At 41.0% G+C, this 216,047-nt stretch overlaps 3 protein-coding genes and 1 long non-coding RNA gene across 7 annotated transcripts; 1 reads left to right on the top strand and 3 right to left on the bottom strand.

Annotated features, from left to right (window-relative positions):
- The first annotated feature begins 17,816 nt into the window (after positions 1 to 17,816).
- Positions 17,817 to 19,759, top strand: LOC128437646 (uncharacterized). 2 transcript variants are annotated; one of them, XR_008338246.1, is made up of 4 exons: positions 17,817 to 18,498; positions 18,626 to 18,690; positions 19,258 to 19,405; positions 19,642 to 19,759. It is a non-coding gene; the product is annotated as an uncharacterized LOC128437646 (long non-coding RNA). The 2 variants fall into 2 exon arrangements; XR_008338245.1 differs by having other exon boundaries at positions 17,817 to 18,690.
- A 14,857-nt stretch (positions 19,760 to 34,616) lies between these two features.
- cacna1ba (calcium channel, voltage-dependent, N type, alpha 1B subunit, a) lies at positions 34,617 to 165,090 on the bottom strand. The gene is made up of 47 exons (XM_053420375.1): positions 164,222 to 165,090; positions 161,289 to 161,395; positions 158,833 to 158,972; positions 122,710 to 122,801; positions 122,057 to 122,209; positions 119,514 to 119,701; positions 108,342 to 108,445; positions 100,271 to 100,386; positions 100,043 to 100,129; positions 95,704 to 95,785; positions 93,472 to 93,689; positions 92,595 to 92,707; positions 92,304 to 92,416; positions 92,068 to 92,199; positions 90,726 to 90,798; positions 90,519 to 90,636; positions 90,333 to 90,400; positions 89,149 to 89,255; positions 83,354 to 84,127; positions 81,678 to 81,865; positions 81,328 to 81,448; positions 80,561 to 80,690; positions 79,980 to 80,039; positions 79,276 to 79,382; positions 69,081 to 69,177; positions 67,088 to 67,248; positions 66,812 to 66,949; positions 65,260 to 65,461; positions 63,953 to 64,117; positions 63,170 to 63,280; positions 63,011 to 63,094; positions 62,431 to 62,436; positions 61,629 to 61,745; positions 61,367 to 61,432; positions 61,144 to 61,235; positions 60,328 to 60,478; positions 58,095 to 58,222; positions 56,731 to 56,827; positions 54,195 to 54,300; positions 53,786 to 53,893; positions 51,833 to 51,951; positions 51,042 to 51,223; positions 48,934 to 49,069; positions 48,246 to 48,365; positions 43,165 to 43,397; positions 40,512 to 40,731; positions 34,617 to 38,968 (listed from the first exon to the last, which is right to left on the bottom strand). Exons 1-47 carry the CDS (start codon positions 164,478 to 164,480, stop codon positions 38,414 to 38,416), a joined length of 7,044 nt encoding a protein of 2,347 aa, XP_053276350.1. The 5' UTR covers positions 164,481 to 165,090; the 3' UTR covers positions 34,617 to 38,413.
- Positions 165,091 to 167,580: 2,490 nt separating this feature from the next.
- ehmt1a (euchromatic histone-lysine N-methyltransferase 1a) lies at positions 167,581 to 193,319 on the bottom strand. The gene is made up of 23 exons (XM_053420374.1): positions 193,185 to 193,319; positions 192,489 to 192,926; positions 190,123 to 190,228; positions 187,830 to 187,916; positions 187,297 to 187,515; positions 187,007 to 187,152; positions 186,543 to 186,686; positions 185,315 to 185,622; positions 185,143 to 185,223; positions 184,943 to 185,031; positions 183,388 to 183,494; positions 182,498 to 182,620; positions 180,897 to 180,998; positions 180,676 to 180,780; positions 179,751 to 179,905; positions 177,665 to 177,832; positions 174,988 to 175,132; positions 174,649 to 174,726; positions 174,040 to 174,155; positions 170,982 to 171,068; positions 170,803 to 170,881; positions 168,172 to 168,347; positions 167,581 to 168,046 (listed from the first exon to the last, which is right to left on the bottom strand). The coding sequence occupies exons 2-23, from the start codon at positions 192,861 to 192,863 to the stop codon at positions 167,941 to 167,943; spliced, it is 3,102 nt and encodes a 1,033-aa protein (XP_053276349.1). The 5' UTR covers positions 192,864 to 192,926; positions 193,185 to 193,319; the 3' UTR covers positions 167,581 to 167,940.
- Positions 193,320 to 196,289: 2,970 nt separating this feature from the next.
- On the bottom strand, positions 196,290 to 210,776 carry arrdc1a (arrestin domain containing 1a). Of its 3 annotated transcripts, none has more exons than XM_053421233.1 (9): positions 210,588 to 210,776; positions 207,600 to 207,710; positions 207,204 to 207,254; positions 204,197 to 204,351; positions 202,984 to 203,166; positions 201,907 to 202,083; positions 199,959 to 200,490; positions 198,036 to 198,188; positions 196,290 to 197,494 (listed from the first exon to the last, which is right to left on the bottom strand). In XM_053421233.1, exons 1-8 carry the CDS (start codon positions 210,703 to 210,705, stop codon positions 198,064 to 198,066), a joined length of 1,452 nt encoding a protein of 483 aa, XP_053277208.1. In that variant the 5' UTR covers positions 210,706 to 210,776; the 3' UTR covers positions 196,290 to 197,494; positions 198,036 to 198,063. The 3 variants fall into 3 exon arrangements, with proteins under 3 accessions (XP_053277208.1, XP_053277209.1, XP_053277210.1); XM_053421234.1 differs by having other exon boundaries at positions 198,036 to 198,158; XM_053421235.1 differs by lacking the exon at positions 198,036 to 198,188 and having other exon boundaries at positions 210,588 to 210,775.
- Positions 210,777 to 216,047: the final 5,271 nt, after the last annotated feature.

Genomic DNA, 216,047 nt, shown 5'->3' with positions numbered 1-216,047 from the left:
AACAATCATGTTAAACAATAACTTAACCACAAATATATAATACTTAGGTCTGACAGGTTTTGCCAAATGTAACTCAAAACTATCAAACAAGGCACCGAGTCGAGAAAGCTTCATAAAAATAACCAGTAACTCACATACAACTTCAGCACCAGCTTACTGATTTGTGTTGAGACAGATGAGCATGTTAAACTGCTCTGGGGTCAGACGCGAACACAGCCTGGTGACCGTCAGTCCAGCCGCCGAAAAAACCCGCTCTGAGGGGACTGACGCCGCCGTGATACACAGGTAGCTCCGTGCTAACTTGGCTAGCCTGGGGAACCTTATTCCATTCACTTTCCACCACTCTGTAGGGGTGCAATCCAGGGGTGGGGGAGCTTCCCTCAGAAAGTTTTGAAGTTCTGCTTCGATGCCAGAATCACATTGAGTGGTATAGTGCGTTTTTTTATATCTTGCCATTGCAATAGGCCATCACTTCTCAAAATAACTTCATGACTTTAATGCTGTATGTAGACCCACATACATAAATCGATTTTGTCCTGTATTGTTAAATGTTAGAATAACAAATTTAATCAAAAGGCTGGTATGTGGGGTGGAAGTTCTAGCTCTAGTTCCAACCCTCCTCCTTTGATGTGCGCCGCAGGATGAAGTGCGCCGCAGGATGAAGTGCGCCGCAGGATGATGTGCACGGCATGATGAAGTGCGCCGCAGGATGATGTACGCCGCAGGAAGATGTGCACGGCATGATGAAGTGCGCCGCAGGACGATGTGCACGGCATGATGAAGTGCGCCGCAGGATGATGTACGCCGCAGGAAGATGTGCACGGCATGATGAAGTGCGCCGCAGGATGATGTGCGCCGCAGGACGATGTATGCCGCAGGAAGATGTGCGCCGCAGGATGAAGTGCGCCGCAGGATGATGTACGCCGCAGGAAGATGTGCACGGCATGATGAAGTGCGCCGCAGGATGATGTGCGCCGCAGGAAGATGTGCGCCGCAGGACGATGTACGCCGCAGGACGAAGTGCGCCGCAGGATGATGTACGCCGCAGGAAGATGTGCACAGCATGATGAAGTGCGCCGCAGGATGAAGTGCGCCGCAGGATGATGTGCGCCGCAGGAAGATGTGCGCCGCAGGACGATGTGCGCCGCAGGACGATGTACGCCGCAGGAAGATGTGCACGGCATGATGAAGTGCGCCGCAGGATGATGTGCGCCGCAGGAAGATGTGCGCCGCAGGATGAAGTGCGCCGCAGGATGATGTACGCCGCAGGAAGATGTGCACGGCATGATGAAGTGCGCCGCAGGATGAAGTGCGCCACAGGATGATGTGCGCCGCGATGATGTGCGCCGCAGGATGATGTGCGCCGCAGGATGATGTGCGCCGCGATGATGTGCGGTGATGAGGTGCGTCGCAGGATGAAGGTGCACGATGATATGCACCGCAGGATGATGTGCGCTGCAGGATGATGTGCGCTGCAGGATGATGTGCGCCGCAGGATGATGTGCGCCGCCATGATGTGCGGTGATGAGGTGCGTCGCAGGATGAAGGTGCACGATGATATGCACCGCAGGATGATGTGCGCTGCAGGATGATGTGCGCCGCAGGATGATGTGCGCCGCACTGTTAAGTGGGGCGGCATTGCTAGCTCTACGTCCAACCCTCCTCCTTTATCCGGGCTTGGGACCAGCCAAATGAGCCAAAAGAGACACTCTGGCAGAGAAATTTTAGTTTTAATTTTTTTTTTTTTCAGGGTCCTGAAAGGGTTCAGTTTCACCACGTTCCACACTAGAGGTCTGGAAATGTCTCGATTCTTAGATGCTAAACGATGTGGACTCTGCATCGATGAAGACTCATGAGGTGCTGTCTTCTTTTTTTTTATCTTGCCATTGCAATAGGCCATCACTTCTCAAAATAACTTTAATCCTGTATCTAGACCCACATACATAAATCGATTTTGTCCTGTATTGTTAAATGTTAGAATAACAAATTTAATCAAGAAGATGTTATGTGGGGTGGAACTTCTAGCTCCAACCCTCCTTCTTTGATGTGCACCGCAGGATGAAGTGCGGCGCAGGATGATGATTCTAGCTCTAGGTCCAACCCTCCTCCTTTATCCGGGCTTGGGACCGGCAAAATGATCCAAAAGAGATACTCTGGCAGAGCAAGTTATTTTGTTTTTCTTCTTAAGTTTTGGTTTAGTTTTCAGGGCCCTGAAAGGGTTCAGTTTCACCACGTTCCACACAAGAGATGTGGACTCTGCATCGATGAAGAGACTGAACTCAATGACTCAGGACTCATATTTTCCATTGACAGTGAAGATACATTGACACCGAATTATAGTCCTGCGACTGCAACCGCAGAAGGCCACGCAGCTGCATCGACGGACTTGTTTTGGTTTATACTTCTCTAACGTGCTGCGCGTGTTGTAACGCAATTCACCGCCAGAACCCTAGGCGGAGTAACGTTTTTTTTCAAAGACAAAACACACAAAGAAGAGACGTCTTCTTCTTCGTCGACTGTTTATTTACATCGCCACTCCGGCTCCTCATAGCCTATTTCTGGCGGACAAATCAGCCAGTCAGTGACGGGTTATACAAGTGGTCATACTTTCGGATCTCTTCTGCAAAGTGCTCTTCTATTTGGTCCATATTTGTTCTTCTAAATCTTCCGGGATTTCCGCGTATTATGGTGCATGAAACCGGAAAATAGACTACGGACGGGATGTAGTAAGCAGACCAATCACAAGCCTTGCGGGCTGCGTGAGGCTCACGTCGCTTTGTCGTGTAGTTAGAAAAATTGGCGGTAGCACGCAAGCCCGCAGAGGGCACGAAAGGGGCGTGTTGCGTGTCTTGCGTGCATGAGTGCGTGCGTACAACCCGACTATAATTCGGCCTGCGCGTGTTGCAAGGCAATTCACCGCCAGAACACTAGGCGGAGTAACGTTGTTTGTCGAAGACAAAACACACAAAGAAGAGACGTCTTCTTTTTCGTCGACTGTTTATTTAGATCGCCACTCCGGCTCCTCATAGCCTATTTTGTGGTGGACAAATCGGCCAGTCAGTGTCGGGTTATACAAGTGGTCATACTTTCGGATCTCTTCTGCCAAGTGCTCTTCTATTTGGTCCGTATTCATTCTTCTAAATCTTCCGTGATTTCCGCGTATTGTGGGGCATGAAATCTGAAACTAGACTCCGGACGGGATGTAGTTAGCCGACCAATCACAAGCCTTGCGGGCTGCGTGAGGCTCGCGCCGCTTTGTCGTATAGTTAGAAAAATTGGCGGACGCACGCAAGCAGCCAGAGGGCACGAAAGGGGCGTGTTGCGTGTCTTGCGTGCATGCGTGCGTGCGTACAACCCGACTATAATTCGGCCTTTACATCCCTCTCTGTAAGACAGGGCAGGATCAGCGGTGGCTTTGCGCATGCGCGATTCATTTGCACTCTGGAGGACGCGGAGTGTGGGTCTCCACTCTGCTCTGACTGCAGGACTCCTGCGTAAGGCTACTGGGAGACTGACTAGTGCGTTGGGACAGCGGAGGGGCAGCACCCGCTGCTCGTTGACGACAGTAGCTGCAGAACGATACGTGCTTTCACGTCAGTCTCCAAAACACCAGAAAGTCTTCAATATCACCAGAAAAAGTCGCTAGATTTGTCGCTAGTAGCTTTTGACAAAAAAAGTCGCCATGAGGGTTTGGAGAGTCGCCAGATTTAGCGACAAGGTCGCTAAGTTGGCAACACTGCTCTCAGGTGAGTAGGCCGGTGTTTTGTTTTTTTCAGACACTGCCCCCCGTGGTCAAATGTGTAATTAGCGAATTTATCGATGAAAAAATGATTTCATCGACAAAATTCTTAATGATCAATTAATCGATAGTCGATTAATTATGCCCATCCCTAAGTCATTTACTGCACTATCAGAGAGAAGGACGGAGACACAGATGGAGAGGTGTCATAGTTCAAAGAACCACTGACTTGAAGAGTGCAGGTGGGAAGAGAGAATCTGGCATCTTGACTCCATGTGTTTAGACAGGACGAGAGGTAAATGTGGACGTAACTATGTCCCAGGAGCTCATCCAGACACTGACAGTTTCATGGCTACAGGGAGTCTGGGGCTGTCCGACAGCAGGGCCGAAGAGCATGTGACTGTAAAACCGTTTGTGATGGAAGATGTGACGGGAAACAAGTGTGTCTCCAGTTTTCCTCTTCTGTTTAAGTTTGTCTTTTCTACAGTGGGACAGAGGGGAGTAAGAGGTGTCCAACATTCAGTAAAGTTCTCCTGTTGGAATCAAACAAAGTATATTGTGGTTATATGGTTTTGTATGAGCCTAGACTATTTTATTTGTCTCTGACTGATATAGAGACTGTTAGCAATGTATATTACATATAAATTCATAAAAACAAGCCTATTTATTCTTTTTTCTTTTTCATGTTGACTATAAGGAAATTACTTTTGTCCACTGAGCATTACATTTGCCTGGTATTAGGCTCTCCTCTGTTTGTCCCATTTGTTCTGGACAGGAGAGGCTGGAAGAAGTTGGCCCTGTTTAGACCTGGTATTAACATGCTTCTTTGGCAGGGGATCTGAAAACAAGTTGACACAGTTTTGACTATTCAGATGGGTCAACATGGGTCTGTGTGTGTCTGTGTGTCTGTGTCAATGAAGCTGTGTGAAGCTGGGGGGCAGGAGGGGCTGAAAAAAATGCAGCATATAGCTCTATTATCGACAGATTTTAGTCGTATGAAACAAATTTTGTTTGAAATTGAGGAAAAATGGAAAATCAGCATATGGTGATCCATGTTTCTGTATAAGCTGCAACAAATAAATGGGAAACACTGAAAAGTGTAAACTCACTTTTGGTTCATAATGAAACTGCACCTGGTCAGAGGACGTCAGCTGAGTGGTAGAAGTGAGATGGTCCTTCATTCTGACCCAGGACACATTCACGCTCACACTTATAGAAGTATGTGACCTAATGTGGTCCGAGCGATCAAATCTCAGACGAGTCTTCAAGGCGTTGTGGATGCGTTCACACCTGTAAATAAGAACTGACTTGTGATCAGATCATCTAATGCCAGGACTGAACGAGGCCTTGTCCTTGTTGTAAATGTTCTTTATAAGGAGTTTTAGTTTTGATGACCACTCAAAGTGAGCTAAAGCACAGATTTTTCATTCAACCATTCACACACACATTCATACAGTGTTGCACTATCTGTACCACATATCACTTATACACTGCCGGCACAGCCATCAGGTGTGACAGGGATCAAACCCCCGACCTTCTGGTTAGTGGACAACCTGATCGGCCTCCTGAGCCACAGGAGGGTGAATATACCATTAAACCAGATGAGAGGACAGAATTAAACATGACGATAATATGTTAACTGTTTAAATTAACAACTCACAGGATCTACTGGGAAGGAGGTAGCAGGAAAAGCGACTCCTCTGATGATTTCTGCTGCTTCTCATTGTAGCTCCATAGAAACCTCATAGAGAAAAAACAGCACTCCTACTTGCTGTAAAGCCAACTTGGTCATATTTTTTTATTTTATAATAATTTAATTTATAATTCAGAGATTACAAATTATACAGCGACTGTGGCTGAGGGGTAGAGTGGTCGTCCTCCAAACTGAAGGTCTGCAGTTCGATCCCCAGTCTGACCCATCTGCATGCTGAAGTTTCCTTGGGCAAGATGCTGAACCCCACATGGCCCCCCATAGAATAACAAAGTGCTGCGAATAGATGCACTGTATGAATGTGTGTGTGAATGGGTGAATGTAAAACTGTACTGTAAAGCGCTTTGAGTGGTCATCAAGACTAGAAAAGCGCTATATAAATACAAAACCATTTACCATTTACATTAATGCAAGTCCCCCCCCCCCAAATACATGCTCCTGATGTAACCTTGGCAAAGTATGTATATCTTATTGATTATAGACTTTGTATAGTGACTGAAATGTTGTCTTGAGATCATAGATGTGTAACATCTGGGAGGCTCAGCTCTCTTAAGCTCCTTTAAGACATGTAATGGACTCCAGAGATCCACTGAAGTTACTCCAGAGGAGGTGAATGTGTGAACTCCAACATCCCAGTGAGAGCCTCCAGATGTTCTGTGGACTTTCTCCAAGCTCAGACATGTGGAGTTGGAGAGATATTCACAGCTATTACTTCAGCTGAGAAAATGTTTAATTGCCTCATGATTGTGGCTCATCTTGCCAAGTCTGACACTTCTTGCACAAAATAAACCATGCCTAGAATACATTAGCTGCTGCCAGTTTCAGTACGTCATACTATCTGAGAATCCCTGCCCCAAAACAATGTGTTGTTGGTTCAGCTGTCCTTAATCTGCAAGGAAGAGGCGTTCAATAAAGTATTATTATTATAATATAAAAGAATATTAGCCAATTATTTTGAGATTTTCCATTGTCATCGCCCATCTCTTAGCAATAGACCAGAGTGAGAGATTGATTGAAGACATTAAACAACAATTGGTCTTTATGTTTATAGTAAAATAATCAGTGCTGATTAGCAAATCCTTGAGCTGTAGACTGCTTTTCTATGTAAGCAGACAGAGGGAATTTTTTTCTTCTCTCTGCGTTAAAAAGGTCACAATCTCTCAGTGACCCCCTGTGTTTGTAGAGTAAGTAACTGATATACCTTTCACCTCAGCAAAGATTTACCCAGGGGAATCTGAAGCTATGAGAGCTTCCTTCTTTCCTGATTAAAAATAAGTAATTTCTAATGTTTTTGCCCACCTTAAACTGTCATTGTGGGTTGGTCATTTGGCATTTTGGTGATTCCACAACATGTTATATGGATATTCATGGTCCCAATTGATTTCATACCTATCTCAAATGGTTTGTAAGGTCTGAATCTTATGTTGTGCTCTAACTTGAATTGAAATGAAACTGTATACTCCACGGGAGCAACATCCAGCATCCTGAGACAAAAAAGTATGTATAAAAATGTTAGATTATTTAATTATATATTAATATTTTACTCCTACAAAAGCTCCTGAAAGAACTGTATGCTCCATCTGTTATGTAAACTGGCCAGTCCAACCACGGTATAGAGGCTGGGGAGGTAGGAGGAGGAAACAAAGAAAGAAAAGGACACCCCAACCTTTTGGTTATCTACTCCTCCTTTCTATTTGGACTATGAATTCAACAACTTTACTCCGTGCCCGTTTAAGCACTTTATATAAGTCTCATTCTAGTTTCATTCAAAACACACAATCAGCTTCAGAGATGGAGCTGCTCCCTCCACTCATGCCACAGCTATCAAAGGTGATTAATGGCCATCAGCTAATCATGGGACGTCAGTGAGCTGGTCGGACGATGTGAACTGAGAGGAGAACACAGAGTCCACACATCAGCTTTCTGCCCAGTGCACTGTTCAAACGATAAATCCGATACAACAGAGCTGAAACCCCTTCTCTGTCTGCATGCCTCACATCAAGAGATGGAATTCCCTCAGGAGGGATCCCTTTATTCATTATTTAATAGCACAAGTGTCAGCTGTTCCTGGCAGTTTCTACCTTAAAAAAATCAACACTGAATTCAGGCCTGTGCTCAGCATCATGTTAAACCTACAAATGCCAATAGATTGTTACTGTGAGGGAAGGGCTATGGAGGATTTGTTTCCTGGGAGGTGACACTGGACCAACTGGTGGTGAGGTGCACTGCTGCAGTTTTTCTAAATGAAGGCAATGGTGCTTCATCAGTGAATACTCTAATCCCCATTACTTCACTCGCAAAGTTATACTATTATAAAACCACTCTGGGGCCAGGTTCAAAACATCTCTGAGCCTAACCCTGAATTCTGAGTACACTCACCTTGGGAGGGAACATTAAACTCATGCATGGTAAAAAAATTAATAAAAGCAAAAATTAGTGGAGCCCTGATACTGCCACTCACCATGGCAACGGGTATATAAAGAACAGTCAATGTTTATCTTTAATAAAAAGTTGTTAAGCATAATGGCGAGACATGGTGAAGAGAAAACTATACATGTTTACTGTAAGTTAACTAACCATGAAACTCTCCAAGTTGATTACTCACAGTGAAAAATATTTTCTTTAATATTGTAACTTTTTTGAATAATTAATATGGAAATATTAATTATTCCATATTGTATCTAATGAAAAATGTGCTAAAATATATATGTTTGCGGAACAAAAAGATGAACACTGGGTGCCGCCATGTTAAAAATTCTTGTTTCATGTTTTTGACATATTAGAGCCAAAAGGTTTTGTATTTTTCAATATCTGGTGTCATTACGCCAGTGCTCCATAAATCAGGCCATGAATGATATATGAGTAGACCCGTCTATAAACAAATCTGTGGCTCTAATATATCAACATGAAACAAGAAGTTTGAACCAGCTTTCTGCAAATTTATTTCTGAAACTTGCAAATATGTATTTCTATATTTTCTTTCCACCACCAACATGTAATGGAGGCAAAATGGCCTAACAATGAATATCTGTCTGTAGAGGGGAATAGCTTTCCTTAGCATATGAACATAGATTTTTTGGGGGGAAGTTATTCAGGGAACGAGGTTGGTGACATGGGACACAGGGAACTACAGCAGCAGAAGCACAAAGTCACTGAGCGGTTGGTTCACTCACTGTACTTATCAAACGAGCAGATGTTTCAGTGCAACAGCGGCTCTAAGCGGAGCAGCAAGGTACTGCAGTACCACATCACGTATCTGCAAGTTCACCTTCCTAATAAAAACATATCAGCAGCTCTGTGAGGATCGATACATTGATGGAGCTATAACACACAATGGAAATTATTCGGATTGTAATTTTTTAATTAGCAATTAGCAAATCAACGAATTACTTCTATGTTAATTAGCTTGTACACTTCAGTCTATTTGATTATGTTTAAATACTTGTATGTGTCTGTAACTTACCTGAAAACTGAAAACTCCATGTTTCTCCATGAGCAGGCATCGCATCCACAGCAAATCCGAGCAGCATGTCAACATAAAGCAACAAAAAGTGCACTTGGTGTTTTGAAAACATATTTTTACCGATAGAAGAACAACAACACAACTACGGCCAACACTCAAATGAACTCGTTATTTATCCTCTGGTAAACTCCGGCGATTATAAATTATCGACAGCTCCGCAGTTTCCATCCATCTGCGAGTTGATCTAATGACCGATACCTTTATTCACCAGCGTCAAGCGAGAAAGACTTATCAGGGTAACTTCCGGCAAAGCTTCAAAACAAAAGCCTATTACTCTTATACTCAACGTGCTTTCGACACATGGAAGGGAGTTAGAAATAATACTATATACACGTTTACATTTGTAAATATAAATATACAAATATTTCCCAGTATAATCTCAATTATTTAATTTGACTTTTTTCCTGATCAATTGTTGTTGTTTACAGTTGTTTTTAGAGAAGTCTGTTTGTTCTGACCTGATCTCTGGCCCCGCCCACAGGATGAAGGAGAAGATTTCTTTTAGAATGTTTACAAAGAAGCAAATGTGCTCACATCAACAACCTTCTATAAAGATAAAACACGACCAAACAAGTGAAGCTAAAACATCCTGATTTCCTGATGGTTGCAACATAAGTCACAAACCCTTTCTCCTCCATGTGGGCAGTGTTGGGCAAGTTACTGAGAATTAGTAATTAGTTTCAGTTACTAGTTACTTATTTTAAAAGTAATTGAATGACTTCACTAGTTACTGTATATCAAAAGTAATTAGTTACAAGGGAAAGTAACGTTTAAGTTACTTTTATGTCTGCTTTTTAAATGTGATGAATATGAATAGTTCTGAACAGTTAAACACAATAAACACATTTTTTTGTAATCAACAGGGCAACAGGCCTTCAAATCAGGCAGTAGTTCAAAAATCACTTTTAATACTTAACTTAATACAAAATAACGGTCTCAGTCATTTAGCAGTGTTTTTTTTTTACCACATTAGGCCCAATGAAATAAAAGTGATTGGCCTACAGTATTAACACTATTTAAAAGAGAAAACAAAGGTGCCTTGAGGTGCTGCATATAAATGAACATGTGATTTAACAAAAGGTTAACAAAATGGTTTAAACAAACATGCCTCATAAGGCAGAGCTAAATAGAGATAAGAGATGAGATTCTCAACAAACGTTCAAATGGGCTAACAAGTCTCATCTCTCACCTCTGACCAGTAGCCACAACATTGCTAGCTCTCAAACTAGTTATTGTACCTCAAGAGGAGAAGCTTCTCAAAGTTATGATCTGAGAGCCAATTTCCTCTTTGGAGAGAGAATCAGGCTCACCTTGCGTAAATGCCTGTAGCTCTCACGGAGCGGACAGATTTAATAGCAACCCAGTCTCATCAGAAAACGTTCAATGGCAACGTTGGTCCACTTGGAACGACGTTACCATCTCACAATCTGGCCTCTCAGATTGTGAGATGGTAACATTTAGTCCTCCCATTGTTTTGCATTGGCGTGTTCTCACGTCACGTGACTCTCCAGCTCCCGTCTGCGGAGAGGAAAACATGGCGGAGATTCCTTGTTTTTTCAGATAAAAATATAATTTTGTAACTTAGTTTGGGCATAAAAATACATTCTGACACCATTTCTAGCGAGAAATGTGCTCTTTGCTTCCACAGTCTTCAGCCAGTTCGTGCTTATGATAAATATTTTAATAGTTATCACGCATGTTTTTATCGTTGCTATGATGGTTGCCATGCCACCACGGCGCAGCGTGGTGTTTAAATCACCGTCCCTGCGTGGTGTCCTTCAGTGATCGTGAATGTTATTCATGTTATATAATAGTAATATTTGAGGCTAGATTACATCTCTAATGAGAAGGAACCTGCGAGTCTGTTCATACCGAGGCCGGCCCGACCGCGCGACCGGACCGAGTGCGCGAGCGGACATGACGTGTGGCTGTCGTAAAAACCCTATTTGTAAACAACCAGTCCTTTAACTCGGGGCTACGTCATAAACACGGAGCGCTTGGAAGACCACTATGTCATCTTCCTTCTGTCAGGTAAGTAGTTTATTGTTTTTAAAGATCGTTACTGTTACGGACCTATAAGAAATGGCTCGTGAGGCCCGGAACACATCAAATAAACGAATCAGAAACAACTGTTGCCACTAAATAATAACAAATGTTTATTGGTTGAAACAAACAAATATTTAGAAAGGCAACAAACCAAAAGGGTTGGAGGTTCCCGGCCAAAACAAACAAAAGAGAGGGGAACACTGAGCCAGCCATCGGCCGTCGAAGTCAGTGTTCACCCCCCGAACTAAGTCTGCCTAAATAACCCACTACCTAAATGAAAGAAAAAGGTTATCCGAAAACAGGACTACCGGGAACCCCCGAACCAACTACCAACATAACAAAAACTCAAAAGGACTTCTGGCATGGGGGAAACCGGAGCCTCGGTCTCCTCACCCGTTCACCTGCATGGAAGAATAGAGAGCGAGAAAGAAATTCACAACCTCCCTAAGTCAGCTCCAGCTGACGAGGTGATGAGTCTCACCTGAGGACTGGCTGCGTGGAGAGAGAGAGAAAGGTGGAGAGAGGCACAAACACACATTCTCACACAGAGCCCCACCTCCTGGCCACACGTAACACCCCCACCCAGAGCTTGTGAATAGCCGGGGGCAAACGTGAAGACCAGGGAGGAAGGAAAAAAAAAAACAACACATTCACAAGACCTAACACCGTGACAACGTGTCGGCCAGGACGTTGTCCCGCCCCTTCACATGCCGAATGACCACGTTAAAGGACTGCAGGAAGAGCGCCCAGCGCATTAACCTCTGGTTAGTGTTCCGCATCTGATTCACAAAAACTAAAGGATTGTGGTCCGTATACACAACAGTTGGCGAACTCGCGGAACCCACATAAACTTCAAAGTGGCTCAGCGCCAGGACCAAGGCCAACGCCTCCTTCTCAATAGTAGAGTACACGCGCTGGTGTTTGTTGAACTTCTTGGAGAAGTAAGAGACGGGATGTTCAACCCCGTCCCCCCCCTCCTGAAGCAGAACAGCACCCGCACCCGCATCACTGGCATCAACAGACAGTTTAAATGGACGATCAAACACAGGGGCAGACAGGACTGGGGCCGTAGTCAACAAAGCCTTAATACAGTCAAAAGCACGCTGACAGCCCTCAGTCCAGCGAAAACACACCTTCGGGCTCAACAAGTCAGTGAGGGAAACAGCTACCGCAGAAAAGTTCTTACAAAAACTACGGTAGTAGCCCGCCATCCCCAGAAACCGGCGCAATTCCCGCCGTGAACGAGGGACAGGGAAAGAAAGAATAGCCTCCACCTTGGAGTGCACCGGCCTGACTTGGCCCCGACCAACCACTTTGCCCAAATAGGTCACTGTCGCCTGGCCAAACTCGCACTTAACAAGGTTTAAAGTAAGATTGGCGTCACGCAAACGCCCAAACACAGAATACAGCTGCTGAATGTGCTCGTCCCAGGACCCAGAATACACAACAATGTCGTCCAAATATGCCTCACAACCAGAAAGACCAGACAACACAATATTCACCAGCCGCTGAAAATTTGCTGGCGCATTACGCATGCCAAACGGCATCACAGTGTACTGAAGGAAAGCGTCTGGAGTCACAAAAGCAGAAATTTCTTTCGCCCGAGGAGTCAGTGGCACCTGCCAATATCCCTTTAACAGGTCAAGTTTGGTTACATACTTGGCACCGCCAACATTATCCACACAATCCTCAACTCGGGGAAGAGGATAACAATCAGGCCTAGTGACTCCATTCACTTTCCTAAAGTCTGTACAGAACCGGTCTGAACCATCAGATTTCATAGCCAGCAGACAGGGAGAACTCCAGGGACTACAGCTGGGTTCAGCAATACCGTGGCCCAACATGTAGTCCACCTGCTTCTGCAAGCGTGCAGGTTTTTCTGGATTAACTCTGTAGGCATGTTGTTTAATCGGAAACGAATCTCCTACTTCAACATCATGTTGCAGCACCTGGGTCTGAGAGGGCACATCAGAGAACAGTGACATATGTGAACCAATCAAACGGACCACATCCTCACCCTGAGACGGAGGCAGATGCGAAACACAACCATCAAGATTAACCAGCAGTTCAGAGTTCTTCAAACGCCCATGAACAACAGCACTGGACAAGGCAACGACATCACCATCAAAATCCAACTCCTCAGACTCCGGCAAATCGGCACCGGACAGCGCCACAGCCGCCTCACCCTGATCAATCACTTCAGCACCGGACAGCGCCACAACAGATTTCAATACAACAGGGGAGGGTAAAACAGACCCTCGCTCCAGATAGGGCTTCAACATGTTGACATGACAAAGCCGACTTCGCCTCCTGCGGTCCGGGGTCGCGACCACATAGTCACGAGCGCCAACCTTCTCCCGGACAACATATGGCCCACTGTAACGTGCCTGTAACGATGAGCCAGGAATGGGCAACAGCACCAACACTTTGTCCCCTGGGCTGAAGCTACGGCTCTGCGCATCTTTGTCGAACCAACGCTTCATCTTGCCCTGGGCAACAACCATGCTCTGTTTAGCCAGCTCACAAGCACGATGAAGTTTTGAACGAAAATCACACACATAGTCCAGCAGATTCTGTGGTTCTGCACTACCAACCCATTGTTCATGTAGCAATTTAAGCGGACCGCGCACCGTATGGGCAAACACAAGCTCAGCAGGACTGAAACCCAGCGACTCCTGTACCACCTCACGCACAGCAAAGAGAAGCAGGTGGACACCCTCATCCCAATCCTTACCATACTCGAGGCAGTAAGTGCGCAGCATAGATTTTAGGGTCTGGTGAAACCGCTCAAGCGCACCCTGACTCTCTGGATGGTACGCGCTGGAATGACAATGAGAAATGTCAAGCTGCTTCACCACCTGTGCAAAAACCTTAGACATAAAATTCGACCCCTGGTCCGTCTGCACCACCCGTGGCAAACCAAACAAGGAAAAAAACTTAGTCAACGCTTTAATGACTGCAGGGGCGGTGATCCTCCGCAGAGGAATAGCCTCAGGAAAACGAGTGTTAACGCACATAATGGTCAGGAGAAACTGATGACCCGCCTTTGTACGGGGAAGAGGCCCTACACAGTCTACGATAACACGTTCGAAAGGCTCCCCTACAACAGGAATCGGATAGAGTGGAAACGGGGGAATGGTTTGATTGGGCTTACCAGAGAGTTGACAGACATGGCAGGTCCTACAGTGCTGACGCACATCGGCTTTAAGACCCGGCCAAAAAAAACAACGCAACACTCTATCATATGTCTTATTTACCCCAAGATGGCCAGCCAGAGGATTATCATGGGCCAGCTTCAAAACTTCTGGTCGAAACAGCTGTGGAACTACAACTTGCTTCACAACCCCCCAATCCTCTTGAAAACCCAAACGTGGTGGCAGCCACGCACGCATCAGCACCCCGTCCTTCAAGAAATACCTGGGAGACCCACCCCCATCATCATCATTCAAACCCACAGCCGCAAAAAGAGAAACCAGCGTGGGATCACGCTGCTGTTCGATAATAAGCTGTTCACGTGACATGGACAATTTAACATCTGAACTGTCCAATATAGAAAGGGGAGATGGCGGGGGAAAAGGAACCGGGCCTGGGGAGGGAAAGGCTGGTAACACTGACGAACCGTCCCCAGCCATAAAACTGTCACTCAATTCTACTTCCTCATCACCGGACTCAGGCTGCAGCTGACGTTGCTTTGCTGCCATGGCACGGGTAATGGCGCAGACAGAAAACACCCCTGGGAACTTTCTCACCAACTCATCTGAACACCCAGACCGGGGAACAGCTGTTACTTCCGGATTAAGCAGGACCTTCCCCCCCGCTAAATCGTTCCCCAGGATGAAAGACACCCCCCCGACAGGAAACTCATCACTGACACCGACAATAACAGGCCCCGTAACCAACTCCGAGTCCAGGTGAATGGTGTGCAAAGGAATCCCCACAAACTGCATCCCAAACCCACGGACTAACGCAGCCGAGTCGGTTGAAGATTTCTCAGACAGAGGCAACACTCCACTCAAAATGACCGACTGAGAGGCTGCACTGTCCCTCAGAATAACGACAGGGACATTCGGGCCTCCCGCAGTCAGCGAGACCGCCCCCTTCATGACGAAAGGCAAAAACACATCATCAAGCTCCCGAGACTGCCCAGGATGAGAGCGTGAGAGAGATGAACTGGGAGCACTAGGAGACTGACTCAATGAGCTTTCGGTTTTTAACAAATTAACAGCTTTAGGAGGCTTGTCCCTTTTGTTCAAAGCAAAACAGTAATTAACTGTATGGCCACGCTTCTTGCAAAACGAACAAACCCTGTCACTCTCCTTACCCCCTCCACTCTCCTTCTGCGTCACAGGGGGCCTGGGCGCAGAGAAGCTGCGACCCAGGGAGGACTGTGGCTTATCATAACTGTCCCTATGAGTCAAAACGTATTCATCAGCAAGTACCGCAGCCCTAGAAATTTCTAGCACGTTACGGTCATTAATGTGTGTCACAATTCGTTCAGGCAAACAATTCTTAAAGTCTTCCAGCAACATCAACTCACGCAAGCCAGCGAAATCAGAAACCTTCATAGAGCGACACCAACGATCAAATAACACTCCCTTCTCATGACCAAACTCCACGTATGTCTTCTCATACGACTTCTTGAGACGACGGTACCTCTGGCGATATGCCTCGGGCACTAACTCGTAGGCCCTCAGCACCGCCTCTTTGACATGATCATAATTCAGGCTCATACCAGACTCCAAAGACGCGTAGGCATCCTGGGCCTTTCCCGTGAACACACATTGTAAAAGCAACGGCCAAAACCGCCTAGGCCACTCCAGGGTCTCAGCTACACGTTCAAACAGGGTGAAATATTTGTCAACATCTTTATCATTAAAAGACGGAACGAAACGGATGCATCTACCTATATCAAAACCACTGGCGGCAGGAGGGGGAGGAGAAGGAGGTGCATGCTGTAACTCCAGCTCCTTCAGATGCACCTGCCTCTTTGTCTCTTCCTCCAGCTTCCGCACCTCCAGTTCACCCAACAGCTCCTTCTCCCTCAGATCCAGACGGCGCAACTCAATCTGCAGCTCCAATCCCCTGAGACGAGCCGCTTCACCCACATCTGACCGTGACTCCACCCCCTTCATGACCGCTTCACTCAAAAGACCCTCTTTATACAACACAGACAGCAGCTCAGTTTTTATAGCCTGCTTCTTCATCTGCTTAGTCACCGTAACTTTAAGAAAACTGGCCAGAGAAATTAACTGCTCATTAGTGCAAGAACAGAACTGCTCCATCGTCGGATGAGCAACAAACTCCTCAGCACTAAACGCCATGACGAGACTGGCCACACTGATCAGACCAGGGCGAGAGGAAAAAAAACAAAAAAAAACAGACCGCTCACCAACCTACTCCCTCAAAAATACCACCCAAGAGGGCAAAACACAGCAGCACCAAAAAGAAAACCATGGTGCACAAACGTGCCGGCCGAAAAAAAACACTGGCAACCACACTAGGAAGTCCAAGCCAACAAACTCTGTCAGTGACGACCAAGTCACACCACAAAATCAACTAGACACGGCCTATCACAATAGACACGGCACTCACAGTTGGAATCAACAGAAACACTGAAGACCCAACATGTGATCCCGGACGAGCCCCCAAATATGTTACGGACCTATAAGAAATGGCTCGTGAGGCCCGGAACACATCAAATAAACGAATCAGAAACAACTGTTGCCACTAAATAATAACAAATGTTTATTGGTTGAAACAAACAAATATTTAGAAAGGCAACAAACCAAAAGGGTTGGAGGTTCCCGGCCAAAACAAACAAAAGAGAGGGGAACACTGAGCCAGCCATCGGCCGTCGAAGTCAGTGTTCACCCCCCGAACTAAGTCTGCCTAAATAACCCACTACCTAAATGAAAGAAAAAGGTTATCCGAAAACAGGACTACCGGGAACCCCCGAACCAACTACCAACATAACAAAAACTCAAAAGGACTTCTGGCATGGGGGAAACCGGAGCCTCGGTCTCCTCACCCGTTCACCTGCATGGAAGAATAGAGAGCGAGAAAGAAATTCACAGCCTCCCTAAGTCAGCTCCAGCTGACGAGGTGATGAGTCTCACCTGAGGACTGGCTGCGTGGAGAGAGAGAGAAAGGTGGAGAGAGGCACAAACACACATTCTCACACAGAGCCCCACCTCCTGGCCACACGTAACAGTTACGATCTAGGTTTACAGTCCGAGTGCGGAGAGAGTCCGTCAATCCACACTATGGACGCTGTTCATGAGCTAATACGCCATTGTTAGCCACATGCTACAGCCCACCGTAGCCTGTGCTACCTGGGAGGTGAATACATGGTTGTTGAAACCAGTTCAAGACGCTTAGCTCATCATTGAGGGACGCTACAATATAAATATAAACATGAATTTGATTTATGAATGCTTTAGATTAATATGGAGTGTATTTGTCTACCATTACTCCACAATATCAGATCAATTTGGTTTAATGTATAGTATGCAATATGACAATGTTTTCATGTTATGGAGTTGCGATTCATTTTATAAAACAATTGCTATGTTCTGTTTTTTAATCAAGGAGGATCAAAGTGAAGCTACAGGAGTTTCATTAACATCAACAACTTGGACCAAACAGTTTGTTTTGCTTGATGAAGAGCAGGAAGGGCAGCCTGGAGAGAAAGAGAAGCCGGGTTGAGCCCACTACCATCATCCACGTACCACGAGGAAGATGAGGGAGAGAAATGATCCTACCATTAAAGAGGTACTTTTAAGTTATATACCAGAAAAACCATTTTATATAATTTGCCAAATATACATTTTTATTAAATCCCCAAAGTACGCTTGCTGAAATACAAGTTAATATCACATTGAAAGAATTTTGATCAATCATGCTTCCCTGCTGTGATTGTTTAACTGGGAAAAAACAACTTTTTCCACAGGAAGGCAAGTAAATTTAAGGAATACATGTGCAAAGTTTTCCTCTGTTATGTATAATGATGACCCCCATCAAACATAATGTTAGCAATATTTACACCTTTTAATTTATACTGTTTATTTCTGTCTACATGTGTGAATTTGCCTTCATTAGTTTCAGAAAAGAGCGATGATGTATCGGTCAGTGGGCGGCAGCACGAGACTCCGCAAACTAGTCTGTAAGCAAAGCAGACGAAGGCATCGAGGTTGCGGCCTGCCATCATTGTTATTTTGCTTAAGGGACTGAATATGTTTCATGCAGAAATATTAGCATTTCCCTTATATCTACCAAAACTGCTTGTTTCACAGACTGCAGTTTTGTTTTGATCCGATGTGGTGTGCAAATACAACCGTATCTGCAATGGGTTGTGGGGCATTAACATTTGTAACTCTAATTTTGTTTTGACAGACTGTGAAAAGAACGTTGAGAACATCACCACTCTACAGGAAGACACAGTCCAGTAATGGGTGTCAGAAGTTCAGTAGTGAACGACAGGTACTGTGGGAAAATGTGTGTCATTGTTGTACAATGTCCTTTGACTCTGTTTAAACAAGGTCAACACAAAAAGGTTTGATTGTAAACTGATATCGGTACGAATTCATGTTATTCTCCTCGTCAAAAGAAACAAACAATCAAAATTACCTGCAGAAAGCCCTTGATGGACGCTTCAGCTGCATCGTCAGACTGGTGAGACAGCAAGATGCCAACTTTAATGCCAATTTATTTGTGTAACATTCTGTGACCAAATGTATAGATAACTTTTTGTAGATTGTAAAAATAGATAACCCATTTATTACAAAAAAACTACACTAGAATTACCGCACTGCGTTGTATGACTCCGCTAACCAGTGCAGTGTCCGTCTACATATTTCTACATATTTTCTCTCGTATAAATGACACTGTATCTCTTGACAACTGAAACCATAAGATGAGGTCAGTGTGGCCTTGACCTTTTTACTTTAAGACAAATACAAAGTTAGACAATCCGAAAACATGCAGTTATGCCTCCGGCGACTCGCTATTGCAGAGGCATTAAAACCGTAGTGTAGTAGATTGGATTTTATTGGTGTTACATTGGACATCTTGTATGGGTACACCAAAAAATATATTTGGTTTCACATTCTAGATGGCAATAAGCAGAGTCATCAACTCAGGAAAAATATTTCTGTAGAAAAGAAAGCCTTGTATGTGTGTATGTATACATACACACAAACGCACAATTGAGACGTTTTGTTTTTTATCATATATTCTCAGGAAGGACTGATGCATTTACTGAGACGGGACTTGAGGGCCTACTCTGCGTGCTCAGAGTTCAAGCCCAGCAGGCTGCAGCGGTCCTGACATATTCCGGAACAGCAGCACAGTCTTTAGATGACTCCTCTGAAGATGAAAACATGGCGAGGTACTTCTCCACTGATGAAGAACTGTGAGGGCTGTGATTAGCTACACTCTCTTGCTACAATGCTACTCATGCAACTCCCTGGCAGCCTTAGGAAGGCATTAGCTTGCTGTGTGGTAGCTGTTAGCTTTAGCATTTTTAGTTTTTAGTGGCCTGTCTGACGTTTATGTTTAAAAAAAAAAAATCAGAGGGAACCATCTTCATAATTTAACACTATGGTTTGTTTGTGTGTCCTTCAGTTCTTCTCAAGAGAAGCAGTACAGGTGTGCCTCAGCTCCACGGTCTCTCCTGCAACCTCCGCTCCTGATGCTAACCTCATGTCTCCATCACACCAAGCAGCAGACCTGGATTGACAGACCTTTCTCCAGAGCTGCCCCCTCCCTCTGAAACCCCCCTCTCCAAAACACTATTTGTGTAGTTTTTAAAGTATTTTTTGCATAAGAATTGTTGATCATATCATTTCCAGCAGATGCCTTAATATAATGTTTGTGCACAATAAATGACATTGATCATAACATAATGGTATTTCCTTGCACTTCTACACCATGATATTGGCAGATAAGATGCTGATTACATTAAAGCAGTGAATGCTCTTCTTTAAGCAACATAAACAAACAATGATCCAATGGATCTGAAGTAGAATGGGCACATTACATTCTGTAGAGAATGCTTCAGTTATGGAAGTCAGAAAATAACTTTCTTTATCTGAGGTTCCAGTCATTTATAGTCACAGCAAAGCACACAGGTCTGGTTGTCTAGGGACACCCATATCATATTGTTTAAGATGTGTAACATCAAATTTGTGTTTCAGTGCAAAATTAGTCATTAGTCAAGAGTTCACCCTCTTGTTTACACTAAAATTAGGTGACCCAGATGTATCACAATGCAATCTGATAAGGTCTTATGAGAAACATTCTTAACATTAAAGAAATCAACACAGAGGATAGCAATAACTGTTTGACTTTAATCCGTAGCTGATAATCAGCGGCCTGACTTATTCAAACACATTCATACTACAATGAATAAGGCAGGGGTTTCCATCAGAAATCATTTCTGGGACATTCATTTAAAAGATCTCCAGTATAAGCAAATGTGTTCTAAAATTGGTTTACATCCAAGTGTGAGGCTGTCCTGGCACATGGAAATAAGATATATATATATTGTTTGTATTAGCTTTCCCTCAGTTTAGTACTTGCACTTCTTGAAAAGCTCTATATAAATAAGATGTATTAATGTTTATACATTGCCCTCTAGTATATGTTTTCCTAAAAGTCACTGTAGATACAGAAATAACAGTATGGTTCAGGTGACAGTAAGTGGAAGCTGAAGGTAATTTCCATGTGCTCAAGAGAAACATAACGTAACGATATAGTTGATTTCTGATAGAAGGCCCTGCCTCATTCATTGTAGTATTAATGTGTTTGAATAAGTCAGGCTGCTGATTACCAGCTACTGATTTGAGTCAAACATCTATTGCTATCCTCTGTGTTCATTTCTTTAATGTTAAGAATGTTTCTCATAAGACCTTATCAGATGCATTGTGAAACATCTGGGTCACCTAAATTTTGTGTAAACAAGAGAGTGAACTCTTGACTAATGACGGTATGTATTTTGCACTGATACACAAACTTGATGTTACACATCTTAAACAATATGATATGGGTGTCCCTAGACAACCAGACCTGTGTGCTTTGCTGTGACTATAAATGACTGGAACCTCAGATAAAGAAAGTTATTTTCTGACTTCCATAACTGAAGCATTCTCTACAGAATGTAATGTGCCCATTCTACTTCAGATCCATTGGATCATTGTTTGTTTATGTTGCTTAAAGAAGAGCATTCACTGCTTTAATGTAATCAGCATCTTATCTGCCAATATCATGGTGTAGAAGTGCAAGGAAATACCAATATGTTATGAACAATGTCATTTATTGTGCACAAACATTATATTAAGGCATCTGCTGGAAATGATATGATCAACAATTCTCATGTAAAAAATACTTTAAAAACTACACAAATAGTGTTTTGGAGAGGGGGGTTTCAGAGGGAGGGGGCAGCTCTGGAGAAAGGTCTGTCAATCCAGGTCTGCTGCTTGGTGTGATGGAGACATGAGGTTAGCATCAGGAGCGGAGGTTGCAGGAGGGACCGTGGAGCTGAGGCACACCTGTACTGCTTCTCTTGAGAAGAACTGAAAGACACACAAACAAACCATAGTGTTAAATTATGAAGATGGTTCCCTCTGATTTTTTTTTTTAAACATAAACGTCAGACAGGCCACTAAAAACTAAAAATGCTGAAGCTAACAGCTACCACACAGCAAGCTAATGCCTTCCTAAGGCTGCCAGGGAGTAGCATGAGTAGCATTGTAGCAAGAGAGTGTAGCTAATCACAGCCCTCACAGTTCTTCATCAGTGGAGAAGTACCTCGCCATGTTTTCATCTTCAGAGGAGTCATCTAAAGACTGTGCTGCTGTTCCAGAATATGTCAGGCCCACTGCAGCCTGCTGGGCTTGAACTCTGAGCATGCAGAGTAGGCCCTCACGTCCCCTCTCAGTAAATGCATCAGTACTGCCTGAGAATATATGATAAAAGACAAAAACGTCTCAATTGTGCGTTTGTGTGTATGTATACATACACACATACAAGGCTTTCTTTTCTACAGAAATATTTTTCCCGAGTTGATGACTCTGCTTATTGCCATCTAGAATGTGAAACCAAATATATTTTTTGGTGTACCCATACAAGATGTCCAATGTAACACCAATAAAATCCAATCTACTACACTACAGTTTTAATGCCTCTGCAATAGCGAGTCGCCGGAGGCATAACTGCATGTTTTCGGATTGTCTAACTTTGTATTTGTCTTAAAGTAAAAAGGTCAAGGCCACACTGACCTCATCTTATGGTTTCAGTTGTCAAGAGACACAGTGTCATTTATACGAGAGAAAATATGTAGAAATATGTAGACGGACACTGCACTGGTTAGCGGAGTCATACAACGCAGTGCGGTAATTCTAGTGTAGTTTTTTTGTAATAAATGGGTTATCTATTTTTACAATCCACAAAAAGTTATCTATACATTTGGTCACAGAATGTTACACAAATAAATTGCCATTAAAGTTGGCATCTTGCTGTCTCACCAGTCTGACGATGCAGCTGAAGCGTCCATCAAGGGCTTTCTGCAGGTAATTTTGATTGTTTGTTTCTTTTGAGGAGGAGAATAACATGAATTCGTACCGATATCAGTTTACAATCAAACCTTTTTGTGTTGACCTTGTTTAAACAGAGTCAAAGGACATTGTACAACAATGACACACATTTTCCCACAGTACCTGTCGTTCACTACTGAACTTCTGACACCCATTACTGGACTGTGTCTTCCTGTAGAGTGGTGATGTTCTCAACGTTCTTTTCACAGTCTGTCAAAACAAAATTAGAGTTACAAATGTTAATGCCCCACAACCCATTGCAGATACGGTTGTATTTGCACACCACATCGGATCAAAACAAAACTGCAGTCTGTGAAACAAGCAGTTTTGGTAGATATAAGGGAAATGCTAATATTTCTGCATGAAACATATTCAGTCCCTTAAGCAAAATAACAATGATGGCAGGCCGCAACCTCGATGCCTTCGTCTGCTTTGCTTACAGACTAGTTTGCGGAGTCTCGTGCTGCCGCCCACTGACCGATACATCATCGCTCTTTTCTGAAACTAATGAAGGCAAATTCACACATGTAGACAGAAATAAACAGTATAAATTAAAAGGTGTAAATATTGCTAACATTATGTTTGATGGGGGTCATCATTATACATAACAGAGGAAAACTTTGCACATGTATTCCTTAAATTTACTTGCCTTCCTGTGGAAAAAGTTGTTTTTTCCCAGTTAAACAATCACAGCAGGGAAGCATGATTGATCAAAATTCTTTCAATGTGATATTAACTTGTATTTCAGCAAGCGTACTTTGGGGATTTAATAAAAATGTATATTTGGCAAATTATATAAAATGGTTTTTCTGGTATATAACTTAAAAGTACCTCTTTAATGGTAGGATCATTTCTCTCCCTCATCTTCCTCGTGGTACGTGGATGATGGTAGTGGGCTCAACCCGGCTTCTCTTTCTCTCCAGGCTGCCCTTCCTGCTCTTCATCAAGCAAAACAAACTGTTTGGTCCAAGTTGTTGATGTTAATGAAACTCCTGTAGCTTCACTTTGATCCTCCTTGATTAAAAAACAGAACATAGCAATTGTTTTATAAAATGAATCGCAACTCCATAACATGAAAACATTGTCATATTGCATACTATACATTAAACCAAATTGATCTGATATTGTGGAGTAATGGTAGACAAATACACTCCATATTAATCTAAAGCATTCATAAATCAAATTCATGTTTATATTTATATTGTAGCGTCCCTCAATGATGAGCTAAGCGTCTTGAACTGGTTTCAACAACCATGTATTCACCTCCCAGGTAGCACAGGCTACGGTGGGCTGTAGCATGTGGCTAACAATGGCGTATTAGCTCATGAACAGCGTCCATAGTGTGGATTGACGGACTCTCTCCGCACTCGGACTGTAAACCTAGATCGTAACGATCTTTAAAAACAATAAACTACTTACCTGACAGAAGGAAGATGACATCGTGGTCTTCCAAGCGCTCCATGTTTATGACGCAGCGCTGAGTTAAAGGACTGGTTGTTTACAAATAGGGTTTTTACGACAGCCACACGTCATGTCCGCTCGCGCACTCGGTCCGGTCGCGCACTCGGGCCGGCCTCGGTATGAACAGACTCGCTGGATCCTTCTCATTAGAGATGTAATCTAGCCTCAAATATTACTATTATATAACATGAATAACATTCACGATCACTGAAGGACACCACGCAGGGACTGTGATTTAAACACCAAGCTGCGCCGTGGTGGCATGGCAACCATCATAGCAACGATAAAAACATGCGTGATAACTATTAAAATATTTATCATAAGCACGAACTGGCTGAAGACTGTGGAAGCAAAGAGCACATTTCTCGCTAGAAATGGTGTCAGAATGTATTTTTATGCCCAAACTAAGTTACAAAATTATATTTTTATCTGAAAAAACAGGGAATCTCCGCCATGTTTTCCTCTCCGCAGACGGGAGCTTGAGAGTCACGTGACGTGAGAACACGCCAATGCAAAACAATGGGAGGACTAAATGTTACCATCTCACAATCTGGCCTCTCAGATTGTGAAATGGTAACGTCGGTCCAAGTGGACCGACGTTACCATTGAACGTTTTCTGATGAGACTGGGTTGTTTAATAGACACGCCAACGCTGTCAGTGTTTCCCCTAGCTCAGGGGCAGAGGTGTTAAAAGTATTCCCATTCATTACTCAAGTAGAAGTATAGAAACTAAGGTTTAAAAATACTTCTGTAGAAGTTGAAGTATCAACTCAAGCTTTTTACTTCAGTAAAAGTGTAAAAGTAGTGGTTTCAAAGCTACTTAAAATATAAAAGTAAAAGTAATGTAAGGGGAATTTTTTTATGTAAATACATTAAAGTACCATATTTGTAATACTGAGTATTAACATGCGTTTCATGGAGCGGAAGACATAATAACTAGTTGGCAATAAGTATTGTAATAGTGCAAAAAGTCAAACTTCAGTGGAATGTTATCAATAACCTTTATTGAAAGAGACCTTGAGACCTTTGGACTAAATCCTGTATGTACAACAACACTACCGATAGGCTTTGTTCAGCCGCAAAAGCAGCAGGTTCTCAAAGTTATTTGAGCCTATGCATGCTCTACCTGGTCTGAAGATGAGCTCTGCAACACTCAACAGTCTTTCACAGGCTGCTGAGGCCCTGCCCTTTGTACACACCACCCGTCGCTACTACTGATTGGATGGTTTGGTTTCCGTAGGTGAACCTGCGGAAGGATCATAACCGGTACAGCCGGATTCGACTGCATGGCACCCAAAACCCCCCCACAGGTGCTTAGGGATGGGCAAAAATACATCAAAATGTATTTTGATATAAAATACAAATTACCCCTCAAATAAGTGTATTAAAATAAAATACGAAATACTGGTGCCAGAAAATGTAACAAAATACAATACATGTATTTTGTATTTTGAAATATAGGAAATACTTTTTCTGGATTTTCCGTTTTCTCACAATTTAGTATAGCAGAGAATTCAGGTTTGGGCTATATAATGTACACAAAGCTCTGGTGAACCCCACAAAAAGGAAGAACAGTCACAGAATGTCAGTGTAACTATGCAAAGCTATTCAAAGACAACAACATAAACTTTGGCTTTGTATCAACAAGAAAATATTTATCACACAACAATAGCATCACACATTAGGCCTATGTATACTATAAAAGCAAAATATAGAATTAAAACCAGTTTTACACAGGTAAAGAGCCTAAATAAATTACTGTACATCAGGTTCTGCACTGAAAAATAAATAATAATAAAAGGTAAATAATAGTAAATCAAATCAAAAGTGAACAGGTAACTTAACAAGTCAGTAGCCTACTTACTTCTCTTTTACTGAACCTTGGCCAGTGGCATGGTAGCCTACTTATTTCTCTCTTACATTGGCCAGTGGCATTGCAGGCCACATAGTTCTATATTAAATGGTAAATGGCTTTGTATTTATTTAGAGCTTTTCTAGTCTTGATGGCCACTCAAAGCTCTTTACAGTAGTTTTACATTCACCCATTCACACACACATTCATACAGTGCATCTATTCACAGCACTTAGTTATTCTATGGGGGGCCATTTGGGGTTCAGCATCTTGCCCAAGGACACTTCGGCATGCAGATGGGTCAGATTGGGGATCGAACTGTCAGGTTGGAGGACGACCACTCTACCCCTCAGCCACAGCCGCCCATGTATTACAGTGTTAAGTGTCTCATACAGGTTCACACTGACATCTTTATGACATAATAATCCTTCCAGTTTGGTTCTTGAGACCCAACCCATGAGTAGCCAATTTAGTTGCCTTTAAGAACAACTAACTTTTAAAATATTTCTGTTGTTACCCGCCTCCTGTGCAGATGGAATATTATTCCTGCAAACGAGAACAGCCTCTCAACCGCAGCTGAAGAGGGGAGGGTTATGTTAAATGGAACAAAAAGGAGCTTGATGAGTGGTTACTGCTGAAAAGAAAGCAGGTCTTTTCTGGTGTCCTCCAGAAAACGAAGGGTCTCTATCTTCGCTTTGCTGTGGCGTGTGATCTCCTGTCTTTCCTGGACTTAAGTTTCTTCAGCTGAGAAAGCAAAGAAGTCATCTTCCTCATCATCTTGGAGGTTGGAGGAAGCCGTTTCACTCTCTGCCACCAGGCCAAGATCTTCAACATAAGGTGGTGGATTCGTCTCTAACCCTAACCCTAACTGTTTTTTGATTTGTGGAGAAAGTATTTTGAGTATTTTAAATACAAAATTACTACACTCTAAAGTATTTTGTTACAAATTACATTCGATTTTTGATCGGTCCTATCAAATACAAATTACAAAATATTCTCAAAAGTAATGAAATACGTATGTCAAATACAAGTAATAAAAATACTGCCCATCTCTGGTCGTACACAATATGAATGATGTGTACACAGTTGTAGCGATGGTGGATACTTGTGTATTCAAAACACATGAGTTGTTAAAAGACCTACCTCGTACATAACTACCCCTCAAGTAGATAAACTACAGGTCTATTAGAAGAATTTAGATAAACCATTAATATTATAAGAAGAGAATTTCCCTCTCAAAGAGAGGAACTGTCTCTGTTTACACCTTAATCCTAATATAGCTTAAAAACACAAAGCAAAGAATTCAATAATTTCAACATGCATCAGTAGACATTCAATTATCTGAAATAGTTTTAATAAAACATGCACTTGTCAAAGTCTAGGTGTGCTATGTCTTGAAAAATAGCTTCGGATTCCTATCACTTGTCTGTGCATATGTACTAACTTTCTGGAGGCCAAGTATGAATTAGGAAATTTGAGAATGGATTTAAAAAAAAGAACTGAACGGGATGCATCACAGTTTGCGTGTGTATGTTGGGGGGCGCCAATTTGAAATCTCGCCTAGGGCGCCAACATTGCCAGGGCCGGCCCTGTGTGTGTGTGTGTGTGTGCTTGTGCGTGTGCGTGTGCGTGTGCGTGTGCGTGTGTGTGTGTGTGAGTGTGAGTGAGAGAGAGATGTTGGGGAGCTGTGCTAGCTCAGGAGGTCAGGCTGCAGGCCGACTCTCGGCACTGGATTCAACAGCTTTATCTACTCGTCTCCGAGGAGGGAGAGACCCCTGACTCCGAACAAAGTGTGGAAGGGATCCATCTGCAGAGAGGAGGACGCTTGATGAGAAAAAATGGACGATGTCTTTGGGCGTTATTACAGAATGTAAGAAAAGACCGTGACAGAGATTTGAAAGATGCAAAAAATTGATGTTGTGCATAATGGAGGCAGAAACAAGAGATTAAATTTAAGCGATGACAACAAAATAAAAGATTTGATATGAAATCTTGTACTTAAGAGCTTCCTGGTTTCACATTCATGAATGTGAATGTGAGCTGTTCTATGATAGTAAACTGAATACAGGTCGACACAAAGTTGTATGTAAAATAAAATTCCTCCTATATTTATATACACGACAAATCTAGCGACTTTTTCTGGTGATATTGGAGACTTTCTGGTGTTTTTGGAGACTGATGTGAGAGCACGTATCGTTCTGCAGTGACTGACATGGGGAGAGGTGGTGTACTAGTGGCAGAAACTTGGACTATGGGCAGAAAAGGTCTCTGGTTCGTCTCTGGTTTGACTCCACGGAGAAAAAACAAAAAGACGAACCTGGATTGATCTGTCCAAAAATCCAAGAGGATTCTCCCTACCCTGTATAGTGCCCCTGAGCAAGGCACCTTACTCCCCCAACATCTGCTCCCCGTGCGCCCTACATGGCTGCTCACTGCTCTGTGTGTCCTGCACCAGATGGGTTAAAAGCAGAGGTTAAATTTCCCTACATTGCATGAGTGTGCCTGTGCATGTCTGTGCATGTGTTTGGGACAAATAAATGCATCTTAATCTTAATCTTAATCCTCAACGAGCAGCAGGTGCTGCCGTGAGCCCCTTCGCCGTCCCAATGCACTCTCAGGCGGTCAGTCTCCCAGTAGCCTTGCGCAGCAGTCCCAACTGCAGGCAGAGCGGAGAGGAGACCCACGCTCCGCATCCTCCAGACTGCAAATGAATCGTGCGTGCGCAAAGCCGCCGCTGATCTGGCTTACAGAGCGGGATGTAAGTGTCAATGTATCTTCACTGTCACTGGAAAACATGAGTCATTGAGTTCAGTCTCTTCATCGATGCAGAGTTCACATCGTGATGCATCTAAGAATCGAGACATTTCCAGACATCTAGTGTGGGACGTGGTGTAACTGAACCCTTTCAGGACCCTGAAAAAACTAAAAAACTTATAAAAAACAAAAGTTGCACTCTTGGATAATTTTGCTGGTCCAAAGCCCGGATAAAGGACGAGGGTTGGACGTAGAGCTAGCAATGCCGCCCCACTTAACAGCCTTTTGATTAAATTTGATATTCTAACATTTAATAATACAGGACAAAATGGATTTATGAGAAGAAATGGTCTATTTCAATGGCAAGGTAAAAAAACTAAAACAATAATCAACAGAAGAATACGGATATAACACAATAATATTTATCAGTTAGGCGTTTAACAAATCGTTTATAATGCTTTAGATGCAACAGGGACGTCTGAGTGCAAATTAACGTGTTTGACAAAGCTAATAAATGTTAAATATTTCAGAAGCCATTTTCACAGAATCTGTTTTGTTTGATCTGAACATAACACTGGGAATCCTCTTCACACAGAGTGAAGACAAACGCAACCCTCTGCCTACAACGGCAGCACAACCCGGCAATGATCCACGTGGATTTAAATAAGCTGAGCCTGTGGATAAGACATTAAACGAACCGATGATGAGACACCATCATGTGTTCCACATCCTCCTGTCTCCTTCCCCCATTGCTTTCCTAAATAACAATCTCTCTGTTCTGTAGAGCAGTGATTTTCAACCTTTTTTGAGCCGCGGCACATTTTTTTAATTTACAAAATCCCGGGGCACACTACCACACAAAATGACACTCTGTGGCCTAACTCAGTACATATAATACATATAGTTAGTAATATAGTTTCTAAATGTATTTACACTCACTCAGTGTGAAACCTTGGCCTGTTTAGATGAACACAAATCTGATATCCTGGCAGGAATGGAAGAAAGACAAACACAAAGCTCTTCCTCAACAGCTCTCATTTTCTCTCTGTTTTTAGTTTTTATCGCAGTCTTATTGCGGCTGCGTTGCACATCTCCTGCTGCGCACATCTGTGCCGGTGCACATCTCCTGCTGCACAGACATAAATAAAAAATATATTTACAAAAAAAAATATATATTTAAATCAAATTAATAAGAAAATGCGCGCGCACATCCTGCGGCGCACATCCTGCGGCGCACATAAATAAAAAATGTATTTACCAAAAAAAAAAAAATTATCTGCAGCGCACATAAATACAAAATATATTTACAAAAAAAATAATTATTAAATCAAATTAATAAAAAACTGTGCGCGCACATCCTGCGGCGCACATCTGCTGCGCAGATGTGCGCACATCTGTGCCGGTGCACATCCTGCGGCGCACATCCTGCTGCGCACATCCTGCAGCGCACATATATAAAAATGATATTTACAAAAACATTTTTTTATTAAATCAAATTAATAAAAAAGCTGCGTGCGCACATCCTGCTGCGCACATCCTGCGGCACACATGCTGCGGCGCACATACATAAAAAAAATGAAGTCGTTCCAATATGCTATCAATCTATCTATATATGGTGGTGTAGTTGAGGGCGGCGGTGGCGGGCGGCGGGTGCTAACCAGCTTTGGGGGGGCCCAGCTTGCAAAAGTTTGAACCCCTGGTTTAGACTAAAACTATTTTATTATCCATTACTAAAAGAGAAATTACACCAAAGACAAACTAAATAAAGAGGTTAGGAACAAAACATAAACACAAACAGTCCACGCTCACATTCACACCTCTGGACAATATGAAAAGCTGAATGAATCTATTCAGAATATCCTAGATACTTACTGTCCCAGTACATACAGTGATGCTGTGTGCACGGTGCTTAGGGTCTCGCGCTGCACCCCAGGGCCAGCGTGTCTCTCCCGAGGCCGGGGTTGTGTTGGTGTGGCACGCGAGTGCTCTCCCACCTACCCCCCCACTCCTTCTATTTTTCTGTCTCCTCCACTTCGTCTGAGCACTGTCCACGACCGTGCGGTGCCTCCTTCTCCGCTCTTCCACCCACCTCCCTGCGCCTTTGCCGGCCTGCTCCGATGGCCGACGGACACGACAGTGAGGTGAGTCAGTGGAGGCGGGGGGATGGCGGATGCTGCGAGGACGGTGCCGCACGCCGCACGCAGCTCTGGCTTTGCTCTCCTCCTTTTCGGAACCCCTCCAGTGCGGTTGTGTGGCAGCCTCGGCCTGGTCGTCATCCCGTGCTTGCGGCAGGCATCCAACTCAAACTCTCCTCCTTTTTTTTTTTGTGTGTTTATGAACGATGATAAACCGGAATTAAAACAAGCCGAAATGAAATAGGAGTAACGAGGCTATCTTTAAAATGTAAGGAGTAGAAAGTACAGATATTTGCGGGGAAATGTAAGGAGTAAAAAGTCGTCTGAAAAATAAATACTCCAGTAAAGTATAGATACCAAAAATTTCTACTTAAGTAAGGTAACAAAGTCAAGCTTGAAAAGCTCAGCTCACACACATGTTGTGGAAAACAGGAGCCATGTCCAAATAGCTTTGTTGGCCAGATTGGGGAACTCCTTGGCAGCAGATAACCAAAAACTGTCCAAAGGAAGATCAGCAAAGTTTAGCTTTAAACCACGATCTTGTTTCAGTTCAATGAGTTCCTCTTGCTCCTGTAAAGTCATGTCCTTTCCAGCAACTGATGCTGAGCTGTATGGGTCCCTAACCCAGTCAAGACATTCTGTGAAGGCTCAAGAGAAATAAAATGAAAACTTCTCCTCAAGAGTTTCAAATGTGTGCCTATCACCTCGCACATTGCAGCAGTGTTGACATAATGCCTTTTCTCAGTCAGTAGGAACATCTTAAGGTTGCCACGCTGCACATGTTTTTGCCAGAGCTGCACCTTTAAACAGAATCCATTTATTTGATCAGTGCTTGTAAGCAGGTTTTCATTTCGGCCTTGCAGCTGTGTGTTCAGTATATGAAATATATCAGCCAGGTATGCCAGCTTTGGACACCCCTCAGTAGTTGCAAGCAGCTTTGAGTAATCGGAACCTCTCAATTGTCAGAAATATTTTCCATCCCCTGGAATAGAAGAGTATTACATTATCTGCCACACTTTATTACAGCACAGACCAGGGGTGCCCACACTTTATAGGCCTGTGAGCTACTCATGAAATGACCAGGTCAGCAAGATCTACCGACCAAATAATGGTCGGTAGATCCCCCCCCCCCCCCCCCCACATCGCGCACATCCTGCGGCGCTCATAAATAAAAAATATATTTAGAAAAACATTTTTTTATTAAATCAAATTAATAAAAAAACTGGGCGCACATCCTGCGGCGCACATAAATAAAAAATATATTTACAAAAAAAAAAAAAATTTAATCAAATTAATTAAAAAAAATGCGTGCACATCCTGCAGCGCAGATGTGCGCACTTCCTCCGGCGCACATGTCCTGCGGCGCACATAAATAAAAAATATATTTACAAAAACATTTTTTTATTAAATCAAATTAATAAAGAACTGCACGCGCACATCTCCTGCTGCACAGATGTGCGCACATCCTGCCACACATTCCTGCGGCGCACATAAAAAAAAAATATATTTACAAAAAAAATAATTATTAAATCAAATTAATAAAAAAACTGTGCGCACACATCCTGCAGCGCACATCTCCTGCTTCGCACATCTCCTGCTGCACGCACATAAGTAAAAAATATATTTACAATTTTTTTTTGATTAAATCAAATCAATAAAAAAAATGCGCACGCACATCTCCTGCGGCGCACATCTCCTGCGGCGCAGATGTGGGCACATCCGGTGGCGCAAATAAATAAAAAATATATTAACAAAAAAAAAAAAAAATCAAATTAATAAAAAAACTGTGCACGCACATCCTGCGGCGCACATCATTTTTCGCGAACGTTGAACTTAACGAATCAGTTTTCATATGATGAACGTGAGTGAACGTCACGTTCATTTTTTAAATCATCATCGTATCAAGCCAGGGGCGGCTCCTGGTACAGGCGACATAGGCGGTTTCCTAGGGCGCAAAATGCCGAGAGGGCGGCACAAGAGGCGCGCAGAGCCTCCCGGCTCTGCGCGCGTTCCACAGAGGCTTGATTTAAAGAACTACTGAGAATACATACAGAGTCAAAAGTACATCTCAGGTCTTTGACGTCCTGAGTCAACTCCAAGTCCTTAACTTAATGTTTTGTTTCCTTCATTATATAGCCTTCAATACAGTTACTATTTGTATGATATATTTACATATTTTTGACTCTCAAATAGTGTGTCTAATGTATGATTACTTGGTATAATTATTTCTTTAAAAATAGTCTGGTGACAAATCTAGAGGGATGTGGTCTTTGACCAGATGCAATCTAAGGAGATGCTGTTCATGTTCCGCTCAGGACTCGAATCGACTTTCAAACAGAAAAGGTATTATCAGCTTGTATAGTTACTAAAAGTGATCATCAAACTAGTTTTCTAAATTATAATACAGTTCTGCTTTTATCTTATTAAACATATCACAAAATAAGGCTATTTAATGTATTTATGATGTAAATGCTTCATGTTGGTTTAGTGTGCTATACTTTTATTTTATATAATTATATACTTTCTTTAAATTAAATTAATCTAATTACTTTTGTTGTCCTCTGTTCAAGTAAGTAAAAAGGGACAAGTCCCTGAACCACGGAGAACATCTGTGCAGAGACTTGCAGATGCTGCTCACAGACACTTCTCATCCAGTCCGACAGAGCTTGAGAGGATTTATCAGGAAGACTTGAGATAAAGTGCACAAAATATTTTCACTGTATCATAATGAATTATGGGTAGTAGATAGATTCAGCTAATAAGAGGCCGCATAATTTTAACTCTTTTTTATTTCAAGGAACTTTGCTTCATACAAAATGTTAGAAACAACTGTAGAATTCAAAGTCTGGCAAAGAAACATAAAATCAGGCAAACAACCATTTCACTGAATCCCAAGACCCAAACAAAGGAATGTCCCAGCTCTGCTGCACGGGGGGAAACTCTCAACAATGGTCAATACTGTAGTTAATAGAAATGTGTCTTTTTAGCGAACCCCACAGTTTATACAAAATATTAAAAATCAACAACAAAATAACACATGGTATCTAAAAGTACTAAGATTTCTACATGCACATACATTGTTAGAACATGCAAACTTCTGTATTTTATCAAAAAAAGCCACATCTATAGTAGTGGCCAATAGTATGCAGAAAAAAATAGATTGGAACGCTCCAAATGTTTGGTGGCCAATTGGTCCAGACTTGGACACAGACACTGTGGGGTCCAAACATAAGAGATCACTTTCCAAGAATGCACGGTGTCTTTTGAAGCTACACAGAGACCATAGATTTAGAAGGTTCAGGTGCTTTGATTATTGTTCTGCCATAGTCGGACAAAACCTTTCGAGTAACAAATGGGTTCTCTCTTCATCAGAAAGTGTTCCTGTCATTGATAAAAAGAACGACTTTGACACTACTCAAGGTTGATTCATCAAAACCCTTTTATTAAAACCTAACAAGAAACACCACCTCCCATTTTCAGCCATGGAATTTCCATTTGACATTGTCAAGGTGGGTTAATGTTATGCATGCAAATATAAGTATAAAGTTGCCTAAATGTTCTGTTTCTTGTTTACACTTTGTGCCCTTATGTATTTTACCTTCTTTTTTTCTCTTCATTTTTTTTCAAGGCATTTTCTAGAAAACATTTGGTCACACTCATGCTGAAGCCTGAATCTGAAGAGACCAACATGAAGAAGCTACAGAATGGATGGAGAAGTGGGTTTGTCTTGTTGCATATCTGTTGTGTTGTGTCTGGCCCTTGTAGTGTCCCCCCCCCCCCCCCCCCCCCCCCCCCATCCTCCACCTGCTGCTGCAGATTATCCCAGTTTCACCACAGACAATCTAATGGTGACATCAGCCATGTGCACAAAGTAAAGTTGCATATAACATTTATGGTTTGTGTGTGAATCCAGCCCACGTATATGTGAGCAGAGTGGTTCCAGGTGTGGACACAGTCCTTACAGATGGTGAGAAGGTGTTTTTCTAGAATTCTGACAGCTGCAGAACTTCTCCCTTTAAATTGGAAGCAGAGGTGAGTAAGGCAGCAAGCCTTACTGGTGTCAGCTCTGTGGATTTCAGGAATTGTTTTGTTTTTCATTTATCTTTAGGTGACAGTCTAACAGAGCCAAATGACATTTAGTTTTTTATTAGAGTCTCGGTATTAAACGCAGTAATTATATCCGATCACACGTGACAAACCTTCTTCTGTTGTACTTTTAGTTCTAAAGGTTGTCCTACATTTCCTTGAATTCATTTTGACAAGCCCCAGAAGAAGGTAGTAAGTCTTTAGTTAGCTGAGTCCCAATTCCTTACAGCATAATGATAGTTTACAGTGTGTTTGGCGTCATCAGTATACACTGTAGTTTGTCCACCAGAAAGGATCCACTACTCCTTATACCTTAATCTAACAAGTCTGTATTAAACTGTTTTATATCTGCCAACAACTGGTTTCAAACAAGAAATCTGTATTTTACAATTTTTACTTTTAGGAAGGTCAACAATCCAAACTGCCAATTTGGAATGATACTGGCAGTTGAATTTAGCAGAAATAATAAATGTTTTGGGTATTTATTCAAGTTTTTTTATGCCAACACCTCACAGTTGTCGTTATTTACTTGACCTTTTTCCTATGCAGAGAGATAGTACAATAATTTTCACTTTCTGTAACATTGCAAGATGAGGTATTTTTCCACATATCAGATGATATGATTTGATATTCATGAGTATGTGCTATTTGGAGCAGATCCAAGAAAAAATCCCGATCTAATGAATTTATTGGGGTTGCATAAGAGAATTGATTTAAGCGGAGATATACATCCTACTGAATGCCATTCTAGTTATACTTCAAATGCTCGAAAATAAGTCTCCAATGTACATTTCTTTGTCTATCAACACCACAACAAAAGTTCAGGAAGAGTTACATGATCAAATTTTTGAGTTTTTTCAGCGTGAACACTGTATGAACTGAAATCCAGATCAGTTTGAATATGGTATGGATTTGGGACATAGCTAACAATGCAGGTGTGTTGTTAGTGTGAGTGGAGAAGTTAGTCACTCTAAACTGTTTCCTCTTGTGTGACCTTTGAACTCCAGCACAAACTGGCAGCTCTAGAAAAACTGAACCTTTTCATTCCCACTCCAAATCCTGATGTTTTATATGAAGGAATTAGTTTGCTGTAACTAGTCCTGCAGTCAATGTCCATGGTACAGTAGCTGCTGGAAATACATGGCATGACATTACAGGATCCATGTTGTTGTTTTTTGTTTTTGCCAGAAGTGAAAGAGAGAGTGAAAAAACAAGAAACCAAACCATACATCAAACTGGATCAATAAATGCAAAATATATCAGATGCCTACCGATGTTAATTTTAATCCACACACACACACACACACACACACACACACACACACACACACACACACACACACACACACACACACACACACACACACACACACACACACACACACACACACACACACACACACACACACACACACACACACACACACACACACAGACACACACACACAGAACAGTCCAAAGACAGGAGCTTATCAGGCTCCCTCTGTGACATCCTTTCCAATACACATATAGAAAAGAGCTGGTCAGAGCAGGTGCTTGAACAGGTCTACAATCTAAACATGCACAACGTGTTACTGGCATTAATTTAACTGGATAAATATCTTTAAGCAGTTTTCAGAGCATTTCCACAATGTTATTCTGGCTGCCCCACCTACACGTAGTTTATCAAAAACAAGAAAAATAATCAACGTTCAGAAGGTAATTTTTCGATTCCTGTCTTTTCAACGTACTGTAGGTTATCGTCTCTCGCTCTCTCTCTCCTCGCAGATAAGGCTTTCTTTATAACATGTTTTCCGGCAGAGCTACATCCAGAAGTAACCAAACATCTACTCAAGTGTGGATGCATTAGAAAACAGTTGACATTGCATCTTTTTCTACAGTATATCTAAAAGGATAGGCACTTCGTCATAAAACATCGCAAGAAACATTAGACCTGAAACGATGGCAAACTGGAAGCAGTTCACATAAAACACACCTTTGATGTTTTGTTTTCATGTCGTACAAAAACAAATGGCTCAAAGAAAAAAGAACATCTACAAGAAAAGTTTTTATAGAAATTAAATCTGTCAGTTGGTTACTTTTGCTTCTCTCTTCAAGTTTGCAAGAAACAGGAAACAGATAAACAATGGCCGCAGCCTGTGTGAAAGCACATTCTGAGGAATGTCAGAAAGGATTAAGCATGATCATAGAATGGTACGGTCCTACACTAAAGAGCATCACAGCCATTTGTACGGTGTCATAATGTCTTTGAGGTTATTTATTTCCAAATATTTCACTGAAGGACTGACTGCTTTTTGTCCCGTTTCAATGTCGGCAGTGCCATCACTTTGTGTTGAACCTGCCATAGTGACTCTCAAACGCACTTCAGCGACTGTTAGAATCAATAGCAAAGTTTAACTTAAAAAAACGAGGTGCTCTGTTATAAGGTATGTTGTGCTGTTGGGTGTAATGATGAAGTGTCTGTTTAACTCCAGTTCAACAGCGCTGTTTGGTTCTATGTGTTAATCTGAATTGAGTGAGCAGCGTTCTCAGTTCATCATGTTTTGTTTTCAAATGTCTTTGCAAAGGTCATTTCACCTGGTAAACAGATCAGATCATGTACAACTTAAAAATTGTCCAAATCTAGCAATGAAACCGAAGTAGTTCTAGCCCAATGAATGTTTTAGATTTTTTCAGCTTTTTGTTTTGCTTTGACAGCCTTTACTGTTCTGACTCTTATCATGTGAATAGCATTTAGCAGATGAAGATATTTTTCTCATGATTGGATGGAAAGGAGCTTTGCTGCTGGAGTTTCATTCTCTGCTGATCAGAAACACGAGTCCAAATGAATGCTACTGTTGCACCGTGTCTGCTGGGTGTAGTTAGTTAACGCGTTAGCCTTGTCAACTTGATTCAGTGATAGTACAATAATGTTATGTTTACAGTTTGTTGTGCTGCCTCCAAATGTCAGAAAAAACTTGAATGCTGCTTTTGGTTATTGTAAAATATTTTGCCAAAAACTAAATGGAACATCCTTTAGAACAGAAATACATAGCATTGTGTTTTCTTAAATTGTTTCCCTGGTATACACACAGTACTTATGAATGACACATAGCAGGTCTGCTGGTCTATCTACTGTACACCATTAAAGCAAAGAGGTATTACCATTGTAACATACATGTACATTGTGTTTGTACTGTAATGCAGTTTGAGGGTCGATATGATGGTGTCAACAAAACACCGAAGTCAAAGCAAATCAAGGATAGCTACTGAAAGATACATGTATCTGACTACTGCTCAGTTTGTTGATGCTATGTGCCCTTTGACAAAGATGATGATGTCTTGATCACATTCAAATATAACCCATTTGAAGCGTTCTCATTTTATAGATGTTCTCCCCAACCTTAGCTCACTCAGTTAGGATTCAAATACAGCATTAAACACACAGTGACAATGTAAACTAAAGCCTTTAAAGACGATGATAAAACTCATCACAGTTCCTCAAAATGCATTAAAAAGGTTGGTTTAAAGCCATGCTAGCACCATTCATCCTCCTCTGCCTCCTGGTAATACCTGGGTGCCCTGACGCCAGAGCCTGGGCTGGTGTTGCCCCCAAAGCTGAAGTGGTACCCATTGGGCACCCCAAGATTCTGCTGTGGAACCGGAGGCAGGGCTCCCATCATGCGAGGCAGTGCGGTCCAAGATGAGCGTCCGGTACGGGGGCTGGGCGAGAGTGACGCCACATCCTGGAAGATGTCCAGCTGGTCCCGGAGGCTGCTGTAAGGGCTGCCCAGGGCATCACCTTGGCTCCGGCCCAGGAAGGGCTCGGAGCATATACGAGTGACGGGGCAGGGGATGTGGTGGGAGCTGCTGTGCCGGAGGGCGTTGTGCTCCGACAGGCCGCGGCTCAGCCGGCCGGGACTCACAGAGGCCTGGCTGGACACAAAGTGCACGGGGGAGGAATTGGCAGTCTTGTAGGCCACCCCTGGCCGTGGGGTAAGGGGGGTCGGGGGGAGCTGTCGACGTCCGCGGCTTGGCGTGCTAGAACTGGAACTCAATGCCATTGGGCTGCCTTTAACCCAACCACTGCCCTAGATGAAAATTGGACAAGCAAATTGAAACGAGAGAACGATGACCAAAATATGTAAGAGTGAAAAGGTAAAGGGAAGGAAACAGGGACAGGGAGGAGGAAAGAGGGAGGAAAGGAGAAGAAAGGAGAGACACCAAAATACGATGTCACAAAAGATGACAGAAAAAACGAGGGACAGAGCAAAGACAGAGAATGGAACGAATGGAAAGGTAATGGCAGACAGACAAAAAGGATGGAAAATGATGAAGAGAGAAAGTGGGAAAAGAAGTGAAAGGCCATGAGAGGCTGCACTACAGGCAGAAAGAGAGACCGTATTAAGAGCATGCAGAGGAATCACAATAACACCTCAACAGTCAACACAGTATCTGCACCATGCTGCTCTAAGGTTGCACTGCTATATGAGTCATCTTATTGTTTAATATGCAGATATGTAGCATGTAGCAGTGTAAAACACTGTGACTCACCTCAATTATTTAATATAGAAATAATTTATTGCACAAACATGCACACAAAATTTTCTGTTCAAACCATTTTGATGATGTCAGCCCCCTGTTGATGCCACACAATCTACTGATCTGGTGTGTATGGTAGTAGTAGTTTGTTTAATGAGTTCCTGATTTGTGTGCTTAACATTGTCATGTATTTCTCATAGAACAAAACATTATACGAAAATTATCCTGTCATTTGATTCTCCAACATTTCCAACAAGATGATCCTAAAGTCGTTGTAAGATTCTTGCGCCACCGCCCGAGGATGCATACTCCAGCACCACGTCTCTATGAAGTTACAGTACCATGTGAGAAAAATATAGATTATTTAAAACCAATATAAATGTCACAAGCAACCAATTTGTATCACATAATTTGTATTTGCTTATTTATGTAACCTTTCCTCTTTATTTCTGTAACAGTTGGGGATATAGGGTTGGATAATTTTTTATCAAATTGAAATCTGGTTCTGAAGCGGCTCAAAAAATCTGGATCCCATCAAATCCATCTTTCCTAAAGTCAGTTTTAAAAGTCACTCACAGTTGAGGAAATAGTTTATTGAGGACTATTTTCTGCTGAGGATGAATACACAATTTATTTGCTCGTGAATATTAAGTGACTGTGTGTGTACTGTAGCTGATCATTCAATTATATTCAGCCTAGACTACATTTTTGAAATTGGTTACAGAGGCCATTTACATAAAATAAAATGATTTAGTGTTTCCACATATTTGTATCAGCAGGACGTTATAAGTTTGGTTGGAGGTGTATGAATCTCAGCAGTAAAATTAATAATTTAGCTAATTACTTTCAATCAACCATCAACACTGCCATGAAATAAAATATTATATAACTTTGATCACAATCCAGACTCCACTAAATACTATTCTAATTATTACAAGCAGCAGCATGAGAGGTCCAGTGTTTTGGAGTTTGGAGGTTTCCATCTTGTTTAGAATCACATTCAGGGGAACAGCAGAAATCACAGATAGTAAATGAAGTCAGATAAACTTCAAGCTTCATCTGGCTCTATTCTACAGGCCTGTGCCCTCCCACCTGCTTGTTGCTGGTTTCCTGCCCCTCACAGGGGGAGGCGGCACAGCTAGCGGTGGCAGATTTGCTGTGGCAGTGTTCCCGGCTGCAGAAGCGGTCGCAGGAGTAGTAGCGCTGCTTGTCCACAGAGGAGTGGTGGTGTTTCCTCTCGTGTGAGCGTCCGCGGTCATGGGGCCGCTCTCTGGAGGCAGCTGGGTCAGATGCTGGCTCCTCTGGTGCACCCAGGGAGAAGGGAAGATATTCCAAAAATTAAAGTTCTGACTGTTATATATTCTGACGTCGATGCTTTGGTTCACTGCTGAGGACAAATTTGAGTGACAGCATTGTTAAGGGATATTTCTGTTTTGTAATAAATAAAGTAACGTGACAGCTTCAAGAAGTGAAGCCAAAACCTCTTGATCGCCCTCTGGTGGCTGGATGCAATCCTAAATCCCACCTCCTCCATGTTAGAGGATTGGATATGGACCAACCTAGTACCAAGTACACACCAAATGCCTTTTTCTGAACATGGTTTCTGTCATTTAGGTAGTTTTTGTCACACTGACCTATGTTCACGTTGTGTTGTATTTAGTGACTGTAAGCTATAAACAGGGGAGACGGCATGATTGACAGCAGAGACTGACTTGGGATTGGTCAGGCAGGTGTGTGGGTGGGACCTTGAGTCCACTCCTTGATCACTACTGCACAGACTCTCATCCAAATAGTATCAGCAGTGCAAGATTGCAGCACTGGTATCCAATATGACATTTTTGCACAGTGGGAGGAAGTGGAGATGTGTCATCCATCATTAGTTACAGTGATTTATCACAATCAGAAAAACAAAGGGTAAACAGCATGAACAACATCAGGACCTTGAAACTGGAGCAGCCAAATGGAACTCTGCCATATTTGGTTTTGCCATTTACACATGCACTTTTCCTGTTATCACAAGATAAATCATATGCTTTGAAAGTGAAGAAAATAGCATTAACACTTACAAAGCAGAGTAGAGGATAAATGGAAGTAGCATGTATCAAAGACTTCAAGTTTGAATGTCTCTGAGCATGTGAAAATGCGACTGTGTGCTGTTGTAGGATCAAAACCCCAAATGAAGACAGAGCACAGCCATGCTAGCATCTCTGTGAGGCCGTACAGACGCAGCAATGCTCTGAGCTAAACAGTATCACTTTCACTGAGACAATGGTATCATGGTGATGTTCAGCAGATAAAAGAATTACCATATTTTCCATCAGTATAGTACTAAACAAGCTAATATATGTCATTAGAGTATGCTGCTGGTCTACATAGAGACAATTTCCATGTGCAGCTGTTTTATCGCTATTGTTTTTTTTTTTTCTTGGACGCCACTACAGAAGTATATTACCGGACTGTGACAGTTTCACAGACAGCCTCCCCCTGCAGAGCGGCTGCCTAGTAATTAGTGGGGGGTTGGTTGTGCATGTCTGTCAGTCTCTTTAACTAATAATAAACTGCTGCTGTCTCGCAGCCGACACAGAGAGAACACTGATGATATCTGTCACAGCTGAGACCCTGTGTGTGTGTGTGTTTGTGTGGTGGTGTGATGGGGGGGGGGGGGGGGGTCACGTCTGTCACACAAGGTGCTGTGTCTGTCCAGAAGCGTTTGTTTTTCTGCCTTCATGCGTTCATTCATATCTTATGCTATAAGATTTTGCTCATTTGCAAAGTTTAAGCAAAACTGCTTTGTGCGCGGCAAGTCAAGATGTATAAAACTATTCATTTAGAGTTCATTGAAATGACTGTGGGGGACATGATACACTTACAGTTATTAGCTCCCTGTCAGAGAGTTTCATGAAAAGATTAATATTACTCTAATATCTACTGAACTAATTTAAGGTTACTGCCAGCAGCTTAGCAATAATCCTGGAAACAGGATGCAAAATCTGCCAACCTGCACTTCAGAAGTTCACTAATTGACATGCTACATCTCATTCATTTCATCCGTAGAAAACCAGCTTTTATAAAAATGACAATGTTGCCTTTGCTTGACCAATTGTTGGTGCTTAGCAGTTGCCAGGCAACCTAGAGAGACTCCCTACCAGAATGAAAGTAGGTCCATCTAATTATTTGAATGCATTGTCGATAAATAAGGATTTATGATGTGATCATGGGAATATCAGTCCAGAATACAGTGAATCCCAGGTTACCCCTGGACTCAAGGACAGACATGGAGAGGACTATGGCTTAATTTGCAAACTACAGATTGAATTAAGAGAGAATTCATTTCAGACTAATTTCTGTTTTGCTCAATACTGTGTACATGATAAAATATCTACATTTGGACATGTACACAAAACTTGTCAAATAGACTCAACAAGTCTGGGCCTGTTTAGTCATTTCTATAGTTTATATTTATTCAATTACTGTCATTTTCTTGTACTTAATTTTGTAAATAACTGACTTCAGTTACAGGTCAGCAGGTGCAACAGCATTCCAGTTTTTCCCCCTGTGTAACTACTGTCTTAGTTCCTCCTCAAGAGGTCAGTGAGGAGTAAAACAAAGTCTGAGAGAGAGTGTACTGCTTCATACTGGACATAATAACATATACTTGAAGGTGCCTTGGTTGGAATAACCAACAGAAGACCCAGCCTACACTGTGTACGTGTGTGTGTCGGAGTGTGTAGGGGCTGAATCACCAGCGGAGCCTGGAGGTTGTCCACCTAGAGGTGTATCCAAAGACCTTTGCCTTTTCTCTCTTTCCCTGTCTTTATCTCGATCTCGGCGGTGGTGGCAGCGGTGGTGGTGGTGATGGTGGTGAGGTCGGTCCTGGCTGGGTTTCTCCAGGGTGTAGTCCCTCAGGTTGACCTCCTGGGGTCGTTGTGGAGCCGCAGTGGAGGCAGAGCGCTTCATAGAGCTGGCATCAGGGACAGACTGAGGGGTGGGGGGGAGGGGACAGAGAAGACAACTGAGAATCAAGAGATGAGACACTCACACAGTGAGCTGCTGGGTGACCGTTTTCACTGCAGGTGGTATGTTCAGGTGAATATAGACTGTAAAATGCAAGAAACCAGAAATGAATTGAGTTTCTAGAGACACTGACTTTTTCATTTGTTTAAGGCTGGCCGGCACCTGCAGCTCTGACTTAACAACAATCTTATTGTCTGTTGAAGGATAAAGGAGCATGTGTTCCATACAAAGCATTGGGAGTTCATTCTTTATAGCTGAGCTCCCTTTATTTACAGTCATTCGTTAGAAACCTCCACTTACTAATGTCTGATGAAATGTCTCAAATGGTATAAGTCTTTGGTAAATGTAGTTTTTATATTTGATTGTATGGATTAATTGCTGTACCAAACTGTTAAGAAAATTATGAATGTTCTTCATTATGAGTCATTAGGGGTTTGCATTTCAAAGATTTAAATCAGACCCCTCTCATCACATTTGACCTGGATCAGGGCAGTGGCCACCGCTCCCAGGTCATAACATAGTTGTTTTATTTAAAAATACATTTACATAAAATATACAAATGTTATATCTTTTCTCTACCAGGATAACACACCTGCCAAAAACTAAATTGGGCTCTGTTGGGGGGCAATTTAGACCCATGAATTATATCATTATTATATGGTATTTCACAAATCCTGGCTACAGCACTTTCTGGACCCACTGTGTTTTTCCACTATGTGTCATTATGTGCACAAATTATATTTGTATAGCCCTTAACAAGGTGCAACATCCTCTATTCTTAGCCTTCAACAAGAATAAGAAAAAACTACCAAAAAACCCTATTAAAGGGTAAAAAAAATTGAAAAACGTAGATCAACTATACTCTGTAAACACTGTACACTGTAAAATCATATGCTGGTGTCTTCTCTGATACAACCACTGGGGGGTGTCAGAGCTGGAAGTTATCAAATGCTCCACAGGGAAGCTTTAAATCCGGTTCATGATACAGAATAAAACACATCTGGTTGTATGGTGATGTTAACCCATGTGAATCCATTTGATCCTCTGACCTCATTGAGGTTCGATAATAAGCCAAAATATGCAAAATGACAAATCACAAGCAGTCATATACTGTGTGTTGTGTGACAGCGTGTACATACGGCAAGATGGACCCCTGGAGTGTGGCATGAGGGGCCCCACTGAAAGAAAGAACAGCAGATTAAAGAGATCCCTCACATTATGCAGTATTAGCAGCAGCTACAGTTTGTCTTAATACAAGTGATCAAATCTTTGAATGTAATGTAACCAAAGCCTTTTAATTTATAGAATAAATATATTGTCCCATTGAAAATGTATGCTCTATAGCTAAAATGGGACAGGGGCTAAGTGACAATCCTTACTGTCTTCCACAACATCTGATTTGATTCCATCAGAAATTAAAAAATGTTATTCTAAGTAGCACTTTGACAATTTCTCCAGTTATGGTCCTGTCTCTTAACTTAAGTGAAACCACAGTAGCAAATGTAAATGTACAGTGAATGTATTGTGATTAATAGACTATCAGATATACTGTAATAGCCTATTTCAGAGTGTTACATTACTGATAAGTTAAAATAAGTGATTAAGCGAGCAGAGTATTCATGTCGACGTAGGCATGCGTTATCTAAACTAAACAAACGCATCATATTTTCAGATTTCTTTCATCTGACAGTGATATCTACAAAGTAATGGAACTTCAAGGAGGAATCCTGTCATCACCACCTAACTTCAGTATACAACCACCAGTTCAAGCACCAAGACTCCATTAGATCATCATTCTACCTCAGTGGTTAGAATTGTTGTGGCCGCTTCTTACTATCTACGACTCTGAACTTTTTGGTCTGCCACGCTTCTCTCTCCTGTCTGTTTTTGCACCGGATCCAGCAGTCGTCCAAACATTAACACCATACTCAGCCTGCCTAGCTGTGCCCAGCTTTCAGTTTGGCCTCTGCTCGGTTCTCAGCCTGCTGTTCTGCCTTTGGAAAATGAACCCTACTTTCGGATTACCCCTGACTGTCAGCCTGAATGTTCAGAATTACATTTTGTCGTTGAGAGTGTCTAAGCTCAGCCTTAAAGATAGGGGGAGGAGTTTGGACATCCGGAGGGAGCATGGAGTAGAGCTGCTGCTGCCAGTTGAGCTGGTTTTGGCATTTTATGGGGATGCCACCTGAGCGCATTGCAGCTTTTCTAAGCACAGCCTAATGGAAGCAAACTCTGGGGTGGACCCAGAACTAGCTAGAAAGATTATATATCTCATCTGGCCTGGGTGCATCTCAAAATCCCCCAGGAGGGGCTACGAAGCGTTGCTGGGGAGAAGGATGTCTGCAACACCCTGACCTCAGATAACCGGAAGAAAATGGAATGAAAAGGTAAAAACTTTCAAACTCGGTTTGACTCCAATTCCTGAGTCCTGCCCAACTTAACTGAAACGTAACTGCCAGTATGAAAATAAGCCATGCAGGATGTCTCTGCCCAGAGCTTAATCCCCCAGTCTCTGACTCTTCCTCTGTAACTCCTGTAGATACTCTCTCTCTGTCAGAACATATCAGCATCAATGCCTTCTGTCTTTGCCTGCCAAACGTGTCCATTGGAGAGAGGCCAAAAGGTGCATACCTTACAATTAAAATGGGAGTTCTGTTCCTGCTGTATTAAAAGGTGATGAAACTGCAAACAGGATCTAATGTCCAATATCACCTGGGTTAACATAACTGAGGGTGGGCTTTGCTTTCTTGATGACTTGATTGTGAAGTCAGGTTCATTGACTGAGTCGCTGAGGTTTTCTCATGTCACCATTGCACAAAAATGGATCTTGAAGAGCAGAACAGGTCTTTAAGATTTCACCCCCTGATCGCGGCTAAGCTGAGCTCAAATTAAGGAAAAGAAAAGCAACGGCAAGAGTGACAGATAAACTACTACAACTGAGAACTGGAGTTCACAGTACAGTTCCCATCATGCACTACCGCAGCAGTTTCTAAAGGCCACAATTCATTCAACTGGCTAAAGGATTTCCTGCCCTTAGCTCTCAAAGGTGAGAAAAATAAGAGAGTGAGTTAACAAGGCCACCTGCCACCCCCGTTCTTCACATCCTTTCATTATTCTTGCAGATTCTCTCACTGCTACAGTAAAACATTTACCGTCTTCCTCTCCAATGAATCTTGGGCCAAGAGCCATTTGGAGCCACAACCATCTTTTCGGTTGGCAGAAGAAAAACAATACAGGACAAATAGCTCGAGGCCTGCCAGGATCTAATCAGATTACTGTGGACTTCTCCTATGCAGTGAAAGTAGGATCAACAGCCACTCTTCCAAATGGGCTGTGAAAGGAATGCACTTTAAATGCACAAATCAATCAACATCAACATCACTCAGGAAATGAGGCCCCTTGTTATATTTCTTAGGATCCAGTGAAAGATTCATTTGGAGTTTTTCAGCCTTAACCGGATGAAACGTGAGGCCAAGCTCCTGCATGCTTTGGCAGTAGAAATGGTTCAATCACTACACCATTACAAAGAAGCATTACTGGGGGCTATTTGCAGTAATGTGGGCAGAGAAAACCCTTTCCTTCAAGTTCTGCACACTACAAGTTGAATTAGAGTTATAGGTATTCTGAAGATGTAGTGTTTATTTTGTGTACAAAAACTGTGACAAAAAATGGACATCCTTTTCCAAGACTAAAACAACACAAGAGACCTCACTAAGTAAAATGTCTCAAAAAAATATGAGGAAATAAATAATAAGTTCTGTCAACAAATAAAGCTAAAGAACCCGAGTATAGATGTGCAGATGAACTAACAACTTTTTTATTCAGTCTTATTCAGCAACCTGCATGTAATTGTGGAATCATATATTTTACAGTGACTTCAGAGAGTATTCACATTTCATTGTGTTGTAGATATAATTTTAAATGGACACAAAAAATCTGTTATGCTCTACACTCAATACTCCATAAACGTGACAGTGAAAATATGTTTTGAGATCGTTTTTCTAAAGTGTTTAAAATTAAAAAGTGAAATAATCGAGTAATAATTTATAACTTTATAGAATCTTCTTATGCAGCAGTTACAGGTTCGTCTTTGTTATACATCTGCGTTTGTGAAGTTTATCTCAGTCTTCATAACAGATTCTCAAACACAAACTCTTTGTGCTTTAAGTCTGGACACTCATGGACAGTCAGAGCCTTCTCTCTCCAGTGTTGTCTTGGCTGTTGGTTTCTCCTAACTCTCTGGTCACAGTCACTCTTTACAACATTTTCAAGGTCCTCTCTGTATTTGGCTGCATTCTTCCTTTAATCAGTTCTGACCAGTTTCCTTGTCCCCTGCTGCTGAGAAGACACCAAACTTGTTCCAGTTCACGGTTATTGAGTCCACTGTGCTACTGGGAACACTCAACACTTTGGAAATTGTTCTATATCTTTGCTCTGATCTGTTTATCCATGATGGTTTTGAAGAGATCTCCTGAAAATCCCTTGGACTTTTGGTCCTGACATAGTGTGGTTCTGAAGAGCCTGATTAGTTAAACAGCATCATCTCCTCCCCATTTAATCTCTTTGATTCAGTTACTTGACCTTTGCGGATTCAGCCCATCAACAAAGGAGGCGTTACAGCTGCTTTCTGACTCGTCTCAAGCTAAACACAGACAATGAGCCATTCTTCTGTGAAGAAGTGGGTGAATTCAGTTTCCGCTCTGAGAGGACCAGTAGGTGTGATTGACTGAGGAGAGTCAGAATGACTCGGACACCGTGTGTGAACCATTACTTTCTGCTGTGGAAAGGAACAGAGTGCAGGTGAGATGTTACCTGCAGCTCAGCACTGAGTCGAGGCATAGAAGCAGCTCTGCCCTGGTTCTCCAGACCTGTGCCAGGGACTGGGATTGTACTGCTGACACTGGTCTCCATCTTCCTCATCTCCACTGACTCCTAAACACACACACACACACACACACACACACACACACACACACACACACACACACACACACACACACACACACACACACACACACCCACACACACACACACACATACACAGACACACACACAAGCACGTTATAATCATTGCTGTGTGGGGTGGAGTAGACTAATTAATTTTCCTCTTTACCTCTCCTTAAGCAACATGATTCTTCAGCAGCTGTTTAACAACTTGAACCCTATGATTTATGACACTTAGACATGCATTGATCACCCCTTACACAAACAAGAGGAACTGATCACACTAACTGTGCAGACTGCAGTTACACATGCAGTAGGAAGTTTGGAATTAATATAACACTGGTAAACAATGAGCTCATGGAAACATCTCTACAGTTAACTGTTCCATGTAGCCCCTGTTCAGACATCAGCATTAAGATCCTCTCGCACTGTAGACAACAACCTCCGCAGCGCGTGGTCTGTGTGACTGGATCTCAAATGTGTCCCCAGTGCGTCTTGAGCGCTCTCACGTCTCTAAATACACAGCAACACGCATGCACCATGTGGTGGATGGTACCTGAATGATGGCATTGTCTGGTGTATCCTCTGATGGGCCCCTGGACATGCTTCTTTTACTCTTAGCTCGGGGCCCCTCCTTGGGTTTCTCCATCACCCAGGAAGATGATGCCTTGATGTTGAGATCATGACCAGGCCTGTGTGTTACAGCAGTCACAGCTGTGCTATATAATGATAATAATCATAATAATCATAATAATAATAAAAAATGTGAATCCTAGCAAACAAGTTTACATTTTCCCTCTGCAGACCCTCAAATGGAACTTAATTTCATAACTGATAACATCTGAACATTTTAATTACCATTGCTTGGGCGAATCCACTATAGTAGTTACACAGCTGTTAGACAATAATTGACATACAATGTAAGAATGATTTTGAATGACACAGTAAATTACCCAGTAAAAACAAACATTGAAAAAGGAGTCACCATGATCAGTAACAGTCATCCAGTGCGAAATATACCCTATGGTAATTATTTTTGTACGGTGGCTCCTTAAGACAAAGTCCACAGAGGAGAAAGCACTAACATTAATGAGGAAAAACTCCAAATCCAGAAATGGAAATACAAGTAGAACAGCACTATTGTTGTTTGCCTCTGCCAACCAGTGCAATTTCAGTCTACATACAATGAGGTCACCATGACCATTGACCACTGAAATCGAATCAGTTGATCTCTGAATCTAAGTGTAAATTGGTCAAATTTTTAAAGAAATTTCTCCAAGGTTTTCCAGAGATGCTGCCTTCATGAAATGACATGTCATTTGGCAGACACTTATCCAAAGCTACTTACAATTAGTACGCTTAACATCTATGAGGGGCCATTTTAGGGATTCAGTATCTTGCCCAAGGACACTTCAGCATGCAGATGGGGAAGACTGGAATCGAACCGCCTACCTTTTGGTTGGAGGACGACCACTGTACCCTTTTTTTCTAAATCACTCGCTGTGTTTTTTTAAAAATATGTTAGAAATCTCTTTGGTCTCAGGGTTGTGATATATGATTTGTTGCTGTCAGTTTGTCAAAAGGCAAAGCTGAATACATAATGAACACATGCTTTATTGGACAGTTTAACAACACCTCTGTGGACGAGAGGTTAGTCTGCATCGATAAATCACTACATCTCAGTAGAAATTAACATCTATAAACAAAAAGGTGCAGAGACAGTACAGTCTGTTAATATACAATAAGGACCGCTGTGCTATAGTACACTGCTTTTGCATCAGTTTTTCAGACGCAGATGTGTAGTAGTGCATTTCTCAAAAAGTACCACAGACTGGAGACACGGTTAGCTGTGCGGGTGCAGGTGATGTTTTACTGTTGTCTGTTTGTTTGTAAACTACATTACTAGTTAAAACTACTGGTCAGATCATCACAAAACAGGGTGGAAGGATGTTGTATGGCTCAGGAGAGAACCCAGTATATTTATGTACAGATCCAGGGATTCTGATAATTTTCTTTCAAATTTGACAAATAAGGAAATGTCTGATAATTTAACTGATTTTCCAGGTAGTCAGTTATATTCAGGGTACAACTGTGTACAATTTGGTGCAGCTTGATTGAATTAGAATGGACTGTGGGGCCTTGGCAGAGTTATGCACCCTACTGAGTGATCTTCTAGCTGTTTGTTTGTTTGCAAAAATGCAAAAAACAACTAGATGGATTTCCATAAACTTTAGTAGAAGGATGTGGTATGGTTCAAGGAAGAACCAATTGAATTTTGATGCAGATCTGAATCACGGAGCGAAACAAGGACATTTTTTCACTTTCTTTGACATTGTGAAAATGGGTTTTTCAAATTTTTCCCTCTTTTCTTTGAAAATAATTCATAGATCTTATGAAACAATTCAGGCACATTAAGGTGACTGATGTTTTTGAGTGTGTACAATTTGATGCAACTTGATTGAAGGTAATGGGACTAACCTGCCTTGGCAGAGGCATACATTCTCCTAAATGACAGTCCCTGAACCGGCCAAGCAGTTCCTGCTATCTTAGTAAATCTCTCACAATACAGACTGCGACTCAAAAGGTAAAGCTGGCCCCCGGTCTTTTGTTAGGTAGGTTGGGTAAATAAAGTCCCTTTTACCTTGGATGTTAAAATGAACTTACTGCGTGACTCCGTTGTTGAGGGAGTTGGAGCTAGGTCTGGTCTGTGGCTGCGACTTGACATGGGATTTCTGCTGGGGCAGAAGAATGCTTGGAGGCTCCACACTGTTAAACATCATAGGCAGGTCTTTCTCCTGCATGTGAGTCAGAGGCAGCAATGGCTTAAACAGAGCCCCGACCTTGCACTGTAGAGGAGAGATGGATGGCAACATGCTGAAGACATTCAGAAGCAGCAAGCAGAATATTGCTGGGCCCAGATCGCACAGAGGGGGGGGGGGGGGGGGGGGGGGGGGGGGACGGGACGGGACTCCGATGTGGAGTCTGGAGCCACAATATATATTTCTCGCACTCATGCTTGTATGTAGGGCATGTGTGCCTCTGTTTGAGGGTTTGTGTATGCAGAAACAAACAGCTGTGCAGTAGGTGTGCAAGGTTGCAAATAACTGCCAATGAGCAGCCAAATACATATTCATCTATAGCTGTGACGTGTAAGTGGGCCTTTAATATAAACTGTTTTCATAGGTAACCAATCACTGGGGGCTTTTACTCTGAAAACGTTCAATTGTGAAAGCTGATGAACAGTTTTGTGATCCACCACTGAATGGTAAGTGGATACAAAAGCATCTTCTTTGCATGCAGTCTCACAATCAAAGTGTGTATCAATGTTTGCAAACCCGATGTAATGTGGCGCATGCGTACAGGTTTAAATACTGCATCCAATGTGGTTGTGCTTCAGTGCATGTCAGTGAGTGCGTGCCTGTGTGCAGTCAGTATTTGCGGTTAGGATGTTGTACCTGGGAGCCTGATGCGTTCTGTTGCTGCTGCTGCAGCTGCAGCCTCCTCGCTCGGTTCTGTTTGTAGTAGTCGAAGATCATCAGGGCGGCATAAACCTTCCCTACCGTCAGTTCATTGGCTGAGGAGGTGAGGAGAAAAGAAAAGATGTGAGAAAGGTGGAGAGGATTGAGAGAGGGAATCTGCTGACTCATTCATCCACCCTCCATTCATCTCTATTTGCCTGCTTGCCTCCCTAATGGTTTAGTTTTAAGGGAGAAGCAACTTACTGTGACTGATTTGTGTGATTCGCAGAATGTAATTAAAATGGATTTCTAAGGTAAACAAAACAAGCATCATGACAGAACAAAATACCTAGAAATGCCTCTGGGTATAATCGGTGAACACTTCTCACCAAAGGGTGGCAGCAAAAGCCTAAAGCTGCACAGTCTGCATTGTCATTTGCATGGACTTCTATGGATGGACACGTAACACAGGTACTCACACAATAAAATACTGTATATGTTCTCATCTGAGCATCTATCTATCAAACTGCTTGAAATACAAATCCTTCAGAACAGGAATATCTTAAAACTTAATATGCTCTTAAATTGAAGATAATGTAAGAAGGTAGCAGATCATATAGGGTCTCTATGTTGGGAACAAGAACATGTTCTGACATATTTTAGAGAGACAGCATAAAAGAATATTGGTCATGATGGATTTTTATATATTTTTCTCAGTTAACATCAAAGTTGTGGGTGTTTGTTGGATGTCACACAGCTTTTTATGATACAGAGACAGATAGATAGATAGATAGATAGATGGATGGATGGATGGACATTTGAAGAGTAATACAATGGTAATCTTCTCCTACACGATGCACTGCATGTGGGATTGAGAGCAGAATGTTTTGTCCTTCTGTTGTGAAATTGTATATGACAATTTACAGTATACGATTGTATCCATCAGAAACAGGATTCTCAAATAAAATGGCAGAGGGTAAATCTAGTGAATAAAGGGGGAATTGGACCCAGCACAGATGTTTTCAGTTTGTTTTACAATTAGTGAGAGCTGAATTGACACCTGAACACCCACCACCAGAAAGAAAAGCCCTTTCTAAAATTCCATTGACATTTGTAACTACAAGGCACACAGTAGAGTCAATCAAGTTTCACAAAATCTCACAAACTCATAGAAACCAGTTCTCTAAATATGTTAGTTTCTTTCATCAAGATTTTGTAAGTATTCCCTGGGAATTGGTGGAAATGTCGAAAATGCTCTATTTCCTCAATGTTAGCAGTTAAAGGGCCAGTCCATGACTTGGCTCTAGGCTGTGGTAAGGTCATACATACCAACCATACAAACATTTAAGCAGCAGATATCAAAAGCTAAACAGTTGGGAAATATAAATTAACTAAGAGAGCAAGTGAATTTAGGGATACAAATTCAAAAACATTTAATTAACTACACAAAATCACAAATAATTTAATTCCTTATGTTAACTGCTTACTGGAGTTTTTTCAGAGCCATGATAGAAATAGTCAATGAGAGTCTGCACTGACCCACAGAAGATATAGTGGGACAGAGGCTGGCCTGAACACGACTTTGACATTGCTCTGTATTGTGTCCTTGTTTGACTTCAGCCCTATACACTAGTGGTTGTAGATGCAATTTGAAATGTGAAAATACATACATATGCATAATTTAATGTCAAGATGAGGCGGACGAGGGAAAACCTGAACCACCTTGTGTAAAACTAAAGCAGCAACAATGCCTCATTAAATACTGTCACCATGGTAATAGCCCTGCACTGTAACAAATTGCTGTAGACTCTACAGTAACATTTTACAGTAACTTCTTGTTTTGTCATTTTAAAAAGTGTATGTGTATATCGCAATGCATCATCCAATCTATTAACTTAATGAGGTTCAATATGTATCTTTTGGTGTAAAAAATGACATGTTAAAACTTACGTTTATGTGGCGTCACCAGCAGGTTCATGGTCTTTTGTGAGAGGTTGGACCACACAGTGGACAACTCCTTCTTCAGCTCAGCATCAGACAAGCGCTGACCTACCATACCTAGAGATCCACAGATGGAGAGACAGACTTTATAATATCCTTTATAATTAAAGTGCACAGATCTCGAGCAATCCGATCACAAGTGGAGACCTTTATGTACTAACAGCGGACATTACTTTCCAAAGACCCAATAAAGTTTTGATGTTTTGGGTTTGTTCTCACTTCCTGTACTTAGCACCTTCCACTTGTGATCACCAGATATGTATCACCTGACATTGGCTCCCAGCTTCGTTTCTGCACTGCCTTCAGATTGATCTATTTATTTATAGTCTACTTATAATGTGTGTTGCGTTTCTCTGACCTGAGGCCAGTTTGATGCCCAGGGCGGTTCGAATCAGGGCCATCAGGGTGGAGGTAAAGTGAACGCTGTTGTCATCGGCGATGGGCATGTTCATCTTGACGAGACGCTGAGAAGAGGAGATGATTGATGACAGATGGACATTAGATCACAAAGTGATAACAAGCAACCCAAAGAGAACATACAATCCACCCAGAGAAATCAATCTGTGTGCTGCTGTGATCCAATACCCTCCACGGTCCATGTTAGCATAGAGGTCCCCTTTGCAAAATTTGGTTGAATGTCTCTAGATTGGCCGCATTGATGAATTGTTACTGCTCAGCACACAAAAAGCCTTCTCTACAAGTACGTACAGAGGAGACAAGCTAGACATACACATTCACTGCTACTGGCTACGGTATGCACTACGCTGCAAGTCAAAGTGCACTGGTGCAAGACTGACATTGACCGAAAAAAAGGTGAGAGAAGGCATGTAACGCATAACCATGAAGGTGCCTCGGCAGTCGCAGGAGCTCGACTCTGTGGTTGCCAACCTAACAATCATAGACTTAGAGTTGACGAGTTTGCGTTTGCTCTACATGTACTTTATGTGGCAGCTAGCAATAATACAAGTGTCCATTCCACCAAGCTTGGGAGGCCTTAGCAGGAAAACTTGGTTCATTCATATAGGACTAATGGCACCATTAGATGCACACTAAATGATGTGGGATTGCTGCTGAAAGAGTTGAGCTCCCCTGAACACAAAAAGCATTCATACACAAGTGCTCTCAGTGGCAGTGCAGAGAGTAAGAAAGACCAGCGTCAGAATGAGACGGAGATGGAGAGTTGAGAGGCAAACACACAGACACCTACACATGTGTAAAACCATGGTCATTTACATATGGTCTCACTGTCACCCACACATAGATGCAAACACCACCACAGGCTGCACACCCAAATTTCCCAGAGACGAGTAGCTGTCTTAAAATTCAGAGTGAACGATAATATATATTTTACTCAAAGAAAATCTTGAAATTGTGGATCTGCAACATTGTGTCTACAGGGAATTATTGCAAATCCAACCTGGTAACAACATGCAACCTGCATCTGGATACTGTACAGACTTTTTGCCTTTGCTTTGACAGCTGGTGTTTTCACAGGGATTGTACTTGTGTGTAGATCTCAACATGGATTGTTATTGTTAGGTAGGTCAATTATTTAAGTTTTCATTGAACAATGTGGATGGTCAAGGGTCACATGACCCATAAAATCAGCTGAAAGCATTCTGCCTCCATCAACCACAGGCCCTGAAAGACAGATTTCTGTACACACTTAAGACAAGAAGGAATTTACAAATTTTTCTAACCTAAATAAAAAAACTAATCTTTGTGATATCTGAATTTGATAATCTTTTAGCTACAGAAACTTATTTAACTTATTTTCATCTAATGGTTCGTCTATGGAATCAAAAACAGTGGAAGCCAAAAGAAGGCCTGGGAAAGCATTTGTGGAATAGGTACCATTTGAGGGTTAATTGTTCCATGCATCAGGATACATGCATGCTACTTGCCTGGAATGCAGGACTTCATAAATATATATGTACCGTTGCTATAGGCTAACTACGCTACTTTACTAATAGTGAAGCTTGCTAGTCCTACAGCGAGATCTGATCTGATCAGAATATGACCATCACTACATGTTGATGACATATGATCAACATCATCACCTGCCTCAACATGGGTTTTTACAAATTCTAATAAGACATCCAGATACACATTACATATTCAATCAGGCAGCTCATTCACCTAAATCATTATTCAGCAAACAATACATCAAATCAAAATACCTGTGACATATTTTTTCAGTGCTGTGCAGCAATAACATTTTAACACACACACACACACACACACACACACACACACACACACACACACACACACACACACAAACACACACACACAAACAAACATACACATATATATATATATATATATATATATATATATATATATCAGTGGATAGACTGAAATGAAATGTGAGACAGAATGAGAGGGAAAGTGCAGGAAAGACAGAACCAGAAAGAAGAAAAGCATGGAGATACAGAAATAATCGTGTGTACAGAAAAGCAACAGAAGCTACGCACTCACTCACGCACACACACACAGCCGCACACACAACGTTCCACTCACGCAACCCCCCACACACTCACTGCTCCACAAAATAAAACCCAAACTAGGACATCTATTTAAAAGAAAATAGTGTAATCTGAGCAAATTTCCTCCATAAACACAATATTAAATTAACATGTTTTAAACTCTTTTTGTTAAGCTCTATGTATCATTAGTGATGGTTATTAGCCTACACAGGCAGCTATGCTCAGTGGAACATTAAAGAAAGTAAAGATAAGGTAGGGGCTTACACCAAAATATATCAGAATACTAGAAAAAGCAAAGTGAAGAAACAATGAGGACTGCAGATCACAGACACTGGCTTGAGTTTAGGCCAGTGGAAGAAAGGTTGTTGAGCACAGGGTAGAAGGTAGAGGAGGAAGGGGGTCTACCTTGTAGGCGATTCTTGGTGGACATTTCTTTCCCAAACCTAAGGGTGGGGACATGTGGAGCAGCATCTGATACATATCGCGGTACTTGAGTCGCCCACTTCACAGGGAAGGAAACCAAGAATAAACAAAACCCAAACAGAGAAGGATGGGAAGTCAGAGGAGGAGGATGGGAGTAAAGGGAAAAAATCAAAAAAAATAAGACAATAATGGAAAGGAAAAACAGAAATCTGTTGTTAATAGATTTCCACAAGTGAGATGTAATGTGAATGTCATCCTCGGCCACAGAGTCGGGGCTCGGGATGCATCGCTGTGGAGCTCAGGATCCCTGAGAGGAAAGATGGGATGGTAAAGAATGAGTTTGGTGGGAGAGGGAGGAGGTGAGAGAAGAAAGGTGGGTGCGTGGACCTGACACACAGGATGCTGATGAGAGGGAAGAGAAATGACAGCATCATAACAGGGATGTCTGCCTGGTCATGCTAGCAAACATCCCACTGGTACTTCAACCAGGACACACAGAGACAAAGGTTTCAATGCCAGCCCAAGCGCTTGTTTGGGGCTTTGGCTCATAGCCTGACTTTCCACTAGAATATGTCTAAATAGAAGGATCAACCAGTCTCCATAAGGGGTTTGACCCGATTCAGCTGTTTTAAATATATGAATGATGCCGTCACTTTCTTAGTTCAAGACTTTTTTCTGTCAAAGACTTGAGGAACTTTTTGAGAGTCTTTCTTTACAATTCTGTGTTTCTTTTTAAAACTGTTGAATGTGATAATAATGGAAAGTGAAACATGTCTGCCATCTAAACATTTTAGACAGGAGAAAGTAGGCATGACAGGCGGCATGTTGGGACAATGCCGTGGCTTTGAAAGCTTTGTTTCCACTCCGGCATCATTAACCAAGCCAGTCAGTTTGGAGGGGCAGGTGCTAGACTTGAGGCGAATTCATCGGTGCACAGCCATTCAGTTAAACGTTTCTTGGTGTAGAGGTACACAAAGCACCCTGGTGACGGAGATGTCTGATATTTGCAAACCTTGTATGCTACCCTATTAGGGCAGTTCTTCCCTAAGCCAAGGGGGGGTGAGATAACGCGTAACAAATTGTACATATCCTTATAGGAAATCCGTCCACTGTAGAAAAGAACAAGCACATAAATAAACAAACGTTCAAGACATCTTAAGATAAAACAATGATCATCAGTGGGCTGACTGCATACAACAAGATAAAGGAATGAGGCCTGTGTATGAGGCCTCATCAAGTAACCTAAGTCACAAAAGGGGTAAGAGAGGAGTAAGGTTAGGAGGTCTAATCTTTCCACTTTACTTTGTATAATATCCTCTGGGGCCCAGAGGGAGATTTGAACATACCACGCAGCTGGGTCATACTCGGCCCAAACCCGGATGAACTCATCGAGGTGATGAGGTCCCAGGATGGAGGAATCTCTGGTTAGGTACTCAAAGTTATCCATGATGACAGCCACAAATAGATTCAGCATCTGGAACACAGATATAAGGTTGAGTTTACACTATTTACCACTGGCATTGAAATGGATCTCGCATACAGATGTGGGTAGTAGGGATTTTACCTGATCATGGTTCTACCTGTTTCTACCTCCAGTGGGTACATTGAGATCTAATTGCTCTGTCTAGCTTTTGCTTTGGGTCCATAAAACAACAAGCAACCGAAAGCGAACAGAGGACGAGGAAGGATAGAAGGAGATGGAAGCCAACAGTGAAGCTATGCTATTGGCTATGTCCAAAATCACTCATTAATCACTATATGATCCACTATATAATGATTTCGCTATTTTGTGGTGCTGTCCGAATGCTCAGTGAAAGTTGTTGTATACGGTGGCCCTGAGAGCTCAACGAACAGCAACTTAAGAAAACACATGCAAGTTGACAAAACACAAGCAAAGTAAGAAAACATCTTCATCAATTTCACAACACAACACAACACATTAAGCAAATAGAGAAACGCGCTGCCAATATAGAAACGCGCTGCAAATTGAGAAACGCGCTGCAAATAGAGAAGAAACGACAACAGAAGTATTTCCAGAGGACAGCTAAAAGTGATGGACACTGCTGCCACAGCAGACACAAAAACGTCCAATACACCATACAAATTTGGTTCCACACAGGGGTCGGCCACCCACGGCTCTGGAGCCGAACGCAGCTCTTCAGCCCCTCTGCAGTGGCTGTACAGTACAGTGTTGTGCATATGTTTCGCGAACACTGAACTTAACGAATCAGTTTTCATATTATTAACGTGAACGTAAGTGAACATCACGTAATTTTTAATCATCATCGTATCAGGCCATCATGAAATACCAGGAGCGGGCGAGTGTGCGTGTGTGTAGCGAGCGCACCAGCCCCGGCTCTCGGGGTTCCGACCCGCCCCCTCGTTCTATTTTACACTATTTTATTCAAATTTTTTCTTTTTTTAAATTTTTTTTATTCTTGAGCATTGTTAGAAGGGAGCCTGTGACTCAAGCATTTAATTGCCAGCGACTGCTTAGTTATCTCTGTGCATTTGATAATAAAACTCTTGAATCTTGAATCTTGTGTTGTGTTGGGAAATTGATGAAAATGTTTTCTTACTTTGCTTGTGTTCTGTCAACTTGCATGTGTTTTCTTAAGTTGCTGTTCGTTGACCTCTCTGGGCCACCGTAGTTATACCCTATATAAAGTGGACTCATTGTATCCCACAGTGCATCATGAAAAAAGTAATGTGCAACTGATGGTCACTAACCAAGCAATATATACAATGATGCATTGTTTCGTTGACAGGAAGAAAAATGGCGGACAGACGATAGCAGAGAGGGCTATAACATCTCAGCCTTCTCTTTCTAGTGATTCCTTGTTCTTATCTATAATATCTGAATAATCATGAGTATAAAGACTGAGAGGTTTATATTTGCAGGCATTTTTACAGACCAAGTCTATTTTAGTGTATGTCCATAATATTTATGATGGCATATTTTGCACAGCACAAATTTGTGAAATGTGGCAGTAAAATATGTCAAAAGAGCAGAGCAGTCCATTACAGCACAATCTGCAGCATGCAAGTTTATTTCTAGATTCTAATGTTCATTCACATCACTGTGTGGCAAAGCTAGCCTTTCTTGTGGGTAGGGTATGTAAAAAAGCATTTTCTTTCAAAGGTATCGAACATGTAACATTTATTTTCCCTTGAATTGAATGATATGCTTTTTTTTTAAGGCAAATGTGAACTTAAACAATAAAAGGCATGGTAGCAGATATGTGCGTTCAGACCAATGCAAACACTAGTCCCAAAATAGCACCAGGTGATGTGAGTAGACGCAAGTTATATTTCAACTTGAGAAGGATTCATGTGATGCTGCAGCAATGTGTTGCAGAAAGAGCACCAGCCATTGTCTGATAAAATTGGAAGATGTACTTTATAGAGAAAGAACAAAAATGAGACGGCTTGCAAAAAAGTCTGAGAAACGGTAGGACTTCCACTTAAGTTCGGAAAATATAATATAAGTTAGCGTTATCATTAAATGTCTGCCCCAGTTAGTTAGTCGGCTCCCCAGTCCAGCATTAGAATGTTACACTAGTTAGTTTCAGTACTGACCAGGAAGGAGCAGAGGAAGATGAAGGAGACAAAGTAGAAGTAGGCAAAATCACTGCCACACTCCTTCCCATGGTTCCCTGATCGCTCATCACAGGCTCGTTGACTCAAACACGATAACATGATTTCCTGCCAGGACTCACCAGTCGCACTCCTGATAAACATTGAAACACAGAAACACAGAAGAGACATAAAGGACTTGCAGTATTTCAATGAATGCCTCCTGCAGAAAAAGTCAGAAAATGTAGACTCAACAGAGGTTTAATCAAAAAGAGCACTTGAATCTGAAGAGAGTTTGTAGACATTTGTTTTAGCGTATGCATCCATATCGATGTTTCTATGTTTTCTCTACAGATCTCAAAGCTATATTTTCAAATAGTAAGGATGTTTAAATAAGCAAACCGAAATGTTAAAGTTTCAAAACAATTCTTAAGTATTGTTCATTAAGAACTTAACACTCAGCTAATCTGCCTCATCAGCATTGTGGCTGTGGTTTGGCCACATTTGATTGACAGTAGCCTGGAAATAAAAGCATACAAAACTGACACCAGATTGAAAGAAGTAAGTCAAAGTTACACAATTCTGATTAGTGCTCAATAGTCCATACAGAGCCCACCCACCTTAATTCAGTGTGAAGAGCAAAGAGCAGAACAGAACACAAATACAGAAAATCTCTCATGGAAAATCATTACATTTTAGGACCTTGTGACTCACAGTCAGAAGCTTACAAAGAGAAATGTGCTTTACAACTGTCTGTATCTGGTCAAGGTAGCCTAACGAGCTGATGAGACATGTAGAGTATAACAAAGCCTCTTTTACCTGAACAGCAGCATGAGAGCCTGAAGGAACGTGCGGAAGTTGTTGTGGTGATTGATTTCTGTGTCCTCATTTAGGTCAATGTTGCCAAACACCTACAGTAGAGACACATTGAGGGGAATTGATTCATATTGTCTTAATAATGTACACTTAATATATTTTACATTTAGACCACAACATTTCAACAGTGCACTGTATGTGTCCTCAGCGGAGAAGCATCACGCACCTGCATCCCAATGATGGCATAAATGAAGAACAGCATAGCAATCAGCAGGCAAACATATGGCAGGGCCTAAAGGGAACAATAGGAAACCAAACACTCAATAATTAATATCCACTCTGAATTATTTCGGCCTGGGTGTTTGAGTTTGTGTGTGCAGGTATGTGGTTGGATAAGTTTGTAAAAGTGAACTTGCCAGTGTGCATGTGGATGCTTATATACTGTACATGTGGTTTGTCAGTGAGCCTGTGATAATGTGTGTGGGCACCTTGAAGGACTGAACGAAGGTCCACAGCAGGATGCGGATGGTGTAACCCTGCCTCAGCAGCTTGATGAGCCGAGCGGCTCTGAACAGCCGCAGGAAGCTCAGGTTCAGCAGCCTGTCCTGTTACAAACATGTGTGACATCATGAAGCAAATCATTCAGGGCTGATAAACTGGTGACATGCTGCTCCCCTTTAACAAGCATGCTTGGGCAAGTATAAACATATTCAAGATGCATTTAAAACCAATCATCACAATCAAGCTAAATGTGGTTACATCAATACTAAAGTGATGCAATGTTTGAATGTCAGTTTTACCATCATGGTTAATACTGCTGTGAGCTAGAGGAACACGTTGTCAGTTTAAAAGACAAGTGGCATTAAGCTGCCTCGTCACAGCTGTGAGTCCAAAAAGGAAAGATATGACAGAAGAAGAAGAAGACTGTTCTCTCTTCTCTCACATATACTTCATCCACATGGGGTTTTTAAATCTTTTTTTTATTGAACTAATGAAGATTATTATTTTCATTGAACTCAGGAATAAGAGGATCAAGAGAATCCACTTATTAATGTTCCAATTATCTCATGGTTTTTTGTATTTTCAGAACACATAATGATAAGACATACAGTAAAGTGGTGACAGTCTTAACAACTGTATGTAAATGGTTTGCTGGATATTCTTAAAGTCGGCATCAGTCATATTTTAACCATTCTCTTTAGTGTGACTCTCATAAGCTTGTATTATATACATATGAACTAAAACAATGTGTGAGCTAAGAGCGGGGAATGGTTTCAGAATGTCACTCACCGTTGTCTAGTGAAATTTGGGAGCAGGGTACGGGAACACCAATGACGACAATCAACAAGATGAAAATGGAGGGAAGGAGGGGGAGTGAGAGAGAGAGAGAGAGAGAGAGAGAGAGAGAGAGAGAGAGAGAGAGAGAGAGAGAGAGAGAGAGAGAGAGAGAGAGAGACAAAGTGGTGTGTAGCAGAGTAAGGACAGCAGAGGGGAGAAGAGCGGAGTGAGAAATAAGAGGAACAGTCATATTGCACAACATTAAGTGATTCAGGTTGACAAATACACACAGGTAAATATGTCAAAGGCTTTGTCACAGTGTACACATATATACAGGTTGGTGCACTGTAAAGAACAATTTGTCAAACACAGTAAACACAGCTAATCAAAGATTCAAGAATGGAATCAAAGAAGTCGTCCATCCTCAGCTCCCGCATGGTTGATCCTTCTTATTAACAAAAGACTGGCTCACAAGTTGGCTGTTTGTGCTGTTGGTGCCCTCAACTCATTAGCATGACAGCAGTGCTGTATGGATGTGGTGTATTCAGCCTTGTTGAGGTGAGTGGAGAGAGGTTGGTGCCAGTGCTCTTACCTTGATTTCGGTCACCAGGATGTCAGTGATGCTGCCCAACACTGTGACAAAGTCAAACACGTTCCAGGCGTCCTTTAGGTAGTTCTGAAAAACAGCAGATGAAATCTATTAGATTCTATCCAGTAATGAGGACTTTCAGACTTTGCAAATGTTATTCACCAGTGGACCGAAAGCGATAATCTTGAGGATACACTCCAGAGAGAAGAGAGTGGTGAAGACGATGTTGAGGTTCTTCAGCATGGCTTCATAGGAGTCTGGAGCGCCATGGAACTGAAAGACAGGGGTGAAGGGTGTTTTGAGAGAACAGTCTGACCGGTCACGTTGTCCTTGCTGGTTGACACAACACTTTTAAAGCAACTGTTCAACATTTTGAGAAACACAGTATTATTACTCGCTTTCTTCCTGACTTACATGAGAAGGTCAATTCTACTCTCATTCACATTCTGTTTGTAAATATATAGTTACAGCAATAGCTCCTCAGCTTAGCTTGGGCAACAAAACACTAAGAAATTGTTGTTTTTATACTAATAAATGACATAGAACCTGTGTAATGGTGTATTTTAGAAGAAATGGGTGCAGTTTCTGTTACCTTATGACTGTTTTCTGTTTTATTTTATAACTTCTTCCCCTGTGTGTCTCTTGCTGTTTGAGTTTCAGTTTTTGGAGGATTTTTTTTTTTTTGGTACCTTTCCGAGTGTTATCCAGTCAAATTATTATCAAATCCTTTTTATGACTGATGTCTGCATTTGCATTTGGGTCCAGTTGGACAACAAACACAACAGTCTGAACATCTAACTCTGTGTCACAAAGAATTCTCAAAATATTAAACTAGTCTTTTCCTATGCTAATAAATCCAGGCCTGACTTAAAAAAACATGTGGAAAAGCTTGGTCAACTGTATCAAGTCTGCATAATATTATTCTAATCATTCAGAAGCACTTACCTTCATCATGAGTACCACAGTGTTGAGAGCAATCATGATCATAATGGAATACTCAAACGGAGGTGAGACCACAAACTTCCACATCCTGTACTGGAAGGACTGCGTATTCATGGGCATGTAGCGCGTCAGAGGTTTGGCGTTTATGGCAAAGTCAATGCATGCCCTCTGTAAGAAAGGAACCACACCAGTGCCCTTTTTAAATAACTTTGGATAAATAATAGACTCTTTTCGCGGCAGCCATTTTTAAACGTAATAGTAGGTAAAAACAGGCAATTAAATTAATTAAGGTTCTGTTCTATTTAGTGATTAGTGTCACCTGAACTTTCCTTCTTCTGTGCTCCTTTTACTAAAATAGACTCCAATTCATACAATGAGCAAGCACTTCCTAACCCTGGAGAGATAAAACTGGGAAAACCTACAACAAAACCAGACTCATTGTGGCATCTGCTTTGACCACTTGGAGTAAGAGCAGTAGTGAGAGTTGAAACTGTCCTGAAGAAGCTCCTTTTGACTGGATCACAGAAGCTTCATTCAAGTGGTAAAAATGAGTACGTAACACGTCATATTTTTCCTTAGAAATACATTGACTTAGCTTTTTTAAACTAGCTAATATGTCTAACAAGACAATTTTGCTGGTCTACAAGTAGTAGTAGTAGGCCTGTGATACAATTCAGAAAAGATTAAAAAAAACACCAGTAAGATTTGGTATGAGGGAGCTAATAGCTGAGAAGCTGAGACCTCATTCAGAGGGACAGTTTTGTGTGGGAGCCTTGTTGCTGCTTGGATCGGACAAAGTAAAATTGTTTCAAATAACTTGTCTCTAAGAAGAATTGCAGAAAAATAATTTATAAGTTAACAACAAACATAACATCCATTTTTATTTGTGGGTTCTAGCAAAGGTGAGAATTTGTTTGAGAAAATTGTTTCATCGTCATCCTCATCATCAATACCAGTAATTATGTAGGGGCCTAGAAGGCTGTGATAAAAAGTGAAATAGAGCTTAATAGGAAAGAGGCTCCCCAACCCTGACCCAGAAGAGTTGAAGATGTAAACCTATTTTAATCAGAAGTGAAACTTTGAATATGTGTCCTCCTTCTTCTGTGTTTTTATGCCAGCAGAAGATACTCAGCGACAGGACAAGCATTGATTAAATATTTCACATAAATTCATTCATGAATATTGATAATGTCCAGCAATAATAATGAGAAGTAAAACTGACAACAGAGATAATGATGTGGCAGCATTGTTAGATACTGGAAATCAGAATAACATCATGCCCAGAGTGGTTTGACAGGTGTATACTTTACATCATTTTTTTCCAAGCTGCACTCAGACAAGGCCTTGTCTCCCTGCTCCTGAAAGGTAATGATGATCAGAGCGACGAAGATATTAACGAAGAAGAAAGGGAAGACCACAAAGTAGACCACATAAAAGATGGACATTTCTATCCTGTAGCCTGGACTGGGGCCCTTGTCCTCAAAGGTGGCATCCACAGAGTGCTTTAGTACACTGCAAGGAGAAAAGCACAACATGAAGGTTGATGGGGAGATACAGGAACATATGGACATACTGAAATGTTATGTTCCGATTTAGGAATATAAGGTATTTTTAAAGCAACAAATATAATACATTTTTCAGAAAATATTTTTTTCAGTTCGCAGACTTTACCTAATAGCAGGAATGATCCATTAGAAGCATTGATATTGCTATTAAAGCACAGTGTATTAATACATAGTGATTTAATAGCAATCTTATAGTAGTAGCCACAGAACCAATCACGTTATGAGAAGTGAGCTGTATTTAACTGAATTTCAGAGAAAGTACTTTTTTGTTCATTGTTCTTCTGCACAGAACCAAATCATGAAAAGAAAATCAAAGATGCCAGAGACGATCTTAGAGCCGATCTCAACTCAATTCAATAAAGTTAGCAGAGTTGTGACAAAACTCCCATTAATAAAAGGCATAGCATCTGTCCTTTGTATATCCCTGCTCCATAAATGCCATCATCTTTCAAATTGTACAAAAATACCTCGGGCTTAAAATGGTCATGTTGGTTTTTGGAGCAGAACTCCATATGATGATATATGTGTGTAAAAAATATGTAACAATTGTACATTAAGATGACTAGACTCAAACCATATATTGTTTACTTACATTTATCCAAATTATCAGCTTTACCCTTTGCCAGTCAGCTGTTTTTTCCTTTCACTGTTTGTGCTGGTCACTGATGAGTTGGCTTATAATTGTCCTGTATTGCTCCAATTGAAACTAACTCAGAGCTTAATTAATTAGGGGCACAATTGAAAAGTCAGCAGTTGAGCTTCATAACGTCAGTTGAATTAGTGATCAGTTGGTAAACTTGGAGCCTTTTCTCGTTGGTTTGGTTTCCTTTTCATACAGAGACTAATCATAATGAACCAGGGGCTGAGATATTCAAGAAACTCATATGCTCAAAATTTCACACATTTTTTAAATTTTCACACACATATCTTGAAAAGCTGGACATATTGAGGATCTCCACTAGAAGTCGAGATAAAGATTTGTAGGATTTGAGCTAATGTATATTATTACATTTTAGGCTTTGACAATTCATTTTATACTTTTTATAATTCCACTCTGTGTAGTATGTTACAATTTTAGATTTTGCCATTGTTAAGTAAAATGTATCCTCTTCAAAATTTAAAGGAACTTTTTGTAATGGTCATTTCCTATAGGTGCATTACCAATATTCTCATACAAACCATTTCTATTACATTTATGAATCCTGTTTTTCAGGTGTACAATCTATCACAGATGGGTTAAGTTTCAACAATGACAGCATTACACATCTTTTTAAATCAAAGAGGGAGCTGCACTTACGTTGGCCAGCCCTCCCCAGTAGACACAGTGAACAGGGTCAGGAAGGCCCACAGCACATTGTCATAGTGGAACTCGTACTTTTTCCACTCTCTGGGCATGGCAGCTACCTCGTCATTGTCATATTCCAAGAACTGACCTCTGGAAGACATAAAGGCATGAATAAAGCTGAGTGGGGTACAGTAGTCTGGTCTGATTATTACCTCACCAATGTTTGGAGGTTTACAGTTAAAAATAAAATAAAATGAGAAATGAGGAATTTGGGGATTTGAGACCAACTTGCAGTCCTTCTCTAGCCCCTTGGACTCGTCTGTGCAGTAGAAGAATTTCCCTTTGAAGAGCTGAACTGCAATAACGGCAAAGATGAACATGAAGAGCATGTAGACGATGAGGATGTTCAGCACGTTCTTCAGAGAGTTGACCACACAGTCGAACACTGCCTGAGGATACACACAAACACACACTATTCATTTGGGGATCAAGTGGAAAATTATTTGTCAGATTGTCAGGATGCTCTTTTTTACCACAACTTTCTTTACTACATTGGAATCTGAGTCTGGCTTGTTTCCTGTCCGTATTACCCCCTTAGCACCACCACTTGGCCTTATCCCTTCATTTTGTGTCTGGCATTGCGCGATTGTGGTGTCCCATTTCCTGTGTGATGTAGGGGTAGTAGCTATCAAGCCCTTCCAATACCTCTTCACAACCCCCCTAAAAACCAAGTAGTAGAAGATAAGTCCCAAAAGTTTTACGAATGGTCGAAAGCAAATCAATATGGCGACGGTTTGGGGGTAAAATACTCTCTGTTTAAGTCCAGCGGAATATCTTATTTAAATAATATAAATAAAAAATTCAATGAAAGCTGTTCACGCTGTCAAAACAAACATTGAAAACAGTCTGAGTGTAAGTAACGAGTAACGTTTGAAAAAAATGTCCCTGCTCCTGTTATAATGTTTTCAGTTCGGGGCAAAGTTTCTATGATCATAAGTAATGTAACATTTAAATTACCGATGTAAACACACTGACTGACTGTGTATTGATTAATAGATCAATCTTTCCCATCTGTCCTGCAGTTGTCAGATGTTTCCCTATTAAAATGTTGATAATGGTTGTTAAAATAATAACCTAATAACATGATATTGTTGTCACTATAATAATGTTGGTTGGCCGCTGATGACATAACAAGTAGTGTCCCTATCCATAGGGGAATATATTCCTCTTGGCTTGCCCATGAGGCTCCCTTTAAGGGGACACTTAGTGAAGGGCCCTTCAGGGGTAGGACCAAGGGAGAGAAAATGGGACAGGGCCTTAATCTCTAATTTCCAGACATGCCCAGCCACTGGGAATATGGGGAAGATTGCTAGTAGGTTCAGACAGCATAGCAGTAGTATGTATATTAGTTAACAGGGCAAACAGCAAACAACCAATACACTTGCTATCATGATCACATTGCAACAATCCAAACACAGGGATGACAGAAATAAAGGTAAGATGGAGCAGAGAGAAGGCAAGCTATAGTCTCTTAACAGATATACAGTGAGAGCTACTGACACTGTGTTCAACAAAGTCTGTCTAAGAAGAACAATGGATGTTGTATCTGCTGCACTCATTGAAAGGGATGCTCTAATGACTTGTTGTGATTTATAACAGCATGGAAATATCAAATAAAAATACCATGCTAAATGAAAAAAGGCTGATGATATCCTACATTTTCAACAAAAAACATGTACAGAATTAAACCAGGAATACAAGTGTATCATTACCAAGTAGTGTGTGTATCAAGGCCTAATACATCATTGTCCTCTGAGTCAAAGAACACATCAACAAGCCACACTGTTGCACTGGTTGACCTATTCCTTCTTTACACACACACTCTGATTTATTTTGATTAAATCCCACAAGCACCTCATATACCCAGAAGAGTACAAAGGGGGTAGTACGCTGCTGAAAATCGTCCCCAAAAAATGAACAGTTTATCTGTATATTAGTGAGAATATTTGTGGCTCAGTAGGAACCAGTGGGACAGGGTAGGGAAAATGTTATAGTATTATCATTCTCTAGGTTGCCAGGGTCCTATTGTCAATTTGACTATCAGTATTCTGGGGGGTTGGAGTCAGATTAGGGTTAGGGTCTAAGATTTAAAAGAAGCACAGTATTTTGCTAATGAAAAAACTCTTATGACATTAAAATATCCAGCCCGAACCACCACAGAGCCCCATTAACCTGGTTAATTCAATCAAAAATAAAGTGAATAACAGTGAAGGAGCAAAACCTTCAATTTCGGCAGACGTTTGATGGTCTTGAGCGGTCTGAGAACTCGCAGAACCCTCAGTGACTTGATGGTGCTGATGTCTTTGCCTTTCGTCCCCCTGAGGAAACAACACACATGATTACGTTCAAACAACCTGCAGGAATCTGTGGCCTGTTTCAGGAAGTGGGCTCGATGAACTCTGAGCTAATACCCTGAGATCATGGAAACTAAGATGACTTACTCTGAGTCACTTACAATGGTATGTTAAACTGTGAAGCTGACCTGCTCCATGACAGCTTTTCTCACCCTAGTGTTTGAGAACATCCATCTGCACAAGTTTTACATCAGGAAAAGATTAAAATGCTGACTGGCTATTAGGTTATTACCCAAAACCCTGACTTTACTAAGGCTTCCTTTTATGATCAGTCATCAGTTATCAATGGAAGGACAGAGACCTGATTTATCAGAATAAAATCTACACACTATCTTCAACATTAAGTTGTGTCTTTGTCAAGTTGCATCTGAAAACATGTCAACATGTCACAATAACTTATTAATTCCTGCGGCTGGTGGTTTCAAAGATAAATGTGCATTGTTGCCACAAGTTAATATTCATGGCTGTACTGGATTATAACACAGAATGGTGTGAATCACAGTATCAGAGCTCCACTGATGATTGCTTGTTTTCCATTCTTCATGACCAAGCATTAATTAGAGTGAAAATAATCGGGGTTGATTGAACTAGGTCAGCTGAACTGTTCTGAAACTGAAAGCTCAGGGTTTCCCATCTCAGGGTTTATCTACTCAGAGTTCAGAGTTCGGCTCAGAGTTCGGCTCAGATAAACCTGCTTTCTCAAACAGACCCCAGATAAGAGAAACAGCAGAAGTAACAGACATTGGTTTTCAGAGTAGAACATGATAGTTGTAATAAATTGTGTGACAGTTTGAAATGTTGCAGGGTATGAATTATGTGTTTAGATCAGCTGTGTTAATGAGGCACACTACAACTGGCTTTCTGAATATCAACAAAAACACATCAATGGGAATAATTGGAAGTCCCATTGGAAACATAGTTATGTTGGGTATCCTGGTTCATGTACAATGCCTCTAATTCGCAGGACATCAACTCCATTGTTAGGTTAGGTCTGAGGGCCTTGTTAAGGACAAACAGGGTTTTTGCTCAAACAAAAGCCTCTGAGGCACCAGTCAAATGAAGACTACACAGGATAGAGTGAGTGGGAGGAGGCAAATAGTTCAGACCAAGGCAACCTTGTGACTGGCTTCCTAGGTTGTCCTGTCATTATCATCACCTTGGTAGTAGCAGCCATTCAATATTATACATGGCATAATACTTTATACATACAATCAAGTACATGGTACTACTCTAAAGTACCAAGACAGACTCATACATTGAGATAAATGTAGAATATTATTGCATGAGTATGGCATTTCTGTGACACAATGGTAGAAATTATTATTCCTTAAAGTAACAGTTTAACCTTTGGGCAATGTACTAGTTTGCTTTCTTTCACAGAGTGAGATGAGGAGATTGACACCAGTGTCATGTCAAGAACAGATTTGGAGTCAGGATGTGGTTCAGCTCATCACAAAGATTAGAAAAGGGGGAAACAGTTGACTTCAGTCTCTACCAAAGAAAAAAAAAAGGCATTTCAGAATCTCTAAGAGCCAACCATGTCTCCTACAAATAGTTTGTATACAACTCATCAGTGTATGCATTATAATTTCTCATGATGTGGAAGCAACATCTGACAGTCATGCTGTATGTAGGCACAGAAACCTTACATACACTGACATTGGCGATAGCAATCAAATCAGATGTGAACGTAGCAGGGAGGTGCCCACAGTGTTGGTGCAGTGATCACAATCTTGAGCTCTTACAATGGGAGACAATATTAGATTTCAGTGATGTGTAAGGATGGGAAAACATTTAAAAATGTGAACAGGGTTTCTTTCCCAGTATAATCCAGTATAATGTCGAATAACCTAAATTGTTGATAAAATCTGAATGTTTGATGAGCTGGCTCTCAAAAGGTCTTGAATATGATTAGAGTAGATTTTCATCCAACAGCATTCATGATGTACATTCCCTGTGGCTATCTGACTCCGACACTTAGTTTTAGTTTAGTTGATTGTCTTTGAAACTATTCATGGTTTGCATCTAGTGCCACAAGGCTGCATGTGCATGAAATGACAAATAGGTGCACAGCAACTCACATAGTGGTAAAGTAATGGACTTTTCATCTCACTTTCAAAAAGGAAAATGCTTGTTTGAAAAGAACTATTCTTTTCAGCAAAACTCACTTTACAGTTATAATGCAGTGACATTTTAGCAATTTATCACCCCAGTGAGTGGCCAGCAAACACATAATTACTTTGTTGCCAAATTTGTTTCAACTGTTAATCTATCACTGAAACTAAAGCAAACAAAACTATGGTGTTTTAGTAGAATATTCACACAGTAGCATGTAGAATCATTGACTTTACTACTATTACAGTGTCTTCTAAAACAATACATTTTCAAAAGACAGAAGAGCTGATAGATGATGGCAAATGTATTGTACTAGTTATTCCTGAGCAGTAAACAGTTAACAACACAGGCAAACTCCCACAGGGACATACATTTAGCTGTGAGAACCATGTAATCCTGGTTTACATGAACAACTTTGTCTGAAAGTCGTGTTCCAAAATGCAGTCAATCAGCTATTTCCCTTTTCCTTTTCATAATAGAGGACTCTATTATACTCCATTCAAATATGGGCCTAAGACCTAAGACTGCTGTGCATCAGGGATCTTATTTCCACAAGATGTAGGCAGCTCAGTCATGCAAATCTTTGTGAAATCTAAAACTAATTGGATAATGAAACTAAAGGCACAAATAGAATAATGTCATAGTCTAATTTGAGATGTTTGAATTAACCTTAGTTGCAAAGTTTGATCCAATGGCAGCTGTGGGGTTGTTACATTCTTCAGTGTTAAATGACTAACAGATAAAGCCTCAGAGTGTCTATTTTGAATGTTAACTGTGAATTATTAAGAAATTCATATGTAGAAAAAAAAGTATTCAGGAGCTTAATTTATAGGCAACTTGGAACACAATCAGCTTTCTATCCCGCTTTGCAACAGAGATGAGATTATTATTTCTAAGATCAGAAATAATAATAATAATATATATATTTAAGCTCAATAGGACTAAGGTCATCAACAAAGGCATTTGTAATCAGGTAAGCCCCTATCAATACAATGCCCTCCTCCTTGCTTTCTTATAATACTATGGAATAGATCGGCCTGCAACACTGCTGCCTTTCCAACTCATCAATGAAAGCCATCAAGCACAAAGACGAGCATTTGGCAGGACACCGGCTGAGTCAAGAGTCATTATGGAGGACAATGACTCAGCATATGTGACTCCTCACAATGTCCTGACAAAAAGATGCAGCATAATTTTTTCATGCCTTCTCTTGGTGAGTTTGATAATACATTCAAATCCCCCATTGAAACTCCAACAAAGTATTCCTGGGATTTATAGAAGAATTGTTAATGGGGCTCCACCAAAATCAGTTAAGAGTTTTGGGTGGTGGGCTTCAAATCTCTTTGAAATCCTTGTAAAAAATGGTTTGTATTTATATAGAGCTTTTCTAGTCTTGATGACCACTCAAAGCGCATTGCATTTCAGCTTTGCCATTCACACATTCACACAAACACATGCATATAGTGCATCTATTAGCAGCACTTTTTTGTTCTATGAGGGGCAATTCAGTTGGGATCAAACGGCCGACCTTCTGGTTGGAGGACAACCGCTCAACCCCTCAGCCGAAGCCGCCATGAGCAGTCCCTAGTTTTAATTAAGGAAGTATGTTGGCAAATAGCTGTTCTAAATGCTCAGTGGCAGGGGTGTAATTTGGCTGCCATAGAACATGGCAAGATGTGATAAAGCACAGAGATGGGGATAAGTGTTAACGCTCAAGCTGGCAGTGTGACTTGTGCGTCATAAGGAAAGACACAACGAGCCTCTTTGGGAAACAAATTGCTGGATGATATATCGATTACTTTTTATTCATAATTGTTAAATAACTTATAAAGAATATATATATATATGATATATATATATGTATTATATATGTATAGAATGGAAAAGAAGGCCTAGAAAGATAAGATCAAACCCTATCTACTTCTCATCAACACACCTGGTCATCACTGTGTAAAGTGCTTTATGGTTTTAGAAGTTGACAAAAGCAATTTTCATAGATTTTTCAAACTTGACCTCCTTCACTTGGGGCATGAACACAGTCCCAACATCTGACAAACTTAAAGAAGCTGACTCAAACCGACTGGTTCACACTCAGCTCTAATTCCCTAGTATGTAGTTGGAGTGGAACTGCTGATCCTGAATGGAGATAAAATGAGTGAAATGAACACTTTGAAGAACTCCTGGAAGACTCCTGAAATCCTTACCATGTCCCTGGTAATGGTCATTGAGATAGTTCAGATTCTTGAGATTTTCAGAAATGATTGCCAGAAATGTCTTTTTAATGATGCATCAAGGAGAGCGTCTGCAGACCAGGATGGTGAATTGCACTTTTTGTCGGAAAAAAGAGTGAAGGGTGTGCTCCAATCATTGAGATATTATACTGCTCAGCTTCCCTGGGAAAGGGAACCGGGAGACACGGATCAATGCTTGAACCTCAGATCCAGAAGAGGAATTGCAGCTTTTGTTTTAACGATATAATTTTCTGAGCTCAGTTAGTTTTCACATTCCCCCAAAAAAGCTAAGAGCTATCATGAAGTCCTCAAGGAATATTGAATCTGCTTTGAGCACCACTGCAAGTAGCTGTAGGTTGACGAACAGCATAGTTTCTGTCTTCCTCTGTGGCCTCATGAGTCCCTGTACCCCAGTTACAACTACATGCAACAACTTACATGCTCGGATGCACATTAGTCGGGCATGTATTTACAGTGAAATAGGGCCAGAGTGTCTTCCGACCAGAAACCTCCACTAAGCCATCAAGATATGCTGATAGCTTTATAAGAATACCCTCAACAACCAGGCATAGTAGAGAAACAGGAGAGAACAAGCACTTTGGACTTGTAACTGGGGCTAAAATGTGACACCTAGAGGGATGTGAAGGTCCAAATAATAATGAGGACATCTGGCTCAGCCAAAACTGTTCATCATTTTCCCGGAATGAGGACAGGGAGCTGTGCCCTGAAAACAAAATCCCTCTTCAAAGTATCTCCATACTGCTCTATTTTTTACTTCTACTCTACTCAAGAGTCTGTTTGTCTCTCTCTGGCTGACTTAATCCCAGAAACTATGGGTTGCAATACTAAAGAATAACAGGTTCAGATATGTCAAGTATTTCTTAATACATAACTTGAGTGTGGACGTTGATAAAGTTACAAGTTTCTCAGTCAACAGTTCTAGTTATATAGCTTTACTGTCATAAAGCAAAATAGTAAATACATGTGTTCTCAGCTTTAAAATTAAGCACATTTTAGAGACAGAGACAGAACAACTGCAGATGACTTCAATACATAGCTAGTGGATTTTTACACAGAACAAAGAGTGGGTCCTGATTCCAACCTCTTTCATTGTAATTTAGTAGGAAAGGATCCTTTCTTGGTCAGTATGGAGAGAGAGAAACATTGAAAGATCTCACTCTATCTTTGAAGAAAGTGTTTTTCCTTAATCATTCTATTATATATTGCAAACAGGCAAAGGATTTCCTTCTATCCAAGTGTGAAATCAGCCCAAGTATTACTGATGGCTGGTCCCATAAACAAGCAATTGCAAACCCCCACAAATATTTGTGCATTGACTTTTATAACCTGTTGTCCGTTTTGGTATGATTGATCCTCAGTCATTAACCTGGCAACAGCCTTACACTGATCAGCCACTACATTAAAACTGACAACAAGTTTCCACCTCCGCCTGTATAGATAACCCCATGCACAGTTGCGTGTGTACTATGAGGGCTGGAAGGCCTTACATGTTATTACTGAGGCACTACTGAAGTGAATGCAGACTATAAAGGCCCTATTGCTGAAGAGGGATGTTGTGAGCAAAGATAGATTGACTAATAGTAAAGGAACCGTCTTAGACACACTGACCTCTCATGACACGTTTCATTCCAAGATGCAATATTGATCATTTGTTTGTACAGCAGTATTTAAAACTACACTTCTAACTGGGATTGAAACTGGATGTTATTATCATAATCAAAACAATTATCTAGTTCATTTAAAGAGCTCTCTTGAAGTAAGAATACAAAACGATATTGCCAAAAAGTAAATTTAGCATTTTGGAATGAAATGTCTAAAAACCATTGGTGGTTTTCTTCGGGTGAGGCAGGTTTCAGTTGAAAACCTTCAGACAGAGGTTACTGTTGTTAAAAATGCATTTAATTTACTGGCGTATGGGTTTAATCTATTTTACATGAAGCTGATCTACGTATAAGAAGAATGGCAGTTAGATGGGTTCGATTTGGGGGAGAAGGGTTAAGGTAAGGTATGGGTAAAGAGTGAGGGATTGGGGAGGTGGTGGGTATGGCATAGGAGGGTTCCCCACCTGGTCACACCTTGTTGCGATCTACTTGGGGGAAAACAGTGGTAAAACAAGGTACAGCCGGTTATGGATGCTTCATACATACCAACACAATTTAGCATATGTTTGCATCAGATGACAACACAATAGTTTTCATTAATGAAACCATGTAAAGTTGTATATATTTTTGGTTGGTAGCAGACAACAGCGTGAGTAAATTCCAGTAAAGAATAGACTCCAATATGGGGTTCTACAATAGTATATTTGCCATATGAGGAGAAGACAGAAGGTGTGATTAGATGCTTTATGAGCCTGTTATTATTGAAGTATCACAAATAACTGAAGTAAACACAAATCATAACTACTGGTACTTTAAACAGGCACTTGTTCTTTAATTTCTCTCTGCTACAACTTCTGAGTATCAACCAAAAAAATAGCAAATGCCACAAAAGGCCTTAAGGGAGATCTTCTAAATAACAATACTATGACTACTAATAAAACAAATATATATGTTTTCCAAGAAATCAGGTCATCACCAGCATCTGAAGCTGACAATAAAAGACAATTTTTGCACTTTGCAGCATCAAACATGAAATGTGCAAAACAGCTGCTGACTGAGCTCAACACTTGAGAGGTTCCCGTGGGTGAGATGACAAATTCACATGGTTTGGATGGAGATGTTCTTGCCACAGGCAGTACATCAAATGGATGATAGACAGCTCCAGGGACATGCACAGTGAGTGAATGAAAGGTGTCAATCAAACAAAACTTTTAGTCTGTAACTGATGATATGGACGGGACCTGGAGCAAAAAAGCTTTTGCAAATAATTTGTTTGACTTAAAGTTGCCCTGTTGATGATTATGGTATTTTGGACTTAGGAACGGTTCAAGAATCGCAGCCAAAGCCCTCTATAATAAATAAATAAATGAGACATTATGAAATTATAAAATCTAGAGTAAATACAGAGAAAATATTTTAAGATAACTAGATTTGCTTTTCTAATAATTATGAAAGCTTGTTTATTGCAGGCAGCGCTATACTGCAGCAACCTCATAATTTCCGGCTAGAAATTGTCGACTTTCCAACTGAAAAATTGCTGTGGGACACTTTGTCCCCTGCAGCTAGTTAGCTACATTTAGCTCCGTGAGGCTGTCTCCTGACTTTGTAATGTTTCAAGATCACAAATTTTCAAAACAAGAATATTGTAAAAGGGTCTCGTACAAGCACATTCATGATAAGATAGAGGTTAAAGATAAGCATTCCTGTTAAGAAGTCAATGTAAATCCAGTTTGTCCATATATTAAGAAAAGCCTTCAGACATTTTTCTTACATCAAGATGTCAGACTGGTTAGCTTGTGTACTTGCTCGTTTAACCTTACAAGTGGAAGGACTTTTCGGATGAGCATGAATTGAAGTCTTTGGCAAAGTGTCTTTATCTTGGGTTGTGTTGGTTGAGGTTGCGGACTAGTGTAGTAACACCCAGGACCAGCTTCAGCACAGTTATATGTACTATACTGTGGTTGTGCCACTCTTAAATGGAATAAGCGTTTTTTTTTTAACCTTTTTTTACCTCCAACCCCACAAACTAATGTAGTTCTTTAATCCTATGCTAACTCATCACTGCGGTAGGTTTCCATACAGGTTACCGTGATAGATAGTAAAGTGTTTTTCATAATGTCCAATTTAATTTATACTGAAAACTAGTATAAATCTTGAAATTGTGCTGATTTAAAATTATTCACAAATGCTTTTCATCACAGGTTTAGAACAAAACTATAAAAATAATGCTCTGGCTGTACCACAATACAATTGGTGTATTGCTCCATCCGCAGAATGATGATGAGTCTGTCAGATACAGGCTAGTGTAGAATAAAGTGCATGTAAAAGGAAATTATGTGGTAATATGCTCTTGGGCATTCATTAAAAAACCGATAGCGAACATCATACATGTCATACAGTCTTTCTAATATGCATATGCTAAGATCACAGGGAAGACTGATGTTCCCTGAGATGTACTCATGCCCTCCGACAGCAGCTTGGTTGTTACATTAGCAAGCCTTTGCTGAATTAATAATAGAGGGATGTGAAATTGATGGTATCATACCATTCCATGCAGAGCTTTGTCGAGGCAAAGTGCTTATGAAAATCCCTCCCATTGGAGGCTTGAGGAAGATAAGGATGATGAACTCGCAGGTGACATGCCCCTCTATAACAGAGGAGGCTATGGTGGAAGGACCTTTAGCCAAGCACATGACGGTCAAGGCCTTGGATGATGAACGACGAGATGGAAAGTGACCAAGACACACTGCAAATAACACCCATCCTCACAAGCAATTTCACTTCATATACCGCATGTCTTACAGTCTTTTCAAGGATGTATGCACCTTAATAGCTGATAGTGCTGCCTTTTGTCATTCTGAGCCAACTTTGAAGATGAGGTGCTTGTCCACTGACAGTGGCCATTAGATCAGAATTCGATGCAGTAGCCATGTGTATTGTTTTGAGAAAGAAATCACACGGTTTCCCTCAGGGAACAGGGCACTGGCATATTGGTTTCTCAGTTCCAAATGATGCACAGTAATTATATTGAGAGCACAAAACAAATATCTTTCTGATTCAATTTCTTCTTAGATTAAATTTTCTCTTCAAATTTTAACTAATGTGTGAACAAAATCCATCCATCAATCTACACTGCGTGTCCTTTGACAGTAGCAGGAGGGCTGTAGTCATGCACAATATTCAATTTGCAAATACAAATTGTTGTGCTCATGAATGTCAATTGCCGTATCAGGCATGAATAGAATTCCATACAAATGATGGAAGAGGTTTAGTATGAATGGTCACACCAAACAGATTAACTCCTACACTCAATTACTACAGGAAATCACTAAAAAAGGAACTGGGTTGATGTTTTATTTAAATTGGATTGGATTTCCATTCATATATACGAAACAAATAGTTGTCAGTAGAAAATGCAGGAGACCTGAATAAATGCAAAGACATAAGACTGAATATGTGAGGAAATTACTTGTTTTTGCAGTGTAAGCCATGTATGTTTTATCTTGCACATACATATACAAACAATGACACAGTCAAGCAAGATGAGAGAGATAGAGGAGGCATTACCCCATGAAGCTCCTGCAAACGATCCCAGCACAGAAACAGGGAGAGGATCATGTCAATAAACACACTGCACAAGACCCCAACACTCTCTCTCTCTCCAACAAACACACACACACACACACACATACACACACACACACACACACACACACACACACATATTATAGTCACCCTAACACATCATATAAATGGTTATATTTGACAATTCTAGCTCTGTTAACTCAAACAGAGCCCTCTAACAGACAATTACAGTGTAATACAACTTTATGTTCCGCCACACAACCTGGGAAGGGTTTAATATTATTGTATTAAGAACATGTTACTTGTAAGTAACATTCAAATATACAGTTAATGTTCTATTCAACATTGGCAGGTTTCAGCCCCCCACAGTCCAAATAATACATCAGTTCTCATTGCAGGTTTGTATATACTGTACATTACAGGTTACAGCTGTATGAACCAAATCAGAGTGATTAACAACTTAGAGAGCTGTTTTTTAATGACAAAAAGGAAGGAGGTTTTGAACTTACGAATATGCAAAAGCCACCAGCGCCCCACTGACCACTATGAAGTCCAGAATGTTCCACAGGTCTCTGAAGTAGGATCCAGGATGAAGCAGTAGGCCCAGGTCCACCATCTGAGCCAAATAAACCACTGTTATGTCTTTTATTTTATTTTTTATTTTATTTTCAAATGTTTAATCCTAACCTAGACCCTCTCAGTCAGAGATTCCTCCTGGCTCTGCTTGGTGGTATAGCAACAGGAGCGTTGGATTATAAGCGGTAGATGAAGCCAGAGGAGATACATGTTTTGAAAATCATTGGCCTCATGTATTAATGTTACATCGCAAATATGACAAAAGGTTATTTTCCTTCATGTTTCCATCTGCACCTTTAAAGGAATGAAACATCAATAACTGGTGATGGCCTGCTGATGACCTCTTAGGTTTAACACAGCTGGGGGGTTTCTTTTTTGTTTTGTTTTTCAATTGAAGGCACTGATGAAGGTGCTGCAGGAGGCAATACTCAGCAGGTTAAATGCCAACCTGTTAAAAAAATGATAACATGGCCATTTTGTTTGATTAATCATTGGATGGACAGCAAACAATAATCACATTTTCCTCTCTGAATTCATCACTCAGATACTTTCAGTTCATATACAGTTCTACACTGAAAGTGTACTGAAAGTCAAAGAAAAACTGACACGTTAAATTTTGTATTTGAATTCAGTTTACCTTGATCACCATTTCAAAAGTGAAAACACCAGTGAAGACGTAATCCAGATATTTAAGCACCTAGAAAAAAACACATAAAATTGTTACTGAATATGTAAACGTGCATAATAATCCAGTGCTACATAATGACTTTGAAAGTATTGAGCACCAGAATCAAGAATTTACTGGGGAAAGATGTTGATTCTTCTCATTACTAAACAGGTACATTTTAACTAGAAGTGCTTGCATTTCCAACTTTCCCCAGGAACTAGGAACCTTTGCAGCAACTTTTCTTGAGTTTTCAGCTTAATGAGAAAAAAAGCAAGTTAAATAAATGAAGATCTCCCCTGATCTTCAGACCTTAGTGGAATTGCAGGATCTCAGTGGAATTGCAGGTGAGCAGCAGGAAGCTTTAAAATTCCTGGGACTACATGGGATTAAAGTTCCTGGGACAATTTGTCGAAACTCAGCATAGCATGCCGGACTCCACAAAGACAGTTATTATAAAAAGAAACATTTCTTATCTACGTTTTGTTGGCATTGATTTAAAGTGCATTACATACAGTTATGTGCATTTTTTACATGAGCATTGTGATTCTTACGTTGTTGCGAGGGGCATTTGTCCAGACAGGGTCCTCTGCTGCCAAAGCGATACTGCTCATAGTAATGACCACTAGGATTGACATTTCAAAATAACGCAGGGTCACAATGTAGTGACACAACCGCCTCACCCTGAGAAAGGAAAGGCAGAGACAAATACAGAGGGAGAGGTACAAACGGTGAGCTTTAGAGACAGATATATCAAAGATTTAATTATTGCCTACTTATTTTTTAAACCCCTCACATACTATAAGTCTAAGGTAAGGTTTAAGATAAAGCAACACTGTCACCAGGGAATCAGGGGAAATTGTTTAACAAAAACAAATCTAAAGGCTTATAATGACACCAAGTTTACCACAACCATACTTTTTCACCTAAATACAAAATTTAAAATGCAGTTCACAATTGTAGCTGCCAATTTAACTTGAGGAACTACAATAACGATGCATAAAATCTGACCTTTTCAGTTTTCAGTCCAGATAATAATAATGATACCTGGCCTTTGGGTACCAATCTATTCTAAGTACCTAAAGCTCTATGTCTCCGTGTTTGGAGGAGACTGAGAGCATGCTTTTATATGGAAGGCAATATCAGGTTTGAATTACCCTGTTCTATATGTTTTGTATCTGCTGCCTATCTTGACCAGGTCTCCCTTGAAAAAGAGATTCTTAATCTGGTGCTTTCCTGATTAAATAATGGTTAAATAAAACAAAGCAAAAAAAGGTCCTTCCAAAAGGTGAAAATGGGGTAAGAGGTTGAGGAGACTCACGGATTGGTCCGTCCAAAAATGAACATGGAACTGTAAGGCAGGATGGGTCTGGGTCCACTTTGACCCAGATCCTCCAGGGTCATCTCATTCATGGGCATTGTCTCAGAGTCAATACTGTTCACTGGGAAGACAGAGGGTTCAATTCCATCAATATACCGCAGAGATGTCAGAGTGGCAATGAAAAGCAGACCCCAACATCTATCACATCTATTGTCCTAGAATGAATAAGGATCTCTTCCTCCACATCTTCTCAACTCAGAACTTGTATTTCACTATGAGCAGACACCTTCAACATATTGGCTGAGAGGGGAGACATCTAAGTAATATTATGTGTGCAACTTGATACTGACTTTGTATGAGGGTGGTCTCTCCAGGTGGACAGGTAACCTTCACAGGAGGAATGTGGCTGGACGTTTGGTCCGTTCTTCTCACATTCCGCTGGTTGTCGGAGTCCTCTGGTCGGTCAGGAGGCCAGTCGCCCCCTCCGGAGCCCTGCTGGGGTGAGATGGCTAGGGACTCCCCCTCTGAGTCCCCAAACCTATCCCATAAACAAAGATAACATCTTGTGAGGGACCACCACAGTTAAGGGGGACTGGGGATAGGCCATCCCACCTAATGATATTTGTTAACATAAAGCCCCCCGCCTTCTTTAGCATATTAGAATATAAAATAGAATGCCATAATGCTTTTTATGAGTGTAGATTTTCTCAAAGTAATGTTATTCTGAACTATCCACGAATCCTTCCCTTCATTGTGGTCATATGTTCATTATGTTCCTTTTTACAGTATACACTCATTATGAGTGAGATGTTATTCTGCATGGAATATTATTAGTTCAGGCTCCAGAAAGCAGAATTTTGTATGATATGTATATGGGTCCTCTTGTTTGAGACTAAAAGCTAAATTCATTCCTTATGTCCCAGATGGATTCAAGAAAAATAAACAAGTGTTATATTGTGAGTTGTAAATTATATGCAAGAATAATAAAACTGCAATGATATTTAGGTGTCAACTGTGTTTGTTGTGTCTGATTAGAATTTTCCTCAATGCGGTGATCCATCCATTTTAGCATCAGATCATGCAGAGGTGACTCTTCTTATGCAGCCACTTGGCAAAACTGGTAAATCTTGAAGCCCGAGGTTAAATCCAAGTTTAATACTGTATAAAAAGTTGAAATTATTATCATGAGAACAGGTTATATTATTCTAGGAAATACACATTCCTTCAGCCACATCCAAGGGGATAGCCTAAGAAACACTTAAGGCTTCTCTGGGGGGATTTATAATTTACTATGCTTCCAACAAAAAAGGCAACAGAGATCCTTAACCTTGAAAGAGGAGTGAAGACAACTGAGAACAAAGATCTAAAATGTGAGAGGATAATCTGTGCAATCTTTCTCAGCTTAAGTATAAATATAACACACATTAGTGTCCTTGACTAGGGATGTACATTTTGAATAGTTTTTCTCACTAATAGCCAATGCTTGTTAACCGACCATAAACCGCTAACAGAAAACATGAAAACAGATGGAGACACATTCAAACAAAGTAAAACAGACTTATAGGCCTACACAGTGTTTCTATTAATTACCTAAACCAGGGGTTTTCAACTGGTTTTGTCCCAGGGACCACCATTTGGACTACAAAATAATCAGCGGCCCACTGATGTGCCTACGCGCGCGCGTGCCTACATGTGTTTGCGTGCGTGCATGTGGATAGAAGGAAAACACATTTTCAAAGTCACAGAGTTACTTTCTCTTAGACTGCAGCGCTGTCTTTATATACTGAGAAGAAGTGCATAGAGTGGAGGTACTCATTTTAGGGGCAGTTTAGGGATATGTAACTACTGCTGTAGCAGTATGCCTACAGTACTTGACACAGTGATCTCTCTCTGCACCCAACGCTTTGGTGTACAAGCATGTTTTTCTTCCTTTGGTTGCCTATCTTTTTACCTCTATGTCCCCAAATGCTCAGTCTCATCCAATGCTGACCTTAAAAATTGGTTTTGATTTTCCGATCATTTTTACCTGTGACCATGGGTCTTCTCTTTGTCGTTGGAATCCTCTCCCTCAGCGGTGGATTGGCCCCTAGAACCATGAGTCCGATGTCTCCTCTTCTCACCATTACCAGCAGTGTCTCCTCTGGAATTCCCATCCCCATCCCTGTTTGAAGAACGCCCTTCTTTGTGCCGGGCTCTTCTTTCTGCCCTCCCACCACTGCTCACTGTCCCATTGCCCCCTCGGGCCTGCCTATGTGAATGATGATGGCGATGCTCTCTCTCACTTGTGACTCCTCCGCCTCCGCTGTCCTCTACCGAGCTCTGATGCTGATGCTTTCTGCCTCCCTCTCGGCTGTGGGATCTCTCAGTCTTTCCCTCTTTGCCCCGGCTACCGTCGTTGTCTTTGGAGCGACTGTGATGGACGTGGTGCTTCCCACCAGTGTCACCATTATCATTTGTCTCCTCTTTCGTTCTGATCCGGTCCCTGTCTCTGTGTCGGTGATGATGGCGATTCTGGTGAAGCAAAGGGTCTGCAGTCTCAGCCTCTTCTAGCACGCAGGGCTTATGATGGTGGTGCTGGTGATCGCCCAGCAAAGGCCCATCATGGGGCTCAACAAGCAGTGGCCGGTCATGGTGGGTCTTCATGTCGGGCCGGATGTTTAGTGCCGAGGACAGCCGGAGACGCTCCTCTGGCTCCAGCTCATTGTACAGGGCCTCACAGCCAGGGCGGTTCTGCCTCCTCAGCTGGTTGGTCCTCTGCTCCCACACCGACATCGTCTTCACCGACTTCTGCTGCTCCTTACTGGGGGAGGGACAGAAGAACCACACAAATAAGAACCACTGGAACATTGATATAACAATATATATCTCTAATTTAACTATTTTCACCACCCTCTATTTTTATGTCAGTGCCAGAGATAGGATATATGAATTCCCAATGGATACACTGACAGGCATGGTTTCCTGTGAGATGTGACACATTGAGCATGTACTTTATACTTCATGATTTCATGGTACATAAAACCAGCAGTATGTTTCACTTTACATCTCATCATAACACACATAGTCCCTACATGCTGTGATGAGTTTACAGTATGTCCAAGGTGCAATGGGGCTTTCAACACAGCCACCCACTGGGGTCATTTATCACAGTACACTGTGGAGAGCGCTCATCCATGGATATGCCTGAACAAATGCCAAACATGGCCACATCACCATGCTTTGACATGCGACTGCTTTCTGTCCATGTGTGTGTTAAACCTAGTTGTGGAATGGCTGAATTCATGCATTTCTAATATTGTGTGAACTAAAAAAGTTTGCATGATTTTACAGTGGAGGGTTACATGTAGTGTATTTTTTATTGTGGCATTTCATCAAATATTTTAATCTGTCTTTGCAAAGATTTGCAGGAAATAACTTTATTTCATGTTCTCTTTTCTTGGTCCTACAGATTCTTCACTCTCACGTTCTGCATAGTGCACGCAGCACACTGCACCACACTCTTTAAGAGCTTCAGCTAAGAAGTGGATGGACAACATTTTACTGGAGCCACTGAATGAACAGAGCATGGTGTGCATGACAACAGTGCAGGGCAGGTCTGTTTCAATTATGTGGTCTTGCCGTCAAGGAAATGTGAAAAATGAGAACATGATCATGTATGTATTTATCTGTTTATGCATGTTATCATCATCATCATCATCATCATCATCATCATCATCATCATCATCATCATCATCATCCACCACCTTGCTAGCAGGCGGCTGTTTTTACCTCAGGAAGTGATGGACTGGGGTGCAGACATAACTCCTACAAACACATAAAGGGAGCGACATTGAAACAAACAGAGGGAGAGAAGGAACTGTGAAAGGGACAGAAACAAGTTACAGACATGGGCACAAAGGGAGCGAACTAAGCTTCAGAAAACTGACAAGGGGGAAAACATGAACAGTCAAGATGCAAAATTATGGGGAGCAGGGGAATAAAATGGACAGGAGATAAAAATAGTGAAAAGTATTTTGCTGCAATTGTGTTAAAGAGCTGTCTAGTGTTTGGTGGACTTGGAGTTCTCTTTCACAGAATCTGTTCAGTGTCTTCACTTTAGGGTATGCCTCCTCACATATAACGAGCCAACGCATGGGCCACTGCTACAATATGGACCGCATACATCTCCCTGACATAACCTGTTTTTCAAAGGGGGTTTTCACTTTGCAGGAGCAAAGTGGGGGCTAATCCCATACTGAGACGACCCACTCATACTAGTCAGAGAACCAGGGCTACATAGATAACTAAAGAGACAGTGTGGGACTATTTACAGGTGAAAACTCTGACTGTGTGATCAGTGTGTGTATATACCTGCTTCTCAAACCTGCAGGTGAGACCTTTCACCCATCTTCAAGCACTGAAGTTTATACTAATTTGACTTTTAACTTGTGTTTAAAGACTGACAGGCCATACAGATGTTCAAAATAGTATAAAATACAATTTTTTGCCAATTAAAATCCTAAATTATGTCTTTCAGCGTGATGTGATCCCTGATAGAATCAGTAATGTCCTAAAAAAGTTGGTCAGTGAGTTTTACTTAGTCTGTTGGAGAGAGTGATCACGGTCAGTTGAACACACATTTGGTGCAGCAGGGCGGCGTGAGTGGGATTGAGTCCAAATACTCTGCAATATGTGTGTGTTGGTTTGAGAGGTTATGAGAGAATTCAGTGCAACAGTGTGCTATCAGCCTTCAAAAGACTCAACATGATGAAAAGTTATAGTTACTCTACTGCTGTCTCCAATTAACTGAGCAGTCACATTCTTCATCAGTGAAACACAAGCCTTTACAATGCAGTAAGAATATATTATATTATACGACCAGCCTGGGAAATCAATCACATCACATACAGTATGAACAATGATCTTGACATCTACAGAAGAAGTGTAATTGATAGAAAAAAAGAAAACCATTCTCAGACAGAGGAGGATCATCACTGACACTCGTGATCACAAAATTTTTTAAATTGAACTCAAGTGTATGTAAATACACACACACACACACACACACACACACACACACACACACACACACAGACACACACACACACACACACACACACACACACACACACACACACACACAGCTCTATCACAACATGTGAGCGCAGGAAGCTTCCATGTTTTAGGACAGTTCACATTGAATAATGACTGACAGGACAACACCAGAAGAAGGTGGGGTATTAGCAGCAGCAGAGAGGAGGGATGAGCAAAGAAGGGTAATGGGAAGATTTAAAAGTCGAATCAGAGAGGTAATAAATAACTCACAGTGAGTTAACGCTGCAGATGGATGAGCTGCTAGAATGCGCGTTACCTCGAGTGCGTGTTAGAAAACTGCACATGCACAAAACAAAAGGGGGAAACATCATATCGGATGAAGTCAGGGAAAAGGCCAGACACCATTCAACATTTCTCTCCTTCTCTTTGTCCTTTAGCCTCTCATCTCATTTCAATGTAATCAGCAGTCAGAGAACATTAACAGGACTGAGTCTGAACCAGAAAGGAAATGTCACACAACTTGGCCGTCAGGGACAGTGACAGCAAGATAAATCAGATGTCAGTACAGACAAAGAAAATAAGCCCACTTTTGGGATAGTAGGGTTCTACTGATATCTATAAACAAGCAACATTTTACCATGACTGGTAATGCAAGAGGCACATTTATAGATATGATTATATGGATATTTGCAAGAAGAGTAGAGAGTTATGGATACAAGAATAATGTCATGTTCAGAGTTGAAAATATTGAGAATGGTGCCAGCAGCTAGTGTGTGTGCTGACACATTATTACTGTATAACAATGTATGTGGACCAGTAAGACCGACCTGCATGGTTTAAGTATGCGCAGGATTTAAAGCTGCATTTTCTGTTGTCTGTAAGTTGTTTCTGAATTTTTTTAATCTTATTTGGTGAAAACCTCTTCATGTTCCAACAGCCGTCAATAAATAAAGTTGTCCGACAAGAAAAAGAAAAGAATGCAGATCTGTGGGCCTCACAGGACTGTAATATACACGACCAATCATGTCATTTGGACTGAATTAAATATATTGGCTGGCGTACCTATCTCTAACTGACCTGCACCCTGCCCTTGCTCTCACTGCGCAGGACCATAGTCCTCACAAGCCAGAAAGGTATAGAATATATTTCTTTAGCTGTTCCACTATATCCACCAGCTTGTCTCTATCGCGTGTCTCTAAGTTTGAGCTTTTTCTCTTACAACTGATGTCTTAAGTCGATCTGTAAGCTAAACCCACTTATCCCCTGAACAGCTCACCCAGTCAATTACAGATGTGACATTACAGCTTTGGCCTGTGCGAGGAAGACAGTGTACCCGGTGGAAATCAATGCAGGTAAGTTCCAAAGCTTCAAACCCACAACATGCCTGATGTGAGGACACCGTGATAAACACTGCTGCTGTATGCTGCTGTATGCTACTGTATACTGAATGAAAAACCAAAGCTATAAGGTGTTTAAAAGCTCCATAAGTCAACTGGTGAACCGCTGTGTGTTGATCACTGTTAGTGACTCCTTATACGTAGCACATTTGATTTTTTGTTTTTATTGATTAGTAGAAAATGTAAATACCTGATTAAAATAACTTAAGGTCATGGCTGTTTATGTTTATTGTTGGACCAAATTTCTCTCATTCACACTTCAAAATCTCAAACTCTGAATAATTTTTAAGTCACGGTGAAGTATGATGAGTATGACTGAGACAGCACTTCAAGATTAAAGTTGTACTGTTTCCAAACCTTCTCCATTACAACCGTTAGCATTGCTGCTGTGTGCTGCAAAAAAGCTGTGCAAGTCTCTCTGATGTTCAACTCCACCAATGACATTATTTATATCCGTTATGTTTAGTTTATCATGTTCAGAAATGAGCTTTGACAGAAAATGCAGTTGAATAACACAGAATACTGAACAGACTATGTTGCCATATTTCTAAAGATACAGAACAGTATCTTTTAGAAGAACAGCAAAAGAGACTACAACGATTCACTGTATCGGCTGTATAAATGTCATGTGGATTGCTGTAAACAAAAATAGTGAATTAAGGATAAACGAGACCAACAAGAACTAAAACAATACAATGACTAAATCAGTAATATCACTAAACGGAAACCGTTAAGTGATATACAGATATACTGCCTGGAGAATCCACATTAAGTTTCTAATTGGCCTTGTGTTGATTATGAAATATTCTATCCATCATGCATGCTGTATATTTCTGGTGGTTACATATTAGCATTATAATGGGATATCATAGGTAAACTGGCTGTTTGAGAGAGAGATAAAATGTAATTTCACTTATGAGTAGTATTTTCTCCGCTGATATTGTGATTACTCTCAGGGACTCTGCAGAAATCTACTGCACAGGCCGTTTCGGGAGAGAGGAAGACAGAGATCTGCCTTTTGAAGAAAATGTGTGGGCGAGGAGATTAACATCAATCAGTCAATCAAATTATATTTGTATAGCCTATATTCCCAAATTGCAATTTGTCTTATAGGGCTTAACGGGGTGCAATGTCCCCCGTCCAACATGTGGTTGTCATCTTGGAAATGCAACTCAAGAACCAAATCAAACAGATACCATGTATGAGGAAAGACAATTCTGACACACTTAAAGGTTGATGCCTCCAGCTAAATGTTATATTCAAATTCATTTGATATCATATGTGCTGACATGTCGGTGACCTGGTCCTTAGCATGGTTAGCGAATTAGCTTTAGTGTGTGGATATGAGATAAAAGGAAGCCCAGGCAAATATTGGCAGAGGTTGACTTACGCTGTGACGGAAATGTTAGCAGCTGACATAGGGCTGACCTCCTTTACCTCCTTGGCCTTCTGGAGTGCGAGTTTCTTATTGATGGCCACCTCTTGCTCCTCTTCATCCTGGACAGAGTTGGCAAAAAAATACATATATACAATACTTAGCAAGGCCCCCCCAACCCCCCTCATTATTTACGAGTTTACCTGCTCTTTTGTTTTGGAGAGCTGTTACACTACTGTCACTGAAAGTGCATGGATGTTTGAGTTTCTTTGACAGCTGCAGATCAGCAATTGATATTATATATAATGCAATTAGGGTGATGGTTACTCGCCAAGAGCTTCAGTCATTGTTGAGTTTTCAATATAAGACATAATATATAATATATCCTCTAAGCAGAACTACCTATTTAGAAAAGACTGGACATTATCCGCAGGTAACGCCTGTCGGTGAAATGCTCTGTAGACCAGTCCATCTCATTTCATTTAAGACTGTGTGGTTTAAGCAGCCCATAAAGGAGGTGGTCTTCCTGAGTTGGATAGACCAGATTCTCCAAAGGATGCAGCCCCTGAATTGAGAAACAGCTATTGCTTTTGAGTTTGTAATTGTTAGCATATATCGGCCAAAGTTAAACTTAGTTTAGGCTTATTTAATCTATTCCACCTTCTGAGATCGACAATGACAGCAAGGGACACAGCACTGTGGCACCCTGAATATACCAGAGTTTGGAACAGGAAACTGATATCAAATGTCATATGGTGACCCGCTATTTCAAAAAGATGGCCACGCTGAGGCTAACTGGTGGACATGCTAACTTAGGTAGATGCAATGAGGTAATAGAAACAGAAGCAAAAGAAGAGTTAAAATTGGTGTTGTCTTCCAACATTGGATGTAAGTAAAGGTGTTAAGATTGATGCTGAACTTACAATGTTTCTGCTTAAATGGTAAATGGCTGTTACAAATAGCTTGTTTAAATCAGTGGCTGACATATTGAATAAAAGGTTTGTCTTTAGTGGTGAGGTAATACCAGTTCATTATGTTGAGGTACTGAGCATTGGCTAGGTCATAACTGCCCACTCTTCCTGAGTGGACAATCCAGTGACAAGGTTCATTGTGCTTCATACAAAGATGATAAAAGGACTATGTTGAACATATAAAGCCATGATATAAGGTATATCTCAAGCTATTAGGAAATACAGTACCTTAGTGAGCTCCTGGGCATTTGCAAGATTATCAACAGCAATGGCCAAGAAGACGTTGAGAAGTGTGTCTGGTTATTTGTGGTTTCAGGAAAAGTTCAAATGACTAACAAACACATAATCTATATTCACAATTGTAGCTGTTCCTCAAATCAATGATACAGAATATGGATCAATCAAGTAGGATACAGTTTCCGAAGAGAGTGAGAATAATGAAGTAAATGGAGGAGTACATTCCCCTATGAACGCCCCCCTGTGATTTGATCCCGTGGTACATGACTGCATTCCAATCTTCCCCAGTTAGGATCTGGAGGGGGGACACAAAGGGTGCTTTCTGAGTCTAGTTCAGCGGAAAACACAGAGCAGGATAGAAAGCATGGTGGAGTTGACCTTTACCTGGAACACAGTGAGAATGGCTGCTGGGAATGTGTCAAAGTTAGTTGTCGGTGTTTCAGCTTCAAAATTAAACCTGCAGGGGGAAAAATGAACAGTCTTTGAATGTAATCAAGCTGCAAAGCCACATAGTCACATTCACTCCTCAGCTATAGAGGATGGAGCATCTTATTGTCCTCTCCATCAGGCCACTGTACAATATTCCAGAGTAATATATGCCTATTACATTTGTTTCACCTTAGTCTGTGTGACCTTATGGCTGATCTCTGAGCATTTCTTCTTCTTAAATGGATGGGTTGTGCTAAAGCTGACATTTTGTATCTCTGTTTGTCTACTGGGACCTAATCATGTCCCCCCTAAAGTTGAAGGACGCAAAGAGAGAAGGCAGAATTTGCTTATTGTTTCTGGAAGAAAGAGAAGGGGTAAACCATGTGTTCCAGAGGCCTGTGAAATGCATTTTTATTTTCATAAATTTCAACCAACTGAGGGCTAAATCATGACTCTCTGTCCAGGTTTGATGAATGAATGTCAAAATGTAAATTCTCAATTAAATCAATCAATGTCATGCCATGTACTGACCGAGCTTACTAATATTTCATTTAATCTGAATTTGTGCCTGAATGTTCACATCCTCTCAACATCTGTATATGCACTTTAACATTGATGTGGGGGACATAAATTCATGATGAGTGAGAGTGCGAGTCCACAACATTCCCTGAAATCTTTGATACAGTAATGAACTGGGGAGAAAATGTCATTAAGAGCCAGGAACTACACTCATGGCTCCAACAAGCTTATTTAAAGCAGTCAAATACTATTCCTGTTAGAGGAGAGAGAACCAGAGATGCCATAAGGTTTCCCTTGTCTCTTTCCTCTTGTGTTATGAATGTCCCTGTAATGTCCTTGTATGTGTATGTGTGTTGGATGGGCTTGACACTCTGGTCCCTTTCCCAACCAAACTACCACTCACCGGTTGCTGAGTCAGCGACCACAGCTGCAACCAGTACTTTGGCACCGGCTAAACCAAGGACCCCATCAGATCGCCATACAACCACAGTGGTTACAAATGCTACTCAGTATCTTTACTTTATTCCTTTACCTTGCTGTGCTAATGTGTATTTGTGTCCGTGCTCAAGATCATCGAGCCATCCCTGAAATATCGCCCCAGTCTGCCCTTTTGTAACCCGTCCGCCTGTTGTGCTCTATTTGCACAACTACGGTTCCGCAAGCACAGGGCTGAGGCTCCCCAGCAAATCTTTGATTTTGAGACTGGCACGACATAGAATAAACGACATAGACAGAGGTAGTCCACTACGAACAGCTACAGTAGAATTAAATGACTCACTGGCCACCAAACAGCTGCATCCCGAGCAGAGCGAAGACCACAATGAAGAGGAAGAGGAGGAACAACAGGCTGATGATGGACTTCATAGAGTTGAGCAGCGATACCACCAGGTTCCTCAAGGAGTTCCAGTACCTACAAACACAAACACAAACACACACACACATACGTACGTACCACATGAGTATGTATATATGACAGAAACAGTTTTCCCGACACAGACATAAGTGATGACTCACTTGGTGACTTTGAAGATCCTAAGCAGTCTCAGAGCTCGCAGGACACTAATCCCAAATGAGGCTCCAGGTTTAATGGCAGCCCATATCACCTCAAAAATACTGCCGATGATCACCTGTGAACACATTCTGATAAATGCTGCAGGCAAACACAGTTTTCTTTTCCAAATATTTTCACTTTTTACTGCTATTCAAACGTTTGATGATTGCCCTTAAGTACCTGTATCAGGCTGTATATGCTCACACTGTACAACTGTGTAATGATGTAATTCCAGACTGAATGAAACGACTCACCCCGAAATCAAAACAGTTGAATGAGGAGTGGAAGTAGTTCTGGGGTCCAAGTCCATACATTTTCATGGACATCTCTGCCAAAAACAGGCCCAGGAATACAAACTCTGCCAGATCTGTCCAGGGGGTGAAATAAAACTCACAGATCAATACACTGGTTAAAAAGGGCCCTCCTTCTGATTCCCACAGTTCAATAGAGCTGGGCTTCTGCTGCTTGTTTAGCTCTGCCCACAGCAAATACAACCAAGAAAGAGTCTGTTAACCTAGGAAATAACTGTGTATATGTGAGATATATGTTTTGCTTCTCCAGTATCAGATTGTACACATGTTGTCAACCTGCATATATATGTGCATGTTACTATCTTGATTAGTATTAGTATTATCATTACTGTGCAACACTCCACCACTGGATTAAGATCTGTTTTTTGTTGTTGAGTGAAAGCACAAACGACTTTTACTGCTTCAAGATATTGATGTGCTAACAATGAGCCTGACCACACCTCATTTTAAGACCTACACGTGCATCAGCTCTCTCGTGGGATGGGAAAATGACAACTGTCCATGTCTGACAGACTGGCAGTTGTCAAGCTTTGCACCGGGTGAAATATATGGCCTATGGAACAGTGGGAACAATCGACAGGAGTCAAACAGGCTCAGTGGTATAGTTGTAGTTAGACTTGTACTACGTAATCTTACCACCATAGGTTATTGTTACAGGATAGAGGTGTGGTTAAAACCCCTGACTGTTTTGATGTGTTTGGTTTGTTAATTATGCACGAAACTTTTAAATTTGTAAGAAGTAGAGTGTCATTGCTTCTTTCAAATGTTTAACAGTGTCACTTTAAATTCTCTGTATGGTATAACATCTGTTGGTCCTCACATAGGGCATAGGTGAGCCAGTCCGGTTGGTCGTAGTGCACGATGGCTACACACAACGTGTTGAGGCCAACCAGACACAACACAATCCAGTAGAAGCTCTGGGACTTGACCAGACGACGGATGGTGAAGCGAATCCTTTTCACTTTCCTCTTGAAGTAAGATGTGTTCTCGTTCTTGCTCTTCACGCTGGCCCGGGTAAACGGTGACCCTGGGGGGGCAGTTGGTACAAAACATAGAAAATGGCAATAAAGTTACCAAGTCTAAGACAGAGGTGGACTTACCACTGAACTCAAGACTGGGTTTGAGCAGAGCTACTTTCAACCTGGACATTGTTTGTGATAGCACCACAAGTTGCCTATATTTTATAGAGGTGTTCCATTGCCACAGTAAAATGATCTTAAGAGCCACCAGAGGAACAAACGTGACATATGTAAACTATTCAAAAACAAAAACAAAAACAATTTGTTGTGCTGTGATGTCACTAGATTTAAGCCCTTGACTCTTGGATCTCAGTACCATGGTCTTCACCTCTCACCTTCCTTCTCCTGCTTAGCCTGTACTGTATTAAAGTAGAGGCTTTAATGGGACAAGGCACAGATAGGAGGTAGAAAAATGGTTCTATTAGAATTTCATTACGAGCAAAGGAAGACTAGAGGGCTAATTATTTCCTAGTCTATTTTAATCTAGATATGTGACTCATGCTGTTTGACCTGAAGTCCCACACTAATCTCTCTATTTTAAAAGGATTCCATTATGATTATCCATGATTTCCTTATCTGACAACTCCAAATATCAGCACTACTGGTTCACCACCCACACCCATCTCAAAACTTTGCCTTCATTCTGATCTAAACTACACACTTTCAAAGTGATACCATCGAGGTAGCAGAATCCGTCCAAAGATAGACGGATGGACAGACAGAAACCTGCCAAAGAAAACAGCCTCTATGGTAGTGTGTCCAGGACAGCGCCCCCAATCAGGGAAGACAACTGATGTAAGGAAATGTGTCAGATTTTCATTGTTGTGATTTCTACATTTTAGAAGTTACTAACACCAACAGTGGCAAGATTTGGCTTCATTTAGACACCAGTTTACCTCTGGGAGCTTAGTCCAGTAAACTAGAATGTTTATTATATGCATAATATATCTGTATAAATTGCTCCCCAGTAGTAATATCTGAAATTAAGAAAATAGAGTCCACCCTTGTAGCATTGTTTTTGCTCATCCTCAATAGAATATCATCAGAGCCTCTCCATTTGTGATTATTCACTACATCAGCTAACCAGTTCCTGCTATGGGTATTCAGACCGATTCCTAAATAGATTTGGGCAATTAAGTATTTTAACAAAACTGTGTACCGGGCAATACATCAACCAATCCTTTAACCCAGTGGTCTTCAACAGGGGGTCCGCGACCCCTAGGGGGTCCGCGGGGGTACTGCAGGGGGGTCGCGAATTTTTGGTTGATAAGACAATTTTTTATATATATATATTTTGATTTTTTCAAAAAATTCACTTCTTCAGAACCAGAATTGTATATATTGTCTTCAGATACACATTGACATGAATCCAACATAGTGTAGCGAACGGATAAATTGAGGCAGAAGACGTTATCTTTCAGTCAGCAATGCACACATTCAGCTACACACAGGAGCTCTCTCAAGCTGGGCACCGGTTCACAGCCCCTTTTATGCAAATACGACAGCACAGGCACTAGCCAATCAGATCGCGTTTATGCTCAAGTCTAAAGAGTGCGAAGCTCAAAAATAAAAGATGGAGGACCAAACTCCGTAGATGGTCGTATTTGTACCTAAAAGTTGTTTGTTTTAAAAAATTTACCGAGAAATAGACTGTACAATGTAAAAAAAACATTACTGTAACTGAAAAATAAGTCTGAGAGGATTTGCGAGGTGTCTGAGCCACCTTTCTAATGTTAGCATGCTACTACCCACAAGGGTAGTATTGAATGCACAATAACAGGGTAGCTATGTTTATACATGGCACTAGGCCCAGAATAATATAAACAATATTTTATGCAATTTATATAGTAGGGGGTCCCTGCTCCATCTCGCCATCAGTTTGGGGGACCTTGGCCTGAAAAACGTTGAAGACCCCTGCTTTAACCCAATGAACAAGCAGTTTGCATGTTACAGTACCAACAAAATTTGAAGACTAGAGAGTATGAAGACCTGCGGTAACATGGCAGATATTGAGTCTCAGGTCGTCCTCACCAACAGATGAGATGTCAGTGAGGTGGTCCTCGCCCTCCTCTGCATTGATGAGATCATTCTTACTCTTCTTTGTCCTCTTCAGCACTGCAAATGAAACAAGAAAATAAATCAATAAATCACATCAGTTATAAAGCAGCTGACCTGATTTAACTCTGATTCATAAATCTCTTGTTCAAGTTCAAAAACAAAGAATCTCTCTCTATATTCTATATATCATGTCATATATCTTCATTCATAAACTTTCAGCTGTTCCATCGTATATATAGAGAGTTATTTTCCCCACCGCACACAGCCATTCATTCATGGTTGTACCTATCACTGAGGTTCCTGAGGAATGGACCTTGGTATTTTTTTTCTGAGGTGTATAAAATAAAAGTTGTATATATATATATATAAATAATTACCTAAAAAAATGTTGTACCTGTGCCAAAATCACCAACATCATCACCTGACCTTCTGGCATCTCTGCTCATGTGTGGGTGGGTGTAGTGAACGATCTTCACACTAATTATCTTTTAAAACCAGACAGATGGACAAATCTGCCAAAGCTTGATACAGGTAACTACACGTTTTAAAAAGTGAGAATGGAAATTTGCGAATACACAACAGGAATTTGCATTCTTTTTTTTAGAGTATTAAAGTAAAGTGTAAACCTGATTCTGTTTTATGAATTCCAATCACTTGATGATGTTTCTTTCCACTAAACATAAATGGATGTATAATCTCTTACATGTGACTGTTACACAGCAGCCGTGCCTCTAATTCATCACGTGACTCATCGTTGTAATGTGTCAGTCATCATCACTAAACCTCTGAAGGACGATCAATGATTAATCTACAGAGCTCATGTTAAAATCCACTTTGAAAAGTGCTTGATAATTCACAGGAGAGTAATAGATGGAATATAAATGAAGCATATGATAAAATCTAGAACTCAATCATTTTTACCAAAGCATCTGTGTGTAGGATCTAGTGTCATCTAGTGGTGATGAAGCAGATGGCAACCAACTACCATTCCCCTCACCTTACCTTCTCCTTGTACATAAGTGTGTAGGAGAATCTACAGCGGCCTTCAGGGAACATGAACATGGTAAAGACCCCCTCTAAATCTGGTGGACCTTCAAACTGGACATTTAAGCTTATGATGTCGCTTTGAGTGACATTTTAAAGAACATGGTGGAGTCATAATACAAACAGTGAAATTGGCAAAAAACCAATCGAACAATGTTTCATTGTAGCAACTTTAGTAAAAATGCCGCAGATTAACTATTGCTGGGTTGTGTTGACACAATTTAATGTTTGTTAAACTTTTTGTTCGTCGGAATTCTGTTTACTGCATTACCAGACGAAATAAAAATATTTTTTTTACACAGACTTGTGACAAGTGAAATATACACATATTCCCAGCTAACTGTTGGAGATAGACTCTTTAATTTACCACGCTTTAGTTTTGCTGAGTTTTGTTATTGAGAGCTATTCACAGAGAAGAGCTTTAAAAGTGTGAAGGGCCCTCATACTCCCACACTCTGAACTCTGGGGAGCCTCACTCACTGCTTCCTTCTAATCCCATTACCCTTCCACCCATAATCACTATGACGGTTACCCTGGGTCAGGCTGCGGATGAGACGCAATGCGGCCTCGATAACAGGCGAGTAAACACACACAAACAACACAAAATACACAAAAACACACGCCTCAGTGGAGGATACCAGTGGAAATGGCCGGTATCAGCCACATGCGGATTAACAGTAAGAAGCTATTCAATTTCCCACACAGATAAACAGTTTAATCTATTAATATAAAGTGTTTTTATGATTTGGTTTTGTAATTATTTGCAGTACCATTTCATAATATAAATACTGTATACTTGATGGTAAGTATATTCTCTAGATGAAGTTAATACTTGTGAAATGCATGTAGAGAAGGTAAGGAGAAGTGAGTGAAAGAGCCCAATGAGGGATAAATGAGCTTCAAAGGTTTTAACTAAACACACATTTTGACTTGTCATAGAAGGAAAAGCACAGTATTACTGGTAATGTTTACTATCAATAAGAACCAACTACAAGGCACCACTCTAAACGACCTCCAAAAACTGCACAAGGCCAGGTCCTTGAAGAAGGCCAAGTCAATTCTGGCTGTTTTTAGAGTTTGCGCTGCTTTCGTCAGTCTGCAGATATATCTTTCCTAGATGTAGGACAAACAGATGTATAGAAACTCATGTGTCCCTGCTGTCACCTTTAAATACCCAAACATGAATGTATTACATATATATTTTGTATTCTGTTTATCTTTTATGTTTTATATAGGGCTATACCTATAGATAATTTTTGTATCGATTAATCTAACACATTTTTTTCCGATTAATCGATTAATCTAATGCTTAAATGTTATCACTTGATTAATCTAATAATAAATTCATCCAAAAATAACATTTTAAATAAATAAAATAAGGTTTGCATTAAAAAAGGGCTTTTGAAAAAGGCATCTTAAAATAAAGTGCATTATTTTAGAAAATATGTAGTTTGAGTTTTTTCTTAATGTACAACTACATAATACATATAACAATCTCAACAAATATATATACATATGTTCCCATACGGTTTTCGCTCTACATGCTCCCATTAGGAAACATCATCAGCCGTTTTAATGGGATATCATAACATTCCTATGCCGATGACCCCCAAATATACTTGTCCTTCAAGCAAGACACAACTCCTATCAGAGAGCCTATCCACTATTAAGGAATGGATGTCACCTAACTTCCTTAAGTTAAATTCAACTAAAACTGAAATAATGATGTTCGGTCCCGACCAGCTATCAGGCAGACCCCTATTATTTCTCAGTCCCTTGGCAGCCAATATTAAAACTACATCTAAAAATGTAGGTGTCTCATTTGATTCTCATCTGAACTTCAAAACACATGTTAATCAAATCATTAAATCCTGCTCCTTTCACCTAAGAAACATTTCTAAAAATCAAAGCAGTTCTATCTCTCCCGGATTTAGATTAACTAATACATGGGTTTGTTTTATCCCACCTGGATTATTGCAACGCCCTGTATACCAATCCGTAGTAACTCGTATGAAGCTTGTTCAAAACAATGCTGCTCGTAATTTAACAAAAACAAACCGTAGGGCTCATATCACGCCAATTCTTGCTTCCCTTCAATGGTTACCATTTAAATTTAGGATTGATTTTCAGATTATTTTAATAGCTTTTAAAGCTAAACAGTGGCTGGCCCCCATATACATTTTGCAGCTCTTGACCCCCTATAATCCCTGTCGCAACCTGAGATCGGCCAGCCTGTCCCTGAGATCGGCCAGCCTGTCCTGTTGGCTGTCCGTAGGTCAAGGCTGGATACTCAAGGCTTTTTTTGGTCAGGCCTCCGAGGCTCTGGAACTCCCTGCCTGGTGAGATTAGGCTCACCAACTCACTACCGATCTTTAAATCACTGCTCAAAACCTATTTTGACAGGAAAGCATTTCTAACATGCCACTTGCAATTATTTTCATTAATCAGTCTTATAGAGTTCAAGTGTGATGTTCCTGATCTCTCTCTCCTCCTCTCCCATACCCCACCCCCATCTCGCTCTCTTTTCTACTCCCTCTATGCCACCAACCTACACTCTTCCCCGTTTTTCTCTGCTCTACCCAACCGGTAAGTAAACTCTACAGTATGCTGTCAGTATTCACTAACGTAAAGACGGACAAAGTTGAGCTGGTTAAAAAAGTAACAGTCCGTCAGAATCTTATAACAGGTCTGGGTCCATATAGAGCAGCTTCTGCGTCGATCCGGTCCGCGGTTCGACTATAGGGAACCTTTACTAGATGATTGTGGACGTTTTCCGCTTCAGCTTGCTCTTCAGGTGAGTGCATGCCTTGACTGTGCGCAGCCACCTTCCATGTGACATACCAGCCCTAATATACACAATGGCTATGTCTCAGTTCAATCCAAGTCTGTGATTTAGACATTTTTATAAATATACAAATTATAGCAATTCATTATTAAGTGTAGTCAAACGTTGTATAGCTCATTTTTAATTAGCTACATTGATTATACTGGTTTAATCCTGCATATAATATGAAATGTTCTTGGAAGTAATAGGGTTGTTGATATTTCTGTTTATTTTTTCCCTAAGGGTAGTTACGACAAAATAGATTTAGTCATATATATGGGTCATGGGTGGATGCAGGTTATCTCCGTATTTTGTTTCCGGTTCATTTAGCTGGTGATCACCAGCTTACGCCTCTAACATGCTGCTCTGTAAAATGATGCAGTTTTTTCAAAGCTGGCTGCCTGTTTTCTATCTTCACAACGGATACTGAACATAGCAGCCCTCACCTGAGTTATTGTGTTTTCTTTTATACCAAGCTCCATCCAAAGATTTCTCCTCTGCATTTTTGTCTTCCTCAGCCAGCATCACCTCCTCTGTAACACAAATACCACAGTTGAATTCAAAGGAGTCATAATTAGGTCATATCTCAACATCAATTACAGTTAAGTCATGATCAGTCAGGCATACGCCCTCATTCGTAACCCACAGTATTCATGTTTGTCTGTGTTTTCAACCTGCTTTGTCGATCCACTCCAGATATCCAGTCAGCTCTCTCTCTCTTTGCTGTTGTCTGCGGAGCTTCAGGAAAACTTGCCTCTTCTCCACCCTCGCTCTTTCTTTGGCAAACTCCCTGTGGATAACACGCACACACACACACACACACACACATATATTAAGTGGATCTGACAAGCCAACACAGACCCCAAAGCAGCCTGACAGGCATACAGCAGGCTGGCTTCCAGCAGGTAAAACAGAGTCTGCGTCCTGATACAGCTCAAGTCAGCATCAACAGCAGGTTGTCTCATGCTTAGAAAACCAGCTAATATCTGTCTGTGACATGGACTCAAGTCTGACCCTGAGTCGACAATTCGACTTGACCTGGTAAAACCCCCATAATATTTTCAGTTCAGTACCAATGGATTATAACCAGTGATGCCGCTAACGCGTTACTTAGTAACGCGTTACTCTAATCTGACCACTTTTTTCAGTAACGAGTAATCTAACGCGTTACTTTTTCCAAACTAGTAATCAGATTAAAGTTACTTGTCCAAGTCACTGTGTGTTACTATTGTGGTATTTGTGGTTAAACCGCTGGGCACGTGCCGCGGCTGGGGGAGCAGTCGCCCCGTCGCCCTCCTCTCCACGCCGCCGGAGGCTCGGTGTGCGGCACATGTTTTTTTTGGGGGGGGAGGACCTCTGGACGCGTGTCTGGACACGTGTCGGGCCCTTCTCGCGGATCACCTCAGTTACGGCGCCCGCTGGGGGAACCCTCCGTTCGCGCGGGGGGCCCTCTCCGTAGGCTTCTAATAAAGTGAGTGTTGGCAAAACCGGTTGTCATTTTTATGTAGAGGCGGCGGGGGTGTTGTCGGCAGTTGCTGAATATAACCAATAAAGTAACTTGTACTCTAACTTAGTTACTTTTAAAATCAAGTAATCTGTAAAGTAACTACGTTACTTTTAAAATCAAGTAATCTGTAAAGTAACTAAGTTACTTTTCAAAGTAACTGTGGCAACACTGATTATAACTTGACATGGAATAGGACCTTCGATTTAAAAATGATTTGATATTTTTCCAAAGACCTAAGAGTCACAACACAAGGTTGTGAGAGAGTCTGCTACAAAAAGAGTGTGACTCAATTATTCTTAATTAAAAGTAGCTGAGCTATTTGCCAGGTTAGTTTTCAGTAGAAAAAAGCTTAAAGTTGGGAAAATGTCATTGGTTGACATCGCGTCTACCCCAACCTTCAGACACGTCCACTGTCAAGCATCAACGCAACAACTCTCAGACGTGCACTGAATTCTGGATAATCTCCGGACATTCTCCAGAGAAGCTGTATGTGGGAACAGTTAGAGGCTGAGTTAGAGGCCCTAGACTTTCTAGGTTTCTCCAGCCAGCCCCTAGTAAAATCTCAAAATAATGTCCAGATAAGCTCGGGGGAAAACCTAGCAGGCGATCCTACACAGGATTCAATGTTAGCAAGTGGAGGTGTTGATGAGATGCAAATCATTAAAAAAACGAAATGTCTAAAAACAAAGTTGCCAAGAACAATCGTTTAGTTATAAAGGCTGACGCTGGTGTTGATGTGTTGTAAACAAACACACCTGATCTCTGCTGCAAAATTAATAGGACATATTCTGTCTCTGCCTGCTGCACCATCACTCTCCTGAATGCTCCGGAGATTTCTGTAGTGTGGTGAACGCGTCTGAGCGGAGAAACTCCTGCTGCCTTGATCATGTGTGAAAGACAAACTCCACAGAAAGTGCAGACCCAATTGTGCAGATGTTCTCCTGAATTCATATCTGAGAACAGCTCAGCTACTGTGTATCGGACCCCCTGGAAGAATGTTAGATCAATACATTGTAGGCATCAGTGTTATTCTCACACACAGGAACAGAAAAAGGTAGAAGTGAAGTGTGGGGCAGACAACAGTGATACATGGGCATCCCCTTGAATCTGTGTCTATGTCCTAAAACAACTGGAACTGCGCAGGAGATGGATTCATTGCTATAAATCTACCCTAAATAACCCCTCTCTCCTATTGACATCCACCCTCTCTTTATGTCAGCAGCTGTTTATAAACAGAATATGCACATGTAATTATGTAGTACATATATCACACATTTGAATGATTCTTATATCCATCGGCAACAATCATGAATCAAATGAAATCCTGACTGAATCATGTATCTATTGTGTGGCTATTTAAATGCCATCAATGTTACTTCACGATTAATTTGACAACTCTCATTTGTTAAAGCTAATGTCGTTATCTTCACTTCCAGTGCAATGCTTGGCCAACATAAGGGTTACGTCATGTGTGAGGTAGAAAGAGGGAGCTGGAATAAGAGAAGAAACACAGAGAAAGAGAAAGACAGACTTGAAATAACAGAGCATGGGATCTCTACTTCCCCCGCCCCCCTGATTGGTGTGTCTCCCACACAGCAGGGGGGGGGGCTCCACTCTGCATTGCAGTGGCTGCCTGCATTCCTGCCTGCCACCCTGCCTGCCTTCCTGAGGGTGCTTCTGTTTCCATATGTGCCTGCATGCCAGTGTGTCTAAATTAAAATGTTATGGCTGCACATCTTTCTACATATAATATGTGTGCAGTGCATCAGTGTGCGCTGGGTGAGTGTACTGTGTGCAAGCGTGTGTGTCGGCAGGCAGGGAGAAATCTTAGCAGCTAGGATTTCCCAGCATTGTAGCAGCTTTCAGCCTTGCAGCTGTCTCACACACACGCAACCAATCATGAACATGCAAACATGAGCGCAGACATAAAGCTTACACAATGAGTCAGATCCCACAACTTTGTTGATTACAAGTCCCTCTGTCTCCAAGCTCAGCTCATGCTCCCTCCTCTTCCCCACAGACCTGCATTCTCCTTCCTACCCACTAGATGTCCTCAGACTTTTTCTCCCTGCCCTCACTTACCTGGCTGCCCCGCCCCTTCGTACACCTGCTCCCACAAATCATCCTGCATTATCCCAGCTTTAGGACTTACACCAGCCCTAAGTCTCTACTCAGTGTGATACTGTCTCTTTTTGCTCCTGGTTATGTTCCACTTGTGTGTTCCTGCCTGGCTTCTCTTCTGCCTGGTTATCCTCCATCTGCCTGTAAGCCTGGTACATTAAACTGCATTTCTGTGATCAAAGATGCATGGCATAGGTACTGTAGGTGCTAATATATATTTATATATACACCACCATAAATCAGGCCTGTGTGTGTTATTTGGATAATTGTCCTCCAGAGTCAACAAAGTAGTCTGGTACCTGCTACATCTACAAAGAGGGCTATTTTACAGTGTCAGTGGTGATTGTTTGTGTGAGCGTGGCCTGAGAGGCAGTTTTGAACTAGATGGGAACTAAGTGAGTTAATACCTCTTTCAAGACTAATGCTCTGTCTTTCCATATCAAAGCAGTGTTTTCCATTAATTATCTAGACTGTGATGGCTCGCCATGTTCTAATTTGTCCTGCCACAGTTTCTTAATGAGTCAACAAAATGTTGTCACTCCTCATAATAACATAAGAAATCTCTAATTTGGTGTTTAGCTCCGTTACTGCATTGTATAGCTGTGTGCAAAACTATTATACAGTATTATATTTGCAGCGTACTCTCTCACACTATTGTCCATATAACATTTACCATTCACACAGGCAGTAAGACCTAATAGCTTCAGCTGCAGTTGCATGGCATGCACTGCAGGACTCTCCCTCATGCGAAAACAAAGGAAGTGAACAAAAATCTGCTATTTATTTGGATCAGCTCCAATATTTAATGGGTTCATCCTTGGGTCATACTCCACCCCATCACAGAATTTCATGGAAATTAGTTCAGTTCCTTCTTGGCAACGGTAATTATTGTGCCAATCCCTGCAGCTGATACTGTTACTGTCAACACAGACGATTATGCTTATTTCATGAGTAGAGAAAGTGGCTGGTTTGATGTTAATCAGTATCAAAACAGAAATGGGTGATGAGCAGGGGGTCAGAGGTCAGAGAGAGACTGGAGAGACAGGGGGAACTTGCTGTTCGAAAGACTATTAACCAGCTTCTGTAAATTGTTTGGAACATTTTAAAAGTGTGCTCTAATGCTCACAGAGGTTGGACACTTTTTAAAAAGGTGAAGAGCCTCTGTAGTTCACTGAAGCATGAATACAACTTCACAGTCTACTTTTTAGGCTGGAAAGAACTCAAATCTCACTAGATAGTTTCACTGTGGATACACACAGCACCGACCGGAGTGGAAAGTGGGAATAAATGAATGAGTAGCACCTCTGAAAAACCTCTGACATTTACAGGTACGTGCCAGGTGGGGAAAAAACCTTTTGCTGATAAAAACAGTGAGATATGGTGGTAAGCTGCAGAACAAGCATTGAGGGGATTTTGTAAACTACCGACAAGAATGATCTCATGATGGTACCAAACACAGTATTGCTATTGCACCACATGGAGCCTGACAATAACGTGCTTACAAAAAGACAACACTAAGGCACTTCCCATATTAGGAAGTTCTACACACAGAAACTCAGACAGTTGACGTCTGACACATCAGAAAGACACAGAGAGACACTTTCATTCCACGAGAGTTGTGTTCTCATCTGACATGTGCAAGACACATTGTCAGCTAGGTACAGTAAAAGTATGTAAGTATAGGTTAGACAAGCTGGATGTCTATCTGTGTGTGTGTGTGTGTGTGTGTGAGATTGTGTTTTAAACTTGGATCCCAGACACATCCATCACAGCCTGTCCACGCAGCTGATGGAATAATCGCTGACCAAAAGGCCCTGACCTCCCCTGGCGGCGGGGGTGGATCTGCAGCCTCTCAACCCTGCATGTGTCTGCTCTTCTGCTCTCCTGCCTGCTCTGAAGTTCAGATCATGGCCTTTAAACAATGGCATGGCCCCCACACTGCCCTGCCAGACAGCATCAGTGACCTTATACCTCCACAGTGAGCATAAGGCCATCTGACAACTTCTGTGGAGAGAGCAGGAAACAGTGTGTGTGTGACTGTGTAAGAATATGAAAATATGCAGAAAAGAGAGTTAACAATAAAAGCTTCTAAGAGGTGTTAATGGAAAGCTGAAGGTTGTTAATATTAAAATGAAAATGCTGCAGAAATACAAAATGGGGGTTTAACTGTAGATGCAGTTTATCATGCATGGCATTCTAAAGCTGTGCAGCCTTGACTGCAAAAGCTGGATCAAAGTAACAGTAATGAGACCATTGGAGGTAATCAAAAACATTTTAAAGTCGATTCCAAAATGAATCAGTAGTCATTGCGGTTAGGATTTGTTCATGTGTTTGATTTGATTAAGATTGTTGCTGCTACATTTTGGTATAATTTATTGCGATGAGAGAAAAGAGGGAGGGAGAGAATTCAAGGGGCTATAGTCAGCCCTCAAACATGTATTTAAGGCCATGTATTTCTGGTCCATAGAGCTAAGTGATATATCAGAGTGAAACTTAAAGTCACAATTGTTAACAAAAGAAATGGGATACAAAACTAAGCCTTGTGGTACACTAAGTGAGCTTAGTACTAGATGAGGATTTTCTTATACAACGAGAGGAAATGAACCACAATGACATTCAAATACAGTTGGAAGTTTCTCAAAAATGTTGTTCGTTAGAGTGATTGCCATTCCATATGTAAAACTTCCACTAGCTCTAAGACATGGAGGGAAGTCAGTTCTGTGAAATCTTTATTTTTTCATTACACTCCATATGAATAAATTAACAATCATGCGCACAATGCTTGAGTTCAGTTTGGGCTGTTGAGGGATAATCTCTAAATGATGCGATTGCAGGTGATATATAAAAGGCACCATTCTGGTAGAGGGTTATTCCGATTATTGGGGATGTTTTCTGTTACAAGTGGATTTGATACCAGGTGACATCACTGGCCTTTATCTCTTCAGAACATTGATACTTGCATAAAGTCCATCACAAGGAGCTGGTTGAAATGTGACACTCCAACTGGCTGGACATTGTGGAGCAAATAAACTCTTTGACTTTCTGACTCACTGTGTGAGGGCTAAAACAAGGACTCATGAAAAACTCTGGACTGCATTCGAGACAAAAGATGAGTCATGTTTTCAGCTGACACAATAAGAATATATCAATAGATACAGGTTGTTAAATGAAAGTAGCGCCCACATTTATATTTCTCTTTTCATTTCTACTATTGTTTTTCATTAATGTTCTGTCCTATTTCTTTTGTTGAGTGGAAAACTAAAAAATGAATAAATACAAAAAGTAGGGAACAAATTAAATATCTGTATATCAAATGATGTATGACATCAGCGAGGAGGAGCAATTCGGGAATCAAACTGTTCATTTTAAGGTTCAAGAATTCATGATTAAAAGACAGGATGTAGCAAGTGTTTCCGACTAGAATTAAATCTGAAACTTTATAATTTACCTTATTAAAAAATTATCTAATAATCTGGTAATCTAATAATAATTCATGATGAATGATACCATAGTTGCCTTCAAATAACCTGGAAAAAACTCAGAGGAAAATTACTGCAAAGTGAAACAAATACATTAATAGCTCTTCTTTGCTAACGATGCAGTCTGTTCACTGTAATCATCAGAGTCCAATCCAATCTTCAGCACCCAATTAACTTTCATCGAAGTTAGGTATACAGACATTGTTGTTAGAAATTAAGAATTTAGCTGCTTTAAACAAATCCACAACCACTTATGCACTCAAAAGAATTGTACGTATTATAAGCTGAATGCTTCAAAGAAAATGGATTTTAAAGCATAACACATGTAAAACTGTATAGGAGATTTTTCAGGCTTTGACCACATTCTTGTCAAAACATATCGTCAAGTGCAGGGGTTTCTATCCACCTGAACCATCACAAAATAACATTCCTGTCAGGATCTCGCTTGGGTGGTATAGTGGTGGCTAGGTGTTGGACATGAAGAACAACACCTGGAGACTTCTGGTGCTGAAGAGAGGGATGATAACAACTGCAAGCAATACTAAAAGAGAGGCAATACAAACCCAGCTCTCCCATGATCCTCTTTTCAAAGGTGATAGATAGACTCACAACTCTGAGCCTGCTATCTGTGTGGTTTTATAAAGGAGAGAATGTGTTCCACAGGGTGACAGGCTGCTTGTGACTGCTTGTGGTGTGGCAGACTCATATAATCATGTGAATTCATGCTTTAATCAAACCTCATGAATATTACATTAAGATTAAGATTAAGATGCATTTATTAGTCCCAAACACATGCACAGACATGCAAAGGAACACTCATGCAGGTAGGGAAATTTTATCTTTTCTTTTGACCCATCTGGTGCAGGACACACAGAGCAGTGAGCGACCATGTACGGCGCTCGGGGAGCAGATGTTTTGGGAGTGAGGTGCCTTGCTCAGGGGCACTAGACAGGGTAGGGAGACTCTTGGATTTTTGGACAGATCAATCCAGATTCGTCTTTTGTTGTCTCTCCGTGGAGTCGAACCAGAGACGAACCAGAGACCTTCTCTGCCCATAGACCAAGTTTCTGCCACTAGTACACCGCCACATTGAACCTGCCACAGATGTGATTGCAACAGAAGTGAAGACTCTGGATGAAGGGGAAACAAAGTAAATGTAGGTGGTTTGAATGTTTACACCACTATTACATCCTTACTATAAGTATTTCGAAGAACTGTTTGCTAAATGTCTCCCATTAACAGTGACTGTCTAATTAGCTGGGCAACCATAAGTAGGCACAGCAGACCTGTCAAACGTTGGATTGGTCCAATTTTTATTTGGTGTGTTTGGAGAGTTGTGTCTTTAGTCTTTCATAGATACTTTTAGAGTTTAAAGCACTGGTCTGAGGTTAATACTGCAGCAGTGACATATACAACCATTCCAGAGGTTCCAGAAAATCCCTGTGAGCATATTGTATATAAAGCATCTGCATGTCACATAGATAATTACTCTGCCTGTAGCAACACAACCTTTACCATTAGTTTGCTTTATTGCTCTAATGATTCACGTAGGCACAAAGCAAGATAAAAAAAATAGGCAAATACTAGAGCAGTGTATCATGGTCCCCCACCAAGGTCATGCTCAAAGTTGGTACTCACCCTGACAGCACGCCGAGCACCAGGTTGAGCATGAAGAAGGAACCGATGATGATGAGTGGGATGAAGTACAGCCAGTTCCATGTGTTCCCTGAGGCATCATTGGCCTAAACACAAAAAACACAACAACAGGAGTATTGAAGTTGCAGTGTGTATAATTTAGTGACATAAAGTGGTGAAGTTGCCTGTTGCAAATGAATAATCCTCAGCTCATCCTCCCCTTCCAAACATGAGAGAGAACCTGTGGTAACCTTCAGTTTTCATAAAAATTCAAAGGGTGTCCAGTTTGGGCTACTACAAGAAACATGGTGGCCTTTATAGAAAGGACAACCCCTGATGTAAATATAAAGTATTTCAATATAAAGTGTCCATTCAAGGGTAAATAGAACAACAATATCTATAATTTAGATGAAACACACTTCTATAAATATCACTAGGATTGTTTTATATTAAATTTCTGCAATTGGTTCCTTCACCTTAATCTTACACACTGGACCTTTAACACTGCTGAGCTGTTGCCGTTGAAGGATAAGACTTGCATCAATCAAAAGTGATAAAATTTTATCAATGTCAATGAAAAAAACAAAACCTATAATGTGTAAGTTAATCTCTCAGTACTTTATGACTTTCTTACCCTACTTGGTTCTCAAACTAATGAATTCCATTTGTTCCATTTGTTCCATTTTTAAAAAAAAAGGTTAAATTCTTCCCTGAAACTATTTTCATGTTTGGTAATCTTGTATCTGTGGTAGCAAGCACCTATAAGTCTAAATAAACCAAATAAATAAATTAGCTGTGTATGTGTGTGTGTTCATGGCAATGATTTCACTGAACTTAGGTGTTTGTAATAGTTTTTGGCCAGCATGTAGCTCTGTGGCTCACAGGAATGAGATAAACAGCATCAGGAATAGACAATTAGACAAAAAATGTATGTCACTAGAGATATCCTTTAAGTTTGACTTGCACAAGATTCATCCAACCCACTTTTAAAGAATAATAGTAACAAACCATAGAGTGAAACTAGTTGCTATAACTGTGTCCCTTCATCTGGTTTCTGACTTGGTCCCTGGTCTGTGCAGGTCAGTCATATTCGTTCACAGCAGAATGGATATTACCGTCTGTTGGAGGGAAATCCAGCCCAGTCCACATTTATATGTTTGGTCTCATTGAATAGTGAAAAACATTCTTTGTGAACCTTGCAGGGACTGTGCAGGACATAATATATTCTGGGTGTCTCACAGGACATACCCTTCTACCTTCACATACTTATACAATTTCACTTACATTTATTCTCCTTTTCACATGCACAAATTTCCACTCAAACATACATTTTATAACTTCAGACTGTTCAATAAAACAATAAAACCAATTATGGCAATAGTCATTTCATCGATAGCAATATAACTAAAGTCCACATATAGGTAAAACGTCACATCATTGATTTATTTCAGATTTATAACCCTCTAGGTGTTTATATAGTTTGTCATTCTCTGCTCTACTGTGACGTGTCTGCAGAAAGACAATCATCTCATTGATCGATGAAGCTCAGAGCGATCACTGATAGACCAATTTTCACATTAATATATTGAATTATTGTTATTAGTCATAGGATTATGCCTCCTCCACATACAATACTTGCGATTTGATATGGATAAACATACGCACATGCGTACACACACACACACACACACACACACACACACACACACACACACACACACACACACACACACACACACACACACACACACAAACACACCACTCTAGTCTGCATGTAAAAGATTTGTTCTGCTGTGTTGCTGTATTGGTGAATCTACATAAAAGCTGCAAAGCCAAACATATCAGTTTAGTAGTTTGCTTGATTTTCATCATTTGCGGTTGTTAATAAAACTGCTGGCATCAATTTATTTATTATTAACATGTTATCAATAATACATTTTTGATAACGGTCACTACCAGTATACTGTCACTCGCCCTGAGTGTGTATAGATACGTGTATGACAATATATGCATGTGACATAAACATTTACATGTGTAAGACAGAGGCCCAGAATTTATTATGTCCTGTGTGGCCCCTACGTTTCTTACAGCTCTACATGTTGATGATCTGAGGAGAGCATCCATTACTCTCCAGACCTAAAATAACAGTAGTGCTGAGAGAAGGAAGCTCTGAGATGACTTTGCCTTCTCACTTAGTTTTGAGGTAAAGAACAAAGAGATGCAAGGTTTCACTGCTATAATGCATCCTGTCCTCATGTCATGCCTTCTCTACTGTAATCACTGGCTTCATCTGGAAATACAAGACAGTACAATAGGTATGGTTGACGAGGAGGAGGAGGAGAGCTGAACTTGTTTGTGTGTGTGCTCTGCTGCTGAAGCTGTGTAATGACAGAAGCAGCAGTCAGTCCAAGGTTCATGTTCTCTATTGTGACTTGTACCTTGCCCAAGGGCTTTCTGCTGCATTAATGTTTGCAGGAGTTTTCCCTCACACTCACATTATTACTTTGGGAGGTTAATGTGAATGCTTGGAATTGTTTTGTGATGTTCTCATTCACTGAAACCTGTTGTGATGCTTTGCTATCGTGTATTCTTTTCTAATTTGACCATTCATAGATCTTTGCATTGTTCTCCCAGATAAAGGAGTCGTCTCATTACCATATTTCTTTAGCTGAGCAGCACCACAATTATCTCTTACACACAAAAGAGGTAGAATGCAGTTTAATCAGAGGGCTGAAAGGTTCTAGATAGAAGACATGCACCGAGTAGAAAAAAAAAATACTAATGACAGGAGAAGCAGAAAGCATATGTGAAGGGAAAACAACTTTAACCTTTGTGTCGTGTTCGGGTCAAATCTGACCGATTTCCATTTCGATCAATCATAAATATTGTGTTTTACATTTTATTGTCTCAAGGGCTTATGATATCCTCCACACTAGGCATTTGAACATTTACAATTGCTGATCACTACTTTCATTGAATTTTGAGTTGTTTAGTCAACTTTGTAACACCTGTGGTGTTCCCGGTCAAAAATGACCGCCATAGGAAATGAATGGGTGACCCTAGATTGTGTTCATTCATCAGATAGTACACAACCACAAATCCACCACCACCACCACACGCACACACAAACACACCTACACGCACACACACACACACACACACAAACACACCTACACGCACACACACACACCTACACACACACACACGCACGCACGCACATACACGCACGCACACACACACTCCACCCCACGTGAACCCCTTTCAGACTGACCATGTGTCCTCTCTTTCCCGTGCTTATGTGCCTGTCCCCCTACGTGAACCACACCTTCCAGACTAAACGTGTAACACTTCAAAGTTACCAATTAGGTGTTTGTTATGGGAACCTGGCTCTTTCCCGGGCTAATGTGTCCATCCCCCCACGTGAACCACACTTTCGATACAAAACGTATATCTTCTCACAGATCCCCTATATATAGCTTGCTTGTGCATTGCTCTTATTTTACTCTGAACACAATGAGTCGGCGCCCGATCAGACGTTTTTCTGTCAGAGAGGCTCTTGACCTTTTTTTTCAAACTGATGAAGACGGGATTGGAGTTGAACCAGAAATAGAGGAGGATGTTTCAGAAATAGAAGACAACGATCCTGATTTTGATCCAGACCATCATGAGACCGAACAGTCAACATATGGCGAGGAAGAGGCCCCTGAGGAAGAGGCACCTGGGGAAGAGGCCCCTGTGGAAGACACACCTGAGGTGACATTCCAGTCCAAGGATGGCAACTTGCTCTGGTATTCATCCCCCCAGGACAGAGGAGGCAGAACAAGAGGGGAAAATATCATTAGGATGTCACCAGGGCCAACACGGTATGCAACATCTCGTGTGGATGACATCAAGTCCAGCTTCCAACTCTTTTTACCAGAGTCCATTGTGGAAATTATACTGGCGATGACAAACCTGGAAGGGGGGCGTGTGTTTGCGGACACATGGAAGGCCTTGGACCAGGTAGACCTCCAAGCCTACATGGGTCTGTTGATTCTAGCAGGAGTACATCGGTCCAACAATGAGGCTACAAAAAGTCTGTGGGATGCAGAGTCAGGGAGGCCTATATTCCGGTCAACTATGTCCCTGCAACAGTTTCATGTCTATTCACTGCAGTTATTCATGTAACCAGTAGTCTGAGACATTGTTTACAGGTTAAAAGGGAGTTAAATACAATTTGGTGACGATCAATGGTTTTTGTGTTAATGTAAGGGCAGTTAAAACAGGCCGGTCAAATTTGACCGGGAGCACCAAAGTAAGGGGGGAGAAACGAACACGACACAAAGGTTAAAAAATAAAAAGTTGCAATATATTTTAAAGATTTGTGTTAAAGCTGTCTTGGGAAACATACCAATTTACACACCCAAAAATTGGGTGGTGCTACAGGTAAATCTTATGTCAGGTATGTCTTAATTAAATCTAGTCTAACTACTGCCAATAAGCACCAAGAAGATGTTAGCACAGAGCCACTGAGTTACAGAGTATATGATCATTCCCTGGGAGATCAAGGAAAATGCATCTTGCATTGTATGAAAAAGTGAAGAATTGTTTTTATATGGATCCACGCCAAATCGCATTCTCCTATTTTTTTTAATACATCTATTAAACTTGTGCATATGCTAACTAAATTATTAGTTATTCACTGTTAAAAGGGGTGAAGGGGTTTGTTGATCCAAGTTGAACTGTTACCAGTGAGTCCCTACAAAAGGTGCTGGGTTAGAAAGGTGAACTCACAGGGATGGGTGTGTTAGTGCATTAGCTGGTGTCGGGGTGATGCTGCCTCAGACCTTGGCTAACAGAATGGAGAGAGAAGGCAATAGAAAAGCCATTAGAAGCCCTGTTCTGCCCCTAAACGTGTTAGCAAAAGGGCAACCTTCAATGCAGCAGCACTACCACACCCATGGTGTCGGACGGACTGGAGACAGAACATGAAATAACAGCTACTGACTCATTAGAGGTGGAGAAATTCATATTTTTTCGATGCATCGCGATGCAGACATGGACGACTCCGCATCGATGCAGAGACAGAACATAATCGATTATGTCCCACCGCTCCTTCAGGATCATGACAGACACGCACATTGAAGGTCCGGTCATCTTTTACCGTGTCAGGGTCTCATGTCTGAGTGTCCTCCCTCCACTCTCCCTTTGACCTGCGCTCACATTACTCTCACTGATCACTGAACTTCACTGACACTGAAGTTATTAGGACCTAAACAGTACTGACGTTCACTTTGGTTTTGTTGGATTCACTTTAGAGTTTGGACACGTATTTAAAAGGAGACGCTCACAGCCAGGACATCAGGCTTAAAGTGACTGGAACGATCCAGATTCATGATCCCCTATAAAAACTGTATATTTTAACTTTGTCATTCTACAGTATTAGTATTACAATACATTATAGAACTTTCTTTTATCCATGGAGTTGAAATTACAGGGAGACACATGGGTTTGCAGTACTCAAAGGAAAAGAAGCAGACAATGGTCTACACTGTATGTTGTTGTTGTCCTCTGGCTTGTAAACATCCTGATCCCCAGAGCTCCACCTGACAATATTTGAAAGTCTGCCTGCTGTTCACTGCTGGGTGGTGACTGTGTCGCCAGAGGGGACCTGGTCACCACTCACTGACCCTAACGAGCTCAGACAAGCATGGAAACAGGCTGGTGACGCCAACACTGTCCTCTCCTACGGGTGAGGCATGGGATTGCAAAGAGCAAAACACAAATCCTGCCAAGATAATAGAATAAGACTAATTAGTATGTAACACAAAACTCAGTCAAAGAACCGTTGTTAGCTGAAAAAATGTGGTGTTTTACGATAAAATTGAATTGAATACTGTAGGAAATAAAGATCCTTAGTCCTGTTCATGCAAGAGCTAATCGTAATCATCCCAGAACATAGGCAGATTATTCTTCTAATGCAGTCTGATGCAATATAATTTTAATTTAGGCTGACCTTAGAATACATTTTTGTTCACAGCTATCTGAGTCTCAGGTCAAACTAAATGAGGACTCGTCTTGTGTGAAGGAAGGGAAGCACGTATTTGGATAAAACCATGAACAATGGTCTGCATGCATTTAGATCCACATTGATCGATTGCTACATTGTTGACTTGCCAACCAGGGGATTCATTACTGGGACCACGGTTCCTTGATTAATAGTATAATGGCAGATTTTATTTGGTAGTTAGAACAAATACTAACCTTCACACAAGAGCAGATCATCTGTGCATCTGATAAGTACAGCACACACATTTCGTGCACCCGCCTAGGAAGTGGTATAACTATATAACTAATGTGCCTTAAAACTGCATTGAAAGACTGCACCACTTACTTCAGACGACATACAGTATATAAAGATGGACAAAGTGTCTTCACTTTATCCAAATATCCAGAAATGAAGCCAAATTATCCAGCATCTGAACTCTGCATTAAAAACAATATTCGGAGCAACAAACTGCACAGCTTTGATCTGGGAATGGAACCATGGTAGTGATGTTCTACCACTACACCCTCATCTAATTGCAAGTCAGTCACAGCTGTCAATAAATCATCTTGGCCATGCTCCCTCTGCCCACATGAAGGAGTTGGTGTTTATAACCTTTACAGCAGCCAGCCACCAGGGGGCGATCAAGATGATTTGGCATTTAGGAATCCGCCATGTTGTCCATTATTATATGTAAGCTTCAGACTAGGTCAAGCTATCAATTCGCTAACAATGTGACGGACCACAGCTCATTTAATAGGGGCAGAAAAACCCACACAGCAGATGGAACCCCAATGGATGCAGCTTCATTTGCTGTTTCAGTAACATGAACGCTGGACCGGAATCTGCTGTTTATCACAGATACAGATAACAAGTTAATGTGAATTTTAATTAAACAGGAAGTGTAAAATTGTTTCAACACATCATAAAAAACAAGGAGGATGTATCAGGTGTGAGAGTTTGGTCAAATCTTTGTAGCCTGTTTACAGTGTATGTGAAGCATTAATGCATCTCTTAATGCCTAACTCTAAGTACTTTGTTGGTTGATCATCAATATCAAATGTTGATATCGTTAATGATTCAATAGCAAGTTTACTCTGCTGTATATGTATTAGATGCTTTCTACACACACAGGCAGTGCAAAGCATTAAACAGGTGACTGTCGGAAGCAGGTGTTTATGGCTGAGAGGTCTTGGGGGTCTGCTAATGAGAAATTGACAGTCTGAGTTTTGCCCTCTATTCCCATCAGAGAGTCACAGCTTTGGCAGAGACAGATGAGTGCCTGTACAGCCATGATTGATGGCCTCTCTGATAAAGAGGACACGGCACGGTCCCAAAGTGGCGGGAAATGAGACAGCTCTCACTCCTCCCTTGACAATTCAATCCCAAAAATCACATTCAGCCAAAACAGCAACCTATGCCTGAGTGGCCAGAGGACATAACCAGTCTGTCAGTGCAGAGCACTGGAAAAAGAGCAGGCTAATGATGAAGGAAGGGGGTGATTGTAAAGGGATAGTTCACCTCACAATGAAAATTCACTCATTATCTACGAAAGTGTTAAGTGTTTGGGTCCAAAAAACACTTTTGGAGTTTCAGTGGTAAACAGCATTGCAGCCAAATCCATAAATGTACTTTGATATCCTTCTCCAGAGCCGCATGCATTTAATGTTATTATTTTGTTGTTTTTTTAAGATTGAAAAATGTATCAACAGTTATTTCAATTGTATTGGACTTGGCTGCAACACAGTTGAAACACCTGAAACTCCAAAAGTGTTGAATTAATGTATTCTCATATTTCGATTTAACCCTCTCAATACCTACAACAAATCTAATTCTAGATAAACACCTCAGCCAAATTGGGATCATCCATCTTGTGAATGATGTGAGCAGCTAATACTGATGAAGCAAAGGTCTTAAATCATGATCAACATGGTGGGAGTCAAGATGATCAGAAAGTGAAACTGGAATCAACATAACCAGAGAAGATTCTCAACTCAAACCCCAACTTCCCTTATTATAATCACGTTTATATTCATATTCAAGTGTTCATAATTGAATCCTTCAAAGATTTTAGAGTATTTGTGTCTGTTTTTATTGAGTGGTTCAAATCCATTTCCAGCACAACTTCAAATTTCTCCTTATCAATTAAGATATAAGATACTGCGTGTTACTTGATTAGTTGATGTTTCCTTCTTTCACATAGCACAGATACAGGCTAAAATGGAAAAATAACCATGTTTAATGTGAAAGAGGTCTCTCGTTGTGATGAAATAATCATGATCAACTCGGTTTTTTTGTCTTTTAGCCTACTGTATTGGTCCAGGGAATTGGTTTAAAAGTAATGCTGCCAAGAGAAGAGAGCAGATAATCTAAGTATGTTTGAACTCCCCCAGCCAGTAGGCATGTGGGAGAAGGCCAGACTATCGAACATGCCAACACCACACGAAAGGCGCCAGCTAAACCGGGAAAGGACAAAGAACCAAAATTGAAAAGGTAAAAGGTCAGGTGTTAAATAAACCTTTGGGGCTAAGAGAGACAACATCATTCTTTGTTGGGTAATAAGAAACTCAATTCACATTATGACAGGTTTTGTACCATTCTTAGGCCAGTAGGCAACTCGTACATTTTTTACCGGGATGAACATTGTATGCACTGTGGGAAACCCTGGTGCCGGCTCTCTCAAACCACAGTAGGAGGATGTCAACTCCAGTAATTTATCTAACAGCTCATTTTGGCTGCCTCTGCTTGTAGCAGCCTTTCCTGTGATCCCCAGACACAAATGCTGCAGACAACTATGTCTTGTTTTGTAGAAACATCCACTCTTACCTCAGTGACATTTCCTGTTGCTTCACAATAAAAGTCAACCTTTTAATGTGAAGCAGCATCAGCTGTGGGACATGTTTACAGCTTGTTGAGTTGTCCCCGGGTGAACAGGGGGGGCTCAGCGGGTTACACTAACAAACAAGTTTTCTCTGAATCAACAGGGGGAATATGCGGAATCTTGCACTGACAATAAGCTCTATGGTGAGGCAAGAAGTTCTGAAGAGCTAATAAATAATTATAATTACTAAAACAAGTAGTGTCTGACAACATGAATGTTGGCAAAATAACTCAAAGTACCTGCATCTGCTCTCACTCCTGTTCTAGCTCTGTCTTGCTTTCCATGTTCCTGTGTGACTGCTATTGGGGAAACAAATACTGTGTTTGACATAAGAATCGCAAAAAAGCATCCCCTGTATCTAACCTGCCTAGGAAAAAATTTTTCTTGTTCTCAGCAACAAAACCACAAGTAAACTCTTTCTACCTCCCTCCTCTCTTTCTTTCTTACTCTGTTTCTGCTGCCCTCCTCCAGCCCCACACCAGGAGATTCTCACACAGCTAAACACATAGTCTTTTCCCACTACAGCTGTTTAATAATTTAGCCTATTGCATAATTGTTTCCCTGGCATGATATGATTCTGACTCTTGCAAATGGAGGAGAGCTGTGATTTGTTTCATGCAAGCAGTAAAGTGGCGGTGCTGCGGTCCTAATGGGAGCTGTGTGTGAGTCATACTCCACAAGCTCTTGTGCTTGCCTCTAATCATCCCCCGAGGAAGGCTGGGAGGGGAAGGAGCAATCAGGAGGAAACGCTCAGTGTCTCAGCGTCGATGCACAGGACAGACAAGCCTGTACATTCACAGTGGCGTAAATTATAATTATTATAATAACAATATATATCGATGTCTCAGTTTGGGCTGGGTGACGTCCCTCCCCTGATGTTGGTATCCAAAGGCCACCCTTTTAAGAAAATGCTTAATCTAACACATTTGAGAAAAAAAGTTTTTCCTGGCAACATTCGAGACAAAAGACTGAGAAGGTAAAACATAACATTAATGGCATATATATGTATATGTAATGCCAATGAAAGTCATGGCTACACTGGAAACTAAATGATTTGCATTTCAGGTGGTCATTAACCAACTGTAATTCAGGAGATGCATCCTTCGGAGGACACAATCTACCTGGCCCACAAAGATATCCTCCTTTGTGAGCTGAAATGACGGCGAAGGCCCATCTGAAAGGGGAAGGTCTGGTCTACAGAGAATGTCTGTGATTGCTTTCACCGGCTTGTCCTGCCCTTATTGCTGTTGCCTAGCAACAGAGCTGAAGTTGGGCATGAAGAGAAAGTTTTAATGCCCCTCGTTTTTTTTACCATGTGTACCGTAAGCTGTTCAGTTAAGTTGAAGCGTGATACGAACGGATCCACGTGGTGGAGAATTGAGACACAGCTAAGAATTGCATTTACTTTCGTCGAAACATTTGACATGGGTGACTTTGACTCAGGACATAGAGCAGGTCGGAGGGAAGGTGGTTATATTGCCGAGGTGACCTTGCAAGATTCTAATCCCGAAAATGTCCCCTATGATTCTGTATCGATGTGTAAGTGTATGCGTAATAGAGAGGTGCTGCTTATAGAAGCACAGTATGAATACACTGGAGAAGCGCAATTCCAATTCAGAGCATCAACATCTTACTGTCATTCAGCCATTTACATATATTTACACCAAACCATTGTGAATCGCACTGGTTGAACAATTTGGTGACCAGTGTCTTCGACCCTTTCACATTTAGATAGAAGGGGTGTGCAGTTAGTGTGTGTAAAAAATGACCTTAACACAACTCATAAAAGCTTTCTGAAATTAGATGATGCCTGGTATTGTAAATAATAAAAAGATAATTGAATTTTAGTAATAACTATATGATTTACAGGCTTTGTTCAAGTACAGTGGGAAAAAAAAGAATTTTGGTACTATCAGACACTATTTCTATTTCTTTATTTTTGAAAGTCTACGTACGACAGCCTGAAAGTCACTTTGATGTAAGTTTTTCTTTCCCTTTTTATAACTGATGATGCTAGTTGGCTATGTATATACAACTGGTGTGCCCATTCTTTATCCTGCCCACAAAGCTCTGTTTGACTGTTTCTACAACCAGGAAAATCAGCCATCAGTGCTAAAGACGAACATAAAATATGAAAAACTGAGCAAATCAGAGAATTGTGCAGTGAGTCGTCTGTAATCGTTTTGAACAGTCCAGAAGTTACTATCTTAAACCAAACCCTTTACAGAGAACAAGAAGGCCCACATATGTTTCCTGTAAGTGGACTTACGTAGTAGAGGATTTCCACCCATCCCTCCATGGTGATGCACTGGAAAACGGTGAGAATAGCAAAGAGGATGTTGTCAAAGTTGGTGATGCCACAGTTGGGTCCGATCCAGTCATCCTTACAGGAGGTGCCGTTTCCACAGGTCCTCGCTGGAGCCTCCAGGCCACAGGGGAACTTATCTGTCTGCTCACCTAAACCCGAAGACAAGAAGATTTATATAGATTCACATTCAGTGTTCCGGAAAGTATCATTAATGTTAAAGGGATAGTTCACTGAAAAATAAAAATAAAATTCACTCATTTTCTACTCCATAGTATGCTGATTGAGGGGCTGGTGAAGTGTGGGAGTACTCAACACACTTCTGGAGTTCCAGGGGTAAACTTTGTTGAAGCAGATTTCAATACAGTTGAACTCAATTGTGACATAATAAAAAAATGCTTGCAGGCCCCGACATATATATTCGAGTGTTTTTAGCCTAAAAGTCCTCTGATATCTTCCTACAAGATGCATTCATGGACCGTCGGACGTGCTAACGTCCGCTAGAATCACCACTTCCGGACTACATTTAGGCTAAAACCATGGTATAAATGACATTGTTTCGAGTCGAATTTGATTGTCGGTGCTTGCAGATACATGACACCACACGATCAGTATGGAGGCATGTTGTGTTTTTTCTGTTGTCTTATTAAATCAATTGTATTGGATTCTGCTCTAACAAAGTTAACCCTGAGACTTCCGAAGTGTTTTGTGGACTCGAACACTTCATCCAACCCTCAATCTGCATGTGGGTGTGTAGATAATGGGTGAATTTCAATTTTTTGGTGAGCAATCCCTTTTAGATACTTGACACTGAATGTACATTTGGATATATTACTGTTTTTCCACAGTGACCTCCAATTGGTGGGATGCTTACATGATAAACATGTTTTGACTGATGTTTTAATTATACATTCCAGATTGTTGTGTAAATATAAATCATTCAGAGCCTAAATTCTGAAACATCTATTTGCACTTAGATCAGAATGAATGAGCAGTATCCTTGAGATTTGCCTCTTGGGTATGTGGTCTCTCACAAAGCTTTATGGTACGCAGGCAGCTGCCCGACATCTTACCTAATGTCGTCATTATATTTCGTCATGGTGTCAATATATTTTAGTCTGTCTACTTTGTACATAAAACAACTTTTGCACATTTTTGTCTCAATTTTTTCATAGACCTTAAAATGGTGTAAGAACAAAGTGTGCAGTATGCTACTAACTAGCTGCAATTGTACAGATTGTAAACCCCTTTGAGGGTTAAACATTAATTAAGAAGCAGCAGAGGAGCGATTCATACCCTGCATGTACTCTACATTCATCGATGAGGCAATGCTAACTTTTCATACTAATAATGCCATTGATGTCATCATGATGTGTGCAGGGTGAGTACAGTCTGCATCATGGCCTTATTTGATGGTGTAAGAGTGCATAGTAAAAAAAGGCATCACCCAAAGTCCAAATTTGGAGTTAGTTAACTGAACTTAAATTCTGAGATTTTAGCTTTTAGTTAATCCATCTTAAAAAACTTACTCCATAAGAACAACATATTATCATCAAAAAAATGACATTTTACTGCTCTTTATTTATTGAAACTTCCATCATTACACAGAGTTCATGAAAAATAAAAGATAAATTAATATTATTTAGTAATACTTTACAGTGCAAATAAACTAAACATAGAATGAACAAAGGTTATTCCTGCAATCCCATAAGTAAGTAACACTGGCTCTATTTGAAAATAAATCACATATCAGGATTCAAAATTATCAGGATTTACCGACCGACGTTCATTTGACTGAACAATATAGTTTTTTACTTTAAATGCAAATAATTTAGGTCTCTAAGACTTTCATTGTGTAATTGTTATTTACGCCAAAGAATATATAGTAAGCTGGTGTTTTCCCATCTTTTTGGCAGCTGTGTACAGAATTTACTCAACCTTAATTCAATTGCAGTTTTTCATTTACCAGCAGCACTCAAGATGTGTGATGCAGCGGAGAAAACAAAAGAGCGAGAGGTGCAGTACACCATGAGCAGTTTATCTCAGGGCGGACACATAAAGGCAAACAATGTTTTCACACTCACAATTACAGGCAATTTAGAGTCTGCAATTAACCAGCATGTCTTTGGACTGTGGGGAGATGTTGGAGTACAAGGAGGAAACCCACACAAGCACAGGGAGCACATGCAAACACCACAGGGTTTGAACCCAGAGCACCGCTGTGAGGCAACAGGATATAAAGAACCCTTTTAAATTTGGTTTACATAGTTTACACTTTGCCGAAACCTCAAAGTGTTATCTGACATTAGAGGAGAAGTGGAAGAGATTTTGGCAGCTGGAGCACAATGAAGAAATGGATCAAGTTCCATGTCACAATATAATTCATCAAAATGCCTCCATTAGCCAAATGTCATTGGTCATTACATGTCGATGATCAAAGCTCTACCAACTCCTGCCTTGATTAAAACTTAGAAATTGCTTAGAAAAAGTCTGCTCCTCCTGCTTACCTGTGTCTATCCTGAAGCAGGTGCGATGGAACTTGCCCATGTAGAAGTCAAGGCCGATGATGGCGAACATGAGAATGGCAAAGAAGAGCAGCATACCAATCTGCAGCAGAGGTACCATGGCTTTCATAATGGACTTCAATACCACCTGAAGGCCTGGTGCAAGATAAGAACAGTATGCTTTAAACCACATGAAGACAATTTTAATGTTTTTTTTATGATGTTTGTTTCGCCTTTACTGGTGAGAGGCCAGAAATATGTGGAGAGAATGAGAAGGATATTTACTGTGTATCTGGAATTGTTGGAAAACAAACATCTTATATAATTAGTCATCTTTTGTGTATCCTGAATTTGGTTTTAGTTTCTTAGCGGAGATGGTGGCATCTCATTTGTAAACCTCATTGTGGTGATGAAGACTGCACCTGGCTGTTCTTTACCATTAAAGAGTTTCACCACCTAACAAAAATCTGTCACTTTTACATTTTCTACTCAGATGTGATTAAACTGTTTCCCTGTCTTTATGCTAAGCCAAGCTAACCACAGCCTGACTCTGATAGTGTTTCTGGTATCTCTTGCAAAGTGCTTTATTATTATAAGTTTCAATCATTACACTAACTGTGATGAAAAAAACATGCTTAGCGTTTAGGATGACTTACTTGGAATGCCAGAGACCAGTTTGAGAGGCCGCAGAACTCTCACAGCTCTCAGTGTTCTCAGGTCAAAATCAGCCCCCACAGTGGCCAGGATCCTGCACACACAAAAATCATTGAGTCTAGGTTACAGCAGCTGGGCAGTAACCAACCATGTATATTTACATTTACTCATTTGTAGGTGCATGCAGCAAAACAGGAAGTGACAGGTTAAAGTGGTTTAGAGATGTTCTCATTTCATAGATTTGTAATTGGAAAAGGATGGTTAAACATAGAATCAGGGGGTGACACTTTGGCACTTTAACTTCCTGTGGCAAATAACAGACAAACTGTAGAAATTGCACACTGCCTCCCCTGGTGCTTATAGTATTTCATTTTTGTATCCTATTTTTTATATTTTTACATTTATACTTACACATAAATACACTACAGCAAATTCCTTGTATATGTGTAAATGTAAATCTGCTTGGCAACAAAACCTGATTGTGAGAAAAGGGTCCCAAAACTGATCTGATCCTAAATCTAAGCACAATATTTTCATCCAGTTTATTTGCAGGAACACAGTTGATCTCTGCTGGAGCAAATTTCATTCAACAATCTTTAAATAGTCTGTTGTATTAGCAATAGATGAGTCCCAATTCAGGGGCTGCATCCTTCACATTTGAAGACGGATCGTATGATAGCAGCTTCCCAAACAACAAAGAAAAAGAAGATCAAAGATTACATTTTCAAATGTATCAGTACATTTTATGTAACAGACTTCATCCGATAAATCCTCCGTTGAACAAACTGTGTCTTTTCAGTTGAGCCTTTATGGTCAATGGTCTATGCTGTGTACTAATACCACGATCCTAGACTTTGAGACACAGCTACTGTGTGCATGTCAGTCAGATTTGATTAAACTAATTTATGACTCAGAGAAGAGTCAGTTTCCAAGTAAAAAAAAATCATAACCACTTTTTTTAGTTTGTATAAACATTAATGAAATGTGACCTTACATCATGGTGAAAAGTATCAAACAACGATAGCTGTGAATAGTTTGATTGTTTTTAAAGAGGAAAAAAACACCACCGCTACTAGCTAATCTGTATTTAGAAGTCTTTTCTACTGATAATGCACAGGTTCAGATTCTTTAAATTGGGGTGGAGACGCAGACTGCAATTCATGTAAAATGATGACTGATGCAAGAAGGAATATGAAGGGGATGGAGTGGTAGCTAGATATGTGAGAAAAGATGAATGAATTTAATTGAGGTGTTAATGGTGGTTAAAATTATAGGAGTAGCAGAAGAGCAGAGATGGAGAAATGTAGCAGAAAAGGACGGAGAAGAAGACGGCAGAGGACAGGGTGATTAGTAGAGGATGATCAGAGGAGGTATGAACATTTTAAACACAATATAAAGCCTATGTGGAGTGAAAAGAGAGGCATGGAGAAGAAAAAGAGAGGAAGATGATAGAGGGAATAAGTAGCTTGAAAAGGGTACAAACCAGAAGGAGTGATGATTGATTGAAGGTAAGACTATAGGGTAGAGAAGAAGACTGTGGGTAAGAAGAATGGCATAATAAAAGGAGAAGCAGAGTGAGTGTTGAAATTGAAACGGGTACAATTACGCTTTCAACACTCACTTTATCATGACAGAGGTGGCAAAAGAAAACAAGGCAGGAGAGGAAGCAGGGATGCAGGAGAAAGAGGAGGCATAAAAGAAGATGAGGGAAGAGAAAGAGAAGTGAAAAGAGGCCTTTAATGGGGAGTCATATTAAGATAGAAGGGAGTGAGGGGTGGAGACGATAATGAGCAACACAAGATGGAGAGAAGGCATGGAAAGGAGGAGGGTGAGGGAGAAGAAGTGAATGAAGAACGTGAGGAGAGATGGATGCGCAGTAATACGCTGAGCTGCTGAGCTTGAATCCTCCTCTGTTCTTCCTCTAGCTGCTCCAAAGGGAACGACCAGCAGCACCACACTTGAGTGAGTGATTCCAGCGGCAGATGGCCTGTCATGTTATACGTCTCATATTCACACTACAAACACATAACCAGGCCGACAAGATGTACACACACACTGCACAAATGCACACAATTGTAATGTTCGGGTGATGGTACAAGCTCTTATCCACTGGGGACTTTAAGTAGCATGATACATTTTGACTAGTTGACTAGTTTTGGTTTCCACTGTATAGCATGCCCTGCGAGGGATCTCCAGAAAATTGGGTCCATACTTCTCCGCAGTATGCCTTTCAGACGTGAAAAAACACAACGGGGGCGTTGTGTTTTTTCACAACAAATTCTCCACAGGAACCAGGGGTGGGGTGGTGCAGCAGGCAGAGACAGGACGTAACTTACTAATTTCGCTGCAGATATCCCATGATTTTGTTTACTGCACATGGACAGCTTCGGCTCTTATCAGCACAAGCTGTCTTGACATCTTTGACGCCTCAAATCTCTACCTCCTAATTTATTAATTTACATGTTTACTGTGATGTACTATGTTACATTCCATAGTCTCATCCCTTTGAGACTAAATCCACATTAGACTTTCTGAAATACAACATGAAGATGGTTAAAACCCTTCCTCTTCAGGGAACTCACCCCTGAAGTGGAAACAGAACCTGTACATGTTCAATAAGTTAAATTCATGATAGGTAGGGTGGGTAAGTCGTTTCCGAAACTCTTTCTATCTTACTTGTTGAAATCCTTCATGTCCATATAGCCATCAGTAAATGGCTGTCTGGACAAGCAGGTATCTGTGGCCTTTGCACGACTGTTCTAAACACAACCGGTCATTTCATTTGCACTAATTCACTCATATACTTGTCAATCACTAAGGAGTGTTCACAAGCCAGAAAGGGCGGAGACACTTACATCGCTCAAGCAGAGACAATAGCCAGAGGTTAGCAAGTCGGCCATGAAAAAGTCAGCTTTACAGCAGATGTCAGACATGTTTATATTGAGGCCTTCATGTACAGTGGAAACAATTTTCACGGTTACGCTTTTTTTTTATAATGGCCACATTTGCAAAGGTACAAGGAGACAAAGGTAATTATTCCACTGAAATATTCTCTCTCCCTCTGTTTATTAATCCAGGATTAAGACCGGCCCTGCTGCCTCAACACTATCTGCAGAAACAAAGACCGAACGAGTTGGAGGAGAATTAGTCTGTGCACATAGAATACACATAGAGGTATCACACATCTCGGTGTGAGGAGGATAAATCACCCTCTTACATCATGATCTCTCCTCCCTCCCTTTCTCTTCTACTCACCAGCCCTGTGTTTATCTACACTCAACTAAATCCCTCAGTTTACTACACAATGAAATTGGTCATACTTGAGAAAGTGAGGCAGCACCATTCACGGACTCTGAAGACAAAACAAGGTAAATTGAGTGAATTGCACAAGGTCGCCTACATGTAGAAGGTGATGTATTTTTTCCGTTCTACATGTTGTATCTCTACAACAACAGATTCGGGAGCCTTCAGCTTGCAAAGATTGTAAAGAATACTGTGCCAGAAGTATATACTATTTACGGTTTGAGATAAGAAATAATAAAAAATTCTAAGTACAGAAAACTTAGACATTTTAATTTCTAATACAACAATTTAACAAACAGCTAATAATGTATTGATAATAACAATGATAACTTCCCACAGAAGTCAATTAACTATACGGCAGCAGCTACAGGTTTCAGTAAAGCAGTAAAAACTTTGTGGATGATTTGATGGGTCACCGACACACCCAGAGAGAGAGAGAGCCTGGCAAAGTGCTGCAGAGCTTTACAATGAAGCATCGACACAAAACACCCCAACTCGCTCGCAGTAAGTCCAGCTGGGGATCCTCTGCTGTGTTCACACATCGAATTCTCGTGGATATACTGTATATGGACTCTAATGTTGGTCATCCTCTTCCTCTTTTGATTACATAATTTTATTCCCTTTTTGTTTTAGAAGAGGAAAAAATATGAAATTATAAAGTAGATGGACGATGACTGGTGTTACCTATCATAATATGCATTTAGCTTTATGATTAGGTCAAAATCAGAGTTAATTTTTACTGTCTGGTTATTAAGGTTTAAAGGATGTGACCGTCTAGAGGCTGTCTTGGAACCAGACTGAAGAATATGCCTCATTAGACTAAAAGGCCAAACCATACAAACGTATGAGAAAGAGGGAGAAACCTTCTATCTGAACAACTGAACATCTGTGAGTTGACACTCATTATATAAATGGACCAATGTTTGTGACGTTATTATCGAAGGGCATTTCTAGCACCGTGTCAACTTCCCCTGTGTGCTACAAATGTCCAGCCTTCCTGACAGCTGCTGTGTACTGCATGCAACTCCCTGACTTGTATTGGCTATAAAGATCCTCATTTTTCTCAGCATCTCTTCATGATGGACAGATTCATTTTCCTCCACACACAAATCTGAGACTGTTTTTATTTACATTGAAAACCACAGGGGCCACACTACTCCAGTCTGACACAGCAACACAGCAGAGCTCTGACTAACTGTACTAGAAGATGATCAGTAAAGATCTAAATGGTGATTATGTTATAACCAAACCACTGGTGTGCATGGTGAGATATTTCATCTTCAGAACTATTAAAATTATCCTTTGAACGTAAAGTTCGGAATAAATGTAATTCTTTTTCATACCCATACCTCTGTTGTGTCTGAGGTTGAGGCTACATCCTGCAGGCAGTTAGGTTATCTTAGCTTAGATTGGCATACAGAGTGGAAATGTGTGTTTTTTCTTTTGTGCAATCAGTGCTCCTCTTGATGTAATATGTCATCAGTTATTTTACAAACACATACGAGTTCTACCCTCCGCTCTCTACTGCTGGACACACCCCTGAGCTGACATTCAAATGGAGCATGTTTATAAAGGACTGACACACACACACACAAACACGCACTCATGCATGCACGCACGCACACGCACACGCACACGCACACACACACACACACACAAACACCACACACACACCCACACTGACACACACTCATCATCATGTTCATATTGTTCTGAAGCTGAGGCCAGTGATCATAAATTTAGCATGTATAGCAGATCACAACTTGTTAATCCAAACTCTTTTTATTAGAATAAAAATATAATGTAATAAAGTACGGGACTTAAATGACTGTTTGGCTGACAGCCAGCGCTTATTAAACCCTCTGCAATTAGTTATTATTGGTTTTCAGGTTTAAAAAGACAGTTGAGACAAAGAGCGGACAGTGAGTCAGCACACGCCCTGAGCCTACATGAACATGCATTTGGGTCATTCACTGTTTGTTTACTTTTTAAATAGCCTGCATTCAACATCGCATATGTCAAACATTCATAGAAGCCATCTGAGGTAAGATGTCACCTGTCTGATCTCAAAGGGTAGACTGTTCAACATTATTGGGGCTCTAACTGCAAATGCCCTGATCGGGGAATTTATTTAATAAACTTTACCAGCACGTTTGATTTTAGTGCATTCATTTATATTTCACTTTTCACACTTTGGTTCCGGATCATGGATTATGTCACATAGGGACTCAATATAAGCATAATGGGTGTAAGAATATGTTATTATTCCATCAGCCTTACTAAAACAACACACCAGGATGTGACACGGCAGTCAGTTAATTTACATGCAATCGCTGCATTCAGTGGATTTGCTCTCAGGAGCAAAGCCTATTAGCTGTGTAGCATCATCCATATTTATTTAACCTAGTCTGCCAGTTTACAAGTTGCTCTGCAGAGGAGCCATGGTTTTCAATATCTCTCCTCTAGCTCTTTATTGAATGAAATGATGTACAATCCTGAGAACAAAACTCTAGGGGGAGGTTAATGTCACTGTACAGGGGAAATACAAGAAAACTCTAGGTTATAGTGACTTATTAGTGCCACTCTGTTCCCAGCAGGCCAGCATGTGCACGAGTCAGCTGTAGTTGTTCAGAAAGTGACCTGAAGTTGTCCCTGTGTCACAAATAATTTCAAACTGCCTATTCCGTTTTTTGACGAGACCGAGCAGAATAGTAACAATGACACAGTTGAATGGCTTTATGGATACAATTATTGCTGTCGAAAATTACACTACTCAAATTTTACAGGACGATAGCAAAACATGGAGGAGAGGTTAAGTTTGCGTGAACAGTATAAAAAAAATGAATGAAATAAGTGCAGATCACATATACATTTAGACAAGATGAATGAAACGGAAACATCACTCAACTATGTGTCTGATAAAAACCTAGAATGGCCTAGTTCTCTGCAGATAAATAAATAAAAAGCCCAAGACAATTTCAGAGGTGTTACAAAAAAAGATCAGTCCTATGAATAGATGATTTGAAAGAGTAAAAACTATGGCGGAATCAGGGGGTGGCCTGGCTACAGTCCCAACTGGTACGGCAGAACCGATGCCACTATTACCATGGATAGAGCAGTATTTACAGCTGATTAGGAAGAACCTTGGTAAGGGGCATGGCATCTATCACTCACTGTAAAAACCTGACAAGTTACAAATGAGTAGGGCAGCTGATTAATCAAAGCAGATGCGGAGCGGACCAAGTTAAAAGAAGTGCTGCAGCAGTGTAAACTAAAAAGATGCGTAACGCTTATTTTTAGCATCACAGTATGTAAAGCAATTCTGGTAGAGCCCTAAATCAAAATCATGAGCCTGTTAATGGCCAAATGGACCCTTTAAATATTAAAAAAATTAATTATTTAACTTCTATGTTTATTTAAATTTCAGAATCACTGTCTTTTTAGTCTGCCATCTTTAAAACTGATACGGCCATAAAACATGCCTAGAATATGCAAATCCTGTGCAGTATTTTCTTACATCAAACACGAATGGTGTTAATTTTTTTGACAAATAGATTGCATATCCTGTGGCTGCTTCACAGCAAACCAGTAGATCTAACCATACGTTACAAGGGTTTCTACCACAAGCCAGAAGCTGTTTACAATCAGATTCCACACACGCAATATTACTTCAATGAGTGAGTGACCATGCATCACCAGCTGCACAGGTTAGCATTAGATCGCCGTGCATAGATTCTGGAAAAAGTTTCCCAGACGATATGTATTTCACATTTACTCAATCTGAACGTTACCGTCACCATACCCCCAACCTGTTATTAGTAAAAATCATTATATTGGAGGTAAGACCATTCAGAATGACTGTGTTCTGATGTTTAAGGCTGGTTTATTGTCAAATTTTTCGGTAGGCTCTTAGGGGGGTGGGCGATATATTGAATATTCTCGATGTATCTCGGCTTGTTCCACATGAGATGTATAAAACGACTATATCGTGACCATCGAGTGTAAATTGTCATGAGAATGTTTTAAGCAGCATGAATTCTTTTAGAGTTTTGCTTCTCTCTTCTCATGCATGTCTCACAGCAGACAGCTCTCACCCCCGCCCATCCAGAAAACTCTCCTGCCTGCATGCGTATTTTTGTATCAGGAGAGGAGGGAAGAGAGCACAGAGAGAGAGAAAGAAAGTAAGTCCCAGCGAGTTGAGTATGGTTAGTGACAGTGTTGTTCATATTCCTTGTGAACCCTGAACCGAACGAATCAGTTTACAAATGTTGAAAGTGAAAGGGGTGGTGGGAGCGACTTGAAGTTTACACTCACACAAGTGTTCACCTTCAGTGGAAAGCCTAACGTCAGCGAGTTTGGAAAATATCGAGATATACAGTGCCTTGCATAAGTATTCACCCCCTTTGGACTTTTCTACATTTTGTCATGGTATAACCACAGATTAAAATGTATTTCATCGTGAGTTTATGTAATGGACCAACACAAAATAGTGCATCATTTGGAAGTGGGGGGAAATATTACATGGATTTCACAATTATTTACAAATAAAAATCTGAAAAGTGTTGAGTGCATTTGTATTCACCCCCTTTACTGTGAAACCCCTAAAAAAGATCTGGTGCGACCAATTGCATTCACAAGTCACATTTGCAAGTCACATAATTAGTAAATAGGGTCCACCTGTCTGCAATTTAATCTCAGTATAAATACACCTGTTCTGTGACGGACTCAGAGTTTGTTGGAGATCATTACTGAACAAACAGCATCATGAAGACCAAGGAGCTCACCAAACAGGTCAGGGATAAAGTTGTGGAGAAATATGAAGCAGGGTTAGGTTATAAAAAAATATCCAGAGCTTTGAACATCTCTCTGAGCACCATAAAATCCATCATAAGAAAATGGAAAGAATATGGCACAACCGCAAACCTACCAAGAGGAGGCCGTCCACCCAAACTGAAGAGTCGGACAAGGAGAAAATTAATCAGAGAAGCAACCAGGAGGCCCATGGTTACTCTGGAGGAGTTGCAGAGATCCACAGCTGAGGTGGGAGAATCTGTCCACAGGACAACTATTAGTCGTCTACTCCACAAATCTGGCCTTTATGGAAGAGTGGCAAGAAGAAAGCCATTGTTGAAAGGGATCCATAAAAAATCCCGCTTGGAGTTTGCCAGAAGCCATGTGGGAGACACAGCAAACATGTGGAAGAAGGTGCTCTGGTCAGATGAGACCAAAATTGAACTTTTTGGCCTCAATGCAAAACGCTATGTGTGGCGAAAACCCAACACTGCCCATCACCCTGAGCACACATCCCAACAGTGAAACATGGTGGTGGTAGCATCATGCTGTGGGATGCTTCTCTTCAGCAGGTACAGGGAAACTGGTCAGAATAGAGGGAAAGGCGGATGGAGCCAAATACAGGGAAATCCTTGAAGAAAATCTGATGCAGTCTGCAAAAGACTTGAGACTGGGGCGGAGGTTCATCTTCCAGCAGGACAATGACCCTAAACATACAGCCAGAGCTACAAAGGAATGGTTTGGATTAAAGAATGTGAATGTCTTAAAATGGCCCAGTCAAAGCCCAGACCTCAATCCAATAGAGAATCTATGGCAAGACTTGAAGATTGCGGTTCACAGACGGTCTCCATCCAATCTGACTGAGCTTCATCTTTTTTGCCAAGAAGAATGGACAAACCTTTCCATCTCTAGATGTGCAAAGCTGGTAGAGACATACCCCAAATGACTTGCAGCTGTAATTGCAGCGAAAGGGGGTTCTACCAAGTATTGACACAGGGGGGTGAATACTTATGCACCCAACAGATGTCAACTTTTTTGTTCTCATTATTGTTTGTGTCACAATAAAATTTATTTTGCACCTCCAAAGTACTATGCATGTTTTGTTGTTCAAACGGGAAAAAGTTTATTTAAGTCTATTTGAATTCCAGTTAGTAACAGTACATAATCAATAATATCAGTTCCTGTATGAATAACAAGATGTGCTGCTTTGGATGGATGGATGGATGGATGGATGGATGGATGGATGGATGGATGGATCAAGAACAAAGGTATGAAACTGATTATCTGTATCTGTAACTCTACTGGGTAAAGTACTTGTCATTGTCCTGATGAGTCATCATATTCCAGACCTTTTACTTACATGAAATTGAGGGTGTTTATGATGATATATTTTTGTAATGTTTCGGAGATGTCAATATTCTGTGTTGGGTTGTGGTGCAAATAAAGTGTTTAGAGGCTTTAGTTGGGACGTCAGAGCTGAAATCTTTGCTCAGGGTTGCTGAGCTGTTTCATCACCAACAGTGTCTAATGCACTGCTTCTCCTTCACACTGCATTCAAGAGCTTTTTATTTGCCCTTACCTGTTGAATGCTTTGATACACACAGCAGCAGTGTTCCGTCCACAAGAGCTTAATATGCGGCTAATTGTCGATTTAATTTGCCAGGTTGTCCTACAACTCATTCTACATGAATTCCAACTCATTATTTGCATTCCAGAGTGGTTTACTGACTCTAAAATTACTGGCTGTGAGGGAAAAGGCAGACAAACACACACCTAGCTGGTGCTGTGTTTGGTGACACAGGCAGGCAGGCAGTATATTCAGTCTGAATTACTGCCGCACTGTGCCTGTGGAAAAGAACATCACATCACACACTCAGCCGGCGTCATCCTGCACAAGCCCAACGTGGAAGCCCCATTTGCAGCACACTGCAGCAGGTGAGATGGAAAACAGCCAATTATGTCCAGAGGAGCCACTGAGGTCAGATGCCCAGACATCAACAAGTTTATTTTACATAATAACATGTATATAATAACACGGTATTCACACATGCAAATGTGCCAAAAAACATGACAAATGTGTTTATATTTTCGGAGACACATGCCAATGGATTCCGCTAGCTCAACCTCTGCGGGTGGACTTTTAGGCTTAAAACACGGTGTAAATGGCCTGGTTTTGAGTCGAATATGATTGTCGGGCTTGCGGACACTTGGATGACACCACACACGCCTAAAAGTCCACCAGAAGAAGTTAAGCTAGCGGACGTTAGCATTTCCGACGATCCCTTAATGCAACTAGCCGGAAGATATCAACAGGCATTTAGGCTTTAAATGTGTAAACGATGTCATTTCGAGTCAAATATGAATGTTGGAGCTTCCGGACAATGTGAGACATGTTATGTGTTTTTTCTGTAGTTTTTTTGCGTCTAAAGATAAGTCCGTACTATCTTCAGTTGTATTGCATTCGGCTGCAACACTGTTTACCCCTGAAACTCCAGCAGTGTTTTGTGGACTCAACACTTCACTTCAGAATTATCATTTTTGGGTGATCTATAACTTTAACTGTTGTAACTCTTTACATTTCAATGGAGTCCACATGATGTAGTGGGTTTGAGTGGGTCAATGTTTGTTGTGATGCATTTCATCCCCATCTTCCTTTCAGAACCTATGTACACTTGATATAAGAAATGTCCAGATACTGATTCACCCTTTATGCAGCATATACAGCAGAGTGAGTTGATATATACACCAGGATAAGCTTATGGCTCAACAAAGAAAGATAAAGACCCCTAACTCTATTCAGCCAATAGTATAAGAGACACAAAGAGCAATAGACACAAACTACAGATGGGACATATGTTTGAATAAGAAGTCCCAAGTGGAGTAGTCCAAAAACACCATTTCACCTACCTTCCTGTTGTCACAGATTTACAGTGCCATACATGTCACCTACATCTATTCACATATTGGATGATATAGCATTACTGTTATTTCCACAATGGCCAATTAGTCACTTGCTAGCTCAAACACCAGCGGCCACTATAGTTGTTGGGCTTTAGTCGATCTCAGAGCAAACTCCAGCACTGAGTTAACCTCAGTGCAACACTCTTGTGTCTTTTGTTCCCATAGTTACACAATACTGATTTGTATGGCAGCGTGGAGGCACAGAGAAGCTCTTGTTTAAAAAAACCTTGTTGCAGACTTGATCCTGAGATCTGAGCAGTTTCTACCCACAGTCCATTTTCAGTTCAATTTCTGGAAACATGATTGCATTTATTGACCAATATAGCAATCAACAGTATCACAAATCTTTATATACTGTATAGATCTGGCATGGTCCTTGTTTGTTGTGAGGAATAACGTGTGGCCGTGTCTTGGTCCAGCTGGTGGATTGAACCATTTGACCATCAGTCTCGGACTCTGAACAGTGAGTGAAATGTTTATTCGCATAGGGGGAAAAGCCCATCCAGCCTGATGTCGCGTTTTGATTTGAGCAGAGCTGAACACTCAGTGCTGCTTTCTGTCTTCTGACTGACCCTGAAATTTCAAATTCAGTTGAATATTCATGACAGCACTATACTTGGAGTTGGCTCCAGCCCAAGAAAATATCATCCCTGAGCAGCATGGAGGAGAAGAGAGGGAGGACTAGGGTTCAGACTCGGTGACAAATCAGATTAACAGTGTATCTGTTGCTGTGCCCTGACTGCACTTTTCTTTTATACCCCTGAATACTCCTCTGAAGCTTTGGATAAAGGGCCCATATTTTACACTCTTCTGGGATTCAAATTGAGGTATTGGTCCCACTAAGATGATATATCAGTGGTTTAAAGTAAAAAAAACTGATGCAATGTGTATTTCCATGTCCTCTCTCCTGCCTCTCTCTGGAGCTCCAGACAGAACTGGCTGTTTTTTACTGCCTCATTAATATTTATGAGGCCCTCCACTGATTGGCTGACTGGTCTCTGAGTGACACGCAACCAGACCTATCACCTGAAGCCTGTTGGAGCCATACGGTAGAGCTTGCTGATTGGTAATGGTAAAATGTTTTGTATTTATATAGCGCTTTTCTAGTCTTGATGATCATGCAAAGCGCTTTACAGTACAGTTTTACATTCACACACACATTCATACAGTGTATCTATCCGCAGCACTTAGTTATTCTATGGGGGGCCATTCAGGGTTCAGCATCTTGCCCAAGGACACTTCGGCATGCAGATGGGTCAGACTGGGGATCGAACTGCCGACCTTCAGGATGGAGGACGACCACTCTACCCCTCAGTCACAGCCGCCCGATTGGCTGACTGCACTTTGAGTGACACGTGACAAGGACTATCCCCAATGAGCCGTTTCAGAGATATATATTTTAAATGGACTGAGTGAAAAAGTCTGCGGAGTGACTGTTTTCTTACTTTGAGGGTCCCTACTGACCCCCTTCGGGTAGTAACGGATAGTAAACGCCCAATACGGGCTCTTTAAAGTCGACCAAGGAAGAATTCCTCCCTGACATTCTGCCTTATTCCTCAATGCTTTAACATTGGCTATAGAAAAACATATTTCTATGCCTCCACTTTCCCACCATATCTGACCACTGATCTTTCTGCCCGTGTTTCTCTAATCATCCAATCCCTGGATGCCGTTCTTAAAATATTGTAGCAAAATCTCCCATGGGTCTTTCAAATCAACTGTGCAACCCACCTCCTCTCGACAGCGACTAGACTCTGAGTGACCCGGTCCTATCTCCTAACTTCATATGGGCCTTTGCTTACTGTAGATTTTTCATATTAATAAAGTATAATTGCAAAATTGCGGTGCTTACCTCAATAAGTTTTTTATTCAACTCCATTTAATCCCTGTCTTTCTAGTGCCATTGAGCAGAGAGAGATGACAAACAGCTGAGTAAAGAAGGGGGTGGAAAAGAGGAAAGATGATGAAACTGGAGGTGAGAGAGGGAGGCGTAATGAGACCCAACAGTACAAAGACTGTACAAAGGAATGAATACACTAACAACAAACATACAACAGGTCAAAGAAGATTTAGATGAGTTTTTTCTTAGCTCTGCTCTCAAACTGTGGTAATTACAGAGTAATTTAAGGTCCTACAAAAGCGAAAATAACTATATATATATACTTTTATTGTCCCATATGGAAATGTTATGACAGAATCAACATGTCTCCTTGTTGATTAGTACGATGGACGTTGGTATGAACAAGAGCTTGAGGCGGTAAGTCTTACACTTAAAGGCTCTGTAACGTCCGCCTGATGGTAGGACGTTACTCGGGGAAAAGGTCGAATTCGGGGAACAGAATGTGTGACGGCTCATTGAGGATTCTGTGTGCCAGTCTGACCACAGAACCTTCGTAGATGGTCTGAAGGCAAGGAAAGTCCTTTTTCCCGATCACCTTCATAGACGTTTTTACTATGCCCTAAAATGTTGACCTATGCTGGACTGTGAGATCCATGCTGCCATTCTATATCTAATTATGCTTTCAAACAAAGCTGTAGCGTAGGTTTTCTAAAGTGAAACAATATAAGAGTTGGGCTCCAGACAGGGATTCTTCACCTGCCAACATTTAGAATATATCCCGGAACAAGAGGTAGCCCTGATAGCTCATTTACCTAACTACACAAAACATCAAAGGAAAATAAATCACAAACCATTTTAGGTTAGGTTAATCAGTATCTCTTCAATTATATTATTTACTCAAGCTTACAACAAATCAAATACGTGCGATAGATAAACAGAAAAAGAACTCTTGTAAACCAAAATATTCAGTACTCCATGAAATCAAATTCTTTTCAAAATAAGAACAATTAACCGTCCCTTCAGTAAACACATGGAAGAATAAAATATGGACAGGATGTAGGTGCTCACAACAAACAGTTTCCTGAACAACAGAAAGTGCCGCCTTTGAGCTAGCTTCCCACACAGAGAGTCTACATGGGCACTCCATTTAAGATGACAGAATAAATGAAGATTCGTTGTTGAAGATGAGACTAAGTTGGTTAAATTAATTTAGTTATATAACACATATTGATAGTTAGGCCTATTATGTTCCCCAAATTATTTGAAGAAACTCTCCAGCAACATTATTTTTTGGCCTTCTCGTGTTTTCAACACACAGGCCACCTAAAATGTTTTTCAGCTTTTAAAAAAAATAAAGGCTATCCACAGTGTGATGCACTGCTGTGGGTAAGTTTGTGTCCAATTAGTCTAGTTTGTTCTGATCCATCAACCAGTCTTTTTAATGAAATCATAATTTAGTGTTGTTTGAACGTATAATTCAAGTTGTTTTGTGTTTCTGTTCTTAATTTTCGAATTCACTCTGATTCAGCAGCAAAAATCACGTGAGAGCTTAAAAAGCTGTTGTACTATAATAGTTCATAGTGTTAATAATTAACCAATTATTGATTGTTAACATGGGCAAATATTGATTAGTGTAACTGCCTTAAATGTGCTTCTTTACCATTAAGCATTGCAGTGGAGGACACACAAAAAACAGAGATTTCACAAAGAATTCTGTCAGACATCTGGTGTATTTTGTAGAAATCCAGCTCCCACAACTAAACTAATATAAAACCAATACCATTTTTTTTGTCTATTTTGATCAATGGTTTTCTAGTATAATCTGTAACAAATGCATCGGTGTATTTAGTATAAACATGTTTTGCTAATTGGTATTCTCTTGTCCAACGGGTGGCAGTAAAACAAATGTTGTATTCACCTCATCTGACTGTACACTTGATATTTCCTTGTAATTGTGGTTTGTGCTTCATGATGATCACAAATCACTTTTACACCTTTGTCTTCCCTAAACTCAAGCTGTGAATCTGATAGAAAAGTAGAGGAGAAGACGTGATGATGAGAAGAGGAGAACAGGGAGGGTGGGAAGGATACAAAGCCAACAAATGACGAGACGGAGAGAACGAGTGAGACAGGGGGGGTGGAGCGAGGATGCTTGGAGAGGGGAAGCCACAGTGGAGATGACTGGAGATGTCTCCATAGTAACAAAGGAGGCTCCACTGATCTCATCTCACACAAACAGCCAGGAGAAAAGCACTGGCTCAAAGAAAGACTACACTCTCTCTTAAAAAAACATGAACACGTTTATATCAATACATGTACAATTAAGCAGTGAAATACTATTCTACAAAATACTTCAATTCAATTGCCTTAATATTATCTTTTAAAATCAGACGAACTGAAGAAACTGAAAAGAAATTAAAATGAATTGGATCACTGATAGAAGGCCGGCGGTTAAAGTAACAGAACAAAAAGTGGGTGTGGCTGCAACTTGGGGTGCTTTGTGGTCGGTGTACTTAGTGTCCCAGACAAAAGATGACCAACGTCACAGAAACATGCTGAGATCTAATGTCAAGGCTCCAAACTGCTGCTACTACATAGCACTGTGAGAGAAGTTCAGTGATGTGACCAGAGTTGGCCTCGGACAAAATTCCAACAGTGTGAGAAATGTTGGAAGACCATATCACTATGTTCCTGCTGCTACGACCTAACTAGCCAACCAATGGGAAAGCAGCATGAAATGATTCACTGAATGAATGAAGCTTGCAAACTCTCCAATTGGAGAGCAGAAGAGGCAGAAGACAGTGACTGAAATGCTTTTTAATTTATCAGCATTAGTATGAAGATAGCTTTTACATTATCCAAAATGTCTCCTGACCTAAAACGCCTAACAAAAGTATCACTGTTTGTGTTTCATATGGAGAAACATTTGATGCGTGTGATAAAAGAAACAAGTCAGACTGTACACGGTGTGCGACTAACAAAAGACAGAGTCTGAGTGCAGATATCCACTGTCTCAACCTGGAAGGTATCAATAGCTGATGGGCTCCCAGAACTTATTTTTAATAAAGCTGTAACAAATTTCTCAATGTAGATACAGCTTAAAGAAATGCTTTTAAGTCTCAGGCCAAATACCTCTGTAAGCTTTTGTACAGATTTTGTGGAGAGGAAAAGCACTGTATTTTTCCCAAGCCGCAGGGAAAAGGCTTAATTCACTTAACTCAGATATCAGAGGTTATCTGTGTAACACATGTAACATTTTACAATGTTAACGTGCGTAATCAATGAGTTGGGTCAAAAAAGCAGCCACAGTAGAATAAAAGACAAATATAATTTTTTCTCTACTATAGACAGTGTGATTGATTTAAGTTCCAATACTATCTGGCTCTGTTGTACAATACTGTACCTTTATCACTGCAGTGTCATCACCATCATAACTACTTCAGTGAAATCTAGCCTGCAACATACTCTCACTTGTTCAGATCACCTGACCTGTGTGGAGAGGCAACCTGCTTTCATAGGCTCTGTGATCTCATCTGGAGAGAGAGAGAGAGAGAGAGAGAGAGAGAGAGAGAGAGAGAGAGAGAGAGAGAGAGAGAGAGAGAGAGAGAGAGAGAGAGAGAGAGAGTGTGTGTGTGTGTGTATGTGCTCCTCGACATATTTGTGAGCTCCTGATTCCCCAGGAAGTTCTTTGGGAACACTCCAGGGGAAGTTCTGCCCGCAGCTATGAGAACATGAATACTCTGAATGTATGTATGCGCACGGCTCATGCAAAATGTGCAATAACTTAGCACACAGCCTCCCAGCTCAACTGAATGGTAAAAAAATGAATTAGGTGTGATCCCGGTGGGGGACAGAGTGGGCTTTGCCATGGTCTCACCGAGGATGAAGAAGTTTTAATAATACCTTTAATACATTTTTAAACCACCTATCTTGTAATCAATCGCTGTCTGTATGTCGGCTGGTCTTTACACAGGTCACTTTTGCAGTATCAAATAAAAAGCTGCCACCAGCATTACCACAGGCCAGGAAAACAGTTCATTCCAAACAGGCAGTTATGTACTAGTTAACACAAGCCCAATTAAAGTCCCATTAAGTAGAAAGTAACAGCATAGCTGGACATTGAGAATTGTTCTTCTTATGACTCCCCAGTTTTTTATAAAACATGGTTTATTCAGCCCACTATGGTTTAAATAGGTTTATCAATAATCAGCTAAATTCTACAAAATCAAATCATCTAACTCCGCCAGCAGCTAGAATTCTGCTTACATGTTTTTGCCCCTCAGCTGCGTTAACACAGAGTCTGACATTTTGGACTCCATCGGACAAAGACAATTACGCAAATATTTCTGTTGCACACAACGCAGCCCACAATGCACTTTTCAAGGAAATAATTTATGTTCCTTAAAGGTTTGTCCGATTCGTGTGTTAGCCCAAACGCACAGATTCCTCATAAGAATGTAGAGAGGGAAAAAGCTGAGCAAATGTTTGCGTGAGATGGACATCTTAATCCGCAGCTCTGAAGTACAAGTACATTTATTTACAGATGGCTATCGCCAGTGTCCTCCTGGAGCTGCTGAAGCACACAGGGCTACAACAGTTCTACCGTCGAACATGTCCCTCTGTTTAGATCGAGCTGGAGCTGGTGCAATAAAAGGAGACTGGACCATTTCTGTGACGGACAGTAAGTGCAAATCAATGCTTTGAGTTCAGTCAGAGCTCAGGGCCGAAGCCAGTATTCATGTAATGGACCTCAGCTTAACATAATGACAGACCACGCTCAATAAACTATGCTCATCACTGTCTGGCATCTAGACAAAGAGCTAACATGGCTGAATGGGGAAAATAACCAATTCTAGAGAGAGCGTATTCAAGACGTGCAATTTGGGCGTGGCACTTGGCCAGAATACATTAGATGCATGGGTTCATTTGATCCCCCTGTATATATACGCATTCATTGTAGCCACAAGCTGATTCTTCCAGCTTGCTCTCTGAGTGCCTTCCACTTCAGATGAAAGTGTAAGCAAGGTAGCACACAGAGAGACACGGCTCGCAGCTGAGTGGAGACAGCAGTGCCTGGCTGCCTGCGGGGTCTCGACCCTCCCTGACAACCAGCTCTCAGATCAATCAGCTCCCCGGGGAAGTTGGTGGTGGCGATGGGAGTGCGGTGGTGTGTGTGGGGGGGGGGGGGGGGGGGGGGGGGGCTTGAGACACCTCCCAGGAAATCGATCGACAGTCTCAGACACATCAGTCCGAAAAAGAAAACAGATCAGTGCAGAGATTGTCTGTCTGCCTCTGTCTCCTTCTCCTCCTTATCATCTCTTTCCTGGCAACGGTTGTGATGAGCTGAAACAGACTCAAACTGGTCCTGCTGAGTGGCAGCAGCTACCTCCTTTCACAGCCAGGACGCAGAGAGGACTCCCTCCCTTGCTTCATCCCAGAAGTTATGAGAAACAGACAGCTATTGCTAAACACTGCTGTGAATCTAAAGACTCATAACATTGCATGCTCATTCAAACAGAAAAATCTGTCTGTCTGTCTGTCTGTCTGTCTGTCTGAGTTTGGTAAGCATATCTTGGATGTGCAGTGCTGAGTTTGGCACAACTTGGACACACAATACATTCAATATTGATAAACTTTATATCAGGAGACGACCAGCGCTCTGTAGCAGTCAGTGGGGGCTGGGCAGTGTGCTAATGGTCCGTCTGTGGACAGAGTTTAACATGTCTTCTTCCATGTCCTTCAGTAAATGATTCAAACTAATATAAAAGCCATGTACTAATAAAGCAAAATACATTTTCATTAAAAAGCAAAAAAAAAACATTTTCTAACTTCATTCTGCACCATAGATCTCTGCAAACAACATTCAACAAACAAACAAGACAAAGACCAGTTTAAAGAGGACCAGCTATGACAAGGACTATTTGAGAAATTTCTCAAGAGCATTAACACAGGCCAAGCACACAGCTCATTTCAAACAGGCAGGTTTAGAATCGGCAATGCCCCAGTTATTACATATTTGTTAAAGGTAAATGAGGGTATACTGTATAACAATGTGAATCTTATTTGAACAGCTTTGTCCATCATTTCTGACTGTGAAGAAGAAGATGGAGTTGAACTTGCCAACATCGCAAGATGACACAGGAACCCACCTTGATGCACTTAACACAAATTTCAACAAACTACAACAAACCAGTCAACACTCACCCCCATTTACAACTGACATTAAACTTTGTCTTGGGTGATCAGATGCAGTTGGTTAGAGCTTAATGACCATACAGTACAGGTAAGAAATCCCCTGAGACGTATTGACGATGGATTGCAATCCAATCGAACAAACCAACTTCATATTGAACACAGGTGTAATTGTTATAACAGCTCCTCCATTTCTCCTGTGTTATGTCCCAGTAGCGACCCCCACCAATAGAAAGCCTGCAGTGGTATCATACACATTAGCTCTACTTCCATTTGTCATTTCCCTTTACTGCACAGTCAAATCCCTCCCTTCACAATCCTGACGCCAATGATCTTTATGTCTACATTCAAGCCAATCAATCACTGGAAGCAGTTCTTTAAATGTCACTGCAATCCTGCTTGTCTGTCTTTCAGAATTGAACAATCATGCGTTAGCATTTAACACACACACACACATGCATGCTGTTGCTCACACTTTCAGCTGTCCTGATTCACATAGTGTTTTTGTGACTAAGGCGATTTTCAGTGAGGAAGATCCTGCTCATTTACACATTTATATTGGGTATCTCCAAGCTCCCAGGTTGCCGCTCATCAGCTCATTAAGTCACCATGTTCTCCTTGCCACATTTTTCTTTGGCTTCCATCACTTCTGCCATTTCACAGACTGCAAACATTTCTCTAGGACAGTGCTCTAAAATCTTTCAAGGTACAAGCCAGTGACCTGCAAGAGTTCTCCATCATCTCTAATTTCAACAGTATATACATTTTTAATCATCATCATCATCATCATCATCATCATCATCATCATTTCATTCACTTCCCCTTTGCTCCCAAATACTTTGCATGAGATATCCTTGCAAACACACAAGACAAAATTACAGCCCATTCCTGCTCTATGCATTCCAGTTCATACATCAGTGAGTGGAGGTATCACCACTCATTTGCACTTTAGTACGTACAACAGTGAGCAAGCATCACTTTTCAATGCACTGTAGATACAACACTCAGTTAATGCATCACTGTTTCAACAAAAAACAAAACAACAGAGAGAAACATTAGGGAATTTGTCTCTGTTCATAAAGTCCGATGTTCTGCTCTGAATTCATCCACTCTGTCCAAGCAGCCTAGTATATATGACAAGATCAAGTTCAAGTTAGGGTTAGAGGTATTAGATCATGATTAATGCTGAGGTTTAAGTATCTTTCAATAAACTTTTCAGGAAGAAGTAACATACTGTAAATCGCAGCTTAATTTACAAGGGTGCTCAGTCACCAGTGAAGAGCTCCAGTTATCTCACTGCTGTCTCTTCTTAATGCTGGAGCTTCACTGGTGAGTTCCTACAATCTTCATTGCAGGGTAACATCTATCTCTTTCTTCTCAGGCCTTCAATGGCCCATTGCTTTAACTGCAACCTAACCCCTATCTTTCTTCTTAGGTGTTTGAAGGTCCTGTTACCTCCTTCGCAGGCTAATATCTATCCCTCTTATTACAGGTCTTCAGTGAACTCAAACTTTCATCTATCTGTCTCATATCATGCCTTCATTGCAGACCAACAGCTGTCTACTCTGGCCTCCTCTTTGCAAAGCAGCATGTTGTCTGATACTAATCGACAACCTCTCACTGTGTTTCCTTGTCTGCCCTTTATGCATCATCCATCTTAATAATTCAATTTGGGTGAAATGGCTCCATAAAGCTCGGTGTAATAACTTTGATTTTCTTTTGCATTATGTTTCACTGTGTGCTTTTTTGATCTCTTATCAGATTTGAATAATTCTCCAGATGTTAAGGATTGGGATCCTTGGTTTTCTCATATCTTCACATGGGCCTAGGTTTAGTGAGGATGCTTTATATCAATCAATCAATCAATCAAATTGTAATCGTATAGCCCATATTCACAAATCACAATTTGTCTCATTGGGCTAATCACCAAAACTCTATGTAGCTTACCTCAACAAATAAGTTATTAAGTTAGTTAAGTTATTTAATTCCATTTGATGTTGAAATGAATACAGTCCTATATATATAGAGGCTTTTCAAATTGAAAGAAGTATTGAAAAGTTGTTTCTACGAGTGGATGAGCGGTATTTTATTAACACTGCAGGAGTCTTAAAGAGGAGGCAGAAAGAATCTCACAACTGCAATATCCAGCCAAAGCTTTCATTACTGGTTATCCAACACAACCCGTATTAAAAATTTTTATTTTAACCCTGTAACCATAGGGCAAGCCTTTTTTATATGCATCATTCAGGAAAATAACTATATATATTTCCTAACAAGCCGATATTGTGTATTTCCAGTGGTATAAGAAGAAAATGTTGTTGCACGCTCACGAACTTCACTTATATTGAGTTGTTGCTGACAGATTTCTTTATCAGTTGCATGCACATCACATAAAGAAATAATAGATACTTAAATAAATTTTGTCCGGTTGATCACCAAAATCCGTTTGCCTACCTGTGCCTAGTGGCCTGAATCACAGTCTTCAGTGTCTCATATCGGTTCCTGAGTTATGTGCTGAAATATATCGCCGGTTTAAACGCAACACAAAACTCTCCCACATGTTTCTAGTTCACATTACACATAACTCTGGTGGCAAAACGCTCCCTGCATGGCGCTGGCAGCATTTAACATCAGCCTACACTTAGTAGCTGCCTTAAACTCAAGTTGACATGACAACAAAATGCCTACAGATTTCAAATGACAGGATTCCCACATGGGGGCACGAAATAAATGTATCGTGTTTGATTGCATGCTTGACCCCATGTGGTCACATCCGCTGGCAGTGTGGGCGTCCCTGGCCCGAGCAGTGGGGAGACATTTAATGATGAGTATGGAGCTGGAGTATTTGCTATTTAGTGTTAAATTATTGTAGTCGGGTTAAACTTACTTTAGTAGGTGATTTTGTCATGTGATTGAGTTAAGAGATTTGCACACATTATCTTTGTACACATTTAATGTGTAAAATTCCACCTTCTAATTTGTCTTAGCCAAATAAAAGAAGTTCTTCATATCAACCCAGGTTTTTTTTAAAGAAAAGTACAGGTTAGGTACCAAGTCATGCACCTAATTCCCCATCAGGCCTCTGTGCTGCAACACTGAGCACCCAAAGTGGGCAGAGTTTAAGTTCCCTGGAGTTTGACTAACAGGATTTGAGGAACAGTAACACTGACTGACATGCAAACAGCTGACATGTGATGTTAATCAGTATTTTACAACACTTTATTCATAATAGAATCTAGCTCAGGCAAAGTATACTGTAGCGGTCCTGTGCACAGGGCTTATCAAAGTGGATAAAATGCACTCTGAAACTGGGCTAATTCATCCACAGTGAAACCTAATCAATTATTCAGCCTTTCTCTTCAGAGAGAGGCTGATTACAGAGCAGTCCACCATACAAACGCCACGGTCGGGCTTCTACTACAGATTTATGGCGATCTGTGTGCATTAGTCCTGACCACAGAGTCATCATCACAATGTCCATAGTCCAGATTCTGATTCCTCTCCCTGCATCACTGACGCAGCTCTCTGGAGCCTAACCACCTGATTGGCTGGCTGCTGTCACTACTCAGTGGGAAGAGAGCAACCAAACTGACGGTACAAGTTAAAAACAGGTGATCTGAAAATTCACAAAATGGTGTCTATCCATTAAATGAATTCAATGTAATGAGTCTGCTGACTCATCAGTGGCCTGACTCGGTGTGTTACAACAGCTGCAATTAAATAACAGCAGCAATGATGCTTTATTCTATTTTTTTTATTCCTTTCATTTAATAACTCATTGATCTTTATTTCAAAGTTAAATGTTGAAATCGAATATTTCCTATGTAATCATTGTTATATATAGTATGGAAGCTTTTTTATCCAATGTTTCTCTTAATGATCTTTCCTATTTCAACTGTCTTCATTCATTATTTTTTTATTTGACAATTGATCTGATGATTATGTGCAACGTGAAAACAGTTGAATGACTCAACATGTGATTTAATGTCTTTAAGCACAATGTATTCAGTTTCATGTGCTGCTTTCGCATTCGCATGGTTGACAGGAGTGATAAGCTGTTTCCGGTGAAAAAGCTCTGATGAGCCCACTCTGGGGATATCCCTCCTCATACAGCCTATCTATGGAGCCTTTTAGCCTCTTTTAACCCATTAGGCTGGATGCAAGAAGCAGTGGGGCTAAGATATCCATTTACAAACTAGTATGGCAATCAGAGGGTGCATACCAGGTCCCAACCGACCCCTTATGAAATCAGATTTGTATCTGGATCTAAATTGCACAAAATCCTAAATATCAGTTCTCTAAATTTGCCTATTTTTTTCAGCCATATCTATGTGTAAGAAATTAAGGAAAATGTTGAAAAACAACTTATCTCACAATGTTAAAGAAAGAGAAAAGGATTATTCCTGGATCTGCAACTTAATGTGATGTGTGGCTTCTTCCCTGAACTATCCCACATCCGTCCACCAAGTTTTGTGGTTCCAATATTTGTTGTGTAATTCTTTTTGATTTATCATATTTACTGAACTATATTTCAGGAGCTGTTGGATCCCCACTGTGTGCTCTAATATTATCTGGTGTAATATCTTATTGACTGTTAAAATAATAATGCTCATATTTAATGTCTCAGCTGATAACTGAAGTGATATTTTAAACCATTCCAACCCTTATATTTCAAGAAAAGGAGCAGATATTGATTTGAACTTGTGTGTGAATCCCGATAGTTTTCCTGGGTGTTATCCTGTGATTTCTCTCTTGGCGTCCTGCCTCTCAGTACCTATCAATAGAGGGTCTACTACAGCATTGTGCTGTATCACCTACCAGTGGCACTGTGAGTCTGTTGGGCAAACACAGAGAGCCAGCAGTCCCTGGTGTTGTTTCAGAAGGGAAGTGTGGATGCTGCTGAGAGAGAGCCAGGATCTTCTGTTGTTCACAAGGCAAACGCACAAACTGTCTGATATCACAACCAAACCAATATGCCCTGTGACTATGCTGCTATACAGTACATGTGATGTGAGTGAGACTACTGGGATCACAGACAACATTTTTTTTTTACCAGAAGTCAAGGCTGTGAATAGGTTTCATCCCATTGACCACCATCCACAAAACCGTGCCTCATGCACTGAGGCTGCAGCTAGAGATTGTGCATTCATCTCATATATATAAAAAAAGAGGACAGCAATGTGGAGGAAGGCAAGCGCAGTTAAAAATTCTGGCTTTGTCTTTTGACAGAAGACAAGAACAACGTAACAGATTTTAGAACAATAACAAAGCTCTGTTTTGCTAAAGAGGAGTAGATTTTGCCATAAATGATAGTTACAAGAAACTTGCACAACACTTCTCCGTAAAATTCTAATTTTTGTTCCACAAGCAGCAGCATTTCTCTTGAGAGGGTATGGTAAGTTTTTGTTTGACTTAATTTTAGAAACATCAGAATAACTATATATTAGCAGCAGCAATTTACTTAAGTGAGCTGAAGTGTGTGTGTGTGTGTGTGTGTGTGTGTGTGTGTGTGTGTGTGTGTGTGTGTGTGTGTGTGTGTGTGTGTGTGTCTTCTCATGCAGTTTATAATATCCAGTCCAAACCAAAGTCCTTCTATTTGAGTGTGGTTCTGATGCCTTGTGTCTTTGTTTTTGAAAACAGTGATAGTCAAAACTGTTTTCTAATCTGATGTCTACATGCTGTTACCAACATATGGGCCTAAATGGGTCAACCACAGTGAGCGCTCTCAATTTTTTTTTTGTCCTATATTTATGAACATTTTGGTGAACTGGCACCATTACATTAGCAGTTCCTGTTCACAGTGCAGGCACACAAATATCACTAAATGACATTGATACTGAAGCATATTCTGTTAGATGTCTATGAAGCAGAGTTTTAGACATTCATTCTCAATGGACAGCACATATAATAATATCCTTGGGAAGTTAACACTGAATCATTGGCTCCACCAAGGGGGATATGTTTTTAGTTATGTTTCCCTAACAGTCAGCAGTAAAAATCAAAATCTACTGGACAGATTGACACCAAGCTCGGTGGAAGAATTGGATATCAGTCAGTTAAGGAATTTTGTTTAACTTTCTCTGCAGTGTTTCCAACATTCAATCTGTGAAAGTGCTGAATGTGCACTCACATTGTGTGTTGTCACACACATCAGATACCTGTGGTGGCCCTGAGAGCTCAACGAACAGCAAGTTAAGAAAACACATGCAAGTTGACAAAACACAAGCAAAGTAAGAAAACATCTTCATCAAGTTCACAACACAACTCAACACATTACAGAAACGCGATGCAAATAGAGAAGAAACGACAACGGAAGTGTTTCCAGAGGACAGCTAAAAGTGATGGACACTGCTGCCACAGCAGACACAAAAATGTCCAATACACCATACAAATTCGGTTTCACACAGGGGTCGGCCACCCACGGCTCTGGAGCCGAACGCGGCTCTTCGGCCGCACATCATCCTGGGGCGCACATCATCCTGGGGCGCACATCATCCTGCAGCGCACAACATCACCGCACATCATCGTGCGACGCACATCATCCTGCGGCGCACATTGTCCTGCGGCGCACATCATCCTGGGGCGCACATCTGCGCACATCGTCCTGCGGCGCACAACATCACCGCACATCATCGTGCGACGCACATCGTCCTGCGGTGCACATCGTCCTGCGGCGCACATCATCCTGCAGTGCACATCATCACCGCACATCATCCTGCAGCGCACATCATCCTGGGGTGCACATCGGCACACATTGTCCTACGGCGCACAACATCACCGCACATCATCGTGCGATGCACATCGTCCTGTTGCGCAAATCGTCATGCGGCGCACATCAAAGGAGGAGGGTTGGACCTAGAGCTAGAAGTTCCACCCCACTTAACAGCCTTTTATTAAATTTGATATTCTAACATTTAACAATACAGGACATAATCGATTTATGTATGTGAGTCTAGATACAGCATTAAAGTCATGAAGTTATTTTGAGAAATGATGGTCTATTTGAATGCCAACATAAAAAAAAAAAAAAAGAATCAACAGAAGAATACGGAAGCGTATTGCATTCACTTTTATTTTTTTGGGCATTTGTCTCAGAATTTAAAAGAGATAATTTTCCTAGAAAAGTGAATGTAATACGCTTCTGTAGAAGAAAGCTTATTTTAAGTTCTAAACATATTTTAAGTTAGGTTGTTTTTTTCTCACTTTCTGTTCATCCTATAGCGACCATTACATTATGCAAATTAGGCGATGACGTCATTTAGCGACATCTAGCGACTTTTAGGACAGCCAATAGCTACTTTCCTTACTGAGGAGTTGGCAACACTGGAGCCACAGTGAGCTCTGAGCACGGAAGAGGGTCCGATCTAGAGACATGCCGTCTTCTCCTGTTAAACTGAATAAACAGCGCTAACAAGCAAGCCCCTGTTTGTGAGGCAATGTATTGTCCATAGTGTGGTAGGAAACCTTTACTATCAAAAGAGACATTTTGCCTCCAGAGCCGGGTGGCAGACCCCTGTGTGGAACCGAATTTGTATGGTGTATTGGACGTTTTTGTGTCTGCTGTGGCAGCAGTGTCCATCACTTTTAGCTCTCCTCTGGAAACACTTCCGTTGTCGTTTCTTCTCTATTTGCAGCGCGTTTCACTATTTGCAGTGCCTGTGTTTATTTGCTGCGCGTTTCTGTAATGTGTTGTGTTGTATTGTGAACTTGATGAAGATGTTTTGTTACTTTGCCTGTGTTTTGTCAACTTGCATGTGTTTTCTTAACTTGCATGTGTTTTCTTAACTTGCATGTGTTTTCTTAACTTGCATGTGTTTTCTTAACTTGCATGTGTTTTCTTAAGTTGCTGTTGGTTGAGCTCTCAGGGCCACCGTAGATACCTAATGACAGGTACAAAGAATACGGGGTTCTCGTGTGAGAGAAAGAACTGCACGGCATGCAACTTACAGGAACGCAAACGAATGCAGCTGAAACTATGAGGTCTGACTATCTTTATGGATGGTAACAACTTTAAGGACGATGAGTGCGTTAGCGAGCATGTTGTAAATAGTGCTGCACACAGCTATACAATGCAGTAACAGAATAAAACACAAAGTGAAAAGATCCATTATGTTATTAAGCAAAGCGTAGAAAATGTTTTGGTTCATGATGACAATGTGGCAGGACAATCTAGTGCATGGCGAGCTGCCACAGTCTAGATAATTGATGGGAATCCCTGCTTTGACATGGATAGGGCATTAGCCTGGGTGGTGTTTGACTCCTCTTAGGTAAAAATGTACCTCCAACCCCCGTAATGCATATATCATGTAGGTTCATGGTTAAAAATACCATAAAGAATGATGAACAGAACTACAGAGGAGCAGTGAATGGCTCATTGCCCAGTTATTGCCATAATGTTTATCCTGTCTGAACATTGCTTCACATTAACTAACATCACACTCAGTGAAATACTGGACCGTCAACCTTTAAAAGGGTTAAAATCATTCAGCCAGGTTGAGCTATTACACTGATCCTTAGTGTAATCTCTATTGCTTTATTATACTAAAACAAAATCTTATCTAGGTTGCAGAGACTCACAACTGTACATTTACTGTACAAAAACATGACCTTTAGTTTTCTTTCGGATAAAACAGCAACAAAACAACCATTGAGTCTATGGCCTATTACAATTTTAAAACCCTATAGACGTGGTGTCACCAGTAAGGCTCTAATCAGGGTGACCATGGATGCTGATCAGCTGGTAACTTAGCGAGCTAACCCAGCAGGTCCAACCCCACAGTGTGGTCCTCGGGTCACAAGATGTATTACTGACTCGGTCCACTGCGTAGTCAAATATGTGTATCTGATCCTAAGGGACCCACGGAGACGCACTTTGGAAATGTACGACTTAACTGATGTGAGACTCTGCACATCCTGAACACTGCCTTGAAACACTTACAGGGATTTAACAAACCTAAATAGAATCACAGCAAGTCGTCCTTCTATTGATTTTGGATGAAACACGTCAGTAGGAGTCTAACTTACTTTCAAGATACATAACAAGCAGGTGTTCAAAATAATTCTGTCATTTTTACTTAAAACGTATTCATAGCAAGCCATAAAATGATGTAATAAACTGATGGAATAGCCCAGGTACATTAGTCCATTTGATCCACATGAAAACTGGTCATGGGGCTCCTCAGCCAGAACCTCCTCCATATTCAAATGAGACAAAGATGCTGACTTGTGGCTTTCAGGGTCAGATGCTGGGAATTCGCCCAACACAAATGATTTCAGACAGATTTTCGGGGCAAGACAGTCAAACAGCAGTTTAAAAAAATTGTGTGTGAAAGAATAATTAATAATGCAGTATCTCTATATTTAATCTCTTCAAAAGAATACAATCTTGAGCAGTAGAACGAGTGTTGTCCTATAAGCTGTGTGTGGCAGGCTGTAATGTAGGGAGGAGCCTCTGCAGAAATCCAACAGCAGCTGCTTTGATCCAGTCAGCTATAAAGAGGAGTGCTGGAGTGAATCTATTCGCTCTGCTTTCAGATCAATACACTATTGATCTGGATGGGAGCACAGGGAGGCCGATATATCCCCTTATTAGCAACTCCCCACATCTTACTGGAACATGCTGGAGGTCGGACCTGGCCTACGGGACCTTAATCCAGGCTCTACGGTTTACACAGCCCACCACATGATCTGATTAGCAGCTCATGAAAAATGGCTCAGGCCCATGCCTTCAGTGCTAACACATACGGTATGTGTGTGCACTGGGATCAATTGATGGCATGTTCAAGGTGGTAATGGCGTTATACTGTATATAGGATTTCCCTAAACTACACATAATTTATCTTCAGCTCTTTCTGTGTAAAACAGTGGTAACACTAGCATCTGTTTTCTTAGGCTTAGTCATTGTGATGACCAAAGTCAAAAAAAAAAAAAAAAATGTAAACACACTGACATGGCTAAAACATATTCTGATGTGACAGAGAGGTTGTAAACGAGTCAATCACAGGCCCATAGATTGTTACAGTGACCGCCCACTTTTAGAATGGCTCTAGTTAATTTTTCTAGATTTCAGCTTGACAAGCAAAATTTAGTCATGTCATATGAAAATTTGTACAAATTGTTAAATACCTCAGTAGACAGCTTTCTCCAGCTTTTGTTGCTATTTTTTCTCTGTTGTTATTGCAAACAGATAAGATCATTTTGTGTCGACCAATTTCTAGCTGAGCTACAATGCAGTTTGACAAAGGTCCGATGTAAAATGTCGACTGTATTGTTCCATGATCACACAGGGGGAGGCAGATACACCAGTTTGTTCAGCCACCGTCGCCTCAGAACAATAAAAAAAGAAGTTGAGGGACTTTGCCATGACTGTCACTCTCCCCTCCACCTGCCTTTCTTGGTATTTAAAAAAAATGCCCTGGATAAAATAAAACATGAAACACATCATGCACTGAATATGGCCGATTCATGATGTAAGAAACAAATTGACCTCAAGTTTAAAGACATATTTACATTTCTGTTGAGTCTGGTTCAGACAACTAATTGATTAATTAGCGATTTTGACATATGTTGGTAGATGTTTAAACACAGCCAGAGTAGCTGATTTCTACTCTAACTGATCTTTATTTCAAGCTTGGCTAAACATGTACTAATTCCAGCACTCTAATGAAAACTTAACTTAAGAATGATATTGTTCCTACAATCACATGAAAAGAACATGGATGAACCACATAATTCCTAGAAAGGGAGAGATTGCTTTCACCCAGCTCTGCAACTCTATCAAAAAAAGCACTTGGTTGTCTTAAAGCCAGGGTGGGGGAATGTGTGGCCCTCGTGCTGTATAAGGCATGTGAAATATTTTGAACCACCACATGAGGTAATTAAAAAAAATACAAGAAAGCTACTCAAGAAAAGAAAATAATAAATATATTAAAAAGAAAGAAAATAACAAAATAAATGGTCTGTATGTGCCTGTCAGGTCACAGTAGAGGGTGAAGAAAAGTAGCTGTTAAATGTCATCCATCACCATGGTGACAGTCAATAAGTGAATAGTAGATGTTTCCAAGAGAAATTGTTTTTGGTTGAAGTAAAAAAAAACAGAAAACAGTGTGTCTCATTTGCGGGTAAGAGCTCACATCATCATTACAACTGGAAACCTGCAACCAGATGAGTTGCCAGGACGAATACTCTTGGATAAAGTTATTTCCTGTGGGGTGGCTGTGGCTCAGGAGGTAAATGCATATATCCAGTCGTTTTAGCAAGTTTTGTGGCGAGTGTGCTAATAGCTAAGAAGCTGAAAACTCCTTCAGGATAAGAATGAATGATTGTGACTTATTGTTGCAGTGCAGCTGTTAGAAACAATAAAGGTAAGATTGTTACAAAGTATCAGTTTGTCTGATATGACAGAAAATACTGAAATAATGTTGAAATAATGATGAAACAACATGACAAAACAAATACAGACCAAACGGACAAGGCAAAATAACTGTCTTTAAAAGTCGTGCATGGATCTAAACAAAAATGAGGATTTGTTTGGGCAATTGTTTTGTCTATAGACAGCTGTAATTATCATCATCACAACCATCTGACATCAGATGCCTCGACTAAGAGAAGCAGCCCAGACCTTGCATCAGGAGGTAAATGCATTCAGTCATTTAGTGCAGCTCCCCAAGGATGTTATAAAACTGAAAAGGTTCCCCACCCAGCTTAGACCTGGAAATGTATGGTTGGTTGAAACCCCCTTTCCAGCAACAACTTTTTCTCAGGAGTTGGTGGAGAGCAAATCAGAGCAAACAGGATACTGAGAATTCATCATGTGGACACAAACATGATTGCACGGGAGTTGTACAAATGTACAACTCCCGAATATACCTTGACCTGGATGACTGAGTTACTTCACAGGGATGTATGCTGCATGGATGTGGATGAGCCAGTATCAGTGATATCTAACAGATGAGCTCTTCTTGTAGTTGTAGCACTTGCAGAGCCAACCCATCTTTTTATATACCTAAAAGGAAACATGCAAATGTCCACACACTGACGACTGATATTTAAATCCTGTCAAGATGCACTGGATGCTGATAATCAGTGACTCATTGCTAATGGCTAATTACTATGGGATTCTACACAGCACATCCTGCAGGAAATGGGCATCGTCACAGAGAAGTGATTGGTTTTCATGGGTGTGTGTATACATGTTGAATGGCGCCTGACTGCATGTGTATTTCTTTCCAACAGCATGCTATCTATGTGATTGATGCAATGTCTACCTTGACAACATGGCTCAACCTGTCAGTGTAGACTAGAGTGACACTAAGATTTGCAGAATGCTCCTGCAGAGCCGTCTAACCACCATGTGGCCCTTCAATTATGGTTATCATGTCAGCCTGCTCAGCTTCAATTCAATCATGCCAGCTAGAGCCGCTCCCATCCACACACACACACACACACACACTACTCAGCACATTCAGATGAGACATAAGGCACAAACACACAACTACACTTTGACTGTTCCAATATGCTAAGAGGTTGTTTTTTCATTAGCTTTTACTATAAATCTCACATTTACTATGTCACGTACATGCAAGGGTTTTTAATTTCTGATCAAACATTTGCACTTTGGTTTATACAAACATTCAAACTCAATTACCTAAATGATCTCAAAATATCCTGTATGGTCTGGTAGTACAATTTGCTTATCAGCAAATGAAAACATAAAAATAGAGGTGGGCAGCAGTGTAGAAATTATTACCAACCATTTTTAATTCTACCTTTTAAATGTCTGAAACCCCCACCAAGGGTGTGGCTGTTTGCTAACAGGGTAATAAGCAGATGCTGCCTATCTACGGATTCAAAAGCTGGGACAACACCGGCTGCTATTTTTGGTGAATGAGATGTGTCTTTGTGCTCAGATGCACAACAGAGGAAATTTGAGAAAAGCTCAGTATTATACAAATATCTTCTGAGGCTGTGTGAGTGACAGCCAAGTGAGAGCCAATCAGGATCAAGTTGCCATCCATTTTTTTTTAACTCCTTCAGTCCAATTCCCTACCAGCTAATAATAACACTTATTTTGGGTTAAGGTATAACTCAAGCGAATTTCAAAATGTTAGAAATCTTTCAAGAATCTTCCACTCACAATTAAATGCCGCCTCATCAATAGTGCAATTTCAAAAGACTATTTTCACTGGTGGATGAATCCCCATTCGGTGGTGAGTATTTATAGTAGCAGTGTGTAATAAATGGGATTAAGGGCTTGTCAACACAATTTCTGCAGATATTTTTTTTAATGGATATTTTTCATCTCAATTAAAAAAAAAAACTGTTCACATAACTTTTGTTTTACAAAATATCCCAGCCCAGAAGGAAACAAAAATGTATAAAAAAATCCAAACAAGCATGCCAGGCCAGTAGGTGGAGATTTAGTGTCCATTAACAATCTATCAAATACCAGAGAAGAACACTGTGGTACCGTCGGGTGAGGCAGACATCTACAAATGCCGGTAATGTGCTGCAGTAATGCTAACTTTACATGCAAACTTGTAATTAGACGTAGCAGTATTACGTTACCAGACGTAGATAAACCAGTTTATAACCATCATTGTTCTTGCTGTTTCTGGCTCATGCTCGCTACACAAAGCAACAGTGGAAATGGGTATCATTAAGATGTGATGTCGTTGTTTCCAAAATGCTCTGCCAGACAATCTGTACTTTGGAATGAGCAAAATCCTTGTTTCAGTGACTTCAAACACTGTTTACGTGTTGAGTAGAGGCCCGAACGCAGAGCAAAACGTTTGGTTAGAGAAATACCTGCATGAGTGTGGACAGGGTGTGAATCTACAGTGTGAACTCATGGTAATAAAAGAACACCGGTGTGTTTTATTACTTTTTAGACAATCATAGAGCTCTCAGCTTTTGGTTATATATAATCAAGACTAAATTGATCTATAAATTGGATTCATTGAAAGAAAAGATAAAGTATATAGAGTTCTATCAGTTTGAAGCTTTTTAGTGTTTTGAAAATTCTGCATTCAATTGTAAAAATAAAAAAATGGACTTGAACTAGTTTAAAATCTTCTTTGAGCCAAATTTCACACTAGTGACATGAATAGTGGGGAAAAGGTGGGGAAACAAAACATTATGGTTTGCTTTGGCACATATGTGACACTAGGAGAAAAGATTATTGAACTTACAGAAAAACACTGGTGTGGTCGGAAGGCATCTCTGTATCATTTCCATCAAGAACAGACTAATTCCAGTGGAGGGCATTTATTATGATTTCCACTGACTGCTTACCCATCTTAGGAATTGCAGCTCAGTGACTTCCAGTGGGAGGGGCCAGGGCGTTGATAAGGGGTTGGGGAATTGGCAGAGGCTCTGTTTACTGCAGTGAGGTTCCTGACACAAACCCCAATAGATGGGCCAAATAAATCTCTGTGTCATTATGTAGGAGAGGCCAGACCATCCCCTGGTGGAACGCACAAGTGCCCAGGGACTTTCTACTGCGTAACAGCATCCTCCATCCCTACACCCGCCCTTCCCCACCAACCCCCAACACTCCAGCCACCTCTCCTCTCCATCCCCCACAACAACAGCACTATTCCCGCACTCTCTTTCTCATCCGGTACCAAGGGATTCTCTCTGTTTACTCCACAGACAATCAGTGATGACAGAATGAAACTGGTCCAGCAGCATTCTTTTGAGCTCATGGACCATTTCTAAAGCATCAACCACTAACATACAGGACATGGATGAAGTGAGCAGTACTGTCATCATGTGCTGACAGGATCAAAGTGAACATTACACCAGTTGAAAAGCCCACAATGATCATCTGTGAACATTTTAGAGCCATGTCAGTTTGACATAGTGCAGAAATAATGATCAATTCAATTGGTTAAATATTGAATTGATATTTTGACCTTGCTAATAAAAAATACTGAGCCTTTGCTGGTTCCAGTTGGTTAGAAGGTATCGTAGATTGGGCTCTTGTAACCGTTTACCATTTTAAAAATGAAACCATTCATTGATTAATCCAGGAAATAAATAATAGCAGCAATTGCATTCCCATCTGCCTGCGCAACAGTGATAAATAACAGCACCCCCCAACAATAAGAACTCTAAAGCTTCAGGACAATTAAATGACTGGTATCTTTCAAGACTGGAGCCAAAGTGTGGGAACCACTCTTTGCTGATTTCATACTGTAGTTTCAATCCCATAAATGCACAATAAAAAAAATATTTTTCCTTTTTCTGTTAATTTTGAAGTAAATAAATCTAACCCCTGCAATACACAAGCAGTCCCCGTGCTTTTCTACAAATTCTACCTTTCTTTAAATTAATGAAATACAAAGTATAAAGTGTATCCCAATGACCATAAGAAAAATAAGGTGTAGCAGCACTGCGATGATTAGGGGCCTGTTGTAAGAAGCAATCTCAACTTACCCAGAATTTGATTTCATCAACCTACATTGACCGTCTATAACCTGTACTGCAGCTGGCTCACCACAGGTTTTCATATTTAGCTACGGGCTTGTACATGTGAGAGAGATGTTTACAACTACATTATGAAAACAAATGCTGATACCTGCATGTTAATTCAGATATAGTGATATCCAAAAGTGACATTTAACAAGTCAAATATAAATTATTATTATTATGAGTTCAGTTACAGTTCCACTGTTGAACAGATATTGTAATTCAGTACTTCTGTCGGGAATCAAAAAATATGTTGAATTCAAATAAAATGACAATATTTATTAGCCTATGTTTTAATTTACTTTGATTAACTATCCCTGTCTTCTTCTGAAGCTGTATTTGAAAACCTGAATGGACCCATGATAAGTCAGGAAAAGTAAAACCATTCAAAATATCTTCTCCTCTTTATATTTCTCATTTTACAGTAAACGTTTTGTCCCTGTCAGGATCTGTAGAATGATGTCTCCAGCGATCTATTTGGTCAGGAGCAATTGATCCAAGATGATTTATGAAGAAGTGCACCAAGGACTTGAACCTTAAAACCCAGACTTAAACCTGAAGTTACCCTAATTACCAAAGACCCTGCTTCATAGTAGTTCCAATCAGAGCTGGAGACATCTAAATTGAGGATCCAGCAGAGGTTTCACAGGAAGGATGTTACATGCTCTTACATGCACACAATCCCAGACCAGAAACTAACAAAGAAGAAAGAAACCCAGATCACAACACACTCAAGGATACATGAATAGGCCTATGAAAATCCCAAATGGATGGAAATCCCTCCTCCTGCCAATCAGAGTCATAGAAGTACAAAGTCAAGCTCCACCAAACCAATCTCAACATAGGCAGTTCGACTTTAAGAAAAACTGAACTTTTTTGTTTGCTGTGTTTGAGATCATGTGGCAGCATTCTAGAGGTACTGTATATCTGATAACAAAAGGCTGGCCGCCCCCTGTACAGAGCTCCAGTGTTTTTGCTTCATGGTCCACATTTGTGGTAGAGTACATGTAATGTAGGAGGCAGAGTTGTTCTCCTGTCCTTTATCACTCCTTAGTCACAGCATGTATCAGTTGCTCTACAGTTTTGCTGAAACATATAAACACTGTCTAAATAATAAAGTGATAGAAGCATTATCACATTGTTTAAAATACCCTCAGACACAGTGGCTCAGTTTCTTAGAGGTTAAGAAAGCAGCTCTTTGTGCCTTCGCCTACTGAAAATGCGTAATAACTGTTAATTAAATGTTAAATGCGTTATTGATGGAAAATTTGGTAATGGAGCACCAGAAAATATATATTTATCTGAAATTGTGTGTGTACAGTAAATTCCCTTGCTCCTTCTGCACATCATCTGTTGACATAACCACCTTAAGTCTCAATTAATTCAGAGGAGAAGAAAACAGAAAACACCCTGCCATCTGAAACAGCTTGGCTCGACAGAAATGTAGCAGAGAGAGGGAGAGAGTGAGCGAGCAGAGCCCCCCCCCCCCTCACTCGTCATTAATCGTTGCTGCCCATCAGCTCTGTCACTTAAGAGCTGTATAAGCCATTAGGCCAGTGCTACTCACCCTGTTAGGACCACCACAAAGTCCATTACATTCCAGCCATTACGTAGGTAGGAGCCTTTGTGAAAGGCAAAGCCCAGGGCGATGATCTTGATACCAGCCTCAAAACAAAATATTCCAATAAAGTAGGGCTCAGTGTCGTCCTGTGAGAAGAGAAGAACACCGTGAGAAGGATTCATCAAACCACACAATTGCATCTGGCTGTGTCAATAAAATCAAATGTTGGCCCATTAATGTCAGCCACCTCTAATACAATGATATTATTTCCTCAATTGTTTCAGTGTATCACGCTGTAACTCTGAAGATGTGATGTCTTGGATTTTTTTTTTTTTTCTGTGAATTTTGGGAGTGTTTGACTCACTCCATTGGACTTCAATGAGTCTATATTCAATTGGTCGATTCCAATATTATTGGATGTCAAATTTTAAATTTGTCTCTTCAGCCGTTTTTTGACATTAACTCCACACTTCTCCACAGTTTGCCTTTCACGCATGAACAACACAGCAGGAGATTTTACGCTAAGACGTGGTCACAGCGACCCAGAGAAATCTCTGGATTGTCAGGTGAGGGGCGGAGATCACATATTTCTTCTTTATAGCACATCAACAGAGCCCTTTTCCCCAAAACACTATTCACATCTGCTTATATTCATTTTACATATTCATGCATGACACCTGTTTTACATCCAGACTTTTTTTTTGTTACACTGTCACGTGTGAGAAATGTCATCAACAGCCCACTTGCTTGTGGTGATCCTGAGGAGGATTTCTTGCTGAGCTCATTACATTTTACTTTTATTGATTAGTTCAATTTGTAAAATATTTAAAACCCAAATCATTCAATACATTTTGAAACACTGTGTTTGGTGTATGGTAGAATTTTCTGAGGGGGTCCATTGGGGGAGCTTGTATGTACTTCTAATGTCCTGGCTACGTCCCTGCCCAGTAACTACTCAGTAGGAATCAAGAAGCCTTTTTTGTTAAGAAATTAGTCGATTCAAACACACACTTATCGGACACAACATGAAAGCCAGTTTCCTGTTTTAATGTTGTGGCTGATTATACCAATTTAGTTTATTTCAGAGAGTCTGGGCAGAGAAGAAATGCATTCCCAATTCTTTCACGAATTGGATCCAAACCACATTTGGAGGTGGAGTTGGAGGCTGAAACTCGTTTCCAATCAGATCTCAACACATGTCCAGATGCTCAAATTGGATCTCTAGTGTCGTCTGAGTCCCTCGCACAGCGACACACAACAATCGGTATTCAAGAGCGTGGTCTTTCAGTTTGAGCGCATGATTTGTTGAATTTATGTTCAGATTGTGTATTACTTTTCATCAAAACCCTGTCCTTGCACTCAAATAACCGGCTGAATACCAGAGACTACACAACCTAGCCCCTTGCAATTTCTAATGCAGTTCTCTTTTCAGTTCTTTAGAGGCGTTCACATCGATCATATCAGTATCATTCTGCTGCATACAGACATTTGAAATGTTTCCAGTGTTACACCAGCCACTGTGTTTTGATTTTGTTTGGTTTTGGCTTTAAACAATGTTTTTAGCGTGTAAGGAGTAAACAGGCTAGAAAACATAACAGATCTGAAACAAATAACCCACTGCCTGTTGCAGTTAATTTTGTTGATCAATAAATCATCTTAGTCATTCTAGTAGCTCAAAGGACAATGGTTCCAGCTGTTCAAATGTTTGTATTACTGCTTAAATAACTGGGTGAGACTGTACAACTGTATAAGAGAGAGGACTGTGTCATTTTCTGATAACAAATCTGATCACTTCATGACTTCTACACTGTATCTGTGAGACAGAGTTTGAGCAGATCACAGAGAGTGGATCAATGAAAACTGGCAGCTGGGGAGGGGGCTCAGGAGTGACATCTGACTCTTGAAAGAGCCCTGCCCCTGCCCATGCCTCTGCCTCTGCCAGATCTTTGTTTGTACAGGAAGACTAACTGCACTACCTTCTTTAATGGGAAAACTTAACGAGAGAGCCGGTGCAGGGGAAGGGCACAGTGGGGGTAGCCGGACGTAACGATACACAGTTGGGATCAACGGAAGCTCTGCAGGGTTCTGCTTGTCCCCTGCATTACATTCAAAACATTTGTTGTGGTATTCATGAAAATACGGTCGCCCAACTTCCATAGAAACATTTAGTATTTTCTGTTGAGGTAAACATTTTCAGGAACAAGTGCAGACTGGATTAGGCAGAGCAGCGAAGCTGCAGCGAAGACTTCGGTCTGTGACTTCGCTGCAGCTGAAAACAACCAGACCACCACATCTCTTTGAGCTACCAGTTCAAGGATGAAGAGGCACCAAAGACATTCACTTTACAAAGCAAAAATAACAGAGCAAAGCAACACTGTGACTGCATGGTTCTATCTTTTCCACTTTATGAGACATGAGGAGCTGTACAGCGGGAGATAGGAAGTGGTCTTGTGGCTACTTACCAAGCGCTCTGACATCGGGGTTTTGTCTGAGGCCGGTAGGTGTTGCTCCAAAGCCAGCACAATGCAGTTTGCTATGATGGTGGCCAGGATCATGTACTCAAATGGAGTAAGAGGGTCAAGGAACTTTAGAGGATTCACATTCACAGGTTGCTTCACAAGCAAACACAAAAAAACACCATTGAATTAATTACATGAAATACACAACAAATAAGCAACGAAAACAAAAACAAAACAATCTTGAATCTTTAGAACTGTCTTCTGCACCTGATCTGTGGCGTGGTGCTTGTTGGTGTATCTTTCTTACAGAAGACCTAACAGGGGTCATCCTTACAATTTTAAAGCAGCTACAGTTACATTTCACAGCAGTCACTCTTGTTTGCCTTGCTCATGCCTCACTGTTAAATGTCTGCTTATTATAATCAAATGAAAACGTCTTCTTTCTGTCGTCCACAAGAAATTCAAACAAAAAGAGTCCACAGACTCAACAGACCAGGACGCGTCAAACCCATAAGGTTCAATGGCCAGTCATCATAAAGTCTGTGCACACCGATTCTGTAATCACTTCACAACTAACCCAATTAATCTTTTCAGAACAGCCAGTGTGCATATCAAGAGTACTTGCAGCTGTGGCTCAGGGGTAGAGTGGGTTCTGGGGTTGTAATGTTGCTGTAGCAAACCAAAGCTTGACTCATAGCCAACACAATTGCCAGTTATGTATAGGGTTGAGAACTGAAATCCAATCAGGCATTGATTACAACATGGCCACTCACTACCCGTCCGAATTACAATGCAGATTTCAGTGTATGAGCTATGTACTGAAACGGGCAACACAAACCTCACAGCATATGTCTCATTAACATAACATTGAACTTTGATGGCCACTCGTTCTACATGGCTCTGACAGCACATGACCTGCCTACAGTCAGCTACCTCAGACATGAGTTGAAACAACAACAAAATGTCCAAAGCTAAACGGTTGAAAGTTTGGCTGTATTTCATAAGAAGTGACACCGCTATGTGGAGCAAAGGTTCAAAAACAATTCTGTGTAAAGGGAGGAACACGACTGACTTACTGAAGCACCTGGCTGTGTTGTGTGACCCCATTGTGTGACCCCATGTCAAGCACATCAGCCGACAGTGTGGGCAGCCCTTTTTGAAGTACTGGAAAGAACACACCCAACACTGACTATATAGCAAAAAAATATGCTGATGTCTTGTAACACTAACTGCTCAAACAGTACCACATTAAGATTGGTATGTAGAAGTCTGTTTGAGTTTTCCTCCAAAGCCACAGAGGACATCATAAAGCTGCTTTCAGTTTCAGTAGTAGTTCTCATGACACAGAACAGAGCTCAATGTGCCCCTTTAACCACATTGTCCACAAACTAGATGGGTTTACTGTATATTTCGTGTGCAGGCTTTTCATTCTTCATGCAGATAAGTTCATACATGGTCCTTTTCCCTGTTGAACTAAAACAATCACCTTTCTGCCACAGTCAAAAACCTGTTGGGATCCTCATCAATATGCAACCTCTTTGCAGCACTGAGGCTGGGAGGAGAGTTTCTAGTTACATCAAGAAATGAAACAGATTTGTACAGCTTATTGGGCATCTATATTCCCTGCAGTGCACTGCTGCTGGGTCATTAGCACCACCACTCCAACATCCCCTCTGGGCCGCCCCATCTCTGCCAGGAGGAGGGCCGGCCAATGGACTCCAGCTGATGGGGGCCACAACAAATCATCCCGCAGCGCTGCCATGATTGCTCTGCTTTAGGACACTGGGTCAGAAATGCAGCGTGACATCAAAGCATTATAGATGTTTGCTCAGCACCAGGGGTAATCACCCAGAGACTTAAGCAATGGAGGCTATCACACAACATAATGTGAAATAATTGCAACACCTATAAGACTCATTAACATATGAGTCAATGGTATTTACCATTGACTTTTCTTTAAAAACTTATCAAAATCCACACCAGTGAGAATTTACTCCTAGTCAATGCACAAAACTCAACAGTCGGCGTCCGCGCTCAAACAATCATTCACTGCAGACTAAATCAATAAAAATGCACCTGCAGCCAATTCCAAATGCATCCTGCTGCATTGTATTGCTATGGCTTGTTTGTTTGGCGTCACACCCATACAGACTGCCACCAGCTCCATGCTGAGGCCAGGCTGCGGCTTGCAGGAAGTTCGGCACTCTGGACAGCACCATCTGCACACTTACACCAGCTCCACAGGGAAATGGCAGCAAGACAACTGCCGTCCAAGTAAACTTCCATAGGGGTGTTCCCAAATCTATACATCAACTTTACATTGACTCTATAGAGCTCTACTGAATTCATGAATACAGCAGTGGGCGTGATCTGACCAGGTTCCCTCAGCACGTAGGAACAAACAACAGAAAGCTTCTCCGTCATATCCCTTATCAAGTGAGTCAAGAGGATATATATCATATAAATCAAGAACATATAAAACTCATCTATAGGATACTTGGCATAAAAGCAACTTAATAACTTTAGCGAAAAATGAATCACAATACTAGCAACATCTTGTGCTATACTGCCTTTTGGTAGTGTCTGTTCTGTTAAAGTTTGGCTCTGTAAGGTTCCTTAAACGTAAAGTAAAGGATGTAAGATCTCTCTCTGAACTAACATCTGATGGGATGATCCAGTTTGTAGCACCAGGTCCTGGCTCACACTGCAGCCCTTCCCTCTGCTGAAAGCTCTAGAGTAAAACAGTAAAGAACCAACTATGGGAGTTTGAACATGTAGTAATATAAACAACTCTTTGCATGTGGTATACAACTGGTATACAGGCATAATGAGAGGCTGCGTCCTCTCAGAAAGGTAAACCTTTCTAACCCCTACCCTATCCCTATCATATTGTATCTTATGCCGGTGAGCATGGAACCTGAGATTGGAAGGATATGGCCATTCTGTGATCTTTTTGGCATATTTCCGTATGATGTTGTCCTCGCTGAAGATGAACAGAGAGCGGTTGACGGTGAGGCAGCTCTGTTTGACTGGGATGGGGTTGTAAATGGCCATTGTCCTGGCTCTCTGGGCCATCGTCTGCTTGTACACCCTCGGGCCCCCCGGTGGCCCTGGCTGCCGGCTGGCCCCTCTGGCCGGGCCCGCGGGACAGCTGCCTCCATAGCGGCTGGACAGTACGTCTTCGAAGCGAGCCATTGCGGGATAGTGCGGGTGTTGCTGGAGAAACCAAAACTGACAGCAGAAAATAAATGGATAAGAAGCATCACAGCACACACGGTCGTCTTTTTGGTGCTGTGGGTCCTTTAGGTGCGTGTATCAGAGTACAAGAGTCATACAGCCACAGGCACCGCAGCAGAGGGGGGCTGTGTTTCCTCAGTGTCCGGCTGTTCTCTCCTCCAGCCCGCTGCCTCCCTTGCTCTCACTGCCCCTCTCATCAAACTTTACATGACCATCTTCCACCATGCATCACCGGTCATGGGTGTTCCTTCCTCGGCTGACTGTCCTCAGACACACACTCACTCACACACACTCACACAGTCACACAGGCGTCAGCTCTACAAGTCCATGCCACAGGATGCGCCTTCCGCCAAACCCCGAGTCAGAAACTGACTCTTTAACGCGCCACAGAAAATGACAGCGAACCGTCACAGCGAGGACTCAATTGAGATGTTCCTCAAGAAAACATCCGCAGGCAATATCGTCCCTGTCAGCGGTGAAGTCTCCCTCCTCGACCCGCCGCGTGTTTACAGGTGAGACCGAGTCAACCCTCCGCCGCCGCCGCTTCCTCTCCAGCCGAGAACCGAGGGGAAATCTGAGCCGTGCGCTGAGCTTCCGTGAACTCTCCGCTGACGTGCGTGAGGAGAAGACGCCACTTTCATCATGAACAGTCCACCCCCCCCCCCCCCCCCCCCCCCTCACCCACCCTCCACGTGACCGCGAAGACGCCAGCCAGTGGCTCCACCTGGCCCGGCCCTATCTCCATAGCAACAGGGAGGATGGAGGAGAGTTGCTCCTCAGCATCACGAAGTTTCTACATTTCATCACTTCTACATCTGACTTAAAATATCTATGGAGGTGAAGTATCACCACTTCCTGTTTTTACTGAGTGTTCTTTTATTTCTCTGTGCTCTATTAAGCCCTTGATTTGTTTGTGTGTGTGTGGGGGGGGGGGTTGCATTGTATTTATGTGGAGCACTTTGTGTTACATTTTATTGTCGTTATTATAGTTATTATTAAATGAATAATGTAATGCCATATATTTATGTTATTCATATTATATTCACTATAATAACCAATCTACCAGAGCTTAATATGACACTTACACCAATGGTAAATGGTCTGTATTTATAAAGCACCTTTCTAGTCTTGATGGCCACTTAAAGTGCTTTACAATACAGTTTTATATTCACTCAGTCACACTCACATTCATACAGTGCATCTATGTGCAGCACTTTTCTCTATGAGAAGGGGCCAATTGTGGTTTAGTATCTGGATGAACCGAACCACCGACCTGCTGGTTAGAGGATGACCGTCCTAACCCCTGAGCTGCCCCGGCCACAAGTAATAATAATATTAATAATAATATTGATAGTAATGATAATAATAATAATAATAATAATAATAATACATTTATGTATACATCACCTTTCATACATAAAATGCAGCTCAAAGTGCTTTACAATAAAATCAATAAGAAAATGTTAGCAATAAAACAAGGACAAATACAATAGATACATTTAATAAAAGCAAGATAGAAGTAAAAGGGTGGCCCAAGTTTTCCTGGTCTCTCTCTCTCTCTCTGTTCTGTCCCCTCTTTTCCACTCACCTCTCCTCTCTTTTTCTTTATGTTTTTGTCCCTCCACAGTGTTTGCAAGTGTTTGCTCATGGTGGGAACTGATGGTTTCTCTATAATATTAAGGTCATTACCTTAACATGTTAAGTGCCTTGAGATAATGTATGTTACTATACCATTAAAACAGAATTAATTTGAAATGTGTTTGGTATGAACAGTGCTATATAAATGATGTCTGGTTGATTAATTGACGTGGCCCCACACCCAACAGAATCTCTACATGCACATTTCTGCAGATACACCAGAGATGTGATTTCAGCATGTGGTTGAAAACACATTTTGTGGTTGTCCTTCATTGCCATTGCTTCAAAGCTCGACTAAGAAACCAACACGAATCAGTCACAACATGAAAAACCTTACCTATTGTAAACTGGTGGATTAATCACATCTTTGTGTCAAATTAGTTGATAATAAGTTTAACTTAAGACCACAAACCTTTAATAAGCCTTTATTATCATTATGTGGCAGAATTTACTTCTGTGGCTGATCGGTGTATATCTTTGATGTTGATATTAAATGGTAAATTATCCGAATTTAAATATTGCTTTTCAGGGTCCAGTGTCTTGGCAAAGTACTCTTCTGCTCACGGAATCTAGGACAATGGAATCATACTGCCAAACTTCTGGTGATTGGATGACCCGCTCTACCTCCTGAGCCACAACAGGAAACATTTATAAAACTGGAGTTGTTTTATTTTTTGATCACATGTAAACAGGTTTAAATTACAGTTGCTTTCATTCGGTCCTCAGTTTTGTTTGAGCAGACGAAAATTAGATGATCTGATAATAGGAAAAAATCACCTCCGTGAAGATGATGAAAGAAGATCATGTAGTAACAGTGAATAAACAAATAATTAATTGCTTTTCTATTAACTGTGTTTCATCAATGGACGGTGAATCCATGTGAAAAAATACATGAGGAAATTTGGTCTGTGACCTTTTGCAATCTCTACAATGGTCAAAGGATCAGTGCTGACATACAGAGGGGAGCATTCTCCATCCCAACATTTTGGCAGGAGCATGTCTCAGTACTCTTCTTTCCTCACGAGGTCCAGGCCGAGCTCAGGATGCCACAGACTCCAGCAGTTCTCAGTGTATTTACATTTTTAAGGATGTCAGTGTCGTTTGTGCATTTTTTGATACTGACCATCCCTCTCTTCACATTTGTTGTACTTTTGGTCTGGCTCCGTTTCTCCTGATTTGTGGCAATGTGCTCTAATAAAGACGAACATTAATACTAACCACTAGATTGTTCTTCAAACTTTGTGTTTGTCTATTTACTCAATGTGACAATAACCTTGTGCACAAACTGGAACCTATTAAACAACACTGAGATGAAGAGGCTCACATTCGGGTTGGTCCTCCCTGATGCTTTAGTGTCTCAGTTAGAGCAAGAAGGAAAGATGTGTCTGAGCGACTCCATGAAAAAAAGGATGACAAAATATGGTTTTAAAAGGTTTTTAATTACTAAGTAGACAAGTAGTAAAAAGTTCATAGGAAGGATCAAACTACCAATAACATTATCTTACTGCAGTAATTCTCAAATACAACTGGTCGCAGTATTAAAGAAAAAGTCAGTGACTGTTACAACAATCTTTAACCTGATCATTGGCTCTTTAAAACTAGCTGGACCTTCTCTCATATACAGTATTTCTGGCTGGTGGCAGGCGGCATTCTTCATAGAAATAAGTTGCATCCGGGTTCTTACCCAAGTGTCACTCTTGTGTTGTATCTGGCTCAGAGGGAATTGTTTCTGACATTAGACAGGGCCCAGTGGCAGAATTTGTTCAGGTAGAAAGAGAGATCAGTGATCCTCAGTGAGTGCGTGTCTGTAGTGACACTTGACAGAACCACACTGACAGCTGAAGTACTTGCTCTTTACCCTCCAGTAGTGATCCCCATAGTCAAACCTGGTGAGAAGGAGACACCAGTCAAATCAGATTATCTTTATTTTTACATTTTTATTTCAAAGCTCTTGCCTGAACAGGAAGAGGAAGACAGAAGAGAGAGATGGGCGGGGTTTTCTGTCACTCACCCAATCTGGTCTCCAGCTTTGATAGGCCGACTGGAGAAGAAGGCTATCCTGGGAAAGCGTAGATCCTGGTGCATGGTGAACACCCTCACAGCCAGTAGGTTGGGCTCACACAGATGGTTGATGAAGCGGCCGATGTTGCCAAAAAGTCTTGAATCAATACAGTGTACATCTCCCACCTACACACGATGATAAGGACAAAGAGTCAGACTTCGAGTTGAAGTAGGAAGTGGGTCTGAAAACAGCTCGGTCATTTATTATTGTCTACCTAAACAGAAGTTTGACTGCTCTGTCGTTTCCAAACTGTTTGTCTGACTGCTCATTTTTCTTTTTGTGAGGCTCCACACTTAATTGAGTGAGTACATTAGAATTACTCATTGAAAAGATGAAAAAATCTCCCAAACTCTAGATCAAACCTGGCCTGATTTTTTAAATTTTTCCCGACAGAAGGGGTCCTCAGTGGGACACAATGGGAACAATATGGAACGATTATGTTATGTTTCTATTTCAATACAATTTCTGTGTACTCCTTTTTATCCCAACTGTCCCAAGGACTGTAGATGATGACATGTTTCCAGCCTCCAAAGGATGGAGGGGGCATGACAGAGGCAGTTTGTGGTAGGAGGCTGGTCACATCCTCATTCTTCATCGAGTGGGAATAACGAGGCAAAATGGACAAATACACAGGCTGAGGTGTCACAACTAGACAAACCATCATCAAATCATCAACCACAGTCTGGAAAACCATGATGAAAACACTGATCAGTGTGTTGATGAGTAGCTCAGCAGCGCCACCTCTTGACAAACACAAGAGCACACACAATCCAGGTGTTGGTCGTTATCTCAAAATGTCTACCATCGACAGAAGCTTCAGTTAATATTCAGGGCACGTCAGCATTTTAATAGTAAAATGTGTCGTAGATTTGATTCTAGATGGAAAAGATTTCCAATTTCCCTCTTCACTCTTGCTCACTCTTTAACTCCCAATGACTAAGTGAGACATGCTTTAGAAAATCAATTAAAATGTAAAAAGTGAAATCTCTTTGAAAAGTATTCAGAGTATTATTTCAGTACTTAATAGAAGCTCCTTTTTCTATTATTTTGTGGAAGCTTCCAGTCTTCTTTACACATCTGGTTTTGAGCAGTTTATTTCAGTCTTCCTGACAGATTCTCTCTCACTCAGTCAGACTGGAGGAAGACAGTCTGTGAGCTGCATCTTCAGGTCTCGGCACAGATGCTCTATGTGGTTGGACACTCGTGGACAGGCAGAGACTTGTCCTGAAGACACTGTTGTCTTGGCAATTTGCTTCAGGTCATTGTCGTACTAAATGGGGAAACTTCTCCTCGGTCTGGAGCGGGTCTTCCTAAAGGACCTTAAAGAGTTCTAGCGAACTTCCCGGACTGAGGCCCATCTTTCCTCCTTTACCCGTTTAGCTGGACGACCTTGTGGTTATGAACGCTCTTTCCAACATCTTTCTACTTCTATTGTGAACTATTTCTTATCAGTTCAATTTGCCAACTCAGGTCAAGTTCAGCGAGATCTCAAGGAAGATTTGAGTTAAAGAGGACTCACCCCTCAGTTCGGAGCCACAGAAAACGGTCTGAATACTTAAGAGCTTTCAGTTTACAATTTCAACATTATTGTCATTATGAGATACTGTGTAGAATGGTGGATGAAAGTGGCAATTGTATGTATTTATAGGTCAATCTACAACACAATTTATTGTACTAGAAGTGAACACACTTTATTAATATTGGAATATGTTAATGTTGTATACCACGCTGCATCTAAGACTAATATTACCCCTCAGTATGGTTTAGAACAGAATATACAGAATTGTTCCTTTCATAACTCATCATTGTACAAACTCTATTTTCCTGCTCCCATTACAAGAACACGGTGACATGGCTTCAGTGTATTTTCAAATGGATTAGTTTCAATTGCTCTGACTACTTAAATTACTTTATCGGGCGGCTGTGGCTGAGGGGTAGAGCGGTCATCCTCCAACCTGAAGGTCAGTAGTTTGATCCCCAGTCTGACCCATCTGCATGCCGAAATGTCCTTGGGCAAGATGCTGAACCCTGATTTGGCCCTCATAGAACAAGAAAGTGCTGCTAATAGATGCACTGTGTGAATGTGTGAATGCAAAACTGTACTGTAAAGAGCTTTGAGTGGTCATCAAGACTAGAAAAGCGTTATAAATACAAAACTATTTACAATTTATGGCACCTTTATACCTTTCACCTATAATTCTCGATTGAGACTCTATAAAGCTCTTTTTCTGTCACTACAGTCTCTAAGACAACAGCGAAGACTTATGTATAAATCTCCCTGATTTAAATAATATACCTTTAAATGTTTGATCCATATATTCTTTCCACTTGTTCCAAAATATCCAGTCTTCTTCTTATAGGATTGGTTGCACTAAACAGTTCAGTTTTGCCATTCATAGGTTAAGGTAAGGCAACTAGTAACTATAGTTAGGGAATTAAGTCAATGTTATATCCTCTGACGTCATGGAGACACAGCTGTGTGTGTGTGTGTCTGTGTGTGTGTGTGGGCGCACGCATATGTGTTAACGTGCACGGTAGCCTAGTGCAGCTTTAAATATCCGGGTCAAGTTATTCTATCACCTTATTGTCGAGGGTGAAGAGGAAAGAATCATTCTCCCTTTTGTCAGCCTCTGCATCAGTGATGATCTCTCCGACGTATCTGTGGAAGAATCAAAGAGCTCAGTGCACAGCTTCTGCTGAATATTTAATGCTGTAAAACACTGAGTGTATCCCTTTCTCTCATGAGAACCTGTCCTCACTCGCAAATGAATGTTCCTTGAGGGATATCCTGCATGGCTCTCACTCCCCAGCCCATCTTCTGTGTCTTGAAGAGCTGCAGCCGGGCTCTGAAACCAACAACAAAAGGTGGTTATTTAATCCAGCAGCTGACAAAGTGGTAGCAAGCTTCTGAGCAACATTAAGAGAAAAGATAGCGTTGATTTTATTCAGGAAAACAGAGTTTCACAAGACCACATCTTGAGGCAATCCTTTTCCTGTAAGAAAGCATTGATTCTCTTATCCACTGGCCTGAATAAAAGCCCTGTCTGCATAGACTGTGACACCCATCCAAACTGAGTTTCCATTTCAAAACAAGAACCTACATCCAGACAAGCATTTTTAAGTCAGTATCAGAAATAATCTCCATCTATAAAACACGCCTGAAAAAGTATAATATCAGGCCATTTACATACAGTGTTCGCCATTACAGTCATGTGTTTGCTGCTGTAAACAGGAAGCAGACTGTCTCCTCTGAAGCTGGTTGCTTTGTTACATAAAATACTACAAATGAGGAGCAATGGTGAAAAGTATGAGCAGGGATTTCTTATCATCAACCATCAAAGAGTTGGAACTGTTACTGACACTGAGTTGGATCAATGTTTTGTATTTGCTGCATGTAGTTGCAATGTGACCAGTCGGAAGCAAAAATGGGAAACCCCAGTTTCAAACTAACACAAGATCAGCAGTGCTTCCAAAAGTCTATTTATAAAGTGGGGAAGACTGGAGTAGTGTGGACACCATGCGTCAACAAAGCAAAAGTGATGTTTAAAAAGTAAAACATATTAGTGTGGATGTTGTCAGAATGTGTCTGTCCATCTGTACTCTTACTGTGGCTTCAGTTTCCTCTTAATATTAACACCATAACATGTGTCACGTGACTTTTCTCGTCAAATCACAAGTGAGCGATCTCCCCTGAGGCTTAAATTGGTCTCCTCTATTGCCTCTTGCACTAATGTTTTCCTTTTTTTTTAAAGCTGTATATATATATTTTAGATATGAATATTTTATTTCTATTTTTAATTTTTATATTCTATTTTATCTTATTTTACTCTATATTTTTTTTGTCTGCTTGATATATTCTGAGCATTGTTATAAGAGAGCTTGTGACCCAAGCATTTCCTTGCAAGCGACTGCTAAATGTAATCGATTTGTGCATATGACAATAAACTAGGGATGCACCGATTTATCGGCCGAACATCGGTAGCGGCCGATATTCGCCTCAGCAGCTGACTGAGAACTGGTGCGGACCAGGGGAATCCGACTGTTTAATTAAAACAAGCATCGCGAAGCGCCACGGTGGGTGTTGACGCGATGTGATTTCTGCCCGACACTAAAAACAGGTCAAACTGAGGAGGGCTTGTTAAATGATCTTGACTCACGCAGTGTAACTTGGCGTAAAAAGTATGAGCGTAGCGTCTGTTTAAGTATTTTATTCTCATGTGCATCGGCTCTATTCATCCGTCTCATGCACAGGTAACAAGGGAACTGACAACATACGTCATACACACAGAAGCCGTAACACCTCTAATAAACGGGCAATACTGCTACCGTAAAACAATGAGAAGAGCGTTCTCTATAATGATACTTTAACAGGGCTGTTTTAGACAGGGTAAAAAGGTGCTGTTTTAAATAATCCTTGTGGTATTTTGACCAAAATATGTTACAGTCATTTTATTAAGATCCCAAGGAACCATTTCAACTTGCGGAAAAATGGTCATTATATGTCTCTGTTAAATAAAGTTTAGTTAAATCAAAGATTGTTTCATAAATCTGATTCAATTTGTGTCATTAAAAGATAAGAGTGATGAAGGGCTGAACATTTTTTAAATAGTGCTTTTTAAATAATGATTTAATTATTTTTCTGGCACAAAAGGGTGAATGAATAACAACAAAAAGAAAATAAACAAATATCGGTATAGGTATCAGCTATCGGCCAGATTGTTATTTTAAATATCGGTATCGGCCAAGAATTTCCATATCGGTGCATCCCTACAATAAACTCTTGATTCTAATCAGGTGAAGATAAAAAATAACAATGAATGTTTTCTGATCTGAACTCAGGAGAATAGAGTCTGGACTTGATTTAGAGTAGAAAAGAGATTACTAACAAAGTATACTCATATAGCTGAAATTACATTTTATGAAGTACTGCAGAGATTGACCAGCTGAAAAAAGAAACTCAACCAATCAGGCATGTTCAGTGCTGCAAGCTCCAACCAAGCAGGGACTCTGAAGGGATGATTTCCCCAGAACGCAATTAAGAAACTGGTCCCTGTGGTGGAAGCGCAGAGAGTTCCTACAAAGGTTCCCAGCTCTGTTGGAAAGTTACTGGATCACACAGCTTAAAGTCAAAGGTCATCAAAAACTCACTCATTATCTACTCACCACTATGCCGATGGAGAGCTGTGTGAAGTGTTTGAGTCCACAACACAATTTCGGAGTCTCAGGTGTAAACTGTGTTTCAGCCAATGCAAATACAATTGAAGTAACTGTTGACTCCTTCTTGAAACGTATATATGTTTCAAACGTGTTTGTAGCCTAAAAATTGCACTACATGAAATAGCGATGCTAACGCGTACCCTTCGGCGTGAGCTTGTGTGCGTGGGAATGTGAACGCGGGTCCGAGGAGGATATCAGAGGACTGTTAGGCTCAAAACATGGTGTAAATGACGTTGTTTCAAGTCGAATTTGAATGTCGGGGCTTCCGGACACTTGGATGACAACACAGGAGCATTATGGAGGGTTTTTCTGGGTTATTTTTCTGTTCTTTTTTCTGTTTCAAAAATTCTGAAACCATTTACTTCAATTGTATTGGATTTGGCTGCAACGATGTTTACCCCTGAAACTCCTAAATGTTTTGTAGACTCAAACACTTCTTTGACATAGTGGTGAGTAGATAATGAGTGAATTTTCACTGAAAACTACTTTCGATGCTCTGCATATAATTCCCAGGATTTCAAAGGGGCTTTTTCGTTTAGGGAAATAAAATGCTCAGTGGGTTTTATTTGAAAATCAACATCTCAAACAGGGGAACATTACCTCAGTCCATTCTGGACCACTCGGTTCCTGCAGGTCCTCCAGCATGAGCAGGCATGGTTACACTCAAACAGCACTGGGGGCTCCCGCTGAGAGAAGTCCAGAGGCAGTCGACCCTCCTGCACACACACCATCAAGCATGTCATCAGACATCAATATTCTGTAATAGCTCAGTAGGTCTTCATTCCTTTAGATTTTTTCTACGGAAACAAAATAGGCAAGTTCTCAAGGACCATTGTCGCATGTCTTATCCCTTCTCTCTCCTCCTTGTTTCCTGTCTGCCTCTCCCCTACTGATTTCCAAAAGAAAATTACATGTTTAAACCTTTAACTATCTGTTTCTGAACAAGGCATAAAAATCTAATTAAATACTAGGACAATAATATACATTTGTCAGATTCAAGTCATATTTTTTAGTCCATTTATTCATCTGTATTTTGTCTATACTAACAGGGCTCATGGTAAAAAACAAATGATAAAAAAATTGAGAGTTACAAGTAGCCCCAAATGTAATTTTGTTATCTAAATGATGTTGATGCAGATGTGTGTGTGTGTGTGTGTGTGTGTGTGTGTGTGTGTGTGTGTGTGTGTGTGTGTGTGTGTGTGTACTTACACTGTCATACCAACATCGCAGACTGAGCTGACCACACATGCAGGTACTAGATGAGCAGTTGTCTGTACAGCTGCAGTGCTGAATGACACAAATAATGAGTTTTTAGAAGTCAGGCGTTATATTTTTTAGCTTACACCTTAAATCACTGTATCATATTAAATGTCATTTCAATAAATTAGATACACACACAATATTTATTTGTGGGTGCACTTCATTGTTCGTGTGGGAGTTGTTGACAATAAGAAGAATATAAGTTATAACTAGACCTATTCTTTAAACACATAAAAATACATCAAACGTGTATGTTAACAAACACTAAACAGAGAGCTGAAGTCTCACCTGTAAGTGAGTGATGTCCTTGTCTATGTTCAATGGGGAGGTGACACAGTTGTCTGGTATGTATTTAAAGTTTTCAGGACAGGGTTCACTGTCGACACCATTAACACAGGCGATAGGAACTGCTTCATACCCCCGAGAAATGTCCCTGCGAGAAGAAAAAGAGGAATTAGTATGATTCAAATATGTATAATAACAGAAAACATATAACATATAATATACTGCTTATATACAGAATATACGATATCTGTATCAAGACAATAACACAATAATTTGAGCATAATGTGGAATCTTATGAGAGAGAGAGAAAGAGAGAGACATATTTTTTGATCTATAAAAAGCTTGTTTTAAAAACCTAAAATCCACTGGGACACAAAAATGCTTTGCAGAGCATTTTACCACCTACTTAAAAACAGTATTAAATATTAAGTCATTACCTGACACAGAACATACTGAATCATTATAGCACCACTTTTTGATAAAAAAAACCTTGAAGTAACTCATTCCTCTCAAATCAATCCAGAGATGAGCAGGAGGTGCCTCATGCCCTCTACTCTGTTCTTGCTGCTGTAACTGGACAGGTTGGCCTCTCCCACTATCAGATTTAGGAGCTGCCACTAACACAGGGGCGTCAGTTTTTTATAACCGACTCCCAGAATAAAGGCAATGTCTCACCAAACCGTTTAAAAAGAATGCTTGGAGTCTTTTGAAGTCTCTGTCACTTGAAACTGTGGGCTTTCACAAAATACTTATACACAAGTTTTTCCTTTGAGTGTGAGCAAGTCCACATATTCACAGTCCTGAGAAGCCATCCAGGCTAAACCCTGCTCTGGAAAAGGGTCAGTCTGGTTCACCCTGTCGCTGTACTCCTGCAGCATCGTCCCTTCCTTCTCCTCCAGCCTCTCAGTCCACCTATTGAGGATGTTTGTCGTATCCACAAGAGGATCTACAGAGTACCTCATCCTCTTTATACTCACTGAGAGTCACGCAAAAAGAGCTGTGTCGAAATGCAATTAAAACCTTACAAATAATCAGAGAACCAACAGGCGTCACTCTGCACTTTTCAAAGATGTTAAAATGAGATTTAAAACCATAAAACCGGTCTTACCCAGCCAGGGATATTAAATTCCCTCTGGCGTGAGCCCAGGTATATTCTCTTTTATTACCATTCATCCTTCTCCACAAATCCACTAAATCCCCAGCTTACAGTAGCTGCTTCAGTGACCTCTGTGATGCACAGTGAGGCTCCAAGTGATTCCGGTCTATAAAACCATTTTCAGTTCAATTAAAATCCCCTTTTTAATATACAAAATACACAACACCAACTTTACTTACTATGGGGCTTAAAATGTGTGAACTTGTTGGATTTTTGAGAAAATGTTTCTCAGTCTGTACACTTCATGGCTTTGTGGCGAGAAGCAGAGGAAAAATAAACGTATCGTTCACTATGATCCCGTTCTCCACCAGCACATTGGCCTTTTCAGCACTGTCTACGAAGATGACCACAGCATTGTTAATTCAGAATTAAGGCTGCTGTGACCTACCACCTGCCCCAAGGCCAGGCTGCACCCCGCCACTGAACATGTGAAGCCTGGTGCCGAGCTTCCTTGGAGGTTTAACAACGTCTATCCTATCTTGGTGTTTAGCACGCTGACCAGAAACACTGGCCGACTATAAACACACACACAGCCCCTATAGAAACCCCCAAACACCCCTACACATACACATACACATTTACATCTACAATTCACCCTCTATTTACAACATTTACACAGAAAGATTGATATAGAAAAGGTATTGCTTACAATTGAGATTGAGCGCTCATAAAACACATTTAAGTGAGTAGTATTACTTTAAATGGACACAGAGAAACATCTCTATCAGCAAGTTCCCCAAATATTCCCCTAATATTATCTCCTAGCGTGTGCATTCTCAAGTAAAGAGCTCAAAGAAGAGATGGTTAATATTAAATATGACTATGAAAAGAGGGTTTTTGTTAAAGCTCAGTTGACCTTTCAGAATCTATTTTGGTCTGTGGCTCTGCCCACTGACCTTTCACTTAACAATTAAATGGCTTTGTTTGGTCACATTCAGTCAGTGTCAGGTGCAGAGTTAAATTGGTTCTTCAGTCGTTGTAGTTTAGTAAGGATGACTCAACATCAGCAGAGAACTGAATAAGCCTCTTTGATGAAACATCTTTGTGAGACTATGTTTATCCAGAGCAGCTCTACTTTGAACACAGTTTGTACAATTAGCTGTTGAACTAACTATTAAAAAAAAAAAAATTTCATACAATAAAACCTGTCAAGGTAAATTTAAATAAGAAAAAACTCTGCTTCTGTTTATAAAGGTAACAATTTTACTTGATTCCCTGAATCTGTTTTCAGAACATCCTTAATAATACATCTATATAATAATATAATATATAATCCCACTCTAATATAATGTCCTATAAAATCATACAACATTGGTCATCATTTTGTTGTTTGTCATAAGTGTTTTCAAAGTGTTTTAAAAGAATAAACTGTCAAGATGCCTCAGCCCACAAAGTAACAGTGCAAACACAAATAACCCAAACAAAGAGAGCAGATGGCACCAATATGTGTTCAAAATAACATGTCAATACATACATGTTATACACAAGCCAACAACAACAACACATGATAGTAGTGCAGTCTACCTGCTGAGCACCCTCTCTCCTCGACAGTCCCTGCCTCTGCGGGCCTCTGTGAGCCTCTTGTTGGTGTTGAGGGCTGTCCACATATTGGAGCCATAGACGCTGCAGTCCAGAGCAGTCTGTCCCTCCTTATTCCTCAGACTGACGTCGGCTCCCCGAGACAGAAACAACCTGCACATAGAGAAGTGTAAACTACAAATCTGAGGACCGGTCAAAGAAAGTCTGACAACAAACAAAGAAAAAACAGAAAGTTTAAAAACTGTTGTATCAAAGCGTATATCAAAATGGGAGCTTTATCCAATATACTGCAGATATTTTAATAGTCAATGTATCTATGTAGCCAAAAGTATGCGGACATGACAGCCATTGAAGGGGTTATGCATATTTATTATGTCTTGATCTAAATCAAATGTGACCGTAACAAGACTTGACTTTACAACCATGACTTTAAAGGATCCTTTCAGACCCTGTATTTGACTGTATCAAATATGAGATAGCACACACAACATCTTCACTGGCAGCTGTAGAAAGCTCCCTGTGTTCCTGAGAGGGTAGTTTCTCATTTCAGCAGCAGTCACTCATGTTAAACACATCGACCTACTAATTCCACAAACGTCTGCCTGTCTTCAGAACACATATCTCGTGAAACATCCAACTCATCGGCTTCACGGTTGGCAAGTGTATTGAATATGGCCCAGGTGAGGTTAGTGCAGAGTTTGGTGCAATTTGGATGTGATACGTTCAATATTAATAAGAATCAAGTAAACAGGGGCCCAGCGCTCTTTGGCAGTCAGCAGCGTGCTTTTATTCTGTGGATCGAGTTGGTCATGTCTTCTTCTACGCCCTAAGATGAAGTACAGAGAGGACTGACCTCCAGTTCCTTTTGGGTAAGGGACATTTTGGACAAACAGACATTCACGGGTGCTGTTTTCCCTTCTTGACAATATCTTTCATGAATACTTTCCTCTTCAGCAAAGTGTTGAAGAATGACGAGCAGAATTACAGAACTTTAATCAATTGCCTACTAAGAGAGGGGGAACTGGGGTGTGCGCCATAAACAGCTGTATCTCCACTGCTTTAAAAGCCAGTTTTTCTTACCACATAGGGTAGAAAAGATCATTTTTAGCTGGGCTAAATGGAAAAAAACTTACCACATTTTTTTTTCCATATCACTCAATATCGATATATCGTGATTTAAATCAAATCAGTGCCACTGCTTCTTAATAAAGACCTGAAGAATTCATACTTATGTTCCTGGATAAACGTGGCGTCACTTCTTCTGCAACAATGAAGTTAAAACACAGTGTTGCATCATAATCTGCAGGAAGAACTTCTGTCTTCAGGAGTGTGTGTGTGTGTGTGTGTGTGTGTGTGCTTGTGTCTGTCTTTAATGAGCGTCTGTCCTAATCCTTAAGCAGCGCTGGTTATAATTATTCAGCGGCGGAAACCCGCTGACACAACGAACGTAATGGAAAAAATGATTATGTTCAGTCACTGCATCGATGCAGAGCGGTCCACATCGGTGCAGGAGCCCAAACATCAGCATGTGTGCTGCTACTGCTCCTACACTCTGTGCTGTGTGCGTCAACCTAACTTGACATGCCTGTGACTCTATTCCAGTCACAGGATTGGTTCAGTGCTGCGCCATTCTCATAATCATTGTCTGTTTGTGTTGTCTGTCAAAACATGGATGGAATGATCTCCATCGATGTTGTATCAACCATGTCTAATATTACCATCGAGGAAAAGTTACATCGAGATAATTATTGCTATCGTTTTATCGCCCAACCCTATTTAGAACTCATACCCACTAAGTTAGAGTGTGAAACATGTCGTTATTTACAAAGTGTTATCCCATGTGTATTATTAATATTATAACAATAACTTATATAATATCACAACCCTAGTTGAAATACACTTTTGTACATGTATTCCACCTGCACCCCACTTAGGGTGTGTGCTCTGGCATACCATTCCATATTCTCTACGCCCACAGGCTGACTCCATCATTATATTCATTGTATAAACTTTGAACATAAAAAACGTATGTGTAACCAGAGTGAAACTTGTTTTCGGACCAAACACTCACATCACACACTCCATGCGGTCTTCTCTGGCGGCGACGTGTAGTGGAGCATCACCATGAATGTTGATGGCGTTGAGGTCACACTGAGCCTCCAGCAGAGCATGGGCGACGTCATCACAGCCTGACAGAGCTGCCCAGTGTAGGCAGACGTTCTGCTCCTGAAGCAAGAGAACATCACAGGTCAGCACAGGCATGGTGTCCTGACAGAAGCAGCGGTTCCACTGAAATGCATAGAAACTACAAGTCTATTTCAAACAAATGTTTATTTGTTTTTGGCTCAAAGGCTGTGTTCTACTATTCTTCACACATGATCCTTTTCAGTGACCCTTTGCTGGAAAGGCTTTATTGCTGAACCTTCGACCATTTATCACTTGAGTGATGTTGCACGTGGTGTACTTAGTTTTACTGAATAAGGCGTGTAACATGTCTAACTGGTTCCCGGCAAGTTCAAGTGATAGGTGAAAGAAAAAATCTGTTTCGCAAAGAAGAGATGATTTCAAGCAGTTTATGTCAACGTCATAAAATCCTAATAGAGCTGAAACTTAATTTTTAAATAATCTTTTTAGAAAACTGTCACTTCTCTTCTTACTAAAGAAACCACTTGGATTAGAGGACAAATACGGTCAAGTATCAAGTACCTACAACGAAGACCAGAGATACGAACTCATCCTGTTGGATAAAACTAAACTTTTAATTATCACATAAAATAAGTAAGGTCTACTTCTTATTCTATATCAAGGTGACACAGCACCCGCTGCCCTTCTGGATCTCCAGTGTACTTTATTTAAATTTAAACTGTGGTAATGCACCCCATGAGATTAAATTTGTCAGAGAGCGTGTGAGTCTCTGTGTGTGTGTGTGTGTGTGTGTGTGTGTGTGTGTGTGTGTGTGTGTGTGTGTTGTGAAACTTTGTGTCTGGTGAACTAACCTTGTCTCTCATGTTAACATCGGCCCCTCTGGCCAACAGCAGGTGGACCAACTCCTTGTGCTTGTACTCGATGGCCCAGGTGATGGGAGTCCATCCCCCGTCATCCTGCACAGATGCAAACCGAAAAACTTTTGCAAACAGTGAGACCAACATATGACTGACTCACTTGCCCAGCATTATCTTTTTGCAGCAGTTAATGGAAGCACTGATGTATGTTTTACCTGACAGTTGATGTATTTGGATGCCTTGGAGAGTAGATGATTGACTATGTCATAATGTCCCAGTTTAGCTGCCAGGTGCAGACAGGTGAAACCCATGATATCCTGGGATGACAACATGATGCACATTGAACAACACTGCACTGCAGCAGCCACTGTTAGAGTTCACAAGAAATGACATTTGATTGGTGTTTAGACTGCATGGGACATGTCGGTTAAACAGGATATGAGGACGAGAAAGATGCGTCTATCATTTCAGAAATGTTGTGAATAAAATCCTCTCTCGAGCTTGGTTAAGGCCTAGAGGTGACCTGGTCACAAAATGTTGTATATTTAACACGATGATCCCTTAAAGAGCTCTCAGACATGCACTGAACTCAGAATACTCTCCTGACATTCTCATAAGGAGCTGTATGTGTGTAGTTTCTCCAGCCAACCCCTAGTAAGAACTCTGCAGAATGTCTGAATGAGCCGATGTGAGAACACAGCAGGAGATCCTGCGCAGGATTCACTGCGAGCGAGTATGTGTGTTGATGACGTTTCTAACACGCAACAAATTAAAAAAAACATTACAATACAATCATCTCATAAAGAAATTTGGGCCATACACCAACTAAGATTCCAAGAGAGCTTCTGGAGATAAGGGCTGATGCCTGTGTCAATGTGCTGTGCCAACCCTCCCCAGAACGCTTTGGAGATTTCTATGTTGTTGTGAACACGTCTGACTCGGGAATGTACTGCTGAGATGTTCTTGAAAGACAACCTCTCACACATTCTCAACATTCTCCAGAGGTCATGTCTGCAAATGGCTTTAATGATCTAATGTATATAAGGACTCTATATACTTATATTCTGTAGTCTACCATGTCTCTGCCATGTATTGCACTTACAGAATCATATTTACAGGCTACACTAATCAATTTTGTTACATTAACAACAGATCAAATAAATGTCAACGGTGTCTCCGTTGATGACAAACCCGCAGAGAAAACTTTACATTTTAGCTTCTTTCAGCTAAGGCTAGCTGGGCCTCATGCAAAAACATTCTGTCCTTCTTTGTTATTATGCTCCCATCAAAGCACTGAATAGAGGTCTGAATAGGGCCAAAGAGAGCCATGTGATATTTGGTCATAAGCATACCAAAGCTCGGAAAACTGACATATATGGACACCTGTTGCCACCATTTGAAGAAAATTATTATCACAAAAAATGTTGAACAAAAAACACATTTGTTGACGTGTCTGGGATTATTTCATCTGATTATTTCTTTCCAATATCTCTACATTGTCACTTTGTCTGATTTTGTGTTGTCCTTGAACTGTAATCCTAATAATGTTCTTTTGTCTTCTTTGACCATCCAAATAATCTCAAGCAAATCTCTGTCAATCTAAAATAGTTTGGTTTCAGTATATGTCATGAGTCAAACTCAACAAACAAACTAGAAAGAACAAAATTCTGGTGGTAAAAATAAAAATAATTTGGTGATTTGCAGCGAGATTGAGTGAGATTGGACGGAGTGATGGATGAAGAAGCAGAATCAGACATGATCTCACATCCTGCTGATATGAGAGATGTTCCAGCTGACTGAGAGTGTGCCCACCCACCTTGTGGCTGATGGCGGCTCCAGCTCTGAGCAGATACTTCACTGTGTCCAGATGGTTGCTTTCACAGGCCACCATCAGTGGTGTTCTCTGCTCCTCATCAAACATGTCCAGGTTGGCCCCAGCCTTTGTGTTTGACACACACAAACAAACACACATCACTAATCACTGTAGAACAATGTCATCAACTGACAGGATTTAGCCACGATCACCATTTAACAGTTCTCCTAATGAAAAGGATAATTTTCTAGCAATTGAGAATGTAGCTCTAAGTCCTTTTTTTAATTGCCAATAAGAGCTCTGCACCTTTCATGTATTGTGTAATACAACAAAGGTAGCAATAATAATTCAAACTGGGTTAGGGACTGGACCACAACATGGACATCTCTCTCAAATATAACACTACCATCTGTACTTTAAATCTGATACATGAATAGATACAAAAATTAAACCACTATTAGAATGAATGTAGCTTATTTCATTCCTGCTTAAACTGTAGTTGTTGCAGACACAAATCAACACAGTTTCAAAGCTACAGTCACCTGCTTCTGTAACCTTAGGTTATACAAACAGGATCAGTCTCTTTTGCATCTGCCTCACAACTTGTCATCATTTTATTTTTACCGACATTTTATCTTTTAATAACCTCACTGACATTTATAAATAACTCTTTAATGTGTATACATGTCATCCTGATGACTTGCCTGGAACTCTATATATAAACATGGGTGTTAGCTAAACAATAGAGGTTGAAGAGATTAAATGCTTTTAACCCAAGGCCTTAAGGTGGAGAAGCGAAGATACATCCATCTGGGAGTTGAGAACAGTGAGAACAGATTTACTACTAACAAATACTGGTGTATCTCCTGTGGTGACACCACAAGTCTTCTCACCTGAACGAGCATGTGGCAGATCTCCTGGTGACCCTCGGCAGCTGCTGCATGAAGTGGAGTGCGTTTGCTTTGGCCCTCCATCAAAAAGTTGGGGTCCTTTCCAGCAACTGTAGAGTACAAAAGTTAGTACTACGGTGCAATAATACAGATGTTAAAATGTAGGCACTCATCCTTCAGGATTTATAACATCCTGCAGATACAGGTACAGATTCACTTAATGTTCAAACAGTAGAAAGATGAAAACATGTGAAGCCAGTGACTTTGTCTGGTCGGATGACTTAGCATTTCTGCTGAGGCTACAGATGCTAGAGTCACAATCTGGGTTCAACAGCATGAATCCATGATGAGCCCAACATGCTTTGTGTCTAGTTTAGTCTGCTGGTGGTGTGATGATGTGGGGAATATTTCCTTGACACAATATCACAGTCTATCTGAGACCCCATTCACAGCTGGTATTAGCATCTGTCCTGAGTGATGTGATCACATGTGGTCAGCGGCTCAGTGCTGAGTACAGGTCTGAATGCACCACAATGTGTCCTCAAAAGTGAGAGAGATCCAATGACCCAGACCCGGTTACCGGTGGTCTGGACACATGTCCCCAAATTCTTCCTTCAAATGCATGCTGAGCGCATTTGAAGTAAGAATGTGCCTACTCTACGTACATTCCTACAGTTTCACAGTGAATTTTTTTCAACTGAGAAAAGTATTTTCTCAGTTCTCATACATTGATTGATTTGTGGCCACTGCCACAATATTGACACGGGTCACCACATAATGATCAGGATGATTATCTTTCTTCATAGTAGATCTTTAACTTGTTGATTCACTCAGCACCACCTGGCTTTTCTCTTTCTTTTTTGATCCCTCACTTTAGCTGACACACAGACAAACAAGTTCTGTGTAATTCGAAGGCCGAATCTTTTGGAGGCTGCATTTGAAGAACCATAAGACTCACAGCAGCCCGACTGGACTGTCCCTATTCCAAGGCTTCTCTGAATGTGGCCGATAATTAAGTCCTTCCACCCCCAAGCAACGGAGGCTTGACCAAGTAGATCCTTCTCGGCCCAACCTATCCCATGATACACTGCGTTTCAGTGACTAACTGTTTTTGAAAAGAAGTTATGGCGGCAGAAAGCGAGGCCAGAATACATTTTTTTTAATGTACAATGTGAGATCACTTCACAAGTGGTCACAGGAGACACATTTAGAACGCATTTTAATACAAGGTCTGAACATGTTCCATGACCATGTTCATCCCTTTAACGCAACAGTTCACCATCTTCTAATGGCTACTTCCAGCAGGCTAATGCTCCATGTCACAGAATCAAAGGGTCAGATTGGTTTCATAAACATGAAAGTGTACTTCAGAGACCTTCCCGCTCACCAGATGTGAATCTGTTACAGGCTTTGTAATGTGGTTGACCAGGAGGTTGGAATGAATGTGCAGCGAAACTGAGGGAGGAACTCCCCTGTATTAATTAGAATGGTGCTCCTAATAAAGGGCTCTGTGTGTACATGTTCTTTAGCTGAAGCCACTTTGTTATATTTGAGTTACCTAAGAGATGGATGACCTTCTGGAGCTCTCCTTGCTTTGCAGAGATGTACAGCTGTCTGGTGGGGTACTTCACTTTCTTTGGTTTCAGGCTAAAAACAATAAAAGGTCTCTATTAATTATTTACATTTAAGTGCACACTGTGGTGCGGTGCTGCACTTTCTTTGCAAACTGATATCAAAATATTTCATGGTTGACCTTACTTCTCATCATCCAGTGCTATGAGGATGCTCTCTAGTGACTCTTTAGGTCTCTGTGCAGCACAGACAGTCTCGCCCTTTAACCTGGAGAGAGACAACAAACAATAAGTTTCATCTGACCCCAGTTGTAATAAACTGTAATGATCTATATATACTTAATAGTTAAGTGATTTACCTGCTCGGGCTCTCATTTCTGCTCCTCTGAGGTTCGCTGGTCTTCTTGGCTCTGAGTATCTGTGGAACAGCAGGTGTGGTTGGTACTGAAGGCAGGTTGGCAACAGTGGGCACAGCTGGTAGTGACAACCTGGGGTTGGATCTGGGTACAGAGGGCGAATGATCAGCCCTTGGCACCGTGACCTCCTTTGCACCACTGGCATCCTCTCCACAGTGGGGACAAAACCTGCAGTCCTTCAAGATGGAGGCACAGTCGCGATGAAAGCGGTGTGAGATGCTGCCATATGGCCTGCACTCCATGAAGGTGCCCTGAGGGACAAACCAGGAGGAGAAATGCAATCTCTAATTATTTCAGGCATTCAAATCGTCATTGATTCATTTTCTTAACATAGTAAAAAAAACATTACATTTTCTTGATTATTCAAAAAGTTATTCACGGCTCATTATTTAAAAAAAATCTGACATCTTTAGGCGACTGATATTTTTTGACGTGTGCAATTCGTTGCAGATCCAAACAAACATCTCTATCTAGTGAATTGAAATGTGCTTTCATGAGAGCACTGAAGAGCCTTAGATGAGACAGCCCTCTACTGTGAATCGTTCTTGTTGAAATATGTTTTCAGTTGAATCATCATTATTTCGTAAGATTGGATTCCCTCAACCACTACTTATAGAGACAGGAGTTTCAACCATGTATGTAATACTTTCTTAAACAGAGAAAAAAATGTGGACACATCCACTGACGTGGACAGGGTGATAGGAGGACTACGGCAGATCTTGCGGCTGATTGGCCTGCTGCTTCAGATAAAAGTACCCAACATGGCTGAGATCAACATGGCTGAGATCAAGCTGCAAAGGAACATCTCCCTCCTCTCCCTACTGGCCCCATCATTTCTTAGTTCTTTGTAACTTGTGTACGAGTTCTCTCCATGTCTGAAAACCAAGCCTTTGACCAGTCCCCTGACCAAGATCAAATCTGACCGAGATATTTCTTAGTAATAGGGTTGGACGATATCAAAAATATGAAATATTCATATAAGATTAGTATTCAATATTGATTTAAGATTAGTAGTATTACCCGTCTTTGTGGGATCATGCTTTCGACACAATTTGCAGTGCACTCTACTTTAAATAGCCCAAATATCGCCACACTACCGAATTCCTTGGATCGGTCCGTTGTAATGTCTTCTTCTTCAGGATTTTGTAGTAATGTCCACTTGATGACTCACCGCTCTGCAGAAGAGTCCACAGCCGGGGCAGCACTGGTGTTTAACCATGCCAGCCCTGTGGTCCTCACACAGAACCAGTAGATGGACGGTGTTGGACGGCCGCATCATTTCCTGCTTCATCACTCGCCTCGGACACCGACTCAGCTGTGGAGAAACAAACAAGTAGATGTTCACAAAATATAACAAAATATGTGTGCCCAAGAGGGTAACAACATCATTTGTGCATTTGGACTACTTATAGAGCATTTCCTTGATTCCGACATTAGATGCAGCTTTAGATCATGTGACACTTAACCTCTATCTGAACTGTACACCTGGTGAGTGATCAGGAAAGCCACCCTGACCAAAGAGGACCAATCTCACCCCCCCAACCAGTGCTTCCAGTTACTGACTGTCTGTCTGCATGCACATCTGATTGCAAAGTGATACACTGTAGTATTTTTGTTAATTCAGATGATTATTACCATTCCATTCATGCTCTCCATGGCCATGCAGCTCTGATCAAATGTGGCCAGGCCGCCTCCACAGTAAGGCGTCTCCATACGACAGCAGCACAGAGGTAACTCTTCAGCCAGGTCGGTTTCTGCAACCTCAGAATCTGCTCCTACACCTGTGCCCACATATACAGACAAACACACACGTGTAAATCAATATTTTACTACACAAAACAACAAGAAAGTGACCTGTATGAGGTGAAAGGGGACCTTGTGAACTGAGGTGATCATAAATAAATAAACGGAGATGCTTTAATCACCTGACTGGGGAGGAGAGAGAAGCTCTTCCTGCGCTTTCAGGTCTAGACAGTCCAGAGCCAGCTCTGTGTACTCGACATGGCTGCCTTCTCCTGGGTCTGCTTCGTGCAGAGACTCAATTTTGACAACCGTTTGTTGTGCGACTGTATGGACCTCTGTGGCAGTCATTGCTTTTTCATGTGCTGCAGCTCGGCTCTTCTCCACACTAGCTCCTGGCTCCTCTTTCTGCATTAATAGAGGTGTGACATCTGTATAAATTAGGATTCCACCCCCAAACAAACTGGGTCGCCTTCTAAACATCAAGACTTTTAGATTAAAAGTTTTTTTTAAACCATGTACTGTTATAGCTTCTACAACAAGGATGTTACAGAGTGTAATACAAGAAACTGGTTGATAGGATGGGCGGGTATTTTAATACAGTGCACATTTTACATAATCTTAGTGTTATATTTGGTCACATAACTTAAAAATTTCTGAACATGGCGTTAAAGGGCTAAATGAGGTTTGACATACAGGAATGAATAAATAAATGGACCTGCCTTCTCCTGCTGTTTAATGGGCTTGGCTTTCTTTTTTGGGACCAAGTTGTACATTCCCATCTTCCTCTTCCTCCTCTTCACAGCTAGAACAGCACACAGAGTGAGGTCAGACAGAGGCCACAATCCCTTGTCAATAAATACTCACATCTTAAAAAAGAGTCACCCAAAGATAAATGTTAAATCAAGACTCCACTTTACTGGAACTTATTATTAGCACGTGAGAAAAATGTCTATTTTTAATTTGAACATGATCGTGTCTTTGACCACACTGAAGGACCACCTACTCAGATGACGTCCTCTGACCCGCTACAGTTTCACAATTAACAAAAAGTATTTTTTCACTTCCTTCAAAAAGGTATGCTGGGCAGTCTTTTTTTTTTACAAGATTATATACAGGGTATTAAAAGCCTAATTTGATTAGATTGAATAAACGAACTGTCAATGATAAAAAATACTTTCTCATGTAAAAAAAATGACGATGCACTCAAACACTAAACATCGATGATATATTCTGATCTAAAAGGTGAAATTTCCTAGCCTGGATGCCAGACGAACTTAGCCCCGCCCACAACATTTGAGGTCGGGAAGTTCGGTCTGGAGTCGCTCCGTTGGGGAGAAATTATGCCCGGTCCGAAATCGACCGGACCAATCAGATTGTCAGGGCGGGCTTTATACGATGATGGACAGATGATCAACGGTAACGTAATCAACTACGTCATCAAAGAGCGCTTGGGTTGACTTTGTTTTCCACAAACATGCCTGCTGCTGGAGAGCTGAGATGTGTAGATGCTGCCATTGAGTCTGTTTTAGGAGACATCGACAGCGCATTCATTTTGAAAGAGGAACAGAGAAACGCGATGAAGGCATCTGTAGATCGAAAAGATGATTTTGCCGTCCTTCCTACGGGATTCGGAAAAAGTTGAATCTATCAGCTGGCCCCGATGGTTGCAAAGAAGATGGGACTAGGGGAATGTCGGGTTCCAACCGTGTTATTAAGTTCTTACAGGACCGACAAATGCGATACGATTTGTTTGATGTGTTGTGGAGCTGTAATCCTATACGGAGAACTTGTTCGTACGTGCATTCACCTTTACTGTAACTGCCTGCTACACCTGCCACTTTATGCATACTGTTTTATTCTGTTATTTTGTGTTGGGCTTATTTTGTTTTACACGTAGCGACTCCCCTCGCATAAATACCTGCAGTTTAAGTAGCGGACCTTGTTAATAGACGCACCAGATCTCTCGCTTGCGGACCAGTGCAATAAGACACCTGCCGTACAGCGCCGGCACAAGGATAGGAGCAGGAACTACGACCGGACGCCGGCTGTGCGGCATTTCTCAAAAACTATAGTTTAACACCCCTCGCCAGCGGAACGAGGTAAGGAAGCTGGTCCCATTTACTTTGCTGCAGGTAGTGCGGAACGGGAGTCGCTGTCACATTAACGCATCAGACTTGTCTCGTGGTGATTTGTTTGTTTATTGTGTTTTAACGTTTGTGTTTGGCTTTATGGATTAAAATATCGTATACTTAATGTCATTCCAGTTTTACGGTGTATTTATGGCTACGAGATCGTGTTGGTAAGCTCTCCGTGTATCCTTAAATTATTTTTACAACCCCGGCAAAAATCGTTTTTACTGATCTTCTTCTTCTACTTCTTCTTCCAGCGTGCGCGCAGTTGAGTTCTGTTAACAACAACTATGCGTCGCTTTACATACGTCACATACTACGTTGCTCTGATTGGTTGTAGGTCTATACAATTGAGCGAAGAGGAATTTTATTTCCTGGTTCGGTTGAAACACGCCCCATAATCACAGCCCAATGGAGCAGTATCAGACTCACATTCTGACTAGAATTGTGAGTATGACAACGTCAGGCTAGAAATTTCCTGGTGTGGGAACAATAAAGCCGTCATCAGTAGAACATTATCACTGTAGCTTCAAATAAGGAGACTTCTCCAGCGAAAAGGAAAATTTATCTCAACTTTTAAGAAATCGAATGTAAACACAGTTTATTGACATTCAATCTGATTGAAATAAGTAATCAGATTACCATAAATTAATATGAATCACTTAAACCTTTGGAGACATTCTGTGAAGAATCTTTATCGATGAGCATGTTTTCAGCTCTTTGCTATATACACACACATAATATCTCTATCCATGGTTACAACTATACTTCAATCATAAAATCCAAAGCAATGTTGTTGACACTGTAGCAGCTGCTTCTGCTTCCTGCTTTTTATATGGAATCGAAATATTAAAGTTTGTAAACAAAGAATGAGCTAACCTTGTGGACGTTTGGCAGAGGTGGAGGCAGCTCTCCTCTCTTTGCTTTTGCCTTTGTGGCAGCGACTAAGCTCTGTGTTGAGAGGTGATGTCTTCCTGCTCGCAGGCTTTGAAGAGAACAATTTAAAAACAAAGCAGTTCAATTTAATTTCATACATATATGTGTTATCCTGTATGCACAACAATATATATATATATATATATATCACATTATTACTCACATACAAACAGTCCACTGTCAATCAGTCCAGTACAACACAACCTTAAGCTGACTCTGCCTTTAGTGTGAAGTATGACTTCACAGCTTTCTCAAATTAAAGCCCTTCCTTGTGATGCTCTCTTTATAGCACAGTCTTTTCACTTTGACAATTTTCTGTTCAACTGGGCAGCTTCATTTCCCTTGTTTAAAAAATCATCTTCCTGTGTAGCTCAAGAGTCATTTCAAGGCCCAGGGGTCTCATTTATAACCTCACTAACAAACACCTCGATGTCAGTGTCAGAAAGTTTCACTCCTCATCACTTGATGGCGGGACTCTGTCATGACTCACTGTGGAAACAATTGGTCAGCAGGATAATTTTATATTGATGAGGTGCTTTGCATTGACCATTTATGGTTGAAAGTTGGCGTGTGGAGGGCGAAATATAAGGCAGATTCACATGCGAACGTTTCCTGTTGGACTGTGATTTATAAAGTGAACATTAATTTCAGGTGTGCGTGCGCACGGTTTTATAAATCAGGTTTTTTTGCGTACACCATTTTTGGCTTTTGTGAGCACGTTCCCTTTTAATATGAACTCTGCGCACTGGTTTATAAATGAGTCACCTGTCCTTTTCTAAATCTACAGTGCATGGTTCCTCTTGATCATATAATTTGTTGAACCAACATATTGTTTTAAGTTCTGATAAATTGATATTCTGCAGTAGTCAGAATACTCTATAGTAAACCGGCACCATCACTTATTTGTATGCTGGATTAAACCAAATCTACTTGGGTAAATTGTTTGGTGAAAGATCTGTGTGTGGATTATAAAGAGATATGACATCAGCTCGTCACAGAAGTAGAAAAACACAGGCTTTTTTCTGAGCTTTTGTGTCACAGGGATTATTTTCACTTACGTTTACCTCATAATTAAAAGCTTTGGCCAAATCTAATATGAACATCTGACATGGTAACATAATATATACATATGACAAAGTAATTGAAAGCATAATTTTTTCATACATAGTGGAAAACCGGACGTCATGCTGTTTACTACCATGCTGGGAATTATTTGGGTCAGGACCTTTGAATCGTACTGGAGGCTGTTCTCTCCTGTTTTTATCCATTGAGTGATATCTCTCAAATAAACCATTTATGTCTAACACTGACCTGGAGAAAGTTATCGATGCCTTTTTTTAAACCTGTCTGGAAGATAACTGGAACTGTAAATATTCTGCACTGAGTAAAAAATTATTACATCACTTTGGAAGTACGAGAACACATGCACGATTCCAAATTCATCACCCTTTCATTGAACACAGTTCCAAATCCCTTCAAAAAAACTAAATGGATTAGTTCCTTGTTATATTTCTGACCAGCTCAGACAAATGTCCAAGCAGAAACACTGACATCAGCAGAAAAAGCTACACTCACAGCTTCTCAGTATAAATGTGCTACTAACACATTTCGCGGTCGTTGAAAAAATGGTTTCTCTTCTCTTTTAAACATCCGTCAAGTGAAGTTTAACTGACTTCTAAACAACATTACTTTTATGATTTTACATTTTTTTACCAAGTATTTGGTATTTTTTAAATGCTTGTTTAGAAAAGTGCCACACAAATAGAAGTTAATATTTAATATAAGCAATACATGCACTTCGTTTATTGAAACTAGGAGCATGGTTTAGGCAAACGGTTTATGCTGTATATCCTGGAATGTGCATCCTTCTAAATAAAAGCAGAGCAATTATATAATGCTATGATAGTCAGACAAGCTTAATGCATGCACAGATTAATACATTCTTCATTTCATCATGTGAGCCAATATCTTTATGTCTCTGTTCTTCCCATTTTTAAACAAAGCCTTTGTGTCTGAATGTATATGTGCAACATACTGGACACATGATAGGTGGTGTTCTCATTTTTCTGACATAATTGATTAATCTGTGCCGTCATTTTAAGATATACAGATTGAATAAATAATTTCCAAGGTCCATGTCAGAATTCCTTACTTATAAAAACTCTTCCAGATTATTACTACATGCACACAAACTGACAGTGACCGACAGATATCATCATAGAGAATTTAACTTGTGGCTGAGGTTTTACAAATGATCTGGTTCATTGCTGGAAAATGTGCTTGGAAGGCTCTACAGTTGGTTTTTTTACCTTGACAACAAGAGGACTTGCATGGGCTTTTTCCTCGCTCTTGCTCTTTGCAGAGACTGAGCTCCCTGCAGCAGCAGCAGCAGCAGCAGCAGCATCAGGTCTGTCCCTGGCAGCCGGGCCACTCTGACGCCCAGGTGTATCCAGGATCAGGACAACAGGAGACGCCATCAGTTTCCCAGAAGCTGCTCCTGCTCGTTTGCCGCTGAGTGCGCCATCGCTGCTGACTATGTGCGAGCTGTGGAAGGGTGTTATCTTAATTTTGGATCTTTGACCACTTTGTGCCGCTTGCCCCTTGGCACCCATGGGTGTTCCGGCGGAGGGAGCGGGGGGTCTTCTGCCCGGCCCAGGCCCCTCACTGGCTCCACCGCGATCCATCTCCGGCCCGAGGGGCTGCTGGTGGAGGCTGTTCACACTGCGGGAGGCTCAGCAGCAGAGGACCTGAGAGAAGTTCCGCACCAACATTTAAAACTTCAAGCCAAACCACACAAACACTCTATGGTGAAGTACATGCACATATGAAGAACTGTGTCATTACTGAGCAGCATTTACAGTACGTTCATCTGCAGACAATACAATGAGCCGTGCACCCAAACTAAAGTTACATCTCCAGCTCTCAGTGAAGTTTACAGGAGGGCAGAGCTCCGCCTGGCGGAGCGGCAGTGAGGCTCATGTGCGACACAGACCGGCAGACATTACCGACAAGGTGAACCGGGACCGTGGAGAGAAGTTGTGGCGGCTGAGTTTCCTCCAACCAGCGTCAGTCAGTCGGTGAAGCTGAAGCCACGGACCCGGGTAGGATGGGGAGGAACAGACAGGAAGAGCAGAGTTTCCATTTCCGCCGCTCCACCACAGCACCCAGGAGGAAGAAGACCCGCCCCCACCGTACCTCTGATTGGTTTACGTTTAGATATCACATTTTTGATTGGTTAATGTTAGGAATGACGCAGAGCCTTTGAAAGAGACAAAACAGTAACTACATCGTACTTTACGAGTATGTTAGCTCAGGCTACTGGCTAAAAACCAAAGTTATCATACATTTTTTATTTAAATTAATTTTAAAGTAATTTGAAGCACGATAACTTGTAACAACTAAAAACAGATTGAAGTTGAGTAATGTGATTAGAACGAAAACGGAAGTAAGTAACAAGGAACCCTCTTTTCGTCATCTGATGCTTGGGATTTTTTTATTCAAAAACTAACTGAAGGAAAATGATGGAAATGCGAGGACTAGTAGTTTTTGTATCTCTCTTGGATTAAATTATATTACAAATTATTTTAAAGGTCTAAATGTAACGCTCCACTCTGAGGACAAGTGATCACACATAATCAGTGTTGGGCAAGTTACTGAAAATTAGTAACAGTTACTAGTTACTTATTTTAAAAGTAATTGAATTACTTCACCAGTTACTATATATCAAAATAACTAGTTACTAGGGAAAGTAACTTTTAAGTTACTTTTATGTCTGCTTTTTAAATTTAATAAATATGAATAGTAAATAGTATACTGAACAGTTAAACACAATAAACACATTTTTTGTAATCAACAGGGCAACAGGCCTTCAAATCAGGCAGCAGTTCAAAAATCCCTTTTAATACTGAACTTAATACAAAATAACTGTCTCAGTCATTTGATTTAATTAAAAATATATATATATATATTTTAAATATATTCTTTATTTATGTGCACCGCAGGATGTGCGCCGCAGAATGTGCGCGCCCATTTTTTTTATTAATTTGATTTAATTAAAAAATATATATATTTTATTTTTAAATATATATTTTTGTATGTGCGCCGCAGGATGTGCGCTGCAGGATGTGTGTGCGCCGCAGGATGTGCGCTGCAGGATCTGCAGGCCCAGTTTTTTTATGAATTTGATTTAATTAAAAAAATATAATTTTTTATTTTTAAATATATTTTTTATTTATGTGCGCTGCAGGATTGCGCTGCAGGATGTGCGCTGCAGGATGTGCGCCCGCAGTTTTTTCATTAATTTGATTTAATTAAAAAAATACATATAATTTTAAATATATTTTTTATTTATGTGCGCAGCAGGATGTGCACCGCAGGATGTGCGCGCCCAGTGTTTTTATTAATTTGATTTAATTTTTTTTTTTTTATTTAGGATGTTAGCCGCCTGCAGGATGTGCGCAGCCCGCAGGATCTGCGCCGCAGGATTTAAAATTTTTAAATATATATATATTTTTTAAATATATTTTTTATTTTTGTGCGCTGCAGGATGTGTGCCGCAGGATGTGCACGCGCAGTTTTTGTATTAATTTAATTTAATCAAAAAAAAAAAAGGGGCAGGGCGCAGAGCCGGGGGCGCAGTGTCAGCGTGACGTGGCGGCGGCGAAAAAAAAGAAAAAGAGCTGGTACGTGCGCCAGAGCGTCCTCATGACTGCCTCTTGTCCAGTCGTGCGATCGACCAACACTACCTTCGCGATCGACGTATTGGGACCCCTGCAAAAGAGAGTAACACGAGTAATGAACTCATTTAAATTTCAGTAATTGTAACTGCGTTACTTGAGTTAAAAATAATACTTCATTACATGCTTTTTACTGCTAAAAGTAGTGGAATTACAGTAACGCGTTACTTTGTACCGTGTTACTCCCAACACTGCACATAATAGAGAAAACAAAGCATGCAAGTTTTTCAATTTTTTTCCTACAGTTTCAGAAGGATGATATATATCTTTCAAATCTCGAATAAAAGTAATTTCCTGTACATTGAAGATGATTTCAGATTTGTAGCAGAGAGCAGGTTGATAAAAAGAAAAATTACTGGCAATTGCTTGGAAACTCTAAATTAGCCTCTCCCGCTGATCTGTTATGATATATTACATCCATGTGTATATTGCATATATTAGTCTTGTAGCAGTTCAAGGTGGAGCTTTTAAATACAATATGTTGTATACATAGTTCTGTTGTTCCCACACCAGGGGCCGGTTACACAATATCAAAAGTAATTTTCAGACATGGCTTGGGTCCAGACTTTCTGCGCAGTTTGCCTTTCACACAATCACTACTCAGGAGGTTCTTTGCCGAAGACACTCACAACAGCAACAACTCCTCTGCAGGATTCAGGTGAGGGATTTTGCAGCAGGCAGATGTGAACAAAGTGGAAAATGTTTAGCATTCTTTGCTTTTCTCATTTTAGTGTTTATTGTTCTTTGAAACATTGGATCATCGGCCACTTTGACCATTTGTCTTTTCTTGTTGGTGGAGCTGCTAAAACCTCATCTGAACCAAGTATTTATTTTGCAAGGGGTAACAAGCTTTAAAGGAATTCTCAGGCTTTATCCATTACATTTTTTATAAATCTTAAATACTCCCCTCCATCCAGTCCTCAATTAGCTGTACCTCAAATCCCAGCTGATATTTGTCAGTAGTAGGAACACAGTGGCCAGTTTATACGAGTTCCAGAAAGGCTTTTGACAAAATCAGGGTTTGAATGCTTTTACAGTTATTTAATATATCCATCTGAAATTAAGTTTAGAGTAGTAGGACTTTGAAATAAAAGAAAATAAAAGATACTGATGTACCTGAAACTTCTGCTTAAATACAGTACTTTAGTTTATGTATCACTGCACCTAAAGCACAGCAGCTGTCAAACTTGTAAAACTATGCATTATCTTTCAAGAGCTTCAAGAAATCCATTCAGTTGTTTTTGTGTAATCCTGCTGACAGAGAGATAAACGGCAATGAAATAATAAAAAAAAAACTCATGGGTAGAGGTACTTATACAGAAATAAGAAAATAAGCAGTACAAGAGTGAGAAATAAGAAACGGCTAAACACTACTCGTGTTAACAGATTTATTGGAATTCAGAGAGCAGTTGAAAAACACTCCAGAGAAAATAAATAAATGTTGTATTTCCTGCATGTCCGAAGGATTTAATTTGAAACAATCTTACAAAAATGTACTGCACAAAATCTTGATTGAAATAACCGCTGTGAACTTCATCAAGATTAGCTAAGTAAAACCTCCAATCACAATAATGCTGCATCATTATTCAAATAAAAAAAATCTGACACACACGGGATGTCTTGCAGGGCCAATACACATTCAGCATGAGAAGAATATACAACGTCCTTATAACATAGTTCAAGGACATGAAAGTAGCAAATGATTAAAAAATGTCAATATCTTTAGATGTTGAGTTGGATCCACACTATATCTTTAGAAATTTAAGTATAGACAACTTGCAACAACATCTGAATTGTGTCATAAATCTGAAAACTCCTGATTAAAAGCAAATAAAAAGGAATCTTTGCAAATTACATCTTTGCTCTAGACTTAAATATTCAACAAATGGAGATGATTTCACCTGTTAGCCTTTGAAAAATATAAAACTAAATACTAGATGAATTGTTTCGTGCCAATGTTCCTACATGAAACTTTCAAACCTGACATCACAGACGTCATCTACTGCCAAGTGACCCACAATTATAAGCTTGACTTCAGTTTCAGTAAAAACAACAGAAAATGTAATTCTGCAGATTCCTCCTCTTTTTCCTCTCATTAAAAGTGCTTAAAAACAAACAAAACTAAAACATAGATAAACATTTAAAAAAAAAAAGACAGTGTTGATTAGTTGTGGAGAGGATTAACCCCATTAGGTTATATTAAGCTACTTGTTCACTGGGCAGCAGGGCCTGAGGTCAATTCACTTCAATTCAAAATGCTGATTCTTGTACATTTAGAAACATTTGAAACTTATTCAAAATCTGGGGGTTAAATAGTTTCAAAATTAATCACATCAGGTTACAATATGTTTGCTCCGTGTCTGGTAATTATTTGGTCCAAGTGGGTTCTAACTTTTTACCATGACTGTACTCTGCATGATGATGACACGATTTCCAAAACCAGAGGAACTGCAGTTCAGTCGGACATTTTGTTTGATATTGTAGTGAATTATAGTGAATTGATGATCCTCCTGGTTTGAGCGTCTTCGGTCTTCATCCACTTCATGTGTTGCAGCTCTCATCATAAGATGGTGGAGCCTCTGTAACACACAGAGACACATCAAACCAGCTGGTTAGCACCAAAAAAAACTCACTTATATACCACACTTTCCAACGTCAGGAGTAGAACTGGAAAACCACAGCCTGGGGAGCCTGATTAGTAACAACTTTAAAAGGCGCCATGTTATGAAAAACCCATTTCCATTTTAATCCTGCGTCTGTGTTAAAGTCCCTTCACTCAATCTGCATCCAATCATAATGAATTCCCTTCCCTTGAAGTGTGTGAGTGACATGCCTTTATTCAAGCACAACAGCAACAAATTCTCCGCAGGATTCAGGTGAGGAGAGGCCTTATTACATCACGTAGACACCGACGTCGGCTCTCATCACCATAGCTCATATCTCTCTTGACATCTTTGTCGGTGTCTTCTACACGTGTGACGTACAGCTCTTTTTCATCCATTGATATTTGTTTTCTTTTTTATCTGTTTACATTTTAAGTCTGTAGCAAGTTACAAGTGTCATTAACACCCCCACTCGCTCGCGGTGAATCCTGCATAGAATCTAATGCAGTGTTCTCACATCAACTGCTCCGGACATTCTGCAGACTTTAGGGGGCCAGTTGGAGAACGTCCTCAAAAACTCTGGAGGCTCTGACTTGGACATTTGCGTTCACACATACACCTCCGAGTTTCTCCAGATGATCTGCGGAGTTCAGTAGATGTCTGAAAGCAGCTTTGGATAATGACAATAGAGAGATACAGGAAAGACAGGGTAGAGTAGGAGATGACACAGTTAATGGACTTGCTACAGTGCCTTGCATAAGTATTCACCCCCCTTGGACTTTTTCCCATTATGTACTGTTACTAACTGGAATTCAAATAGACTTAAATAAACTTTTTCCCGTTTGATCAACAAAACATGCATAGTACTTTGGAGGTGCAAAATAAATTTTATTGTGACACAAACAATAATGAGAACAAAAAAGTTGACATCTGTTGGGTGCATAAGTATTCACCCCCCTGTGTCAATACTTGGTAGAACCCCCTTTCGCTGCAATTACAGCTGCAAGTCTTTTGGGGTATGTCTCTACCAGCTTTGCACATCTAGAGATGGAAAGGTTTGTCCATTCTTCTTGGCAAAAAATATGAAGCTCAGTCAGATTGGATGGAGACCGTCTGTGAACCGCAATCTTCAAGTCTTGCCATAGATTCTCTATTGGATTGAGGTCTGGGCTTTGACTGGGCCATTTTAAGACATTAACATTCTTTAATCCAAACCATTCCTTTGTAGCTCTGGCTGTATGTTTAGGGTCATTGTCCTGCTGGAAGATGAACCTCCGCCCCAGTCTCAAGTCTTTTGCAGACTGCATCAGATTTTCTTCAAGGATTTCCCTGTATTTGGCTCCATCCATCTTTCCCTATATTCTGACCAGTTTCCCTGTACCTGCTGAAGAGAAGCATCCCCACAGCATGATGCTACCACCACCATGTTTCACTGTTGGGATGGTGTGCTCAGGGTGATGGGCAGTGTTGGGTTTTCGCCACACATAGCGTTTTGCATTGAGGCCAAAAAGTTCAATTTTGGTCTCATCTGACCAGAGCACCTTCTTCCACATGTTTGCTGTGTCTCCCACATGGCTTCTGGCAAACTCCAAACGGGATTTTTTATGGATCCCTTTCAACAATGGCTTTCTTCTTGCCACTCTTCCATAAAGGCCAGATTTGTGGAGTAGACGACTAATAGTTGTCCTGTGGACAGATTCTCCCACCTCAGCTGTGGATCTCTGCAACTCCTCCAGAGTAACCATGGGCCTCCTGGTTGCTTCTCTGATTCATTTTCTCCTTGTCCGACTCTTCAGTTTGGGTGGACGGCCTCCTCTTGGTAGGTTTGCGGTTGTGCCATATTCTTTCCATTTTCTTATGATGGATTTTATGGTGCTCAGAGAGATGTTCAAAGCTCTGGATATTTTTTTATAACCTAACCCTGCTTCATATTTCTCCACAACTTTATCCCTGACCTGTTTGGTGAGCTCCTTGGTCTTCATGATGCTGTTTGTTCAGTAATGATCTCCAACAAACTCTGAGTCCGTCACAGAACAGGTGTATTTATACTGAGATTAAATTGCAGACAGGTGGACCCTATTTACTAATTATGTGACTTGCAAATGTGACTTGTGAATGCAATTGGTCGCACCAGATCTTTGTTAGGGGTTTCACAGTAAAGGGGGTGAATACATATGCACTCAACACTTTTCAGATTTTTATTTGTAAATAATTGTGAAATCCATGTAATATTTCCCCCCACTTCCAAATGATGCACTATTTTGTGTTGGTCCATTACATAAACTCAAGATGAAATAAATTTTAATCTGTGGTTATACCATGACAAAATGTAGAAAAGTCCAAAGGGGGTGAATACTTATGCAAGGCACTGTATATGGAGTCAAACCCCACATAGGATTGTTAGCACAGCCCTGACAGTAAAAAAAATGTGCTAACTTACCTTGAGGATAAGCTGAGGTGTCATACTCTGGAGGCAGGATGAGGGCTGTTGGTGCTGAGCTAGTAGCATTCTCAGTTGGGTAAGGTGCTGTGGCCCCTGTGGAGCCACTGGCTGCAGTGCCAGGTCCACTGGGTGGCTGGTTCTGGGGGAAAAACAGCCCGGGGGCATAGCTGAAAGCATTGGGTGACACCAGCTGAGACTGCCGCTTGTTGGGGAAGCCATCGTTCACTGGAGCCCCACCCTCTGCTCCAAGACCGTACGCAGCTGGAGGAGCACTGGGGGAATTATGGGAAGACACCCTGGGGCGAGGGGTGGGACGGGGAGCCGGTTTTGGGGCAGGGCGAGGGGGCAGTGTGAGAGTGGTGGCAGAGATGGAGCCGTCAGAGCTGGACAACCCGGGGCATGGTGTATCCTCAGCTGCAGCAGAGGAAGAATTTGCTGCTTTTTTTGAAGGGCACCGTTTTTTGTCAAGTGAGACGTTCCCGATGTGGATGGGTAGTGTCAGCATGACGTCTGGAGATTTTAGACTGACCTGTTAAAAGTAAAGGAAAAGAGAAGGTTCTTTACATTTCCTGAAGTTATACAGACTTTGTACAAACACTTTGAATGGCTTTCTAGAAGATGTTCACAATTGAAAATTCTACACATGGTATGATTTAGTGCAGCCAACATTGACAGTGCTCCACTAAAACAATAAGTTCCCGCTGCGCATTGATTTGACTATAACCTACAGAATGTTAAATCTAATCCATTTTCAGGCATGGACACTGTAACTTCATCGATCTGTTAAATAGCAGAGAGCCTTCCCTGGGCATATTTTACAGCTGGTGCCTTGTGGCACTGCTGGAAACCGTGTTGAGTGAAAAGGCCGTAAACATGTTGCAGAATGTTCCCTCTTTTTTGACAGGCTGCATCCATTGGGGATAGAGTTTCATACTTTTCAATTGAAGTCAAACAATAACTGACCCCTTCTTCTCAGTCAATCATCAAATGCCTTTTCTCAAAAATGATGGTGCAAGTCCAACTAGTTCTGAATGACAATATTTTAAGTCCAGACTCATTTCATTGAGGGGTTTTCCTGGATATCCATTCACCAGGCTCTGATTAATGGTGTGGTTCTCTAAACCTTTTTGCTTTATTGATATAAAGGGGGATAAAATAACCCTTACCCCATCAGCATAATTAGTAATAATAATTATTTTAATTGTCTACGTCAGAGTGTAAAACGTTTTGATTTATTAAAGTGATTTTAATTCCTTCCTGTAGGATTAACCTGGTGCACCAAATGGTTTGTTCCACATAAGCCATTGGGAAGGCTTTGTTGGATACTGGCACTTTAAAAAAATTATTGGCAGGTGACTGTATGAACCATCTGTCATTCACAGTCTATCATGTTGGCTGAAGTCAGTCAGAAGATGAGGGAAATCATCTTTTCCAGACCTCCATCACGCTTGCTCCTTGTTTCCAGACTATGGAGAGATGCTTTTTGATTTGTGACTGATGCTACAGCAGCAACGTCGCTAACCTGTTAAAGAAGCCTCTTTGTTATAAACCAACAGTTGCTTCCTTCTTACATCACACCTGACATGCATGTAGCTCCCAGTAGTTCCTCTGTGGCAGGACACCGATTGGTTCTATCAGTTCGATCACAAACAATTAATTTGGTCTGGAACTTGGAAACCGCTTCTCGCTTGTGAGAAATCCCGCCTCCTCAGAAGTGCACCCATGCTGTATATTTATGCCATGCTACTGGAGCCTTCACATTATGTGATCACATTAAATTGATTGCTATGTGACTTCTTCAAAAAAAGGATTTGGTCAGAGTCTAAACTTTCCAGCACATGTACATGACTGAAATAGAATGATCGAGGCCAATGATTGGTAATCAAAAGCTAGACAAACTCCTTAACAAAAAATATTTCTAATAGGGTATAAGAACATTTTGTACTTTAACGTAATATTCAATCTTTATCAGATCACAGCCTGCCAGCGAGGACTGTGGGAGAGGAGGAATGATGATCTGCTCCTTCCACTCCACCTCCTTGCCGGCCTTCACGGCGCCTCCCTCCACATCCACTATGTTTCTCAGATCATGGATGGACCTCTTAGTCTCATAGGTCACTCTCTGAAAGAAAAAAAAAGTATAGGTTCGATTTCACAGTTTATCCTGTACATTATTGTCTCAATTTGTGTAAGTTTCCCATTAGGTATCTATTTGCAACATTTGATTGAACCTGTACAGCGACAATAAAGATCTCTTGAAATTGAACTTTATTGGTAAACAGTTGCTAAGCAGCAGACAACAAAGGAACAGCATTTATTGGAAGTCTTGTCGGTAATTAAAGTGTAACTTCCCCTCAAGTTATGGCTTAAGTATCTCCCTCTGGAAATCTAAAAAGTGCCTTTAGAATTCAGTGCATGGAGGCGGTGTGAGACACGCCTGTCTACCCCCAGACCCCCAATGGTTGGTGGTTTATGGTTTTAGTATTCAGCACAAGTCAGTCATGACGTGCAGACTTCAAATGGTTGATTCTACAAAAGCATTGGCCATGAAAGGTCCAAGACAGTTTGAAACACCAGGGGGCATTGTGAGCCATTCAAATCGATAATGTAATTTTTTGGGACGCAAATGGGTTAATAAATGTGATATTACCACCAGCAATCGTTTAATTAGCTGCTTTATTCACCTGCTTTGGTTTTTGGCCTATTCAAAAAACTCAACCCACTCCAGCTGTAACAGCCCAGGAACACTTCTGAATGCAGTGGGTCGAACCACCGATCGTCTGGTGAGTGGATGACCCACTCAAATCATTCAAATCCATACATTATACATCAATATCAAAACGTGTACTGTAAAGCACTTTGTATGGTCATCAAGACTAGAAAAGCGATATATAGATGCAGACCATTTAGCTTTAAAGAGCCTATACTAAGATTTGGAGGAAGATATTTAATACAGTGGACTTTGGTCTGTGAGCCTAAACCTAACCTGCACCTCACAGGTGTGGCCAGAACAGTGATTTACCTGCATCAGGCTGGCCGCCACGTTGCCTGTATTCTTCCCAGACTGGTTGTGGATGTTGACTGTCACCTGGATGATCTGGCCCGGTGTGTAACCCTTCATGTCAGTCTGAGCCTTCAGGACGACTGTGCCCGTTTTCACCAGCATGTAGGTGAACTGCTGCTTCACTTCAGATAAGCAGATTCCCTGTGTGGAGAGGGGCAGTGCTCACACATTGATTTATTACTGGCCACCACCACAATGTCAACACTGAACATCACATAATGATTTTTTCTTTATTTTCATATTGGTGAAATCTTATTCCAAAGTCAAGCTGCACATTGATTCACTCAGCCCATCATGACTCCACACTTTCCCTCTCTCTTGCTCGCGTCATCACAACAGGTAAAAACAATGTAAAAAAAAAAATGAATTGGTCTTTGTGAACAGGAATCACTTCCGCGTTTATTTGCATGTAGAGCGGTGAAGTGAGATCCCATCACAGTCACAGGAGACACATTCAGGATGCATTGTAATGTCAGGTGTGAACAGACGTTCTAAGACCTGTCCACATGCGATCAGATCACTTCGGGCAGATGATAATACCAGGTCTGAACAAAGCCTTTGTTTCACTGCTCCCCTCGATAAACGACCCTTGTTTACAGTAGCATTTTGTATAAAGGGGGATGCAACGAAAACCTTCCCAGATGGCTAAGAGGGTGAATTTGACTTCAAACTAACATCTAAAAATGGTTAAATTACCAGAAACAACATTGGTAGATGTGGTTTGAAAAAAATACCTCAAAGGGTGTTTAGTTGTCCAGTCTGGGCTACTACAAGAAACATGGTTGCCTCCATAGAGATGACCCCCCCCCCCCCCCGTGTAAATATTAAGTATTTAAATATAAAGGGCCCATTCTAGGGTAAATAAAACAACAATTTGTATAATTAAGATGAAACACACTCGTGAAAACATCACAAAGATTATTTTATATTGAATTTCTGCCAATAGATCCCTTTCACCTAAATCTTACACAATGGAGCTTTAAGACCAACATGACATCTAAGGATCGACACACACACACACACACACACACACACACACACACACACACACACACACACACACACACACACACACACACACACACACACACACACACACACACACACACACACACACACACACACACACACACACACACACACACACACACACACACACACAATGTCTCACCCATATGTCTGGCACTTCATTCAGGTTCAGGAGGCTGAGCAGGTAGAAAGCCTTCTCAGCGTTGTAGTCCTTGGCAAAACGTGGTGTTTCAATAAAAGCCCTCACTCTGTAAATGATTTTGCCATAGTTGCCTTCAAAGGATGTTGGAGCCGAGGCTGAGGGAAGGAAGACATCAGTATTAGATTGATCACAGAGTAACAGTAAATACAGAATAACAGACTTCAGTTTTCAGAACATGGGGACAGCACTTTGGGTCACAGCTTACTAAGAGGTTTGGTAATTGTGCAACAGAATTGCGGCAGATATTTTCACCATGTTACATCAATGATTTACTGCACATAGAGGGCAAGATGACTTTGCTCAACAGTGAGAAAAATAGACTTTGAAAACTTGCTTTTCTCCCGATCTTTAATGTAAACAACACTCCAGAGCGTTTTGAGACACATGCAGGCTCTCCAGTGGTGAGAGCACACACACACATGGTTCAAATGACAGATTTAGAATGACAACAGCAAAAAAGACCGGTTGGGCTGGTTTTGAGTTTCTATGAAGTTCCTCCTCCCATTATGGAGAAGGCTTTAACTGGAAGAATAAATTAAAGCAGGTTAAACCGTAGAACAAAGGCTGAGCACATGTTGCTGTGAGCTCATCAGAATAAACCATGATGATAATGTGTAGACAGGAGGGGCAACTGTGCCCAAGTTATTCGTCTCTTATATGACGTCATCTAATAAAATAAGACTTATACTGAATTAACTGCCTTTTTACTCTGTGATAATACATTTTTAGTTTTTAGAGGTTTCTTTTTAAATAACACATTAAAAATGAAGACAATAATATCTCAAAATCACATAATAATTAACTTGGGTGTTGGCCACAATCAAATTTCGAAAAAATGTTGCCAAAGAGTCTGCTAGAAAATTTGCTGATGTCACCTAGTGATACTCTGATAGTGCTTTGTGTAAGTGGAACAAACTTTCAGCTGCTGACATCATGTCATAAGTAGCAATGGTAGCACCCATCCTTTTCTCTTTCTTTCAGATGCTTTCCATCAGAAACTAACAAAGATGCACACAAGCTCTTACTCAAACTGAACACGTGGTTTTTGAGGAGATTCTTTCATTCAAGTTCAAGAGTGTGACGCCATAACAGATTTTACTTCTGCCAAGGAAGTTATATTTTAATGTTCGTTATTAGCAGGAAAATCTACTGGAACAATTACCACGGAAAGACGTATGGGTAAGAGAAGAACTCATTACATTTTGGAGCCGATCTGAATATATGTGATGATGCAGGAATACATTTTTAGTTTCTTTACGTTTCCCACAGAACAGATTCAGATTTACTGGTAAACAGACTAAAGAGGGGAAAATTAATTCTCGAGTGAGAGAACTAGGTGAAACTATGATAGTGCATGTGAGCACATGGCAAATAGTGCTGCAAATTATTCTGCACACAACTATAAAATAAAGCAATCAAGCAAAACACCAAACTGAAAACCGCATATGCAACTATGAGAATCGTAAAAATAAAATGTAAGCTCATTCTGAAATTGTGTCAGGACAACATAGCAGGCTGCCACAGTTTAGATAATGAATTTGACATGGCGAGAAAGAGCACTAGTCTTGGTAGAAGTGTGTGCTCTAAGAGCGCCTGTCTAATTACAATGAACTTCAACAGTAAACCAATTTCTAATTTTTTCCCCAAATTTGAAACCAGTAGGGTCTTATGTGCATCGTTTTACCCAACTTCTTTTAGCTATGATGAAGTAACTGCTGAGGTCTGGGATCATGCTGGAACCGCTGCTACAAGGAGGAGTTAACTAACAAAAGCTATGAGAAGATCAGACAGGTTGTAAACAAACAAACTGATAATCTAAACCACTATAATGGCGGCCAAACTAAATATGGCTGCACCTGACATGTGCGTAATAACCCTCAATGTGATCCAATGAAGAATGGTACACACATAATCACAGCAGGGCAGAAATGAAGCGGGAAGTGAGTCTGGTAATGGTGATGGATTTATGACCCAAACAAAGGCTTTGTTTTCACTCATTCAGATACTGAAGTTTGTTTACAACCTGTGAGATCATCTGACAGACATGTGTCCAGGTCTCAGCATTGTTTACTGTTTAAACTGCTGTTTTTTCAACCATAACATGTTGACTAATTTATAAGTCTGTTAAGCAAGCCACACAATCTTCTGATCCAAAGTCACAATTTTTCAAAAAGAAAAGCTCTGTTATCCAGCTCTATATGAAGTGCTGCGGCAACAACTCTCTCTTACTGTATATAATGTTGTTCTATATTGTTGTTTTTATATTGTTGTTTTATGTAAAGTGCACCAACCACACCAAGGCAATTTCCTGTATGTGCAAATATACTTGGCAAATAGAAGAATTCTGATTCTGATTCTGACAAAACGAACGTTGTGCATTTACTTTGAAGACAAATTGCAGAAGAGGAAGTGGTTCTGTCCACATGCTGCAACCGTGTCTCTGTCAGTCCAATATGGTAGGGGAAAAAAGGATTAGCAATATCGGAGTCAACAGACTGGACTCATCCAAAGTCCTGCTTTACACCTGGTAAATCACCTGAGAGGAGCTGAAGGGTGGATCATCATTCTCTCTGGGTTCTTCAACATAGCCGACCCTCTTTCACTTCACACACATCATACGTTTTCCCTTTTAAAACACGTTTTCAATTTAGCAGCTTTTAACTGTGACAATTTAAAAAATAATTCACCTCGGTAAATTAACTGGAGCTGGTTCCTACAAATTGAGCGAGTAAGTCCAATGATTCACACGAAACTCATAAGCCAAAGGAACGTCCCATCATCATCAGTGCTGCTGAACCACAGCAGAATTAGAGTAAACATCATCATGCCAGGGCATGTCTGTCAGGCAGTGAAATGCGAGCGCAACACGGACACACACACACACACAAACACAGGAAAGAATTTGTGATGACAAGTGTTCATCATCCCATCATTTCCAACATCCTACCTGGTATGAGAAACTTGAAGGGGAAAGTGTGTTCTCCCTGTTTCAGTGTTCCTGTATGGGGGAGAGAAAGCACAGATAACATTCATCAGTGTAAACGCTAACAATCGCCCTGCTGTTACTCAGCAGGCAGATATGCTTCAGGGCTGCATCGCCTATACACACTCTTTACCCTTCAATTTCTTTTACTACACTATTTGTATCCCATGATGCACAGATGAAGAATAAATCTGTCTACATTTTTCCGGGTGTGGCTTGTGTTTTTGATTTGTGTATTTCCTGGGGCTGACTAACACATACGTATTCAAAGCCAGGGAAGGTCTCTAATCTGATACTGGAATGGGCTGATGGAGTCCAACTGCTCAGATCCCATTTCTGCTCAGAGGCTCACCCGCTCACCTTTGTCTGAGACAGAGATAGTGCTGTTGAAGTACTGCTCCTCCACGGTCCACGCCGTGTCGTTCACTTTGGTAGTGATGCCACAGAAACCATTGCAGTTCACTTTGATGGCTGCAGGTAAGAAGACAAAGGCAGTGCTGTTTTTAGCCACAGATGTGACTCAGTAGGTGCAGAATGAAATATTTCTCATAAGCACATAATGTTATGAGACAGGCATTATGACATTTATTTTCTATGAGTAACAAAAGCACAAGTGGGTTACACTGAAGGCCATAGAAGCTGAGAAGGAAGGCGATATGAAACCTCACACTCTTACAGTAATGCTGAAGAAAGTACTGAGCATTGGTTAAGTGAGCTTTCAACAAACCCTAAATATCCGCATTGCCAATTCAAAACCACACTACAGCCAGAATCTAACCCAGCAGACCAGATTGTGAAGTTATATTAATAGAATATAGCAACTCTTGTGTAAGAGCTCTATGACTTTTTTCCAGGACATTTCAGATAAGAGCTGCTGGAATATTTCAAGCTGTGAATCACCATCAGTGCAAACACGTAGTAAAGTATGAAGCTCCAATCATCACTGAGCTTTAGAGTGAAGAAGCTCTTTGAAAGCAGCTCTGACAGAAGACGGAACAAAACACTGCCATCATGACTCAGCAGCTTTTCCAATAAAGATGTGTAGCATGTTCTTTTGTGTTTTCTACATCTCTTACTATGTTTCTGCCATAGAGGTGAGAGGATTAGAAAATGTTGATCTATTAATCTTGATGATCCAGTTGTTAACATCAACACTATTTCCCCTCATTTCTGGGCTCTGTTTCACACACTGTTCAATGAGGTTCAATGGTTATGATCAAATGAACAACAATAGAGATCAACTATAAACTACTATTTTTGGGTGTTTAAAGACAGAAAAATCTGAGAAGTGTCTGAGATTAAGCTGGAGCATTGGATATTTACTTTTTGTATTCTTGGTAATTTCGTTAGAAGGATAGCGGCAAAAACTTCTTATCGGATTACCCCGAAATCTGGTGGAAGGACGGGTCAGGAGAGAACATGTTCAATTTAGTTGTGGATCTGGATTAAGGGGCGGATCCAGGGAATTTATTCTTTGATTTCTCAGGGGATAATTCATGGATCTTGATGAAAATAATCAGACACATATTAAGCGGACTGATAAATATGAGTGGGTGAAATTGGTGCAGCTTGATTGAATTTCAGGGGACAGTTGGGCCTTCCTTTCTTTTCTGTTCTCTTATTGTCCCCACTGATACATGTAAAGCGACCTTGGGTCTCTTGAAAGACGCTATATAAATTCAAGATATTATTATTATTATTATTATGTGCTCTGTGAGTTCTATTCTTGTATCATATTTCAATTTACATTGTTGTTGTTTGTGAATGAACAACACAAATGTATTTGGACGGTCGACCCACAATCTGTCCTGAATGCATTTTTGGTGAAGAAGTAAATGAGGTTAAAAAAACTGCAGTAAAAGCTTGGCAGCACATTATACCAACAGGGCACAGTGTCAAACAATGATATGAACAGTAATTGAATGATTCTCAGCATATCAGTATAATTTGCCTTACAGTATATTTTTAATCAAACAGGATTATATCCAGTCAAATACAAAATTAAATTAAAACAAGACTTTTCAGAACAGTCTATTCCAGTTTGAAACATTCCTAAAGTAGCCTAAGCAAACGCATTGTGTCCGAAGTCAACTGCAGTGACTTAAAACCTATTCTTGATGCAATGTCAATATTTGCCCAGATAATATGTCTGTTATTTAGAGGCCTAACCCTCTTCATAATCTATCAGTGATTCAAAGTGTTGCGTGCAGAGTTTTGTTTCCTGGGCGGCGCACAGTGAAGCTGACAGTCTGACCAGCTCTACCTGAAGAGGAATGTAAACAGACTGGAGGCCCCACAAGCGTTCAAACAGAAACTCACACACACCGTCAGGGAGAGAGAGAGAGGGAGAAATCAATCTCAAAGAGAAGGTGTTACTTTGTAACTGAGGCGAAAAAAAGCTTTAATACCAATGAGGCTCCAGAGGATGGGCTGTAACATGTTAAAGACCTGTAAAGTATGTTTATATCAATGGTAAGGTGACATTTATGTTATGTTTACAATTGGGATCTGACAAACACAGATGTGACAAAGCTGAAAACGATCAGATATGGTCAAAACACGTTCAGGTTTAAATTGACAGAATATTTAGCTTAAATAAAGATTTTTGTTTATTAATCGTTCAGTCATCTGGGGTGAGTGTTAAAATATGTCTGGGGCCCAGGGGGACTTGGGCTCCAACGGTCCTGGTTATGTCCCTGTGACTACAGACGAAATGAAGGAATAGGCTCTTCATGACCAGGCCCTACAATTCACTGATCTCTGAATTCCCTAGTTTCCCCTGCGCTGCTTGTAATGTTCAGGCGAGGGTATGTTGTCACTTCCTCCGGCTGAAAACTAAAAGGGGCGACGGGGCGTTTGCCATCAGGGCCCCCAGGCTCTGGGAGGAATTGCCTGAGGAAATGAGGCTGTTTTCTTTTAAGTCTCAGCTAATACCGTATTTTTGAAAGGCATGTCCATGCATGTACTTGGAGGGCCAGTCTAGAAACTGTCCTTTAGTTCCATCATTATCATTTTTACATTATTTATCTGCTTACTTCTGTACTTTAACCACTTGTTGTCTTGTTGTGCAGCCCTTAGTACTTACCCCTCACCGTACCCAGTGTTCAGACTATTACAGCGACATCATAAGGAAACAGTGCTGTGACAAATAACTAACAATATATTGTTTGAGTCATTACAAGCACATCAGCGTGGCATTCAAACACCAGCAGCTCTTTCCACAGTGGAATCTAAACTGCTCCCCACGAATCCCCGTCTCAACCCATCACTTCCTTGTTTGGCTACGGCGACGTTTTGTCACCTGGAGCGCAGATGTGCGGATTAAAGGCTGAATTAGCGGACTCGTACCTTTGCAGGGCAGCGCCTGGCCCACTTTGATGCTCACGGTACCAGAGATGGACTCTCCCGGACTGTACGTCACTTTGCTTTTGTCGAAGGTGATCTCGAACTGCTGGAGCTTCCCCATGATTCCCGGGATCCGCAGCGGGACTGAAGATCACCTGTGCGCGCAGACACTAAACACGCACATTTTCCACGCTGCGTCCCCGCCCCTTCGTCTGACGTCACTGTCTTCTCACGAGATGAACAAAAAAATCCCCAGGTGTACCTGTCACTCACTGTAAAACTATATAGTTTGGATTCACTAATTTAAATATGACTAATGTTTACTCACATTTAGTTACTAAGTGTATTAGTTATTATAGTTTCTGCAGCCACCAATCTGCTGGGGTCCACTATGGTCCTCGAGAAATAGATGTCATGATCCATCCATGTCCTCTAGTCTAGGGCAGGGGTTCCTAAAGTGGGGGTCACGAGACACAGATGGGGCGTCGCGAGATGCCGTCCAAAAAACAAATACAATTTAAAAATAAATTTTAAGGGAATATTTAAGCCATCAATTTATTCATGTATACATAAATATGAGTTGAAATTATACATTTCCATCAGTTTTCCCTTTTTCTTTGTTGACCCATGAGGTTATTGCGACACGGCTAAGCGGAAAACAGACAATCCCAACCGCAGCTCAAAGCGCATCATATGAGGTTGCATATTTAATTGCACAGGAAAAAAAGCCAGACATAATCGGCGAAACATTAATTAAACCCGCTGCTGGAATGTGCTGGAATCAGTGCCGCTGTATTGCCCGGCGCATCACCGACATGGCCCAGGACATAAAGTGCCAGCTGGTGGATAGAATAAAGAAAGGGAAATACACTTTAAAATTAGATGATCCACTATCCACAGATATAGTACACTCTGCCCAGCTACTTGTTTTAATCTGTAAGTTTTATACAGCTGGATGTGCAGTGTTTTCCTGACAGATTCTCTGTGTCAGACTGGATGAGAAGTGTCTGTGAACTATATCTTCAGTTCTCTGCACAGATGTTCTGTCTGGTTTAAGTCTGGACTTTGTCTGGTTCACTCATAGACAGTCAGCGACTTCTGCTTACGACAATCCCGTGTTGTCTTGGCAGTTTGCTTCAGGTCATTGTCGTACTAAATGGTGAATCCTCTCCTCGGTCTGGAGCAGGTTTTCTTGAAGGACCATTGTATTTAGCTGCATTCGCTCTTTTCTCTTTTGTGAACAGTCTCCCTGTCCCTGCTGATGAGAAAAGCCCTGATAGCATGATGCTGCCTCCACCATTCTTCACCATAGTGATGGTGTTAGCCAGTTGATGGCTAATGTGTGGTTTGCATCAGACATTATTTGGAGTTCAATCTTTTTCCTCATTCTCTCATTGTCCTGCAAAATTCCAGCGTTTTTAAACGTCCCAATGTTGTATCTCAGCATGCACATAGACGAACCTGGATTGATCTGTCCAAAAATCCAAGAGGATTCTCCCTACCCTGTCTAGTGCCCCTGAGCAAGGCACCTTACTCCCCCAAAATCTGCTCCCCGGGCACCGTATATGGTCGCTCACTGCTCTGTGTGTCCTGCACCAGATGGGTCAAAAGCAGAGGTTAAATTTCCCTACCTGCATGAGTGTGCCTGTGCATGTGTTTGGGACTAATAAATGCATCTTAATCTTAATCTTAACATGACGTCTTTGGCAGGAGAGACATGATCTATTTTGTAACACAGCGGCCTCCAGAGATTTCCTTGAACTTAATGAGTTCTTTTTTTGTCCTGATACACAGTATAGGGAGGTGTAGGACCTTTTATACACAAGCATGTGTCTTTATTCAGTTTCAATCAATCATTGTCAATTCAGACAATCAACGCAAACAGAATGCAACTGACAACAGTTTGGAGTGACACAGCAAAGAGTCAGAATACTGTTATGAATAAGAGATTTCAGATGTTTATTTAATACATATTCTCTTTGTTATTTTAAATTCTCTAAAAACTCAGAGTCACTTGTGTCAGATCTCTGCTTCTGATCAGCGAACTAATCAAATGTCGTTTCACACATTTGGTAAGTATCTTTCTCCTTTAAAACAGCCAAAAAAAACAATAATTTGGATTGGAGTAAAAGTATGGAACATCCTTCCATGATTTCCCAATGCAGTCACAAATTAATTTTCAGACTTTGAGTCAATGGCTCTGAACAATGAAATCACATTAGCTATATAGTAAATAAGCCCCTCCTTTCACAGAGGCAGAATGTTTATCCAATCAGCTCTCTGCGTGTTGTCTTCAGGCTTAGATTTGGTCACCTTCAATCTGAATGAGGACCCCTTCGAAGTCTCACAACACATTTACATCAGGCCTCTGCTGAGACTCAAGAAGAAACCTGTTTCTCTCAGTGAAACCCACGTCTCTCAGACCCCCTCGTCTGCGCCGTATAAACACCTATAGTCACTCTGTTGCAGACAGTAAGATGGCCCCTGCTGTGAAAACCCTTTTGTTTCAGCAGCAGGACCAGGAGTCTCCAGCCAATACACATCAGCACAGGATGTCACCAGTCTAACTGCAGAAAACATTCTTGCAACAACATTCTATATATACTTGTCAATCTTTCATCAAACTTATCTAAATACAGAATGTCCCATCACATTGTAAAACTAGAAACAGGCCTAAATGTATTGCTAAGAGATGAAACGAGCCGTCACACAATGCTGGTTATCAACTCGATAAGTCAACCCAGGTTTCCAACTCTAGATATGAGCGCACGCACATAAAAAAGGGTGTTGTTAACTGTTTATGACCAGTGTCCCGGCAGCAGAGCCACATATTTCACAACAGGGATCCAATTATTCTATCAGAAAAATACGAGGCGTACAAACACATTATCCAGACCTAAAGGAGTTACAGCTGCTAAATGCAGGAAGGACAGCTGGTAAAAAAATCACTGATTGTATGTGCATAAATCAATGAAATTATAGTAAATCATTAGGGCAAGAGGAAGTCTGACAATAATTTCCTCTGAGTTTCCATTACATCAATATGTAATTTATATGTATTTTCGTTGTGACTTTGACAGTTTCAGACTTATTATTTCATCAGACTTTAGTTCAATTCCTACTGTATATTGATATCAGTATACAAATGCACAAGAGGTTTGTAAACAAGTCCAATACTAAATGAAAGTAAGTAGAATACCATGAAGAACAAAAATAATTTAAACTAAAGAAAAGACGTGTAAAATGTTCATTGTGTACAGTGTTTTTGCTGAGTGTCTCTGCATCAGCCACAGTAAACAGGTAACAAGTAAACGTAGAGTGATGCAGTCAGTCTGCAAGAAACTAGCTGTGTCTCTTTGGTCTGTCTGCTCCTACTCTGACAGTAGAGGTCATTGCATAGTTTTTTTGTCCAGGATTTCAGCTTTATTCTGTAGGGTTTCAACTTTGCTTGTCCCATTCTTCACTTGTTTACCAATGAATTAAAAAGCGTCGGTGACACTTTTGGGGACCCTTTAAATGTCTCATTCTACTGCAGCTGAGAGAGTCTTCTTGCTTCTTTTTAATTCTAATAGCAGAAGAGAACAGGGTCCAGACTGTATATGGTTTATATACAGTCCAGACCATAGGCATTTTGTACCGTTAAACATTACTTTAGTTTCTCAAGCTTTGAGGAGTGCTTCAAATTGAAATAAAATACTACATTAAAGTGCGACATCTCATCTTTATTTAAGTGAGTTTATGTTAGAATGGAAAGAATGTTGGAGATAAAGCCTTTTTCACACATGGTGACAACAATATTGACTCAGGCTGTGTCTGAAATCAGTCTAGTCTACTTTATAGTGAATTTTCCATCTTGTGGTGCTGTCCATATTGTCAATAAATGTTTTCTACCCGAGTGCAGCTCAGTGTATCTCACAGTTCATTGTAAAAAGTAGTGTACAACCGATTGACACTAAATGAGCAATACATATCATTATGCATTATTATCCTGTTAAGTGTAAAATAAATGTTTCAAATGTATTATGAGATTTTCCACCGACCAACGTAATTGTCATTGTACGTCATGATCCCGGTTTTTTTTCTCCATTTGCTGATGAGCTCATATATAGTGCTCTACTAGAGTACACATAAGCATCTATGTCGATGTTAATAATATGATTACAATGTATACACATACTGGAATGGAATGTAGGATCAGCAGACTGCCACAGATCCATATTTTGTGTGAACAGAACTGTAGGCATATATGCATGATTTGAACTAGCATGCAATTCTCAGTGCAGCGCACATGATCCTGCGGAGCACATCATCCTGCGGCGCACATCATCCTGCGGCGCACATCATCCTGTGGCGCTCATCATCCTGCAGTGCACATCATCCTGGGGCGCACATCATCCTGCGGTGCACATCATCCTGCAGTGCACATCATCCTGCAGTGCACATCATCCTGTGGCGCTCATCATCCTGCAGTGCACATCATCCTGGGGCGCACATCATCCTGCAGTGCACATCATCCTGCAGTGCACATCATCCTGGGGCGCACATCATCCTGCAGTGCACATCATCCTGGGGCGCACATCATCCTGCAGTGCACATCATCGTGCGGCGCACATCATCCTGCGGCGCACATCATCCTGTGGGCACATCATCACCGCACATCCTCGTGCGGCGCACATCATCCTGTGCCGCACATCATCCTGCGACGCACATCATCCTGCGGCACATCATCCTGCGGCGCACATCATCTTGTGGCGCACATCATCCTGCGTCGCACATCATCCTGCGGTGCACATCATCTTGTGGCGCACATCATCCTGCGGCGCACATCATCCTCTGGCGCACATCATCCTGCGGCGCACATCATCTTGTGGCGCACATCATCCTGCGGCGCACATCATCCTCTGGCGCACATCATCCTCTGGCGCACATCATCCTGCGGCGCACATCATCCTGCGGCGCACATCATCGTGCGGCGCACATCATCCTGCAGCGCATATCATCATCACCTCATATCATCATCACCGCACATCATCCTGCAGCGCACATCGTCCTGCGGCGCACTTCATCCTGCGGTGCTAATCATCCTGCGGCGCACATCAAAGGAGGAGGGTTGGATGTAGAGCTAGAAGTTCCAGCCCACATACCAGCCTTTTGATTAAATTTGATATTCTAACATTTAACAATAGAGGACAAAATGGATTTATGTGGGTCTAGATACAGCATTAAAGTCATGAAGTTATTTTGAGAAGTGATGGCCTTCTGAATTTCCCTCGGGATTAATAAAGTATCCATCTATCTATCTATCTATCTATCTATCTATTTCAATGGCAAGATAAAAAAAAAAAGAATCAACAGAAGAATACGGAAGCGTATTGCATTCACTTTTATTTTTTATTTTTTGGGCTATTTGTCTCGGAATTGCCGAGATAATTATCCCAGAAAAACAGAATAATTTTTTTGTGA

Source organism: Pleuronectes platessa, chromosome 4 (assembly GCF_947347685.1).
Source record: "Pleuronectes platessa chromosome 4, fPlePla1.1, whole genome shotgun sequence".
Lineage (NCBI taxonomy): Eukaryota > Metazoa > Chordata > Actinopteri > Pleuronectiformes > Pleuronectidae > Pleuronectes > Pleuronectes platessa.
This window is presented reverse-complemented; position numbering and strand designations above follow the sequence as displayed.

Bases quoted from the DNA above. Each gene is read 5' to 3' on its own strand.
- cacna1ba (XM_053420375.1), bottom strand. From the start codon at position 164,480: ATGGCTCGCTTCGAAGACGTACTGTCCAGCCGCTATGGAGGCAGCTGT. The intron at 92,708-93,471 runs GTGAGGACCAAC...CCCCCTGGACAG, and splicing joins CTGGCTCACCTATGCCCTAT to ATCTGGCAGAGTTTGTATTC. The intron at 79,383-79,979 runs GTAAACTGAATT...TATTTGGCTCAG, and splicing joins CTTTTGAAATGGTGATCAAG to ATGGTGGACCTGGGCCTACT.
- ehmt1a (XM_053420374.1), bottom strand. From the start codon at position 192,863: ATGGATCGCGGTGGAGCCAGTGAGGGGCCTGGGCCGGGCAGAAGACCC. The intron at 187,917-190,122 runs GTTAGCTCATTC...GTGCTGTTCTAG, and splicing joins CTCTGCCAAACGTCCACAAG to CTGTGAAGAGGAGGAAGAGG. The intron at 170,882-170,981 runs GTGAGGACAGGT...ATTCTTCCACAG, and splicing joins CAAGGAACATTCATTTGCGA to ATACGTCGGAGAGATCATCA.
- arrdc1a (XM_053421233.1), bottom strand. From the start codon at position 210,705: ATGGGGAAGCTCCAGCAGTTCGAGATCACCTTCGACAAAAGCAAAGTG. The intron at 202,084-202,983 runs GTAAATCACTGT...TTTTTCTTTCAG, and splicing joins TGGCGGCCAGCCTGATGCAG to AGAGTGACCTATGAGACTAA. The intron at 200,491-201,906 runs GTACAAAATGTT...TACTTTTAACAG, and splicing joins AGATTGAATATTACGTTAAA to GTCAGTCTAAAATCTCCAGA.